This window comes from Gymnodraco acuticeps, unplaced genomic scaffold, assembly GCF_902827175.1.
Source record: "Gymnodraco acuticeps unplaced genomic scaffold, fGymAcu1.1, whole genome shotgun sequence".
NCBI classification, from domain to species: domain Eukaryota; kingdom Metazoa; phylum Chordata; class Actinopteri; order Perciformes; family Bathydraconidae; genus Gymnodraco; species Gymnodraco acuticeps.
In genome coordinates this window covers 4,464,456-4,701,910 of record NW_022991375.1, presented here as the reverse complement: position 1 = coordinate 4,701,910, position 237,455 = coordinate 4,464,456, and the positions used below count along the sequence as shown (strand labels likewise).

At 41.3% G+C, this 237,455-nt stretch overlaps 8 protein-coding genes across 49 annotated transcripts in view; 1 reads left to right on the top strand and 7 right to left on the bottom strand.

The window, feature by feature from the left end:
• Positions 1–14,712, bottom strand: part of tinagl1 (tubulointerstitial nephritis antigen-like 1) — a 23,728-nt gene extending 9,016 nt beyond the window's left edge. Inside the window, 7 exon segments of the mRNA XM_034241192.1 lie at positions 1–80; positions 284–410; positions 2,284–2,398; positions 2,512–2,604; positions 8,499–8,565; positions 10,717–11,027; positions 14,569–14,712. The exon segment at positions 1–80 is cut by the window's left edge and continues 71 nt beyond it. Of these exon segments, the coding sequence (XP_034097083.1) occupies positions 1–80; positions 284–410; positions 2,284–2,398; positions 2,512–2,604; positions 8,499–8,565; positions 10,717–11,020 (786 nt within the window). The 5' untranslated portion in view covers positions 11,021–11,027; positions 14,569–14,712.
• A 16,807-nt stretch (positions 14,713–31,519) lies between these two features.
• Positions 31,520–33,823, top strand: cfap300 (cilia and flagella associated protein 300). Of its 2 annotated transcripts, none has more exons than XM_034241142.1 (7): positions 31,520–31,682; positions 31,792–31,873; positions 32,427–32,496; positions 32,635–32,792; positions 32,878–33,050; positions 33,174–33,240; positions 33,508–33,823. In XM_034241142.1, exons 1-7 carry the CDS (start codon positions 31,573–31,575, stop codon positions 33,637–33,639), a joined length of 792 nt encoding a protein of 263 aa, XP_034097033.1. In that variant the 5' UTR covers positions 31,520–31,572; the 3' UTR covers positions 33,640–33,823. The 2 variants fall into 2 exon arrangements, with proteins under 2 accessions (XP_034097033.1, XP_034097034.1); XM_034241143.1 differs by having other exon boundaries at positions 31,548–31,687.
• A 703-nt stretch (positions 33,824–34,526) lies between these two features.
• LOC117562820 (potassium voltage-gated channel subfamily KQT member 4) lies at positions 34,527–88,205 on the bottom strand. The gene is made up of 15 exons (XM_034240722.1): positions 86,795–88,205; positions 52,653–52,743; positions 51,450–51,576; positions 51,104–51,279; positions 49,933–50,058; positions 49,056–49,166; positions 48,855–48,950; positions 48,636–48,724; positions 47,672–47,797; positions 47,143–47,163; positions 44,603–44,832; positions 44,416–44,515; positions 39,081–39,212; positions 38,706–38,844; positions 34,527–37,719 (listed from the first exon to the last, which is right to left on the bottom strand). The coding sequence occupies exons 1-15, from the start codon at positions 87,094–87,096 to the stop codon at positions 37,531–37,533; spliced, it is 2,055 nt and encodes a 684-aa protein (XP_034096613.1). The 5' UTR covers positions 87,097–88,205; the 3' UTR covers positions 34,527–37,530.
• A 10,235-nt stretch (positions 88,206–98,440) lies between these two features.
• On the bottom strand, positions 98,441–119,683 carry nfyc (nuclear transcription factor Y, gamma). Of its 18 annotated transcripts, none has more exons than XM_034241208.1 (12): positions 116,664–116,773; positions 108,735–108,841; positions 108,502–108,573; positions 107,107–107,220; positions 105,120–105,215; positions 103,979–104,149; positions 103,330–103,371; positions 102,277–102,345; positions 101,353–101,502; positions 100,962–101,066; positions 100,797–100,853; positions 98,441–99,580 (listed from the first exon to the last, which is right to left on the bottom strand). In XM_034241208.1, the coding sequence occupies exons 2-12, from the start codon at positions 108,831–108,833 to the stop codon at positions 99,461–99,463; spliced, it is 1,095 nt and encodes a 364-aa protein (XP_034097099.1). In that variant the 5' UTR covers positions 108,834–108,841; positions 116,664–116,773; the 3' UTR covers positions 98,441–99,460. The 18 variants fall into 18 exon arrangements, with proteins under 18 accessions (XP_034097099.1, XP_034097105.1, XP_034097096.1 ...); XM_034241214.1 differs by having other exon boundaries at positions 108,502–108,570; XM_034241205.1 differs by lacking the exon at positions 116,664–116,773 and adding an exon at positions 115,714–115,952.
• A 218-nt stretch (positions 119,684–119,901) lies between these two features.
• si:ch211-13c6.2 (uncharacterized protein LOC100000125 homolog) lies at positions 119,902–134,184 on the bottom strand. Of its 2 annotated transcripts, XM_034241201.1 has the most exons (13): positions 133,869–134,184; positions 133,250–133,318; positions 130,596–130,620; positions 126,967–127,053; positions 126,727–126,869; positions 126,509–126,628; positions 126,372–126,417; positions 123,340–124,285; positions 123,100–123,199; positions 122,778–122,843; positions 122,569–122,670; positions 122,194–122,452; positions 119,902–120,548 (listed from the first exon to the last, which is right to left on the bottom strand). In XM_034241201.1, the coding sequence occupies exons 1-13, from the start codon at positions 133,920–133,922 to the stop codon at positions 120,292–120,294; spliced, it is 2,274 nt and encodes a 757-aa protein (XP_034097092.1). In that variant the 5' UTR covers positions 133,923–134,184; the 3' UTR covers positions 119,902–120,291. The 2 variants fall into 2 exon arrangements, with proteins under 2 accessions (XP_034097092.1, XP_034097093.1); XM_034241202.1 differs by lacking the exon at positions 130,596–130,620 and having other exon boundaries at positions 133,869–134,181.
• Positions 134,185–134,701: 517 nt separating this feature from the next.
• On the bottom strand, positions 134,702–147,430 carry LOC117563032 (regulation of nuclear pre-mRNA domain-containing protein 1A-like). The gene is made up of 7 exons (XM_034241163.1): positions 147,039–147,430; positions 139,413–139,542; positions 139,097–139,203; positions 138,837–138,931; positions 138,467–138,593; positions 137,670–137,845; positions 134,702–135,729 (listed from the first exon to the last, which is right to left on the bottom strand). The coding sequence occupies exons 1-7, from the start codon at positions 147,187–147,189 to the stop codon at positions 135,655–135,657; spliced, it is 861 nt and encodes a 286-aa protein (XP_034097054.1). The 5' UTR covers positions 147,190–147,430; the 3' UTR covers positions 134,702–135,654.
• A 225-nt stretch (positions 147,431–147,655) lies between these two features.
• On the bottom strand, positions 147,656–164,680 carry LOC117563008. Of its 6 annotated transcripts, none has more exons than XM_034241114.1 (12): positions 164,501–164,680; positions 154,002–154,048; positions 153,846–153,923; positions 153,244–153,386; positions 153,036–153,158; positions 152,888–152,945; positions 152,451–152,732; positions 151,375–151,511; positions 151,158–151,274; positions 150,963–151,020; positions 149,991–150,056; positions 147,656–149,895 (listed from the first exon to the last, which is right to left on the bottom strand). In XM_034241114.1, the coding sequence occupies exons 2-12, from the start codon at positions 154,024–154,026 to the stop codon at positions 148,667–148,669; spliced, it is 2,316 nt and encodes a 771-aa protein (XP_034097005.1). In that variant the 5' UTR covers positions 154,027–154,048; positions 164,501–164,680; the 3' UTR covers positions 147,656–148,666. The 6 variants fall into 6 exon arrangements, with proteins under 6 accessions (XP_034097005.1, XP_034097006.1, XP_034097000.1 ...); XM_034241115.1 differs by having other exon boundaries at positions 152,451–152,729; XM_034241109.1 differs by having other exon boundaries at positions 152,888–153,158.
• A 9,231-nt stretch (positions 164,681–173,911) lies between these two features.
• Positions 173,912–219,539, bottom strand: LOC117562850. 18 transcript variants are annotated; one of them, XM_034240778.1, is made up of 51 exons: positions 219,260–219,539; positions 215,947–216,015; positions 215,149–215,173; positions 214,398–214,415; positions 214,091–214,156; positions 210,208–210,335; positions 210,003–210,125; positions 209,797–209,854; positions 209,657–209,704; positions 209,308–209,376; positions 208,998–209,137; positions 208,741–208,872; positions 208,598–208,655; positions 208,447–208,527; positions 200,790–200,870; positions 200,057–200,137; positions 198,593–198,673; positions 197,857–197,937; positions 196,022–196,102; positions 195,286–195,366; positions 195,144–195,178; positions 194,958–195,026; positions 194,844–194,868; positions 194,738–194,761; positions 194,360–194,428; positions 194,114–194,280; positions 193,806–193,925; positions 191,381–191,438; positions 191,220–191,264; positions 191,073–191,129; positions 190,839–190,987; positions 190,285–190,386; positions 190,136–190,184; positions 189,969–190,049; positions 189,044–189,637; positions 188,885–188,962; positions 188,576–188,712; positions 187,508–187,609; positions 183,401–183,458; positions 183,109–183,251; positions 182,179–182,953; positions 180,832–180,954; positions 180,543–180,635; positions 179,433–179,666; positions 178,472–178,537; positions 178,239–178,372; positions 178,025–178,156; positions 177,808–177,865; positions 177,642–177,713; positions 177,315–177,351; positions 175,741–176,010 (listed from the first exon to the last, which is right to left on the bottom strand). In XM_034240778.1, exons 1-50 carry the CDS (start codon positions 219,284–219,286, stop codon positions 177,344–177,346), a joined length of 5,385 nt encoding a protein of 1,794 aa, XP_034096669.1. In that variant the 5' UTR covers positions 219,287–219,539; the 3' UTR covers positions 175,741–176,010; positions 177,315–177,343. The 18 variants fall into 18 exon arrangements, with proteins under 18 accessions (XP_034096651.1, XP_034096653.1, XP_034096655.1 ...); XM_034240760.1 differs by lacking the exon at positions 177,315–177,351 and having other exon boundaries at positions 173,912–176,010; XM_034240762.1 differs by lacking the exon at positions 177,315–177,351 and having other exon boundaries at positions 173,912–176,010; positions 179,433–179,663.
• Positions 219,540–237,455: the final 17,916 nt, after the last annotated feature.

Sequence of the window (237,455 nt, the reverse complement as noted above, 5' to 3'; positions counted from 1 at the left end):
ACAGGAAATGAGATTTTGTGGTGACAGCTGAGGAGTCATGTGACCCATGGACTGGATAGAGATTCTATCTGATGCCACAGCTAGTGAAGAGGATGGACAATATTAAAACATGTCATGCAAAAAACTGACAAACTATTTTAAAACTGAAACGGATGATTCTAAGAATAATGGTTGTATCCTCCTGTAAGTATGTTTATGGTATGTCAAATCACAGTGTTTGGAACAAGACCTTAGTATTTGGTGATTTCTTTTTTGACCAATGCCCCTTTTTTTGCTATTCTACCTGCAGTGGAGAAAGCCCAGGATGCAGCACAGTTTCCCTGGTCCAGCGGTTCGTGAATCTTTCCGGGCCACTTCTCTGTTGAGTTGAAGTAGCTTGGAAGACGCTCTGCCTCAGGATCCATGTTCATCTGACAGGAAGAAAAACAGAGTCAAGTAAATACAGCTTAATTACGGTTGCACTCTGACAGAACTGATTGATTGAGGAAACATTACCATTTAGAGTAAACCATTATTCATGAGTGTCAGCCTATTATGTAAAACAGGATTTAGAGTAAAATACAAGAAACAGCTGTTTAAAACTCAGATCAGAGCAGCAGCAGTGGGACTGTGTTGCTATTATTTGCCCACAATATAACAACTGCAATTGAAATACTTGTGGACTCTTTGTATAACAAGTTTGGATTACAGGCAGATTACGTAAACCTGCTAATCAACCCTCCAGTAGAAGGGATTTATTCACAATCGATTAGGACCATTTGGCCCAGTGTCAATCTCTGACGCTGTAGATGAAACAGGAACCTCTGATCCCCGTCCTCTCCATGAAACCATGAGGCCGCATAGTTTCATCCAATGAGTCATTTGTACCAGCTGAACTCTTGGCATCTATCTCTATTTAAAATACCAATACCACTGTGAGATAAATCCTAATAAGGATGATAAGTCAGTGATGGAGTGCAAGTATTTTCCTGATAATGCATATTTACTCGAAGGTGTATCCCAGATGCCAAACATACTCGATCTATTAGTCTCCACTCGTGGTTAGATCCTCTCTTAATCTCAGAGTTATGTGTGATAACAGACACACACACTACTGTATAACTGTCCCGCACTCTCTCTGCCTGGCTGCACAGCATTCCTCTGATTACTAGGGAGGTATTCAAAGCACAAATGGGCACCTGATACATAACTAAGGAATGTGCTTCTGGTCGGAGATTTGTAGTTGTGGAAGGTTAAAGTCCAAAATAACAGACACCTGACCGAAAGGCGTGATAAAAGTGGAGAAAAGACTGCGAAAATATGTCTTAATTCATTCATGAATTCACTATTCGTTACACCTGAGTCGACTCTACAGACAGACAAGAGAGGAGACAGCGACAGAGAGATTTATGAATGGGCTCTGATCTGGTTCCTTGCACAGGTAGGGACACGCTGACGGCGGAAGGAGGGGGGGGGAGACGTGATGTTTTTAGGGTGGAAGTGTTGGGGAATGTTGGGAGAACTAGATGGGGGGAGTGAGGACAGATGGATGAATGGGGTGGATGGAGGTGTAGACTAAAGAGAAGATTGGCTTTATTCTCAAGGCAGCCACCATCTCCTCCATCTTCTTCTCTGTGCGATGTTTTGGTTCCGTCTTATGTAATCTGTCTGGCTGAAATGTAAACAAAGTCTGAGAGGAATAGAGAGGCCTGAGGTTCCAGCCAGAGACGCCATCACTTACCAACAAACCACCGTAATTAGGCGAGAAACGTTTTGTAAAATGTTGTAAAAGTGCATACCACAAAATCATAATATCATCATATCACCAACAGGAAGTACGCAGGTGCTTTTGAAGAAGTGATAAGCGGAAAAACTGTAACAATTCCCTAATTCTCTGCATTCTCACATGTCGCAACAACTTCCTGCTCTCCTCCTTTTGACCAACACTGAAAATCTGTAACAACACATATCTAATATGTGATGTAGTAGCAGCTATTTTATAAGAGGAATTTAAAGGGGAACCCCCTGTTACAGAGGTTACACCCAGTAGCAACAAGTAACTTGATCATCTTCCATGGAAAAAAGTTCACTCATGCCACCTTTTAAGAGCCAGGTCAGAGGTCAAAAGTCATCTCCAAAACACTGACGATGGAAAGGTTTCCATGACTTGCTGAAGGGCACTTGAGCAGAGAATATGCATATCAAAACTTAATTGTATTCCTGTGCCTTCACGAAGTTGACAACCCACATGTTTCTATTTCTGTATTTATTTTCTTTGTATGAAGAAAGAAAACTGTCCTGTACCTGGATTTCGTTCATGTTCATAATAGTCCTGGAGGGTCTCTGCGTGCCCAGGCGGAACCGGATACCCTCGTCCAGAGTCATGCCGTAGAGCTGACTGTAGTTACCTGCCTTCCAGCTGAAGCACAAAATATAATGAGGATGTGTTTGTAATAAACATAATAAGGTTAGGGTTAGAACGCCAACCCTAATATGAGTGTATTTATGTGAGGCTGTATTTGTTTTATTTACCCATAGTTCCCTCTGTTAACAGAATAGATGATGTCCTGGTCCATCAGACAGGCGTTCTGGTCACACTCCCAGCGTCCCGTGGTCCCACATGTACTACAGAGGAGAGACAGAAGGGCAAAGACATGAGTCCATTAAAAGGCATTAGCCTCTGTAATTGCATTATAATAGTTGTATTTATTTATTTATGCTAAATCCAGTGAAGTCACAGCTAAAATAGAAATACTTTCTGGGACATACACAAATATGCAGGGGCTCAGAGGAATTCCTAAATAAGACAATTATTGGAAAAAGGACGTCAGTCACATTAAATGGAAATAGAAGGAATGAGGGAGTGAGAAAACAGAGGGAGAGGTCAAAGGAAATATTCAGCCAGGAAGAAGATGACAGGAGGGATAAGAGAACAGGATATTAATAATGACGAGGAAGTTTTCTTTAGGGATGCTCAAAAATAACTTGCACTATGTACTTTTTGATGACTCACTGTGTGTGTGTGTGTGTGTGTGTGTGTGTGTGTGTGTGTGTGTGTGTGTGTGTGTGTGTGTGTGTGTGTGTGTGTGTGTGTGTGTGTGTGTGTGTGTGTGTGTTTTGGAAAAGTATCAAAATCCTTTACTTTACAAAAACCCATTTACGGACTTCTAAAAGTGAAAGTCCTGTTTGACCCTTTCAGAAGGACATATCATTGGGATATTGTAATACATCTATAACAATGCATCATAAGCTTGTATGTTTCAAACAAAAAATATGAACAGGTGAAATAATTGAAGCGTAGTAAACAGTTTGACATTTCTCTCTCAAATGCAGAGGAGCATAAATGGAAACACTTCAGTTAAGTAAAAAAAATAAAATTGTGCTTGACAAAAATGATCCAGACACACGGCTTGCCGTACTGCCACAGATGAGTCACGATGCCTTCAGTTCACCTTCCACTCATACTTCAAAGTTAATGATTGGCTGTTGCTAAACCTTTCAAACAGTCCGATTCATTGTTTAAAACCGTAATCATGGATGTTCCATTCTGACAAGACATTCAACCTGTATATTACATCCTTTACTAAATCAAAACAATAAAACTGTCCTGTCCTTTTAAAACTTTACATTCTCCTCTAAAGTATGTTACTTTATGTCATAAACTAAATCTGGAGACCTTCTGCAATGATGTTCCTTTCTTTTTTACAAGTTGTCACACTATAGTGTGACAACTTTCTGCCTGTACTGTATAGCAAATATGAAAACCACCAACAGCTAGTTAGCTTATCTTATTATAAAAACTGGAAACTGGGGGAAAGGAAAGCACCTTTAAAGATAACAAATAAGTGAATCTCTTTGTTAGCTATAAGTAACCATAACTTGTGTGTTTAATAATCAGGATTTAGTTTAAGTCTTGATGCTAAACTAACTGGCTGATGGCTGCCTAACACCTATACATATTCATTCGAGAGCACTGCGGTATCAATCTTCTCATCTGACTCTGAGCAAGGAAGCAAATAAGCATACTTCCCAAAATGTCCGATTATTATAAAATGAATCTATCACAACGCCCTTTATCAGTATTTCTACTCTCTGTATCTCAACGTTGGCCGTTTAATATAAATAAACTTTATTAAATGTCGGGACTCCATATTATGTTTCATTTAAATTAATCCCACAGATTGGTTCATCTGCAGATTTTAAAGATGTTTTTTTGGTAGTCTGACTGTAAATATCTTCGTTCTTAGGGCCCTTGCTGTACCTGCTTAAGTAAAGTTTCTAAGTCACCATAAATAACAGCTGCAAGGTCAGCCGCCGTTCGGGGGATATCATAATAAATGAGTTCGCTAGCGAGAGAGAAAGAATGAGGGGTGTATCCCACACGGGCGTGTATGGACTTCCAACCATAAAGTCTACTGTACATTAGACAGCATGTTTACAGAGGGGAACCTGCCCGGGAGGATGGACACACACACACACACACACACACACACACACACACACACACACACACACACACACACACACACACACACACACACACACACACACACACACACACACACACACACACACACACACACACACACACACACACACACACACACACACACAACACACACACACACACACACACACACACACACACACACACACACACACACCACACACACACACACACACACACACACACACACACACACACCACACACACACACACACACACCACACAACACACACACACCCACACACACACACACACACACACACACACACACACACACACACACACACACACACACACACACACACACCCACACACACACACACACACACACACACACACACACACACACACACAATTCCCCTTCAGTCACACTGCAACCTGTCTATCACCTCTCAAACTGGACTCCTCCCTGCTGGGTCTCTGAGAACCGATCAACAAAACAATTTTCAGCACTCACACACACACACACACACACAGTTTAGAGCGGGCACTTTTGATGGCTTTGATTAGAGGAGAGAGACAGTGACTTTTAACCTCTCTCTCCCTTCATCAGGAATACACACTGTACATGCAGCTCAGCGCCAGTGGGTAAAACACAACAATACATTCATACAGTAATAGCACAGGATGCACACACTGGGACAGGCATAATGACAGACTCATGGAGACAGGGGGACAGAGTGCGCCTGAGAAAAGAAATATGATGTTTCGGAGGACAGTGGGAGGCCATTTTTCACATTCTCTGTCTTTTAGAGAAAGAGACCACCAATCACCACTGAGATCATGCATGTACACAGATTGGAGTTTGTTTTTGTTTGTTTGAGGCTCAGAAACAAAAGAATAAACGTATCAAGAACGCAACCAACTACGGCATCACTTACATTTACAGTCCTGCAGTTAAAATAAAAAGGCAAACTTCTCCATTCAGGACCCTTCACACACCCTTTACACAGTCCTCCAGCTACTCCCATCGGGGAACAGCCCAAGACCAACTATGAGGACTAACCAAAACTCTTAAGTTCCAACTGCAATATCCAATATCCACGAGGCCAAATATAATGGTATTACTTATAAAGCAGCTTTACACACCTACTCTTATTTATTTAATAAATTATTTTGTGTTTTAATACATTTAAGTCATTTCATGTGTATTTTATGATGATGTTTGTGAGCATCCAAGACACTTTTTTCTAACAATATTTTATAGACAATAAGGTTTCCTGAATCGGTACATTGCCTCGCCAAATCGTCAGATCAGGGGAATCAGAGCCATGTGTGTGTACATTTAGATATGATGCGTCTACCTCATCTGAGGAACTATGCAACCCCTTAAAAACAAGCTGGCATTGGCAGTTGTCCAAACCAAAGTGCACTCAGACCATAGAGCTGCTGCCAAATCAGGAGATAGTTGCTCGTTCTGGGTTGTGTGTGAGCAGGAGGCGCCGCGTTTCAGATCACTTGGGACAGATAAAGAGTCTTCAGGATGCCAACGGCTCATGGAAGAAAAAGTCTCAGCTTGGGATCCCATTAACACAGTGCCATGCTGCCCATGCATCACAGTGCATCTTCATTGCTTTAATACTTCATGCTCAGTCAGCTTGTCTCTCTGTGCTGTCTTGCACTGAATCTGCCAAGGAAGTATTTAAAAATAAAAGTTATAACCTATTGTGCTACTGATTGTCAAAGAGCAGATTTGTATGGACTATATCTTTGATATGTGGCTTTCTAGTTTGCTTAAGCCAGTGGTTTATCAAGACATGTAGGAGGTTAGATAACAACATGTGGGACTTTGAACTCTGCTAATGGGAGACTTTGGAAGGGAAAGAGGGAGAGTAGCCTTTTGACTCGGAGAGGAAGCCCTGGCTGTCCTCCTCCCTGCAGCCCTGACCGAGCCGGGAGGACGCACATTTGGGAAATTAATAAATGGAGAGAGTGGGAGCAGGAAAAGGGAGTGTGTGTGTCCCTCTGCACCACAGCGGTGGTGCCATTTTTCAAGCATCCATGTGTGTTGCCTTTACAAACACATGTGAGAGCGTTTGTGTAAGACTCTTTTGTTAATGGTGAAAGGGGGAGTTAGCACATAAACGCTTTTTTCCAGTCACCTGGGACACTGGAGGATATTTTTAGACCAACCTCCCCAAGTCTTTCCTCAAGTAGAAAAGCTTGTCACACCATTCATCAATTAACTGCCTTTTTCACATATCGACTCAACCATCAGACCCTTCAGGTTGAATCTAATTGAGCTGTCATGATAAAAGTCATATTTCAGGCCTTTTAGATTGACGCAGCGCAGCTTCTACAGTCAAACAGCTGCGAGGTTTTAAGCAGAGGATGTGCAGATCAGCGGGGTCAGCCTGGTTTGGGACTTGTCGTGACACACAGCCACAGGGTGTTCTTGTTACGTTAGGATAAATATAATAAGGATGTATACAACATTTGTGTACATGTTCACGCACGTACACAGGGTTTCTGAGGAACATCAAATAACACAGACGTGAGAAATCACAGTGGAGGACAGGTGAGGAATTGAACTTCCCTTCCTCCTGTCTTCATTAACTTGACCTCATCTGTCTCCTTCCTTTAGTGTCTCAAGATCTGATTTCCCTCTCCTTGACTGTCGCCGATATCTCGCAGAAAAATAACAACAGACTCATGTTGCCCTCAGCGTGCAGAAGGCCAAGGAGATAAAAAAAGACAGAGCTAATCTCAACTACTGTTTTTAGAAACTCTCATCATGTGAGGGTCATAACATTCAAAGCTGGACTGGAAACAATATGCAACCTTGTCAAGGAGATCTAAACAAAGAATGCAAACAAGAATACATGGCTTTGTTTTATTATCCAGCATAGGGAACACATGTGTATCTTTATTTTCCAGTTTCCTGTTTTTTATTATGTATTCTCAGTTATACATACTGTTACAGACACAGACTGCTGAGCTGGTATTCACTTTTTAAGATCATAACAGTGAATGCTTTGGGATAAATAATAACAAAGAGGCTTTATCAACATTAGCCATTTAATAAATTATCTAGCAAATTTGAAAACAAGACTAACTCCTCCCCCAAGGCCATACCCTATGTTTGCAATGTCAACTTAAGTGAACAATTATTTGTGAATCCACATAAATATTTGCATCGGCTTTCCTTGGCTGATGAAAATCAACAAACTAACAACTAAACCAACAAAGCAAACCGGAAATAGAACCTACTCAACTGATGTAATACATATTGTTCTTGGTAGCATCTAAAACCCACCTAAAGTCACTTGTTTCCTTAACTTTAAGTGTGAATTTCTTTATTGTCTATCTCATAACTCTCATACTGCACTAGGCCATATCAAAACAGTCATTGTAACTTGTCAAGGCAGGAAAAGCACTAGCTGTAACAAATAACAAAAATGATGGCTATGTCCTTGTCAAGTGTCCGTACAGTGACAGTCTGCCAGAGTAGAGCGCACAATACTAGCACCAGCTATGGTTAATGTAAACCACCTATCAGTAATGTATAATTTACACCTGTACTTTTTCCTGCTGTCAAAACAACTTATAAAGAATGATCCCGTTATAAACAAGGAGGGACAGTAGAGGAAGCGGAGGTAGAAAGGGACAACGTGTGTGTGATATGAAGATCCTGTCATAAGACTTCCACAAAAAATATAGATAGAAAAGCTGAATGTTACACCCACCAGTGGCTTTATTATTAGAAACACATGTGCTGTGTGCAAACCCACCCAACTGTTTACCCCAGATCCCAGAGGTTTTAGGAATATCAGTATGAAATGTGGAAAATGTGATGCCCAAGAGATCTACATTTTGTTGTTATAGCACATCCATAAAAACATGGCATATTGGGCTTGAATATATCTTTCAGTTTAAGCATTTAGTGGTTTATATGAAGTCTCATGACAAGTAGTGCAGAGAATATAGATGAAGTGAACATAGAGGAAGTTTCCAAGCTACGAAATGGGGCATTTAATAGGTTAAAAGAGTGAGAAAAAAGGAGTTTACATACCATAAATTGCAGTTCTCTCTGTATGTTTGCCCTGAAAAGAATGTGTTTCCATTTCTTTCGCAGGTGCCTGAGAGGAGACAAAGAGTCGCAGTTTAATATTTATAATAATACACAGGGAGACCGAGGTGCAGGCACACCTAATATAATACAATATGATGCCTTCACTTGCAAGCACAATAAAAAGTGTTATCATAACTCCCTGTGTGTGTTCCTATGTGAGTGTACACACAGAATATTTGCAGTCTAAGCAGCTCTGAGCTCCAGTAATCCAGTGTAGGAATGTGGAGCTAGCTTTTCTGCTGCCTTCCCAGGCTTCCTGGGCCCTCTTCACGCTTTAAACTGATTATTCTCCACCTCACCACCTCCAGTGGGAAAAGCTCGTCTAGTACATCAATAATTAAACACCAATAAATGTTTTGTACATTCTGCAGTGACACAATATAAGCAGTGCTTTTGATTTATTTTGACCCATTACACTTAAACCCTGCTTACTTATAAATTGTGAAAACTATATTGACTTGTTGACAGACTTACAGGGAGGTTTTTCCTAAAGCATTTACAGTGGAAGATGCTGTCAGTGTGAGTTTTATGTGGAATTTAAGGCATGAGCTGGCTGAAGATTTACAATGTGTGCAGGTTTCCTTTCCTCTTGTGTGAGGCCCAGAGCTGATTGTGTGATTTATGAGTGAGGCCCTCTGTTACCCATCATCCCCCTCACAGCTGTCTCCGCACTGAGTTACTGCAGAGCAGTGTGACAAGTTACTCATTGGCATTGAAGGATTTTATATCAGGGGGATTCTGTTGGACTGAAAGTATGTGGTTTCATGTAATAAGTTAGCGTGACTCTTTTCTATGATGTGATGGGGACATTGTTTTATGTAAGCAAATATTATACTTAGACACTAACTTTTACAACATAACGAGAAAAATCTAGCATTGAATGTTGAGTCATGGATTACATCAACTTGTGACAAAACAGAGAGACACATTTTAAAATAGAATCTATCACCCCCTTTCTTTTGAAGTACCATAGCTTTCCTCCAGGCTGTGTGTGTGTGTGTGTGTGTGTGTGTGTGTGTGTGTGTGTGTGTGTGTGTGTGTGTGTGTGTGTGTGTGTGTGTGTGTGTGTGTGGTGTGTGTGTGTGTGTGTGTGTGTGTGTGTGTGTGTGTGTGTGTGTGTGTGTGTGTGTGTGTGTGTGTGTGTGTGTGTGTGTGTGTGTGTGTGTCTTAACATGCATTCATTTTTGTGTCCCAGATCATGATCCCGCTACTTTGTCGTCCGGGGAACACATACCTGCGGCGATCCCTCTACCTCCGGTCCTGCGCCCGCTCACTGTCCCTCCTTCCCGCCACATAGCCCACATTCTTTCTCCTGACCTCCATTCATCCCTCCATCCACCCCCCCTCTGTCTGGCTTAATAAGAAGCCCACTGTTCCCTGCTCTGTTCTCAGGTAGGCCTCTGCTGTCGCTGGCACATTTTACACCTCTGCACTGAGAGGAGGCTATAGGGAATGTAGGGAATCAAACAGTAGTAAGAAAAGAGAATACTAAATTAGCTAAAATCTTAACCTTTCTACTAAGGGACTGTTAAAAAAAAATGACCGGAAGAGGACATAGGAGCAGGAACGGGAGAGGGGATTGTTATTTTAATCTTTGCTGAAAGGACGATAATCTTACTTTTTTTTTTGCAGGGAAATGTTTTTTTAGGAATGTATCTGTTTACTTACATTTTATTTCAGCATCAAGTTCTAATATGTATTTATTTGAAAAAACAAGTTATACAGGCCTAACAAATATGGCCTGTCCAATCATGTTTGTACATTTCTTAATTTAAAGTTACAATCGAACAAATGGTGATAAGCAGTTATTGAAGTTTATAATCGATACAGTGTCGCCCAGAGACACACCGTCTGTAAAACTGCAAATACAAGAGCTTTCATCAGCGGGTCATAGGCTCAATCACCATTGTGTTACCTATTTGTTAAAAGATAATTAACAGACTTTTACTTAAATCGAAATTATTACTTGAACCATGTTTCTTTCTTGTGATTTGAAAAAAGCAGGTATGTAATTTCATTTTTAGGTTTCATGCTGCTGAGTCTGTCAGTGGGTTTCTGTGTTGCTCTCTGTGAGCCTAACCATCTACGACAGGCCCACACACATCTGCAAACTCACTGATACAAACATTTACACCCTGGCTTGTGCACCCTTACTCACCTATGAAAGGCGGCTGAATGCCCAGACAATGTCCCCAGAAGTCGGGGCAGCAGTCGGAGATGGTGCGGTTGCAGAACAAGTCGCAGTAGCAGATGGTGTCCAGGTAGGGAACGGTGCAGATGTCGTCTCTGCCGGGGCAGCAGCCCCCCCTCCTCTCGCAGTAGGAGCCATGAGGGTCCCTGATGCCCCCAACATGCAGCGGGTTGGCCAGATCCCTCTTGGTTCTTCTGGACAGGATTCTTTCTGCAGAGCTCTCTGCCACCACCAGGAGCAGCGCCGCCACCGACAACAGGAAGAGCTTCATGATGAATCTGGGAGAAAGAGCAGACAGGAAATAGGATAGAAAGATGTTTAGGTAAAGGTAATACTATAAAAGAAAAGCGTGTGTGAACGTTGGCCCGCTTTTCCTAACAAGAGACACTCCAAATGCTTCACAATCTCACAGGAAGTGAGGTGGAGAGTTCACACTGTGAGCAGCATAATTGGAGTATGACTGCTGCCAACACACTGTCAACCTCCCGCTTCGTAATTCACATACACACTGATGCACATGAACTCGGTTTGAACACAAACACACACACAGAAGATACATTTAAAGAGAGCTGGCAGCAAACCCACATGATTCCAGGAGATCATCTGCTTATTTATTCTCATGTTCCCTCAAGCTTCCAAGACAAACAGCAGCTAAATATGAAAATGCACTCAGCAAGAAAGTGCTGGAAAACATGCATGTGATGAGGTATTTAAACTAATTGAATGATATACAATAGGATTACTTCAGGTCTGCAGGTGAAAGGTTTTTTAGCAACCTTCTTGGACTGTCAGCCCTTCATGTGGTTCCCTCATTTTCTTTATTTCCTCTCCTAGTGCTGGGATAAAGTCCTACTTGAACTGTCAGTACTTCACAAGTACTGACAGTTCAAGAACTGTTACATGTTAATCCAGCTGCACTATAATCCTGTAATTATTATTATTTTTACTTTATCTAAGAGGGACTTGTCAGTGCATTTACAATGAGGGAGGGGGTTGTTGCTGTATGATATTAGCATGCTATCTTAGTACCGGAAATAAAGTAATGTCCTGTTGTCAAAGCTAATCCGTCACACTCAAGGAAATTGTCTGAGTGAACAGCCACAGCCCACATCCAGTTGTAATGGACATGAGGGACAATAAAGTTTATCCAAATGTCATGCTGGCACAGCAACAAGGCAGGCAGAGGGAAACTATAAACATACAGTACATGTCTGTTTATTAAGTCACAAAAGCTAATAGACTCACACTTGTGCCCTAGCTGGTGACTCTGACAATCTAAACATTGAGTGATTTAAGAAATGGAAAGTGTGAATTAAGTGCTTTCACTATTTGTGTCACCTGATCGTGATTTTTTATTTGACTTTGATGCAAATAGGTACATTTCCCTTTGGCCACCGTGTCGGTAATACAGGTATTCCACTGAATTTAACTGCCACACTATTTATTTTTCAAGTATTGGTACACGTGCAACACCTTCAATGACCGGGTGTGTGTGTACGTGTGTGTACACGAGTAATCCCCAACTCTCACTCTCAGGCCAGACAAAGGTCAAACAATCATCCATGTGTATAATTGTTTGTGTGGATGTGTGTGTGTGTGTGTATTGGTCTCAGGTTACTGAGTGTGTGAGTTGGTGAGGTGCAGGACAAAGGCGAGGGGTTGGCCCACTGCTAACATAAATAGCATCATTAATTACACAATCAGATCTCACAGCACAATGGACACTCTCCACATAAAGCAGAGCTCTGGAAAATATATTTGCTGTCCTGTTTTCTGCATGACTGGGCCTTTAGTCACACACACCTCACTCACACACTCACAAATGGGCATATGGCAGCATGGGATGGGCAGGTCCCCTCCTTTACACAAGTGTTTTGTTGTGGCGGACTCTGAGCAGCAGTGCAATAAAACACCCACCAGTCTGCTGAACGAGCTGTTGCTGAGGCCTTTAGGTCAAACTGTCAAAAAAACACAAGTGCTCCTAATGATGGCTGCTAACAATACCTTAATCAATAACTTCCAATAACAGAGCAACCCACTTCTTAATGTAGAGCAACTAAAATGTGCCTTAATTAATGTATAAGCAAATATAAATTGTACAGTTCTCAGCTGAAGACACATTTGAGTTGAGTTGATAATCTTAGCTCCTTTCAGTCTAATGAAGCCTACAGAACCTGCCATATGGTCCATCAGTGCTGCAGACAGCTGTAGCCAAGCTACTGATCCCACACTGCAGCCATGGGACAAATGAACCCTCAACAAGGGTGACACACACACACACATTGCACATGCATAATGTACACACACACACACACACACACACACACACACACACACACACACACACACACACACACACAACACACACACACACACACACACACCACACACACACACACACACACACACACACACACAGCACACACACCCACACACACACACACACACACACCACACCATCACACACACACCACACACACACACACACACACACACACACACACACACACACACACACACACACACACACACACACAACACAACACACACACACACACACACACACACACACACACACACACACACACACACACACACACACACCCACACACACACACACACACACACACACAGTACAATTAGAACTGCCCTGTCACAGTCTCAGCCTCAGGACCATGTTCACAACTTAAACCTCGCAGGAACTTGAGCAACACAGAGCGGAAACTATGATAATATTCAGATACATTTATTAAAAAGGATCAGTTAACCCAACATTTCCAGAACAAATTATCTCCCTCACCTTTTGTGGTATCTTGCAATGTTTTATTTCCCCCGTTTCTTATCAAATTCAAAGAAGCTGACAGGGTTGTGTTCAATCTTCTACAGCATCTCTTCCCAGAGTCCAGATAGGTCTTGAATATGCCTAATTGCTCAATTGTCTTTATGACAGCTTTTAACAAGTTTGAATAATTTGAATGTACTTTTCAATGCTGTGAGCTCAATTCAAAATGTGTCCACCTCCCCATTTATTTGGGGTGGAGGCAGAAATATTAGGAGACACATTTAAATCATGAACAACCAAAAACCTGTATGGCTGTGAGAGGTCAGTGAGAAACGCTTTTTTTTTGTATTCTAGTGAAAAAAACCTTTAATGATCCCTGCTTACACTTTGTATCCCACTGTTTCACTTTCCTTCACACATCTGCACTTTGAGACACAAAGTGCACCACCCAACAGATAAGTCATGCTTTTTGTTTTAGGATATCTGCATTAAAAGCCCTTTCAGCTCCAGTGTCACACAGTCCTTGACCATTATCTTTGCAGCTCTATTTTTAAAACAGCCACCAGGTCAAGGAGAACAGAGAGTATTTATAACAGCGTGCAGGTGTCTAGAGGAGCCGGCACCACAACAGGTGAGCGTGAGAATAACTGCAATCTGTGTTATCAGTTTTATTGTGAATTACACAACAGGATCCGCCACACACAGTGGACTCAATAACCTCTTGGGAAGAAAAAAAACCTTGCAAGTCTCCCGCTCATATTCTAAACCTATTAATAACTTCAATATTGTGTCCTACATCCTACACCCAGAAGGTAAACATGTCGCCACAATAAAGACTAAATTGTGTGCCTTTCTTTAAATAAAGCAGGCAGGGATTAGCTCTAATCTCAGAAAAATGTAAATCAAAAGAGTTTAAATTTCCATAAATCAAAAGCTATTTAAAGTAACATGAGATCAGCATAAACTAAGCACAGTGACGTTGAGCCTGCACCTGTCTGAAGTCTGTGGAATGGGAAGAAAGATAAAAGTGTTGTTACCTTTAGTGGAGGGAGAAATCCTGGTTTTGTAATCCGATAAAATAAAAAAGTGTTGCTCAGGAAGTCATCCACTGGAAGAGAGGTAAAAAGTCAGTCTCTCTTGTGCCCGTTTCTCACTCTCTCTGGATCTGCTCCGTCAGACCCCGTCTTCTCTATATACAGGCAGTAATAGAGGCTAACCACTCCCCCCCCCTGACCCCCCTTCACTCAGGCCTGTCCCCTGCTTCAGTGCCTCCTCCTCAAAGCGGTTCTCTCTCTCTCTCTTTCTCTCTCACACTTCTTTCCCTTTGCTATCTCTCCATGCCTTTCCCTCCTTATCACACTGGAACCTCTAGTCTGAAAGTAAAAAGGTTCACACTCATCTTTCTCCACTCTTCTTCCGTTTTCTTTCCACTGTCACTTTCACCAACAGCAGCGGTTCCCCCTTCACTATCAGTGGCTTTACCCAGCAGGGTCAAATCTACAAGTAGTCCCTCTGTGGTAGACTCAGTGTGGGCACTGCTGACCTCCTGTTCCCCATCTAGTGGTCATGGGTTGCATATTTTCAACTAAGGCTGCCAAGAAATTATGGGATAGGCTCTGGAAAGGCCTCCCTGCTTCTAGGAACGTACAAACCAGCCTCAGGAGGTGAGGTTTTGGCAGGTGTTTTAGGACCTCTGAAAGGTCCTAAAACACCTTTCAGAGGTCCTCTGAGAGTACGAAATGTTGCGGATGTTTTCTTTCTGCCTGATCCATGTGTCTTGAATCTGTTTACATCACTAACCTCTATTTCGTAACATTTACTACTTTCCAACCACAAATCATTAGGGAGGTTTTTTTTTTTCTTTTTTGTTAAATGTATTTATCACATTAAGTTAGTGAACTTTAAGGCTTTTTTATTTATTTAGCATTCATGAATTTAGAAATCCAGTCTGCTGAAAGAATGCAGCTCTTATATCTGATGCCAATTTAAAGACATTATAAACAAACAGCAATGTGCACCATTATTGCTTTAATTGTGTATGACTTGTTTTGGTATTTTTCTGCAAATGAGTGCTTTAATCGGTCATTAGGAGACTGACATGGTGGTCGTAAAGACACAGCTGTGCCTTAGACCCCCCTTTGGGTTGATCAATAAGCTAGAGGCTGAATCAATAATTGTGAGGCAGTGTAGGTTGGGCGAGCAGGGCTCCCTAAAAAGCCTTTTAGGACAAAAGAGAACATTGCCTACACAAAGGTTTTTAAAATGTCAGCACATTTAACATTCTTAGCATAATAAGCACTTGTAGAACATTTACAGAAAATGGGCGGTGTCCTCTTCTCACAGGTCAGCCATTCCCTAATGGTCAGAATCAGACAAAAAAGTGACCCAATGGTTTCCCACGAAAGCCTGAATTTATACATAATTTAAAAAAGGTAAAGAATAACTTGGATTGACTGACTATAACACAAACTATATCAGATGGAAAGCTTTAGAGTAAAGAAATACTTATTCCATATTAGATGCAGCGTTTTTTTAAATAGCCCGGTAATACAATTCCTATTTGGCCTTTTAAAGTCTTCTGTATTGACCGATCTTATTTAAAAAAATAAATCGCTAGCAAGGCTCATGGTATTGGCCAATACAGAGTACTGATCTGATACTAGTATTTTCGCCTCCTTGTGTGGAAGTAAATAGGATGTTTATTTTATGTCAGGATTGATTTAAACATTGGTTTTCTAACTTTGTAAGAATATAATGCAAACAGGCTCAAACAAAGATGTAAATCTATTGAATGAATGGTGTTTGATATCAGATTGGCTTATTGTAACTGATTCAGCTATTTGAGTCAGTATTGGACTGAAATTCAATATTAGTATCCGTGCATCTCTAAAAATCTGATTGACATGTTGTTGGGAAGTTGGTTTGTATCTTTGCCGAAAACCTAGATTTGAACATGCAATCTTTTGTCCATCCTAAATTAATAATATGGTTTCTGTCAGTAAGGTGAGCAAATATGAGACCGTTCTCTGTAACTTTTCATACTGAACTATAATTATGGCTTAACACCTCTTACTCAATCTCATACCTCCTGAGAAAGGTGCTCTAAACTATGCTTACTGGCTTTTACTGTCACGTCTCGTCATTTGTACACGTCGTTTACCGTCCAGTGAAGATTGATTCAGTCGTACTAACGTGTTAAGAATGCTATTATGCATGACTGATGTATAAAAGTGTGGCAGTGATGCTTCATTGACGGTAAATGCACAAGAGGTTGATTGTAGCCATCTGTAAGGGTTGGGTGAATGTGTGTGTATGTGTGTGCAAGGACCCTCAGATATGACCCCTGATTCAGAAAAGGAAGTCACCTGACAAGGGAGTGTTTGTGATTCATTTCCATTTCATCAGAGATATGAGGAGAGTGAATCACCTCGGATGGCCGATAGAAAATAGTTTCACAACTTCAGTAGGCGTTGTGTTGTAAGACTCATGTATGGTGGTACATTCAATATGTACACAGCCATAGGCCCGACCCGCCCTGTGGTGACTCAGGCGTTCACAAGCCCTCCAGATGTTTGAAAGTGACACTTCATTGTTCACGCATCCGACGAAAAAAGGGAACCAGATATCAGATTAGCAATGCTTCTGTTTGTGAGGTCATTTCCCCGAAAATAGACTCAACAGCGGGGGCCGAGGAGGACATATGGTACCAATAGAGCCTACACACACATCCTAGGGAGAAGTAACACACTCACACAAAAAGGCAGTTGTGTCAATGAACTTTGAATGTGTTAAATAAGGAAACAACAAGAAGAATAATCCAGCATTGAGATTGGCTTTGACAGTCACACTGCGTGGGCCAGACACACACATCCTGAGGAACAATCCCTCTCTTTCTCCCGATGATTGCATCCCAATGATGCTACGCAGCAAGGCCGGGAGTCCCAGCTGCAGCCTGTCAGTGTGGAGGTCTCCTCTGCTGACCCTGTGGAGGAGTGGACACATGTCCATCTCCAGCCCTCTGGTGCATTTTCTGTTCCAGGAACATGCCGGACGAGTGCGGCTGATGGTAAACAAGAACGAAGGGCTGGAGGCACACGCGTGCATCAACAACCTTTCTAGATGTTTCCGACGCAGTTAGCAGCAGGTGAATAAAAACACCCCCACAGAGAGTGTTTATGAGAAGTACAAACATTTGGGAGACTGTCAGAATTGTACTGTTTGTTCTCAACAGTTTTGTTTTGAGAGCAGTCGATGTACTTTTTGTCTTCGAAGTTACATGCCTCAAACTAAATAATCCGTACAGAAACAACTTCACGGGCTCGAATATGAGATGCATTATTACTTTTCATTTCATTTCAAACCTTTATTTATGCAGGTGAATCCCATTGAGATCATTGATCTCTTTTTCAAGGGTGACCTGCTGCAAGTAGGTTCCACATGAATACATATAAACATAACAGAAAAACAAAAAGGACATCATACAGCATATTTACAGCGACTACAGTTTACATAGCTAGTAACATTTACAGATTCCAACAGTTTCCGATTGGATAGCATCTATCCTTGCTTTAAAAACATTTAGTGGAACCAAATTGCACAGCTTCCATTCCTTTTGCAGACTATTCCAAGACAGAGGAGCTGTGCATCTAAAAGCTATCTTCCCTAAAACAGTCCTAGCAGTTGGCACATTTAATAAAACCACAGCATTCGATCTCAGGCAGTAGCCACTTACAATTTGCCGTGAGACCAGGGAGCAGATGTAGGATGGAAGTTTCCCTAACATGGCTTTGTATATAAAAATGTACCAGTGACTGAGCCTCCGTACAGTTAGTGAAAGCAAACCTGCCCTTGCATACAGGGTACAGTGATGGGTTAATGCTTTACAGTTTGTCACAAATCTCAGTGCACTGTGATACGCAGCATCTAACTTGACCAGGCAATTGGCAGGTGCATTCATATACATCAAATCACCATAGTCCAGCACAGGTAAAAAGGTCACAGTGACTAGCCTTTTCCTGGCCTCAAGTGAGAAACAGGACTTGTTCCTGTAAAAGAAACTTAGCCTAACCCTCAGTTTTTTAAGCAGGTTATTGACATGAAGTTTAAAAGAGAGACAATCATCAAGCCAGATCCAAGGTGTTTGTAACAGGTAACCACTTCAAGTTGTATTCCTTGCGTAGTTACAATATCTACAACAGGCTCTGGTGTCTTTTTAGCTTTTGAAAAGAGCATTACCTTGGTTTTATCAACATTTAAAAGAAGCTTAAGCTCCGCGAGCTGAGTCTGAATAATGTTCAGCCTCCTTAATGGAGGGACCTGCACAGAACATAACGGTATCGTCCGCATACAAATGTAAGGTTGCTCCATCGACATTTTCCCCTAAACTATTGATATAGATGGAGAATAATAGCGGACCTAAAACAGAACCTTGAGGAACACCATTAGTAATGTTTAACCACTCAGAAGACAGCCCATCAAAGTGAACACATTGGGACCTTTCAGAGAGGTAGTTCACAAACCACCCCACTGCATGGCTGGATATGCCTATACTGAGTAGCCACTGCTTTAAGATGCGATGATCGACGGTATCAAACGCTTTGGACAAGTCAACAAATAGAGCTGCCCAACTCTGCTTATTATCTAAAATACTCGTAATATCATTTACTACTTTCATTGTGGCAGTGATGGTGCTATGTTGCTTTCTGAAGCCTGACTGATGTTTAGACAGGATGTTATTTGTACATAAAAACTCCTTTATCTGTTCACTCAGTATTGGCATATCCAGCCATGCAGGACATGCCTTCTGAGCGGTTAAACATCACTAATGGTGTACCACAAGGTTCAGTTTTAGGTCCGCTATTATTCTCTATCTATTTGAATAGTTTAGGTGAAAATGTCCAAGGAGCAACCTTACATTTTTACGATACCGTTATGTACTGTGCAGGTCCCTCGTTTAACGAGGCTGTTGTTAAATTACAGGCTGTTTTTAACATTATTCAGGCTCAGCTCTCTGAGCTTAAGCTTCTTTTAAAATGTGGATAAAACCAAGGTAATGCTCTTTTCTAAAGCTAAAGCTAAAAATACACCAGAGACTGCTTTGGATATTGTAACTACGCAAGGAATACCATTTGAAGTGGTTACCTGTTACAAATACCTGGGTATCTGGCTTGATGACTGTCTCACTTTTAAATTTCATGTAAATAACCTGCTTAAAAAGCTGAGGGTTAGGCTAGGTTTCTTTTACAGAAATAAGTCCTGTTTCTCGCTTGAGGCCAGGAAAAGGCTAGTCACTGTGACCTTTTACCTGTGCTGGACTATGGTGATTTGTTATATATGAATGCACCTGCCAATTACCTGAGCAAGTTAGATGCTGCGTATCACAGTGCACTGAGATTTTTGACAAATTGTAAAGCACTTACGCATCACTGTACCCTGTATACCAAGGCGGTTATGCCATCACTTACTGTACGGAGGCTCAGTCACTGGTACTTTTTCATTTACAAAGCCATGTTGGATAAACTACCATCTTATATCTGCTCCCTGATCTCTCGGCGAATTGAAAGTACTTATTGCCTGAGATCGCATGCTGTGGTTTTATTAAATGTGCCAAGTGTTAGGACTGTCTTAGGGAAGAAAGCTTTTAGATGTGCAGCTCCACTAACATGGAACAGTCTGCAAAAAGAATGGAAAATTACCAAGCTAGTACCACTACATGTTTTTAAAGCTCGGTTGGATGCAACAAAATCAGATGCTGTTGGTACCTGTACATGTGGATAGATATGTAAATTGTAATCAGTGTACATTTTGCTGTATGATGTCCTTTTGTTGTTCTGTTGTTTATGTTTTTATGTCTTCTTGTGGAACCTACTGCTGCAGGTCTCCCTTGAAAAAGAGATCATTGATCTCAATGGGATTTTACCTGGATAAATAAAGGTTTTGAATTGAATTGACTCACTAGGCGTTCAAGAACCTTAGCTAGAACTGACAATTTAGAGATAGGCCTATAATTATTTAAAAAGGTGGCCTCCCCTCCTTTTAATAAAGGCAGGACATACGCTGACTTCCATATTTTTGGAATTGTGTTTGAGCTGAGGGAGAGGTTAAAAAGAGAAGTGAGAGATGGAGCAATAAAATCTGCAGCTATCTTTAAAAAGAAAGGTTCTACGTTGTCCGGGCCAGACGGTTTCTTAGGATCTAACTTGATTAAGGCTTCATGAACAACATCAATAGTAAAAGGAGTAAAACTGAAAGGGTTTTCCAGACCACATTGTTCAGAGTCACGGATTGAGGTGTTCACAGAAGCAGAGTTAGTGACAGAATCAAACAGAGAGCCACAGGACACAAAATGCTCATTAAAGCAATTTAGCATAGAAGCCCTGTCCGATATATAGAGCCAGATGCTGTGGTAAGGCACGGAGGTAGCTCATTACGGATTTCACCGGTGGATATCGATTTTATGGCTTTCCAAAATGTTCCAGGGTTATTCAGGTTTGTTGTGGTAACTGACAGATAATAGTTCCTAGTTCCTAGTTCCTTTCTCTCCATTAAGTTGTTGTTGAGGTCGGTTTCAGGCTCAAATTACTCCTCATGGTGAGTTAAACAGGTCTCAATCCTGTGAGGGGATCTACCTCTGCTTTGTTCTAAATATCTCAAAGACAAAACACCTGTTCAACAGTCAGTGTAGCAAAGACCAGGGAAAGGGAAGTCCCTGTTTTCAACATGACTGCATGGATGCTGAAATCTTCATGATGTAGAAGTAAGAAGATTTGAAACTGAACTAAGAGGATGTTTAATTCCTAGAAATGACTGAGTTGAAGGAATACTTCACCCACAAAATGATCAATTGTGTGACAGTTCGATTGTGAAAGAAAGCAATGCCTTTATGGTGAAAGAGGAATCAAAAGTGCTTAATAGTAAGGGTTTGGCTAAATACGAGTGTATTGAGAACTGTTTTTTTTATACCCAAATAGAATGATGGTGAGTGGTAGATAATTACGTCTACTGTACATGCCACTAATGTGTTTGTTTGTTTATTTGTTTGTTTGTTTGTGTATAAAGCAGAGGGCTGCTGTATTCTGGCATGTATAGAAAACAAACACACACTTTGGTTAAGGTTAGGGGACGATTGTGGTTTTGGTAAATGGTTTTAAAGTCAACATGTCATGTGCTTTTTTTTATTCAACCAAGAACATGATCTTTCCATGAAGTTAACCAATACCTTCAGTTGTTAGTAGTGGATCTTGTTTATGATCAGGAAAGCATATTTAATGTCACTAAACATTTTGCGGGCATGTTCAGGGTGAACATTTTGAAACTTGGCAGATACATTTATCGGCCTTTTATTTTCTGATTATGTAAATATAAAAATGTAATCCAGGCAAATTCCTTAAATCTGCCGTGTCAGTGGTAAGTTATTTATAAATGCAATATTCACCAGTAATTATTAGCTATATTATACAATTCTGCATATTTACCCAGACAAAGCCCTCTATCATCGTTTAAATCAACATCAACACACATTCACCATCATGTGATGGAGAAATGGATTGCTCAGCATGTAAGGCAGGATGTGAGTGGCAGTAAAGGTCACACCAACGTCTCAGATTCATATTGATTGTGAAACCACTGACTTGCAGATTGAGTATTGCTGATTGAGAGGTGACAGATTTTGAATCATTCAGCGATAGGAAAAACTGAATTGCTAAAAATCTCAGAATTTCATTTAAGTCAGCAAAATACAAGTGCTGCTTGATAAGATCCACAAATAACAAGCTCAGCAGGTGCAGTTTCACTGAATATCCAGTACTTGCGAGTCAGAGTTATGTCAAGATTTAAGAATAGATATATTTTGATGCCAACTAGCATCACTAGTTATATCAAGTTTTGGTACGGGTCTAAGATTATACATCTAATGTGTTTTTCATATACCGATGTATTTTAAGGTTTAAATATTTGTTGAAATTCATGTTATCACTTTGTTACAAAAGGTGGATTACACCCAACATCATGGATAGATTCCCTGAAAGCCCCTTACATGAAAGCACTCGGAAAAAGTTGAGTAAATTATTAATTGTGTCCCTTCAAGCACCGTCTTCTTTATCATAAGTCATGTGCAATCATCAAAAAGATCGTCATCGATATGTTATGACTTAAATTAAACAACACGCACAGCCAGTGCCAAAGATAAAACAAAGTCTTTCCCTTGAGGTACCTCTTTGTATAATGAAGTAAAGACCTCCAACATGTTGTGGCCACATGAAGCAGTGACTGTGTGTGGCATGCAGAGGCTTGTTGCTTTGTTCTTTAGTATTCTGTAGCTGCAGATAGTACACATCGCTGCTGTGTGAGAGGTGTTTCCATTGAAACGACAATCGATTGCATTTAGGGAATTATTTGACTTCCAAAGGGAGTAATGTGACATTGAAGAGCAAAAGGAAACACTCCTACCATTACACACCCTTTCCCTTAGTTGCCTATGATATAATTTCTTCACTTTAAACAAAAAGACAGGAGGAGGCATCAGGTGGTGCTTAAGCCACCAGGCCCATTCACCCGTCCCTCCATCCCACCAGGGACTGGGCCGGCTGTGGTGGTCTCAACACTCTCGCTCAATACCTGTCAACCTGCACTCACTCACCCATCCATCCAATAATCCATCCATTAATAGATCCATCCATCCACTGGAGTTACTCACCTCTCCTAATGGAGCATAATACATCCATCAGGCCGTCGAGCTAGTTCAGGCAGTCAACTCGAGCACTTACAGTATGCTGCATTCATACATAACACCCCTTGCCACTCTATCCAAACAGAGTCTCCTTAATATGCCGCTCTATTTAACCTGCCAGAAATCTCTCTATGCATTGCTTGCAGCTGCTATTGCTGCAGCTACTTCCACATCGCTGCTGCTTGCCTGCCCCACCACCACCCCAGCTTCCACCTGTCGGCTTTGGGGGGTTAGTTATTTAATCATCACTCATTTTATAAATACTGTCAAGTGTTAAACTGTATGACTCATTGCAGCGTGACTCGTACAGTATGCTTGATGCTTGGGCTTAGGTTTGGCCCTATTGTTTTATTTGGAGCAGACCGGAGATCAGAGGCCTGTTGATGAGGCTCAGGGGGGGCAGCCTAACCATGCTCCTCACCTCTCCTTTGTTTATCATCTGTTTATCCAATATAACAACTGTTACACAAGCATTTCACTAATCTCCACAACGATTTTAAACTGAAGGAACATCTTATGGTTTGGAACAATTTGGTTTGTTCTTACTGGTAGGTTAATATGATTTAAAGGGCTTTGCTGGCTGTTATTTAAGGCCAATATAATGTTAGTCCCTTGTCTATCTCAAGCAAGTTGTTTGCCATTTACTCTGGCCACAGTGTTTTCTGTTCAAACACAATGGGACAATTGAAGGTGTCAGTGGCTACAGGAAGTATGTGTGAGTGCAATACACAAACAAACAAACAAACACAAGCGTGTGTGAGCATCTGGTGGCAAATTCCAGGTAAGAAAGCGAAAACAATGCAGGAGAGATTTACACTTCTTTCCAATCAAAAGCAGGGGGAAATTAAAAAACAATAAGTCTGAATCTATAAAAGTCTATGAGGGAATGACCCTACTTTCTAAATATTTTGGTCTCAATAGTAGTCTAAGGTATTCTTCAATTCAGTATGTAATTTTGTAAATTGTGGACCCATTTAGAGGAAAGTTGACAATAAATAATGATAACCAATACAATAATAAGGCGGGGCTAGCTTGTGTCCAGTCTGTATGCGCTGTGTTTTTTGTCTTACAACTCAAACCCTTTCACGATAACTTTCAGTTTGCTAAGTTACTATAACATTTTGATCTCCTAAAAATGTCTTCTTCAGCATTTAGTTGCTCCATCCTCGGTGTCCTTTCTGGTTTTAAAAATCAAAATGTCAACAGTTAGAAACCAAAATGATAGACTCAAGGCTTTACCTTATTACACAAACTAATGGGTGACATCACAGTGACTACGTCCACTTTCATCTATGGAGTGCATATGTTTCTGAATGGCCCTGCGTTAGGTCCAGCGCTGCAGGGGGGGCTGTGTGAGCTCGCCACTTGTTGTTTAGCAGTCAGTGTCACAGGAGCAAGATTGTCTCCCTCAGAGGCCAAAACAGGCTGGCAAAGACTTGAGATGACATTCCTGGACGCTGCGGAAAATCCAGCATAATTTTTTCCATATCAGGCACCGTACCGGACCGTTACCACGGAGACCATGGTGGAAATGGCCTAACAGAAGTGTCGGGGAGTGGGACGAGGAGAGTGTTTGGGTTGTCTCCCAAATGTCAAGAGTGTGAGAGTCCATAGACTCGGAGACCAAATGATATAAATGGAAAGTGTTGTTATATATGAAATGCACTTAATGTAAGATGCGTCACATGTTTTTTTAATGTAAACAGTCTCATGTTGACAAACTAGAGCACTTTATTGTCTCTTTCTGCTCTTCTTCATCAGGGGCGAATCATAAGACCTTTATTCAGCAGATTTTCTATCCAAGGGAATTAAACATTTAAATATATATGTGCCCTTATGGATCATAAGACACAAGAACATCACTACAGTGGGTGTGACATTTTTTTTAAATAGCTCTGACATAGTAATTAAACAGTGGTTCCTTCAGTAAGTTGCTCATTTATTCAAAAGTATACATATTTTGGTGATACAATATGTTGCCAAAGGTGTGTCGACACCTTTGTAAAGCATACAAATGTATTCCTCAATATGTGAATAAAGGGAGTCCAAAAAGGGGGCAACAGTATCCATACATAGTTTAGGTGATTTGCAGATGTAACTGTAGTTATGCTGCTCTTTATTCAGCAATATTGGATAGCTACTCACTATTCATTTTTTTTAGTGAACAGAAACTACCAATTGTATTGCTCACTAGCAGAAACCATGGTGCTCATAAACAAAGCCTATGCTCTTGTGGTGACTGTTACAAAGGCACACATGCAGTGTTCTCTGGGCTTGTTATGACATGATGTAAGTAGGCTAAAACATCAACCATATGTATGTTAAAGAGAAGCTGTTGTTGAATTTATATATGTGTTGAACTTGTTACAAAACGCCAAGCAAACATCATTGATCTCTGTCATAATGAGGTGTATTCAAATCAACATTCCAAACCTCAGCAAATGACAACAAAACCTTGAGAAAAAAATATGTGTTTGTATATTGGTGGGACACTTAAGAAAACCATTTATCTGACAAACAACTATAAGTCCGAAGCCATGCATCAGCCACTAGATGTAATGGTCCTGATCTCTGACCCTTGAAGAGCTGAAACCTCTTTGTCCGTTTAACCACAACAATAATCCTGTTAGACCTTCAACACTGATCCCCTAAGACCATCACTCTCGGACAACAAACTGTTATCCATCAATACCTTTTACGCTGAGTTGCTGGCAGCATTAGGTTAAGAGACACAGTATGGCAGCGAGACGCTGAGCAGACAGTCTCACAGATATTATCAAACACAAAACATCACAGAGGGTCTTATCTACCTTTTCCTACCTATTCCCCTTTCTCCATGTTTCTCTTCCTCGGCGTGTCCCTACACAACTCTGCTAGGATTCCCAGCATATCTTAGAAACAGTATCACAACGCAAAAACAACAATTAGAGAGTGTACTGGGAGGAAGACATAACAAGGTCTGTGTTCTGATGTTCCCAGTTCTCATTTCATGTGCCTCCTGTATTTGCAAACATGCACCAGACTATAGCAGTTTTAACATACTGAAACAAGTCTGATGACAGGGTTAGCACAGAAAAGGTTGGTGTATCTTTACAAAATGATGTCACTGCAATAGAAATAAGAACACGTCTGTGTGTGTGCACACTATGGCCATAACTCTGTAAAATGTAACGAGGCGTGGATTTCGCTGCATATTTTTGTGGGTCACAAAACAGTTACGCCTACCTGTTGAATTTCCAGAGGTTAAATGTGTTTGCGTCTGGAGAATGCATTTAATTTTGACCTCATCCAATCTAAAACATCACAATATGCCATACAACCAGAGGCAGAGTGCAGAGTGACTGAGAATGACCGAGCTCCCTTTGGGACTCACAGCGTGCACCGCCTGACCCTGAGCAGAATAAAGAGTTCAGTAACAAAGTTCACTCTCACCATGACATCATTAGGAAAAGTTTCTGATTCATTAGTAAAATACTACAGCAGTGTTTCCCATTGTTCTCCAAGTCTGGGCACAACTCTTTCCCTTGGTGAGTCTCTGTAAATAGCAGTAGCATATCGTATCTGTGAACCCACTTCTCTTCAGTAAAGAACATTGTATTCCTATAAGTCCAAGTGTAAATGAAATATTCAGATAAAATAAGAAAGTAAGTCAGTTAAAATGGATTTTAAGTAACAGCTTCTGATTTGTTTTTTAAAAAAGGGAAACAAAAAACACTTTAGCCTACATAATGAATGTATTCCTTTGAAAGTGTCTCTTAGCAAAGCCATAATGTCCAAATCAGCATTACATTTATTTTCTAGACATCACTTTGCGCACGCGCGCACACACGCAAATCACAACAATAAGACAGTTCACCTGTATGAACGTCATGCTGTGAATCTTCTGTGAATCCTCCTCAGTCTGCTCCAGGTTCATCTCAGTTCACAGTCCTCTCTGTCCTACTGAGCTCCTCAATGTTCCCAAAACTTTAGAGCTGAATGAAGCTCTGCAGTCAAACTCATCAGGTCACAAACTGCAGAAAGTCCTCACTGAAGGTATGGTTCCTCAGTAAACCGCTGGAGGATCGTCTTATGGATGAAACCAAAAGAACCCTAGCATGTTAGCATGTTAGCTATTAGCAACACACAGTATGCACCTGTTGATGACGTGCTTCATCGTAGGTGTACTTGATTTGGGTCACTGTGCTGGCCGCTATAGTGACCGCCCCCCCACCCTTTTTAACTTTTCCATGTGACTTTTGTTTGACTTTGTATACAATATGTTACTAGTAAAAGGTATGCTACTTACACGTTATTAAAACATATCTTATAGGCTGTTAATAAAATGTTTGAAAAATGTTTTTCAAATTGACATTTCTCTCTGTAAAAGTGTATTATTATTATTTGCATAATGTCTTAATTTTAGCTGACACTCAAAAACATTTCTGCTAAATTAAGCTATTACTGAAGTGGCTGCCAATACGACTTTGTGCTGCATGTTCTCTTTTTGACGGGAAAAGATTAAGCCAGAAGATAATTAAGGGAATTAACAAATAGGCCTACTAAAGGTTGACCTCATGAAGATGATGACATAGCCTGAGATGGTCCTCCTGGAGAATTCTGTGTGTGGAGTTTTTACTGGAGCCTGTTAGGCCCCTTAATTGTTTGATTGACATTTGGGAATAAAAGACACAGTCTGCACTCATAGGTCCAGGTTAGATAATGTAATTGGGCCTAGAAACACGATCAATTCAGAAGCACTTAAGGAGTCACCTCTTCTGCTCCAGGCCTTCTCAATCTGAGAGTTGTTACACCAAATAGTGTTATCACTCAGAGAACCTGGCCTTGTCTTTAATCGTCCACACTTTTTTTTTTCTATTGTACTACTGTTAATACAAACCACACATCATGTTCATCTGTGTTAATATGTGTGGACTGGAGTGATAGAGATAGGAGAAGAGCTTTCAGTCCAGTCACTTAGGCCTATACACAAGCAATGTTGCTGAAGATAACTCTTGGGCAGGAATTTAGAGCATCCGCGTCAGCAGCTTTGTTTATCTTTTAATTACCTTTTTTTGTATGTTTTATCATTTTCCTCTCCATACGTGACATGACTGGTTATGCTTTTATAATATAATGACCAGACCAATTTTTATGCAAACATTAGCTTAGCAATAGTAAGAATGTCAACATGTACAACAATTAGTCATTGTGTTTTAATGATGCATTATATATTGAATGTAATGTTAATAAAACTACAAATCTCAAGCTTAGGGTCGTAGGCAGGACTCTAGTCATATTGTATGCAAATTCAATAAAGGTCATCACTTTGTTTTATGGCCAAAAATAAAATGTCGGTATGGAAATAGTACATTTAAATCTCTGATCTCGTGAGCTAAAATGTAGGTTTAACGAAATGGTAGAAACACCTTTTAATCAACCCCCAAAAAGGTCCCTAAAATCTCCAAATGACTTAAAAAAACAGAGGTCATAACCTCAGTGTCCTGCTTAAGCTGATTCTTCTACACTGGTTGTGGGAATTACTTGAACCAACACACAGACGGATGTTGTCTGGACACGAGGCAGGCAAGTTTTCCATTATGCAATTGTTATCATTCATCAACGAGTGACATAGCATTTGGATAAGATGCAATATCTGCTATTGAATCTGCAAAACTGTCATGGAAACATTTGATCACAGGGCAAACATTCCTCAGCTGTTACATCTTCTCACCTGCCCCGCCTTATTCCAGCCTGCCACGTTTTTCAGTTTTCATCTAATGAGCATAAATCAAGTGCAATTACAACATAGCAATCAGCAGACAATGAGGAATAACACTTTTGCTTTAATGACTTGACTCAATTATGTCAGGTTATAGCCTGGCTGTACGGTATGAAAACATCAATTTGGCATAATTGTCTTTGTCAATCAATTTTTGGGGTTTTAACAGCTGCATGGGCCCAATTTTCGGTCCATCAAATATTCTCAGCATCAGCTTTCTCCCTAGTCTAGACAAACTAAATTATCCTGTTTTCTGAGAATATAATGTTTAAATACATTTCAGTTTATTACTCAAATGATCATCAATGTTTTGAGTATGGTCTGATTATAAATGGCTAAGGAAGTTAAAACAATGGTTGTAAGACTTACCTCATGATGCATTTCAGGCAAAAGATGGACATTTTAATAACCTAAAGGACTTTAAAATCACAACAATTAAAGAGACATTACGTTATTATAACTTCAGGGTGACCATGAAGGACATGCTTGTCTCTCCTTATTGGGATATCGGGGTCTGGACGTCCCATACTGGAATGTAGATCAAAAAGATCCCACATCCTCCACCAACCAGGAATGTTGAGAATTAGTATTTGAACCAGGATGAATACAAATATGATATGGAGGGAGTTACAAGGACTATAGTTGGAGGAAGGAAAATCCTATGTTTATAAAAAAATATACAAGCACCGAAGCATTTGCAGCATTGTACCCTTTACTGATGGAAAGCAGTACCCTTTCAAAGTTATGTAAAAAACCAGATCTATAAATAAAAGGTTGATGGTAAAATAAACCATGCTCTTTTAGTCTCTGAAGTTCAGGTTTTTCTGTCAAATTGAACAACATTTACAAGAGAGAATAAGGCAAGGGGATGATAAAAACATCTGGAGATACATCTGTTTCGCTTCATAGCGCTGGTACACATTTTACTGATACACAATCATATGAACGTTTTTTTAAATCTTTAATCTCAAGGAGTGTACCCAGGAGAGGATGTTGTAAGAAAAAAGTAAATGTGAGAAGGCAATGCTGTCTGAGTGATCAGATAAAGATGGACATGCTCAATCACAAGAAAATGTCGCTCATTTATAGTAAATAAATGAAAACCTATACTATTTATTTTTAACAAAATAACATATCAATACAAAAACGTAATATCCCGGACAAGGGATGAAGTTTCCTTGGAGTTGAGATTGCTTCTAATATCAAGAATGAAAATGTGATCTCATAGCAGAGCAGTTTATTTGTCTCGCTATGATGTTACCTGAGCTTAGTGACTTGACAATGACTAACAAACCCTACTGTTTAAACAGTGGTGTGAAGTAACTAAGTACATCTATTCAAGTACTGTTAGGTATCATTTTGAGAGACTTGTACTTTACTTGAGTAAAGCAACGTTTTTGTTGTTACTTTGTACTTTTACCTACTACAAATCAGAGCTAAATTGTGTACTTTTACTACAGTTATTTAATTCCTTTGGTTACTTTGAAGATTTGGATAAATGATGTGAAATATAATCAACACTCAAATACAACTTTAGTTACACCTGGATTAAAATTCACACAATTCAAGCTACCCTGCAGTAGGTTATACAGAGAAATAAAAAAGCTGCACCTTTACCAGCTTTAATAACACATTGATGTTTCAATAATTATATTCAAGACATAAAATATATTAAAAAGCACTTGTTGATTTAATTTAGGGCTTGTATCTGATTCACCAGCACCTACTATGGTACGTATGATCTTGCTTGAAGTGAATATATCTCCACTTTCCGAGTTTGATTCTTTATGGTTTTTGCACATTGTATGTCGCTTTGGATAAAAGCGTCAGCTGAATGATATGTAATGATATATATTAATTTGCAAAGGGCCAATCTGCATAATGAGTAGGCTACCCTTACTTGAGTATCATTTTGAATGCAGGACTTTTACTTGTAACAGAGAATTCCTATTATGTGGTACTGATTTTAGTTAAGTACAAGATATATGAGTACTTTTTCCAACCTGTTTACAAAAGAGAAGAAAGAGTGACAACACATGAGATTAAATACAATACAGCCTGAGTCAGAATAGTGTTCCTAAAGCAGGACAAGGATGCTCTCTGGTGGCTGTAAAGACATGTCGCCTGCCCCCCTGCTGGTTAACGTGTATTACGCTATGGTATTACGTCGATCATTCATTGACTGTGAGTTAAGTAAACGTATAAGGTCAGGAAGACGATACTAGCTTCCCAAAATAAAACGTGTCAGTAAAAGGAATTGTAATGCTAGCTAAACTTAGCTTTTAGGAGAGTAACGTTACGTACGACCGTTTCCTAGGTAACAAGAACACGAATCTTCAGAGATGGGTTGAAAAATTGAGACGAGCCACTCTGTTGTAATCCTACGTACCTGGAACAAACTGTCCATACTATACGCTGATTGGCTGTTAGTAAGCAGTCGTGCTGTTGATTGGTTAGTAACGCCTACAACTCTGCCACTTGTTGATGAATACGAGTAGGACGTTATTGCTTTTTGTAAGCTTAGCTAACAACAACCAAAGAAAGACTAACAACATGGCAGGAGATAAATGCGACTTTGAGCAAACTTTTTCCTTCTGTCCTCTTCCCTCCAAGAAGTTCTCCTTCCTACAGGACCGAGAGACGTTAGAACTGTTTATGAAATGGTGAAGTATGACATTTAGCCAACTGAAATCTCCCCAGGTTATCTCCATCCTCTATCACTTCAGTTTTCAGGGTGTATGCTTGCCTAATGGATGTGTGTTTTACTTTCAGGTCCATGCTGGGGAGGGTTTCAGCTCAGACTTACAGCTTTGACCAGTGCTTTTACCCTTACAGCAGTGACAAGTTTGCACTGGTAAGACCCACCATGATAAGTTAGGATACGAGTCTGAAATTAGGCTACAGTAAAACCTGAACATTGGTGATAGAAGTGCCCTACATGGATACTAAAATATACTACAGTGTAGAAATGATAATGTATTGCTATTATATTATTTGAAATATTATTACTGGCAGTATTGAAGCATTTATATTTACATTGCTTTAATGTTTCAGCATAATTTATTTGTTGATAATGCTTTGTAAAACTGATCAGTTTTCATAGCAACTGAAGTAATGACATGTTGTGTAGTAGAAGGTGCAATATTTGCCTTACTAGAGTAAGTATGAAGTAGCAGAAAATGAAAATACTCATGTACAACGTAATGACACGTATCTTAAATTATTCTCTAGTACAGTATTTCAGTAAATATACTTGTTCCAAAACTTCTAGAAAAAATGGGAAACTGAAAGTGATGCTTAATCATTCCCAATCACAGTTTAACAATCCCTGGCTGTCTGTTCTGATAAAATGTCTCCATGTGTTCAATCACATGTAATTGCTCTTGATGCCACTCTTTGTTACACAGAGTTTCCTCAGAGATCCCAATGTGGTATCCAGTCTGAGAAAGACGGAGGCCGGAGCCTGGGTGCCTCTTGGTATGTCATGTCCCCTAGAAAGAAATCCTTTCATCACTGATAGTAGGAAATTAATCTCATCTGCTGCTGTACAATATTTGCAGTCAAACCCCGGAGGAATGTCTTTGACTTCTGTGTGTTTGTGTGTGTGTGTTGTAGACAAACCCATAGTGTCTGTTGCTGTGGAGCCTGTTCCGTGCACCAAGGTCTCGATGGAGCTGTTTGACCCAATCTACTCTTGTGGGATCCTGAGGCCCTCTGGACATTTAGTGAAATGCCTTCATGATGTCTACCCTGACTATGATGAACTCAGACAGGTTACTCTCTTTTCTCATCCACACATCTGTCTGAATCTAAATATATTTTTCAGCATGGAGTCAGTCCAAGTCTCTGTTTCTCCAGATGTTGCAGGAGGAGGACTCTGAGCAATACCGTGTGTTTGGGAGAGAGGAGCGAGCGGAGCTTCTGTTTCGCCTTTTCAAGCACCTTTGTGTTGGAGGAGAGCTCTGTCAGTACGAAGACACCATCGAGCCCTACATCAGCACCACAAAGAAAATCTACAGAGACCTGATCAGGTGGGCAATATCTGACCATCTTCTATCTGAATACATACTGTCCAACAATATAAACACTTAGTGAGGTTATTCGATACATGCTGATTTAATAATAACACTTTAATTCTACCCATTACTCTGTAGTGTTCAGAAGGATCCAGAGACTAAGAAGATCAGTGTTGTCTCCACAGTCTTCAAAGTCTGCGCCTATGTAAGTGACTGGTTAATGTCTGTTTACATGCATACATGTGCACAAACATTCTATTTTCGATTGAAAGTCATGAAGTGGCTAATTAGTATTTTAACTAATTTACTTTACTTTCAACAAGTGTTTAACAGTGTGGTACCACATCATGCAATATTACAGACTCTGCAACCCAAAAACTTTCAAAAAATGACGTGATTAAGAGTGGCACAGGTGCAGTTTTAACTTGAATTGCACATTTCAAACATATATTGTATTACACATCTTCTGCAGGATGAATCTGGGCGATGTTACCCCGGAAGACGAGAGGAGGATCAGACGTTTGCCTATTTAATTGTCGACCCCTTCAAGCGTCATGTGACTTTGTTCTACCACAGCTACGGTGTAGGAACCTTCACTTTGTGACAGCAAAACACTGGAAGCTGCCCTGTAAAGCTTTATTCACTCTGGATCTCTGTATGCAGAAACATGTGAGCTAAGAATGGAAGCTCAACCTGGATATCTGTTAAATTATTTGTTTCAGTAACAAAGGAGAAGGATTCATTATTTTGTTCAATTAAACGTTGTCAATAAATCATTTTTAAACAGCCATGATGAACCCTTTTTTTGTGTTCTAATAATAATCAGCACAGTTAACATTCTGCTCTAAATGTTGTTGAACTCAACATGGCAGTGCAACAACTTAAAGGTTCCCTATTATACTGTTAAGGTGCCACTCCCCACGCCCCTCAGAGAGATATTTGGTTAAAATAAACACAATGGTGCTCTAGGAGGAGATTCAGGGGATAAGGTGTGGGGGGGTACCTTGGTTGTGATTGGCTAATGGTTACACAAAAGCAAAAAGATCGTTATGACATAAAGTGGCCAAAATCTGATCAGCTCATTTGACAGGTTTTTATATAAATGGATCAGGACAAAAAGTGAGCGAAGAGGGACACATGTTTATGTATACAATACAAGAAAAAGGGGATTTTGCATAATAGGTGACCTTTAACATAAAATAATATCATGATTTTGGTCCATAATCCAATTCAAATTATGATTAGGAAGTTTTTAATAATGCTACATTCTTGTAAAAACATAAAGGATTTGGTATTACCAAATACTATACATTTTTCATCCTGATTTCAACCCCCTGCAATAAAAGCCATTCCGTAAGTGTCAACCATCACACAGTAGATCATTTATTAATAATAAGAATAATTCAGACAAAAAAAGAGACTGAAGTCAACATACAGTCCAAAGAGCTTTATTGAAACAAATAAATTAATAAATTAGTCAAGTGAGATAATTTATCCTCAGCAGATACACTTTATGTATCTCTTAAAAATATCTAATATAGGTGTGCACTAGATTAAAAAATAAGAAAAGCGCCATATTTCATCAACCAGTAGCTACATCAATTTGAATCGGAAGACTTTGTTGGCTTCAGCGTACTTGCTTATTGCTTTGATCTGTTTCATTTTAACAAGACTTCCAATTCCTAAGAGAGCAGTTAAAGGGCAGCGAGCTGGAATGTCAAATGGCAGCAAGTCAGTGAAAGATGGATGGTCGCACGTCATGAAGAAGAGAACGTGCAGATTGAGTCATGCATAGCATTCAGTCAGCTGGACAATCTCCACTGTTTCATACTTGGTTTCCTAGACTAGCGCCTCAGTGGCCTCAGAGGTAGTTGTGTGGAAGCCATACTTCTCTATGTGACATGCTTATGGACGGATCATGCCTGCAGAGTTTCCTGTGACCATACAAATGTCCATGCCTGCAGGTCTGACTGCTGTTAACATACAGTAAGGGACTCGATGCTCGGAGGCTCTGCTGGAGTTACAATGATATGCTAAACGCACAGTAATATACTCAGAACATATCAAAGGTTGCAGCAGTCATGAGAGACTAATACCCTAAAAAGTACATATTAAGAACAATTTTTATTTCTTTAAATAGGAAAAAAATCTATTATGTAAAATACTTGGTTAAAGCAGCATCTATGTTTACATTTGAAACAGAAAGCCGCTCAGTTACAGAACAAGGACATAGAAGGCACAGGTCACACTTCCTTTTTATGTCTTGACTCATGAGTCATGACTCAACAGGAGACATCCTTATTGTTTCTTCTTTTTCTAATACTGGGGCCACCACGAACAACAACATGCAATACAGTGATCTCACATTTTCATGAAGCTTAACACTCCAGGTGACAATGAAGTGAAAGCACTTTTAATGCCCCTAATAATTCCTTACTATAGTTTAGGCCAACGAAGCGACCTGGTATTTTTCTACAAAATGAATGCAAAATGTGTATGATGCACACTGTAAGCTCTGAAGCGCCATTAGACCAATGAAATACATTCACTGTTTGAAGTCTGAGTTTAGCTTGGATGGAAAAGTGGAGCACCTGAGTCAACTGGTTTGACTGGAATAAATACATGAAGGGACAGAAGAACTGTGTCCACTGGCCAAATACAATATGGTAAATGTTTTCTTAGTCGAAGCTGGCAGCAATTATCTGATGATGTTTAAAAATATATACATTATGAGCTCTGCGATTGGTGAGTGTGAACCTGATCAGCTGTGTTTAGTTACCGTTGTGTCATCCATGATTCAACTTGAAGGAAACATGCTAAATGTATTTGAAGATCATATCTAACTCAATTAAATATATTAATTTAAATCCTACATTTACTTTAACAACCAAAATCATTACAAAAAAAACACAACACTTTGCCGTATGGGTTACACAAAATCGAGTGCATGAACATAATTACAGTAAAGAAATCAAACACAAAGATAAAAAGACAAAAATGTGTTATATTCATCAAGTGCCAAAGTATTTAAGTAAAGGAATTGCTTTCTTTGCGTCTGTGTGTGTTTGTATGTTTGTGCGTGTGTGCACTCTCCAGTTTTGTCCACAAGCACAGAACGTTAACTGTGCATCTAACATGTCCAAGAAAGAAAGCCGAAAAGACAGAAGAGAGTAAACAGCCAGTAACACCTATGGGTGAAGCTGTAAGGCTGGAACCATTTCCTAAGACACGTGCATTCATGAGGATAATGGCCTGGAATTCATGCGTTAGACCTGGACGCCTTACAGGTGGTTCTTTGTTTAAAACTGGCCAGAGATCACATGCCGTCTGATGACTGTAGGAGGGAGACTCACCCTCCTTTAGTAGAAGAGGATCAGCTGAAATGGTAAACCTGACCTGAGGCTAGATGTGATTGATGAGGAGAAGTACCGACATTTTTTATAAATGTCTAAATTCAGACCGAGGGTCAGGGAGGTTTCATCTACAGTAACATGCATGTCTGGGGGACGGGCTGCAAGACAGAGAGGGTTAAAGGGCATGATAAAAAGACAAAGGGACATTGGAAAGAGGGGATTTCAGACCAGTTAAAGGACATGTTGGCTCTATAAAATCTTAACTAGGTAGGAACATTCCTCACTTGAATGCCAGCCAAACAGGGAATAATGCCTAGGGAATCTTTTTTGCAAGTGGGCTTGATAGAGACGTAACATCTGGGAGAGGGAATGAATATGAAAACAAACAACAATGTACAGTACACATCAGTCACTCTGACTCATTCCTCCGGCTCAACATTATGGGCAATCAAAGCAGGATTTACACATTAAAATCTCCACTGTTGGTTAGGAAGGTGTACCGCGGAGGTTTGGTGCTTTGGCGAGGGGGCTGTCGAGCCAGATCCAAGGGTCAAATTATATTAGTGTCAATGGCTCCTTTAGTGCTTTACTGTTTGTCTGGTGCTGGGAAATGTGTAGGTCGGACCCATTACATTCATTACAGCCATGCTATGGTACCGAACAAATGACTGGCATGGCACTTGCAGCACTGTTTACGTCAGCAAACTCTCAGTCAGTTGATTCAAGCAGCCATGAAAAAAAAATGGGATGATGAGGGGAAAAAAGACAAGATTTCTCCAAATATAAAAAAATTCATAGTCTGACTATCTTCAGTTAAAAGCTTTAAAAGAGGCATTGATATATAGCATGAGGTGAGTGAAAGTGGTTCAGTATTCAAGTCATATTTGTTCATGTGCCTTCTCTTCATCTCCATCCTCATGTAGTGGGTGTTCAGGTGGAGCCATCTGCTGGCCTCCATCTGTATCTGCTCTGGAAACACATTCACTTCAGGAAAAAGGGGGAGGGTGGAGGTTTGAGATGAAAGGGTAAAAATCATCCCAAACAGATATGAAATGATGGAAGACATTAAGGTGAGGACCCAGCCGCAGGAAGACGTTCTGTAAAGGGTTTGTGAGTCTGTGTTGGGACGACTCGGCTCACTGTCAATCCAGGTTGCCGCTCTCGGAGATGTTGAGCGTGTTGGCGGAGGGGAAGAGGTCTTTTTGGTCCATGGGGCTCTGGTAGTCAGATGTCAGGTCGGGGTCCAGGAGGGTGGACAGGGTGAAGTGGGACGAGCCTTTCTGAGAGTAGAAGCTAAGCAGGAGGTCCAGCTTGTTCTCTATGGACTGTACCTGAACACACACACACACACACACACACACACACACACACACACACACACACACACACACACACACACACATAGATGTGTACAAATGCGACTTTCTAATTCATTCAATTTCATTTTTTACTGTTGTTTATTGCAATGTATTTCCAATGCCTGTATTTATATTTACACTACTTGTACTTACAGTTGTCTTTTATTACACTAAATGTATGTTACTACCTCTGTTACTAAGGAGGACATGTATTTGGTTCTGATTCTCTGTGTGTCTGTCAGTGGAATTACAGGAAAACTACTGGGTCGCCATGAAACATGGTTAAAGGGTGCAAAGAAAAACCCATGAAAATATGAGTAGGATTCATATCACGGTGATATCACGGGGTGGAAAGTCACATTATGTATCATTTTGGTGAACTCTGAGATATGGGGCATTGGTGCTGCATTCACGAGGCACCTGGATGTTCGGTAAAATGTGTTTATTAAAGGGAAAAATTCAAATGAACGCCTCGTCAATTTGAAGAGATATTTGTAGTGTTATTAAAACAATCAACCATGTTGTTTCCACATGACGACTTATAGGTCATAATTACATTGAAGTCGAAAGAGTAGGGGTTGATCTAAGGAGCACATGAAAGCACCATTGGCCTTCTTTTTTCTTTTGGTTCTGCATGTTTCATTCTAGTTGGACTGTATGTCTGTTCCTTGTCTTGCATCTTGTTCTGTACCTGTTTTGGTACAACATATATCAGGAGACTTAGTCATTAGCTGTTAAATCCTCTTGTGAGCTGCAGAAACGAAGGCTACCAGAAGAAAGCCCACTTTGTTAGTTGAACAGGGACTTCAGCTCTTAAATGCTAACATGACTTCCGGTTCTAAGTTTATTCCTGCACTTTCAATGCCAGCCTACAATACTGAATGAAAGCGAACCATTGTGATCATGAGACACATGTTGGTACAGATAATTGTTCATAAATGAAACTCTTCCGCTGTTACCTGTTTCTCCACTTTTACAACACGTCCCATCATGCTTAGCTCATCCAGTGGGTCCAGTTCTGGCAGTGTTTTCTCACCCTTTTCAGAGCGCATTTTCTTATCGGTCTGGACGGCTCCTCGCCCAATTATCTGGTCCACCCTTTTTACACAAACAAATGACCATAAACACAAAGATTCATGGGACTAAATCTGTTTCCATTCCTGTTAACGCTAATGAACATGCTACTGACCATAGCTTCATATTTAAAGCTCAGACATGCAAAGTGGAATTGATCGAGCTCAAAGGCACACAAGAAAGAAAGCTGAAATAATACTTTGAATTTGTACAAAACAAAGTATTTGAGATGTATTTGTTGTTAAAGGTATGACATGTACCTCATCTGCAGGCTCTTGATACGGCCCAGCATATCCAGGTGTCCTGCCGAGTACTGCTCGATGACGTCCTTCACATCGTACGGACGCAGCGTCTCCTTAAACTTCCTCTTGGCCACAAGAAATTTTAAGATCCTGCACAAACACACCAGACTCGCTGTTATCATTCCTCTGAGCAACTGTAAAGAACCCCAAACTGCACACACACATATATGGACCTACAGTAAACCTTTGGAAATATGCACGGGCAGGAAAACTATCAAACGGTGCGTGAGACCCTGAGAATACCAAGATTTATTACAGTCAGAGTGACCTTATCATTCACAAACAGCCCCATAAAGAGAGCAGAGTTTAACTGTGTGGATATATTGTGATGATGACGACATCTCCCAGAGACCTTTGCTTATCGGCAAATGCTGTTTCAGCAATTAGCATCAACCCTAACATAGTAACACACACAAACACCTCTATCGGAGCTTCCTGCTGTTCCTGCTCTTTTGTCAGCATGCTGGACCACAGCTGCTCCCCCTCACACACATCCCAATGTGGGGGAATCACACCGAGGAATGTTGACCCAGCGCTGCCAACGTATCACTGACAACATAACAGAGTCGGTATTTCTGGGCGTCACGATGGAGGGAGTGGAGGATGTGCAAGAGATAATTGGGAGGGAGTGAAGGGAAGTTTTGGGTTTGTCACTCATTTCACATCTTATCACTCACAGGATAGGCGGCTCTGAGATGCTGGCTCTGCAGAAGGCCCGGAAACACCAAATGTAAGCGAGACAAAACACACACACTCAAGCTGTCATCTCGCCCTGTGATGGCACAAGTCAAGCCGGGTGAAACGGAGGAGTGGAAAAGGAAGAAGGGCATTTTTGTTTTAAAGGAAACCCTATCTCACACACGCAGGCGACTAAGTCCACTGTAATACTCCAACTTGCATCGCAGGACGAAGAAAAGAAATCGCTAAAAAGGTCAGAGGAAGCAGGGGATCAGAAACAGCTGTCCTGAGAAAACGTCACACACACAATTTTGGGTACAGCAACGAAAATAAAAAAAGAAACATCACAACTGCACCTACACACACTAACACACACACACACACTAACTAACACACACACATACCATGTATACATCACTTCAGGGGACATTACATTGACTTACATGCATTTCCTGGAGACTTATCCTAACCTTAACCATAACCAACACATGCCTAACCCTATCCCTTACCCTTAACCTTACCCTAACCAAGTCTTCACCCTAAAATTAATGATTACCCTCATGGGGACCTCCAATTTGTCCCCATAAGGGAGGCGAGTCCCCACACGTGACTGTGTAAACAGATTTAGCACCCCACAAGTATAGTAATGCTAGGCCACACACACACACACACACACACACACACACACACACACACACACCCACACACACACACACACACACACACACACACACACACACACACACACACACACACACACACAGGCTTAGCAGAAGCAAGTGAAATCTGAACTTCAGAGAGGGGTCAGTTTCTGAAATAACCTTTGTTGAGCTCTGCAGCGCTTGCATTACAGCAGCCACATGCAGCGACAGTTTTGTGGAGTGACCGGCGCTGCAACAAAGGGGGAGAGAAGGTCTGAGGGAAGGAGAAGAAGAGCGAGAGGAGGAGGAGAGGTGGCCTACAGCTGTCAGTGCGCTCTCCCCCTCACGCAGCACTGTTTCTTGATGACTCCTGTGCTTTGGGTATTATTGCAGGTGGACTTTTCTTATTTTGCAGGTAGATGCAGATTTTCTTTTGCCAGGGTGGTCTCAGGTGTGTGAAAAATAAAAGCTTTGTGGTGGGGGGGGGGGGGGGGGGGGGCTTGGGCGGTTTGATTTAGATCCTAGGTTTCTTCAAAATGCTGACTTTTTCTTAGTCGATAAAATAGCTTTTATAATACATGGTCAGGTCTGAGTGTGCCCCCCCCCCCCCCCCCAGAAAACGTTCTCCTACGGTGCAACATTTACTGGCACAGCTCACTGAAAGATATTATATCTTCCTAATGTAAGGAAGTTGAGACGTTACAACGCGGCGATGATTGGAGGGACAGGAAATGTCATCTGTGCCCTGAAATGCTTGCATAGTGCAAATAGTTCTGCAATTCAGCAAAGGGGGATCCATGATAGTCTCCAATGGCAAAGTTTAATCTGTGACTTAAAAATGACTGTTATGCTGACAAGAATCCAGGGTGGGGCAAAAAGTGTGAGCCTCTGCGGGGAGAATCTGACTCTCCAAAAGATAAGAATACCTACCTGCTAGGTGAACAAAACTAGCGCAGGTACAGTACTGTATGTGGATTAAATCACAAATTGTGCATAAACACTATATGACTTTGAAAATATAACAGCTTAAAAGCTAAAAACTGATGAGGATGACCAGAGATCAATCGTTAGAAATCATAAGCAACTTTTTACTTAATAAAGTAGCTAAAAAGCAAACCATTTTCGGAGTCACAGGAAGAGAGCACAGAAAAATATCAAAGCCTTGTTTTTTCATACTCCATTTATTTTTCTTCTTCCTCTTCTTCTCCTCTTGCTCCCGCTGCCTTCCCCTCCGTACATAAACAGAACACTGTACTCATTTATCCGAGCAGCCGGGCACTGATAAACCACTGCTGCGTAATTCTGTGTTTCACAAACATCAATCATGAAGCTCGGCAAGGCTGCTGTGTGTGTGTGTGTGTGTGTGTGTGTGTGTGTGTGTGTGTGTGTGTGTGTGTGTGTGTGTGTGTGTGTGTGTGTGTGTGGGTGTGTGTGTGTGTGTGTGTGTGTGTGTGTGTGTGTGTGTGTGTGTGTGTGTGTGTGTGTGTGTGTGTGTGTGTGTGTGTGTGAACACAGTGAAGCACCTGCTGATTGCACACCTGCACTCTCTATATAGGAACTCCCTCTCTTCTATTGTGTACAGCGCAGAGCTGAGGTCAGAGCCATCTGCTGAGTCTGGTGCAAATTGAGGAGGGGTCATATTATACCGTATCAGTGGCAAAGTGATATCAAACTAAAATTATCATGTTGCATCCGGCTGGAGAATATCTAGCGGTAGTGTTTTTTACTAAGAAGAAACCTCCAATATAACAGGAGAGCTTCAATGTTTTTAAGAGGAACATATTTCTTTACGTATTTTAGCTGGCTAAAGCCAGGCCGTCTCAAATAATCAATATCAGTTTAACTGTATGCTATATTTTGAAAATGTTGAATACTTTACCTCGCTGTCAGACAGCCCTTTCCGACAGGGAGAGCTGTTATCTATGCTTTCTTCAAAGCAACCAGACTCCTTTGACAAAATCAGTAATCATTTAATATTGGTTTATCAGGAAGTTGGTTTGTGATAATGTGTGTAACCGGCCGCCATCTACAAAAGCTACATTTACAATTAATTGGAAAAGTACCTCAAACAGCCACACTCGATAACATTCAAACTATCCCATTAAGTGTTAGCACAGGTTCAGACAGCAAAAGTTGTTTTATTAAAATAGACTAGTTACTTCTTTCTTGTGTAATCATCATTACCAGGATGGATCAATCCAAATTGTAGTAAGGATTATGACATATCTAGACTCCTCTTTACACAATAGACAGAAGTATTTACCACAACACTGTTGACAATTTGATTTTACTTGATGGATCATTAATAATAGTTCAGATGGGTGCACAACATGGCGTCTATTTCAAGGCACATACCTACAGTACGTTCTTCCAGTGCTTCACAGAGTGCATGTGCAACCACACAGGCAACGTCACGCTACCCAGATGTCTGCTAGCAGTCTTTTTCTGCCACCATCAGAGAAAAACTCTACGCTGTTAGTGTGAGTGTTACTGTTTTTAATGGATGGTGTGTGTGTGTGTGTGTGTGTGTGTGTGTGTGTGTGTGTGTGTGTGTGTGTGTGTGTGTGTGTGTGTGTGTGTGTGTGTGTGTGTGTGTGTGTGTGTGTGTGTGTGTGTGTGTGTGTGTGTTCAGGATATTGTTGGTAACCCTGTGGGATATCTGCACATTCCCAAACAGAAGGTTATGTATTCTTGTATTTAATACATGAGTAAGTAATTACTAACTAACTAACTAACACACACACACACTCCATGATTTATGAATGTAGATATGGTGCACAATGCGAGAGCGTGTAAAACCTGATGTGAGCACTTGCAGAAAAAAATCTGAGCTTGTGTGCATACATTTACACTTATCCAAAACAAAACGTTTTGTAGCTTGTAGAAAACAAATGAACTTAGTGCTACAAAACTTTTTTTTTTCTTCTGTGACTTCAAATTTGGTTCACAGATACATGGATATTTTATACAAGTGTAAATGTATGCACACAAGCTCAGATTTATTTTCTGCAAGTGCTCACATCAGGTTTTACACGCTCTCGCATTTTGCACCATATCTGCCTTCATATTAATCTCCATTTTTAGTTTTTGCTTTCCTCATCACTGCAATCTAAAGGACGTCGTATCTATTCATTCAGAGTGTCTAAGCACACATTTTCCATGACATCTATCACTCACATACATCACATCAAAGCTGACAGCAGTATCCTGTGATTCTTTCTCAGCTGTGTGTGTGTACTCTCTAATAGGCCACCCTGTCACAACACATGGCCGGCCGAAATGAGCTGGGCTTGTTCAGCGACAAGGTCACGTGAGGTAACTAACCCCGCTTCAGAAGGGCTCAGTTTCCTCTTCTGTGGAGACATTTCTACTCCGTCAGCTGAATCTGCGCACACCAGTGCCTAAATTGAGGAGCAGCATGTTCACAGACTAATGCATGCTGTCAAATACCATGAGAAGTGCCCATGTCTGAATACATGCATGGGTTTTTTCATCTGAACACAGTGACCTTATTCTATCAATGAGCAGCGGCACAGCAGCGCCTGCTTGCACCTTCAGGAGCGTTGGCCTAGTAAGACTGGAAACATGAGCTTTCAGAGCACAAAAAGCCCTCAGCCTAAGGGTTTCATATTTTCATTGATTTAACTCAACATGGGTGAGCCATTTCTAGATCTAACCGGAATCAGGTAAGGTCCAAAAATATATAAAATAAATATTATAACATCTCAAATGAAGAAATATTTTAGGTTTTTCTAACTTTATATTACCTTAGTGTATTCATTATCTGGTTAGAAAACAGCCCCGAAACTCAGACCGAACATATTATCGGCTGTAGCAACTGAAAATTAATTCAGTGCTCAAAGGAACAAACAAATGCTTTTAAATGGGTGCGACAATTACAATGTTGAAGAAGGACCACCATATATGTACAGATATGTAAAAGAAAATGGAATATTGTTAATGTCAGGACTCACCTGACAGCCCGTATGAGTGTCTTCACTGCTGGTATTACGTCCTCCATGGCCACGTCACAATAAGGTTTGTCTTCCACACTGTCCTCCCCGAGCCCATCCACTGAGCCAAGACAGAGGAGGACACATTATTAAACAGAAATGGTGCTTATGGGTGTAATAAAGGTGTTTTGACATTTGTGGTGCCTACCATCAACAGGTGGACGGGGTTTGAGGCGAAGGGAGGTGCGAAAGCGTGTGCGATCATTAAAGCTCCAGCTCTTCTGGACCTTCCCTGGGCTCGTGGCCTCGGGGACGTTCTCCTGGCTGGGGGAGCGGCGGACCCCGGAGCCCGTGGGCATCTGAGACCCCTTGTTCTTAATGGACTGGGATGATCGGGAATGATTCATCCTTATACGATCCCGGAAGCCCATTTTACTGCTGAAAGTGAAGGTAAAATATTTAAACATCTCTAGGCACAGTGGGGGTTTTCTTGGATCCTAAAAGGTTTTCTTTTCTCAATGACCACACTGTCCATGCCTTTGACCTTAACAGAAATCTAAGCTGTGTTATCCTGGGAGTTTAGCGGAGCAGCAGAACGGCAGCCTGAGCTTGTTAGAAAAGAGTTAGTTAGTAAAAGTGACACGACAAAATATGGCTTGGGACTTTCAGGACAATCATCAGAAAGACTTGACAAACAGACAAAACAGGGCCACAAACAGACATTTAGATTGTGTCTAGCTGACTTGTCAGGGAGGCAGTTTGACCCCTCAACATTGCTAAAAAACGTATTCTGCCCTGAGGATTTGCTTATTTAATTTGCCTATCATAGCACCTGATTCAGCAAAAAAAGACTGAAACCTGATTCAAGACTTGCAGGAGTGCTGGGCAGGCGGAAAGACACGCTTTCCTAATCCCATCACAGAGTGAATAAGCATCAAAAATATCGGCTTCAAAGCGCAGCCATACAAAAGGTGTCTGATTAATAACTCTATAGCACTCACAACAACCCATGCAGGCCGCTAGTGTGAGGTCATCTTTTTACAGGAGGAAAGCTATTTGGCGACCATTCTCTCCAACAGATTGACTCCTACCCTGAACCATGCGGTATTAACATGCTCTTGAGAGCACTCCTTCTCTGCAGCCACTTACAGCTCACACACTGTCACGGATCCATAAGGCAATGCAAATATCATGCACCACAGAGCAATTCCAGCGCAGTCGTTCACTCCCGCGTCTTTACGATGATATACTCTTTGTTGTGCGTGTTACGGCCAGCCATTTAAATTAAAATTTAAATAGTTAAGGGAGGTTAGTGGAAACTGCATTTCATAGAGGCTAGCTGAAATGCTTCAGGACAAATGGAGGAAATGGGGGAGATAGAGTGAAAGGGCATTGCATGCTGTTTGGTAAGTAAATAGTTTGAATGCATTCAGGTTCATAAACTTCACTGAATCTTTCTAAAGCATTAGAACGATATCGCATGCAAACAGAAACACTTAAAAAACCTTTTAAAAACACAGCACTAACATGCTGATTTTGTTGAAAGGTTACATGACTAATATGAAATAGGAAAACATGCTGAATCATTTAAACCTTCTCTCCAAGAAAACACTATAAATGAGCCAAACAACTTAGTTTAAAACGTAAGTCAAGAGCAGGGCAATTCTTTTGACTTCAGCTCTATTTTGAGTAAAGTTGTTTGCTTATTTTTTCAGTGGAATATTTGTATTTTCTTGTTTCTTTAGAGATGTTAGATGTAAGCACATTGGAAAACGGGACTGATGTTTTTTCAACACACGGTTTATCCTGATTTTCAAGCTAAAGCAAGTAAAATCTGAACTTGTTTCTCCAGCAGGAAAGATTGAGCTGGAGAAACATCCTTTGAGGAAAGAGGAACACAGCAATTCTTCATAGTCAAGTATCACTCAAGTACTTGTGGACCAGAGTAATGCCTGATTAAAGTACTCAATTGGTAAGTGCAGGATTTGGTTAAAAAAACAAAACAATGCACCGTTCCACAAATATGAGTGTTTCAGACAAGGTATGCGTGTTTTAGGAGTATGCCCCGTGCACAGGCTTGTTGCCACGGATACCTCTGCTTGCGGCCATCGTGAATCCGGAAGAGACCCCGTTTTTTAGAAAGGAGTTGACTGAGGAGACACACAAGGCAGAGGGAGAGATGGTGAGAGGAAGAGGAGTAGCACACGGGAGGAAGGAGAACGAGAAGTTCTGGGACAAAACCTGGGTACATTGTTAACCCGTTAGGATAACGTAGCAAAGGGGAGAGAGGGTGAGATGGAGGGGTGAGGAGTGAGATCTCAATATTCCAAAGAGCCCTTTCCCTTCCTCATATTGCTGCCTTACCTAAACCTGGAAGATTAACTTCTGAGGGACCGTTTTGGATTATGGAGACAGCGTTAGTGAGAAGTGAGGAGGCGGGTTTAAACCGGTAGGCGGGGGTGGATCATGCAAAGGTAGTGGGTTAGTGTTTCACCCGAGTATATTCATCAACACAGCCCATTAAACATCATGGTTTGACAGCAGCTCCTCAAATCCAAAACATTTCTTCCAGCACAATTTGAATTATTTTGGTGCTTCTTTCATCAAATGCATGCATAATTCTGACATTTCACATTATCAGCCCTAGCTTTGCTATTTTTAACCTTAACATGTTATGAAACTAATGCAGCACATTTGCTATAAACACCCTTCAACCCACAAGCACAGCGCATGACTTGGAGAACAAACCTGCATGGAACTTCTGCCTTCCTGAGAACAGATGAAGGATGGAGGATGGAAAAGACACGATGGACATAGAAGGGAAAGAAAAGAGGAAGACAGGAAGAGGCAACCAGTGAGTGAACAGCGGGAGGCGGAGTGGATGTCAAAAGTATGAGCTAAGCAGACAAAGATGCAGAGAAGCACAGTGGGGGCCTGCAACACAGTGGTCTCAAATCAGCATTAGTGACACATCATTAGAAACACAACACATTCATGCAGAAAAACCCCGGAAGCAGTCTGTGTTCTTTGTACACCTGTTGAATGTATGCTCCTGTTAAACCCTGTTGTTACTGTTTTTAATGGTATGTGTGTGTGTGTGTGTGTGTGTGTGTGTGTGTGTGTGTGTGTGTGTGTGTGTGTGTGTGTGTGTGTGTGTGTGTGTGTGTGTGTGTGTGTGTGTGTGTGTGTGTGTGTGTGTGTGTGTGTGAGCATGAGTGTAGGCAGACTTTTGGCCACCTGTCTGAATGTGAGGCTGTGAGAGGTGGCGGGTGCGTACCTGTCCCCTGACAGGTGGGGGGGGCTGTAGGGCCGCAGCCCAGACAGCAGCGTGTGGTAGGAGTTCTGGAGAACCTTCTTGGTCTTACTCTGCCGCTGGAGGTGACTGAACAGTAGCGTCAGTTCTCTGACACCCCCACGTGCACAAATGAACAAAAAAAACACATGACAAATGAACAAAAAAACAACAAAATATGGAAAAACTCACAAAAAGGCCAAACAAATGGTCCAAACACTCAAAAGAAGAGGGATACTTGAGAGGATAGATGATATGTAAAAGTTTGAATTTAAAGGCACAATGAATAGGATTTGTCGGTTGCAGTGTGCCTCACTTGTTTGCCATTTTTAATAAACTCTACCTTTGTGTAGAGGTTGAAGCCAATAAACATCTTGATGATGGACATGGATCTGTGTTGGCCATCTTTAGTATATGGTTGTTTTTTTCAAAAGAATCCTACTCATTGTGCCTTTAAAATATTGCAATATAAATGTTTTATGATATGTTTCTATTTGAGTTCCTCATGTTCCCTTCCTTTTAAGTAAATACAAATTAGTCAAATTAATACAGAAAAGCGAAAAATATAAGAAACCACTGCGTAGAACAAAAATAATAAATGTAACAGTGGTGGTAGAAGCATTTTTGGGTTTGAATTACATTTTTATTATATTAAAATGACAGAAAACAACATCCCTTTTTACTTATACCACCACTGCCCAAATGTAACTGAATGGTGTTGATGATGGAGGAAAAGTTCAATCATTTCTGATTTGTGCTGTGTGTTTTCATAACGATGTGTATGAGCAGGGACAAAACAACGCTAACTATTGTACATAGCTGACTCTTTGGTGATGGAACTCTCAAATCTCTGTCTGCTTTTATGACAAAACTCCAAACAAACACAACCACAGATTTCTGTGGGTTGAATCCACTCAGTGCTGAGCATTCACACATATGGGGAACTTACCTGAACGAAGGCAACATGCTGTCATAGAAGTACCATGTGGCTGTCAGATAGGAGTGTTTGGCATCTGTTGAGTAGAGACGCCATGCGGCCTGGAGAAAGATACAAAAACACAGAAACATCAGTGAAAGTTAACTAATAACTAATTAACTAACCACTGTTAATCTATGAATGAACACATGATATAAAAGCAGCGTGAATGACTCTCCCTGTGACTCTTACCTGTATCAGGTTGGCAGCAGGCATCCTCCTCTTCTCAAAGTGCTTCTGCCGGTGCTGCTCCTGAACCTTCAAGGCAAAGCCGGACCCCAGAATGCCCTGAGGGTCAGAGGTCAAATCAAAGTCAGTAAAGCATTTCTGACCAGGTTGAACCACTGAGAGGGTTTTAGTAAATAAAGAGTAGTGAATATACAGGAAACTTACAGCAGGCAGGGCAAAGAAGGAGACTCCCAGAAGAGCGAAGCCAGCAGCCAGGAGCCGACCCTGCCAGGTACGAGGGGTTTTGTCACCGTAGCCGATAGTGGTTAGAGTAATCTGGATGGGAGGATAAATATACATGATCACACACATAGATGTAGGAAGTTCATATAATATGTATTTTGTGTGAAACTACAAATGTTTTCCATGTTTAATTTGTGTAATTTGGACTCTATTTGATCAAGCTTTGAGGGAGAGACTCCTCAATTCACCCTTCATACTCCACCATAACAAAAATGTTTTAACATGAATTTAAATGGGTTTATCTGTCTGTATTTTTACTAACATAAGCAAATAAAGTTTAAAATGTCCAAAAGATTATGACTTTTCATAATAAATCATATGAAATTGATCGGGAAAGCTTGTTGTTAAATCTTAACTCAATTCAGTTGATGCCTGGCAATATTTCAATAGTTCTCAAGGATTATATATGTAATGTAGATGAATCCTGTTATTGTTTCAAAGTCAACTTTAATGTCAATCTTACTCAGTTTGTGTTTACAGACAGAGAGAACGAAATTCCAACAATCCCGAATGTAAAATTATACAGATATGTATAAAATATGTATATCCTATATACACAGTCAACAGGTACATTTACATATATACACACATTAAGACAAAATAAAAAACACACATTTCGTTGTGATATTCTCAGATGTCTTATGCTTATTACATTTCACTTTATGTTTGTATTGTCCGTCACCCTCTTGTTTGTTATTTGTTTTGTTTTTATTATAAGAACATTTTCACGACAAAAGTTATATATTTTCTCTTCAGCGACAGAGATACTGTGTGCCTGAGTGTGTTATGTTGTACTCACAGTCCCCCACCAGAGGGAGTCTGCGTAGGTGTTGAAGTCTGAGTTGATGTCTTTCTCTGCCAGGTAGACGAGGAAGGAGGCAAAGATCAGGACCAGGAAACCTATGTACCAAGCTGTAATCAACTCCTGAGAGGGACAGAGAGGAGGAATCAATCTCACCTGTCAGAAACACAGCAGCATCTCCAGCATCATAATCCCTGCTGTCATTACCGTATCACTATCATCATTAACGGATAAGTTCCCCTCATCATCATATTTGGTGTCCACTTTTGACTTGGCTGCACAGTTCTGCTTAGACAGCTGATGTATCAACTCATCATCATCGCCATCGGCCACCGGTGGGTGTCAGATGTTTGGGTCAGCATAAAAACAACTAATTGCTGAAATTGAGCAGCTATAGGGAAGTTTTATGTTGAGGGCAGCGAGTGTAATCAACCCGTTACAGCTGGTCAGTAGACTCACCACATATTCCTCAACGCTGAGAGTTATTAAGTTATTCATCCCATTAGTAACCATCATCCCCAGCCTTTTAATAACTAGCTCATTCCTGCTCTTATATTAATCCATAAAGCTGTATGTGGCGAACACGCATTTGTATACACTTCATTTTAAATATCAGCACCACTGATGGGGATGCTCTGATATTACGTTTTCACTCCGAGTGCTTTGGGTATTGGCTGATCATTGTTAAGCTGTAAGTCTCACTGTGTGGAAGTGCCGTAGTTCATATATTGATATCCTAACTTGTAGTTTTATTGAATTGTTATTTTTTGATAAAAATAATACATTGTGCACAAGCAACTTGAAATTACCAATAATTACAATTTAAGATTAAATATTTGAATGCAGGAAAAATGTGTCAAAGGTAAAAAAATGAAACATGAATTCAATTCCAGTATAACAAAATACAACTCCAATAAATAAAGCTAAATGTAAGCCTTAAACCCAAATGAGTTACCAACTAGTGTAAACCAACTTCAAATTAATACTTTAAATACTACAATAACTCCTTCAGCTGTGCTGTCTATCAGTTGAGGAGCTGACATAGTACAGTATGTGCATGTGTAAACAAAGTATTTAATTAAATATGGGCATTGTCTCTACAAGTAACTAGTGTATATAAATGCAGGTCATTCATAAAAACCAGAGATCGTGTTTTGTATATATTCACCTTGCTGTGAGCGTAAACCACTGAGCCCAGTAGTTTCCAGGTGCCTCCCCGGCGGTCGATACGGACCATACGCAAAATCTGCAGGAAGCGCATGCTGCGTAGGGCTGACGTTGCAAAGATGTTGCCCTGGGTCCCCGCTGCTATCACCGCCAGCGATGCCACAAATACTATGAAATCTGCGATGAAGTACAAAAAAAATTGTGAAGAAGTCATTATGAGGAGATAAGACAACAATTGTTGCATAAACCCTGTACACACACAGGATTTTGATGTGGGTTTGTGTACTGTACACACACACACACAGAGACATATACACACACACAAAAATACACACACACGCACTAACCTATGACACAGAAGGGCTTCCTGGCAAATCTCAGCCGTCCCTGCCATCCACGGTATCTGCTGCAACAGCCAGCCGCCCAGACCCTGATGAAGTACTCCAACCCAAACACCACGATCATCACAAACTCCTACAAAACACACACACATACACACACGCATACACACACAGGTCAGTGACATACAGCAGACAAGGGAGCTTAGTGTTTTACAGATCACCCAAACAAATCAACTCCCACACACCCAGGGCATATTTGAATGTACTCAATGTATAAGATGTATAGCGTGAGGCTATACAAGAAAAGTGTCATCTAAACTCAGTGATTCTCAAAGTGAGGTCCGTGGCATTTTTCAGGACTGCTGTAACACATTATTAAATGTTGAATGTTAAATAGATTGCGTCCTTATCTAACAAATGTTATATTACTTTAAATACTGTTAGCATAATCTGTTTTATTCAGAATTCTCTGCAATATCTGTGTGTATGTTGTAATTAGCATTTTCTCTTGATTCACCTTTTGTTATTTTGTTTAGTTACCCTGAAAACGATACGTCCAAGTCTTTGATTTTTTCATAGCATCATTAATATGAATATGGCACTATACAGAGCGACATTTCAAATGACCTGGCAGGTAAAAAAGTAGCCAGAACTGTATGTTTAACACAAATGTTGTCACGTTTTATTCAATAAAACATTAACTTAAAGGCTAAATAATTAAAGGTATATTAAAACAGTTATAGCCTATTAACAAGCCCCTCTGTCAGTCTTCTCTGTATCTCTTTGTCTGTCTTATTTTCAGGTGTCTGGACAAGAGTCCGACCATTAAGTAACACGTAAAGATGAGCAAGGTTGTAGAGGGGAGGAGGGGGCTGGAAAGCTTAGGAGTCAGGTAATAAGGAGAAAGCGAGTGTCCATTACCTTTCACTAAAGCAGCTGGAGCACAGAGGAAAAAGGGGGGATTATGGGATAGCTATTAGGATTAGTGGATCATGTCTATGATTTCCTGCGCAGTCAACAACACCTGAATCCTCCCAGCTGCTTACACCGCTGTCTGTGCCTCCACCGGCAAACAAAGCAACACGTACGCAAGCAAATACGGATACACCTAAGTAGGTGAGATGGCACGTGTGTGTGAAAAGGACAGACTTTGAAAACGGATGCTGAAGTAGTCATATGTTTGTGTTTGTGCAACAAAGAAGGTCTTACCAGGATGAAGAGGCCTTGGTTGGCGAACTTCTGGTGTTCTGGGATGGTGGAGAATACCGACAGCACCAAACAGCTGAACACCAGCAGGAAACTGAAACACAGATTCACACACAGGTCAGTGTAAATACTTTACAATACACTGAAAATACTGAAATAAAAACACACTTAGCGCTGAAGGGGAAAAACAAATGCACTAAATGAAACTCATTAAAGGTCCCATGTCATGCTTTTCCGGTTATTACCCGTCCCCTTGTGTGTTATGAAGGTTTTTTTTATGCATGTAAACGGTCTGCAAAGGCACTGTAGCAGCACAAACTCCCTATGAGTTATGCCGCTGATAGGCTAAAATGTGCTCTTTGCTGTGACGCGTTCCATATAAGAGTCCGAAGTCATTTATAGTCCATAGTGTTTCATAAAACGCAAACAATCAATGTACAACTCCCGACCTGACTGTCAACAGAAAGTATCAGAGCAAATTCACCCTCTTCCTACATCATATCCTCCCAAACCGGCATCCAACAGGTGACCTAAATAACAATAAACCACACCCACGTGACCATTCCAGGAAGTGATAAACAATAAGAATTAAACGCGATGCAAACAGAAATGAAGATAATAATACAAATAATAAGTAATGGCAAAACAAGCATTTTGGCTTTTCGGCCACAAACCCTCAAAGTACACCCTGTAGCGAGTAAAACTCTAACACAGAAAATACCTGTCTATGCTGCCCCAGAATGCCTCGTTGGAGATTTCTCTTTTTCCATTGTTTTCTTTCTGGGTACAGTGACGTGCCCATGCCCAAATGGACCCATTGGTCCAAATGGGCCAATCCGTGAAGCCGTTACGTTACGTCCACGGAGCCGTTAAGTGTTCCTCACACACACACACTCACTCTTTTCTCAGCTGCAGCTCCGCCGATTTCTCCTCCCTGAGAGGCTTTGAGTCGGTGTGTGAGCACACACACAAACTCCCAGCCAGGCTGCGGGTGTGTGTGTGTTCGGGCTGGGTTTCGCTGTCTCGCAGACGGCCACTGGGCTCATGGGGGGCGGGCGTTTAGGACAGACAGAGAGTGAATACACATACTATACAGAGATGCTGTATGAGGAAACCAATGTGATTTTGGAAAATTGCACAATATAAATCTATTTTAGTATATGTCAACAATGGAATTATGATCAGTAGAAATGGCCATGACATGGGACCTTTACAATATGCTTTGTTTACTCTCTGAGTGATTAACCAACAGAGAAAAACAAAACTGCACACAAGCAAGAGGGGATTTGTTGATCCATAAGCACAGCAAGCCAAGTCATACACTGTATGAATATACATTAGTTGTAGCTGAATATGTACTTACTTTTATTGGTTTCATGCCAACTGCACTTAAGTGCTTTAACCCTTTGAACCCTACAAGCCCCGAGGGGGTATGAATGAGATGTTTACTTAAGAAAACAGCCCAAATTACACCAATTATCATACCAGAAAAACAGAAGAAATTATTATTTTTTTAAAAGGAAATTATTATCTGACTGGAGGATTTTCCAATTTCCAACGGTCTATGAAGGAATCATGTGTGACGAAAGTCAGGGAAAGTAAAAAAAAACGTAGAGAAACTTTGAATGAACTGTGAGCTGTTTACACGGAGGACGTTGTGAATAGTTCAATGTTTAAAGCATGTGTAGCCCCAAGATTATCCCTAATCTTAGTATCTTAAGAGTACTGAAGTATTTTACTTTGGCCAGTGAAGTTTTAAGCAGCATGTCTGAAAAGTGTACTGTACTGTCTGATGACAAGTACTGTACCACTTCTTTCACAGGAAGACAACAAAATACTGCCCCGCACGCAAGTTATGGCCACTTCAGCATAATAACTACTCGTTTATAAAACACAACATCAATTCTGTTAAATTGTGTTTTATGTTCGAGGCCCTTTTATGTGACTATAAACAAAGGAGAAGTCTTCACTGGAAGAAGAGACGAGAGGGAGATGAGCAACATCGTTTTCACTTCTGTCCAACATCTCTTTTAATTTCAAAAACTATAATTACCTACTTTTATAGTTTATAGATCATTTTTCACATGCAGTTATTACATCCTTAAGAGTTTGAAGACAAGAATAATAATAATAATAAAGAGACTGCATATGTTGTAAAATCTTTTTAGGAACAGGTTACAAACTGCCTTAAGTAAACTCAGGATGATACATTAAGTTTAACTTCAAAGTAAAAACATTTATGTTTGAAATAGTGTGCTGCTGACAAGAAAAATGTTGCCACTTATGTAGCAACCGCCACACTATGTCCCACTTAACCAGTGGAAAAAGTTATTGTTAGATGTTTCAGAGGAACTGTCGACAGCACGATTAAAAGTACGAACAGTACTACCAGACAGCAGAGAGGTGGAATTTGTTTTCAGATAAGGTTAGGATATTATACCCATTTCGTACTATCATTATGTGTCAATCATTGTATGTCTTTATTTTTACTTTTATCCAGGGTGTTTCCTGGTTTTCATCCCTTTCATTTTGTGAGAATAAAACAAGGGAAGGGGTGAACAAAAAATAAAGATAACTGAGGGCAGGCTGGTGCAAAACACTTGGGCTAATTAGGGAACAAATTAAATAAATGTTTTTCTTAAAGGTGGGGTAGGTAATTTTGGAGAATCCAGCTCGAGTGCGCTAGAATTTGAAAATACACAGCTGAAAAAAATCTGCCACTTCCTTACAGAGCCCCTTCTCCAACACACACGAACGCGCACATGACCAATGAGGGCACGAGATACATTTGTGCACAGATGGAAGGCTGACAGGCAGGTAGGCCATCCAGTTATTTTAGCCGGGCCGGCTAAAATGATTGGTCGTGCTTTTTACAGTACTACGGCTTCCACAGATGACATTTTTTTATGGATTTTTTGTCAAAGCACTTCAGATATTCATTGCTATCGGGATGTTAAGAGCATTCCATGGAATATAACAAAAAGTGTATCTCGAGCCGGTTTCTCAAACTTACCTACCCCACCTTTAACATTCCTATAAACGTCACAGTACATTTATTTAATCAGGCCCTCTTATTAGGGTCAAGAGAGACCTCTAAACACAACAGAACCAGAATTCAAGAAACAATATAAATCAGCAAGGATATAACAAAAATAAGAATTAATAATAAAGCTTTAAAAGGTAAGCTAATGGCAGCTAATATATCATTCTGTATAAGTAGGTTCTGTTGTATACAACTTTAAATTACTTTATAGTTAAGTCAGAATATAGCTGGTCAACAGTGGCTGACTAACTTTTACTGCAGCTCAGATAGAAGAACCAAAGCACCCATACAATAACTGTGATCTAATCATTATTGTATGACAACATGTTAGGTAAAGAGAGTAGTGAGTTGCACACAAACACACAGCAGCACTGCACTCTGTGCCATGTGAATATCCATCAGTGATCAGGATTAGCAGGTGGCAGCTGCTGGTCCAGCTGGTGTAGATGTCAGAGCACAAAGTTACAACACTTGTTCGACACTAAACCAATTATCAAGGTCTCGCAAAATGGTGCCCTTTCTCTCCGATTAGTAATGCAATCAACTGGTCTCTCATCAGGCCAGGGTGTTTGAAATGAAATGCATTTTAGGCGCTCACATTGGAAAGCTGCTTAAAACTGGTGCAAGTCAGAAAACAAAAAAGCAGTCGGCAGTTGCTGCGGAGAAACAAACAGAAATTGGACGTTATTTAATATTGTATTTATGATTATTTATTCCATCGACACAGTACCACAGAAAATCTAAAAGGGACAGAGATAGTAAGAAGTGCATTTAGCAGAAGTGGAAAAGATAAGAACGACACATTTCCTCTCTGACTTAAACCCTGAGGGCCAATTTAGGTATTGGCAACTTGCCAAAATCTTACTACAAAAGCAAAACTTATACACAACCAATAGAGGTTGATACGGTCAATCTGAAAAGCCTTAATTCAAACTTATTTGTTCCTTCTCTAAACCCGCGTATAAAAGGAGTGTTATACAAAAACATATGCGAGGAGAAAGTGAACAAGCAACTTCTGAAAATGTTATTTCGTATTATTTGGCCGTACACAGCTTTTAGATGGTGAGATGTAGATCTTTGACAGCTAGAAAGACACTATAAACTGACCCCCCTCTAAACTACTATATACTGTATATTCCACAGTGCAGTGATGCATGCACTGTTTGTGCTTCAGTCAAGGCAGAGTTAATTTACAAAAACACAATCAGACTATGTGCATACAATGCATTTTAGTCATTCATCAACTGAGTATCATGCTGACTAAACTTCCTGTCATTTTCCCCTCGATTTAACGCTGTGTATTTCCATAGCAGATTAGTTGGGGCAACATCTCAGGTGGTTTCTTTTCATTGACTTGTGCTTTATGGCAGGAAACAAGTCACAGCACAGAGATCCTGATTGACAGCTTGGCTTTTTTTACACGATGCACTGCAACATTTCTGTATAAAAATAAGTAAAGTAAGCAACTCTGCATTTACCTGAATGTAATGCTATCACTTACATACAGTAACACTAAGATACCGCAGTGAGTAACTGCCAACACGGTTAACCATATTTGTTTATGCAGTCATTTTTAATCACAATGTAGAATTGTACTGGGTGTTGTGTGGCAAACCACTCCAACCTCATCTCATTCAGACCTCAAGCCACAGGCAGGCCTCAAATCCCAATAACTCTGAAACTCACATACGGCTGCCAAATACTATTTACATCATCTATGTTGAAGCCCTTAAACCAAGCATCTGAGAGTGTCCTGTGTTGCTTAAAGAGACACTGAGAACATACCAAAGACTACTGATGATGAGAACTATGATATTTACAGCACTTAGGTACTCATTCAATATTTTGTATATACCTATTGTTACTCAAGCAGCGCCTCCAGGTCAAATAGTAAAACCAATGCACCAGTGCCTCAAAAAGCGTTTTCTCTAATATCCAGCAGGACAAGACTCCACTGGTTGTCTATGAGAAAAATACCTTGATTAATCATCTCAGAAAATGTTTTCCTGATAATTTCTTTGGCCGCAAAGTCTTCTTAAAAACAGTATGATGTCCACCTCGTAAATAATGTCTCGTTTAGAGTAAAATAGACCATAACGCAGGGTACGCAGTAATGTGGGGCTTACTTGTGGTATCTCTCAGCACCATGCCCATTGGTTTCTACCAACCAATATACTACATCATTTGTGAATGGAAATCAACAATCGTTCTTCATGACCTGGGAATGTCTGCCAAGATTACTGTACACATTAACAAACGCATTAATAAATAAATACATAAATGAAAATGATGAGGAGACATTCAGGCAAATGCAAGATGCATGTCCAGAGGGAGTCATCTTTCTGCTGAGGGCAGACTTTCACCAGCCCTCCCTCCTTTCAGGGAAATGTCAATTAAAAGAAAAGCATCAGTCGAAATCCCCAAAATCAGCAAGGTTGGTCTCATGGGGACATAAGGGAGAAATGTGCTTCACTGACATACCTCAACAAAAATATGATATGATATTGAAAATAAAGATATCTGGAAATCATATTAAGGATTTGGAGACAAGAGAATGTAAATATCAGCATTAACATTGCAGCATGGCCAGGCCCGAGACAATACAAAAAACAAAGAAGAGCTGTTTAACGTAAAAGCCTGTCTCATCATACGTATTAAAGTTATGTTTAGTTACAGATGCATCTCATGTGTAGCAATTCAAAGAGGCCGAGAGACAGCTGCTCAAGAGGTTAACTGTAAGGCTGTCTGCATTAGTAATTACTCCAAAAACTTGTAGAAAGAATAATGCATGCTCTGCTATATACACAGAATATCTGACTTTCCTCCAAACGCTGGCCCAGTGTAATTTGTCTCATGAACACTGTGGAGAATCAGGGAAAATGCAAGCACAGTAATACAGAAAAAGTACACATAACTCTTCATAATATAATTATCATTCATTCACATCCTTTGAACAGTATCTATCCCTGAAACTCTAACCGATCACACACCATGAGCCTCTGCATGATGTAAGAAGGCATCAGACAACAAATACATGTACAGCATATCTTATCTTAAGCTGATCGATGGCTACTGCCATATTTGCAAAATTTGCCTCTGAACCTTGACAAGTGCATGTTTCAGGCTTATCAATTAATGTAATGTAATGTTATCAATTAACAACAGGGGTCACAAACATAAGACCAGCTGTTAAATAAAGCTCTTCTGACCTTAGCTGGCATGTGTGTATATAGTAATAATGCCCATTATGGGCACAAGCAATTTTCACCCATTTATTAATTATATGTTTTACATTTGAGTGTTTCCTATCCCCTAAACCTCCAGGGATGTACACAGTTTAATACTGGCAACTTCTTATTATGGGAAATACGAAAACGTCTTTTAAAACTACAACTCCCAGTAGAGACGTGCCATAGATAGAGAACATGTTGCGAAACACAATAGCCAGCATGTGTAGTTCTGGGGACGGGGTGGGGGAGGGGGGGACGCAGTGGACCCGTTCAAATCCAGTTTTGGACAGTCTGCCGTGGTTCCATCCCATTTCAAGTGCTGTTCGAGGCTCCTCTGCGTAACCCTCGGAGCACACTCTCCAATCACAGAGCTTGAGGACTATCACGGGGTTTGTCAAACAGAGCACATGGTGTAGTCCAAACGATAGCTGGGGATTCTGGGTAGTGTAGTGTCTTCTGCCATCCTTTACTCCGAAAAAATATTTGTTTCTCCGAATCGAAGGGGAAAAATACAAAAGCATTGCACACAATTTAAACCAATCAATGTTGTGTAATTAACAAGGATAATCTGGTGTTTTTTAGTCGATGAGTAGTGCAGATATCACTGTAAAATCAATCGACAGTAAGAGGAATACTTACTTCCGGGTGTACAATTCTCCGTTATCCAATGGGAATGGACGCTCACATTGCCTTTAAGGGCAGCCGACACAAACGAATGCCGTGCTTCCATGAGCGTCAAATCCCGCCGCAGATGGGAATACATTGCAATCAGTTGAAAGCTATTTGCGTCCCTTTATGAAGCTGAAGGAGCCTATAGGAGCGTCACAACTGCACGCCACGGACACTGACCAAACGTCGCTCCTGGACGATTATGGAGTGAGAGTGTGTTGATCAGATCGGTCTCCTCCATTTTGTAGATTATTTACGACTTTTGAATCCACATAAACACAACGGCAAAATCCGGTTTACTTTGAGCGTGTGTTTTAAACAGTTTAATCCCTTTGTGAATTGTTTCCACTTCCGCGCCTTCCTTTAACTTCTTCATACAGTGGGAATCCAAATGAATTAATCCTGAGTCCAATAACCATCAAAGTCACTCCAATAGTGCTCCTTAATTACGCTTTCATCCTCCTTTAACAACATACTTCACATTCACCCAGTTTGTGAGAGTAGTTGTAGCATTTTTGAGACTTTTAAACTTTAATTACCGCTGTTGCACGCGCCCCTAGTGTGTGTGTGTGTGGGGGGGGGGGGACGCAACTTCCAACAGGAGTAATTTGGGGGGGGGCCTTGGGGAAAAAGGTTGGGAACCCCTGATCTAGAGGAACAGGAAGGAAGCAGCAGATGAAGGCTGACGTCTGACGTAAAGTGAAAGTGGCCCTGGGGTCATGTCACTTGCAGTAGCGTGGCGTGGGGGAAAATGTAGGGGAAGCCCATTTTTTGGGTCGGGGGGTGGTCAATAACGTAACCAGATGAGTGATTACAGCGCCCGGTATCATTTGACACACATTTGTATCACACAGATGCAGGACTTGCACACGCCTGTTATCTAACCGACAGGTCCGCACGCACTCTCCAGCTGAAACTCTCTCCTTATTAATTTAAGCATTTTACTTATTAATGTATGCAGACAATCACACAATCTATGTGATTTTTGGATTTACCGTGCCTCTCAATTGCCCGTGACAGGTTGGCAAGGTCGATGAATCCTGAAGTTGCCCAAGGATTGTTCAGGGAGCACGAATCCTTGTCAAAAAGAAGACATGGCCAGCAAATTAGACGCTGAAGTTTAGCGCTTCCAGTTAGCCACTCCGTGCGGACATAATTGTCCTCATTGAACGTCCGATTCTCTCCCTTTTTCCTCTGCGTACACACAGCTCGAGTGCGGGCATTTGCCTGTCATCTGATTTAATTTTTAGTTGCTGCTGTAGCGGAAGTTTAGTAAAGTTATGTTTGATTAAGTACGCCAAATCTCCACCCTCCATAATGCTTCATTTGCTTGATAATTTCTAACGGCGGTGATGACAGTTACAGTATTAAAACTGATGTTGATGTGATTTGATTGGATGGCAGTGTCCAATCAAATCGCCAGCCGCCAGCCGCCTCTGAAGGGAAGCAAGAGGCGGCTAGCTTCCCTTGGCATGGCCCTGACCAATCACAGGTTGGCAGGGGCATCACGTGGGCCTCATCTGATTGGTCAATCCCTCCATTTTTTTTCACCAAGGGAAGCTAGATTCGGCTGGCCTCCTCTCGCAACAGTGAGTGCAATCTACTGTTTCACCATAACATCTAGAGGGGCGCTGTTTGTTTCACTCTTTGTAAAATACTCAATGAGAATGGGGGAGAGACGGGCCGGCAGCAACACACAGCAAAGGAGAATTATCGAAACAAAACAAAGTGTTTGTATTTATTTATTTAAATTATAACTACAATCCGAAAAAACAGGGGAAGCCTGGCTTCCCTTGGCCTCCGGGAGAAAACGCCACTGGTCACTTGTACATTTACGTGGATGTGTATGTGTGGCGCCGGCCAGCCCTGATCAATGAGACCCTGACGACGGCTTTCATAAATTGACCCGTAGTCTGTGCACACGCTGCAGTTGCTCAATACTCAAAAAAAAAAAAACATGCACACAGTCGAATTATTGAACACACACTTCCAGTGACACCTTCCACAAGGACATTCAGAACAAATAGACTTGCTTAAACAAACGCACAAAAGAAAAGCTCAATTAGAACATTAGATTTAGGCATTGCTTTATTCTAAACTATGTTTAATGTCACCTTGAAAATGCAGCACTTCACACATTTACAAAAGTGCAACACATACACAATGCTAACAGCAGCTAACAAATAACAAAGAGAGGAAGTATCGAGCCTTGTCCGGAGAGGAGTACAGTGTCGAAAGCAGAGAAATAAAAGGGAGGGAGAGGAGAAAGAGAGGAGAAAGGAGGAAACAGTAGAAAGATATTAATAGCATTTCCCTTTCCTTAAATAGCGACTGCAGGCAAAATGTACGCAGATAGCTGCAGAGCATCACAGCACGGCTCGGAACATGCCAGTCTCCCCGCCCGTTAGTTACCCCTCCTCCCTCTTCTTGTTCTGGGACAGCAAACTTTTCAACGCAGGGACAAAACCGCAACACACAAACAAATAACCGATGAAAAGTGCTTTTTCACGAGTAAAGAAGCTGAGTGAGCATTTCAGAGACTCTAGTACAGCGCAAGCCCCCAGAAAGAGAGAAAGGAAGGGAGAGAAAACCTAACATAACACTGATTCTTGAAACTTTGCCAAAAACATGTCCCACTAAGAAAAGTGCTAATTCTGTTGGAAATGAATAACATTTTCATGAATAAAAAGAATCAAGGTTATAATCAGAGGGTCTTCTGCACAAATGTATGGTTATTTCATAGTTTTAGTTTTATTTTGTATTAATTTAATGATTATATGCTGGCCCATTGCCTACAAAATCAGTTGTCCTCGGATAGGAGATAATCATTTCAACTTGATTAAAAAAACAAAAAGTAATAATTTAATAGAATAATATTCTTACCAAATGAAAGAGTACATTGTAATATGTATTAAAAACTACAAACAGTGAATTTTGAACAATATTTACCATTATTTTGTGGTTGCTCAAAATGCGTCCCATATATTCGTCACCACCGTCAGATATTTATAAAAAGCAATAAAATCAGGCAACTACAAGGTCAGCTACATTCCTTAGGACCCCCTTTTCAAACCTTCAGCTTTACTGCATGCTTCAAGATCACTCAAGCTCCTGTACATTTGCTATTTTCTCTAAAACTTGTAAATGTTTTATCTGACTGCTTCTGTCACAACCATAACATGTCAACACTGTCTCTTTTGTATAGAAAATATTAGATTAGATTATGACATAAATGTATACTTTTTAAGACGAGGTCTGAGGTAGCTAGCAACAGAGGGGAAACAAGATGGCTAATGTGAACAACTCATGCATATCATGTAAAAGATACCTACATAGCACATAGTACACCTACAATATTCCTTGTAGGCTATGCATCTCCAATGACTAAAGCCAAATGAAAATGGCATGACAACATTTAACCAAATATATGTTAAAACAATATATTTCCACACTTGAATTTGAGCAACAGCCAATGACCAGGAGTGGTCCTGACGGGACTATGACAGATCTATCTGCTGATGTAGTTCATTGCGGAGATTGGCTGGCGGTCATTTATGACCAGAACTGGTGGTTAGCAAAGGCTGTCACTGTGGATGCACCTCATCAAGATGTGAAAGTGGAGTTTTTCCACCCTCATGGGCCCAACACACGATTCTATCCAAAAGAGGTGGAAGGTGGAAAGGATATGTGCTTCATACCATTTGACCATATTCTGGTCAAACTTGTGGAACCGTCATCACCAGGTCGTGCAAGCAGGACGAGGGAGATATACAACCTGTCTGCTGAAGTAGTGTTAATTTCGTTGACTAAAACTATGACGAAATATCTTCGTCAACGAACTTTTTTTCCATGACGAAAACGAGACGATGCCGAGACGGCACCGACGGCAGTAAATAATAACTGCAACAAAATCATCATGCAATATCGTTGACGAAAAGTGACGAGACGAAAATGTAGTTGACTAATTAAAAACTATGCCAAAATCTCTCTTTACTTTCGTTGACGAAAAATGAGGAGACGAAATATTATCAAAGATAACGTTACATCTCTGATAGGCAGTTTTTCTCCCAGCAGTTCCATTTCCGGTGCTGCGGCTGGGCAGCAGCTGTGTGTCCGTGCTGCGGCTGGGCAGCAGCTGTGTGTCTGTGCTGAGCACGGCGGTAGATTTGAATTACACCGGGCAGCGGCACACTGTGAACTGTCAGGAAGACTCGGGTCTAACTCATGGTCTAACTAACCTTATTCAACAGAAAATGAAATGGCAACAACAGGGCTTGGGAGCAGTGGTCGCACTCGCGTTAACCGAATAGCCCCTGTCAGCGCGAGTGATTGATAAATTGTGCACTCGACGGATAATAATGGATTATGACGGAAATGTTACGATCCTGTCTGTCAAAATGACTGACACCGAAAAAGTCTAAAGCCACCACTGCTTGGGAGAAAGAAACAATGTGATATTTGGCCCCATTTTCGCTACAATGAGGCGGAGAAAAAAAGCGAATGCATTGTTGCATCAGAAGGGAAGCAATGTGGCCATAACACAGCTGGTAAAAACACCACAAACCAGATACACTCTGCGAAGCTGCATTCTTAATCATTCAACCTGTGTTTTTCATCAAATAAGGACAAGATATAATCGTATTTATTTATATATACTAAAATGACAAATTATTGGTTTTGGCTAGACTAGTTTGACTGAAATGTTCTATATAATCTGATGACTAAAAAAGACTCAACCGTTTTCATTGACAAAAAGTAGACTAAAATAATTAGTTTTCTTTGACTAAAATAAGACTAAAATGCTCAGACTTTTAGTCGACTAAATCTTGACTAAAATAGTTACTGTTTTAGTCGACTAAAATAAGACTAAAATGCTCAGACTTTTAGTCGACTAAAGCTTGACTAAATAAAAACAGGATGAAGGTGACTAAATATGACTAAAACTAAAAAGAAAATGTAACAGAGGACTAAGACTAAAACAAAATTAAAAAATAGCTGACGAAATGAACACTATTGTGAGAACTGTGAAGTCCTCTATGAAGTCATGGACTTCATAGAGGAGAAACATATACACCATATAGGCCTACGTCCTGATAAAGCTGAATGAGTGGTGGAGTGATGTAGAAACAGTCAGGGAATACTCACAGGAGTTCACTTATGAATTATTATTATTGTTGTGCCAGATGTGTTTTGTGATGTTTACACAGAATGCTTTCTGTATTTAGAAACATTTCAGTTTATGGAAAAGAGACTTTAAGATGTAGTTATTCATTTATCTGTTCTTCACATCCAATATACAGAAGAATATAATGTATATTATGTTTTGAGTGGGGGGCACTCAGTTCACAGTGAGTGATGAATTATTATCTTATTGCTACTGGTATCTTTTACTATGATGATTATTAATGGGGATGGGGTACTTTTATTAATGATAGCTTATTGCTTCATTGAACCTATATGTTTCTTATTGAATGTTTGCCACAGTGTTCACAATTGTTATTTGTTATCTGTTCTTCACGTCCAATATACAGTTTAAAGAACAATATAATGTATTATTTTATGAGTAGGGGGCACTAGATGACAGTTTAAGATGATGTCAGTAATGAATTGTACATTATTGCAACTGGTAATCACTTTATTTTTTAACTATGATGATTTGATATTTGATGATATGGGGGTGGGTTACTTTTATTAATGATATTGCTTAATTGTACCTTAAGTTCCTTAATTAAATGTTTATCACAGTTCTCACAATTGTTATTTGTTGTACCAAATTGTTAAATAAAGTTGTTAAGCAAGGCATTGACTTGAGTGGTATACATTTTGGAATTGTATGTTGTAATGAGGCCAGTGTCACCACCGTCAGATTAGTGTCACCACCGTCAGTTCCAAAGTCACCACCGTCAGAGGGAGTTTTATTTGTTTTAAATGAATATGCTTGTAATCTGTTTCTTCAGTGCTGTTGAGTTATTAAAGTAATAGTCTCTTTTAATACAAAAACGTGTTTTTTAAGTAAAAAAACATTACTTTGTCTGTTTAAGCTAAAAGTAAACATTGTATGATGTAAGATCTTTTAAAGGAGCACACGTGAAACAGTATCAAAAATGAGCAAAAGTGAATATTCAACATTTTACAGCATATGTGTACTTAGAATGCCAGATAATGATTTAAAAGCTCTAAATACATATTAGACTAAATACAAATAAAAAATAAATCACTTTTTATTGTGTCTGACGGTGTTTACAAAAACAAAGTAATGACTGGAAAAACCTATTTTATGAAAAAAATACAAAATCAGGAGGTTGCACCGGTACATTGCTGAACAGCCAAGACCTTGGTCTATAATGATATAACTTCAGATTTTGTAATTTAACAAACTTTTTATTTTCAAAATTAAAACCTGTTTTATCCAAATTCCCAAGAATCAGTGATAAGTGTGTTGTGTAAAAACGACAGGAATGTGTTTGTTTTCCTCTGCTGCCACAAACTTCAGGAATATTACATGATGACTAGATGAATTATTTACATAACTGAGAGAAACCGTGTTGTGTCACAAAGGTGCAGCCTTGGCAGTTTGCATCACAAACAGCACCAGCGGACACTTTATTTGCTTTATTACATACGGACTTTTCACACGCCACCAAAGTGCCACACGCTCTCCTCCATCGCAGTCACACTACTACTGTTGAGCCAGATGATCTCACACACACACACACACACACACACACACACACACACACACACACACACACACACACACACACACACACACACACACACACACATACACTCACACACTCACCAAAGAGCCACAGACTGCAATGCTGTTCCACTGTCTTTCTACAGATGATACATTTCAAACAAAGTGCCAATTAGACCGATACATTTTCCTTACTGGAGAATGTCACTACCAGTCACAGCAGCCATGAATGTATCTGCCATTGTCACCCTGTCCTCCACACACACACACACACACACACACACACGCACGCACACACGCACGCACGCACACACACACACAACACACACACACACACACACAAATGTACCTGCACTTCCGCTCAGCCAATGTTACATCACATTATAATTGAGCCCTTTGTTCCCTACCTTTGATTCATTGAAACTAATTCTGTAGTAGCATAAAACACCAGGCAGGCAGAAGGCTTCTTCCTGTTTGTTTCCGACCCCTGCCCACTGTGTTAGTGGAGAATCACACACAATGGATTAAGGATGCAGTGCTGCAAAATGAAGGCTTTTGGTGATTTATCAGTGCCTTCGAACAATACAAATAAACATTTCATTGACTCTTTTCGAGAGAATGAGGTTTAATTACGCAATTCATGAATTCCAACTGAGATTTCCAATAACGGTTATTTTATTGTTTCAGTGGTTTTCGTTGTTTCAAGCATTTTACGGTGTCAAGGCATTATTCCAAACGTATTCATTTGGAACATTAGACCAGTGGTTCTCAAACTTTTTTCCAATAATGTACCCCCTTTGAAAAGAAAATTCAGCCATGTACCCCCTGATCAGCGCAAAAACAATTTGTTAAGGAAAAAATGCCTAAATAAAGAGGTACAGTACAGTGCTGCACCATCAGTGTCTGATTTATTAAAACAACAACATTGTAACTGAGAAACACTTAAATGCTACATTTCAAATGTTTACAATCCATCACTAAATTCATGGCAAACCCATTTTCACATCATGCAATAACACTAAGACGACATTAGTTGCATTGAACGGATCTTTTTAATAAGTTGTACTTACAATGTAGTGAAACATGGGCTTGTGCTTCACTGAGGAACTTTGTCATTCTGACAGGGAGGCAACTGCAGTTATTACACTTCGCGTTTTGAAATATGTGTAACTCTGTTCATATAAAACCCACACTGCTCAAACTTCCTTACTTTTCCTAAAATTGGTATATTTATTTATTTATTTATTTTGGGGCGTGGGGAATGAAGAGAAAAAAATATATGAGCATTTTATGAGCATGGGATTTTGACCCCTTATATAAACATTATGCATAATGTGATGAAAACTTCTGTAAAGCAATGCAAAGGCAATTATGGAAGCCGGATCGTCTTTAGTCAAACACCGATATTTATTGAGAGAGAATACAGCCGGAGAGTTCACAAGGTAAATTCACACTTTCCATGTGAGCAACCAAATCAACTCTAAAGACAAAGGAGACAGAACCACAGATCTATACATGAAGAGAGGAGGGACCTATATTCCCGCCTCTCCCCCAACCATTACCAGACATCGGAACAAAGGCACCTTTGTATTGCAACTCCTCATGTGCCCAAACCCCTCACCCCCACAGGAAGTCAGAGGACCTCTTGACCTGTATCCTCCTGAGGTTACACGCAGGATCACATTACAAGCAGGAGAATCTGTGATTTAACGAAAAGCATATATTTGTGATTAACAGTTTCTCAGAAAGACTGAGAACCTCTAAATACACAGATCGGATTAAAATATTCTCTGACACATAATGCTGCGTTATACTTTGCGGCCACACGCCGTTGCCAAGCAATGCTTATTGTTTAGGTGTCCTTTGATAAGCAGGCAGTCAAATAATTAACTAGAACTAGCTAGATCTGATAGATTTGGACATAGACGCGAGTGAAGTATAACCGGACGCGAGAGAGAGATCAGATCAGCTGCTGCTGACGGAGAACACGCAGCTCTGCATGATCACAGCTCTGCCGCTGTGACGGACCGTTGAGTGGAGCAAAATACACTAAGAGTTAGACCTAACACTTTAGCTAGTTTATCTACTCTCGAACAAGCTAAACTAGTTATAAATATATTTATTCTTTACTGTCGGGTCACTTATTACAGGTTCAGCGGGCTGTCAGGAGAGGGAGAGGAAAAGAGAGCACCCCGTTTATTTTTCCCATTTTATTATCCAGAATTACTGTAAACCTTTGAATAAAGTAGTTAATATACTATTAGCAGTTTGTTTAAATGCATTACTTATGTTGTTTTTTCCATTAACATAACATAAATCTCACGTACCCCCTGCAGTACTCCAACGTACCCCTAGGGGTCCACGTACCCCCATTTGAGAACCACTGCATTAGACCACAACACAGCCACACAGAAAACACTGGATTACTGGTTAATTTTCTTTACACTGTATAAAATGTAACATGCTGTTTTAACTATAGAGTGCAATATTCACGAAACAAGTGAAAACTGTTTCAGTTTATTTACCAGCCATTAGCCGTTAATTTAATTTTGAAACCCTTTAAGCCCACAACCTATGGCTCAGATCTTGGATATTATCAGCCTTTATTTAAAAGGCAAAATTATTAACTCATCACAATTATGCAGCAGGTCATTGTTGCTCGAGACACATGCCATCCAAATTTGTATCAGTAGATAGATTCTCATAGTACTCATTGTAAGAAAGAATGTACATGACGCTGTGACTCTGTGCAAATATGAGGTTTAGATGGTTAGAGACTGAGTAAATATGTAAACTGTAGCCACATATCTAACCACTAAATTGAGTGATATAAAAGTATATCCACACAGGGAGGATAAATCCATGATGCGAGAAAAGTCAAGGGCTGTGTCTAACGGGAACAGGATTAATAGTTATTATTATACACAATTTCTTTGGTGATTGGTGTTGCCCTGGCCTGGTGGGAATATCATATGGGTGCAGTTTATTACATCAGGACAATTAGGTGTGAGATTTTCCACATAAATTAAGAAAAATGAATGCAATTAAAGAAAAAGGGATGGGGAAAGTGAAGCTGTGTGATTTATTTGCACAATATGTACATCAGTTTCCAGTAAGCTGGAAGAAATTGTGACAATCGTAAAGACCTAAATGAGCTTATAATCAGGCGTAAGCACGGACCCACACACACAAGCATACACACAAACAAGCACAAACACACAACCTCCCACTACAGCCCAATACACGCCAATCCAGATGCACTCCATTGTTTCTGAAGCTTTTTTTATTCCCTGTTCTTTGCTACTTATGGACATTCTGTCATTGAACTGTACAGAGCTCGGAGGTGCGACCGGGTGGAAGTGCTGAGAGAGCTCTGACATTTAGCTGTGGTATTGTTAGCACCAGCTAGCCAATTAGAACAGAGTCTACAGAGCCTTTAGTACGAGTGTGGGACGCTACTTCACACACCAGTGTGCTTGTATAATGCTGACATTTCACCATTGAACCAGAGAGTGAGCTAACCTTCTCACAGCTTGGATCAGCAGGGCTGGAGGTTGGGGAAGGGTCTTTTGTTGAAACCAAATGGGAAGCAGAGACAACTCTTGGTGCTTTTGCTTCAAACATGTTATCTCTATTGACGTATTTTGCACTTATTTAAAAGGTTGAACTCAAAGACATACCAGCAGGCCAAACCATGTGACTTGCAGGAGCTCTATTAGTAGTGAAACCCCCCATGACCCAAAACACACGTAGACCCTACACAGCGTTACCCTACTCCTTGAGCGGGGCTTCGTCTGAACTTCAGGCAAATCATCATTACTCTGTGACAGGTCTAATCTTGTTACCACGGCAGCAGGGATCTACAGTGATGGATTACAGAAGGTCAGGGGCATCTCTTGAGGATTGAGAAACAACAAAAGGAAAGTGGTGACTGTTACTGTTGAACCTGGGTTAATGGATTTGGGATCAGCAGTTTGAGGCACAGGGTGTGAGAAAGTTAGCCGGTCACCACCACAACCCCAGTGGTCAACGGATCTCAAGGAAGAGCTGACAGGATTTACAGAGTTATGTCAAGGACACCGTTAATAAAACAGGGTTAGAAGGTATTCAAAGCATGGCGTGAAAAAACCATCTATGAACCAATCTGTATAGTGTCATGATGTCCTGGAAAAAATGGAAAAAAACTGATAAATATTGGATGTATGATGCAGATACTGCCTCGAAGGTCTATTATTTGAAAAGATTATGTTAAGTATGTTGTTCAGAGTTCAGATTTGAGGGTTAATAAAATTCATATTCGTGACACTATTTCAAAATCTTTATAATTAAGCCCCTTACTTTCTTCGTTTGTCTTTAGATATTTGATAGAGAATAATTATGAACTATGAACATTGCATCCACATTGCGCATGTCCCAGACACCCAGAGCACTGTGGAAACAGTGTTCAAGTATTAAAGTGAATATCTGCTGATATATTAGCTAGGCAGAGTTTATCAGTCAGTTCGTGAGTCCAAACTAATACAAGTCACACATTAACACAAACTAACTAACCATTCAAGGCAGTGGTAGACTTTTGTATTGTGCAGGTAAAATGACTGATTTTTGTCAGAGGAGCCTGGTGGCTTTAAAGAGAACATAGATAACAGCTTTGGTTCCCTGTTTAAAAGTGCTTTCTGCAAAGTAAAGCGATTGAGGGTAGAACAAGTGCACTATATAACATGGCTTCCTATGGCAAAAATCATAATCAAGATTATTTTTGTTATTTTGAGATCATTCATAAACTTTGGAATTAGCAAGAACATTTCTCATATTTGTAAGATGCATCGATCTGGTGGACTTTGAGAGCAGAGAGGGATAGCTCTATGAAGAACTTTGTTCTCTAAGTAACAAAGTTACAATCATAAACTCATTGGTTGTATAGATATGAAAGGTGATGACAAGGCAGAAAAGTCACCCCGTCATAGCATGGTAGATGATAGGGTCTGTGTTTTAAGACGGGTCGGTATGGGGGCTTGATGCTGCCGCAGACTCCTTTCACTAAGAACAGTCTGCCAAAGAAGCGACCCCACGACCCTAAAGCTGGTGTTCCTTCTTTGATGGTGAACCGTCAGTCGGTATGGGACAGATATGCAGTAGCTACAGAGGTGGGGACTTCTCTTCTAAAGGACCCGTAGTCTGCCCCGTTATCTGTCCGTTAACGTTATCTCTGCTGTGATTAAAGTCAAACACTGGTACCAGGGTCACATCACATACTTATATCATCTTCCAGTGAAGCCCTGCAAACACCACCACTTTCCACACAAACATACCACACCCGCGTCACGACTTTGCTGTTTTTCACAATAGCTGCATTATAGCCACAGACGAATCTTGTTACAACTGAGAATTCTAGGTTGGGCAGCTTGTGTTTTTAACTACTTGTACAAAACACAATATCTAATCTAAGAGGGGGAAAAAGAGCACAACTTACATTTTTGTGTAAGCTAAAGGGTGCTGCTCCTCATGTACTACTGCATCTGTTATAGTTCACAGCAACGTTTTTATTGAATGCAAACTGCACCATTTTATCCCTCTTTTGGCCCTTGTTTTCTAACTGAATATAGCACAGGAAGTATGTTTTAACGCTTGGACTTGGCCTTTTATTTGCCTACAGTTTGGGTCATATATATGTCATCTATGTGGAGTGTGGTGTTATTTGTTCCCCCTATGACACACATCCCTTGCGGCCAAACAAAAATATGAAGCAGGATAAAGAGCATTCATTAAGGTTACACAAGTCCCTCCTTTATTTTGCTGGGCTGGATACTCAAAACATAAGTCAGTGACTCCCACACAAGACTGCAGACATCAACATTCACTTTTAGGATCTTTTCATCACAACAAACTGATTATGTGGAGTTTATGACGAACTAAAGTTGAATATTGATTAATGTCCATCAGTTTACTGTTTATTTTGTTCGTTTTTTTATATTAAGTCTTGTACTGTGTCATATGTCCTTCTTAGTTTTCATTATATTTAGTCTACCTCGTCCTGTTTTTTTCAATGACTCAAGGTCTGGGCATTTTAGTCTTATCTGAATCAAAGAAAACCGTAACTGTTGTAATAGGGTTTTATTCAATAAATTAAACGTTTCGTCTTTTTTTAGTCATCAGATTTAATTAACAAAGCAGTCGATCTAGTCCAGCCAAAGAGTGACTCTGGTTTCCTTTTAACAAAGCCCTGTTGCTGTCATTTAACCTTAAGAAAGTAAGTTATGGAGTCATCCTGACTGTAGTCCTGATATGGCAGCACAGCACAGGACACAGAACAGCTGCATTGAAGAAAAATAAAACAGTCTTTGATATTTTTTTTTCTGTTTTATGTCAACGAAAATAAAACGAGATTTCGATAAGCGTTTTTGTCTTCTTTTTCGTCAACACTACTGCGTGTTGTTAGAGTTACAGTGAGTGTTTAATTATGTCACTACAGTCATGTCATTGTCCTGTCTTATTCACGGTCGAACATATTCAGCCACAATTTTTACTCTTACATGTTTCCTTTAGTAAACCCATTTCCTAATTCCCACCCTAACTTCTCTCCTTTTCCGACCCTTGTCTCATCTCCTTCATCTCCTCTGTTATTTGGTGTATCTGAAGCAGAGCCAAATCAGAGTGTACCACTTGTGGGCCTCTCAGTCACACCCTCTCCACTCTTTAACTTCTTAGAACCAATTAAGTGACAGGCTAGGGAGGCGTAGAAGAGATAATACTCTTCTGAATTATTCATCCCACCTAACCCCCTCTACCCCATGTTCCTGTTCTTTCTGACTTTGCCCAGACCGCTAACATCTTCTTCTCTTCTTACTATTCCCTATTGTCAATCCTGTCAGTCAAAAATCTTGTATTGTATAGAGATCTCTGAGAAAATGACCCAATGTATGAATTAATGTATTACCACAGAAAACATTGTACTGACAAGTTTGTGGTCCACATGTCGCTACCTTGATTGATGAGTCGCTATCACATGTCAGCTTTCTGTTGTCCTAAACTGCATTCTAATTCAGCGGTTAATTGTTTACACTAAGACAAAACACTACATGGTCTGGCCAAAATCCCAAATTATTGATTTGGAAGCTCTATAAAGTAGCAGAGAGAGAGAAAAAGAGAGGGATTCATATTAACACAAGAAATCAGTAGGTATCAGACATCAACATTCTCTTTCGACTCCACTTCGAGCGTTAGAACTATTAACGAAGCACTTTTATACTAATAAAGGACTGGCTTACCTAAAGCCAGTTGAGTAGCACTTGAAATGTTTGGCTCTATGAAACCTGATGTACTTATATGATTCTGTTTTCTTCAAGGTTGTGTCTTCCTGGTCGAATGTACTTATTGTAAGTTGCTTTGGATAAAAGCGTCAGCTAAATGCAATGTAATGTAATGTAATGTAACATGGATAATGAGAAAATGGTGGGCAAGAGACAGGAGGAGCTGGTTGAATAATGTATTGGACAGACGAGGGGACAGTGAGACGAAGAGAGCCAGAATGGAAAAGAGAGGGAGAGATGAGGTATCGTCTGTGAGGTCTCATCACACACTTGCTGACATTTCTTTAATCTCAGGGCCAAGAGAAGTCCAACCGACACAAAAGCATGCGCAAACACACCCGTACAAACACACTCACATGTTGTGTGCATGGTAAACAATGATGCTGGCAAGTAAGAACATATTTACTGTGTTTGTTTGTGTTTGTGTGTGTGTGTGTGTGTGTGTGTGTGTGTGTGTGTGTGTGGTGTGTGTGTGTGTGTGTGTGTGTGTGTGTGTGTGTGTGTGTGTGTGTGTGTGTGTGTGTGTGTGTGTGTGTGTGTGTGTGTGTGTGTGTGTGTGTGTGTGTGTGTGTATCTGTGTTTTTTATTGCAAAGGGAGAAAAGTATGAAAGGAAAATCGGACAGGACCCCGGTGAAGAGAAGGAAGTTTGATGTGGCAGGTTTATGTTGATGTTTGTATTTTACACTTAGTCATAAACAGTGTTGTAAATTTTTACACTAAAAGAAAACATATTTTGAAATCATGAAACATTTTTATCATCAATAACCCTTCATCATAATAAATTTTTCTTGTAAACTGTGGATGAAGTAGTGTAAAGTGTGGCCAGAGCAGCACCAGAAGCTGAAGCAGATGTAGAAGACTTTGGAGATAGGGGTAAGATGACCTTTGAACAAAGTTCCTCCCCCTCCTCCTCTCCTAGAAAAGCCTGTTGACTTCATGTACTTGTAGTATGCAATCAAGATAGAGAGAGGAGGATTAAAAAGAGAAACAGAAGGAAAAACCGACAAAGAGATGCAGCTGGAACAAAAAAGTGTTGAAGTTATAATGGAAATAGACTGAGGAAAGAGTGCAGAAAGGCAAAAAACACTAAACACTTAACACTAAAAGGAACTGAAACAGTAACCGTCGCACAGGAATAGGAAATTACACTGCGCTCGAGTGATGTAATAAGCGTTTATAGCAGGAGGGGACCGAACGTATTGAAAAACAATCTCACAAGAGTGGCGGGCAGCCTGCGTAATTAAGGCCTTGTCATTAACATTTCATTATTGTTATGCTCAGCCCACAATGCAATTGGCCAGGCTTTAACACACACCGACAATCTCCATAAACCTACACATGGATGAATGCACACACATTTTGCAACAGTGCAGACGCCAATCAAGACCTTTTCCTGACAGCATGCACACTCAGCCACATGAGCAATGACACACACAGACACACGCATATATACACACACATTGCAAAGCGCTTTCTGAAGGCCAGGCAGACCTTATAAATACGGTCCCACATTGTGATTTTGTTTGAGCTCTGTCTCCATGGTGCTGCTTCCTCACATGTTTATAGTGACTGCCGTTATAAATTAAAATGATCTTAACAACACTTAAGATGGGCCTTGCATGCGGGTGCAGCCAGGCAGGGACAACAGGAGAAAGACACAGAGACCTGGGCTATCCCGGGATCTAGACAGACAAGAGACAGACAACGAGCAGAGAGAGCAGGAAGAAGATGGAAAGAAAGAGAAAATCTTGGTTTACTCCAAACTGCAAGTTAGATTTAAAGCAGCTCTTGATAAAGGTATCCTAAAAACCTGAGGATGTCAGGGGTAGTTTTTGTGTGCCTCTGCAACCATGCACATTTACCTGCACAGTCATGCAGCCTTCTCACCATGAAAACTATATGCACAGCGCTCACGTGCCAGATGGGGTAACGTTTATAAATCTAAAAACAGAAAAATACAGGTTGATGTACAAAAGTGTTTGAGACCTAAACCCACCACATACAGATGATGATCATCTTTTATATAGCTTGGAGCTTATAACGAGCTTTAAACATGCATCCTATAGCTCTAGATTTAAAACATATTGGTATATTAGCCCTTTGTATGTATATGTGGCAAGTCAATGAGCAGGACTTATTTATGACAATATTGGATTTGTATGATTTGTCAGATGTTTTTTTGCTGAACTGGTTAAAAAAAACAGACAAACAATTTCTCAATAGATTTTCCATAAAGTTTATAATACCTCAGTTTGCAGCATATGATATCTGATATGAAATACATACACCCTGGTAGAGAATTTCATCCATACTATCCATCGCTCTTTCTGATGAACATGTTGCTACAATACCACCTACTTGAACCTGATATGGTCTCTGGAGCCTTCTTTACGGCATTACCTTTTGATTATATTTAGATTTCTATCTCTGTCTTGCCTCAGTATCTAAACTCATCATCTTTTAATTTATGATAACTAATGATGCCACAGAGTAGTTGTCATATGGAGCATTGAAGGCCTTAATAGGGAGCAAGCTTTACCACATTTAGATTAACTATCATGTTCATTCCTTATCAGCACTTAGCTACAGTTAGCTTCCACATTATTCAGCATCTGTAATCGGCGGGCTGCAGGTGCAACCACCCATTAGGGTCAGGCCTTAAGTGTGCTGTTGAGAGATAATGGCAAGGCTAAAGCTATTGATTTGTTTCTGCCTGTGGTTATGGTCTACACAGACGCTGGCGACACACAGAACCTTCCTAAGCACTTTATCACTCTAACTCATCCTGAACACCTTGACACAAAAACAACCTTCTTCAAAAAACATCTTTCATTCAAGTCCTGCAATGTATCAATTACTTTTTGTAAAATCCAAAAGCCTGACTCTCCTCATTAGATTGACTTTATCAAATTTTATACAACGTCACTTTAGAAGCAGCCCTGCACATTCTGGCTCCGTATAGGATTACTTTTTTCTATGTGTGAGTATAAACAGTGCATGAGAAAAATAGTCTTGATACCTCTTGAAAATAAAAGTAAAAGCTGTGGACCATCGCAACTGCATGTGGGAAAACCATCCCTAATGTTGTGTGGATACTGTTGGGATGGTAACTGTACAAAAGGTGACAGTGTGGCCAAGCTGAGGACAGTTATCTGCCTTTGTATACAGACGTCTTTAACAGAGGTGTACTCACTGACGGGGCAACCGTGCAACATTTACAGAGAGTGACGTTAGAGAGCAGCCTTCCCATGGCTTGTGACACAACACACTTCCAGTCAAGAGTCAGACTTCACTGGAATTGCCGTCCTAATAGTCCTGTTTCACCCAACAGCTGGGTTTCAGGGTTTTGACAGTCCAGTGTAACGTTGATTTAAAGTGCACCTATCATGCTATTTTTAGGCAATAGCATAGGTCTCAGATATATACAAATATATAAAAAGCATGTCTATGAAGTGTTTTGCTCAAAATACCAAACAGATCACCCATTCTAGCCATGCCTCATATCCCTCTATTTCACTTCCTATTTCAAAAGTGCTGATTTTATGTATAAAGCTTTAAAAGAAGAAAACAATTGATAAAAAAGAGGGGCGGAGCTTATGCTTGCTCATGCGGGAGATTCTACCGGCAGATACTGCCGTGATGAAACGCCATCTCATGGATTATCAAGGATTATTTCTGAAACTGTATGGAGCTCAAAGGCTTTCTCTCTTGCCGGTTATACCACAAGGTGAGTTCCTTTTTATTTCCTGCTTCTTCACACACATGCTCTGTGCAGTACAGGTTAGCTCTTAGTGTTAGCGATGCTAATGTAAACACCGACCATATTACGTCCAAAACAGTCGGGCATTGTTTCTGATAGCAACGTTTCTGATAGTGCTGTGGGTCCGCCGCCGATATGACGTCATATCGGCCGCAAATCTGGATCAGCTCCGTTGTACCCCCGTTTTTAGAGATTTGGGTACGGAGGAAAAGAGAGAGGGTTTTATTTTCTGACGCTGCGTGAGTTCCCTGACACACCAAGGACACGTATGTATAAAAGACGTCAAAAAGAGCATTTTGCATGATAGGTCCCCTTTAAAGGCCCTGACACACCAAGCAGTCACCAGAGAACTCGCAGATGCCGACTGTTGCGTCGGCGTGTTCTCCTGCGTCTTGGCCATGTGTCGCACTGGAACACACCGCAAAGACTTCAGCCGAGCACATACGAACTGCGCATGCATGAGTGGCAATAACTCTCCTTACCAGCAGGCGGCGGTAGTGTGTATTCGTCATTCAAAAGAGGCAACAACCAGAAGACAGAGAAGAAGTACAGACTACGTGATATAAACAAACAACAAATAGTGTGTGCGTTCCATTTTCACTCTCGTCCATCGAAAACATGTTTCGTGCGGTACTGGAGCTATCAGCCATTGGAGTGTTGCTTGTGGAAGACATTCTCAAGCAACCGTTTCGCTTCTCAAGCACTGATTCGCTAGCTGAACAGCCAATCAGAGTGATTTCTTTGTCCGACTGCCTGTGGCCGACGCACAGTGCAGTGCAGTGCGTCGGCCATGAAAGGCCAAATAAGGCCTGTCACGGCCGACGGTGCGGGACACACCAAATTGAGTTTGGGTGACAGGGCACGCTTCGTTGTCCGACTAACGAAAACGGCCGATTTCGGCCTGGTGTGTCAGGGCCTTAAAGTAGGCCAGTATGAGACTCAAAGCGATGGCCGCAAAGTAAAATGAGAAAGCTCCTAGAACAGCCAGGCAGAGAGGTGTTGGGTGAAATTTTGCAGCGAAAATAGATGGAAGGAAATGTTGATCAATCAATACAATTATGGAGAAAATAAATTGTGAATAAGGACCACGCATTTAGAAAAGAGTTGTTTGTTATGTTAAAAACACAAGAGTACATGATCTATTGCAGCACAAATGTTTGTATTAGTTTCTAATTGCTATCCTCAAAAGTAAAGTTATCCAACCTCATCATCATCACTGTATACACAGAAATGTGTCAGCAGCAAGGAAACACGTGTAGTTTAAACAATAAAGTCTCATGAGAACTCACTGGATACACTGGCAAAACTCCCAGAAAATTTGCAAAATCCCCCACCTGAGGTATTTTGTTTGAATGTAAGGCTGCTACAAGAAAATGACACAAAAATCTGTCAGTATTTACGGCCCCTGTAGTGCTTCTACTTGAGCAGTCTCGCCACCTCTGCAGAAATGTGCAGATGCTATATATTGCAGAGAGACAGAGAGATTTAATAATAAGATATACAGTGTAAGGGAGACTGCCTCTGGATTTTCCTGGCTCTGAAAGCAGATCTGGACTGTCTTGACAATTAAAAATAAACTCTTGGCATTTCCCTTTGACCCTCCCGACTAAAATGCTACAGTATTCCTGGCCCGCCTCCACCACAATAACATTACATAAACACAGATTACCGCAGATTAGCAGGTGTCAACACCCCTCCTGATCAACCATCTGCAGGAAAATGAAACTGGACGATCGTCTGTGGCTCAAGGTCTCGGTTGAGCATGTGTGTTTTTGTACAGAATTTCCCCTTCAGCCTTTTTACATCTGCACTGTAAAGTAGTCAAACAACAGTAGTTTGTTTTCCCATCTATTGAAAAATGTATGTGTGGATATGTGTGTGTGCAGGTCATGTTCCCTGGTGAAAGTGAGCAGAGAGCAGGGCTGGATATTGGGGGGGGGGAAACCTGATTCCTGGCCATCTCAGAACAGACAGTCCCCTCCCAAGGGAGACACGTTTTGCCCCGAACGGAGAAATGAATACACCGACTAAACTCAACTCTCCATCTCACTCTTATTATTCTCTTCTTACCTTTCCCCTTCATGCACTCACAAATCATTTGTTCGATTATAACCCCTTCCCTCCTTTGAAGGACGACAATGCTATGAACATCTCAAAAACGGATGTTTTTTTCACATTTTGTTTTAGTACATACTGTATGCTCTTGACATATCCTCCGGCCTTTTTATCTCCCTATTGTTTTTAATACGATACCTTATTTCCCCAAAAATCCAGCATCTGCCCGGATGAATTGCCCTTCACACGGGATCCCTTCCAGCTGTAGGGCTGCTGTTTTGATAGGGGCCAATTGAAATAGAGTTTTCAGAGATCGATCACGTTATTATCATGTATACTTAGCATCCAAAATCAAGCTCCCTCTTATTGCTTCTTGTCCTCTGTGTCACATACTTGTGTAAGTGGGTAGCAAATCACTTCTGTTAAAATAAATCTACAGTGGGGCAGGCAAGGAGGTTAAAGCAGTGGCTGCAGAATGTGACAAGCCACTGAAAGAGACGTCAGGAAACATGAGACCTGCAGGTGGACTGTGACACTCAGCAGGTGTAAGACAAGTGGAAAGACCTTAACATTTTTAACATAAAGGCATCTATATCTGGTGTTATTGGTGTAATTAAGTCAGCTAAATTAAATGTAAATAGATGAAAATTGGATGCCCCATTTGGAAATAATCCTTTAATCCTTTTAAATGTCTTTCAAACTAACCTTTATTATTAAGGTATTGCTTTTTCTTTTTTTTTACAAAAACGTTCAAAATAAAACAGAAAAGCAATTAATCTTTAGCGAATTTTCAACTTGGAAGACAAGGCTCTTTGGAATGACACTTATGCGTGTTTTAACTTATGCGGTTTTTATTTAATGTAGTCACAGGAAACAGCACCACCCCGTTTATGTGACCATTATTACAAATTCATGAATTTATTTATGTCTTTATCCTTCGCATTATTCACATCTTGCATATGCTTAAACGCAAATATAGCCCTTTAAGAGAAGACATGACCAGCCTTGCAGGACTGAGAGGACGGAGGGGGAAAAGATAGAGGGGCAGTGAGGGAGGGGAAGTCAATTAGGCAGGGCAGTATCGCAAATTAGAGATTATATTCCCACTCAGGAGGAAAGAGAAGGAGGGAATGATGGAAGAGAGAGAGACTGACGGGAGAAGAAAAGGCATTTGAGCCATAAAGGATTCTTAATGGAGCAGAATTTACACATCCTGCTGAGGTGAACAGATAAAAAAACAGCATGAGAATATGAACAACAAGCATCCAATCTGCAGTCCTTCGCGGGTTAAAAACCTCACACAAAGTGGCTTTCTCCCTTCACCCTTTATGGTGCTACTCCACTCTTCTTTCTCTCTTACTTAGTCATCAATAAAAACACATTCAGGCACTGACTTAACAAGTAAACAACAAAACAAAAAGCTATTTTCTGATGCTACTTAGCCCATCAATAAATAAAAAAACACCAAACACGTCAGTGGTTTTTTCGAGGATGCCAAACGGCGGAGTGGCAATTTTAGTGGATTTTGTGTTGCGTGGTTGAAGACCTGGAAAAGCAGACCAGACTGTTTCCATGACCCAGGTGAGAAAGTAGATTAGCTCAGAGCGGGTTCAGAGGGAGGGAAAACTGCAAGGATAGAGGGAACACATTCAATCAACAAGCTGTCTGGGCTAAATGAGTTTAATAATGTCACAAAGGCAATTCACCTTTATTGAAAAGCTTGCATTCTGTGTGCAGCAATGTTCGCACAAAAGACTTGTGAAGAATTAACCATAGCCATGCAGACAGTCGATATTTCAAAGCCACTTTGACCAAACTATCAGTGGAGAGGTTATTGAGAGCATTAGGCTGTGAGTCCTGTTGTGGGTATCTCCCTCGGCATCTATAAATAATGTGGCTTTAGGCGCAAGTTTTCATAAACAGAAGCCATCACGTGTGCTTCTGCCATAAAAGGTTAAAGTGAAGTGATTCCCACACGCTATAGGGACTTTATCTGGCAAAGATTTATATGAAATGAGAAGTAAAGAAATAAAGTAAAGAAAATAAAGAAGTCTGTGTCTGACAGAAAAAAAGATTTACGAGCACTAAAGTGTTCTCTCATACATTAAATTACTCGATAGTGAAGTGCATTTGTTTAAATGTACATCCAAAATGTGCAGCTTGTGAGAAAAACATCTTAAAGTGTCAATCAAGTGATTAAGAATTGAATTTGCATGAAGTTGGGTGACTCTCATGAAACATATTGCGGACTAAAATTGGCCTTTATGGCTAAATCCAGCACAATTATGGACAGACTCGAATGCTCATGATATTTAATGTGCACTGTCCCTTCTTAAATAAATAAATACAAATGTAAAACAAATACTTGAAAATAAATGTCTCTTTAATCCACTAATAGTGAAGAAACCTGAGCTCAAGTCCAATAACTCCATGTTGTAATTTCCCTCCACATCTCTGCTCTTTAGCTCTGTAAGACATCAATAATATATGACCGGTATATTATTAATCACAATTAATCACTTTGGCTGGTCAGTGCTCTGTCTTCACTGCTTTTCCTGTCTTGTTCAGGCTGGGGTCCAGTGAATTTCTGTACCGAGCCAGAGACTCAGACAGAGTATGGCAGGCAAAGCCAAGATCAAGACATGACATGGTTTGTTGGGTTTCCACAGTGCTGGTAATAGAGACTGGTAGTTTTAGACTGGAGTTCAACAGCCCCAAAGGACCTCCTGCTGGGATAAATTACTATGGGCAAAAACATGCGGCCTCATGTGATTTCTATATGTGGCGCTGCCTATGGTGGAAATGGGTAAGCGGTCAGAGGTGAGGGTAAACACTGAAACCGATACCTTTGAATGTTGTCCATCTACCAAGCTCATATGAAGGTTTACAGATGAAAGGACCAACAGAACATATTACCAAACTCAAACGGTCTAGACATTTGAACAAAGGTAATTACAGTTAACAATTACTACCTGGACAGACATCATGGAGCACCGTTCTCTTCATTTTGGTGCTGATCTGGAGCGCGTATCAGCAGTATCGAAAGGACTGTTCATGTGAAGAGAGCGTATATTATATACATTAATAATGCACGCATTTTGAGGAAGACACTCTGCTATCCAACTGTTTTATCACAGAAAGCCAATTTTAGAAAGCTTGTGATTTGCCTACTGGTCAAGAAAAATGTTGTGTGATTCAATGAAACTCAAATAACATGCTTCCTATGATTGGTTAGAGCGGTTTTGGCTTTAAAGTTCAATTGTCCCCTGAACAGAGAGCGATTGTTTGGTCCTTCCAAGAGTTTGAGTTAGGTGTTCACACCAACCAAAACAAACTTTACCAAGGTTGTAAATGCGTGGTTAATATCGTTGGGTTTCCAACTGCAGGTCTGATAAAAGTAGATATTTTAAATGTCAGCCTGTCTTTTGGGGAAATGTGTTTGTGATTTGCACAATTTCTTTTTACTTTTATGACACTGAACAATGAATCAAGAATATAATATGACAGAGTAATCAATAATGAAAATTAATCATTGGTTGCAGTCATTACCAATAGCTCTTCCAAAATACACACAGAAAATCATAAGTACAATATAATGAGGTATTTGTCTTAACTATACAGAAACAAATGTTGTTGCTGGGCTGCTGGTGTTTGTACAAACTTTAACAGACAAGCTCACTCAAGCAGACTGACCCTCCCGCTGGTAGTTTAACAGCACGTGTAACAAAAAGAAGGGATTCAAAGGTGACAAAAAAGGTCTTGAGCTTGAGTGAAGGGACAAAACCTAGACAAGCGGCACTTAACATTTCCTAAACGCATCGTTTGAACCAGAGGCTTTGCACACGCAATAACCTGCTGCGTCGTCTGAGCAACCGATCGGGTTGGTGGACAGAGGAATTCTTTTTTTACAGATCCTCAAAAGCTTCCGAGAAAACTTTTGTCCTTTTTAACAACTTTTTGCATCTTTACAACCACCTCCGTCCCTTTCCTTGGTAGAATAGAAAACAAGGCTTTTAGTAGAGTCTGTTCACCTGACTACTGCTGGAGAGGAACTAAGAAGACAGGAGAAGAGAGGAGAGGAAGAACTGAATTAGCATACAGCTGCAACACAGTGAGTGTTTGAAGAACATCCGGATGTAAAACCAGTGCTTGAATTGGAATAAAAAAGGTGCCAGTACTCTAAATCAGCAACTGTTTCAAGTACATTTAATTTATACAGCCCAAAAACAAGAATTTGGCTCAAAGGTCTTTACAATCTGTACAACATACGACTCCCTCTATCCTTATCCTCATATCTTTGAGTTTCCGTTACGGCCTCGTGTGAACGAACGGGCTATACGAAAGAGAAAATAGCGGATACAACCGTTTGCGTTCTCGTGTTAACAGCACCTAAGAGGATGGATCTTATGTGCAGCTGTGACAGCACCAAGGACGGATGAGGAGTGTGGAGGGAGGGACTTACAGTAAGGGGGTGCCCGTGGAGAGACATTACAGCGGAGAGCTACTTCACCCCTTTCCCATACATGCTTCGACACACACATGTGACAAGACGCTCTCTAAAAGCAACGCATATGTTTCAGCGTCCACCATTATAATGCAGGACTAATTCAAGGATCAAGGGAAGTTATTATCACAGAGCCCAACACAGCGGTATTTGGCTCAATGTAATTACAATAGATCAACGCCTCCTTAATTGAGCTACATCATACAAAGAATTTCCTCACACATGGCGCAGCTCTCAGAATAGAGAGCGCTTCACATGTAATTATTCATAACAAATGCACATCTCAGGGTGATGCAGTAACATGGGAATTATGCACTCAGACATATGTGCACTCAAATATGCCATGTCATGGATATTAAAAAAAGATTTTAGTCCCAGGTACAATTTGTAATCTGTTCAAAGAAGGAAGGATGCTAGGCAAACATTGTAGGGTTTAAGCAAAATTAAATTTGGAAGTAATTAGCATAAACATAAATAAATGACACAAGTTGTGGGAGAGTTTGTTAACACCATTTTTATATAGTTTTTCTGTTGTTAAACATGGCCCCAATATACTTCAATAAATCAATACTTAACCGTTTTTTTATTCTTCGTTTACCGTACAGGCATGTGAGAGGAAAACAAATCTATATTTCAAGGTCACACAGGGTGAGTAAGTAATGTACAAATGGTAATTTTGTGGGTCCTTTAAGATGGCAATATAAAAGAGGTTATCACTTACAAAGTCCGTCAAGCTGAGTATTTGAGACCGTGGCATCTGAAACATGATCTGGGCACCTCAGAGCGCCTGCTCTGCCTCTTTGACAGAGAAATAACAACGATGGCCATGCCATCATCTACGACACCCAATAATGTCAGAGAGAATGTCACCTGCAATACCCTGTAAAGGCCATTGCTCTTAATGAGAAACACACATGTTGGTTCTGTGTGTGCTGCAAAGACATGTTTGCGGTCCCATGAGAACAGAAAAGGCAGCAACAAATAGGGAGAAGTGAAAGAGCTGAAGGACAAAGTGAGACTTGCGGACCTACACACACTAATGTGCTAATGGTATTTGATAAGAACACATATGAAAAGCTCTGCAGTGGGATTTCCCTCTGTTGTAAACACATGATGGCATTGGCAGGGAGACGGCTGCACTTTTCTAAACAACGACACGGAAAGCCCGGCCCGGTCCAAGGAGCTCCCACCAGTGGCGTAACAAGGTTGTGATTGGCCCCGGTGCAAATATTGTTTTGGGCCCCAAACATAAGCGCGCCACACGCTGATGCGCTCACACACTCACGGACATACACTCTCTCTTGTCCTTTCTCTTTTGAGCGCCACTCTTGTGCTTTGGTTTGCTGTACATTATAAATGCAAGCTATTACATTTTTTATAATGCTACTGAACTTGCTGCTGCTAGCTACAGTACAGTGCAGGTTGATTAAACGGTTCACTCGTCACGCAAGGTATCACATGACATGAAAGGGAGCAAGGTCATTGGACAGACAAATGACAAATTAATTTAGGTTGCTTGGTTACTTTGAAGACTGCGTGAACCGGTCAATGCCATTGGGGCAAAATATTATTATTATTTTTTACTTTTTTTGCATGGGGCCCTGGCCGGCTCTGGGCTCCTGTGCGTTGCACCGGCTGCACCGTTGATAGTTACGCCACTGGCTCCCACACATAATGCTCTGTCCACTATGTGCCAGACACAGCTGGAGGACAGCTGCTGGGGTACAACTGTCCTGGGTTCGACTGAAAAAGACAGTGACTAACACTGAAAACAGTGAACATTGACTGAGTGAACTTTGACTTTTAATTGGCACTTTGACACCTTCAAAACAAGCGTTGCAATTTGGTTATTTAAGATGTTAAATCTGAATTGCATGCTCATTCAAACAAATGACAGTTCAGGACAGTTTGTTTTGTATGTGTGCTAACTGTTTTACATTTGAGTCCTGAGCTGTTGGGAACAGCCATCGCCATCAGTGAGCTCATTCTTTTCCAGTGTTTACATGTTGTATACATTATAGAGCATATGGCACATGGGTACTTTAAAGTCCTGACAGAATACCTTCTACAATAAGTGGGGTCGCCTCAGTTTGAGCTCTTTGTTTACTGCATGTGTTTAATTGGTGAGATATTTCTTCATCTGCTTAAAAAGCTGTCACGTAACTGGTTCAGAATGGGGTCAAGCCTTTTACTAATGTATTATTTACTTCACCTCTTAGAAAATTCTGCAACAAACAGGTTCAGGCTCAATCAGCTTTTTAAGCCACTAACGGTTAGTGGCTTAAAAAGTGACTAACCCAAGACTCCACCCCCTGCCCCCCAAACAAAAACACTGATGTTATTTTTCACTCACTGTCATTAAAACCTTTCCATTACACAATGCACACCTCTACATTTTGAAGACGCATTGGTGAGGCATGCCAACAACAAACACAAGAGACATACTGCAGAGTCATTCATTTAAAAGTATGAGCAGGCATTACAAATGTTCACAAGGATATTATGCCAATTAACCCCTGTGGATTTGAACAATTTCAATTGATCAAGGGTCTTACAGATGATTTAATCAGACACAGGCAAGAGGAAATTGAACAGAAGACCCCATGTTGAGATGATGTATGTAAACGACCATGCTAATTGCCGAATAAGCAACTCTGCTTGGTAAATTGGAGAATGAATCAAATGAATGCTGGCGTATACTGATCAAAACACATGCTTGGAAATCATCATGGAAAGTCTAACGTTGCATTACGCAGCATGTGAGTTGATTTGCTCACTAACTTTATGACACTTTAAAAAGTTGTTTTACAAAGTTTTAAATGTGCTTCATTTAGGTTACTTGCCGATAAAAACAAAGGTAATGATGATACACTTACATGAAGGCATGGTAGATGAATGCCCATCCTCTTGGTCTTTCCAGCACGTTGTACATGCAGTTCTGCAACTTTCTGAAGCGTTTGTTTGGAGAGGACGAGTTGCCCCGGTGTCCGGGGGGCCCGGGCCGCGGGGTCCCCAGCAGACCGGTGCGGTGGGACGGGTGTCCGCGCTCCGGGCTGGAGGGCTCGCTTCTCTCCGTGTGGACAGCGGTGAGAGCCACAAACTCTACCCGCCTGTCTTCGTTCGGATCCGGGGGCACCAGCATTCTGATGCCGCCGTTGTTTGACGGACTTCCTAACATCTTCAGACTGGCACGCTTTAACTAGGCTACATATGATTTGACACTGTTTACTAGATCGTCTGCAGGAGAGCACAGCAAAGTTTTAACCAAATCATAGTGGGTATAAAGTGGACTAAAACTAGTCTACCGGTCAAAACACATGTGTAAATATCATCCCTGCTGTTACACTCGGTTTAGTTACTTACGATTTAAAATGTTATCTGTAAATCAAGTCACGGTCGCAAAAGAAAAGATGCACAATAGTTGTGCGACGCACTGAAACGTGACCTTCAGCGATCATTGTTAAGAGCCAGATCATATGTGAGAAGTAATCAGCGGGGTGCACAGAAGATCTCACACATGCACTAACTCCAAGAACAGTCAAAGACCTGCCAGCACTTTGCAGAAAAAGCCCCGACTGACCTCAATCAACTGAGCATATTACCATGAATGCTTCTTAAACGTGCAGTCACAAATCAGAAAACAAGGCTACAGAGGAAGCAAGCGGAATGCGCGTGCAGAGGATCCTCCAGACCAACTCTAACCAACTACACTCTGTCTAAGTCCGTCTAAGCAGAATGAAGTGTCAATGTGAGGCTTGCCACAGCAGACTGTTCTCCCCTCCTCGTGCGTCTCTCTGTGGTCCAGCGCTCCTGCAGGCGGGGTGGCGCGCGCATAAGTGAAGATCATCTGTATGATGACAAGAATCGCAGACGACCAACTCTAAAACTCTGGATAAAAGGCCAAATCAACGCCTGTCGGTGTTTGCATCTGGTTTGTAAACGCGTAAAAGTAGGAAAACACCTTTCTGGTGTGTTATTGTTCAGAAAAGAAGCGCGAGAGGCGAAGCCTGGATAGGTATGCGCGTGGGATGCACGCAGTGAGAGAAGAGGATGACCGGACAGTGATAACTTTGTTAAGTTGCTGTCCCGGAAGAATGAGCAATTATTGGAGATTGTATTACTTTTGTTAAAAAATAGGCTCTGCCTATAGCATATCAACCTAAATATATAACTGTTCTAAATTATCCAGGAAGTTAAAAAAGGATTGAAGTGCCTCCTCTGAACATTACAAAAACATTTAAAAATGTTCAGGGATTTGTAGTTTTAAAAATTCCTTTTTGTCTTCACCCTTAAATGAAAATATCACTTGGGTTTATTGTGTTATGGGGCTTGAATCCATGGCTACAGGTAACTTTGGTTTGAGAAGTGGGGGGGGGACACAAAACAGGGGTCCGCTGCAATGAAACATTGTTCTCGATTTAATTCCTGCCTTTCTACAAATATATTAGGGACTATGGTGTTAAAAAAATCCAAGAAAAATGTGTAGTGTAGCAAACTTATCCTATCCATGTTAGCCTGTTTCATTTGTGATGACCTCACATCCCCCCGGGAAGATTTTTGTCTTTAAATTGAAGTTAAAGGCATCAATCTGGTGCACAAATTAAGAGATGTATGGATACAGCTCTCAACACTCATATGAAACAGAACTGTATATATTTCAATACTCCAAAAACCATTAGAATAGGCTCACAACCAATAACAAATCATTTATATACTCCTCTCTCCATCTTTATTTTACCTTGTCTGCATTCTTTCTTTTTATTTATGCATATTTTACTAATCACTCCCCTTTTAAACTGTGTTTTACATTTTTTACTGACATTGGAATATTTTTGTACTGGACATTGGAATGATTTCTTAACTTATTTTGAACAACTATATTAAATAGATGGACATATTTGTTTACATATGACCAAACCGTTTGAGACCAACTGAGATAACTTAGACTAAAGTTTACAATCTAATCACTCAGCGAGTCCTTTACCTCAACTAAACTGACGTTATCTCAGCCTCTCAGTCCGACAGGAGAGGACTCTCCCTCTCCTTATTGTTGAAACAGCTTCTAATCTCCGTTAGCTCCGAGCTAGCACCAGATGCTAACAACAACCCCGTAACTCTCTCTGTCTGTCTCTCTCTCTCACACACAAAAAATGCGCTCGTGCCACACACACACTCCTCCGTGACGATGCCCGCTTGCGTAAAAAATAAATAATGAACACATTTGAAAAGTGGGGGGGGACACCAACAGGATTTTGAAAAGTGCGGGGGACATGTACATGTCCCCCGCACTTTTCAAAACGGTCGACGTTTGGCAGGCCAAATCACCTCTATCCAGCCTTGCTCCAAATCGAGGTCTTCCCTGCAGGTAACTGTAACTTTTGCAGCCCTGTTTACATCCTTTATGATAGATGTATGTTCTACTCTAACCGAACCGTCTGGGAAATAGAACAGTCCAAATGTTGGTAGGTCCAGCAGAGACATGTTGAATTGTTGTAGTCTGGCTGCTCAATTTCAAACAATAACCGTCCGTCCACCGATGCACTTGGCTCCACCACAGTTGGCGCGCAAACTGCTACATTGTGATTGGGCGTCGTCGTATATATATATATACAGTCTATGGTCGTGAGTGACCTGCATCACGTGATGCAGGTCCAGTATTATTCGGTTTCAGCCGTTACTTTATAGCCCTTGGTCTGGTTTAACGCTAGCTAGTTGTTGGAGCTAATGACTAACAATTATATATTATAAATATGCCACCAGTACAGTCATTGTGCATTATTACATGATGGTAATAGTCCAGACCTATACACTTCCCAGAGGTGTAAACAATGAACACTATTCACAAGTGTTATAAAATAAACACTTACAAACAAAGTACACTGAAGTACAGTTTAAAATGAACTAACATTAAAGTGCACTGTTTGTAAGTATACTTATGTTATGTACACTTCTAATGGAGTGAAATTCAAGTCTACTTAAATAAAGCATACTAATAGTGTATTACAAATGACTTGCAAATATTGAACTTTTCAAAAGTAAACTAACGTCACCGTAAGTATTTGCAAGTTAATATACTTTTTAAAAGTACAATGAAGTACCAATTAAGAAAAACGTATATTAAAGTGCACTTTTTATAAGAGTACTTAAATACATTTCTAATGAAGTGTATTTAAGTACTTGTTATTAAAGCATGCTAATAGTGTATTACAAAATAGTAAAAAAAGAATTGTACTTTCGATAAGTAGGCTATACTTAATGACTACTATAAGTATTTGCGATTTAGTACGTATAGCGAAAGTGTACTTACTTGCAATTCACAATACACTTAGTTTCAAGTACACTTTTAATAAGCACACTGAAATACCACTTTAAGTATTTCAGAAATAGTATATTTATATTTAGTACATTCAAATTGAACTAAATGACATCTATTTTGAATTATACTTTTTAAAAGTACATTTTAAACATACTTTCAATTAAGCACAAAAAGTAGAAGTATACTTGTATACACTTTTGTATACTTACATTATATTTCTAATACACTAAAGTATACTATTTTTTTACCTGGGGTACCCCCTGTCCCCAGTGGAAATTACTCCCATGGGGACAGCAGAGACAGGTGCAGGGGGACACGGCGACAGCACCTCAGTGTACAGAGCTTTATAAATCTATGACTGTGACACATACATAGCTTGTGGTTCTGACACATATGTTAGGGTTATGAATCACAGCATCCTGTAGAGAGATCACCTGTCAGGGGGCCTCCCAGGAATGAATTATATAGAGGTGGTCCACAAACTCATGCTCGCCTCAATGTATCTTCTTATAACCAAAAGTGATAACAACAAATACAAAGATCATTCAAATTCATGTATGACTTTGGGATTGCGTCTATATTCAGATAAAACAGAAGCACAAAATGTAAATCTGGATCTACCGGAAGTTAAATTCCTGAAGAAGAAAAGAGGAGGATTTGGGAGGAAACTCGATGCACTTTCTCTCATGTCTCACATGAACCATTGTTCAATTACAACACTAATGTAAATAAAATGTAAAAAAGTCACACCACGGGCTGCTAAAAGATCACCGATATAATGTTTTTTACGATAACCATGATATTAAAAACATTGTAATATTTATCTCTTTTAAATACACATATGATAACATCCTGTAAACAGCACCAATAATCTTGATGTCTTTCCATTCTCGTTTTTTTTCTCCATTAAAGCTCCTGCCACATCAATTTGCCAAATAAAAACACAAAATTAAGGCTTAACTGACTGATAGCATTAGTAATAGTTTTATTTTCTATAGTTTTTGCAAAAATATCGTTCTCATTCATTCTTTTGGCCATGTCAAAATCTATTATTGGACCTGTTGCCTGCATCAAACAGAAAACCTGAGCATCTGCAATAGACACGTGTTGAGAACTGTGAAAGTTTGACATTGTTCCACAACAACAGCCGAGAGGCAGGTCTCTCACTTTAACTATGAGCGTTCCTGTCCGGTGTGGCTGCTACAGTTTATGGAACAGGCAGGTCTGTGAAGTGACGTGTGGGAATGCAGCTGGAGTCTCTCACAAGTCATCTAGACATTATTCCCAGGGTCCGCTCCCATTACATAACGTAACATCACTAATCCTTAACTCTTTACTTAGCTTCACACACACAGACCAATGGACTCACTGGTGGCTATAAAAATGGATTCAACTGTTGACAGCTGTACCTCTAACAGCTTTGTATTAATACAGACTGGTTAACATGACAGATCTGTCTGAAAATGTGAGGCCAAATATACCCAAATTAGAAATGGTGTTGTGAAAGAACTTATCTATGTAACCTGTTTGAATGTTTGTTTTTAAAAACAGCATTGTTTGTAAGCATCAACTTATTTTCATTTTCATGACATAGATTTTTTTCAAACAATTGGCCTATCATTTAGTTAATTTAGAATAAGATAAGTTACACGTTTTCAAATATCTTGTTTAGTAAGATCAACTGTAAAAACCAAAAACAAAGATGGTATGACTTCAATCAGAGAAAAGCAGCAAAACGACAGTGTACTATAAATATACTACATTCTTACAGTATTTTTATGAAATTGGTGACAAATAGATCAATCACATCATTGTTTCCGTTTATTATATTTGACACATTTAGCAGGAAAGATAAGATAAGACTTTATTTATCCCGAAGGAAATTGTTGTGCCAGAGTAACAAAATACAATAAACACAATAAACACAGCAGCACAACAGCAAAACTGTACACTAAAAGTGCAGCAAAAAGAGCAATTAACATCTACAGACAACATGAAACATAGATGGTCACACAATCAATGCAATTATTAGCAGTATTTAGTTAGCAGTGCAAAAAATAAAACGTAGTGGCAGTTACGTAATTGCACGTTATCATATCATTATTAATAATACTAATAATAATAATATTGCACATTGTTATATATAGCAGCGAGTGTATTGTAATGATGGTAATTATATTAATATGTATATTGCACATAGTGTTGGCGTGGAAGTTCTCAGTTCCCTTTACTTAAGGGTGAAGAGTTAAAACGTTTGATTGCCACTGGGAGGAAAGACCTCCTGTGGCACTGTGTGGTGGTTATCGGTGATATCAGTCTATGGCTGAAAGTGATCCGGTAGGAAACCAGTGGGTCATGCAGGGGGTGAGACCCATTGTCCAGAATGCTGAGAAGTTTCCTCAGCATTCTCCTCTCCGACACCACTGCCAACGACTCCTGATCCACTCCCAGGACAGAGCCTGCTCTCCTGATGAGCTTGTTGAGTCTGTTGGCATCAGCTGTCTTCACCCCGCTGCCCCAACACACTACAGCAAAGAAGATCACACTGGAGACCACCGAGTCATAAAACATCTGCATCATAGTGCTGCAGACGTTAAAGGACCTGAGTCTCCTGAGGAAATACAGGCGACTCTGGCCTTTCTTATATAGGTCGTCAGTGTTTTTACTCCAGTCCAGTTTATTGTCTATGTGGACACTCAGGAACTTGTAGCTGTCCACAATGTCCACATCCATGCCCACGATGGTAATTGGGCTTGGGGCAGTACTCCGCTTCCTGAAGTCAACAACTAGCTCCTTAGTTTTTGTGACGTTGAGCTGCAGATGGTCCTGACCGCACCACTCCACAAAACTGTCCACCACACTCCAGCTTCCTGATCTCTGATGATACAGCCCACAATGGCAGAGTCATCTGAGAATTTCTGCAGATGGCAGGACTGTGAGCAGTGTCTGAAGTCTGATGTATAGACTGTGAACAGGAAGGGAGAGAGGACCGTGCCCTGAGGAACGCCCGTGCTGCTCAATATAATGTCAGAGGTGTTGTTCTGCAGCTTCACGTACTGTGGCCGAGCTGTGAGATAGTTGGTTATCCAGCTCACCAGTGGAGCATCCACCTGCATGTCCAGTAGCTTACTGCTGAGCAGGGCAGGTCTGATGGTATTGAAAGCAATGGAAAAGTCAAAAAACATGACTCTCACAGTGCTGCCTGCCTTCTCAAGGTGTGTGTGTACTCTGTGCAGGAAGCGGAGTACGCTTTAGTCCTGAGTGTCAATTGTATAAATAACCATTTGAAAGGCACAATTTATGACCTAGTTTCACAAAAGTATCCCCCCTATCATGTTTACATATGTCTAAATTGCTGCCCACATCTCTGTTTATGAAACAACACAATGCCAATTATGTCTGGTTATCAGGATATGTTGCTGCAACACCAAAACTGAACTGACAACAATCAAACCAGATATCACACTCTAATTGATTGTTGGTTCCTTCTAGACAACAACATTTCTGATGCTGTTTGTAGAATATTGTATTATAATCAGCTGAGTCACATAAACTGCTGATATTAAATAAATACATTAAACATGGGGCCTTTAAGCAAAGGATATTTCTGCCTGCTTAGAATAGAAATGCAAATGATAGAACGATAAAGGACAGGGAATCTAATTTGGGATGAAGGTCATCTACTAGTAGAGCCTTGTGGAACACAACCACCCCATGATGCAAGGAGAAGGAACTATCTAAACATCAACACGACGGCAACACGGGGGAATCTCCCACTACAACCCTCTCTCTCTGAGCCTGGCTTCCTCTCCTCCTCTATGCAGTCCAAAGCAGGCCAAAAGGGGGGTTAAGGGGGAAGGTGTCGACGGACATGCCAGCCCTGGTCGTCCCCGCAGGGATTTACATCAAAGTTATACCACGGCAGAACCCCGCAACCCCTCCTTCTATTACAGTGCCAGCCCTGCTCTGGTGTTTCTTTCACCCAGTAATCAATACTTAGAGCTGGGCAGGGTATCCACCGTGGCCTCTGGGATAAAATCTGCTTCGTGACACACAACAGCTGAGCAAAGTCAAGACTGTAAAATGTAAATGTGGAAAGTGTGGTTGAATATATAAAAGTATACAAATAAGGCAGGGTAAACCATTCATATACACAGATTTGGATGCAGTCAGGGTGGAATTACAGTCGGGGATGACCCACAGTGGACTACAGGGGCCCAGTGTTAAGAGGCGGCTGTTCTCTTCACGCCCACCTCTCCCCTCGCTGTTGTTTTTCCACTCGTTCCTCACTCCAAGCATTCACTCACGCCCCGAAGAGCCCGTTGAGCCACGGGAGTCGACAGCCACTCAGGGAATCTATGGGAACTTAAAAATACTCACATCAGCAATTGTACTCTACACATAGTAGCCTCCAGTGCAAACTTGCTGCGTCCGACCCCCACCAACCTTTTATTTCCGCTGCGCACTTGGACGATTACTTACGCCACTCAATGGCTTTCCCAGACTGCACTCTTGTTTGTTTTTATTTGATCTCTTTTGATCTGTTTCCTTCCCTTCAACACATTTTTCTAAATGTTGAACATCAGACGGAGAGGAGAGAAAAGAGAGGAGGGCTGACTTGTAGATATAGTGTCTGTTGTGTTGGGTTAATGTTGTTGTGATACGTCTGGTTTTAGTCTCAGGAGACGTGAAGTGACATTGTGTCAAACAGTGCTGTGTTTAAAGAAAGAACCCCCGCTGAACAACACACTCCAAACATCATGTAGCCGCTGTTAAAATGTCAACTGACGTGAAGCAGTTTTCCTGCGTTCATCAATCTGCGGCATGAATATGTAAGTGTGAACCACTATACCTAGTGACTGGGTCAGTAAATTAGTTCACCCAGAAGCCCATTCATAACCAGTCAGGTCCTTTGTATCTGACAACCACTGTAAGTACGTGTACAGCAGTGACTAAGACTGTGCACATGCTACTAAAAAACATTAAGAGGGGTGGAGGAGACTGTACACTACCTCATTTCCTTCAGGCAAAAACAACTCTCACCAATACAAAAAGTGCTATAAAAAGATTGTGAAGACACACACAAGTAGCAGTATTGAAAGGTGCTATATCCAGGCTAATTTCTAAACATATAGAGGTTAGGTGAGATAAAAAGTATGCAGCTGGTTGATTGTGAACCTCTAAAGTGTGTAGGTATTTTAGATGTTTGACCTGAATTTCTGTTGCTTGCGATAGATTTAATTGCTTTTTATTTGGTTGCCTGTGTTTCTGTTTATTGTGTTCTATCAGCAATTGCCACTTCGATACAATTCTCTCATGTAGAGCTGGCCCTGACCAACATGGTGCCCTCGGTAAATGTTCAGCTGGTACCTATTGCATTTTAGCCAATTTCCCCACCCTTCATTGTGTTAAGACACTCACACAGAAACAGCATACCGTTATGTCTTTGATATCGTTTTATTACAAAAACAATATTAACAAAACAAGTGACATGATAGGAGACAGGAAAGCCTGATGCTGCGTTACTGTTCTTGTCAGCGATGTAGGGTGGAGGAGCGCTTGATTCTGCATCCAAGGTGCTGCAGGTGGTCCAGGATTTCCAGTGGTGGCATTCAAATTTTAAAAAGTGTATCTGAAGAGACAAGAGGATTACATGTGACCATTTTCTGTTAAATAATATTTATAATAAAGCTGCTGCTGGTGAGCCCCAACCAAAACATAGTGTAGCATCTAAGCCACATTATAACGTCTAACATTCTAACACATGAATGAGTGATTAGCATTTATCCACAAAACCTTTATTCACTGAGCACTTCTGTCACGTATATATAACTCTAACCAATACTTACAATTCAAAGGCTCACAAAAAGGGCTAACTAGATTAAGATTTAATATGAATGTATGCCATTTGTCTTGATGCCGACACAAGCACTTAGATAAAACGGTATTTGTCCAAATGATATTGTTGGTTATTTTTCTAACACCTGAATAGTCTTTCTAAACGCCCATAATGGCAATAATTGTCATTGACTATGTATTTAAAAAGCGACTAACTATTGGCCAAAGTAACCAAGTAGCACTCTGCTTAAACAGTAAAAACCATTACAAAAGATAAAAGATTTCTTCCTCACATTACCTTTTGTGTTTTTCAAGTTCTTTCACCTCTTCTTCTTCTTTTGTTCCCTGGTCCACGGAAGTATTGAGTCTTTTTGACATGATTCAGTATTCTTGAGGTTACTGATGTGAACCGTTTATTAAGTTCAGCTTTATTTGTTTACTAAAAGTAAACTAAAAGTGCCTGATATGAATCTGAAGAAGAGAGATTATAAAAGAGTGCAGTCGAAGTCTCTCTGAAGGACTCATTCACCTTATAAACACAATGCTTCTATTTCGTCCTGAATTAACCGGGAAATAATTGGAGTATTGTTGTCACGCCATTCGTGTGTATTAAGTGGGCAATGACAAAGACCTATAGTGCTAGAAAGTGTTTGTTAAGGGTATTTCCTTCCTCTTTGTTCTTTTATATATTGAAGTGCCTTGATTGCCATCCTGTTTATCCAGTTTTCTGAGAATACCCACCACATTTGCGATCTATAGTTAAGTATACACGACAGTATTGTTCTCTTTTGCCATCATTAAAAAGTTGGACTCACATTAAAGGCTCCATGCCAGCAGCTGTAGTGTTAATAATCGTGCAAAGAATATAGTTTGTTTTGTTTCATTTTGAGCCTGTTATCACGAAATTGACTGAGTAGATACACAGACATACATTTACTATTTTTTGTTGTTGAATCAAACTCTTTAATACCCTATACATGTGATATAAGGCCATGATTATTTCCTCATAATTGTTGGCACTGTACCATGGATACACTTGTTGTGAAACTATTTCACAGCTCTGTTGCCATCCCTTGTTAAGAGAGATAAGCGATGATAGAATTTCACTTTGTAGATTATTGAATCAACACCTTATGCTTACACAACCCTGAAATGCCAGGACCTGGGAAAAGCTTACGTTTTACTTTGATGGTGATTGAAAGAAACTCTGCAGACACCTCAACGAAAGAGAAGAGAGGATCAAACACAGAGTGGACGTCCACTCTTATTAAGGGTTAGTCTCTAACTTGGTGAGACCAAACTCATCTGGCCGAGGTTGCCTTGATCCGACCAGATGAGCCGGCCAAGAAAAATACCAGCAGACAATCCTTTTCATGCTTGACTTAGGCTCAGACATTCTCACAATCCGCTGCTTCACTTATTAGAAAGAGCCGAGCATGAGTCTGCACTCATTAATTCTGTTATTGTACAGTGATTAAGTCGATTAGGAAAGGTGCCTCCAGATTGTGTAATGTCAACTTGTGGCTCTGACCACCGTGGGCTTAACCAGACAGTTGTGTAGATAGCGGTCAATGTGAGTTGGAAAAAACACCGCTAAGTGATAAGTGCAACTTTTCGAGACCTTTTACTTGGTGTAAGTGCGACAATATGAGACCCCTGCATCTCTCTGCCTACCTAACTTTCTGTTCCACCATAAGTACCTCTTAAGATTTAGGTCAGATAAGGAATGCAGTCTGATCTCACAGGAGCCGAGCAGTCTCCAGCACAATAACTCGTGACTCTATTGTTAACCGCTTGTCCTTTGTGCTCGAGGAGGGCAGCAGAAACACGATTAGTGGCGTTTATTTAGTCTGGTTTGGGTGCAACATGGGCACTTATTGATTGCACATTTTTGCCAGTATCTATGCTTGTTAAACAATGCTCCTGGTGAAAAATGTTAACCCTGAGTTCAGCAATATATCAGGTGCCCCCGATACAGGATTTCAGTGGCATTTACAGTTGTTAGATCAGTGCTGCCCTCCTATGGCCATTTGTGAAAACTACACAAGACTCAAACCAACATGTTTTAAACTACCAATATTGTGCCGATAACTATGAGTGTTGATCATTTCATACTAATTTATCACCCATAAGATTAATGCAACTATAAAAGCAGTAATTCAATGATATTTCTTGTTCTGGTGGTGGGTTGCGTCTATTTGTTGAACATACAGTAGGATGCTGACTGGGTTGCTTCCAGTTTATCTCTTGCTGTGCTGTTGCATTTCTCTCCTGTCTCCCTGTCTACAGTCCACTCACTAGTAAGGTGCTTAAACCACCTAAAATAAAACAATGAAAACACGGGTTAATATACGATAACACCAACTCATTACTCTTAGACAAGTTATGTTTTTTATTTTTTTTCTCACAAACATATTTTGCTTACAAAAAGGAACATCAAAAAAAATATTGTACCCATCTATTGCATGTCATGCTGGCAGTTTGAACTACATGCGAAAACAACAATTATAAGAACACTCATAATAATCATTACTGTACAAAAAATAATAGGGGGAAGATATGAGACAAAACATCATCTCAAAACCAAAAGAAAAATAATTGTAAAGAAAAAAAGGTTTTTGGCTCCAGACGGAGTCATGTGTTTGTACATGAGACTTAAACGAGGGCAAAAGACTTTACAACCAGCCGGGCAGAGAAGGTTGTGTGAAACTGCGTAGAGGCAGAGAAGAGATTCCCGCTCTAAAGTCAACAGGGGGAAGTAAGGAGCAACACAGAGGAGTAATGATGACTGTTGTTTGGCTTCTTGAAATAAAAGCACAAATACTAAATTGACCTACGGATCGAAGCCCTTAAAACATAAAGTCTTGCTTCATCGTCAATGAGGAGTACAACACAAAAGAGAAACTAAATGTATCATTGAACCTTATAACCTCTTCTCAAGATCTCTTGGATTGACTGTTGTAGAAAGTGATATCTGAGGTAAATGGCGTCAATGTATCCGTCAACTACATGGAAAACAAGAAAGTATTACTCGTGGTTTCCCAGAAGGAAAGAAGAATCCCACAGTGATGCCTGGAGCAGGTTGTCTTTGAGGTTTGGACATGAGATAAGAGGAAGAATAGGTCATAGATCCCAGTAGACTTTTTCTGTGGCAGTGGATGCTTATTTTATCTGCAGATGTAGGTGATTGTACACCTGTGTCTAGCCATCCCTTTTGTGTGTTTTAATCCTAAATGTATTACAAAAGCAAAGAAAGTTTCATGTCCCTCTTCTACAAGAGCAGAGCTTGACATTTGAAAGTGTCCTTTGTCCAAGTTGGTGTCATCTGGTGGCATCACATGGTCTGGTATGCATGTTGTGTGTGTGGAGAAAAGGTTCCTGGTGGGGCTCAGTCTGTGCTGACCTGTGTGACCTGAGCGTCGACCGTCTGGTTGGTGGACTGGATGAACATCGGCTGGCTCAGCTCCTGTCCTGCCGGCATCGTCACCTGCTGGATCTGATACAACTGCTGTAGAACAGAGAGAAGGGAGAGAGGCTGTGTGACTACATGGTATAGGACAGAGTTGTTACTGGTTGCGTTTTTTTCTCCAAATAAATATTTCAGCTGAATTTGTTGTTTTAAAATTTTTAAAAAAAAAAAATGGTATTCTGTTCCATTCATATATTTGAGATAAGTTGGGTTTTCTGTTTGATGTAATTTGTTTGTAATATACCGTAATTACTGGTTTTCTTGGCAAGTGCAGTCTTAAAGATTGCATTTGTAATCTCAATAAGGCTTGCCTGGTTAACTGGAGGTTAAATTAACAGCATTTTCTGCACTAGTTAAATGTGATCTGGCGAAGTGGTGTCCATTTTCTCAATTTCTAAGTTACACGTAATTATCTTTAGCTTTTGAATGAAAATAAAAGTATGAGAAAGATGTTTCTCATACAAAATAAATATTTATAATATATTTCTCAAATATATGAGAAAACAATGCCAACAAGCAAGAAATAAGGACACCGACTCAAATTAAAAAGATGCTAAATTCAACATTAAGCTGAAAATGCCCCTGTCATTGTTACAGCTGTTACGGCCCGTCCACACTACAGCGTCTGCAGCGTCGACAGCTTCAATCTGCCCATTCACTTTGAATGGGGTGACGTCACGTTGCCGCTTTTTTTCGCCGAACTGAATTGTGGGTAGCAGAGCGGTCCGTCTCCGGCGTCTCAGGCGTCAGAAGTTGAACAATGTTCAACTTCTGACGCCGGAGTAGCCAGCGCCAGCCAATCAAATCCCGTTTCGGAAAATCTGACAGCTCAAGCCGTAGCCAATCAAACCGCGTCTAAGCTGGGAGAGATATCCCGCCGTTCATTTCTATATTTCAAAAAAAGATGGAGGAGAAACTAATTATCACCGTAGCGAATCACCCGGTTTTGTATGACCAGACCCTCTTCACCTACCGGGATACAAACCGGAGGAACCAGGCATGGAGGGAGGTGGCAGAGACAGTGGGTGAAACTGGTAGGTTTTCGCCTGTTTGGGGAGTTTATATATATATATTGCTCCCATAAAATCCCCGGGGTTTTTTGCTTTGTATGTCGGGGGCGGGAGATTCATGTGATTGGTTGTTGGTCGCGTTGCTTGAATAACATCCCCAAGCTTCAGACACGCCCAGCTCCAAGATTTTTTTGAAGCTGTAGTGTGGACGCTCCGTAACTCATTAAATGTTTTGCCTTCGTTACCTGTCCATCAGTGAACTGATTGAATTGCTGCTGTCCTTGTACATCTGCCTGTGTGAGCTGAAAATAAAAGAAATGTTGAATTAAAGAAACAAAGATAAGATAAAAAAAACCAGGCTACAATATAATGTGTTTTATGAATGCTATTTGTGTTGCTTTAGTGCTTACCTGCTGGGCATTGGCGAGAGTCTGAATCTGTCCTTGAACCACTTGCGCTCCAGACACAGGCTGGGCTAGACGGATGTATTGCAGCTGGCCTGTGTTTAGTTGCACCTACACTCAGTCAACGCAAGGGGGAGACAGATTTTGGTTGTGAGCAGAGGTCATTGAAACCCAGAGGTCACAGCCATTTTCCTGCTCTGGACAACAGCAATGAGAATCATTCACTTTCCTCTGGTGATTTGTTAACTCCCATCAAGAAGTGAATGATGGATAATTCACTAGGACACCATGTTTGTTCACGTCTAAAAGCCATGTCAAATATGCAGCAAACAGACTTCTTTACTCATTTTCTCACTACTCATTTATTTTCTGTTCTCATTTAGACGTTAATTCTTACCGGAATTTGCTGGATCTCTCCTGTGTTGGTGATGATCTGCTGCATGACCTGCATGGTTTGGCCCTGGCCTTGGCCTTGCTGAGCTTGACCCTGGGCTTGGACAATCTGTAGCTGTTGACCCTCACCCACCTGCATGGCTACAGGTGCACTCTTATATAGTAAAAGGAAAGAGAGACAGAAACAGAAAAGAAGAGAGAAGCAACACAGTATTAGTCGTTGAACTACTTTTACCACGATGTAGCTTAAAAGACACAAAGCAAAGAACCAGGAAATCGCTAACTTCCCTGGAATAAAATGTAAACCAATGTGTTCTTAAATTGTAAATGTCTGTTAAAGATCAGCAGAAAGGCACAGAAGATGAGGCAGGTTTCCAGACCGCCGTTTGTTTTCTGCAGTCACACTATCTAGCAGAGGCCACCTGATCTCTGCGGTCACCCCTGCAGGCCTCCGTCACCTGAGCAGGACAGTGTTTCTCAATGTCGAGGAAGGCTGCTCCAGAGCCACTCTTTCAGGCATACTACGTCATCGAATCTGCCGAAGAACTGTTCCAATGTCCAGCATACTTGGAATTCTACCGAGGCCGGCGTACTTCGTAGCGAGAAATTTCGTGGCTGCGCGGCCTTAAAATCCCCACAATGCTTTGCGCACGGACCAATTTCACAAAATCTGTGGCGGAAAATGTAAGGCGGGGCCTCGCATATGACGCACACCTGCACACTTGCTCGCCTGTTCCACTCTTTGTTTTCCGAATGCCAGGAAGGATTTTTGCCTAGCTTCTGAAGGAAGTGACTCGGAAGACATGTGCTACCAAGCAAGCGTCCTCGACATTGAGAAACACCCTGTGTGTAGGCAGCAGTCACCTCCAGGGCTGAGGCCTCTGTGTGTGTGTTGTACACATACATTTACATGTGCATGTGTGTTTACCGTGATGGGTGTGCCTTGTGACTGCACCTGCACTTGCTGTAACTGTTGCATAGTGGCACCTTGCAGCATCTGACGGCCCGACAGAATTGAATGAGAAAATGAGAGAAAGACACACAAGTGAGAAAGCAGCGATTGCAATAACTGAACACGTGAATGTAAGCAGGTGCGGAGTGTGTGCGTAGAAAGGAAAAAACGTTAGGGTAGCAAACAGTGGCAGATAAAATGACATTTAATGATGCGTTTATGAATGTTAAATAGGCAGAGGTGAAATGTCAATAACGGGTAAAAGAAGACATTTTGTTGGAGTTTTGACGGGATTTTAAAAAGCAGGTACATCGTAGTGACATTTAAGCTGCTTAAGTAATGTCAACTGGGGTTTCATAAGCACTTGAGAGGAGAGAGACAGCGACAACTTGCGACACTAAAACTCTGCACCCAGATTAATAAATAAACAGTATAAATTGTGATCTCTGCCCATCATCCTTTCCTATCCACTCTCTTCATTCTAAAATGTGTCCTGCTTATACTTTACTCTATAATTGTACCAAACATGGCATGAGCTAGTAGACACTTAAACAGATATCCTGTAGGATGAACATAAAACTGGGGGAAATAAATTAAAATAAGCAATGACAGTTAAGATGAAGCTTCATAGGGTTAATCTCAAAAGCACGTCAACAAACCATCTTTTAAGGGAGTCAAATGTTTTACTTTCACATAATCTCTCAAGGCCTTGCTTTTAAAAGAAATCCCTTGTAATTTGCCCACTAAGGACTCTATGTAAGATGAGTGTCAAACTGTGACCTTCCTGCTCTAAACAGGGACTGCAGCAGTAACGGTGCTAGTGCATCAGGCCAGGTCTAAACGGGTCTGACAGCTCAGCTAAAGGCAGCCTGCTGAAGCAGCATGAAGCAGCACAGCAGCCCAGGACCATGGCTGAGTGACATGCAAAGACCAAGCTGGAAAGAGAGAGTGCGCAGAGGCAGAAGAAGTAACAGTGAGAAAATGAGAGAGAGAGTGTCATTTGAAAAGTGTCCCTGGGTGTATCTGCACCTGCACTTGCTGCAACTGCTGCATGCTGGCACCCTGCAGCATCTAGTCCCGACAAAATACAATAAGAAAATGTGATCCAGATGTGGAGGAAATGCAGTCTGGCCAATAGTGATAGGGACCATTAAGAAACCGCAATTGATTGTTTTTGTTTCTTTCAGCTCATTTCTTGGAAGAAAGGATGAAATATATTTACATATACACATTTTTGTGTGAGTCACTTAGAGCTGCAAAGATTCATGGGTTAATGGATTGGTTATCAACTGGTTCCTGCTGGTGGGAGAGTGGTCAGCTACTGGATGTGAGCTAAGACTAATACCAATAAAGTGTGCTGACTTGAGGAACAGCAGCTTGATTTCCATGACAGGGTTGATTGTAGAGTGTGATAAATAAACTACGTGTGAGAGGTAATCATTGAAGTGTTCAAATAATAGAATATGTGTGTTGTGTTCAGTGCAGGCTTCAGTAGCTAGTAATGTATGTGACTGTGGGAGCAGGTCAGTCTCTAAGCTGTAGTGGCATAAGGTGACATTGGCTTTAATTCTCATATCCAGTTGTGGTTTTATTTCATTGTTGCTTCTTTAAAAAATGTGATGCGTGTCCTTTGTTGTAAACCCTGTTGGAAGCTCTTCTAACAAGGTGTCAGTAGTACCTGTCCTTGCTGTGACTGAGCGATGATGATCTGTCCGGGCTGGATGGTGGTTTGTCCCCCGGGCTGCTGGCCCTGCTGAGCTCCCTGAACCTGCACTGCTCCAGGCTGCTGCGCCAGAGTGAAGTAGTACTGCACCGGCTCTGCAGGAGCTACAGACTGACGCATCTCCTCCTGTAGAGCACACACACACGCACACCGAAGGCCTATCAGTCCATTGCATCTACATGAATTATTTTTGCAGGTGTAACGGTAGAGGAGGGTAGGTCTGATAAATAACTGATGGGATGTGGCTGGGGATGGGTAATGTAAACTGGACATAGGATCTATTACTAACACCATGCTGGTCCATACCATACAGAAGGCCTTTTGGCTTCAGCATTTTGAGGCAAAGCAGTATCAAACATTTGTGACTTTACTGTAAGATAGATATACTCTGCCCATCCTCTTTCTGGGTCAGCCCTTAAATTCCACGCCAGAGCTTGTTGGTATTCAGTTTACTCAGCATGTTATTTGCTTTCTGGCATAAGGGCTTCAACCAGAGGCCAATCAATAATCCCAAATTAAATTATCAGTAAAACCGACTGTGTCCTTCTGCATCATAATTGAGGTTTCTCTATCACCAGGAGGGTAAACACCCTTCTCCCAGCTCCATGATAACACAGCTGAGAGTGTAGGATGTTTACATGCCTGGAGACAGTATATTTGACAACGGATTTACATATCTCACTCCATATCTGTTAGCCTACATTTGGATCCATTACACCAATCTCTTGCTTGAGCAAAACTTAAAATCGATATCTTGTTTATCTGTAAGGAGGCACTAAACTGTATTGTATTGTTCCCTGATGAGGACGTATTTCCATGCTCGATGAAGTTGTGCTTCCCTCTTACTAATTGTAGAAATGTGCGTCATCACTGGAGTTTGTGTTGGCTGTCAGAGGCAATAAGATGCTGCAAACATCCGACTGAAAGCTCACGCTGTCTAACCCCAGCTTCCAGTCAAGGATGTTTACAGCACCTCCAAGTTGCCAACAATGGGAAAGCACCCGAGACCCTCTTTGATGTGGAAGAACATTATAATCCAGTACCTTTGGAGAGATCTGCTGTTTGCCCTATAACTGTTGAGCGTTTGATTACCTACCTGTCTTTTAGGTGGCTTCAGGTCGTCCCGGGGCACAATGTCAATCAAGAAGTCGAACTGGTCAAACTTTGTTATCGCCATAGCAATGTCATTCCTCTGTGAACATAACAGACACAGAGGGTCAAGTGATGAGGTCAGACTTTGCCACTTGCCAGCCTATATTTAAACATGCCTCAGGGTCTGAGGTCAACTTCCCCAAAATAGCCTCACAAGGGGCTGCTGGGGAATGGAAATAAAGTTCCTAGTAGTGTTGGCGTTGACAACTGAGATCAAAAGGATTCATTCAAAACCAAGTCGACTACTAAGTATTTCAATAAACAATATACAACATTTGCTTGTTACAGCTTTTCAAGTCAAAATGTGTTCAGAAAAGAAAAAGCAGCTCAGAAGGGTCAATAGGGGAGCCTTAAAATAAAATAAACAAGTCCACGGCTCTCTACTAACAATAACCACAAACAAACAGATTGTGAGGCTATGTTTGGGTGTAACCAAGCTTTTCCTTAACTGTATCACCAGCATTGTCTAGGTTTTAAGAATTTTACCATGAAATATAATCTGATTTTTCAGATCAGTATTTTTAACATTTTGGAAGAAGAGGCCTTTGACCTTTCTTCTTAAACTTGTTCAACAACTTTACTTTTAACCATTTGCCATTATAGAATAGGGGACTAGTAAAACAAAAAAGAAATCGCATCCTGCGTATGTGTGACCAACAGGATTGACACTTTCCTGCGTTCATGAGCACACACTCGGTTTCTACTCGCCTTCCTATATCCACAGCAGTGTGCTGTCTCTGTGGAATTTTCCACAGGATATTGGCTGTCAGGACCCCCCATTGTGGCCCACCCTGCACAAGAGGCTATTTATAGTAGCTTGATTAATATCTCGTAACACCAGGTCACATCTACACATGTTCTATTGATGAGTGTTGCTATGGTGACCTTAATTGGCATGCCCTCTTCACAATAGGACCCGTGCTCTGTGTGTGTGTGAGTGAGTGTATGTGTGTGTGTGTGTGTGTGTGTGTGTGTGTGTGTGTGTGTGTGTGTGTGAACATGTGGGGGAAAAAGGATGCCGTTTTTCTCACTTAGACACGCGGAAATATCACATCTATGACGTTCAACCTTCACACGGACTTAATGCTACATATGTGCTGTTAAATGTAGAGAACATTTAACAGCACAGTACATTCCGTTTCTATTTAATGCATGCAGTGAAGAGTTCTTAAACCTGAGAGTTTATTGCTAACAAGGCTTTTGGATAAGCACAGAAAACAGCAAAGTGAACACATGTCCAAAGTAGGTCTTCAATTTAAGACTTCTCCATCTATGATACACTGTCTTTTTTTCCCTACCTACTCTGGCAGACACACACATATCCATGGGCTGCTAATCTCTCAGAGGTATGTGAATGGATAAAGTGGACTTAAGGGCTTTCATGTTCTGCTTCACAGTTTTCCCCCCCTTGACATCCAGGTGAGACTCTTGTCTGATTTTCCCAAACTGTTCCCAGAAACGCTCTCATGGTTTCCCTCTTTTAACGCCCCCCCCCCCCCATCTTATTTCACTTTGGGACAGCAGAGCAGGCAAAATGGCACCAGAGGGAAAGTGGGTCACCGGCACCCGTCTGGGTATGCTTCCAAAGCCAATGGAGGGAGACTAAACAGAGGTGCTCAAGGCGGCGCTGGTATGGGGCCAGTTATACGCACCCAGACATTCAGTGAATAGAAAGCAAGACAACCAACTTATGTAAAAGGTGTTTGACGAGTTGAATAGAAAAAGGTGGAAGAAATGTACAAGAGATAATAAAATCACAATAGATGGTTTTAACAATCCCAATAAAAAGAGAGTAGGAAACTAAAGAGGAGAAAATTGCCAGATGAGTCGGTTTCCTCAACTGAAGCCTGATCTGATGGAGGTGCACCGTGTGTCATAAAGGGAGAACATAAAGGATAAGTAGTTAATTCATCTCCATTAGCGTGTCTAACCTGTAGCGTGCGTCTCTTGTTGTCCTCAGTGTGGATCCATGCTCTGAGGGTGAGCTCTGTGATGAAGATCTGTGCTGCCTTGGCAAACAGGACCGGAGCCTCTGCACTGATCATCTGTACAGAGGAGGTGGAGTTACACCTGCTTTAATACACCCACAGAGTATTTTACATCAAACACATATCAGCTATGAATCACTCAGGACCTGAGTGCCAAATAGCTACATCACATTCACAGGTGCTGCAAAACATTCATTCGTATAAAATTACCATATCAAATTGATAGGTGTCAACTCGACTACACAACTACTAACTTCAACATAACTTCATCATTATTCACACACAAAAAGCTTAAACATTTCTATAATTTATATTCCTTTAACCCTTTGTTTGTCCACAACAGTTGTAAAAGTCTGCAGGCCTTTCTCTAGTGGCAAATGACTTAGCTTCACACTCCACTTTTTCATATCGAGTTGCATTGAACGCTCAGACAAAGCCACACGGTAAGTGGTTAAGTAAAGGGACATAAATGTACAAGATGGGACTGTAATAACACCGCTCACATGTGCGCAGGCAGGGGAAAGCTGCTGTGTCACGATGGACAGAAGGGTCCAGTCTACAGATATGTTACTGGGCTCCTTAACTCTTTAAGCTACAGCTTAACCAACGAGATACTGATCTTGACACGAAACATTTGCGCACACAGGATCCTGAGCTTTCTCTTTAGAGGCTATGGACAGTCGTGGCTGATCATCTTGTGTAATGGGGGTCAAATAATCACTGTTTGAGCCTTGACTGTCAAGTTCAGTGCAAGTGACAAATGTTAGATGGGGAGGTTCCTTTAGCTTGTAGCGCTACATCCTTAGCTGATAAGAGATCCGTATTGGTATTGAAATGTACTTTAAATGATTACTTTAAATTATAATAATCCCAATACAATTCAGATTGTTAGATTATTTTACACAGTGGAGGTTTGACATGAACCACAACTTGCAGGAGAGAGGATCATGTTTTAAAAACTCAGCCACATCAGACGACTAATGTCAGCTTCATGAAAGTTAATTTGTATAGATACAAGTGCCTCACAAAATGTGTACACAATAATTGTTGTCATTATGATGCTGTATACACACTGCTTTGATGTTAATCCATTGATATAAATAATGGACTTCTTATCAACAGACGCCGCTGAATGGACACGAGCTGATAATATTTGTTCTATTATGAAATAAGTCCAACCGAGTGGTCTGAGCACAACAGGCCACAAAACAAGTAACTGATAGAATACAGACACCAAATTAGAGAACATTATCAGTCAGGCTTTTAAGGTATGAAAATAATTATACTCAATAACAATTATTTCCTCAAAATTGTAAATTATTTAGGCTGTCCTTTTACCTTGACGTCTTCATCCAGCTTCATGATTTTTTTGATCCGGGCCAGTGGCAACTCCTGCACACGGAAATCCTTCTGGAAAAAAATTAATCGGTGGTCAGTTGAAGACACAGAATAGAGCACTAGGGTGTTGTGCTTTAGTCTTTGCATGAGTATGTTTGAAGCATACAAAACCATCGCATCTTAGTGTTAATTTAGCGTGTATGTGTGACTGCTTGTTTCAGTGGACAGCGTACCACAGTAAGGTTCCTGATCTCCTCCATGACACGAGGCCAGAAGGACTGCAGGGTTTGCTGGGCATCGCTGCCTCCGGCTCCGAACGCATCTGCGGACATCTTCTAATCTGCTGATTCAAAGAATAACAGGGGAGGAGAAAGGTGGAGACGAAATGGTTAATCATTAAGGTTTTTAATTAACTAAACGATTAATCGCTTGGTTCGAAAAATGTCATGACGTGATGTCATATCATAAAATGTTATTCTAGTGGTTCGTCAATTATCAAAATAGCAGGCAAATATATATTTTGTCAGTCAACAAATCGCTTCAGCTTTATTAGTTATCAGAAAACGCAAAAATAAAGACAAAATGTGATTTAGACACTAAAGCCGGGTAGTTAGACACTAGGACACTAAGGACACTAGCCGCCAAATGACAGTGTGAGTCCAGGCCTGTGCTGCCCTGAGCTCTCCCCATGTGTCAGAATCACATATCCTCTCATGGCCTATAATTATAATACAGTGAAATCTAAATTAGAGCACCAACGGGCTTCTATTCTTGTCCTGGAGCGGGATGTTGACATGCCGAAGAACCCATCACCCAGCTGGCTGCACAATCCCTGATTATGAATGGCTCACCTTCCGCACATAGCTGCAGCTCCTCTGCAAACAAAGCATGTCATGTGCGAGTCAAACACGGCTGGTGACCCCACACACTGAGGACAATGCTGAAGCCAAACACCTAGGAGACGCAGAAGTGTGTGTCTCATAGTGAAACAATCTCCTGCACAGGCACATGTTGCTCACAAATACTAACCATGACTTGTAATGTGAAATAGACCAACTGTTGCACACAAGCATGTAGACATACTGTAAAAGCCAGTGCTTCTACAAGGGGTCTGACGGTTGGAAAGAGGATCCAGCCGGTTACTATGGCATGCCAGGAATCTGCTGGAGGAATATTGGCCGGCCTGTCTGAGCATGCAGAGCTTGGAGTGTCTGGATCGCACTCTTTCACTCTCCCTTTTCTCCCTCCCTCGGTGAAAAGATTCGCCAGAAGGGAGAAGGAAAAAAAACATGGGGGGACCGAACAAGAGATGAGTGTGTGGAGCTACTCAAGAGAGACAGGGTGTGTTTGTGTGTGTTGCTGAGGGAGGGGTAGTGCCTTGTCCAGTTCAGTATTAATCCAGCACTAAGAGAAAGTGCCAAAGGCTTTAACAGGGGGAGGTAAGAGACGAACGGGCCGCAGTCAGACTGCTGTGCAAACCAGCTATATGGGTCAAACAGGACAGAAAGAGAGACGGTAAAGAGGGGGAGAGAAAGACATCACAGAACAAAGAAAAACACAGTGTTAGGAGAAGGGGGGGTCTTCTCTTTATCTTCTCCTTCTTTTCTCACTCTGGGCCAACAAGCATGAATGGCTGCAGCTCTGGTCCAGCTGACAGACCAATACAAAACAAAAGACAGCTTTTCAAGCACTCCATCTAGTGTCTCCCTGTTACAGCGGCGCTGTGGTAGGGGATTGTTTGGACTCTGGGTCCACGCCAGCTCCTCTCTTCATGTGTTTTAAGTGCAGTTGTAAATATTTTACACCGATAAATCACTAAAAAAGGAATAGTTTAATGAGAATCCTTGATTTGTTTTGTTTCTTTGACAGTTGTGGGTAGAAGTAAAAGGAAGAAGTACAATGTTATCACAAAACACTCCCAATAAGTTGATGAAGTTCGTAGTGTATCTCAATTTCAAGACAATCATAACTATTCTTAGTTACTAAGTGATTTGAAAAAGCTATCATAGTTGAGAAGTATAATGTTTTCCTTGTATGTATGAGGAGAGGGGTTGCATGTGATTACTTTATTGAAGATTAAATTGACTTTATTTATTGACTTAAAGGGTGTTCACTGTAAACGATGTGTCCCATTTAGGATGCCTTGTTTCATACCAGAATGTAGGACAAAGGGATTTCAGTGCCATTTGGAGGGTTTTAAGCATATCTGAATGTTAAATCGGGATAATATGGTGAATCGCAATTATTTTTGCCATGAGATAAAAATGTCACAGCGTTTCATGTGCAGTTGTGGGAAATACTGAATAATACAGGAGAAGCACTGCTGCATCCTGTCCTGTCATTCAGTTTTGGACAGAGAGTAGCCTGAATCAATGAGACAGAATGGCAGCGGGGGAAGGGAGGGGGGGTTTATATAAATCAATCAGGCGGCTTGTAGCCATTGCATGCCAGGCTAGTGATTGACCTTGACAGTGTCTCCCCTTCTCTGTCTGACGCTCCAGTGTCCGGTTGCGTTTGAAGGTTGATTGAAATCCTGCAGTCACTAGAACAATCCCAGCATTCCATGGGGCAAAAATGACTGATGGGAATTGTAGTTTTCCTTCCTCTGCCTGATGCGTAAAGTGACATGTGCCAGTTCTTTTCAAGGCCTCTGTGTTTCAATGCAGCATCGTGACTATGCAAATATGGGGACAAAAATAAGAGCTGCAAACAGCATTTGACTACCTGTCCCGTATCAGCACTCCATCTTGTGATAAGTTTGAACAAGACAACTTTGTGTGTCTGTGTTCTGTCTGCCAGCTTGTGCGGTGCTCTGCCACTTGCAGCCTGATAAGAAACAATAATTAGGCAGTGCAGAAAACCATAAGGCTAATTACCATGATAATGCAGGGGCCCAGAGGAAACAAAGACATTCAAATAGGAAATTATTCAATAGATTAAAGTAAAAACATGTAGGCCATCACACTTCTCTTAAACATCTGGCTTTTCAGGGAGAGAGGGGGAGAAAGCTTTTATTAAATTAAATCACACATACAACCCAACCCCCTCTCTTTGACCTTGTGACCTTCAATCTAAATACACACACACTAAGCACAGCAACAGGGGGAGTGGGGGCAGGGGAAGTCAAAATGTGAATATGAGAAAGCAAGTGTGACTAGAGTCAGGCTGAAGCACAAGAGCGGAAAAAAGAAACCCAAAAGCATGTGAGTAAGAAGAGGGGTTAAAACATTGAACATTGCTCCTGCAACTATTCAGTGTGCACTACCTGCAGTTCAGTAATATTACCATATTTTCCAAAGCTTTGCATCAATGGAAAGTTTGCGTGGGAGCCCGGTCCGCTGACATAATGTCTCCTGCTGACTTCTGCAACACCTTCTATGGTCTTCTGTGGGCTAGTCTGATCAAACAAACACTCTCAGTGGGGCTATCAGCTGCAATCAATTTTGAAACTCCCCAAAAGCTAATAAATGAGGTTGATGCAGACAATTAGCGGAAGCCAGTGTCAAGATTGTGCTTTTATCTGCAGTGGTAAGTGGTCCTTGCTACTGTATTTCAGGTTTCTAATCTACAGTAAGGCTTGAAGTACTCCCTTCATGCCAATCTGTACTTTACATGTTTGTAAGGCTTGTTAGTTCAGTTCACTCCTCAATAATCATGGTAGAACCATGATTATTGAGGTCGCCCTAAATAAAGTGTCTTCAACGTTTTGTACATTGATGTCAGCTTGTTATTGCGGAAAACACTGTTGTAATGAACCCGCTGAACCAAGCTCATCTCTTCTGTGTTGTTCTAAGCTGCCTCTCTATGCTATAGTAGGGTACATTGTGTCTTTTTGCGCCGTGCATCTCTGCTCTCCTCTTCCCTGCGGCTCTGTTGTCCTTCATCAGGTCATTGAGACAGAGAGATGGCGGTGTTGGGTTTCCTACCAACTCTGCTGTGTGCGTTTGTCTTTGAGGACAAATGTGATGTCTGTGCTTTTGTCTTTGAGGACAAATGTGATGTCTGTGCTTTTGTCGACATTGTCCACCACAGCAACTTGCTCTTCCTCCTTCAGCGGCTCTACATCTCTCTTCCTGTCTCTTCCCATCTCTCTCTGTCACTCGTGGGTGTGCATTTCTCCCTGGCTCCGTCTTACTTACTTTCACCTGATCCCTCTTCTTTGCGACTACTCTGGGAAAGTCAATGCTGCTCCAGCTGAATCAGCGCTAATGTTGTCCTGCCAGCCCAGTCCTGCACCTCTCCGACTCATCCCTCCCTCCTCGAGCGTCACATCGAGTGGCCACTCACAGCAGCGTCAGCCACTCGCTCCAACTCTGACATCACACCACTTTACACGAGACTTCAATTCCTGTCCAAATAAACTTGATAGCAGTGTAGGCAGGACACTAGCAAGACACATCACTGTAGTATCACCTTTGCCTCAAGAAACGATTTGCAGCATCAAACTCAGGCATCAATACAAATAAAGTAAGTGTTGTTAATAAGCCAGTAGAGTTGAGCAAGATGATAAAGTGGCCTTAAGGGGAAATCTAAATACCCTCTGAATGACCTGATGGTGTACATTGAGATTTAAAATGTGCTGAGTGTAGTTGAGTGCAGTGTCGGACAAACTGAAGGCCTATTTGAGGCTCTGCTTTGAATGTTTCCCTGAGGTGTATCACAGTGACATTGTCATTGGCGTTAAAAAGAGCTCATCTCATCCCACATGTTCCCGGGGCAGAACTGACACTTCTTATTGAAACGTATGTGCAGTGAGATGATCTAACCCACACAGAAATAAAGAAGCATACGCCAAATTACTTTGTGAGGCAAGTCTGATTATCTGCAATAAGTGAGTATTTGAACATCAGTCATTGTTGTACTGAATATGTATTTATTGCCGCCTTCAATCTGCTGACATATCTAGCAAGGTCAATTTTCCACTTTGTGAAACTGTAAATAATGCAGAATGGGCTGTTCTGCAGGAAGGTCACTAAAGGTCAACGTCTGTTATGTTTTAACTGAGCCCTAAGCAGAACAAATAAATGCAACGCAACATTTGTTATAATATGATATCATATACATTAGTATTTAATAGGGCCACTGAGAATCTTAACCTAATGTTTAACATGTCAGTTTTATTATGATTGACTCTCCCTGAATAGATGGAATAAATACAGCCAAGGGAATATATGAAAGGGGCCTTGTATTTACAAATCTTGAACTATCACAGCGTTCAACTTGATGAACCCAATCACATATAACAGACCAGAAACAAACTGGCACAGTTACAGCATGCAGGGTAAATGATCTACTCAGGCAAAACTAAAAAAACAAGAAGTTCCCAGGCAGGAATGACAGATTAACTACTGGGACACGCACAACTATTTCACAGATGTTTGTGCAAATGTGTTGTGATTAAAAAACAACAGACGCAGGGATATAATGACGGACGTGCACGCTGTGACCTGCGGTGTAACATCACTTTGTGCATGGTTGGATGGAGCCAGCCAACCAAACCGCCCTGCAAACTTTGCCCTTGGTTCTGCTTCAAGCCAACTCCAGGAAGTGCTAGTCACTGATCTCCCAAGGTCATTCAACAGAGGAGAGAGAGAAACCAGAGAGGGAGGGAGGGAGAGAGAGATAGATGAAAAAGAGAAGGGGAGGGAGAGGGGGAGGATAGGAAAGGACAGGTTTTTCAACTTTCACTGCAGCACTTAGGTGACCCCAGTGGTTCGGCTGTGTACTTTCAAGGAATCTTAATAAAAACAACTCTTACTGTACATGTTATCCATGTTCTGTATCTGCCTTTGGGTTCTGCTTCGTCTCATCTCCTTCTACATATTTCCTTCTCATTGCTGACAGAGAGACTGCAGGAGCCTAGCTCACATTCCTGTGACCTTCATCCAAAGCAAGGCCCAGTCTCTGCCGTCAAAGTAGGCAGGGCTAAAGCTACCTGCGTGTTACACGCTGGACTCCCCCTGCACACGCTGTCTTTAGTGACAGTGTACACATGTACAAAAAAAAGGGGGGGAGGGTGCGGGGCAAGGGCAAAAGAGTGAATGCACAGCAGTGGTGGTCACCTTAGTGATAAGCTGAAGGCCTAGCTATGCCTGGGTGGTTTGGGTTTACTTTTTCCTTGAGCCCCTGAGCCGATGGTACAGTATGGGGCAGAAATTATATTTGAAATCTCATGCAGACAGCAGCCAACCCTGGGATTTGGCAGTAAGGGCTTCAACTTAAGAGTTATTTTTAGTTTTCCTCTCTCGATCTCTTGCACTCTCTCTCTTTCCCCATCGGCACATTGTTTTGTCAAAGGCACCAATGGAAACTTTCAATTAGGGAGAGAGAGGGAAGAGCAAGGCAGTCAGAGGCAAGAGAGAGATGAGGCCACCTCTAAAGATTCCATCAGAACAGATCAGATCAAACTATTAGCCTCCTCTGTCCATGAAGCTGACAGGCTGACAGTCTGTCCCATCTGGGCATCTGGCACTATCGGGGAGGGGGCCTAAGGGGTCCTGAGGTCACTGCGACCAGCTGCACCTCAACCCCTGGGGACCCATGACACCAACAGCAACAACAACACAGAGATATGCTCTCAAAGTCCTCAGTATAAACTAAAAAAAATCTAATGTCAACATCGATACCATCTTTGCCTTTCAGCTCTGCGTCACAGTCTGGCGCTTGTGTGTAAACAAGGATATCTGAGAGGGGGAAAAACGGGATTTGGAACAGCACCGGGAGACACTGCGGCCCCCAGGACATTAAAGTGAAAAACATCCAAGCAGAGTCTGGCAGTCTATGCACTTACATGCAGTCGATAACGGTGGGTAAGTGTTGACGTGCGTAAGCATGGTGGTCCAAAGTCAAAACTAGTGAAAGCCAAAAGGCAGATTGACTGAATCGTTACTATATTAAAAAGAAAACACGTTTTTTTTGTTCCTGTAAAGTCCACTCTGACAAAAAGCATCATTTATGTACTGATGTGACATCTGAAGGACATGTATGAGAGAGAGACACACACACACAAACAAAAGTCCAATCTTCCAAGGAGAGTACTACAGGGCAGGAGAGGGAGGGGGGTTGAGGATGGCTTTAAAGGACAGACACTGTCTCATCACTGCAGAGCATGATGGACGGAGAGAGAAAGTAAACAATTTATTCAGAAACTCAAAGCCTAACCAACTTGACAGTTCTTCTCTCTTTGTGCATGTTTGAGGCGGTCTGACTTACCCCTGTGCCCTTCATGGTGAATGGTGAGCCCTGCTGGAGCAGAATAGAGAGAAACAGATAGCCATGTTCAAATCTCCTTGAGAGCAGCGGCAGCAGCAGCAGGAAGAAGAGGCACAGAGGTTGACAGAAAAACTCTCAAGCGCCTTCACTTCCTCAAGTCCTCTGATCGTATCAACAGACAAAAAGGCACTCTGGCTCCACTGGACGGCTCTAAAAAAGCTCTCAGCCCGGCCAGGGAAGAGCAAGCCCCCCTTCTTCTACCCCTCCCCCTTCTCTCTTCCACTCTCCCTTTACACATTGCCCCGTCTCCTTCAGCAGCCCCCCCAACGTACTCCTCCTGCCTAAACATACAACGCCGTCTCTCCTGTTTATTCTGACCAAGTCCCCTAAACTCACTGACCTTCTGTCTTTCTCTGTTTTTTTAACTCTCTCACCCCTCTCCCTCTCCCTAACCAGAGACCCGTGTGTTTGTCTTTGAGCTGACCCCTGGCCCGGCGCAGAGAGGAGAGCGAGAGGGAATAGAAAGTCAGCCCAGCGGCAGGCAAACAGTACAGCGGCACTCCTGACTATCAGACACAAATCTCTAGCCTCCTTCCCCTTTAACATTCAAGAGTAATCAATCTAGCAGGCTACATGATACTCAAACCCCGCCTGGATCCCTGCTCCCGCCTCGCTCTGACACTCACAACCAATGAGAAGACAAGGTCCTCTTATGCTATTGGATACTGCACACACCCGTCAGCTGTGACACATCCCCTGCTCCTCCTCTTTCCTCAGCCCAACCCCCTTCTACCGACACCAACTTCCTGCTCTAAGTTACCTTGAGCTGCAGGATAGGGGTCAGGGAAGGAAAAGAGGAAGCAAGAGTAGAGAGAATTGTTGAAAAAGAGTAAATAAAGTTGTGGAAAGCTCTACAGGGAGTGTGTGAGGGTGTGCTAGTGGTGGCTTGCCTCTGCATTGTTTGTCCTCGGGCGGTCCCTGCCTCCCCTGCTGCTTGACGGATGAGAAAGGTTCCACGGGCTGCTCTCTGACAACTGCTCTCTGCTTATTTACAATGTCAAACTAAATGTCTCTCTCTGCCCCGCCTCCTCTCTGCAGCTACAGGCTGACGGCACCGTGATGCAGGCAGCCACGCTGGCTCTCACTGGCTGAAACAAGTGGCAGAATGGATGCCGCATGTTGCATCCACATGATTTAAAGTACAAAAGCATAATAGGCAGACTCGCTGTCTCATACGTGTGCACAGGTACATGCACGTCCGCACACACACACACTTTGCCCTTGCTTTCTCATTCATTCTTGCCCACAATCACAGGGACATACCGAACATCTAGCCTCTAACCAGCCTACTTGTTATAACAAGATTGATTACACTGTTAGTGTTATGCTAGCAGAGGAAAAAGTATACATTCAATTAGAATATGAATCAGATGGGTTTATTTAACAATTTCATGGGAGCAAATAGTTATGCAACAACATTAATCCAAAGAACCCTTATTTATGGTGTCAATCAAATGTTAACTAAAAGGAATAAATGCAAATTTCATTGAAGAGCCTTTGTACAAAATGAAGAAGAATCCTCTGACTGGTTAACAGCTTGGAAAAGGGGGGAAATGCATTCAACTCTTGTCCTATTTGTGGATAAACAAGACATAAGAGATATGGGTGAAAGTGTGTAAACAAAGACATTGTTGCCCTGATCCAAAAAAACTATGCTCACAGCAACTTCCACGGTTAAAGCGTCATCAAATAACCACGTCAGCAATGTCATACAATGCCCTTCTTGTTGGCTCACCAATGGTTTGATGGGCATACTTTATACACAGTAACCTTCCCTTCAGAGCAACCATAGCATGACACTGCTAATGTGCACCACACATTGTGTTAATAACCCATTGACTGAATTAGTAATTAAAATATAATAAGCAAACTGATGAAGACATGTACAGCTTAGACAATAAAATGTTATAAGAAGGGACAACAATTGTGATGGTGATTACATTTGAGCCAGAATTGCCTTTAACTGATACTTGTTCAAAGGACGGCAGTTTGACCTGAAGGTTTAGGGCTGCATATTTCTGCGAGTCCCGACTGTAGTGAGTGAAGGAGAGCAAACCTGCCCAATCAATTAAAAACTTAGAGGGGGAGGGGAACCGGAAGGATGGAGAAGGACAGAGAGGAGAGTTTTTACAGGATGGGAGGGGTAGAAAGAGACAGAGACTCAAGAGAAACAAAGCTAAATGTTCCCTTTTCTATTTTAGTGAGGAGCATGGGGACTAGAGCAGGTACTACATCTATCCAGTTAATGATTAGAGTGGAGCTGCACAAATTAATCTCTGCAGCAATGTTCTCCTTACGTGTATTCTGGCTAGCCAAAATGCCTCAGTAACGACACCTGGCAAGGTCACCATACAAATGAGACCTTCCTGTGACCTGTGCTGCCCGTATCAGGGACATGTTTGCTCTCACTGATGCTGTTTAGAGATAAAACATACACCAGCCACACTATGGGTTTCATAAACACACAGCACCCTCATGGTAGCCGGGCCAATGTATGCATTCACCCACAAAATGTGGAAAAAGCTAATGCACACACCTGCATAAATAAATGTCCAATGACTTGTTTGTATATGTTAGTCAGAGAGTCATTGTAATTACACTCTGCTAGATTAAAAGGTAACAACGAAATAAAACATGTAATATACCTCTTATAGCTTAAACCAAGGTTGAAAGATTGTGAACTATACACAGTATTCGTCTCTACCGCCGTTAATGGATATATCACCTTGCAGCAGGGATATAGCAGAGATTGTTCTTTTTATACATATTTATATTATATAAAATGATAGAATTGCTGTGATGCATTTAAGTCTATTACTGATATTGCGTAGATTAAATAAAAATGATGTGCATTAAATTGATTCAAGAGTGACCTCCGCAAGGAAACAAAGACACATTTAATATAAAGAATAAATGCATTTACACTGGCAGTAGGGCAGGCAACTTTGCTCTTAAACGCGTTAGTCTTTAACACGATGTTGCACTTTAACTAGGTCGATACAGCATAAACCAGGTAGAAAGAACAAAGCAGCTAGCAGGATAAACCAATGTCACATCATGGTTAACGTTAGCCGACGGAATACAGCATTTAATTCAATGTGAAAGTAATGTTGCCAATATAAACTAGAATTTTAAAAACACAGTAGTTCTTATTGGTGTCATGACGGCTGCAAAGCACAATTAGCACTACAAGCTAACGTTAACTGTTGACCGTGCTAACGTAAGTGGAGTAAATGTTAGCATGTTGAAAATGCCCACTGGAGACCGTTGAACAGCACAAACGAAAATCCGCAGTGTTTATCATTTAATCACCACTGAACAACGTGTCCTGCCTTCAAGTGAAACTTTGCAAAGCTTTCCCGAGCTAGGAAGAAGCAGTCTAACCAATAAAGACTACGTTTGGATCTGTCCTTCAGACCAATCAAACCTCGGACTAGATTCCACCAATCAAGGTTTTTAGGGCTAACTTCGTTCTGCAACTGACGCCATTCGGGCTCCAGTAGAAATGGCCAGGCAGTCTGGCAATCATTGCGGCTAGAGCCAACATGGTGGACACGGAACACCAGTTTCCTGACCGCCCGTGATCCCTTCAGCGGGCCACCAATAAGCGCCTCAGAGAGCGGGGAGGGAAATGGCGCCTATGTTCATCTTCCAAAACAATCGTCTATTGGTCAAGAACAGCAAATGAAAATAGGCGATGTAATTGCTCATACTTCCACACAGCAAATGCTACTTTCTCGTAGACGTTACCCACACAAACGACTTTTAGTTTCTTACTCACTTTGTTTAACGGGTTCGAAGTGAAGTCCGGCTCAGCGTATTATTTATTTTATTTAGCTAGCAAGAGGAAACAAGATGGGTGCCGCTCAAACCGGAAATAGTTATATGCACAAACGTGATGACGTAGTCGTTACGTTATCCGAGCAACAGCAGGAGAGGAGGCTCTTTTTATAAAATTCACCAAATTGAGAGATTAATATGTTAAGGACAAAGTGTTATTAGTCATTGTGAAGCATGATTGCACTAGTAAAAATACAATGACTAAAACACACAGCAATGTCCAATTGTAGTAAAATATCTCAATGCAATACAAAAAAAAACATAGGATGAGATGACTGATGAGACAGATTTAATGGCCCAATGTTTTTATTTTTCAATAAACTCTTGGACTGCACCACATTATAAAGAAATGTCTGCAGAAAATAGTTCCAAAACATCAGTAATGTTCATTAAGTTAAATCTAAATACATATGCTGCACAGTTTAAGTATGTTACTGTTATCACATAGGCCTACTACTTTAATATTCTTAAATGTTACTTAACATTAAGAATTGAAAGACATATCAGCCGCAGTAGACAAATGTTTTAACATAAACATTCAGACTTTTAAAAGAGCAGAATACCTCAATAAGTAAAAAAAAAACAATGCAAGAAAGACATTTAACATCAGAACATGTTTTCAAATCAAAGTATCCCAATGAACACATAGATGTTTAGTTTACAGGATTGTTATGGAATTTATTTCCTTGCCACCAGTTCCAGAAGAGTAGAGGTGATTTTGTCTAGGCTGTTGGAGTACCGAGGGCCCCTGTCCATCCTAGGTTCTCGCTCCATGTGGAGCGGAGGAGCAGAGTTGTAGGGGTCCAAAAACTTCTGGCCGGCAGGTAAGTAATCATGAGGGTTCATGGGTTCTTGAAACCTTTCAGGATAGCGTGCTGGCTCATCTGGATGGGTAGCAGGAAGTGTCCGAGATTGCCCGGGCAATCCAAAGACCTCTGAAAGACAAAAAATATGAAAAAACCCTAAATGAAGTGCAAAGGGAAAACAGGACATGAGATCATTCTCAATATAGAATAAATTGTCCAAATGATGAGTGTTAACTTACCCCAAATGCATGATTCAGTGAATAGAAAATCCTTTATTATATACGGTAGGGCTGTGCGATTATGGCAAAAATCATAATCACGATTATTTGGGTCAATAATTGATATCGCGATTATTTTGACAATTATTCATTGACCATTTATTGAACTTTAAAACAAATAATATTTTACCAATAAACAAGATCAACAAATATGTTGGAGCGCACTTCCAAAACCATACTAAACATATATTATTAATATGATAAATAAAAATAAATTAGACCAAAATAAATGAAATCAAACATGTTGCATTGCACTGTCACAACCTACTGAAAACTCCTTAACATATAGCCAACATTTTGGTAAAACATATTCAACATATTCCACTCAGTTAAACGTTGAAGGCTGGCCAACCATCATGGTCCAGAAGTAACAGGAAATAAATGTTGAACTACAATTTAAGACCAAATAAAAATGTTTAGGCCACCATGGCAAATGCTGGTAGGGCTGCTCATGTCATCTCTTAAAGATTTTTTGCAAGAAACACCAGCCTGTTTACATGGTCTGGTTTCAGAGATGAGCGCAGGCAGGTGACGATATTGCCACCTGTACTGAAGACCCTCAGCCACGCCCCGACACATGGGGTGACGCCAGCCAATCACAAAGCTTTGATGCGTTCAAGTGCATTATTCTGGCAAAGGAAGATTATGTTACAGGACATAAAACAGAATATTGTTGTTCTATTTTTAGACACATCTCGCGATCGACTGGTTGGGCACCCCTGGGCTAGACCATAGGTCTGTTGTGGTAGCAAAGTAGTCAGCTGAAGCCACATCTCTCTCAACTTCCCCACGGCATTTGTCATATAGTGCAGGCAGCGTAGACCTGCTGAAATAATACCGAGACGGCATCGCGTAACGCTTGTCCAACGTGTTGACAAGTTGCTTAAAGCCCTGGTTGCTAACAGTGCTAACTGGGCACATATCTTTAGCGATGTGGAATGTAATGGCACCTGTAAGATCTCTGTGTCTCTGCGAGCTCGTCGCGTAGGCCGTTGCTCTACAATGCGTCCTGAATCGATGACTGTGATGATGTGGTGGATGAAGTCGAGCGGGCATCTGCTTTTTGTTGTATTACTGCCCGGTTGTATTGCACTTTGTGGTTGTATTTCAGATGATTAAAGAGATTGGTTGTGTTAGCGTGTGGTGCCAACACAACCTGGTAACAAATCCTGCACTGTACTTTATTTTGCTCCACGTCGGACTCCTGAAAGCCAAAGTACTTGCAAATAGTGGAAATAGTTTGACCCTTCTTTTTAACGAGTTGCTGCTCTTGTTCTGACATCTTCGCTCGCGCTGAACACTCACAACACATGTCACTCCCACGTGGCCGAGTGGGCTTTTAGGGAGGGGCGAAAGCGCACCCAGCAAAATAATCGTATTTTGTCAATTATGCTGTTTTCATAATCGTCGCAAGCCATAATCGTAATCGCGATTAAAATACGATTAATTGCACAGCCCTAATATACGGTATATAAAGCACATATTATAAACTGTACCTTCATAGCGGCTTCTGTTTGACCGCCTCGGTTCCCTGCGTACAGGATGGTGGTATTCTTGAGTCCGCACGTCAGGGATAAGCTCATGCTGCTGCCAGTCTCTTCCTCTGTGATCTTCTTGAAAGAAGAGGTCGTCTGGTCGCCTCCGGTCTGAATCTTCTCTGAAGGTAGTCTCATACTGGTGTCTTGGAGACAACTCTCGGCCTGGGCTAAGGCTGTTGTAGTCTTGGGAAATGGATCCTCTGCCTTGGCTATTTTGCTATAGCAACCAAAACATGTTTCCTTATTAATTCATTGATTCTGCTTTGCAAAGAGGCAGAGAATAAAACGACATGTTCAGGTAGAAAGACTGACCCTATGCGGGGTGACACATACCACAACTTTCGCAGATTTTTTGTTCTTGAAGTCTTTCAGAAGGTCGCAGAGTTTGTTTTTCAGGAAGTGAGCCTCTTCAGCATTTTCAATTTCAATGTTTTTCTGATGAAAAAGGGAAAAAGACAGTTATGATGCCCTTGCAAACAAAGGCTACACAACTAACACATTGCTGCTTCATGTGTTATAAATACAAAAATGTGCAATCTTACCATCATATCAAAGACATTGCTTGACTCTGGGCCACCTCTTTGATAGCCTTCAGTATATTGTAGGCTCTAAAAAAACAATAGGTTTGACGTCACTTAAATAGTAATACCTCTGAATGCTCTTGACTTATTGGAAATGTTTGGATCACACAAATCAAAATCAATCCTACACAGCCACAACTGGAATCTAACGTTACAAAATGGATAATACTTTTAATATTAGTGTAGCCCACTAAATTATTCAAATGTTGATTTCAATTTTGCATTTCATCATGAATGACATTAGAAGATTACTTGAAAAATGTGTAACTTTCTAATCAACCACCTGAGATTCGATGCTGTCAGGATGTTGATGGATTTCCGGTCTAACATGTCTAGGATGACCACCAAACTTTGGATTTGGAGGTCTATACTCATCGTTGAACCTTAATTCAGAAAGCACAATTAAATTAGGAAGATTAAAACCGAAAGTATTCAGTAGACTAATTTAATTTCAACATTTTAAAAAGATATCAGCCAGCCAGTAACAGGGATAGAAATCTAAACCAGGTTCATTATCACTCACATCTCATTTGTCGTTTCCAACTCCTCGGCAGTGGCATCAGTGAAGCGACTCTTTCTTTTTCTTCTATTGTGGCCCTCATCATTAGCCACCCCCGCCAGGAAACGCTTGAACGGCTCAGGGATTTCAGAAAAGGCTACGACAGCTTCGTCTCCCCTCTGGGAGGTATCAGGTCCGGTTCTGCTGTGCCCTCCGGCCTGCACTTGATGTGGTTCTCCCATTTCATGACAATAATCTATGATTGTGTTAAACAAATGGTCATGCGACTGGCCACTCTCCATTGGTGTGGGTTGGACTCTCCTCTTGGTCTCTGGTTCCCAGGATCCTTCCCTGCCTGCTCTATTCATATCGTTATTTCCACAAGATTCCCTTTCTAGAGACCTTCGCTGTTCATGGCCTTCTTGGTACACCTGTTGCAAGGGTTGGTACTCGGCATGACCTTGGCTATGCCTGACTTCATCAGTGTAGAACTCCTTCAGTTGATCTTTTTCTTGGGGATTTCTTCTGTAAGGAGGGGGCTCTTCTGCGTAATGCTCTACATTCTGGTGATGGGGCATCTGCTCCATTGAATCATACCTTAAACCACCAACGGGCTCAGGTGCGCCTCTTCTTGGTGGATCTTCAACATAAGTATTTTCATACTCCGCACAAAAGTCAGGGTCCAGATACTCTCGTCTGTGCATTTCACTTTGCCTGTAATCTGCCCTCTGCAGCTCCTCGTCCATGCGGCCATGTCTGAGAGAGTACTCCTCCTGGTACATCGGTCTGTCTCTGTTTGATATGTGAGGGTCTCCTGGATGGAACGGGGGTGAGTTTGAGTAACCTGCAGGAGGCCTCTGTGTGTGAGAGTCCGGATGGTCCTTCAGTCCTGGGCGGTGTGTCGGCACATCTAGCTGCATTGAACTCTGTGAGGTGGTTTGGTCCCTATTATGCTCTTGCCTTTGGGGAACTAGGGAACAAAACTAAATGTTAGTTCAACAGAAAATATAACATACAATAACTCTCATATAAGCTTCTTTTTTTATTATATATACATTTGATGACTTTAAAGTATCACTTTTAAGGACGTATGCCTAACTTGCTACGACATCTTTTAATCCTTTTCTAACAAGAACTCCATCATAACTGCTGTATTTTATTCACATGCTTATGCTTCTTTGCATTTTTGCATGTGTGAAAAAAGGCTATTATTCCTTAGCTTTGTTGTGTTTTTGTGTTACTTGTTGCTAGGCTACATGGACTGAATAGTGGACATTGTTGACATATTGCTGTACTAATAATTCCTGCTGCTCTGCATCACTTGTGACTTGAGAAGCTCAATATGTTACTGTTCCTGTCTTTATGGTGTTTCTTGGTCTTCCGTCTGTACATTTTAAACAACACCTCATTGGTTTCAAAACATCTCACTAATGGCGCATTTCCACTGCAGCGGGTAGCCCCGTTTAAGCGTCCTTAATCGTCCTCAAGCGGCCAGGCCAGTTTTTGGTGGCCTTTCCATATAGCGTAGCACTGGCTAGCGGGTACTTTTTCCCTCTTTTTCCGGCCCCATAAAATCGTGGTTCTATCAGGCCAGGGCCAGGGCTGAACTAGTGACGTCAACACTCTCGACTGCTGATTGGTCAGAGAATCGTCACAAGATCGCGCGCGAGATCATCCCTAGCGTCGCATATATATCTAGAAGCAAGCTTGCAGCATTTTTATACACAGCATTTTTGTAAACGGAGGAGCTACAAAAACGGCAACGTCGAAGAAAAGCACACCGTGGTGGACCGAGGAGGTGACGACGTTCCTACATCTCATTGGGGATGATCAAATCCAGCGGGAGCTCGACGGAACACCTCGAAATGTGAAGCCGATCGCCCCGCCTACACTGCGTTGCTACCCCAGGTCATAAACTGTAATGGAAATGCGCCACGGCCTCGGACGGCCAGCGACGCAGCCCGAGGCCTGAGCGAGAACGCTTAGGGACGCTTAAACGGGGCTACCCCGCTGCAGTGGAAATGTGCCATAACAGACTGGAGTTGAAAATTATCCAGCTGGGTTATAATAAAACATTTACAGAAGTGTATCAGAAGAGAACAGTGCTTTACGGAGCGTCCACACAGCAGCGTGCGTTGACGCTTGGAGGTGGGCGTATCTGAAGCTTGGGGATTTTTTGCGAGCAACGCGACCAACAACCAATCACATGAATCTCCCGCCCCCGACATACAAAGCAATAGCAATGTTAAAACAAAGTAAACTGGATATAAAATCCCCAAACAGGCGAAAACCTACCAGTTTCACCCACTGTCTCTGCCTCCTCCCTCCATGCCTTGCTCCTCCGGTTTGTATCCCGGTAGATCAACAGAGACTGATCATACAGCACCGGGTGATTCACTACCGCTATAATGAATTTTCCCTCCATTTTTTTGAATATGAGGAAATGACCTGCGTAGTCTCTCCCAGCATACACGCGGTTTGATTGGCTAGCACTTGTACTGGCAGATTTGCATAAACGGGATTTCATTGGCTGACGCCTCCGTCGAGGCGTCAAAAGTTGAACATTGCTCAACTTTTGACGCCAGCTACGCCAGCAACGCTCCACGTTGCTTCCCAAAATGCAGTTCGGCTAAAAGTGACGTCACCCCATTCAAAGTGAATGGGCAGAAGCGTTGGAAGCTTCAACGCACGCCGCTGTGTGGACGGGCCGTAACTGTGCAACTTAAGTCAGACAGTTCAGCACTGTGTTTCCTGTAAAATACTCTAAAATGTCTTGTTTAGTACAAATATAGTTAAAAAATACCTTCAAAAATTAAAAACATACTTTTAAAAGAAGGGGACATAAAATGACCATTGGCTGATATTTATTAACAATATCAGCCCCACAAATCAGAAACCCTCTAAAGTCCCTCTTAAAATGTCTAGTCAAACTCTTACTTATTTAGATAACATTTCTATACATTATACATTCATGGAGGGCATAGGATATATTGTATGTAACCATGCCAATATCTTCTTCAGTTCATTATTACACAGAATTCACAGTAGGACTGTACCTCTCGATATGTTTAATTTTCTCTCCATCCCCTTTTTCCCAACTATCTGAAAGGCAAAAAAGTAATTATTATGATTTGAAAATAACATGTTACATTATAATATTCAACATGCATGGTTACTGAAATCTATGTCTCACCACTGGAGTTCCTCGTCCATCCTGTCTCTCGATTATCTCTGCTCTGGCTCGTATAGCCTTACCACTCTGGGTCAATGTGAACTGTTTATTCCGGGTCAGCAACTCAGGCCTCTTCGTTTCCTAAATAAATTATAAAAGTATGGCATTCTTACATTGTTTTTTGTCCTAAAAAAGCATGAGAAGACACTAGTTTTCTGACGATGTTCACAACGCTTTACCATATATTTCAGCCGGTGTTTACGTCCAATCACATGAAGGACTATAACCTGTAGGTGTGAAATCTGATGACTACAAAGCGTACAAGAGTATCTGGGGCCTGATTGTGGGTCACTCCAAGACAGCTCCTCTAAGTAGTCCAAACCTAAAAAACAGGGGAAAAAAAGCAGAAAAAAGTTAAATATGGATCAAATGAACATAGAAAAGTATTAGAAGTAAAAGAAGTGTATTAAGTTATTCACCAATGATGGCCTCATCAAGCTTTAAGTAATCCAGAAATTGGAATATGTCCTCAAATACTGGTACGAAGTTGCGTCTGATGGCAAGCCCTGAGAAACCCAAACACTGGTGGTTAGCAAGAGATAATAGCGAGGATAGGGAAGCTTTGCAATAGAGAGTTAATAATGCATTGTAAATAATTTGTTTTAGTTTTAGCTATACCACACTGTATCATTGTATATGGATTTAGAAATAATGAGAGAGGGAGAGATAGATGTTCAGATAGAGAAATAGACTAAGGGATAAGCAAAGACCGTTAGCTGAAGTAACAAACATTTTGTTTTTGACATCATATCCTGACATCTGAAATCTAGTTTCTTCAAAAAATAACCTCCACACATGCTAATAGGCATGATTTCCAACGTTTCTTCTTTGAACATTTCACTTGATTCCACAAATCCTGCTCTACTTACATCAGCAGGGAGATTGTTTCACATGTGGTGCATATCTTCTGTATCTCATGACTCTTTGGTGTTGCCGTGCAAATGTCCCCAGGTTCAGAAATGTTGACTAATCTGATTTTATGGTGTATAAACAAGTACATTGCAAGTAAAAAATTGATGACTGGGGAGAGGCAAAACAGCCTAGGCCTCCTGTTGCAACTCAAAGACAACAGCTGTGTAACGTTTAATCCACATTACCAAAAGTACCATCCCCAAAAAATCGTCACAAAAAAGCAATGTTTACTATGAGCATGACGCAGCTTGAGCATAGTTTTTTTCTTCAGTTTGAAACCACCTTCCAACAGAAAGTTGGACTGAACAGTCAGCAATAAACATTGTCTGTTTATTGTATGGAACAAGCTGTAATAATCTGCACTGAACACGAATTCCACCAGCCTGGCTGTGTGGTCATTAAAGATTCTTAAAGCTTGTTTTATGTGCATGGTTGCACGACCACCATTGTTGTCACTCAGTTAGTGCATCGGCTCCTCTGCAAGTCTATCGTCTTACAGTTAACCCGAACATCCTTCTGTCAGTTGAACCACAGAGATGTTGGTGCACTCACTGATGCTTCTGCACCACAATGATTTGTGAAGCCACTGAATGTAGCTATAGTAAGTTATGGGACAGCCATGTAGAAACTTACTGTGCCACCCAAATGTTTGCAAGTGCAACCCACTGTAATGATGGGTGAATACATTTCTGTTGACTCAAAGCCACCAGAAGAATATACACCCTCAGCTGGTGGCAACAGCGGATCTCAAGGTAAACTCCTCAGAAGAAAACTTAGCTAATTTAGCTAGGTAACCACATCATTGAGACCAAGAGGAGCATTCTCAGAGCCAACCAGTCTTGCCTACGGTGTCCGAACCAACACACCAGGCCAGAGAGCGAAGGAAGTGTCTTCCTAGCCAAGCTCACAGGGCGCCAAGCCTGGCTCACCTGCTAACCATGTCTAAGATGTTGAGTCTTGTCCTGGGGACACTTTCCCCCAGCATGATTTAACTACACGGAGCAATCATCTCACTGCACAAAACAGAGGGGAATGTCAGTTATCCACCATCAAAAACAGGCCGTGCATGTGGATCAGCTGCAGTTAGCTGCAGTTAGCTGCACTCTGGGTGGCTTTGGCTGGTTTCTGTACCGACAATGATGTGCCAGTTCTGCAACGTCATTTATTGCGACACACGCAGTCTGGCAATCACACATCCTCGATTATTACTGCTGTGAGGCGTTTTGGCTCAACATGTGCTGAATAACTGTCCAACATACAATATATAGCATGAATATAGACAAAATCACATTATATCTTGTAGGGAAAGGCCCCCCAGAAGATTTTTGAACCTGGGTACAGAATTTTTTCTCCCAATTCTGCCACAAGAGGACTAGTGAGGTTCGTCGCTGTTTTGGGGCAAAAAGGCCCGGGTAGAGGTTGTTCCCATTCTTCTCAAAGGAGTACAGTGCGGTTATGCAGGCCTCTGTGCAGGTAATTCAAAACTCCTCTCAACTGTTAGTAAGGTGCCTCAGCCAAAGCATGAAAACAGACCCAGACAAAAAACACATTAAGGTGTTTAGACATACTTTTAGCTAGAAGGTGTATATAAGATGCTGGCATAGATTTGTAATAGGGCTGAACGATTAATTGATTTTAAATCGAAATCGCGATTTGAAATGATGCGATTATCAAATCGCAAAGCCTGCAATTTTTTTTAACATTTCATTTTTTTAACATATATTTTTTATTCTTGTGTGTCAGTCATCCACACCAATCAGAAGTGCTGTGCTCCACATGTACCAGCCATTGTTAACCAATCAGAAGTGGCCCATGATAGAAGGTGATAGACAGATTGATCCAATCATCTGCCGATTATTTTTGAAAGTGCCTGCCCTTTTCCAAATGGCTTCCAATGGAGCTTTCCTATATGGTTTGGTGAAACAAACCATCTGAGTCAGGTTAGTAATGCTCCATCACATGTTTTACATCTATTACAGGGTGAATCTTAAAATGAAGCTTGACTTTAAAGTGGACCTATCATGCTATATTTGAAAAATATATTGTAGGGCCATACCTATATAAAACATTTCTGTGAAGTTTTTTTTTCAAAATACCAAACAGATCACCCATTGTAGCCATGCCTCATACTGCTCAAACCCCTCTTTTGAAGCCCTGTTAGAGAAACTCAGATTTTGGGTCCTTAGCTTGAAAAAAAAAAAAAAGAGGAGGCAGAGCTAATGCCTGATCAGAATTCTACCGGAGATAAAGTTACATTTGATTGTGATAAAACGCCATCCTGTTTAAACCACGTCAAGGGTTATTTCTGAAATAGTATGGAGCTCAAATGCCTTTTCTCTTGCAGGTTTATCACAAGGTGAGTTCCTTTTTTTATTTCCTACTTTTTAAACACATGCTCTACAGTACAGGTTAGCTCTGAGTGTTAGTGAGGCTTGCTAATGTGAACAAAGACGAGATTACGTTCAAAACACGTCAGGCATTGTTTCTGATTGCAATTTTCTGTGGGTCCGCTGCCGATTTGACGTCAGATCGGATGGACACGTCACAGCGGATGGAAATCTGGATCAGCTTTGTTGTAGCCCCGTTTTTAGAGATTTGGGTACGGAGGAAAAGAGAGAGGGTTGTATTTTCTGACGCTGCGTGAGTTCCCCGACGCACTGGGGACACATATTTATGTATAAAAGACATCACAAAGTGCATTTTGCATGATAAGTCCCCTTTAAAGCAACCCAACGGAAGTTTCATGTAAGTTTAGTTATTTCACTCGTAGCTCGGGCTGCGGGGGTGCTAGAGACGGGAGCATGTTGATGCAACCTTCCTAGCCGGAGATACAATAAACAATATACCTCCGTTGGGTCGCTTAAAAACAAATATCGTAAATCGAATCGCAATATTTGTCAGAAAAATCGCAATTACATTTTTTCCCAAAATCGTGCAGCCCTAAATTTGTAATAGTCCTCTGACTTCATACAATTTTTTTTTTTACAGTTGATGAATCTAGACATAAATGATGACCATTAAAACCAGACCTTGCTTACCTTCGTGTGTGGACCCAATTACGTGCCAAAATAGACAGCAAATATACTCAAGGCCTGAATAGGACAAAATGTCAAGGCTGGCGAGAAAGTTTACTTACCCGAAGCAATGAGGTCATCCTCTTTCTGCCAGGAACGAAAAGAGAGCAATAAAAGTTAAGTCAATCAGTGGTGGGTAAACAGGACAATGGTTCACCACTGCTTCAAACAGAGAAGGGGTTATATCATGGAAACACATTCTTCTAAACACAGCTCACTTGAGGTGTGGTAAAGGTATATATCCTCAATTGGTTTGAAACATAATTTAATATTTGAGGCTTTCTTCGTGGGAGAATGTTAACTGTTTAAAAACACATTTAATTGAAAATGATATTGTGGTGGTTGACCCGATAGCCGAAAGGTTACGGCGCATACCACATGGTGAGCAAATAATTCCCCGGTCCGATTCTCGGTAGTAATCTCAAAAAAAAAAAAAAAAAGGTATATTTTTATGTAGAGAATCAGTATCCTGTTTTTTTGGACCAATGTTCAAATCCTTTTGCTTAAGCGCATAACAAGAGTGATTGTGTATTGGGAAGTATAATCTTTCAAAACGCGACTGACCACACATCAGTACTGTGTCACGGCCCGTCCACACAGCGGCGTGCGTCGAAGCTTCCAACGCTTCAGCCCATTCACTTTGAATGGGGTGACGTCACTTTTAGCCGAATTGCATTTTGGGAAGCGACGTGGAGCGTGGCTGGCATTGCTCGCTTCAAAAGTTGAGCAATGTTCAACTTTTGACGCCTCGACGGAGGCGTCAGCCAATCGAATCATATGCCAGTACAAGCTCTAGCCAATCAAACCGCGTGCTTGTGTGTCTGGGGCGGGAGATTAATGTGATTGGTTGTTGGTCGAGTGTCAGACACGCCCGCCGGCAAGCGTCAACGCACGCCGCTGTGTGGACGGGCCGTTACTCTGTATGCATCAAGTGTAGCCACTGAGGATGGACTGAAGATGCTGAAGAGCTTATGTAGCTCCCTGGCCCATTGTGGACAATTTGTTATCAACTATAATTCTTAGCTCTCGAAGAACCATCCATATGTAGTCTTGCGTCTCAGGACAGCAGTCGAAACTTCCCACAAAAACAGGAATGTGCAGACTCCCTTGCGATTGTCTCCTTCGCATAACATAAAACAGAATAATACAAGAGAGTTTTTGACATTTCCATGCGCCTTGCCTCGGAGTGCTGCAGCTTTTGATCGGATAAAAGCCAAAGAAGAAGATTTGCAAAAATCTGTATAAGTCCCTGAGCTGGCAAGTTTTCGAAAAGGCGACGGAAATATTTTTACAAGTGCATGTGAGACAGAGGTCTAAGGATAACCTCCATGTGACACCAAGAAAATAACTGTTCCAATGGTGTGGTATCCATAGTTTTAAGCTGTGTTTTTGTTGCCTTGAGTCTCAATACTTGACAGACGTGGAAATAGAAAAATGTAGGTTGAGCTTAAGATGATGCCTTCAAGAAAGCAGAATCAAAGAGAGACATCGGCCCAACCTAAATGTGATAGTATGGCGTCTTCATGTGCCACAACCTTACTGCAAGTTGCACTCTTCAAAGACATGGCACTCCTCCAAAGTCACCAGGACAAATGATGGAATAACAGAAGAAATGTGGAAAACCTTGCATGTTGACACTGATCTGGTACCACAAAATGCTTACCAGCTGTGACAGTGATGCTGGTATTGTTTTCCTAAAAAAGTGGTCTGGAGACTCCTACTGCATCAGAATCATTTTTTGAGTACTTTTTGAGGACGAGGTGTTAATGTATCTGTTTTTTGTTAAGAAGGTAAAGTTGATGTAGTTGACAAATGAGGGTCGATTCCTAATAGATGTGGTCCAAGCAGGAAGGGTGAGGGGGTCATTGCATCTCCCACTCAACACCCCTGACCCAATATGGCGTCACACAACAGGTGTGTAATTGGGATCAAAATAAAGATGAATTTTGGCAATGAGGGGGTTGGTAGTTGTAAGGGCATATTTTCGTCACCCACTTTGCATCCCTGGTCCAATATGATACCATCGCAAGAGGGTCTCTGGTATAACTTTGTCCCACAAAATGCATGGTGTTTGGCTGGCAGAACAAAAGCAAGTAAGGTAACATGATTGTCCGGCAGTGGCTCAAGTCAGTAGGGGCTTGGACTGGGAGCTGTAGGGTCGCCGGTTCAAGTCCCCAACCAGACGTAAAATATGGAGTGTGGACTGCTACTTGGAGAGGTCCCAGTTCACCTCCTGCCCTGCCGTGGTGCCCTTGAACAAGGCACCAGACACCCCACTTCTCCCATTGCTCCTTGGGCGCTGTACACTAGCTGCCCACTGCTCCTAGTACTAGACTCCTGGTACTAGGATGGGTTAAATGCAGAGGCCAAATGTCACTGTGTGCTCTGCATGTGTGACCATTAAAGAGGGTTTCATCCCTCCCAATTATATGATACACAGCGGGCAACGTAGTGGTGGCAGTGTTGTGAGCTTGGAAAGATGGTGACATTTCACATATCGCTGCTCCTTATTTCCTGCTGTGAATTTTTATATTCTGTGGAAGAGTATAAAACATATATATCCTGTGGAAAATCTGATTGTTAAAAAATAAGACATGGCAAAAACAAAGTAAAGTAAAGTGACTTGTAAATGTACTCATGGTTGTATTAGCTACATAAGTATAGACACATTTTACAGACTGCATATCTTTCTGAAACAATTAGTTGTGTTTTGTACCTTTATATGTGTTGGTACAGTCAAGTGTATCTTGTACAAGGTATCACCCCTTATGGATTTTTCACAGACCTGGATTCAAAGAAAAAACATAAAACCGTCAGTATCACAGCTTTTTACAATTGTAATGATTTAGATTTAGATTCTTTAGAAGAAGTACTTGATCTTAATTAAAAGTAGAAATACCAGAGTGTAGGAATACTCTGTTACAAGTAAGAGTCCTGCATTCAAAATGTTACTCAAGTGAAAGTACATAAATATTGTCATCTAAATATAAGTCGCGAAAATAAAAGAACTCGCGATGCAGATTGACTCATTTCAATAAGTAAAATTATAATATATGCCTCTGAATTGTAGTAGAGTACAATTACAAAGTAGCATAACATGGAAATACTTAAGTAAAGAACAACCTCAGAAAAGTACATTACTTGAGTAAATGTACTTAGTTACATTACACCACTTATAACATATGTAAGACATCTCTACGTATAACACAGTACCAGTCAACATCAACTCAAACTACAGCCTCGATAATAACCCCTATGCATGTTGTTCACTCACTAAAACACGCTGCATTCATTTCAAAACCGAAGCTCGTGTAAGCTCACTTGAGCTATCTCACCTTGCACTCAATAAAGTTAGCCTCCTCTTCGTATGGTGTTTCGAAGTGGTCCATTGTCTTATTTTGTTACACTTGTGTTACCTGAATTCACAAGAAAACCGAGAGTTCCTAGGTTAGCTAACGATTAGCTTTACTGGCTAGCGGACGCAACCACGCTATCGTTACTTTTTACTTTAATGTGGACCTGCCGGTGTTAATTTGGCGAAAAGTAACGAATGAGAGTTTCTGTAGTTTATAATTATTCTATTCAATCAGGTTTACAGATGTGGGGAAAATGCTACGATGGCTAACTGTTATTAATACTTCCTGTGTGTTTGTGCACATTTCGCCGTAGGAAACACCGGACAAGGTGTTTTGTTCCTAGCCTTACACATTGACACGTTAAACAATATGCAACAAATATGCATTATAAAATAAATATGTATCTCAAGTGTCAGCTAGTAAAAACCAATCAATTTGATTTATATTGATTTATAAGAATAACTAACTGTTTTACTTGACAGTTATGTACACTCTGTTACACTAAAACGTGGAACTGTATAACTGACATGATTGTGTGTATTGAGTCTTTTTACCTTTGTTTCATTACATTTCCTTTTGTTACAATTTGATTTAATATAGGATTGTTTATTCTATTTATAATTATGTTTGATTTAATATTTCTCCATACCATTATGTTGAGTAGGCTACATATCAGCATTGTTTGTATTTGAACGTTTTTTGAATAGTTTGAAAAACAAAAGTGGATGACTGTTGATGAATGCCTTTTCACACACCTGTTTCCCCCTTGAAAGGATAATAACATGCAATCACATCAAGAGGACAGAGCTGCAAAGATTTTACATTTTCTGTTTATTTGGTTCTAAGAAGAATTTGCTTCATATGTACAAAAACAAACAGCTTAAGTCTGGCTTTGGGCACCTATCAAGCTGTGTGAGGCATATGCACAGCATTCAGTGTGGACTTAAGGATACATCTATGAAGCAGTATGATACAGTAACCAAGACAACAGACTCCTTCTTTCAGGACAATGGAGGTCTGAGCAACAATAAAGATGTAAAGAGAAACTTCAGTAATGTATTTTGATGACCATTTCACCATCAATTACAGGTATAACTCCCATCATTGAAATGCCAATGTGAATTTGTACACTGATCCATAAATGATTCTTGTCACAAAGAAGCATCATGTAAATGATAATTAAACAATTTGGTTTGTTTTCAGGGACATGGCTTACTACTCAGCTTCACAATATGGTTTCCTACTACTAGTACTTTTCTTTTATCGCACTCCATAAAACACCGATCTATAACCAAGAGAAAGACAGATTCATTTACAGATATAGTAAAAGAAAATGATGACAGTTGTCCAAAAGATCAGAAATTATTATAAAGGACACACTAAAGGGATATTCTCTGGTGCATTATCTTCAGTCACCATAAATACAAAAATATCACACCAGCGTCACCCATGCCACTTTAAAGCTGTGAAATATAGGGGCCAAAGCATGAAGGGCCTGATGGCAATGAATCAAAATGTACTGATAAAATACGGCACAAAGAGATGAGCTCACAGAAAATAAGACATTTCTGTTATTTGAAGCCATATGGATGAATAATGTGTTAAAGACATAATGGGAAAAACCCTCTTTCATCACACTTTCCAAAAATAAGAACAGAGGATTATAGTCAAATATTTAGGAGTTCGGTGAGATGTTTCAGTAGCAGGAGGCCACCAGTATGTGGCCAGAAGGAGAAACTTCAGTCAGTCAAGAGATGTGGAGTCGTCATGGAAGATTGTTCAGACGCGATCGCAGCTCCTTCCGAACCTGGGTCACCCTCGCCAGTTTGCGTTTGTATTCCTGAAAAAGTCAACAGCAAAAAAAAAGTCCATCAGAGCTCAGATATCTTGAAATTTGAATGATATTGGTATTTTTAAATGTTCTCTCAACCTCAAAAGCAATTTTTTAAAACAATGTATGGCAAAAAGATAACATAAAAATGGAAATGATATATCAATCATGTGATAAGATTATATTGCATATTGCTTTATACAATGTGATGTTACCTAATGGTCTAAGTGAATTCTAATGGAAGTGTGGATTTTTCGTCGAAAAACAATATGCTGAGTTATCTCTCACATTAAAATGTTATTTGAAAACCAACACATATATGAATTAGGTTTGGTGAAAAAATGTAATATATATGTTTTGGTTATTACGCTTTAAAACCATTTAAACTCAATGACAAAAATGTATCACTACTTTTGCCACAGCTCCATGACTGACTGCAAGTTCACTTCCATCTTTAAAAAAAAAAAAAGGGAAGATCAAAATAAAAATGTTTAATAATTGATTTTTTCATTACAAAGTGGGTTCAAGTTTTATATTTATTTTACCGTCTGTACTAAAGACAACCTACAAACACTGTACGGTAGTGGCACAATAGACTAAGACAAATATATGCACTCATTTATATTCTTTAAAAAGACCCAGTAACATGGAGTGACACTAAAATCAAATGTATTTGTTTGCCTAACAGCTGATGCATGTCGATGTGGTGCATTTCTTCACCATGTTCATTATGAAAAATCCATCAATTTACATTATGTTGTATATACTAACAATACCAGGCTATATAATCCTGCTTTGTACCAGAATTCATAAAAACCTTGCCTCTATTCTAAGTTTGACCTGTAATATGAGTTTTCCTGTATTTGAGCTCTACCCATTTTAATGAATTAATCTCAATTAAATGTAACAATGAGTGTGTAGGTAGCATTTACTGTGTGTCAATACTACATAAAGAAAATAATTCTGGTATTAAAGACCATCTTTCAAATTGTGTACAATGCATTTACCACCAGAATCTGCATGTGTTACAGCAAAATAAAAGCACTCACAAATCAGTTTATTTTTTTTTTTCATTTTTTTTTTTTTATTACATAGAGTTGACTGGTTGAAGATACAAATTTGAAATACTTCATCCTCTCGGCCACCTGTGGATAAAGGCTGGACAGTTATTCTCCCCAGAACAATGAGAAAACAAGAAACTCTGTTGCCAATTTTTCCATTTCTAGTATTTTGGTCGATACTTACCTTTTGGGAAGTAGATATGCATTGAGTTAACATCGAACTGACTTTAAAGTTAAAAGAACAGGAATCATTGATTTCAAGCGTATCTAATCAGGTTTTTCTAATGCCAGCACACCTGACCATCAATTTAAATCTACAGTCTGCCTGTGTTGCTGAAGCAGACATACAGTGTCATTGCAGAACTATGCAACATGCTGAAATACATGAAAACAAATGTTAGTTCATAGGAAGTCTCAGTAAACAGCTACATGGAACAAATAATCAATAACATGACACAAAAGAGAGGCAGAATCCTGCACTGGGTCAGATACTGGGTTAAAACATATTTATAGAATTTCCCTGGCAGCGGTTACAATAAAATGCAGGCTGCAGCAGGTAAAAATATATTTGTTGTGTTCTCTGTAAAAATAGGAAATAATCAAATGTAAATAATGATGCAGTATTTTCAACATGCAAGTCAAAGCTATTGTTTTTGTTTTTAATGTGAAAAAAAGGATTCCGAAAGTTAGTGACTGTGTTCAATCAAGCGTCAGTGTGTTTTATTAACATGTCAGGATCCAGATTTCACATGATGATAATTTTGGGTCACAAGTCAGTTCAGTGCTGAACCCTGGGGGTGCAGGTTTCCATAACTGGACTCGTGTAGGACTCTGAGGTGAGGTAGACAACTCATACAGTATTTAGAAGAAAAAAAGTGATTTACGCACTTCAAGTTTCTGCTCGTTCTGGGTCAGGCCGTCCTTCTGGCTTTGAAGGAAGACCATTAGTGTGCGTGTGAGCTGCCTCCTGTCATCAATCTCTGCAGCCAGGCGGCCGCTGTAGTCTGCTAGCAGCATGCAGGCCTCCTCCACCAGCCGGGAGAGCCGCTCTCCTGACTCCTTATCTAAAGCACAGGAAGCACACACAGAGCAGGGCACCATGTTTAAACATTATCAGCCTAGAGGGCTCAACTGGGGGTCATTCAGTTATCCATCAATACTGGTGCAATGTAAATAGCTGCTGTATAATCAATCATTGTTTCCTATGGAACACTGAGGCATTTTAGCCCATTTAGATTTTTCTAGTTTCAGTGTTTTGCTCCATGACACTTCAGTTTGTTTGTAATATTTGTTTGTTTAAGTTTAAGCAAGGGTGCTTTGCTTCATAGCCTTTTAATGTACAGTATGTCAGAGTGAATACATTCATTGTAAGTTAAGGGATGGTTCTTCACGCACTGACTTGACCTCTAGTTCATAGCCATTTTTATTACACTGCCATTCCTTGGTATAATAGATTATCAAAACTCTTAGATGACACACATAGAGGAGGTCCCTCGTCTTTAACTATTAGCAGTTGATTTACTAAGTACTAGAGAGGTAACGATTTGGGTCGATAAAACGATTAAATGATAGTAAATCATTGATCAAAAGTGAAAACATCTATACATATGTGTGTTAATGAGCCATGGAACTGACTTGTGTGTGTAAACAGAGTATAGGATAGTTTTCTGTGTCCCGCCTCCTACCTGTTATACTGTGAAGTAGCGACATGTCGTGCACCTCAGCAGGAAGGGAGGAGATTCGCTGACACAGCACGGAGTCGCCAGAAGCTGCATTTTCCAGCTCCTGCAGGGCTCGGATTAACTCTGCTGTCTGAGGTGGAGGGAGGATCAGAGGCAAGGAGGGGAGGTTGGGGGAGCAAAGGGAGGAGAGAAATTAAGAAATAATTAAGTTGCAGTTGACATTAGTATAACAAACAAACAATATTAGAGAGGTGGCAGAGAAAGGAAGTATTATGATACATTTCTTGCAGAAGCAACTTTATCATTATTAAAAGGAGGATGTGGTTACGCTATACCCTGTATTTATGGCTGCATTGTGTGTTGAGTAAATCACCTGTGGGGGCTCGGTGGGGGAACTCTGAGAAGCAAAGTCCTCATCAGCGGGTCGGATCTCCTCATACGACCTCTTCTTAGCCTTCTTCGCGCCATCTAGGAATTACAATGTTATTGGAAATGTTTGGATCAAACGAGTCAGAAACAATCTTTGAAACTGGAAACCAATTCTGAAATAGTATGAGGCTAAATTAAACGTGAACGACGAAGCCACGATAGTTATTTGGTCACATCAGCTTATTGTAAATCATGTTAACTTACAGAGGACTTGTGAGAGCTGATCCAGCAGGATGTTCTCGTACACAGCTCGCTCCTGCCAGATGGACAAGACCCGACCCAACTGTTTCTTACAGCCCTCCTCTCCATCTCTGGAGCGGGACATACAGGTTAACCAACTTTAAAAAACTCTGATGGAAGGTCTGGACAATACATGAATACAATGTTATTAACTCTTCAGTAGAATGTATATCAATATGTTTAGGTACGTCCCATCAGGTAAATGTAAATCAAACCTAAAAAAGGCACAGTAAGCAGGATTTTCATAAAGATAAATATATATATATATATATATATATACCTGTTTACATGTTTGAATGCCTCAACGATGACCGGAGCAAAGTCCTGAGTGAACTCTGGTCCTTTCTTCTTGCTGTTCTGAATGACGTCATTGGCCAAGTAAAGGAAGGTCAGCTTGCGTGATAACGGAGCTGCAAAAATTAAAATATACAAACATACATATATTACAGTTAGGCATTCTGTAATAACTTATGAGTGAAGTTTTAGCTTAGTAGTTAAAATAACCTTCTAAAACTACATATTTTAGTTTATTTAAGTCTTCATCCGAGAAATTATTTCAATGGAAAAAAATGTAAATGTTCCCAACCAAGCAAGAACATTATGTACTGAAGTAACTATGTTCTGAGTATCAACCACAGCAAATTATAAATCACAATCCATTAATGGCAATTTACTCACACAGTTTATACTTCGTTGTAGCAACACATAGGGCCTTAGAGAGGGGTTAGGGCAGTGATAGAAAGCTGGCTCTTTATTTACATTAGAAGAAAAAAAATACTTTCGTGGATTACTTCATTTTCATTGTGAGTTAGAAAATGGTAAGCGGGCCACCCAGTAAACCATCTGGTTGGTGTTCAGTGTTTAACAATTTCCTTTTTTTGGGTTATTTTGTACTATATTTTCGCATGGCTTGTTTTGTATGTCTTCTATTAATGGCACAGTTACATCATACAAGTAATGGTGCATTCTCCAGAGAAATGTGTTATCTCTGCCATTGCACACTGCTTTCAGTCCTCAGACACGCTCCTAAAATACAACAGCCTCTTGAGATATCATTAGGCTGTTAACTAGCAGTCTCAGGAAAACCGTGCCAGTAGTAGAGAATAAGCTACAACTACAGATATATCAGACATTCATACAACAGGCTTTTTCAATCTAATTCAAAACAATATTAACAACAACTCAATCTGTTTGTACTGTAACCTAATTTAGTCAATACATTGAGTGAACCCACTAAATTGTACTTTTGTGATTCAATGTGGATAAACATTTGTACAGTCTTAAAATGGAATTGCACTAACACTGACAAATGTAACGCATTCAGTATTTTGTTTGTGCAGTTACACTTTTTCAAACATTGCACCATGGCTTTTTTGAATATTAAGTTGACATTGCAAATTAAAAAAGGTGTTAAATATTCAGAGTCTCATAAAAAAACGTCATGTTGCCGCATAAATGCTCGATGGAGTTAAGCATTTACAAGAAAACGAAATTATCATATGGATATGACATCAGTCAACTTCAATACACTAATGTACAACAATACTCATGTAACTTCTTTTTTCTCAGGTTATCTCCTGGATAATCCTTCAGCATTATATTGTCCTACACTTGATTATGTCTTGCGAACTTAGTTTTTGTTGAACATCGGAAGTTGGTGTGTTTTAAAGATATCATTTAAATTAAAGTCACCTTTGTGGATATTTGCATAAGAAGAGAGGGTTAATTCATAAAAAAACAAATTCATAAATGAACGCTTGAGTTGTCTCACAACGCCCATAAGCTACAAAAAAAGCAGGTCAATCCCATCAGCTAACAACAACAGTAGCTAGAGTATTAGTGAACTGCATTTAAGCTTAAATTATTGATTGACATGTTTAAGTGTCTTTAACAGAACAGTTATGGAAGTACGAAATCACTGGAACAAAAAGGTGAAATAAATTAACTGTTCAGCAATCTATAAAGAGAACATAAATGTAAAGTTATTTTAAACATAATTATAAAGCAATAAATGCTGCAAAAATCGACTGTTCACTTGTATTGCTGATTTTGCACTGCCATTTGATTTTTCTAAATTATACATTATCAAATACAGCTGCCACAAACACAACCCTCTCTATTTTCCACCATACCCAAATCTCTAAAAAAGGGGCTGCAACGGATCTGATAAAAACTGATCCAGATTTGAACACTGTCCTGACGTCAGGACGGTGGCGCTACGGCTATTGGGCCAACTCTCCACCTATCAGGGGAATGTGGGGTTGGGCCAGCGCTGGAGACGCTATATACGCCATGTGCCAGACCTGTAATTGGCGCTGTAGTCTGCCACAAAAGCAGCGAAGAAGACTTCCCGCACATGGTTGCCCTTCTGTTTATTCTCCGCTGTGGCTCTTTTTCTCCCTCCCCGAGGCAAGCGTTTGTTCTATTTCGTATATGGCTTCGCCCTCTAAGGCTATCGCTATTGGGTAATCCCCCTGCGCCCCCGCGCAGCACTGAAACACTTGTAGACCACGCCCCACCCTCGGGCTCCCTTCCGGTATAAATAGGAAGGAGGCCCGACAATCTGCTTCCTCTTTTCTTCAGCAAACCACGGCAGTTACTGAAGCACAGAACAAAATTCATCATCATGAGCAACAACTGCGTCCGAGATTGTCCCTCAAGTGGCTCAGGATATATCATGAGCTATGACCAGCACGCAATGTGCGAATCCTGCCTGGGGCCAGAGCACGCGGACGCGGCTCTCAGCCAGCAGGTCGCTTGCTCACATTGTGCCTGTCTCCCATCAGCCGACAGGAATCGAAGAGCGGACGCTCTAGCTGCTGCGGCCGAGGAAGACGATTGGTCCGTCCAGGAACAGGTGGACGGCAGCATGTCCCTGGAGCCGAGTCCCGGGCAGGAGTCGGACGACTCCTACCCCGTCTCCCTCCATGGTTCACCGTGCGGTTCTCCCCTCCCTCCTCTCCACCGGACGGGGGAGACTGAGGCGGAGCAGGGTACTGGTTTGGCGGCCGAGCACGCAGTCCCCTTCTCCGTTGCCGGCGTTAGGTGGCATCATGGTGGAGCTGCCGGAGATCATCTGCAGGGCGGCCGCCTGCAGAGATCTCCCCGTTCCCCTAGGTCGGGAGAGGGTGGCTCTGGACGACATGGCCGGAGTTTTTTTCCGGGTTCAGACGGGAAGGAGTGATCCGGTCTGGCCGCGCTTCCCCGCCATTAGGAGGTACCAGGAGGGGGCGACGGCGAACCCGAGGACCCTGAGGGCTCCGGTGTCCACCTTTGTTCCCTTCACTAAGGTGGAGGGATTCACGGAGGATTGTTTCCCAACCACCCCCTCTCTGGAGCCGAGCCTGACGGCGTTCTTTGGGGTTAAGCAGGCCAACTTGATCGCCATACGGCGCCCTACGTTGGCCTCCCCCAAGGACCAGTATGTCGCCCCCCAGGCTGACCGGGCGCATCAGTGTGCGTTTCAGGCGGCGGCAAACAACATCGCGTTGCTGTCCAACTCAGTGGTGACGCTGGTGGAGCGATCCGCCACCTTGGCACCAGAGGAGGCGGAGGAGATCGGTAAGGCGGCCAGCACGGCGCGCTCACACTGTGCGCGTCCGTTGCGGTCACCCAGGCGAGGATCGTTGCGTGGATGACGCAGATCCAGTGCCACCTCTGGCTGCAGCAGGCGGCTGTCACAGAGCCAGCCAGAAAGGTTTTGCTGGACGCTCGGTGGAATCCATGAAGGCGGCGGCGGAGCAGGCGGACGACATCCGCCAGCACGTTGGCTGGCTCCAGCCTGCGGCGAGGTCACAGCGGCAACAGCGCCCGCAGCAGCAGCAGCGGCCAACCCGGCCACAGCGGCAGGCGGAGAGACGCCCACAGCAGCCGAGGCGTCAGACTCGTCCGTCGGCGGTGGCAGGGGCGCCTCCCCGCATCTCCGCCCCCCCGCCAGCGGTGGGTCAACGGGGTGTGAGGTATTCCCGCTCGTCGGCTGCTCCACGAGAGTTCAGTCACCCCCTGACGAAACGTTTTCTGCAAGGAGTACGAAGACTCAGACCGGTATCACGCGCACTGGCGCCTCAGTGGGATTTTGCTTTGGTGTTACGAGCACTAAGCAAAGCCCCATTTGAACATTTAGAGCAGGTTCCCCTTAAAATGTTATCAGACAAAGTAGTACTGCTTTTGGCTCTAACATCAGCGAAAAGGGCGAGTGATTTGTCTGCTCTCTCTGTGGCTCCGTCATGCCTCCGGATCCAAGGAGATGGCAGCTCGGCTGTGTTACACCCTAACCCAGCCTTTATGCCAAAGGTCATCACAAGCTCTTTTAGGTCAAGAGTGATCACCTTGGATGGGTTTTTTCCGCCGCCTCACAGGTCGGAGGAAGAAGCCACATCTCATCTCCTCTGTCCGGTGCGTGCGCCGTCTTGCTATGTGGCGCGCACGGCTGCCTGGCACCGTTCTCAGCGCCTGTTTGTGCACTATAGAGAGCGCTCGATCGGGCAACCTCTGTCTGCACAACGGCTGTCACACTGGCTGTGTGAGGCGGTGTCACAGGCATATGTCTCCTCTGGGGTGGAGCCCCCGGAGAACATCAATGCGCACTCCACCAGAGAAATGTCCTCCTCCACGGCTTTGCACGGAGGAATGTCAGTGGAAGACATTTGCACTGCTGCATCTTGGTCTTCCCCCTGTTCATTTATTCAGTTTTATTTGAGGGATGTCTCCCATTCCTCTGTGACACACCCTGTACTGGGTGTCATGTCAGAGTGAGTGACATCAGGGATCCAGCTGTGCGCCTCTCGCCTGCCTCCGGCACGAGGAGAGAGCCTCCTTGTTCCCTCTTATAGGAGGGATGTTCCTTTTTCCTCTGACACACTTTGTACGGAGTGTCTTGTCAGAGTGACGGAGCGTCCACACAGCAGCGTGCGTTGACGCTTGGCGTGTCTGAATCTTGGGGATTTTTTGCGAGCAACGCGACCAACAACCAATCACATGAATCTCCCGCCCCCGACATACAAAGCAATAGCAATGTTAAAACGAAGTAAACTGGATATAAAATCCCCAAACAGGCGAAAATCTACCAGTTTCACCCACTGTCTCCCTCCATGCCTCGCTCCTCCGGTTTGTATCCCGGTAGATGAACAGAGACTGATCATACAGCACCGGGTGATTCACTACCGCTATAATGAATTTTCCCTCCATTTTTTGGAATATGAGGAAATGACCCGCGTAGTCTCTCCCAGCATACACGCGGTTTGATTGGCTAGCGCTTGTACTGGCAGATTTGCATAAACGGGATTTCATTGGCTGACGCTTCTGCCGAGGCGCCAAAAGTTGAACATTGCTCAACTTTTGAAGCGAGCAACGCCAGCAACGCTCCACGTCGCTTCCCAAAATGCAGTTCGGCTAAAAGTGACGTCACCCCATTCAAAGTGAATGGGCAGAAGCGTTGGAAGCTTCAACGCACGCCGCTGTGTGGACGGGCCGTTAGTGACGTCAGGGATCCAGCTGTGCGCTCTCCTGCCTGTCTGCACGCAGAGAGCTGCTGTTCCCCCTCTATGGTCGCGGGGCAAGGTGGGACCTTCGTCTCTACTTTCTCACAGCGGCTGGTATGTATTGTTCCCAGCCTTTATCCCTTCAGGGAACATAGGCATGTTTGCTATGTTCAGGTACGGTGATGCGCCATTAAGCATGGCACAACAGGCATGGGGTGTTATTGAGCAGGTGTGTCTGTGCTTCTAGTGCCGGGCGGACCCAGTGGGGCGCAGACTACATCATGCTTCGCCCTTAACCCAATAGCGCTAGTCTCCGGGATCCGGAGTCGAGGCTGATCCTCTTGCTGTAGTCCTGTGTCTTGGATCCTCTATCCTGAGTTCTGGATTAAGTCGTGGACTTCGGGTCGTGGCTGAACCTGTCTCTGCGGTCCTGCCTTGGGTCTCGTCATGCTGCTTCCCTGATGGCTTCCACAGGATTGTAGCTGACATCCTCGTGGATTAATCTTCTTATTACAGACACATGCATTTCCTAACATTCGGTCTATATGCTGTAAAATGTATTATCTCTTCGATTTACACACGGCATCTATTGCACGTCTGTCCGTCCTGGGAGAGGGATCCCTCCTCTGTTGCTCTCCCTGAGGTTTCTCCCATTTTATTTTTTTTTCCCCTTAAACTGTGGGTTTTCTCTGGAAGTTTTTCCTTGTCCGATGTGAGGGTCTAAGGATAGAGGGTGTCGTTTTTCTCATACTGATATTCTGAACAATCTGTGCTGTAAAGTGTCTGTAGGCTATTTTTATTATAGGTACAGCACTTTGGCTCGACCAAAAATCGTTTATAAATGTGCTATATAAATAAAACTTGATTTGATTTGATTTAGAAGGCGAAGCCATATACGAAATAGAACCAAAGTTACCTACTGTAACTCCAGCTTCTATGAGTAAATGGCGTAGCCCTCTAAGTGCTGGGCTCGACGAATAGCTGAAGAAAAGTTATTTTGTATGGGAGCAGATTGTCGGGCCTCCTTCCGATTTATACCGGAAGGGAGCCCGAGGGTGGGGCCCACCTTGCGGGTGGGCGTGGACTACAAGTGTTTCAGTGATGCGCGGGGGCGCAGGGGGGATTACCCAATAGGGATAGCCTTAGAGGGCTACGCCATTTACTCATAGAAACTGGAGTTACAGTAGGTAACTTCAGCTCCCGCTGCTGTAATTCAATGCAATCCCCGTTGAGGCAAGCACTGTAATTCTCTCCGGTTAGTCCACCAGCAGATAACAAACACCCACCTCTCCGCCTCTTCCAAGGAATGAGGGGACCGTGCGGCAGAGTTTCAGTTAGGTTTCCTTTCGCCGGTCAAGATGTCCGTTAAAGTTTAAATCTTCCGGACAAAATTAGAAAAGTGCCGGTCAAAGGTCTTCTTTGTTATTTATTGAGCTTTAAAACAAATGAATAACGACTCTATATAATAATATAATAAAACACGGAGATCTATTTTTCTCCCCCTCTTCTGACTTGATCAGAGCATGCTCCCCTCTTCTGCAGGGGGGCGTGGTCAGCTGCAGCTCACAGAATCAGCCCCCTGCAAAAACAGGGCTGGAGAACAGCAAATAGAGTGAAATGAGGCATGGCTAAAATACATGATCTGTTTGGTATTTTGAAAACAGAAACGTATAAATATACCTTATATAGGTATGGCCCTACAATATATCATTTAAATATAGCATGATAGGTGTCCTTTAAAGCTGGTATTTGCGTTAACTTTAGTATCCCAAAGATGTGGTGCAACAGTCCTCATTCTGGTCACCTGAATGCTCTCTTTTGGTCTCCACCATCTCCTTGGGGAACCAATTTGTCTCATCAGGTGCTAACTGTTCTACTGCAAATACAAATATGTTGCTAACTTTCAAAGTGTGCCCTTTGCTACCATTAAACCCTAGCGTAGTGCATATCTACAGTGGGAGGGTCGCCCACAGACTGTAGTGTAAGGGGTCATTTTGAAATGATCGTGATGCATAGTCTGACGGCCTTTATTGTTGTTTACAAGGGCTAAACATCGCTTTAAAAAGCCATAGCGTCAATGCACATATTACCATTAACTGTATTAGACCTAACGTGTCCAACACATAACCAGACTGATGTTAGATAAATAACAATAGCATGGAGCAAGACTTCAACGTGACGGTTAGCCAATGCAGGCTAACGTTTCTGCAGGAAAGTTAGCTAGCCTTTCTGGGCTAACAGCGACGCGGTGCCTCATAAGTTTTTTAGCTAAGATAGTTGGAAAAAATATGAAAACACAACAAACAATGCTAACTTTTAGCCAGCTCCTGCACCATATGGACGATTAGTTGTTTGTACATTGAATAAGCATTTCAGTGTTGTTGTTTTTTTATTAAGGGGAACTAGCTAGCTCCTGTCGACCTTACCTTTTTTCAGTTCGTTGATCCAAACACTGACAATGGTCCTTGAGTGTTTTCTATGATGAATGAGCCACAACGACAGCGTCTGCACACTTTGTTGTGAGTTGCTGAGCTCAGACAGTTTCTTTTCTAAAGCTGCCTCAGAGAAAGCTGACATTTTGACACGGTCGTAGGTAGAACGAGGCAGCCTTCAGGGTTCTCCCAGATGTGTTATCTACTGCAAGTTAGCCAGTAGCGTTAGAAATGTAAGCCCTACAGATTGCATGTTATACGTAAAGACTGGTTATAAATGGTAACTAGCTGCAGCCGTGCTCCCAGTAGTGTAGGCTGGCTGCCTGCTGGTTAGCTCGGGGCTAAACCACAGCAGCCTGCAGGAGCTGCTTCCGCACGGCAGCTGTGTTGCGTTCAAATCAGAGGGAATTTACAGATATAGTTTTACAGTATATGTACCATACTGAGCATTAAAAAACACTCATATCAACTATGTTTATCTTATTCTATTTACATGTATATAGACTTCTGATTTACTTGATCAGTTACAACAATAGCTGCAACATTTAGCTTATTTATTTGATAATTATTCTGAATGAAACTCTCTAAAATGAAGAACTACAGTAAAAAAAGGTTTTAGTAAGCATTTATTTTGAACAGAACATAATTGTTACACTGGTTCCAACCTAGAACACCATTGTCGACATACTATCTTTAGTGGTTCACAAAACAGGCAAAAAGAGGTCTTTCAAAAACAGAGTAAATAAATGTTGGCACAAACCTTAAGTAGGTCTTCACTTTAATTGTAAATGTAATACTTATTTGGAGTTATCTAGGCACATATTGAACATAACATACAAAGTGAAATTGGTCTTCTTTTTTTTTTTAAACTGAGCTTTAGTCTGATTTGAACCTTTATAACTTATCAGCGGTTGCTCTGAACCAATAGAATTTATAAATCACCAAAAAACTTTTCTATAACCAGATGATACAACAAATACACTTTTACTCATAGCACCAACAGTGTCAAAGGAAATAATGTTACTATCTAGGCACATTTCAGCGCAATGGTCCACAATCAGATTTGGTTTTAGATGAAAGAATAGAAGAAATTCTGATTTGAACCTTTATAACTTATCAGCAGTTGCTCTGAACCAATACAATTTATAAATCAGCGCAAAACTTTTCTGTAACCAGATGATACAACAAATACACTTTCACTTATAACACCTAATGTCAAAGGAAATATGTCACTATCTAGGCACATTTCAACACAATGGTCCACAATCAGATTTGTTTTAGATTTTGATTAAAGAATAGAAGAAATTCTGTTTAATGTAAAGAAAAAAAAAAAAAATGTGGTCATTTTAAATAACATTCAAAATGAAAGGCATAACATCCCTCCATTAGGAGATTCCCATTTCTGACAGAGACTAGGGAAAACATTTTAAGAAGAAAGAAAAATGCCACAGCACCAATAGAACCTAAGCCGGCGCATCTGTGTGCGTTTTCATTATATGGTGCTAGAAAAATGTCTCCTTCAATAGAAACGTGGTGTCAGTGGGGGTTTGCCAAATTTGCATAGTAAAAAATTGGAAATGCTAACATACATGAAGATGTTTTATCTGTACTTCCTGAAATCGTCAAATCAAACCAGCTGCTCGGTAATTAACCTCAGACTGGGCTCCATAATACCACTGAGCTTGCTGAGGTGGCATGTAAGCATTTGACTGAGACCCCCCCCATCCAACATCATCTCCACCGCTGTTTTGATGAGGTAAGTGTTGGTAAGGGTTTGTCCAAGGTCCAGCATTGTAGTTGGGGAAAGACTGCATCCCATAGCCTGCTTGGATGCCTTGATGGGCCGTAGGTTGTGCCGCATCATTTTGTGAAGCTGTCTTGACATGACCAACGGAAAACTCCATGTATGTTTGCACTTGACTCGGTTCAAACTGTGCTCCAGGCACTGGTGCATTACTGCCATTTTGTGCATGGGGATCTCCTAAGTGAGGATGCATTTGGACCCTAGCAGCATCTGTATGAGCAGCCGTATCACCAGACCAACAGTGCTGTCCCGCACTGCCTATCTGAAGACTTTGATGATTGTGTGCCATGTACTGAGTTGGCGGTTGTTGCTGGTAATAATGTTGAGTAGCATCAAAGCTAACCTCTTGGCATCTCTCAATTCTTGGGCCAACTGCACTTTGTGGAGTTGGATTGTACCACTGCTCGGTGGAACCCGTCTCATATCTGTAGACCGAGTTATGGGATGGCCAGTCCTGAGTGTGGGACACAGCAGGCGTCGACCAATCATTCTGAGTCTGTTGGCCTTCATTTGGCCCCTCTTCGTAAACCCTCTTATTTGATTTTACGTGAGAACCTTGATGTGTGTTGTAATTATTTCCCCCATAAACCTTTTGATATGTTGTTCTGGTTATGTCTTTTGAAGGGTTAAAGTATTCATTGCCATTATAATGTCCATCCATCTGTTGATACGGAGTCACTGTGACGTTTCTTTCTGGTTCCATGAATGGACCAGCCTGTCCTTCTCCACTGTGGCGATCTTGCTGATGTTGAACGGATTCTTCAGCTGGGTTTATTGCAAATGATTCAGTGTCATAGTCCACCTCACGATCCTCTGAGTGGAACTCTGGCGACTCTGGAAGATCCGAGTCCGGTGAATGGGGGAATGCAGAGGACACAGGAAGGCTGTCCATGATGAACGGACTCCTCTTCAGCAGCAGAGAACCTTTGGTTAGAGGCAGGCTTACCTTAAACACAGGATTTGTCACTCCCCTCATTTTCCTCTTAGTGCTCCTACTCTTTGGCCATTGCGAAAGCACCACGGCACATTTCTCTGGCATGCCTTGATCTGAAGGGTTGTTCACACATCACAAAAAAGTATAAACTCACTCAATGAGCAACAGGAAATTACATAAGTAAAATGTTGCTTCAATAGACACACACCTTTATTGGCTCTTTTCGGCTTTTGGATGTCTGGATGTTTCCTTCCATTACTCATCATCTTTACACCTGGAAAAGAGGAAAACAATACAGGGGATATACAAACATATGTACACAAGCATCTGCACTAAAAATCCAATGGGTAAAAGAAAAGGCAAATAGTTGATTAAATGCAGGTAAATAAACACTTGTTGGACACTGGTAAAAGTTAAGGCTTAATGAACATTAAGAGACTGACAAGAATAAAGAAGGAAAATAGTTTATGAACTACTCTCCTTATCCTTTTACAAATGTTGCTGAAAGGAGTTATGATGTCATCCTTGCCTTTTTAGTAATGCACATTAATTTCAACACTACAGTGGGTCTTAGGTCCTAGTGTCCTGTTATGGCTCGCACCATGTCAGGTAATTCTCTTGTCAACAAAAAGCTAGGGCTGTTGGTCTACAGCTGCACAAGAGATAAGAGTTGTGACTGCTCTTTTGTCTTTGGCATGCAAGGTCACAAGCAGTCTCAGAGTAAACAACAACAAAAAAGAGAGATTACGGCTGTTTTATTGAAATCCGAGGAGCCTCCAACCCAATCCATCTGATCCTATGTATGTTTAATATCCCTAGGGAAAGGCTGTGCTCCAGAATTGATAGGTATTCACTTATATGGCTCACCCTGTTTTCCTTGTACAAGTTTTAATAAACTTCAAGTGAAGCTCCAGCTGGTTTCTTTGGTTTCCACTCTGCTCACTAAGGGTTATCTTCTACAAGGGCTGAAAGGTTCTACTTTTTATCTCATCTCATGAAGAACTGAGGCTTGGGGTCTCCTTGGTTTCATGGGGATTACGGCATGCATTCTTTTTTTAAAGTCAGGAGGAAGTTGAGTTTTCAAACTAGAAGAACACCACCTGTTTTAAAGAAATGAATCTGAGGTGAATAGTTTAAGGGCAAAAAAGAAAAAAGAGGATGGACGTGCATCTGTACTTACACCAGTGGTAACTTTTACCAGTCAGTTGAATACCGAGTGATTCTGGTGTCTTGATCACCTGGGAAAAATCACAGCATTTCGATGGAAAATGAGTACAAGTGAACTCTAAACCTTTATCGTAAATAAATGAACAAATAGGTTAGCATTCCCAAGGCAGGATAATCTGTAAATACAGTAAAAGAAAAAATATATTACCTTCATCTCCCCTCTGCCCTCTTCTTTCTCCACCTCCATGGCCAGTGATACGAGAAGCTGATAGTCGTCATTAATATCTGCCAGAATGACCTCAACCTGCTCAGGATGAGTTTCCATCTACACAAAACAAAAGTTTTACTTAGCATTTTCTATACAGCCTTTGGATGTAGTATTTATGCTCTTGTTCATTTCAATCATTGTTCCACAACAAACATACCAAGTAGTTGATGAGATGGGAAGTTCTGGTTAGGTGATCAATGATGTCATTCTCGTTGGCTCTGATGCGGCAGCAGTGACATAAGAAACAGTATGTGCGGCCATCTTCACCTCTGCATTCAACAACCCGGAGAAGACCTGTGGCAAACACATGGAAGCAGCTTCTGTTAAAGCAGGAGTTTGACATTTTGGAAATGTAACTGATTTGCTTTCTTGCAACAAGATAGATAACATCATTACCTATCTCAGGACTTATTAGTAGTAATAGAGGCGAAGTCCCGCCCATCTACTTCCGACCCATGGGACCTTATTTCGGAAAAATTATGTATTGAAGTCAATGGGGAGAGAAAGATTATCTTTCGATCCCGTTTGAATTGTGCCACGATTTACACATATGATGATTGTCAATCTTAAAAAAGAATTTCCATGTCAAAAAAGTCACAATTTGTCGTAAAACTGTTGAAATATCAGACTATGGAAAATACGCAACTAGAAAGACTACAAATCCCAGAATCCCGCATGCTGTCTCTTACGGAACCGACTAACTCCCCTTTTGTGTATGAACAGCTCTCAACATTCCCAGACTTGGAGTGATTTTCACCTCTTTTAATACTTTTCGCCTCATTCTGAAAGAAAGAAGTGAAATGTGCCAACGTGACAGCCGTGGGACGGGAGATGTAGTTCATTGAGCGGTTTCACACAAACAAAAGTGTTACTTCAGTTTTACAACACTTTTTTTTTTTTTTTTACTTGCAAAATTATCTTTTAAATTGACAAACATCATATGTGTAATTTGTGGCACAATTCAAACGGGATCGAAAGATAATCTTTCTCTCCCCATTGACTTCAATACATACTTTTTCTGAAATAAGGTCCCATGGAGGTCCCCCAGAAAGGGAGGGACTTCGCCTCTCTATGTAGCTACAGACAGCAATGTGTATTTATGGATGCCGTCTTTGCATGTATAGCCAAGTTTAAAGAATAACATGAGCTTGAAACATGGCTTGTGAATATGCTAGTAAATTGTATTTAGACGAGCTACAATAGGAAGACCTTTATATATTTTTTTGTGCTCACCAATAAGAGGCTCGGTTCCCGTGTAGCCATCCAGAGAGCTGCTGCAGTTCTCTGATGGCAGGGAGGGTTCAGGTGAAGTGTTCTCTAAACGCCGTGTGGACTTGATTACATCTATTGTTAAATTTGTCTCTGGCACTTCGGAGATCTGTCCTTGTCGGTTTTTGGAAAGTAATACAATCCTCTGAGATTGGGGGGAATCTTGCTCCGGCTGTGTAGATGTGCTCTCTGAAAGGCTTTCAGTTTCACCCTGCTGGTCTCTCAAGATAGTTATCAGAGTTACTGCTGTGGTGTTAAAAAGAAAAAGAGACTGATGTGGAGTAAAACAAATCAAATAAAAGTGGGACATGCATATATAGGAAAAAAAAAAGACACATAATAGACAAATGAGAAGAGGTGGAATTGAAGAGGGTTTGAGACTTGTGTTACAACTCACTGACCGTCATTCTCGCTGTTTGTTGCTATCCTCTGGTATACAGCATCTTCGAGCTCTAACCACTTTATATGAATGTACACACAAAGATGTGAGGGCTCATATCCAAACATGCATCTGTTTGCATCCACAACGTACACAGTTAAACAACATACCTGGACGTCTCCGGGCCCTTCCTTCCCCTCAAGTGTCTTAGCCATCTCCATGAGTGGCCAGGCCAGCTTAGACAGGTCAGACTTCTCCTTCCATTCAGACACTAAGTGGGGGTGCCAGGCTTTCTGTGAAACACAACAACACTTAATTACCTAAGATCCAAGTCAGCACATAAACTCTTATCGTGACTTCTTCTACAGTACTACTTACAATGTAGTTGTATCTGTGGAGACTTCCCATGATGTGGTTTCGCATGTCAGCTTTATTAAGTTGACACACACATACCTCACACAGGAACAATATTTCTTTGTTATGTGTACCGGCCTTCACACATTCTATAATACTGCCCAGGCCTGAATGTACATGAAGTGACAAGTTATTTCAATACAGGCTGTACCAAATACACCGAAACTTCATTAATAACGTTGGGTTTAAAATACTTCATTAAACATACTATTGCTGAGCAGCGTTTTTTTTGCTCTTCTATTTATTCGTATTAATGGTATTTCTGCATAGTTGCAGATAAATATTATTATTATAACATCAATGCAGTCAAAAATGTTTTGCTCTCCTGCTTGCGGCACACACACGGGACTCATGTGACTGACGAGTTATATTCGTTAAAGCAATTTTATTTAGTAAAAAAGACTAACTCCTTAACTCCAACAAATCTAATTGTCGGATCAAGGATTTCCTTTTTCTTAGGGATATGATGCTGTAAAATGTGATGACAGACACAACAAGAGGAAAACATTTGCTACAGCCCAACAGGATACACAACATACACAAAATAAGTATTTTTTTCTACAGACCGATGATGGGTTGTAATCTGCTCTTGTTGTTCAGATAAACCTTCAGAGAATCCAACAGCTGGCTTTTGGTAGAAACACCTACAAACAGAGAATGCATCAAAAACACTTAATAAAAAAATAGTGTAGGCATGGCAGACCTGTCAAAGAAAGACATACCTTTTTGTGCTTCAACCGGCTGCATACTGCCTTTGTAGAATCACCACCTGCATACAGTTAAGGTTGGAGATTACAGTTATTACTTATAATTTGCCTTTGTTTGTGCCTGAATAGTTATTAAAAAAGTAAATTAGGGTCAGCCATGATCGACCTCTGACCATCGTTATCATAAAACTATAAACTCTACCTAAAACAGCAGTCCCCATGTAGAGGAAAATGTATTTTAATGTCATGTAAAGTTTCCCTTATCCTCACTAAGTTTACAAACCTTCACTCTACATGGTGAAACAAAGTATTAGGGTCCGGTTATATTTGTTTCACCACAATTTTCAGGAAAATGTGCAATACCCTGTGCCTTTACATGGTGAATTAACACAATTACAACTAATACTTCAAGTCATTTTTGACATATTTCGTTTTGTGAGAGTTGTGTACATGTCTAATCCAAAGACAGTATATGTCATATCCTGCTTGTATCTGAATTTTAGATTTGTTATACTAATAAAATGACCATAGAAAATAATAAACTGTGCCTTTTTACAAACTAGCCACAAGATGGCGCGCAATATCAACACATTGTTCAAACAGGATTGTGACTTTTCAAAAGTTTGAAATAAAATGTTAATGTTTTTAATTATAAAGAAATAAAAAACTAAATCATATTTAACTGTTATTCAACGATGTAATTATGGTAGCCTTCTGCAAATAATGAATGCCAACGTTCAATAAGTTTGTAGTCCATATACAGAGGTATGTAGACACTTCAAAGTGAATCATAGCAGCAGGAAATGGGGTTACACAAGACACAGGAAGTCTTGTACTGCTGTCACTGATAAACTGATAGAACTATTCAGTCTTTACTTTAGTAATAGTACCAATACTATGGGCATTGATATGTCTCATAATTATTTGTGTGAACATAACAATTCTTTGTGTATAAATATGTGATTTGTAAATGTAAAACACCATCCACAAATGCATTTAAAGATTTGCAAACTCACAAATAAATTTGCAAATGTAGCCATTACTGACAGCCTACTAGGTAAATACACACTTCTTGTATAAAACTGACCTTTAATACTCCATAAAATACTGCAGATCCTTTATCTTACCTCTTTCTAATCTACACACATACAAGTATTTAACTGAAGTTACACAACAATGTTGTTGATACAGAGTTGGAGTTTATTCACACGTCACTACAGTGGGTAATGTTTTCAAGAAACATTGAACAGTGCAGCCACATATGACACAGGAAAAAAAGAAAAGACTCTGAACCCTTTCTTTGCCATTATATAAAAATAGTGTTGCTACAAAAGTATAAATTAGGCTTACTAATAAGACAACTCAGATCTGAAGCTACACAGGAATCTGCTGCCAAAGTGCAATAAAAAAGACAACATTTATAGAATCAAACCCTTTTTTTGTTGTATTTTAGTCGAGTATAAAAAGAAATTTCTTTTTAAAATAGGATGCAAGCAATACTAGTTTCTTAACCTGAATTGATAATAGACTATAATCAATTTAAGTTTGCAGTCTTATACCATTTTGTACAATAATTATAATGAATAAGTTCAAACAAACTAAAACTTAAAGCTGATTAATAACGGTATCTAACTTGAGTTTTTATTATATCAAAAACCTGTTGAAATGCTTCTGTTATTTTTACTGTCCCCTAAAAGCGCGTGGGCAGCCTCCAGGAATGCTTCTTTCACAACTTCGCCGTCTTTGACTTCATGTGTTACGCAAGAACGTGATTGACACGATAAGATGCTATGGTAGCAGCCTTGCTCTTGTTGTTGGGCCTGGTGAAAATGGACTGCTGTGCATTTAGCTGTCCTTTCAGGTCCCTCACCTTTTGGAGCGTAGGGCAGAATTAGGAGGGAATTCCGTCTCGTAGCTTTTGTGCATTGTTTTGAAATGCCGCTCCTAAATGACCCTTCTTCGATAAAGCCTCGCATTGCAGATGAGACAGATGGACTTTGAATTGGAATAGATACAAAAATGATCATCCTCCCACTCGGAGTGAAAATTATATATTTTGGGATTTTTTGCTTCTGCCATAATTGTGATCTTGTGTGTGTGCGGACTGTCACTCCTGTTGACACGGACAACGTCAGCGAAATAGTGCCCACTGCCCACCAGCCACGCCCCGACACATGGGGTCACGCCGGCCAATCACAAAGCTTTGGTGCGTTCAAGTGCATTATTCTGGCACGGGAAGATTATGTTATAGGACATTAACGATATAACAGAATATTGTTGTTCTATTTTTAGACACATCTCGCGATCGACTGGGAATCTCCCCGCGATCGACCGGTCGATCGACTGGTTGGGCACCCCTGCTTTAGACAAACAATTCAAAAGACAACATGTATTTAAAGACCAATCTTTATTTGAAGGTGCCTCTTAACCCGATATATTAGTTATACAGTAATAGTATTGACAATCTAAAAAAACTGAGCAACTCAACAGTCAACTGTATATTTCTTATTGTCTAAAGCATTTATTATTTTCATTTTCCCCCTCTCATATTCAGTGTGGACAGATTGAGACAGCGTGGTGTCCAGAGAGCTGCAGAGACTTCAGGGTGAAACCTCTGTGTGATGGACGTCCTGTCTGTTGGTTTGGAGAGGACTGAGGGTCTTTCCTCTGCGAGGAGGACCAGGCCTGATGGAGGAGCCCATGCTGGGCATAGCTGATACCAACTGCACAGGCCTAGTCTGTCGCATAGCTGATACCAACTGCACAGGCCTAGTCTGTCACTTTATTTGACTAAATGTGTTTACTTATACATTTAATAGGTTTACACCTTCTGTCCATATGTGCTTTTATTTAAAACATTTGATTAACTTTTGGTTCACATTTCAATAAATTGTATTTGCACTCCTTTTGTCCATTATTCTTACTGAAAATGTTAGATTACACATTCACATCTGACTGAAGATTATTTGTGACGTTGCAAACTCTGCGGTACAAGGCACAAGTGATGTGAAGCTCATAAAGCGAGGCAAATAGAAATAATCAGCTGATGGAGTGTAGATGTGGAAATAGCTGCATTCGATCAGCTGACTGTTTTCACAATAAAAGTGTAGTTTCTTAGCGAATGTCCTGTACTGGTCTTAAAATCTCATAACATCAGCTTTTAATGTTCCTCTTGGATGTTCTTCTTGACCCTCAGAGAAGGAGAAAATGTCGTGTCTTTCAGACATGTCCTTTCCTAACAAAAATGACAGGAAACATAAAACATATTATTGCAGAACAAGTGTGTTATTTATGAAAGCGGTGTGTTTGTGTGTTTAGGGGCTGTAGATATAATTATTTTGTAATTGTAATTTTTTTTTATTTCAACAGAGCTACAAAGACAATCAGATTATGAATGAACAGTATGAAGTTCATCAACATTGAAATATATGTTATTATCAAAATAATATTGAACTGTTATCAAAACGTAGTGCAACTGTAGAAGCTTGCTCTGTTGTCTCACTGAAAGAATAACTTTTACCACGTTTTCTACAGACAATATTGAGAGATAAATAGTAGCAGACAGTTCTCACTATGTGTTAAATATCTTTGCCTTCAATACATTAAATTAGAAAGCTGACAAAGTCATATTGCTAAATATCTAAAATGTAACTATTTGCATGGAAAAAACCCTCAACTTAAAGGGATAGTGGAAATCCGCGAATTTTGGGTTTAACTTATGTATTTTTATTAAAAATGAGCATAATAAACAATTTTTTTTAATTTCATGCGCCTAGTTTCATTTTATTTTCAATTTTACTGTGCCATCTCAATGAAACGAAATACTTCGGGAATCGTCGGGAATCTTCGGGTGATGACGAGAGCATAGGAAGACGGGCACAAACAATGGCGGACATTCAATAGCATTTGCATGTGAATAGCCGACCTTTATTATGGTGAATAGATGTGTTTTGTATGGCTGTAGTGCGACAGCAAATGCAGAGAATGGCGTATCGACGCATGCGTTTCCAAGAAACCCAGCCATTCGTCGTCAGTGGGTGAAATTTGTTCAGATAACACGGGCAAACTTCACGGAGCCGAAGCTGACGAGTAATTCGGCAGTCGTGTGCTCCCGTCATTTTACTGACGATTGTTTCGAGATTCCTCGGTCTCTAGCTCAAATTGAAAGTGGAATACATAAGAAGTGAGTATTTTATTATGTTTTCTTGTTGATTTAATGCATCATTAGCCTGTACCATTTTGTACAACGCCATTTATCCAGTACACAGTGTCGAATGTGTACACTACAGTCATCATATAGACATGATAGACTAACAGTACTGTGAGTACAGCCTACACTTGACAGGCAGCCTGGCTAGCCTAGGATTAGGACCCTACTACGTCAAAAGACCGATTGGCTCTAGCTGTATATCATGCTAGTATACAATTCATTTCAATTTATTCATGTAATTAATGCCCATAAGGCTGTTACATATACAATAATAATTGTGACAAGATAATTTATGTGAACCTGACCCTGGTATGTTATGAAATCACCTCGGGCTCGGGCTCGAACAAATAAGGACGTAATGGTCCATCGTCTGGCTCAATATTGTCACCATCGTCGCTTACTGAACCGGATTCAGATTCAGTTCCTAAAACGACATTTTCGTAGGAAAGCCGAGAGGATGTTTCTGACTCGCTATCATCACTGGATACCTCGTACAATCCTTCTTCTTTGTCTGGTATATTTGCCCTTCCACGTTCATTCTGCATAGACGCCATGGTTTGTTATCGTATCGTCTTCCTAAGTTTTCGTCACTTCCGGTTTGGCTGAGTCGAACATTTCGTTTCTAAAAAACTTCGGGGAAGCTGCAATAAAGTGCTTCTAACATGCGTAAGGCAATTATTATATTTTTTTAATCAGGTGTGATTGTTTTGGTACGTAATTATGCTTGTATATAAGTTAAAACGAAACTATTTGAGGTTCCATTTCCACTATCCCTTTAACTGATGTGTAGGTGATCTAGTATTTAGTATTGTTTAATGGAATACATATCAGTGTATTAAAGTCAATACTTCATTCATTTAAACCAATATCTTTCTTGATTCTTTGTACAGTATGAAAAAAAAGAGTATTTGTACCTGTGCTGAAGTTCACTGCTGTGAGGAGTCCAGTTCTATCTCTCACTCTCTGGTCCAGCCTGTCTGCATCACCTGGACACTTTAAACAAACAGATATATATGTAAAGAACCATGTGTACAAACAATATAACTTATTATCTTCTGTTGAACATGTTGGATTGTGTATTGTCCGAGTCAGGGTCCTTTTTATTTTACTGTAACTTTGGAAGTTGTGTTACCAATGCTTACCGTTTATTTGATACCCATTTGGTAATGCAATTAATAAAAACAACAAGGTTTGGGTTCGTTCTTCAGATGACTGTGACGTTAACGTGTAAGCTCAATAATGAACTCCAGCTCAACCAACCATATTGTAATATCTAAGTAATCATCTTGAAATATGACATTATTATTTGTAATATATACACACATCTTATTGTGAGGTTGATTTCACATACACTACTTCGACGTTAGCTTGTCTACACACTTGAGCATAGCCAATTTAAATTAACCTTTGCGATGCATACAGTTCCTACCTACATAATAAAATATCTCTAAGTTACAAGGATGACCTTATTTTATCAACCTCAAACAGAAGCCGTTTGTTCTACAGTATTATCCCACTTAACGCTTAACACTTGTCTATTTCGTTTTAACCTTTATATATACAGTCTATGATTTTAACTTGTAGGCTACGATTAGCATCGTTAGCACCGATGTAGCTACCACTCGCTTACACACTAAATCAAGCCTTAACATTCATTACGTAGCCGATTAAAATCATTAACACATAAATAAGTACTCGATTTTCACTTACCGCAAAACCGCATGCATGCACCGTCTGTTTTAACCGCAGAGCGAGTCACAATAGTCCGATATATAAGCATGAAGAACAAACAACCACGGCCGGCTTCAAGTTGTGTTTCCTGGATGAACTGACCAGGCAGAGTCCCTGTAGCTAGCTTCACGGAGCAGCTAGCAGAGAGACAAGAAGCTAGCAGCAGCAGTCACTTGACAGAGCTGTCACTCAATGTGACCACGCCCTAATTTATGCAAAATCTTTAAGACCTAATATAAATAAAAGGGTCGTGTTAGAAAACAATTCACATAATCATGAAGGTGGAATCTAACTATATCGATAATAAAATGTATGGAGCCAGGTGTAGAAACATGTTTTTTTCTGCTGTAAAATTGGGCATTTTAACATGGGGGTCTATGGAAATTGCTCCTTTCTGCAGCCATCGCCTATCGGCCGATGTATGAACTGCAGTGTGTGGCACTTCCGTATTGGCGTCCCGGCTCTACCCCACAGTTTGCCGCTTGGTATTCAGTCAAGCGGGTCAAAGTTACAAAGCACTTCACATCTTATTAATCGGCCTAATTTTACTTTACCAGTGCAGTAATAAAGTAATCTGTAGAAAAGCACCGTATTTAGGTCAGCCTTCATAGTAAGGCTACATTAAATGTTATAATATTCATCGTGTCCTTTCTACTGTATATGCATACATATTACTGTCTATTGCTTTCATTTGTATTTAATGTTATTGTGTTTATACTTGTTTCCACACATTTCACAATTTGGGATGAATTAAGTGTCTATCTATATATGATATCCATCTATCTGTCCGTCTATCTATCTAGCCATCTGTCTATCTACCTATCCATCTATCTGTCTGTCTGTCTGTCTGCCTGTCTGCCTGTCTGCCTGTCTGCCTACCTACTATACCTGTCTGCCTACCTACTATACCTGCCTGCCTACCTACCTACCTACTAGTTGTTTTGTTTGGAAAGGTTTTGTCATTGTATTGCTCTTTACCGGCACCTGCAGAGTACAGGACTTTACATTGTACTTACAATTTTACATTGTAACTTTGACCCGCTTGACTGAATACACAACAAACAATGAAGAAAGAGTTTTATCTGGGCTGCTTCGCTGCCAGCTGCCCCTGTTCCGGATTAACTGGTTCCCCGATCAACTGGTTTACAGCGGTGGGGGGCGTGGCCTTCGACTGAAATACACATTTCGATCGCTTTCTTCTGTCGTTTACATAAATCTTTTGGTATATTTGGCTCGGTAGGAAGACTTTGATGCACATTCAGTACCAGTGTGTGAGGTTGTGGTTACGATGGAGATATCCGGACGCGAATAGCGGGGACTACAAAAAGAAAAACGAGTTGACTGGGGATGTCTGTTCAAAACGTTGCAAGCTCCAATAAATCATTTAAACCAGCTATTGTTGCCAGACTTATTACTGAATATCATTCTTAATGTGATACCAAGTCCATCTGAGACCTGTGTACACCTTCAGACAGCCTCCAAGTGAAGCACACGTTGTTTAGTCACAGTTTGAAAGCAGCGTGGAGAAGTCTTCAGCTGTGAACCGCCCAGGGAAAAATGGGACCTGCCCAGGTTAAACTGTGTTACGACTTCTGTGGCTATCGACCAGCGATCATGTTTAATATGAAAGACTACACACACACATTTATCCCTTATAAAAACAGTATTCTGCAGCACTCATCCAGATAAGATGTGACTGTTAACTCGTTTTGCAAAGATAGCAGCAGAAATGTCATTGCTGCATGTGCAGGTAGACTTTAAAATGCTGATGGGTCATTAATGTTGGTCTCGGCAAACAATATTAGGAATCCTCTATTCAAACATAATATTCAGTATGCATCGACATGAAAATAACAAAAAAGTTCATGCTGGACTCAAACCCGAGTCCCAACAGCAAAAATCACTCGGGCCATGTGCGCCACGGATCTACACAAAGTCTTACACCACCACACTTTAATGTCTTGGATGACCCTTGTTAAAAAGTTCCAGAAAGATGCAACCCCCCCTCCGGGATCCGAAAGTGGCGTATACGTACTTCAACATCAACGAAAGTGCTCGATATATGCTGTATTGAACCAATAAACTAACACAAACTAACTGTATCACTATAACATGATGATGATGGTGATAAAGAATGCATCTAACGTTCCGCTGTTCATTATAATAAAAAAAACAGAGCATTAAACAAACCATCATGCTCTTACTTTGAAATCATGCGGAAATGTCGCCATCAGCAGGTCATCACGTGGTTTCCGAAAGTAACCGAGTGACACGAGTAGAGTTTAGAAGAGACCGGCGTTGCGTTCCAATAGTCCATTTAGCTTAGGAACCTTCCTAACGGAGTGAAATGACCCGGAAGTCCCTCACTGGCAGCCATGATAAGTGCCGCTCCAATTCTCCAAATGAAAGGAAAGGAGGTTTCAAACTTCCTTTATAACCTCCTTTAGCTTAGGAACCACTGGACCTCCCTAACCGAAAGGAGAGGAGAAAATGCTGCCCCACAATGCATTGCAGCCACAGCATTTGCCGTCACTCAACAGTCGGCCGTTCACGGAAACAACCGATTATGACCGAGAAATGATATCATGAAAGTTACGGGGCTTATTAAGCATTTTAAAACGTATGTGGTAAGTTGCCAAAGTGCTTTGTTTTGAACTTTCATCAGTATTATAATCAAAAAGAGAAATATGAACGTTAGTTTTTACTGAAATGATCAAATAAAGTCAACATTTCACAGTCTTTACTGAGCTGTGTGAAGTTTGTTCAACTTGTAAAAGATGTTTGAATGGTGATATACACAGTGATAGATGTTAAGGACTAACGTTTATAATAAATACATTTGTATTGATTTTAAGATATTTTCATACAATCATACGTATTGGGATCATTTGTATTAATGTACCGGAGGGAGAGGGTGATGACGAGCATAAGTTTCACTTTCCTTTTTTATTTCAATTCCAACTTTGGTCATGAAGAATATGTTTCTCTGTTGTCCACGTTCATAAAGCATAAAGCAACAGCATCAGAGCACGGTGCAGAGTCTCTAGATGAGTTTACAGTAGTCCCTCGTTCTTATTAAACATCCATGTTGTAGTCGCTGTATAGAAAACTGTAGTTTCCATAGTTTCCCCACAGCAGCAGACGCACATTCATGACGTCCGCTGGCGCATCATAAACACGGATAGTGAAAGTGCATTCGGATTCTCTAAAGTACCACAGTATCTTCTTCTAAGTCCTTTTGAATTCTCCTATCCACTATCCCTTAACCCCGTGACGTTTCACTCAGAGGTCAAGGAATAGGAGATAGGGTTAGAATTTAGGAGCTGATTTTTGGATTATCGGAACGCAATCCGGCAGAAAATATGTCTCAAAATTCCGTGTGTGTAAAAAGACGATCCACAAGCAGAAATGTGAGATCCACGAGCAGAGATTTGAGATCCGAAAGTGCATTTTTGGTCAACAAATACAAAATGGATTCACAAATGCCTGATCGCAAGTTGTAAATGTTAAAGAGATATTCACAGATCTTTTTATTTTATTTGTGAAAATATTTAGCGTATTTGCAGATCCGTTTTACACTTGCAAATGTATTTGTGAGTTTGCAAATCTTTTAAATGCATTTGTGGATGGTGTTTTACATTTACAAATCACATATTTATATAATTCTTTTTATGTTCACACAAATAATTACGAGACATATATATGCCCATACAATACATTCATGATTGTATACTCCATTACAATTAAACTCCTGCATTCAAAACCGTACTTAAGTAAAACTACAGAAGTATTATCAGTACAATGTACTTCATGTGTGATTTACTATATGACATTAGATAATGTTTACAGCATTCTACTCAAAGTATTGACTTTTGTAATATTTCGTATAATTTTACTATTTTGTACCATAAACTGTTAATCCACACATTTATTTTTTAGAAATGCATTACATTTCTGAAAAGTACCTAAAAGTTAAAGTTGAATCAAAAGTATTTGTTTTTAAAAGTACAGCACTTGAGTAAATGTACTTTTTGCACCACTGTAAATCAAACCAGCGTAAGCAGGCTGTTTAGCAGGGACAACTTAAAAAGCTTCGTTCGTTATTTTTGGTGTTGTTATTTTACACAACAGTTTCATAAAAGAAGAGTGGTAAGTTGTACATAAGAATAATATTGACCAGTTAGGTAACGACACTCATGTGAAACTTCTAGCTAATTACAGCTAACTTACCCACGTTTCCCCGTAGAGTTAAATACAATACTTAACGGCTGTTCACTACCGTTAACCGTTGTCAATTAACGTAAACTCACGTTACACGTGTTTTAAGAATAAGTTAGTAAACATGTGTGTTATCAATAAAACGTATTAACGACGTAACTTGACTAAACGTAAGGTCACAAATATTGATGTTTGTTCACCCTACAGATAGAAAATAAACAAACATTTCTGTTATCTGAGCAACCAAACAACTAACAAGCTAAAGTCCGACGTCCCATCGAAACAATACAACTGAAACTTACTTGTTAACAGGATTAAGTGAAAGACGCTGACTTCCTACTGTAGGTTAACTTACCGCTAGAAAGTTAGTATCGGTCTCTCTTGTAGATCTAGAATCCACAATTAAGCGACATAGTGGTTAACGTTGGGGATCACATCCACCGTTTGTCAGGTTTATCTTTAGGTTGTACCGATTCAAGATTGCGAGAATGACGTCTCTACGTTGGCCAATCAAATCAACACCTTCAGCCTTGTGTGTGTGTGTGTGTGTGTGTGTGTGTGTGTGTGTGTGTGTGTGTGTGTGTGTGTGTGTGTGTGCGTGCGTGCGTGCGTCTTTCTCATAGTCTTTCTTTAGGGTTAAAATAATGTTAGGGTGTGGCTTATTAGGCATTTTGTTGTGATAGTTAAGGTCAGTTTGACAGTGATTGAAGTAGAAGTTATTCAGATATTAGTTTAGAATAACTTTGTTAATAAGAGGTAGCCTAATCCTTTAACATTTTACTGAAGTAAAAGTTAAACTATTATCCTCTACTTAAAGTGCAAAATGTTAAAGTAGCCTACACGTTATGTAGAATGCCCATTTCAGATGGTAGGCTACACTCTTTTGTATCAAATACCCTGGGATCAACAAGGTATTTTAATTTATAATGCAAAAAACATATTTGTAGATTACATTTTGTATTATTTATCTGAATTGTAGTGAATTACCTTGCAATTGTAAATAAGTAGTACAGTACTTGAGTGCACTTACAGTATTACTTAACTTACCACCACTAGTTAAGTTAAGGTCAATAGATGACCATTAATCAATTTCAACTTCTGGAATTGCCACTCCGTTAAAATAATTGTTCTACTGTTTGGTTTGATTTCATTTGAGCTTATATTTATCCTGTATTTTATTTGTATTATTCTTTTTTAAACCCTTTTATATGTATGTCTTTAAATATTTATTTGTGTTTCTTGTATCTCCATTATCCTATGAAGCCTTTCTGAGTTATTTAAAGTAATTTAAATTGCATGATGTAGACAAGTGGCATACAAATATGGAAGATTTTTTTTTTTGTTTTGTCTGTAACACAAAGGGTCAGAATGGCCTTCACACGTAGCCAACTTTGTGAGGGAGGTAAGATAAGAGGGACCTTGAGGATGTGCTGTGTTGTTCTGTGAAAAACAGTTTCTGTCTGGCAACTTGAGCCATAACACATTTCTTACCATTAGATATAAACTAGCCTTTTGAATCCCTACCACTATGTTATTCCAGGTGAGATTTTGCTTGATTGTTCCCAAGACTGGTACAAATATTACCAAAGCTTCCTGGAAAAGTGTGGTCAGGACACAAAGTCTGTTTGAGTAAACTGTTGAGACTAGACAGTTTTTATCAAGGGAAGCAGCCTTAACTCTTGTAAACATTTGAAGTTCAAATTATCAACAACTGTCAGCCTTTTCCAAGGTCTTTTTTTCTAAGACCTGAACACCTTAGAGATGACCTGGGACCAGAAATTAAGGTTGAGATGTACAAAGTACAAACCGGTTTTATTGGTTTTTCACAAAAACATAGGAGAAAATATAAAAGCTTATGTCAGACACAAGGACAAACCCAAAAGGTAAAAAATCCCAAATCCCCCAAAGACACACATTTGATATATTTTATAACCTTCCTCCCTCCTCCCTCTCTTCATCAGGTGGTTTCCCCTTGCTGTCTATAGGTAAGAGGGAGGATACATAGTTTCAGCTTTTACTAATTAACAATTGAAAATATATAATATAAATTAAACAAATAAACATTATTGAAATTATATTACATTTTAACAAAAGTGAATAAAAGAATATATATGAAAGCAGAATACTTAAACAATGTCATATGGAATTCAACTTCTTTTAACTCAATTGAAAACAAGAAAACTTTCTTACTGTTCAAAACTTTAATTTTGAACAGTAAGAAACGTATTAAAAATGTAAACTAGTGTTACTAAGTTCTGATGCCTCCTGATGTTAAGGCTAAAATAATAATGGAAGTACAGAGTTCACTCTCTTCCTGTGCACATTGTTCTTTGGCCACTGGCCCCACTGCTGTTGTACCCGTACCCTAACCCAATTATACATTTAGTAAAAATTGTACATTTCATAGAGGCAGGATTTGTAGGTGAGGTCTGTCACGGCCACTTAAACAGCAGATCCGTCAACAAGGGGATAAGAAATCCAAGAGATAGTTACTACAACAGGTCATCACATGATATTAGAGACTAGACAATTAGGATTTTTCCAAGAGATATATATATATGTTTGAAATGAAAGATCAATACTTAGTGAAATGTTTCCTGTTTTCCAAATATTTTTATCAAACTACTGTCTGCTACTCTCTTTCTCCCAAATAATGTGGATCAGGTCGGCTACACAATGCTGTCTGGCCCGTTTTGACTGTCCTTCAGGATCATGGTTGCTTCTTTTAAAGTACTGTAACACTGTAAAGTTGCAGTTTTCACACATGAAGGTTCAAGTCTTGACAATAAAAGATATGATAGGAATACAATGAACACAAATCAATGCGTTGTGGACTTCAAACTTTGGAGACCTACAGGAGGAATAAGTGTAATGGGAAATGTTATCATTCTAAGTGAGCATTGTAAGTGTACCACGTGTTCTTCTTCTCAAGCGGTTTCTAATACAATGGTTGACATGTAGCAGTAAATATGTCCTAACCTACATGAGTCGTAAATAATGTCGGATTGATTAATTATTGTAAGGTTGGTTGCCTTCTCCTTTTAAGGAATGTAGAACATGTTGTCTCTCCTGCTGCAGGTTTATTAAAAAATAATCCTATAGCCTCTCCTCTTCTATTTTTTGTCTGAAAATGTGAAGATAAGACCCTCTGCGGATATCTTGATTTTTGTACTTCGCTGCAGACTGCTCGACACTCTGTAACGTTGTTACTGTTATATCAGGCTGGGACCTTCTCAATATAACTAGGTATGTTATTGAATTACAGTTTCCAAATTTAGAGAGGCCCATTGTCTCTTTGCTAATTATTCACTTTAAGTGAGCTGACGCCAAGGAAGTACAAAGAGGCCCTGCTCAGATAATACAGTTAGTTTGTTAGTTAGGTGGTTCATATCCTGACAAGATATGAAATACTCCTAAAGAGGTCATGAGATAATGGTCTTTCCACATCTGGAACATATTAACATATCAACTAATCTATGTTTGTGTGGTTGGCTGCATGTTGTTCTAATGTTCGTGCGTTAAACATGGTTAGGGGAAATGAGTGTGCATCATTTAGAAACCTAAGTATTGCATTAGTTGAATACATTGTGATGTTTGTGTGTTAGCTGTATGTTCAAGTGTATGTGTGTGTGTTTTTTATAAAGCACACGAGATATTTATAGTCTGTGGAGCATTATGACTGCTTGAGAGCAAAGGTAATGTTTCCTCATTATTATTGATTGTTGTACAACAAAATAATAATTGATCAACTATATCTGTATTTGTGTTTTATTGCTTCCTCTCGGTTTCATTCGTTCCTGTTTTGAGTGCTGAATTGCACAAACATTACCTTCTTGCAAGACTAATCTCGTTAAAAGCCTGTCTTATTTCAAGTATCTTCATTTCAGTATAACAGGAAGGTTTCCTCACCATTTTATAATATTTGTTAGTTTATTTCGGTGAAATTCCACCACATACCTTAAACCTGGAACCAGACACACCCTGATAATTGACAGAGTTGTGTTGAGTAAAGTTGAGTGACAGAAAAATACTGAGCAGACCGTGTTTGTCATGTTATTTTCATGGCCGTGAATAGGTGTAACAACAGTTCCAGACACATGTAGCCTACACTACTAGCATATCTTAGAACTCCTTATCTGTTATGTAACTTGTTATTCTGTGTATGTATACATTTTACATGTCACCTGTTAAATATGTGTTGGACAGCAGTCTGATAACAGCCTTACAACCTGGAAGAGTTTGAACATCCCTGTATGTAAGACAACGTTGGTCCTTCCGATCTCTCGGCTGTGAATAATTGTTCTATCATTGACACACTTTTTAAAACATATTAATCGTTACTTATTGGTTAATTTGATGGGTACAGTGCAACTTAATGGATATCAGTAGAAATAAACATAATGTAAAAATGCAGGCAAAAACAATAATATACATCCGTCGTTCCCAGACAGGTAATCTAATGGCAACAAAGGATGAGACGAGAGGCAGATCTGAGTGCCGGGTTTTAGTTGTATTTCAGTGTTGTAGTCATTGACATAATTCACTCATGGAACTACGGGTTGGGGGGTATTGTTCCGCACGGACATATATATTGACTATACCTACTGTGTGCCCTCCTTTCTCTTCCCGGGCTTCGAGCCGATAACATGTGTGTGGCTGACGCTCATTAAAGCTAGCTTTGTATCTTAGATGCACCCAGGGCCGGACTGGGACAATAAGTCAGGCCGGGAATTATACACCCAGTCAGGCCACTACCAGTTTTTTGTGCCATTTTGCTGGATTTATTTGTCAATATTTACAGCGTTGCTGCCGTAGTGATAGCCCTCTAAATCTACTACCCAAAAATAAACATATGGACATGGGTTACTATTTAAAAAAAATTGCAAATCTATTTAGGAACCTATGTGAACATATTTTAAGTGGGGGTGGACCTCAACTCCTATAGGAGGGTCCGGGGGCATGCTCCCCCGGTAAGATTTTGTTTTAATGTTGGACTTAAATGCATCAATCTGGTGCACTTTGAGGAGGAAATAAAGAGACTACACCCATATCATATGAAACATAACTGAATACATTTAAATAATCATAAAATCATAAGAACATGGCCATAACCAATAACATACCATATCCAATATGGAAAAACATTGAAACTTGTTTATTTATTTGTTTTTGGTTCATTTATAGTTGTGAGTGTGTCTGTGCTCCTGAACCAGCCTCTCCTGTCTCCCCCTCTCCCTCCTGTTCCTCTTTGAGGCAGAAGCAAAGACTAGTTTTAGCTCTCAACAAGTTTTAATAGTTTATCTTACCTTTTTTCACCTAGTTAACGTTTTTTTTTTTTATTATTCATGCATATTTTACTAATCACTCCCCCCTCAAATGGAAATATGTGTTTACATAAATGGTGACCAAACCGTTTGAGACCCACTGGGATAACTTAGACTAAGTTAACTATCTAAACACTCAGAGTCCTTTACCTCACCTGAGCTGTAGTTATCAGTCTCTCAGTCTGACAGCAGAGGAATCTCCTCCACCTTGTTGTTGAAAAAGCTCCTTATATCCGTTAGCGCAGCTAGCTAGCACCAGATGCTAACAACAACAACAACAACAATACACGTAACCGGTGCGCATGCTTTATCTCACTCGCTCGCGCCACACATAACACACACACACCCTCCCGGGCTTGAATGACACACAGAGACCAATCGAGGGCATTAGTATGATCTGTATGAAAGTGGCCATGTCGGCAGGCCACATCATGTAGACAGCCAGTCACCCTCTGTGAGGCAGAGTCAGACCCACATTTGCGCAGCGTTGCGTTCACAATACATAGGCCTACATAAAAAAAAAAAGTCCTCAGGCCAGCAGGCCACTTAGCAGGCCAGGCCATCGGGAAACCTCCCGGTCCTCCCGATGGCCAGTCCGGGCCTGGATGCACCGATTCCGACACCCGTCTCTCAGCACTACATTGGTGACCCTGACATAAGTCTCGCAGAAGTTTCCGAGAGTGAACCGAAGATGGCAAGAAACGCCGTTTTTCTCAAACTGCAAAATCCAAACTCCAAATTTTTGGAGATGTCCGTGGCTGCATCGTGCGTATGGACTGAGGCTCGTTTCGCGCTCCGCGTAATGGCCGAGGACGACGCTCGCCATTTCGGCACTGGGAGACAGCCAGCCTTCCGACCACATGGAAATGATGCACGTCCTGCTAGGTACGGAAGAACCCGACTTCTTGTTCATGGGACTGTTTCTTCGGGACATGCGGCCGCGCTAACGGCTAACGACGACGACTAACAGCTAGCAGCTAGCAGCTAACGGCTGACTTCATCCATCTGTTAACAGCCAACTGTTAACCCTCTTTTTGTGGTGCCGGAGAGGAGGTTCAACCAAGTCTGGTAGTCCTCGTGTGGATCCTCTCACAATTTCCCCTACCTGTTTTTGATCGTATTTGACACTACAGTGTCAAATATGGTACAACAAGGCAACAATACCGAAAGCCCTCATTATACAAATATCACACGTATATATTCTGCTTTTCCCAAACCACCTGGCATATGTAATTTAGTACGATTAGTTACATGACATGCCAAGTTTTGTCATAACAAGAACATCCAAATGTCAAAATATACTCCTGACCTTCTATTCTTCGAGATGATTCCCTCTGGTCTTAGTTTGAAACCGTTCCCAGTTTAGGAATAAGCTATAAGACGTACATTTTCTCTGTTACGGGACCAATCTTTGTTCCTTCTGAATCTCATGTCACGCTGACCTGTTGTTATTGGCTACGGGAATACATTTCTAAGAATTCCATTAAACAAACCATCTCATGCTGATGGTCCTTCCCGCCAAAGCAACCACCTTGTTGGTATGGAGTGAACCCGTCTTTACTTGTGACTAAAAGCTTAACAAAACAATGTAATGGGAACCTTTTTAACCATACACTATAAGAGTTAACTTTAAAGATCATGACAAAACATAGCCGAGTATAGACTGATCTCTAACTGATTACATTTTAAAAGTAAAATATATGACATTCATACAATGACCCTCTAAATAATCCTACACATGACAATGGAAACTAAGAAAACATGAATTATTTACTTTTTGAAATCCCCTTAATATAAAAACGTATACATTCCTATTTACATGGATTGAACACACAAAACAGTTCTGTATTTCCTTAAGCCATTGTTTAAGAGGGGCCCTCAAAATTGAGTATGTAGGGCACTCCAAAACTTGAATGAATTAGGGCAATGATCAGGGCCGGCCCTTGGCATAGGCAGTGTAAGGAAATATTTCTGTCTTACTCCTAAGTGTCAAAGAATAATTCTTCCTTACTCCTAAAATATTTAACCTTATTCTGTGTGTTGACATTTACGACCATCCCTGCTTCTAATCTCCCCGTAAGGAATGTGTTAATGCAGTCGTATGTTGATACTAGGTTTTATGGCCTGACCCGGTGGGCACAGGGGGGGTTTTACAACTGTGAGAACGCTGGCTTTCTAAGCTCCACAGATGTGAGAGACATCTCCTGTGTCTGCAGATGTTTACGCCCATCCCCAATATGTGGATTGGACTCTCTGTAAACTAGTTAAAAGGTCTACCAAGATGCGAGGCTAGTCAGAATTGACATGACAACCCACCCGTGCAGTCAGAACCTTTTGTTGCTGTGACTTGTGATATGAATTCTCCGGCCGTTGACTTGTAATAAACATAATTGTTGACATCAAAGCTCCAACTCTCCTCGTGTCTCTCTGAGTCCTGACTCTCCATTGCTGCAGAAGTTTCCCTTACAGGCAGTATAGGTGAATGCTTAGGGCGCATCAACCCATCGGGGGCGCCGGAAATAAAAATTTAAAAAAAGTTAGAAATGTCATAACACAATTTCCCGATTTTGGATCAACAAAGTACATCTTATCATCTTAAGCTAACAGAACTACGCCTATATTGCGTACAGCGCCAATAAACTATGGCACACTCCCCCCCCAAAATCAAGTTGAACTGCCCCAGCCCCAGTCAAAACCAGGTTTATATGAAATAGTTCTTTTTTTGAAATAATGGTTTTAGTATGCAATTATAGGTTTTAATTTTGTATTCGTGTTAATTTAAAATAAATCAAACTCCCAAAAAACGTATACAGCTTCTTTCTGTGTGCTTTTATTAACATTGGAATTTACTGTATAAGCGGTCGGGGGGGGGGGGGGAGGGGAGCTTTAGAGAGATCTCTCCTGAAAGACTGAGCGTTCTGATAACCTCAGCTCAGTGAGGTAAAGACACACCTTTATATGATCATTATAGCTATAAAAAAATAAGAGAATAGATGAAAAATAGGTATAAAATACTATATGACAGTACAAAAAAGTAGTTATTAATCAACAAGAACACAGTTTGAAAGGAGAGTGATTTGTAAAATATCCAAAAAGAAAATCTGCTTACAGTTCTGTTTCATATGGGTGTTGAGAGATGTATCCATAGATCTCCTAATGTTGCACTCAAAGTGCACCAGATTGATGCTTTTAACTTCAATATTTAAAAAAAATCCCGGGGGAGCATGCCCCCCGGACCTCCCTAGAGGAGGTTAGGTCCCCCCCACTTAAATGATAAATCATGTTCAAATGGATAGGAAACTAAATACATTTGCACACATCTTGTGTCCATATATTTCTGTTTTGGTGGTCATGCCACAACCGTGCACATGCATGCATGCGCGAGTCATAGTGAGTGTCTGCATTTGGGGGAGGGGGGCGCGCCAGCTAAAATCTTGCCTAGGGCAGCAAATTGGTCAGGGCCGGCCCTGGCAATGATGAATGAATTATGAATACAGTGGTAGGCAATGAATGAATGAAGCCAAAGTGTATCACATGAGGAAATAAGTAGCTTGGCAAAATGGATTTTCCTCTGGTAACAGGAGAGCGTCATGTGGATGAGTATCAATTTGCATTAGGCTATAATCAGTGTCTTTGTTCCCTGGGTACTAATGAGTGGGGGTCCTTATCACATGTGTGGTGGTCTGTCAAAGCACTCCTGCATATCGTAAACTGTTGCCTCAGGAAAGAGTTTCTCACACATTGACGCTATAAAACCCCTTTAATGTGTCAGGAGAGTATTACCACCCGACTGGGTTTACCGGGAACATTCTTGACTTTATCTGATAATGCTGTTTTATGTCTTGTTTTCACAGCTGGGGTCATACTAGAACACGAAAAGGGATTGTAAAAAAAATCCCAATGATAGACAAATGGAAATGGATGAGTTAAAATGCTCATGGGCTCGTACACTGTATTTCTTATACCACTTTATACGGTTGAAAGCCTGGACTAATTGCAGCTCAAGGATACACAGTGATACATGCTCTTATCTGCAGAATGCTGCGAAATAGCCTGGATATTTGGAGTTATGTTGACTCTGAGATACATTTCATACAGTACTTTAAAGAATTGCAATGTTAGCAGTCATCAGGTTTATATAAAACTACTAACTAACTTTAATGTTGCAGTCGAATGAGGAACTGTACATTTAAACATTGTCCTACTAAGAGATGTTGGTTGTGGGAAAGAAAATGTGACCAATTTGTGAGACTTCATAACCAATTCAATCTGTAACTTTAGATGTGGTATAGACTCGGGCACAACATTTGATAGACAGAAGTTTACAATGAATCCAATATAATTCATATTAACCCAATCCTTGTTTTTGGAGCGACAGTTTTTCACTATCCCATCTTCACATTTTTAAAAATAAACAAATATTTCACATTCAACAGAAAGTCTGCATTTAAAGGAATTTTATTAAAACAAACATTATAAATCAAAGTACACTGCTGAAAATGTAAAAACAAAAAATATCTACAGTAGCTTAATATCCTGTCTGAAAATGTTTACAAACGTATCCTTCATATTAAGCAAGCAAAGGTTTTAAATGAACTGGCAGTTTATTGAACCTGTTGCTACTCCAATGAATCAATTTAAAATGGTTGTGTATGTAACACACAAATATATCAAAAAACAAGATGGCAATGAACAATTTACACCTTATTTGAAATGTAACAAAGAGATCAGACTGGGGATTTTTAGGCCATGTCTCCAAACTTCCTTGTGTTCACAAAAATATCTAATACAATCGGCAGTATTTAACGGGTGTGCTGCAAAAATACCTTGTATTTACATGGTTTAACAGGTAGTCTTCATTGAGGAGGGTTATCGGTTATATGGGGACCTGGAGTAAACAACCCTGTGCCAGTGGCCATAAATGAGTTAGCTGATCCCTGGGATACGATTCCATTATCGGCTGCAGGAGGATAGTGATTGAACGGAGGTTGCATGTAAACCTGAGAAGAACTCTGTGTTTGATCAATCCTATAGTTGGCTGGAGCTGCAGCCATCGTCCATGAGGAGTACTGCTGCTGCTGCTGCTGCTTCTGCTGCTGCAAGAGCCACTGCTGCTGCCGTCCCAGCATCACCCAGTCTGGGGGCAGAGGACTTGCTGATATGTGTCCAAATGATTGCATACTGAAGGGCCCTGCTTCCTGCTTTGGGAAGACCCCCCTTGTTGTGTATGCAGGAATGTGGTCTGGTGTTGTGTAACTTCCAACAGCGTCAGGAGAAATAAACACTTGCTGTCCATTCAAGACGTATAGGCCTCCTGAAGCTTTGCTGGGGCGCATTGGTGCAGCTGCAGCTAGCGTGTGAGCAGCCCGACCCCCCTGGTTCATCTCAGTGAGTGCCTCTCGGTTATAGCCGCTCATAAACAGATCGTTAGGCCTGGCAGTTATGATGGTGTTAATGGGCAGTTGGTTGGGTCTGACAGTCTCTGGGTTATCGTTGGGGACTTCACAAAAGAGACTAGGGTTTCTCTGATCTTTGACACTTATCTGGTGTTGTGGGTCGCTTGGGTCCACAGTGCTGGCAGAAGCTAACACTGTACTGACTGTTTGGGCTTCAGTCCCTCTGAATAAAAGGTTGCCTCTCGTTGAAGTCGAGCCCATAAGAGATGAGTTGTTTGCGGAGAGAGCCCAGTTTGCATGAGGGGCGACGAGTTGCTTCTCATGGCCCACAGGAGCTGCAGACGTTAGAGACATCTCCTCAAATGAGTAGGCGGCGGCTGGATCTTGTGTCACATTAACATGCTTTAAATCCCCTGTTGTTTCTTTTGGGGGCATGTTAGACATTATCTGCACATGCTTTTGATCCCAACTGCTTTTCACAACCCTTTGAGATGAATCGTAAGTGCAGGAGGTTGCATTCTCATTATTCGAAGGAGGTGATTTGCCAGAGGAAACATTTAACTTAGTCTTTCTCACCAGAGCCAATAGGTGATCAAAATGCATCGTGTACTCGGGGAGTTTGTCTAGTTCAAAAGATTCAGGTCCTGCGTCCTGGTCCAATGGAGACAGGAGGGGGGGGGTTGCAGCAGGGTTGACTAAAGAGGACTCAGAGGCTGATTCTGAGCTGGGCTGACTGCATGTTGGTTTGTAATATTTTGGCAAAGGATCCTCGAGTTGGGGGTTACTTGTGCTATATCTGTCCAGAGTTGGTTCATCAGCTGGTCTTTTTCTGGTTGGAGGGCATTTAACTGTGGGAGACAGTGACAGGGTTTGAATGGTTTTAGGACCAACAATAGCGGAAGATTGGGATTCTAGATGCACCTCAGCCTGTTTTACTTGATATTCTGTGATAGGCATCTGGTGCTGAAAGTCTGGGGGTCCTGGCTTTACTTGGGGACTAAGAGATGAGATGGGAGGGACAAGAAAATCAGCATTCGGGGAACTGCTTTTCACATTCAGAGGACTCAAGACTCTCCTTTGTTGGACCCCATCCAAATATCCAACAGTGTTTTCGGAATGATATTCCTCTATTTCTTGTCTTGTTTCTACAGAAGGAGACATGGGAGAAGAAACAACAGAAAACAGTTAGAGAAAATAATGAAAAAGGCCACTTTGGGATTGTAATTGATGGACCTTCTAACAATTAACAGACAAAAAAAAAGGATAAAGAAAATACAGTTTAAACTGCCGTATGCAGAGAAGACGCCGACGTGTCGCACTTATCATTCATATCACATCATCAATCAGATCATCGATCATATAATATCATAATATAGCCTATCATATATTTCCTTATCTGAGTCAGCTGAGCCGTATCTGGCCGTGCAACACTGACAGTGTCACATACTGTCTGCAGAAGTATTATTTTAAGCAACACATTAGGTTGACGAAACACTCCACTCGTGTCTTTTAGACGGGGCAGGGATATCATAAAACTGTTGTACGCTTTCAAACACTCGGTAGTTTATTTATTTTTTAACCAGTTGTTCTATATTCACCTTGCAGGTGCATGTGGCTTGTGGCTATGTGACTTGTATCCTGGATTATATGTTTAAATCATGGAGGTTTAAAGTTCATATTTGTCAAATATTAGTTTACTTTTCATTAATGAAGTATGACGCTGCGCTGTCAGTACACTTGTCCCTGTTTGTGATTGGTCAAATGTTGCTAACCCCGCCCCTTTCACGTGAACGCGCTCTCAGCTGGAGAGAGAATCCCTGGCTTGATTTACCAAGTTGATAACCAGCGTTGTAGGACCGCTTAGCGAAATCTCGTTTCTCAAACATATCCAGGGTATGTTGAACTGGCTTCGTAGTACAGGGCACAGGTGGCTGCATAGCAGCGCTAATGTCAAAGACACAAACATTATATTTTTATTTTACCAGGATGCAGTGACAAAAATATTTGGGAAGGCTTAGCCTTCCCTAGCCTACAGTACCCGCCGCCCCTGGCTATTACCTAGCATGTGGGACCGGACAGCTTTGATCCCCATCGACAGTGGCGATTCTAGAGTCTGTGGGCCGCTCGAACCAGCTTTCATCATCAGTGGCACCCCAAAACACTCTTTTTTCCCCCCCCCCCAGGCGGAGCAAGGCAACGAAACTTAAAATAAGAAGCAGAATCTTACGGCGTGCTATGCATGGGGCCGCCTTGAGGGGGTTTCCCGACATGTCGTTGAAGTAAATTAAAGGGTGTTTCATGTTGTCGTTGCTGTGGACCTTCTTAATACCTTGGAAAATGCCGTTTAATACCCTTAATTTTCGCTAAATTGATTTATCAACTTTTAATACTTTTTAAGACCTCGCGGACACCCTGTGACACATATCAGCAAAATTATTATTGTACCTACCTCATGTGGGCCCTGGCTTATTGTCAGCATCAGAGCCCTATTCAATTTCAGACAAGAATAACTAATGTTTGACTTGTCACATTTAAAATTCATATTTTTTTTTATAAATGCTACAAACAATTTAAAGCATCTGCAAATGTGAATAAACACCTTCAAATTTACAAGAGACAGATATTTACCATGAAAAACCTACAAGTACTATTCAAGTTATACCAGGTTCTGGTTAGCTGGTGACAAAAGTCGTATATAACATTTTGATTGGTTGTCATTTTAGTTAAGCTGTGTGAAAGAGAAAAAAAGACCTTGAACTTGGCTAATGGGACTCACCCTTGTGTTGTGCTGTAAAGCTGGTTTGCCAGTCCAGTTTAGGATCTTTGAGGTCTTTAACCAGTTTTAAAGCTGCAAAAAGCAAAAGGCACAGTTGATACCTAACACAGCATACTCCCATGTACCATACACTCTGTAGACATTGCAAATTGACTGTTTCTGTTACCTTCACTGAACGAAAGACTCTTAACATGTTCAAACGCCCCCGGTCTCAGCAGTGTGCACTTTGTGAGAGAAGACACAAACACTTCGTATATTAACTTGTTTCATTAGACTAGTGAAGCACAATGGTGACATATCTTGTCCATCATAAATTACACCCGATCTTGACCGTATTACCGCATGGATATGTAGATAACATGCATGAAACATGAACTGGTTACCTGTGCATCCACTTTGTAGTAACACTCCCGTTTAGAGAGCATCATGGCGATGCCCTCTACGATCTCCCGTTTCATCTCTTCAAGAATAAAATCACGATCCCAGAAGTTTAGTAAGTCTGGGTACTGCATCCACTGAAAACACATGCATATCATATTAAAATGTGGGGGCAACACTTTCATCTTAAAGATATTTTTGAATCCAGTTTTCACTCACAATGTATTGTAACTGGTGATCATAGCTCCTCATGTGTTCACAGATCTTATAGTGGATGATCATTTCCTTGCAGCTCTCACACAGGTAAAACGGGCTCACAGAAATCCCCTGACACTCCCACACAAAGCCCTGACCTGGGGGTGACATGCTGGCTTTAACATATTGTATGCTCTTGACAAATTAAATTGAATGAAAAAAAGTGAAAAAAGTTTGCTGTGCAAGGTTGAACCCACCTATGATTGATCCACCACGCTCAGTTCCCTGTACCTTCAAGTAGGTGGACAAATGACTGCTTTCCCCTGTGACAACCATAACAACACATTAGTACAATAAATGGCAAAAAACACTCAAGACTTAATGATGATGGAAAACAATTTCAAAGATGTATACAATACTGTAGCTTACACAGTGTTCCTTATACAAGTACGTTTTGATCAAGTACATTTGCTTAAGCCTCAAAACCAAGCCCCTAGGAAGTGCGCCGGACTCTGAGGAAAATATTCGTTGTGTCCAAACGGCGGTACTACAATTTCCGTATCAGTCCGTGACGTCACTGGGCCCAGAAATACTTTTTCCCATTGACTAACATTGGGAAAGAGACGTCTGTAAATCAGTGGATAATTTTGTTTAAACTAAATAAACTACCTAGTATGAACTATTTTATAGCCCTTATTATAATCATTAGGTCCTTAAAGTTGTAAAATGCACTAAAAGCCCAATAAAAACAGAATATTTTCTGTCTATTCATTTTAGTGAGCCGAGAGTGGGAGCTCGGGGGGTGGGGCTTAAGGGGCGCATGCTCTGTGAGCGCACATACGGGTTCTTCTGCTCTGACAGCCAGGCATGACGGGTAATCTGTGACGTTTCGCTCTCAAAAGTTGGGCCATTTTGTCCTCATGCGCCAATGAGCAGCTCTCATAGGAAAGAACGAGACCCCGCCTCCGACGCTGTATCCAGTTCTTATTATACATCCATGCTCAAAACCTTATTGCCCCGAACTTGTATTTTGGATGAGAGAACAAGAAAAAAAAATGCCAAAAGATTGCAGAAGTTTGGCCGACGCCAAGCTCAACAAAGTAACACTGCCACTCAAATTGACTAGCTTCTGTGGCACGGTACTTTCCAAACTTGGCACAACTAATGTTGTTTTTTTTTAAAAACAGCAAATAATGCAGGTCAACCTTTAACACCTACCTGTTAAAAACATTGTGAGTGCTTGCGAGTGTGTCGACACATGTTCTGCCCTCTGGCTGGATTTTGGTTGGTTCTGCTGTTCCCTGCTCGAGTCCTCTAACTCTGGATCTCTTCTCGCCTGCTGCTGTTTAGTGTTGCGGGTCTCTTGGCATGTATCTGGGCTGTCTGTGAATCTGCCTGCAGCACCAGTGGCAAGAGGAGGCTGATAATCCTGATGTTTCCCTATATTGACTGCTGGAGGTAAGAATGAGAAATTGTGGATATTTGTGAAAATGACAAATATACGTCATACACTGCATAATTAAAATGTATACACAGTATAGTCTGCACTCAATTTATTTTGCATAAAAACAATACCTAACATATCAATGATTGCACCGAAATCTATTGAATGAATGCAGCTATAACTGGATTCAATTTCTGAATAAGGAACAGCGATGTATTAAAAAGGTGTAGTTTATTTAAGAATAAGACGGCTCATTACAGAGAGTGAATATGAACTGCTACCATCTAATCGGAGATACAGGGTCCCACGATTCAATAAAGTCAGACTGAAGCACTCCTTTGTGCACCAGTCAATCCTCACAGTAAATACAGAGCTAAATCCCAGATCAAATGCACGCTAAAGGGTCTTTGAAAATGTTTTCTTTCAGTGATTTGCCGACATGCCGTCATGTTAAATGTTTGTTTTTCATGTATTGTATCTTGACAGTTGTCTATGTTGATGTTACTCATGGAGCTGCTGTGACGCAAGTCCAATTTCAGACTCGATCTGACCAATAAAGTATTATCGTATCGTAGATCACAAGTGATTTTACACACGATTACAAAGTCAATGCAAAGATGAAAAATGTGCGTGATGCCGTTTAGCCAAAGCTCATCAGCATAGAGATCCAACATTCTAAATGTAAACAAATCAACATTATGTTATTTCATAACTGTTTGTATCCATTTTATTATAAATATATTACAGCAAAATCTGTACTCAACCAGATTCATTAAGCCACTTGACTCAAATAAACAGAAATGATCCAATGGTCAAGCTTGTGTGATCAATGCAAGGCTGAAAGCTGGGTTGTGTGTGAACACAGTAAGCATGTATGTTTTCACCTGGAATCTGGACCAATCGTGTCTGGAGCTGATGCTTGATCTGCTCTGATTGGTTAACAGGAGAAAGACCTTCATTTTGCGGCATGTAAATACCTGAGAGACAAAATTGCAGTTATAATATAATGCTATACTTCTGTGCCTTATTGAATGTCTTCCTTTCAAAGACAAGTCATGAGTTTGCCAAGCTATAAAAAAGTACAAGTGTAAAATTGTTATGTATTTGTATGTAGATACAAAATATGCATATATTTCAAACATGGTGCTGAGAAAAAAAGACCCTTTAACTTACAGTCATCTTGTCTTGAGGCTGGACTGGTGTAGGTAACGTTCTGTCTTAAAACTTCTGCAGTGTGTGTTGAGGGTGAGGAGACATGCACGTCTCTTGTTCTTAATAAAGCTTTCAGAATTCCTACAGCGAAGAATAAAGAGAGCGACAGTCAAGACAAAGACCATACAGTACTGTATCAAACAGTCTGTTTTGTTAGATCCCAGGTTACCCCTGTTCAGGTGGTACTGGACCTGCTCTCTGTTGAAAGGGTCCGGTTCTCAGCCCTAATGGCACCACTCAGAGTTAACGGAAAGAAACTGTTCCAGTTGGTGGCAAGGAGATACGCCTACGTGGCTCACACTGATAAGCACCAGGATACAAAGCCATAAATCCCTTTCTATTTAAATGTTAAGATTATATCAGAGATAACCCGGGCTTGCAAATTCTCCCTTACTGCTGAACTGAAGAGCATGTAGAAAATCCTGTGATCTTATGCTAAGTCTTTTAAAGTCTTGGCAGTAAAAGATTTTTGATAATCCAAATCGTAACCCACAACTGGTTGGTAAATGATTAATCCTCCCGATGTTTGATGCAGTGTGTTCTCTATCACAGTTTCAGATGCTCCCTTACACATTCTCATATGATGAAGGAAGTCAGGCAAGGTCATCCTGTGATGTAGTCCGTCCATAGGAGCAAACCAAACTGGTTTGAAGATGCTCATACTCGTGCTTTTAAGCCACACATGACAGTCTTGTGACAGTGTGTGTGTCAGTTACTTCATGACAGCTGGTGTATATTGTGTGTGTGTAGAGGGTTTCCTCTTCCCCTACATCTCTTCATCAAGGTAGCCCAGGCTCTGAACTCTGCAGCCTTTATACTAAACTTACTTCCACTTATTGTACTTTTTCACCACTATTTCTACAATTAGTAAACTCATAAGCACATTTATAAATCAGTACATTCATATGATCAATTATAATGAATTCAAACAACTCTATAATGAATTCAAAACATAATCGATACTTTTCTACACTTGTTTTGGTGCGTTATATCATCATGCTTTAAAAGCAGGAAGAAGATCCCAACTCACTGGACAATGGTGATGATATAATACAGATACCAGATCCCAGTGTAGAACATGATTACGGTTTTATTATTTATACAAGTGTCAACTTAAATGTGTTTAAGGGGTAAAATAAGGGAATTAAACCAGTTAAAAAAATTATAAATCAAGCCTTAAACCCTGACCCACGTTTTGTTTTTAAATTGAGTGCGATTGATTTATGAATATGATATGCATTTACCGGTTCTAAAATAATATCAATAGCAAAACACACTGTTTTACACTCTATAACAAAGAATACTTACCAACTTTAGGAGTTGTGGAGTTACGTGATGGCTCTGTGGTTGGATTTGTGTGCCTGTTCAGTTTAGGATCTTTTGGCGCTTTACTCTTTTGAACATTTGGTGCAACATCAGCTGTTGAAGCCACTGAATTCTTCATAGCAGCAGTCTTTACAGAGGCTTCAGTATTATCACATTTCACTGCCATTTTAATATCGGCTACAGATGTTACGGGATGGGTTTGAGACAGGAACAAAGCTGTTGAGACATTTTCAGAGTTTCTGGAGGTATTTTCCTTTTTGGAAGCAGGTGCAGTTTTGAAGGCGGCTTCATGCACTACCATGGACTCTTTGTTAGAAGCTGTGGCAGCTTTATATGAAGTCTTAGCTGTAATATTGGCTGCAGCTCCAGTAATATTTTCCAGAGGTTTGGGCAATGTTGCAGATTTAGTTGTTGACATCTCACTGGAGATGGATGCAGTTGAGGTGGTGGTGGTTGCTGCTGGTTCAGAGGTGGTGGCAGTAGAGATGGAGGGAGTTGCTCTACGTCCATTGGCAGTTTCTCCCATGGTGGATATGGAGCTGGCTGCTGTTGATTTGGCTGGCATGGAAGTCTTTGGCGTGGTTTCATTAAAACATGAAGTTGGTGCAGTTTTGCATGTCCCCTCTTTTTGGGAAATAGCAGCTATTTGAAAAGGTACAAACATTTTGTTTGAAAGTATTTCAGCTTTGTGCACGCTGCTTTTGGAAACAGTCAGGCAGGAGTCTTCTGAATCCTCATCAACCTCCATATTCACCTCCTTTTAAATGAAATGAACAAAACGATATTTTGTAGACTGCTCAGTTGTGCAGCTGCCAAAGAGCCACAAATCAAAACAGCTGCATTTCTTTCATGCTATATCTGTTTCATCAGCTCAGCATGCATTTAGACCCGATTGATGTCAAACAGACTGACCTGGTAGTCGTTCTTCATAGAACCGAGCTGATGTTGAGCAGTCGATGTGTCCACAGGTTGAACACTAGACGGAGCTGAGGTATAAGATCTTTCATACCTTCTGATGTTCATTTGATCCTGAAGTTTCTTAACCGTCTTGATGGCTTTTTCAGATGATAGAAAATACAGAAGGAATACTTTACAGTAGAAGCTCTCTAGACTTTTAAAATCATATGTTAATTGAATGATATGAGCTTCAACCAAAACTACTAACAACATAACATCTTAAAATAAGGGATGGATGTAGACTCACCTGATTTAAAGTTTTGTACCAAGATTTCATCGTAAATCTCTTTCTCCAGATACTCAACCTGGAGTCCAGATATGAACAACAATTAGTAACTGAAGTTACCTACTGTAACTCCAGCTTCTATGAGTAATGGCGTAGCCTTCTAAGGCTATCGCTATTGGGTAATACCCTGCGCACCCGCGCAGCACTGAAACACTTGTAGTCCACGCCCACCCGCGAGGTGGGCCACACCCGCGGGCTTCCTTCCGGTATAAATAGAAAGGAGGCCCGACAATCTGCTCCCACACAAAACAACTTTTCTTCAGCTATTCGTGGAGTCAGTGGGGCCCAGCACTTAGAGGGCTACGCCAATACTCAGAAGCTGGAGTTACAGTAGGTAAATTCAGTTCTATTTCGTATATGGCTTCGCCCTCTAAGGCTATCGCTATTGGGTTAAGGGCAAAGCATGATGTAGTCTGCGTCCCACTGGGTCCGCCCGGTACTAGAAGCACAGACACCTGCTCAGATAATAACCCATGCCTATTGCGCCATGCCTATTGCGCCATGCGAATGGCGCATCACAGTCCCTGGAATATAGCATAACATGAATATTTTCCATGAGAGGACGAAGGCTGGGAACAATACATACCTGCCGCTGTGAGAAAGTAGAGACGAAGGTCATACTTTGCCCAGTGACAAAAAGAGGGGGAACAAGGGCAGCTCTCTGCGTGTAGACAGGCAGGAGAGCGCACAGCTGGATCCCTGACGTCACTCACTCTGACAGGACACTCAGTACAGGGTGTGTCAGAGAGGAATGGGAGACATCCCTCAAATAAAAATGAATAAATGAACAGGGGGAAGACCAAGATGCAGCAGTGCAAATGTCTTCCACTGACATTCCTCCATGCAAAGCCGTGGAGGAGGAAAATTCCTCTGGTGGAGTGCGCACTGATGTTCTCCGGGGGTTCCACCCCAGAGGAGACATATGCCTGTGACACAGCCTCACACAGCCAGTGTGACAGCCGTTATGCAGACAGAGGCTGCCCTAATGAGCGCTCTCTGTAGTGCAAAAACAGGCGCTGAGAACGGCGCAAAGCAGCCGTGCGCGCTACATAGCAGGACAGCGCGCGCACAGGACAGAGGAGATGAGACGTGGCTTCCTCCTCCGACCTGTGAGGAGGAGGAAAGAAGCCATCCAGGGTGATCACTCTTGACCTAAAAGAGCTTGTGATGACCTTTGGCATAAAAGCCGGGTTAGGTCGTAAAACAGCTGAACTGCCATCTCCTTGGATCCGGAGACATGACGGAGCCACAGGGAGAGCAGACAAATCACTCACCCTTTTCGCTGATGTTCGAACCAAAATTAATACTTTGGCTGACAACAGTTTAAGGGGAACCTGATCTAAAGGTTCAAATGGGGCTTTGCTTAGTGCGCGTAACACCAAAGCCAAATCCCACTGAGGCGCCAGTGCGCGTGACACAGGTCTGAGTCTCCGTAGTCCTCGCATAACGGCTGCTGCGTTCTGCGAGCCCCTCTGTTCAATTCGCCGGGAATATACTTTGCTCTGATGGAGAGCAACGTGTGTGCGGGGCCAGAACAGCAGCCGTCTGGCTGCGTTCAGAAGCTGCGCAGATTGTACTCCTCCCTGGCGATTGAGGTAGGCTGCCTCCATAGCCGTGGCCTGTTGTCTGTGCGAATCAACATATGTTTGATTGTACAGCAACGGGGCGAAGTGCTGGAATACTTCCCAAAACGGAGAACAGCTCTAGCACATTACCTCTGACGCACGGGGTCGATGTGCGGGCGAATTAACCACCTCTGGAGACTCCTCCTGCGGGGGAGACCCAGGAGGATCACCACGTGACCAGCTGACGTCATGCTGAGCAGCTGTATCACGGAGAGGGCTGTCACCACGCTGCGGAACGTGACATGCCCGTGCTTCAGGTTTCGCCGGAGGAGAGCTGTCAGTTTCTCCACTCGCTGCCGCGAGAGCCGCGCTCTCATGCTGGCTGAGATTAATTCCACTCCCAGATAAATGATTGTCTGAGAGGGAAGAGGACAGCTCTTCTTCCAATTCATTTTGAAACCCAGGCTTTGACAGATGCGATACGAGATGTAACGTCTGTAAAGCGACTTCCTCCCTGGAGCGAGCCAGCAATAGCAGGTCGTCCAGATAAAACCACACTCTCATCCCTCCTCTGTGTAGTGGCTCCAGCCTTATACACACACTTTGAAAAAATGCGAGGAGCCAGGGAATATCCGGACCGCAGACGATTGTCTGGTCTGATATTCCCTGAAATGAGAAACGCACGAATTTCCTGTGTTTTGGGATGATGGGTATATGTGGAAGTATGCATCCTTCAGGTGGAAGTGAACCAGTCGTCCTGGTGAACATATTCCAGCACCTGTTTGATCGTCAGCATGTGGAATACTGACAGATCGAGGATGGGTCTCATTCCCCCAGTCTTTTTCTGGATTAGAAAAATAACGGGAGTAAAAACCCCTGATTTTCTTCCCTTTGAGGAACCCTGGAAATAGCCTCTTTCAACAGGAGTTCCTGCAGCTCTGAATGGAGTGCAAGACTGTTCCTGGGATGACAGGAGTGTTTCCTGTATCCCATTGAACTGTGGGGGGGAGAGGCGAACCGCAGGGTGTACCCTCTGCTTGATCAGCCTGCTCATCCATCTGTCCATCAGACACACGCGCTGCCACTCTGAGAAACACTCTGAGAGCGGGCGCACATGCTCGAGATGTTCTGTGGTCGTCATTAGGGCTGTGCAATTGAATCGATCCTGCGATATATATGCGAGCCTGACGCCGAGGCGGTTGCTGTGGGCGTCTCTCCGCTTGCGGCCTCTGCTGCCGGCGTGGACGCCGAGGCTGCTGCTGCGGGCGTTGGTGTCACTGTGGGCGCTCAGCAGGCTGGAGCCAGCTGACATGCTGGCGAATGTCGTCCAAATGTTCCGCGGCCGTATTCATGGACACCATGACGTGGAACTGGGGTCCGAACAGCCCGTCCGGGCTGATTGGAGCGTCCAGTAGCACTTTTCTGGCCGTCTCCGTAACAGACGCCTGCTGCAGCCAGAGGTGGCGCTGGATCTGTGTCACCCACGCGGAGAAATCCTTGCCGGGAGACAGCGACGGATGCGCACAGAGTGAGTGCCGTGCTGGCCGCCTTGCTGATTTCCTCTGCCTCGTCAGCGGCCAAGGTGGTGAACCGCTCTACCAGCGTCACCACCGAGTTGGAGAGCAGCGGGATGTTATTCGCCGACGCCGGTCATGTCGTCCGGAGCACACCTCTCCTGAGCTAGGGGAATGGGGAGATCTCTGCAGGCGGCCGCCTTGTGTATGATCTCCGGCAGTTCCTCTATGATGCCACCTATTGCCGGTAGCGCTGTGGTGACGGAGAAGGGGAAAGCCTGTTCGGCCGCCAAGCTGGCACCCTGCTCCGACTCCGTCTCCGTCTCCCCCGTCCGGGGAAGAGGAGGGAGGGGAGAACCGAACGGTGAACCGTGGAGGAAGGCGGGGTAGGAGTAGTCCGACTCCTGCCCGGCACTCGGCCCCCGTCCACGGGCTCGTAAGCCTGGACGGGCCAATCGTCCTCCTCGGCCGCAGCAGCGAGAACGTCCGCTCTCCGCTTCCTGTCGCCCGAGGGGAGATGGGCACAGTGTGTGCATGCTACCTGCTGGTTTAGAGCCGCGTACATGGGCTCTGACCCCAGGCAGGATTCACATACTGTGTGCTGGTCATAACTCATTATGAACCCAGAGCCACATGAGGGACAATCTCTCACACAATTGTTACTCATGTTTACTCTGCAATCGAAGTGTCTCTTGTGCTTCAGTAACGGGGTGCTGAAGAAAAGAGGGAGCAGATTGTCGGGCCTCCTTCCTATTTATACCGGAAGGGAGCCTGAGGGTGGGCGTGGACTACAAGTGTTTCAGTGCTGCGCGGGTGCACAGGGGATTACCCAATAGCGATAGCCTTAGAGGGCGAAGCCATATACGAAATAGAAAACTTGTTATTTAATTCTGTTTGAATCTTTCAACTATGGCCACATTTGATACTTTCTTTGGTTCAATAAGTAACCAATATTACAATGTCCACAAATATAATAATAATGACCAAACCTGAGCCTCTCCATATCCATTCTGTTGTTCAAACAAAGCAGCCACATCTCTGATTGCCTTCACCTGTTGCATCTCTCGTAGAGGCGGGAGTTTCTGGAACTTCTAAAGTCAAAAACACACAAATGGAAAACATTTTCACAACAAAACAGATATCAGTTCTTGTGTATAAAATATGGTAGAAAGAAACACATTCTAAAAGAAAGGTTCTGAGAGGTAATGAAGATGTTTAGTTACTATTAATAGCTATCAGTAAGTAGCCTGCAATGTGAGCTGCGATATTCATTTTAAGACTTTTTAAAAGTATGTATTCAATCATATAAGTTGTGAATCTAGCAGCTGAAGGGGTAAAATGAAGACTTCAATGACTGAAATTATGTCCGGCATTTATTGTAAATGTGAAGCTGTTTCCTAAGGGAATAGGTCAGGATCAAGTCCATCTGTTATGACCTGGCTCAAAAGGCCACAACAAAGAGGAGACACACCATATCAACGGTTAGCATAAGATGTTTATTTAAACAAACAATTCAAATCAACCAAATTAATCAAGTGCAAAGCAAGTAAAGCATGAGGTGTGAACGTCAGTGGTATCAGTAATGTAACTGCAGGGTGAGGAATGCATTAACATGTATGTGTGAGGGTGTTGAGGTGCACAAAGTAAAACAACTGAAATAACTAATGACATACTCAACCGAACCGGGTGCCTGTATGAGAAAGCAGAGGGCAGACAGAGAGGAGCAGAGAGGCCTTAAATAGCTGCAGGGCACCAGACCTAGGTGCCCTGAGTTACTGCAATCAAGGCAATCAAGACAGCACAGCCACACCCTCTCTAGATGAACCCACAGGAGCAATTAGAGCAATATTCACATGGTATATGTACATATAAAAAACTGATATTAGGAAAAGGTGAAACCCTGAGGGGAAATAACTAGCCTCTGGAAGTGCCCAATCAATTCATCTAACTTTGTATGCATTTATGTACATAATGAGAATTTGACTGACTGGATTTTAAGAATGACACATAGCATACAAGACAAGACCGACCCGTAAAGTGTTTAAATATTTACTCACCATCAGATACAACTTCTGGTGGTCGATTCCAGAAACATGGCTGATGATGTCCTTCTCGGGGATCGTCAGAGAGCAGCAATCACACAGGTAGATGGGGTCACGCTCATCACATTGGAGTTCAACAAGTCCACTCAGGCCTAGAAGATACATTGTTCACCTTTAACATACGTTCTTATTGAATGATTAGGTAAATGTAAACAAATTGTATCAAAAAGTATATAGTTAAAAGTGCTTTCTCTTTTCTTTCTCCCTCCATTTCCTCCATCATTAAAAAGCAATCTCTTTAAATGTTTTTAAAAAGGCACTGACCAATCACAGGGTGTCGAGTCTTCTTTTTGAGAAACTGCCACAGCTGGTTTTTTTGTTGGCAGTTCACGTTTGAAGAACCTGTAACAACCACGGACCGAGATATTTTATTAAAAACACTGAGGCAAATCTTACACAAACCAAAATACAGCATTAACATACTTTCATCCTTTGCTGGCTCCTGACCTGGTTTGCCACTTTCTCCCCGGTCTGTGTCAGTAACCTGCATTTGAGATTCTGATGAGTCTTTTTTGGAGGAGAGGATTCCTTTTGTCTGTTTCTTTACTTGCTTCATATCCTGAACAGGACAAGGGTCCTCCTGTGAGATTATCCTCTTCTGTTTCAGGATTTCTTTGCCACTTTTGTTCCTCTTTTTTACCCTCTCCATTTCATCCTTTTTGTCTGTTTTTTTGCAGGTTACTGGGCTCTCCCTACTTGGTTTCTGGCATGTCTCACTACCGTCAGTCTTTATCTCCGCCAAACCATCTCTTGAAAACTCTTTTCTCTTCTGTGATTCTTTTTCACTTGGTGTAGGAATGTCCTTGTTTCCCTTTTCCACACTTTGTCCACTTTTTGCAAATTGTGTATTGGTGACTTCAGCACCAACTTCTACTGGGATCGTTTTCAGGGTCGTCTCACTCTGGTCTGTAGACTTTTGACTTGTTGTGTTCTCACAACACCCCATCATCCTTCCATTCTTCTGGCTGCTGTCTGTCACTTGTTTTGTGGCTACAGCTTTCAGAGTTTCTCTGGGGACTTAAAAACAAACATACATGACATCAAGTACGCATTTGATTATAATGATTGACTTTGTTTTAATCCAGTATCCACTCGATATGACTATAAACTGTCAAATTAAAAACAAAGTGAATGAGGTGAAAAGATTATTATTGGCGGTTTTCTAAGAAGCAAAATGGTCTCAAGATTTATTTTTCAACTCTAACCAATAAAATATGAAAAGAAAATAACATCGGAACCCAGACCTCGAATACTGCAAAGATAATGTTTCCATAGCGCTACAGGTACTAGGGTGATATTGAACTCAAAACAGTGCCATGACTCAACATTTTTATTTGGCTAGACTTACTCAGCTTCTTTCCAGGTATAATTGGGGCTGTAAGCGCTGCTTGACAAACGGTCCACATTCTGCCTGCCAGGAGTTTTAATGCTGGAATAAAATAGAGTAATATTAGTTAAAATAAATCACAGTCACAGATGCCAATTTGGAACATAGTGTGCACTAAAAATACTCACTGGTAGAGTAAGAGTACGAATCCCAGATTGGCCTCTCCATACATATAACCTTTAAAAAGGCAGAGAATATGGAAACAAGAGAATAAGTGAAAGGCTAGAGTAGTGCTTCTCGCAGATGATACAGAAATTACATTTCCTGTATAGACTACCTGTACACATGATATGGGGTGAATGCGCCCCGCCTGTTTTGCCAAGTCCAGCAACGTCTCTGCATCAGTGCTCGAATCCGTGGAGCCTGGATGGAAACTCTCCTACACACACAGACACACAATGTGCATATACACAGATGTTTAGTTTAGTCATTCTCTTGCTACACATGTTTGACAACATGTAAATGTGGACACACAAGTAATTTATCTTATATTTATATTATCTTTTTGTTTATGATGTGGTCTGGATGAGGCAGAATGGAATGATTGACCCCTCGGTAGCTGAGTGGTTTACAGTGCATGAAATAAAAAAAATGTTTCCAGCATTGTTGTTGTATGGCAAACCCCAATTTAAACAATCCAAAAAAAAAAAAAAAATGCAACAACAAAAAAGAAAAAGCATAGTTTAACAATTGAACACAATGCTTGGATTTGACCTGTCATGAATTTGCCTATCGACCCGAATAATTGCAAGTACTTGGCAACGATAAGAGCACCAAGTAATCAACATTAAGACAAATAATGCAGGAAGAAGTTTGACGAAAGATACTTACTAGAAATGTTTCCACATGGTCAAAACTGAACACATGAGCGTAACATTCATCGCCAAACAACCTCCTCTCACAAAGCAGACACACATATCCCTTTTTTGTGAGAGAAAGCTCTTTGGTACAGCTGGGGTAAATGACCAGGAAGTGACTGCCTGCAAAGATGAAGTAAAGAAACATCAGAAACACAGATTGCACTTCTTGTTCATGGCAAAACTTAATCTCTTCGGTATTACTCACCGAGCTGAGGAAATATCTCGTTTTGTTTGAGTTTGCTGTATGTTTCACGCTCAGGAACTGAACAGACATAAATACAGACAAAATGCAAAAGCCAAATTAAAGTAATGAATTCAATGTATAAGACTAAGATGTTATTTTATCACTCACCGTTGTTCCTTAAGACAGTGTGATACAGACCAAGTCTCTCCATCACTGCAGACAAATTTAAGAATGAGATGTCACAAAATGTACTTGATAAAAACAAGATCTTAAATGCAGAGAGGAAGAAGAGCTTTCTTTAAATTGTGTAATGTAATACCATTTCCTACCTTGTATGTAATTTAGCTGGTCGAGGCCCTCAAATATCCAGTATGGTATATCAAAAACCTGTGAAAATAAAAACAATTCTAATAAGTGAGGGCTTAAGGAAACATTCTTCCGCACAAGGTGATTGCAGAGAGGTAGTTTTGTTTTCTTCTATTACATAGCTTAACTTTATTGAGGTTAGTTATTGCCTTTTGGACTTCATTTGTTGTTTTTATGCTGTTGACAGATCTGCTGTTTAAATGGCCGTGACAGACCTCACCTACCCCTATTAAACTTACCATTGATAAAAAAAAAAAAAACTAAATTGGCTTTAGTTTGGTTTGATGGAAAGGAAGCATTTCTCAATAATGTCATACTAGACATATGAAACCAGAGAGAACATCCTGAACTTTTGACCTATGCTGATTATGCATTTTAGAATGTGGAAGCAAAGTAAAAAGTTTCCACCACAATTCTAGGACGGCCTTGTGGTTTTTGACATCTTAAGAGCGGTTACAACGGTTGACCAAGTCTTAAGTTAAGACTTTAACCAACATTCTGGAACAACAAATCTTAGAGACAATAGAGACAGTTTTGTTAAGTTTGTTTCTGTTAATAAATTAAAGTATAAAGTATAACGGTCAACCCGTTTCGGCAAAGAGTGTTGGAATTCTTAGAGGCATGGGTAGGAATATCCTTGCCATTATCCCCACGTTTATGCTTATTGGGCGATAAAACAGAAATTCCAAAACTGACAAAAAGTGCTCATTCAGTTGTAATGGTTGGGATAACCTCAGCTGCCAGAATTATATTGAGACACTGGAAAGCACCCACAATCCCAACATTTTACAAATGGAAGGCTCTGATCAGTGAAACAGCATCATATGAGGTTATGTTGGCAATAATGAGGGGTAGAGGACCTGTGGTTCAAGGAAGTTGGGATTACTGTGGAATACCTGACCTCTGACTAGTAGCCTGACTGTAGGACTCTCACAAAAGGGCCTTTGAACAATTATTCTAATCAAGCATCATTTGTTGTTATTATTTTATGATCGCTGTAGTGTTTGATTGGTAATCTTACACCTTTGTTTTTTTCAGTTTTCTTTTAACCAGGAACACTTCACATGTTTTGTAGCCTGACCTTCCTCTTTCTGTATGCTGTACCATGTGAGTTATGTACCATGTATGTTCATAAATACAAATGTAATAACAAAAAAAAGAAAGAAATCGAAATTCTAAACATGACATTGACAATGTGGTCTGCTTTCATGAAAATTGTTCTTTTTCACTTTTATTAAAATTGCATATCATTACTATAGTCTTCATTTGTTTAATTTTAACTCGACATTTTAATTGTTCATTAAGTAAGAGTTGAACCTATGTGACCTCCTTCTCACTCAAAGATAGGAAAGGGGAAACCACCTGATGCAGAGATGGAGGAGGGAAGAGACTATAACAGATGATGAGTGAAGAGAAATGGGGTCTTTTTAGGCTTTTTGGGGGAGGCTTTTTGGGTCTTGGCTTTTGGGCCCTGGGCCTTAGGTTGGAGATTTTTCGGGGTTATCTTGGGAGCCTATGCTTTCGTACTTTGACCTTGTGTCTTTGTAAAACCTTTACAGTTTTCTTTTGCATTTTTGGATCTTGTAATCCTCTATTTGTGTAAAAACCCAATAAAACCGGTTTGTGCTTTGTACACTTCGACCCAATTCCTGGTCTCTCTGGTGGTCTCTAAAGGTATCTGCTTGGTCTTAGAGTAAGGTAAGAACACCCTTCCTTGGAAAAGGCTGACAGTAGTTTGATCATTTGGACTTCAAATTGTTCAAGGGAAATAGAAACCCTGCTAAAGTTAAGCTGTAGTTTCATATTGGTGACTGCGGTTGATGTGGCTTTGATTGATGCTGAAATATGACATGTGCTTTGCTTGTGTTGTAATATCACAGCTGTGATATCAGTGTTTGACTCTGGCTATGCTTGATTTTATATTATTATAATTGACATAATTAGGGTTCAAAAGAGGGGGTGAGGGATTGTGGGTCCTGAAGCTGCCCTAAACCAGGGAGTCTCCCAACAACACAGGGTTTCTCCTCCAGGTTGAGATCCTGATCTGGGGTTCTACCAGCCCACCAACACCTACTGCACTACACACTCAGTTTGATATCCTGGCGGTCGGACATGCAACGTTTTAGTGCCTGAAATAAGTAATACGACGGGAAGCTGGTGTTAGAAGCCACGCTGTTAGTTGCCTCCCTAAGCAGATTACGTTGATCTTGTGTGTATATTTTGGGGGGTTAGTTAAAGATAGAACAGCCATTTTCCGGTGCCTTATCAGCATCGGAGCTCGCTATCGGAGACGACTTAGATAAACGTGGTTAGATTCCTTTTCAATGCAAATAAGCTTTTGAATAACTTCAGTTTTCACAGCTCTGTTCGAGTTATTGGGCATTTTACCTTCAGCTTCCTCTCGTTTGTTCCTCTTTCCTTCTCCTCTTCCCATGCCATTGATCTCAAAAAAGAAAGATCAAGGCAAGTCTCCCAAGCAAAAGTAAGCCGCCACGGGTTCTGGTACAGCTGAGAATTCAAGACAAAAGCTGATCATTTTAAAACAAGAAGGTACTGTATCATAAGTTGAACTTATTAAAAAAGTATCATTTTCAAATAGATAGTAGGCTATGTACATTTCCTTGTTACTGTTGATAGGCAAAAATGAGTGTGGCGTGTGTATTTTCAATGAGAACAAGAGTCATTATAATACACACCAACCATATAAACGACTCAAAGCTCACCAACGTGTATACGAGATGTTGTGTAGAGTGTAAGTGTTGTCTGAGAGAGGACTCGGAGAAACACTCCTCACAAGCGAAGCAAATGTAAAAAGGTTTGCTCTCAACCTGATTGCAGACAAACGTCATAATCAGGGAAATACCTACACAAACAAACAACACATTAAGAAATTATATATATTTCAGTTTCACACCTAACAAAACGTATGTTAAAGCGCTCACCAATAAGGGGTTGTTTTAGCTTCAAGCTCTCTTTGTGGATATAGTAGAGGCCCAGTTCAGGTACCCATCCTAATGTTTCAAAGGAAGAGGTTAGGAGGAAAAGCTTAAAATAATATAATAGTTTTACATAAATAAAAACACATGTTAAAATCAACTCAATCCTTGTTCCTTTAGTGTAATGAGTTTCCAAAATGGACAAAGGCATATTTTAGGAAACTGTTATAACATTTCATCATTGTCAAGAAAATGGAAGGAAAATGTATATAGGGTGTGATTCGTTTTAGATTTGGATCTACTTTTTTTCCGAAATGTTCCCAATATTGTTTTAATTTATAAATGAGTGTTGCAGCATGTTGTAACAGAAGGAATAACGTTTACCCTGTTGGCCATAACAATTAGCACCTGTAAGAAAAGGAAGAATATTATCATATCTTATTGAACAATACATCATATTATTAAAAATAAGAATAAAGTGAAATGGTACCTCCGCCAACAAATGTATTCACCATCTAGAAAAGGAACATGAGACAGATATTATAGTATGTAAGTTTCCGTAGCATAAGACCTTCTGTAGGAAGCTTTGAAAATGTCGATTTACCTCTTGGTGTTTCCATGACGACACGTGTTTGCAGTATTTAGAGAATAAGTTAAAGCTCCAACCGCAGTTCTGCCAAAAGTGAGATACAAATGTGAAACAAAGCTTAGGTTATTTTTATGTTTTCCATGAGGTACAGTAATAACTTCCAGGATACAGTAATTAAATGTGTTAGTGATATTTTGTTACCTGACAGTGTAATTGGTATGATTTAATAGGTTCCTCTGCAAAGAAAAAAACAGAAGAATAATTTAGTTTTTATGATCATTGAAAACATAATCCTTTTTTCTGGAATCTATCAAACACTAGTTCACATTGAAATAATAGATACCCGGCTTCTTCTCTGGATTGACAACTTTCATCACGCTGCTCTCATCGTTCTCCTTTGTGATGGATTCCAGCTCTTTTGAAGCTACAAGAAACCACAGGCATAGTAAGCAAAACACACTGGGTTCCACTAAAAAATAAAAACCAACCTTAGTAACAATTTGGATAGACATTTCTATGATGAAGCAAGAGTCAATTCTAAGGTTAATGCTGTGAGATTCCCTTGGACATCATTTGGTAATTCAGGTTGGCTTGCTTTTGCTTGATGTTCTGCTGTATGACATGTACTTTTCTTGTTTGGTTTCTGCCTGATAAAGACATTTTCATTTTTTTACACAGATTACAAAGTATTATAACTTATTGTTCTAGCAAAGGGTTTGCACAATTGTATTATGTATATATATATTTTTTTACCACACAGACGTATAGAGCATTGTTTTATTATCACTGTTCTAGCAAAGTGATTTTTTTATTTTTTTGAAAGGAATGCTTACGTTCATATTGATGTATTTTAATAAATGTTAACTTGGCCCATTACGTGACTATTTGTGTTGGGGGGGCCACTTTTTTATTTCTCCAAAGGGGGGGCCTGACAGAAAAAGTTTGAGAACCACTGCACTAGAATTAGATTGTGTCAAGGCACCCTAAATTCACGGGTTGTAGGGACTGACCTCTGAGGCTTCAAAGCAAGTTCAAGGAGAGTAGAACAGCTGTGTCTAATTAACACTGGGCATACATACCTGGCATCTTCTCTTGATTGACAACTTTCATCACGCTGCTCTCATCGTTCTCCTTTGTGATGGATTCCAGCTCTTTTGAAGCTACAAGAAACCACAGGCATAGTAAGCAAAACACACTGGGTTCCACTAAAAAATAAAAACCAACCTTAGTAACAATTTGGATAGACATTTCTATGATGAAGCAAGAGTCAATTCTAAGGTTAATGCTGTGAGATTCCCTTGGACATCATTTGGTAATTCAGGTTGGCTTGCTTTTGCTTGATGTTCTGCTGTATGACATGTACTTTTCTTGTTTTGGTTTCTGCCTGATAAAGACATTTCATTTTTTTACACAGATTACAAAGTATTATAACTTATTGTTCTAGCAAAGGGATTGCCACAATTGTATTATGTATATATATTTTTTACCACACAGACGTATAGAGCATTGTTTATTATCACTGTTCTAGCTAAGGGATTTTTTTAATTTTTTTTAAGGAATGCTTACGTTCATATTGATGTATTTTAATTAGGGCTGGGACTCGATTAAAAAAATTAATCTAATTAATTAGAGGCTTTGTAATTAATTAATTGAAATTAATCGCATTTTTAATCCCATATAAATATTTGACCTGAGAACAGTGAGAAGCAATTTTTTTCACATGGATTTTAGTATACCATTAGGCGCATTCACACCGCAGTACTTTTCCCACAAAGGTTCATGAGAATTTAGTTCATGAGAAATCTTTGAACCTGGGGGTGGATTAGGCAAATGAAGCCACTGACGTCACTTCTTCTTCTTCTGCTGCTTTGGTTTTACTGGCAGGCCGCAAACCACTTCACGGCGTATACTGCCGCCCAAAGTCCCCGGCCGGAAGTCCCCGGAGTTGGGGACTGGCTTCAGTAGAAGCTGCTGGGACTCCCAGCAGCCTTCCGAGTAAATCGCCAGAACGCCGACACCTCCTCATCTCCACCGCTCCCATGTTTTATTTTGTGTTGCCATAAGTTAGTCTCTCTGAGTTTCTGCGCTGGGCTAATGCTAATAATGCTAATGCGAGGATAATAAAATGGCGGCTTTACAAAACTTTTTGGGAGTTTTACGGGGCGTGGTTTGTAATCCGCCCAGCCAATCAGAAATATAGCTCTTTTCTCACAAGAGAGCCGTACGAAAGTCCCTGCTTTCGTGGGGGTAAAAAGGTTCTCATGAACTAATTTTAGTACCGGCTCTTTTTGGTGTGAACGCGATAAAAGAGGCTAACGTCCACACTAGCTTCCACGCTAGCTGCTATATGTTTTGCATTGAGGTGATACTTGAGGCTTGATGTGCTGCGGTGATATGCGAATTCCTTTTTGCATAATTTGCACACAACCGTGCTCTTATCGACGCTTCCATCCGTCCGTTTTTTAAAACAACATTTCCCACTGTTGTTCACTGTGGTTTGTTGTTATCTGAAGTCATGAACGTTAGTTGGTGCTCCAGTATAATCGGTACGCCTGAAACTCATCCAGTGAGAAACGTTCCGCGGTGCAAAAATAAGTGCGATTAAAATGCGTTAATTTTTTTAACGCGTTAATTTTTGTGTAATTAATTAATCTTAATTAACGCGTTAAAGTCCCGGCCCTAATTTTAATAAATGTTAACTTGGCCCATTACGTGACTATTTGTGTTGGGGGGGCCACTTTTTTATTTCTCCAAAGGGGGGGCCTGACAGAAAAAGTTTGAGAACCACTGCACTAGAATTAGATTGTGTCAAGGCACCCTAAATTCACGGGGTGTAGGGACTGACCTCTGAGGCTTCAAAGCAAGTTCAAGGAGAGTAGAACAGCTGTGTCTAATTAACACTGGGCATACATACCTGGCATCTTCTCTTGATTGACAACTTTCATCACGCTGCTCTCATCGTTCTCCTTTGTGATGGATTCCAGCTCTTTTGAAGCTACAAGAAACCACAGGCATAGTAAGCAAAACACACTGGGTTCCACTAAAAAATAAAAACCAACCTTAGTAACAATTTGGATAGACATTTCTATGATGAAGCAAGAGTCAATTCTAAAGTTAATGCTGTGAGATTCCCTTGGACATCATTTGGTAATTCAGGTTGGCTTGCTTTTGCTTGATGTTCTGCTGTATGACATGTACTTTTCTTGTTTGGTTTCTGCCTGATAAAGACATTTTCATTTTTTTGCACAGATTGCAAAGTATTATAACTTATTGTTCTAGCAAAGGGTTTGCACAATTGTATTATGTAATATATTTTTTACCCACACAGACGTATAGAGCATTGTTTTAATTATCACCTGTTCAAGCAAAAGTGATTTTGTTATTTTTTTGAAAGGAATGCTTACGTTTCATATTGATGTATTTTAATACATGTTAACTTGGCCCATTACGTGACTATTTGTGTGGTGGGGGCCACTTTTTTTTCTCCTCCAAAGGGGGGCCTGACAGAAAAAAGTTTAAGAACCACTGCACTAGAATTAGATGTGTCAAGGCACCCTAAATTCACGGGGTGAGGGACTGACCTCTGAGCTTCAAATCAAGTTCAAGGAGAGTAGAACAGCTGTGTCTAATTAACACTGGGGCATACATACCTGGCATCTTCTCTTGATTGACAACTTTCATCACGCTGCTCTCATCGTTCTCCTTTGTGATGGATTCCAGCTCTTTTGAAGCTACAAGAAACCACAGGCATAGTAAGCAAAAACACACTGGGTTCCACTCAAAAATAAAAACCAACCTTAGTAACAATTTGGATAGACATTTCTATGATGAAGCAAGAGTCAATTCTAAGGTTAATGCTGTGAGATTCCCTTGGACATCATTTGGTAATTCAGGTTGGCTTGCTTTTGCTTGATGTTCTGCTGTATGACATGTACTTTTCTTGTTTGGTTTCTGCCTGATAAAGACATTTTCATTTTTTTGCACAGATTGCAAAGTATTATAACTTATTGTTCTAGCAAAGGGTTTGCACAATTGTATTATGTATATATATTTTTTACCACACAGACGTATAGAGCATTGTTTTATTATCACTGTTCAAGCAAAGTGATTTTTTTATTTTTTTGAAAGGAATGCTTACGTTCATATTGATGTATTTTAATAAATGTTAACTTGGCCCATTACGTGACTATTTGTGTTGGGGGGGCCACTTTTTTTTTTCTCCAAAGGGGGGCCTGACAGAAAAAGTTTAAGAACCACTGCACTAGAATTAGATTGTGTCAAGGCACCCTAAATTCACGGGGTGTAGGGACTGACCTCTGAGGCTTCAAATCAAGTTCAAGGAGAGTAGAACAGCTGTGTCTAATTAACACTGGGCATACATACCTGGCATCTTCTCTTGATTGACAAACTTTCATCACGCTGCTCTCATCGTTCTCCTTTGTGATGGATTCCAGCTCTTTTGAAGCTACAAGAAACCACAGGCATAGTAAGCAAAACACACTGGGTTCCACTCAAAAATAAAAACCAACCTTAGTAACAATTTGGATAGACATTTCTATGATGAAGCAAGAGTCAATTCTAAGGTTAATGCTGTGAGATTCCCTTGGACATCATTTGGTAATTCAGGTAGGCTTGCTTTTGCTTGATGTTCTGCTGTATGACATGTACTTTTCTTGTTTGGTTTCTGCCTGATAAAGACATTTTCATTTTTTTGCACAGATTGCAAAGTATTATAACTTATTGTTCAAGCAAAGGGATTGTATTATGTATATATATTTTTTACCACACAGACGTATAGAGCATTGTTTTATTATCACTGTTCTAGCAAAGTGATTTTTTTTTTTTTTTTTGAAAGGAATGCTTACGTTCATATTGATGTATTTTAATAAATGTTGACTTGGCCCATTACGTGACTATTTGTGTTGGGGGGGGCCACTTTTTTTTTTTTCTCCAAAGGGGGGGCCTGACAGAAAAAGTTTAAGAACCACTGCACTAGAATTAGATTGTGTCAAGGCACCCTAAATTCACGGGTTGTAGGGACTGACCTCTGAGGCTTCAAAGCAAGTTCAAGGAGAGTAGAACAGCTGTGTCTAATTAACACTGGGCATACATACCTGGCATCTTCTCTTGATTGACAACTTTCATCACGCTGCTCTCATCGTTCTCCTTTGTGATGGATTCCAGCTCTTTTGAAGCTACAAGAAACCACAGGCATAGTAAGCAAAACACACTGGGTTCCACTAAAAAATAAAAACCAACCTTAGTAACAATTTGGATAGACATTTCTATGATGAAGCAAGAGTCAATTCTAAGGTTAATGCTGTGAGATTCCCTTGGACATCATTTGGTAATTCAGGTTGGCTTGCTTTTGCTTGATGTTCTGCTGTATGACATGTACTTTTCTTGTTTGGTTTCTGCCTGATAAAGACATTTTCATTTTTTTGCACAGATTGCAAAGTATTATAACTTATTGTTCTAGCAAAGGGTTTGCACAATTGTATTATGTATATATATTTTTTACCACACAGACGTATAGAGCATTGTTTTATTATCACTGTTCAAGCAAAGTGATTTTTTTATTTTTTTGAAAGGAATGCTTACGTTCATATTGATGTATTTTAATAAATGTTAACTTGGCCCATTACGTGACTATTTGTGTTGGGGGGGCCACTTTTTTATTTCTCCAAAGGGGGGGCCTGACAGAAAAAGTTTGAGAACCACTGCACTAGAATTAGATTGTGTCAAGGCACCCTAAATTCACGGGGTGTAGGGACTGACCTCTGAGGCTTCAAATCAAGTTCAAGGGGAGTAGAACAGCTGTGTCTAATTAACACTGGGCATACATACCTGGCATCTTCTCTTGATTGACAATTGTCATCGAGCTGCAGTCATCTTTCTCCTTTGGAGTGGATTCCAAAGCCTTTAAAACTACAAGCAACCACAGGCACTATTAGTAAAACATTCTGTCTTCTGAAAAATACAAATAAAAACCAACCTTGGTAAGTAGTTATCAGTTTGGTTAGACATTTCTAAGATGAAGCAGAGTACATGCTAAGGTTAAGGTGTTAAGGGTTAAAGCTTTGCTTTGTGACACCCGGGCCCGGTTCCAGAACAAAATGACTCGGGGTGCATCTGAGATTAGAGAGGGTGCAGTGGTAAAGTGCTATTTTTATAAGTGGGGAGTGGACCTAACACCCTCTAGGGGGGTCCTCACCTCCTCTATAGGGGTTCGAGGGCATGCTCCCGGGAAGATTTTTTTTTAAATATTGAAGTTAAAAGCATCAATCTGGTGCACTTTGAGAGCAAAATGAAGAGATGGATACATCTCTCAACACCCATATGAAACAGAACTGTAAACAGATTTACTTTTTCTTTATGAATATTTTACAAATCACTCCCCTTTTAAGACCGAAATGTCTACATGCATAGCAGAAGATGGCAACACACACACACACACACACACACACACACACACACACACACACACACACACACACACACACACACACACACACACACACACACACACACACACACACACACACACACACACACACACACACACACACACACACACACACACACACACACACACACACACACACACACACACACACACACACACACACACACACACACACACACACACACACACACACACACACACACACACACACACACACACACACACACACCCACACACACACACACACACACACACACACACACACACACACACACACACACACACACACAGTGAGCTGGCTCACTGGTGTGGGGTCGGCGAGACACCGCAGAACTCAGCCTGGGCACACACATAAACTCCCAGCCAGGCTGCGGGTGTGTGTGTGTGCCCAGGCTGAGTTCCGCGGTGTCTCGCAGACGGCCACTGGGCTCACAGGGAGGGGGGGCAGGAGCTCCAACAAGCCGTTTAGGACAGAGAGTGAATACACATATACAGAGATGCTGTATGTGAAACCAATGTGAGTTTGTAAAATTGGACAATATAAATCTATTCTAGTAGACCTCAACAATGGAATTATGATCAGTAGAAATGGCCATGACATGAGACCTTTAAAAAATGAAGAGATTCCTTAGCACTACAGGTTTCCTCTAGGAGCAGAACTGTTTTTACCACCGTGCAGTTTGACCAGTCCACCGACCCCCTACTGAATACACATTGGCAGTCAAACATTAGAGATTTTAATGCCTGATAAAGGTCATAAAACGGCAGCTGGATCATTCCTAGCATTCGGTGCCATTTAGGTCCCCAACACATTATATCATATATTTTGTATTTAAAATGTCCAGTGTTGGGATTAACGCGTTACAAAGTACGCCGTTATTTTTGGCAGTAACTAGTACTCTACCGCATTACTTTTTAAATTCAGTAACTCAGTTAACGTTACTACATGGTGCGTTACTCCGTTAGTTTTTTTATATAGTCAACAGCCAGGCGAACAGAGATGAGAATTGTACTTAAGTACATGTACTTAGATACTTCCTGTGTCACATGCCGAGACGCGCTGTGGGCGTGTTTGTGTTGTTTACTAACAAGACTATCATGGCGGCGGCGGAGCTCAAGTCTAGTTTCTCCACCTGGAGATATTCTCACTATTTCACTTTTGTCGAGCACAAAGAAAAGAAAGTTTCTGTTAAATGTAAGTTGTGTCCTGGCGGGTCAAAGAGCCTATCTACTGCCCAAACCAGTAATTCAAATCTCTTAAAACATCTGCAAAAACAACATGCTGGGACGAAGCTAGTAACTAAGACCGGCACAAACCCAGACTCAGCCGACGCCACTCCACCTCCACCTAAGCAACAGCGGCTGGATTTTAACCAAGGGACTGCTAGCCAGGGAAAAGTCGATAAAGCCATTGCACGGTATGTTGTAGAACACATGCAGGCTATTGCTACAGTGGAGTCACCCGCTTTCAGGGAGCTAGTTAGCATGATACCATGACCGGGCGGCACACGGCATATGGAACGGAAAACTTTTTCCAACTACCTGGAGAAAGAATATACAAAATTGAAAGCCAGCTAATATCGATGCAATCCAGATTGCATATAATGCACGTCAAGTTGATCAACAGATTGTATTATTCTCCAATGCAATAACAGTGCTGAAATGAAGGCTATAAGGGCATTAACGGGAGCCCTTTTTTTAAGTAACTAAAGTTACTTTTCACAGTAACGCATTACCTTTTGGTGTAAGTAATCAGTAAAGTAACGGAGTTACTTTTGAAATGAAGTAACTAGTAATGGTAACTAGTTACTGGTTTTCAGTAACTAGCACAACACTGAAAATGTCTAATGCTTATTTTTTTTAAAGCTTGGTTTTAAATGTGTATCCCCCTCTACCATAAAACAACAATGTTATTTAACCAGGATATTCAAAATTCTAAATAATTACTCTGATTTTAGGACAAGTAGGCCAAATTGCTGTGTCATGTTTGCTCAACTTCTGTAACGGATATAAAAAAAGAAATCAAAGAAATTCTACATTTTTGTCACTGTTGTATAACCCTTTTGCTAATATTCCTCACCAAATTAGATTTGTTGTTATTAATTCATTTGTATTGTTTAAAGTTTAAAAAAAGTGTGTGTCCCCTGTTTGAATGTCCCCCCTGTTACTCTGATTTTAATCCCTCTGGACACACCCCTTTACCATTCTACTATTTGTATGACTCAAGAAGTCATGTTTCGTTATTCATTAAGGTCACACAGGAAAAAGGGGCCCGATGCTTAGGTTAAAACTATGTGTATACATTTAGTCTTAACAGTTGTATACATTAGCATGTGTGGTAGCTGCTAAATAAAGTCATGAAATCTGGGATCATGTAAAACTCAGAGGATGCAACATATCACTGCATAAGGTTTGAACATCTCTGCCACGTATGCTGTTTCAAGTGTATGTTCGTGTGTGTTTTACATGTATAAAGCACATGAGATCTTTCTGGTCTGGAGGGCATTTCCACGATTGGCTGCTGTGGCAGGAGGTGATGTACTCCAGATTATTATTGTTGTTGCGCAACTGAATAATAATTAATCTCAACCATGTCTGTGTTTGTGTTTTATTGATCTCTCTCCGTGTTAACATTTAAGGTTGGTGAGCCATAAATTGCACCAACACATTCTTCCTTCAACGTTTTTATAATGTTTTTTAAAGAACTTAACTGTTGCGGTAAAGCATAACATGTCCACACTGTTATATTCATTTTAGTGGAAAATTATCATTTGTTTTACATTTAGAAAATATGTGGAATATATCTATCGCATATATGTTTCTGTTGTCAACAAGTGCTAGCTTGATTATCATCACACATGTAGCAATAGCCAAGTTTAGCATAAAATGTCCACCCCGTTACTATTTTTCATATTAACAGGGTGGACACAGTAACTGGGGATGTTAACATTTTAAAAATGTAAACATAATATCCTGAGCTTGACCAAAATATTTTTCTTATACTTTAACAAGCCATCATTCAGATTAAATAAAAAAAACATGGAAAATTATGTTTTTGATTTTTGATTAACCTAGCTGAAATGGTACCGAATGCTAGGAATGGCTCAGCTGGTGTTGAAGGCCAAGCTGGATTCTGTGCCCGATTCATCTTGCATGTAGATGCTGGGAATGTTTGAAACCCAGATCAGGGGGAGTAGAACAGCTGTTATCCGTTGTCTATCAACACTGTGTATGTGTATAGCTATAGAGTGGTGCAGAGATGACGTATTTACCCGGGAGTAAGCTGCGCATGGGTTCCCTCGACAAAAAAGCAATGGGATTTCTCCATAGGATTTTGGAAAAGAGCTCGAAATAAGGTCTGTGGAAAACAAACCTGTTAGATAAATGCACGTTTTATTCAGCCGGATAATCTCCACATGTCTACTAGGGCTGTGCATCTTCACTGGTCTCACGATTCGATTACGATTATCCTGTCAACGATTCGATTCAATATCCCGATGCATCACGATTCATACCAATGCGTTGCATCCTCAATTTTCTATATTACTGCACATGGCTTATTTTTCATCAATGCATACATGCAGTAAATACATATGAACTCTCTTTTTATTATTTAGAAAGTGCTTCAGAAATCAATAACATAAATGTCTTGACATTCATTTATAAACCAAAATAAATGAATTGTATAGGTCTAGCCTCCCTATATCTGTGTGTGAAGTTGTTCCATCCTCAAAAACAAAAAAAAGAATGCTTCTGCAGTCTAGCTGCAGCTTCTAGCAACGGCCTTCTGTTAAAAAAAGGACACTGAATGTCCTGAATGTGGCACTCCCTGTTTCCACCGACCATCTCTCTCATTCTCTTTCAAGTTTCACACTTCCCTCTGCTGTTGTAATATCTGACCTCATCAGTAAATCCAAGCCATCTACCTGTCAGTTAGACCCTCTTCCTACCCCCCTGGTAAAAGCCTGTCTACCTTCATTGTCCTCCCTTATTACTGTCATCATACATTCCTCCCTCACCTCTGGTCTTGTTCCCTCACTTTTCAAATCAGCCGCCATCACGCCCATACTGAAGAAACCTGGTGCAGACCCCAACAACTTTAATAACTACCGTCCCATATCTAACCTACCATTTCTCTCAAAAATCCTGGAAAAAACTGTTGCATCCCAAATCCATACCCACTTGTCTGACAATAACCTGTATGAACAATTTCAATCTGGTTTCCGCCCCCATCACAGCACAGAAACAGCACTGGTGAAAATCACTAACGACCTCCTCATGGCAGCTGACTCCGGACTACTAACTATCCTCATCCTCCTTGATCTTAGTGCAGCTTTTGACACCATTTCCCACAGCATCCTCATTGACAGACTGACCTCCATCGGGATCACTGACACACCCCTCCTCTGGTTTAAATCATATCTCTCTGGCCGCACTCAGTTCATCCAACTCAAAACCTTCAAATCACAGCCACTTCCAGTCACAACCGGTGTTCCCCAGGGCTCTGTCCTGGGGCCTCTTCTTTTTATCATCTATTTACTTCCTCTTGGCAATATCTTCCGTAAACACAACATCCACTTTCATTATTACGCGGATGACACCCAGCTCTACTTGTCCTCCAAACCAACCACCATCCTCCCTCCATCCTCCCTGTCTGACTGCTTACAGGACATCAAATCCTGGTTTTCCTCTAACTTTCTCAAACTTAACGACAGACAACCGAGGTTCTCCTCATTGGCTCAAAATCCACCCTAACCAAACCTGACAGTTTCTCAATTACTATAGACAACACTTCAGTCTCCCCCTCCCCTCAGGTTAAGAGTCTGGGTGTCATCCTCGACGGCACACTTTCATTCAAATCTCACATCAGTAATATCACTCGGTCTGCCTATTTCCATCTACGCAACATCAACCGCCTCCGGCCGTCCCTTAACCCTAAGACCACCGCCATTCTTGTTCACACCCTGGTCACTTCCCGCATCGACTACTGCAACTCCCTTCTCTTTGGTCTCCCTCTCAAATCCATCCACAGACTTCAACTGGTTCAGAACTCTGCCGCCCGCATCATCACCAGAACCCCCTCCATTAACCACATCACTCCTGTTCTTCAGCAACTTCACTGGCTCCCCGTCAAATCCTGTATCGTTTTTAAGATTCTGCTCCTCGCCTTTAAGGCCATCCATAACCTCACTCCTCTGTACCTCTCCGACCTCCTGCACATCAACACACCCATCCGCACTCTCAGGTCTTCTGCTTCCCTCAGCCTCACTGCACCCCCCTTCCGTTTAACCACCATGGGGTCTAGAGCCTTCAGCCGCTCTGCACCCCGCCTCTGGAACTCCCTCCCACCTGACATCCGCAACACTGACTCTCTCCCCATTTTCAAATCACGCCTCAAAACATATCTCTTCACACTCGCATATCCACCCTGATCATTATCCATCACACATCCTCTGTTTTATTTATTTGATTTGTTGCATTGTCTTGTTTATGTTTCTTATGCTGGTGTTAGGTATTGTGTATCTTGTTTTTTTATGTGTTTGTACGGCGACCTTGAGAGCCTTGAAAGGCGCCTATATAAAATAAATGAATTATTATTATTATTATTATTATTATTATCACACACAGGACTTGAGTCTGAACACAGCAGACAACAGGAGTATTTACAACAGCATATAACAACTAAAATACTGCATGTGGGTGCACACTTACATTCTCTGTCTTACTGTTACATAAATCCCATGAATGTAGGAGATTAAGTTAGCTTCATTATATCTCAGTGATTAAGTGAATAATAAAGTTTCTATCGGGTCACTATCAGCCTGTCACTCATTATTTTCAGGGGGGGCGGGGCTTAGAGGAACAGAGGAGACGGTGATCGCGGAAGCTTATTTCCTCCTGCCTTCACAAACTTTACACACGTACGTATATATCGTCTGAAAATTGCTAGAGGACATTCATACTTTGCAATCCAAGACTTAATTAAATCCACCAAAAACCTGACATGATTGTAACGCGATTATTTTTGAAAAACATAAATCCCTGTGTCTCTGTGCCGCAGCGACACGGAGTGATTCAGAGCGGGTCCTTCAGGCTGTTGGTTCTGGACTGGTGTTCTTGTGTTGGTGGATAAAGCAGACTGCTCCGTGTTTGGTGTTGCTGTGCCGCTGTCACGTCTGTTCCCTGATCTCTGCGTCACCGACCGATTTGATATTAAAGTGACAGAAAAAAAAAAACGTTATAGTAAAGCCGCGGCAGGAAAATCAGGAAGCAATGTTACTACGCTATAACCGATTATCTTCCGTCACTGCATCGAGACCGAATCGTCCACGTCCGCATCGCAATGCATCGTAGAAACGATTATTTTCAACACCCCTAATGTCTACCCTACTTTTATAATCATAAATCTAAATCGCCAGAAGCAAAATGTTAACGTTATGCTATAAAGGAACTACAGCAGGGTTGCACGAATTCAACGTCACGCCAACTTAAGATCGATATTCAAAAATACAGATTCTAAATTGTACAAGTTGAAGCGTTTGTTTTAACAGTTTGCAAGACCTGCAGGTACTTGCTTTCAAGCCGAACAGGGGCAAACAAATTTAGCGGCAGTGTTTACGTGTTCGGCGTAATGACGTACAACGTCCTCCACAACTTCTGTAGTCCTAATCAGCCACTTGTTAACAACCATCGTTTTTCAGACACGTAAGCTCTTCAAAAATCCCCAGTGGGGTCACTGCTGATGTATTTAATGTCGTAGAACAAAATGTGATCTGTCTCTTCAATTTGTGTGAAACACAGACCTTATTTCCAGCTATTTTGAAAAATCCTATGGAGAAATCCCATTGACTGAGAGGAGGGAACCGGAAGTGGGAAAATGCTGACTCACTTCCGGGTTTTAGGACTCGTTCCTGCACCACTCTATTATACACACCACGCTAAAAACCATTAAACAGAGATGTTGAGAAAATGTTGTAATAGTTTAGCTATTGTAGGACAGCAAAGGGACCACAATATAGATTTCACTTCAATACATACCCAGCTTCTTCCCTGGTTTGACAATCGTCATCAAGCTGCTCCCATTGTTTTCCTTTGTGATCGATTCCAACTCCTTTAAAGCTACATACAACCACAGGCACAATTAATAAAACATTATGGGTTCCACTAAAAAAATTAAATAAATACCAACCTTCTGTATAAGAGGTGAAATCCACTGATGCGAATTTGGCAGGCTCCAGGATCACTTGCTGTAACAGGAAGTCATAAAGTTTCACCAGAGTATGAACAAAAGCATCCGTTTGGAAATATGAACAAGATAATCAACTTCATTACCTTTATATCCATGTTTGCAGTACCATGAATTTCCTCTGCCTGCTTTGCAAAATTAAGCATCAGGGAGCCAAAGTCTTTTGTGTAAGTGTTGAAATAAGCGTTCAACGACAAAGTTGAAGGGTGCCACGCTTTCTGCAGAGAATAAAACTTTAATGAAGACAAACAATAATGATAGACTCTCAACAACCATGTTCTTTTGCCAAATTAGACATCAGCATTTATTTCATGTATATTAACTTTGCGTCAGAGGCACTTACAAAGTAAGAAAAGATGTGGTCAAAGCTCAGAACGTGTTTGATGATCCCTTGGGGGGTCAAAGTTATGTTGCAGAGCGTGCAGAGGTAGTATCTCTTCTCCGTTTGCCCGACACAAATGCACTCAATGAGGTGCTGCATGCCTAAAAGACAATGATCAACAACAAAAAAAAGGGGGGGAACAAGTTTGAATTTTATCTTATGGATTAGAGTAGTAATTTGATTCTAGAAGACTGCATACGACAGCTGTAAAGAGACTACCTTTTTCCATTAAGGAAGTTAACAGTGGAATTTTTCTGAAACATTTACTGACCAAGAAGTGGATGTTCCCTTTTGCTGTCTTTTAGGTATGTTTGTATTGTCATCCTCTCTTTCTTGAAAACTGGGGGGAGAGGAAGATATTTCAGTGATAAAAAAAACTGGAAAGCTGGAGTAAATACACACAGTACAAACAGATGCAAATATTCAGTATATTGAGATATCAGAACTAAACTATATCCAGAAAAGCTACAAAATGTGTCACCATTATACATATTATAAAGATTGAGTGATTATTACAGGTAAAACAAACAAATGTCTGCTGCTTTGATTACGTATAACAGAATGACAATGCATTGCTTCATTTTAATAATGGAGTCCTAAGAATAAATGTGCATACACACCTTCATGCATCTTGGGAAGCTTCTCAATTTCACTGAGCGTGCGAGCCACTGGAGAGTAGGATCAGATCAATTTCAATAATGTACAATTGAATAGATTTTTCAAATATGATATAACTATAAGACATCTAACAATCATATACCCTCTGAGTAATTGCTTTTTTCCACTTGTTTAAACAGTTCTCCAGGCAATTCCAACAGCTGCAAAGAGAAAATGTCAAATCAATCAAACATGACGTCAATCAAACAAATCTTGACGCAAAAAATCTTTGAAGTTATCGAGTTACTCGGCTGCTTAAATATAAAAAAATACATTTAGTTATATGATTGCAGGCCTTAAGCTACAGACCTGTAGGTCTCCAATCGTGCTTTCCTCATCGTTTCCACCCTCTCTCAACTCAGACCTCAGGAAGTATTTATTTGGATTTTCAGGCATCCAGGAGAAACTCAGTGCGTTGGGGTTTATGTAGCTCTGAAATACAAAATACAATTAAATGTATGCTTCCAAATTCTAAACATATTTGCATATTTTTGTAATGATGATCCGCACTTACAAAGTTGTTTCTGTGGTGGTCCATTGAAGTGATGTGCGATAAAATCCTCATTGATAGAAACTTTTCCTCACAGACATGGCACATGTAAAAATATGTTTTTGACTTTCGACTGAAACACAACGATAGGCCTGGAAAAAAGCACATTTAAAACTGAACAATTACTCTGATAGAAATTATTATATCTGAGTTTTCTGCAGCTGATTTTTATTCAAGTGGAGCGCTGTGTAGACAGGCGCAGGATGATGGTGAGATAGCGATAGACGCTACACCTTGGGGTTCGAACTTCTACCCTTTTGGTAATTTCTAACTGAACTTGTGTTTTCCTCCACTTAGCCTTTAGCTGAACTTTTGTTTTCCTCTGTAGCGGTCTGTTTTTATTTCCTCTTTTAAAAAGGTGAAACGGTCAAGACAGTCTATTTTTGTTTTCCGGACAGTCAGACCTTAGCCTCTTGTCTCTCAGATGTTCAGCAACAAATAATATACTTTTTGGGATACATTTTTTTTTATAAATATTGGCCTAAACACAAACATGGAAAATAAATAGCATCATTTATCGACTTCAACTATGTTAAGGTATTCAATCCTGTGTATGGCAAGCCGATTTAGCTTTTATTCATTTTTGGAGGATATCAAAAAATCTATTCTTACTAGTAAGAATGAGAATTCTTGATATCAAAAATGCAATTCTTAGGAGTAATAATGTTTATTTCTGATATCAAAAATAGAATTGTAACTAGTTAGAATGCAAATTCTTGATAACAGAAATTCAATTGTAACTAGTGAGGTTTGCATAGTTTCTCATTCATTTCAATGGGAGTTGGAATTTTAACTAGTCTAAATGCCAATTGCTGATATCAGTAATTCAATTGTTGATATCAGAAATATAATTTGAACTAGTTCAAAAACATTTTTTTTGATATCAGGAATTCAATTGTAACTAGTTATAAATAAAAATTGAATTAAACTAGTTACAATTGATATCAAAAAAGGATTTTTGAACTAGTTCAAATTGTATTTCTGTTTATCTGTTATAATTGGCATTGCGACTAGTTGAAATGTAATTCTTGATATCAGAAATTAGTATTTTTACTAGTTAAAATGTAATTGCAACTAGTAACAATTGAATTACTGATATCAGAAATTGGCATTTGAACTAGTTTAAATTCCAACTCCCATTGAAATGAATGAGAAAAGCGATGCAAATCTCACTAGTTAAAATCGCATTTCTGATATCAGAAATACACATTACAACTAGTTACAATTGAATTTCTGATATCAGAAATACACATTACAACTAGTTACAATTGAATTTCTGATATCAATAATTTGCATTCTAACTAGTTAAAATTGATTTTTTGATATCCTCCAGAAATGAATAAAAGCTAAATCGGCTTGCCATACCTGTGTCAGCATTGGTTATAAATAGAGTTGGGAACCGAAACTCGGTTCCAGATGAGAACCGATAAGAAAATGCCGGGTACCCATACAAAATACACAATTTCGGTTCTGCTTAACGGTTCCTAAAGCCGGTAGACCCTGTATTCCACCAGGTCCGTCTGCGCCGCGGTGACCCGGTGGAATACAGGGTAAGGGGCGGACTTGCCATCTGTGTGTTCTGGAGAATCACAGAACGGCCGGTCGTCAGCGGGCCGTTGACGGCCGGCTCGGTACGCTGACGGCCGGCACCGCCCTTAATTTTTAAAAACGGCATCATGTACGTTGCGCTGACAGGCGACAGTGGTCCACAGTTTCCCTGCAGCGAGGCTCCCCCCGCCCTCCCGTAGACAGTTCACGAGCTCAGTCACTTCATAACACCAAAGATGGATCGCGGTAAACGCTCTAAAGTGTGGCTCCACTACACTAAAAAAGAAAAAGACAAGGCAGTGTAATGCCCGTTAATAGCTTGCCACAGGCATAGCTCAGTTAAAATTAGGGATGCACCGAATATTCGGCCACCGAAAATTATCGGCCGAAAATGGTTAAAAAGGCCCTTTCGGCCGAAAGGGTTTTAGCACCGAAAAAATATCACCGAATGTCAGAACAGGCTTACGTTGGTAATCTAACGTGTTGTTGTGATGACGTAATAAAGACGCGGCGACCATGCTCGCGGCTGGCTCACAGGGGGGGGGGGGGGGGGGGGGGAACATTGACCTTTGTCATCGAGATTGCCCTGAGCCTTTAACAAATCGTATTAAATAATCTGATGACAGACTGTAAACAGAATAGCTGACATTTTAACAAACTAAATAACTCAGTTTCCTCTAATCATTAACCCATGTTTGTATAATGTAGTTAACTCCGTGTGTTGCTGCTAGCATACATAACACCTGACGTGGAAACGTTACTCGTGGATGGTGCTACAGGGCTGCTAGAAAGACGGTCGAACCCGGTACATTCCTCCGTCTGCATGCGGTGCACTTTTGCTAAATGTTTAGACAAATTGCTCGTGCTTACATGCTAAACTCTTATTGCACTTATGGTAACAAGTATTCTCCACATCGAGACGGGTAAAGTTTAACCACACCTCGGAGCGCGTTCTCTCCGCCATCTCCGCAGTGTGCTCCGCTGCATGTAGCAGCTGCGTGTGTGTAAACTGCCCCGCCCCCTCGCACACAGACCGGGGAGAGAGATCTCGTCTGATCGAAAATACATCATAGACGCATTTGTTGTCTTTGCATATTAGAAACGAGTTGGCGACACTAAGACTGCGATATAATGTTTTTTAGCAATAATACATGACATACATTGATTGATTGATATATAAATGTACTGTATGCATTCAAAAGTGCTGAATAAATGTTTTATGGACCCATAATAGTGATTATTATTTAAGTTAAGTTAAGTTAAGTTTTGCCATAATCATGTCTATTTCCATAATCAGGTAGCTGAACAACATTGGTAAAAAATGTATACATTATATATATATATATATATCTATATATATATAGAAATATATATCTATATATATATAGAAATATATATATATATATATATATATATATATATATATATATATTTCTATTAATCATTTTCGGCCTTTCGGCATTCGGCCAACTGTTTCCTATTTTCGGTATCGGTTTCGGCCAAGAATTTCCCATTCGGTGCACCCCTAGTTAAAATAAAGCACAGCTATTGTGCAATACATTTGTATTGCATGTATATTTTTTATTTGAAAAAATGTCAGTTAAAGCTTAAAAGAATAAAGATATTTTTGTTATCTAAACGTTTGACCTCTTTCTTTTACAATTTTGGAATCGAAACAGGGAATCGTTAAGAACCGGAATCGATAAGCAGAACCGATACATTTCAAACGATACCCATCCCTAGTTATAAAGACTCTGCTCTTAGGTAGAATGCAAAATCAATTTGTTTCTGGATTTATATAAAATGCAACATTTAGTGAGACTTAAAATAATAAACGGAAATGTTACAACATGTAATTCATGTGCGTTGTTTCTCATCTTATTGCCATCACTCATTCCAACTCTGCTGCAATAAAGGCCTGGTTTGTCTAATGTTGGGATGTATGAGAAAAAATGTTAATCCAATCCAATCCACTTTATTTATAGAGCACATTTTAAAAACAGAGGGTTTGCCAAAGTGCTTCACAATGAACATAACATTATAATAAAATATAATATTACAAGAATAGATAAAAGGCACACATAAGAATAAATACAAGGCACATAAAGGCTATGGACAGACAAAAAAAGCATAAAAATCGATAAAACATAGCTCAGACTGACTCGAAAGCGAGGGAAAAGAGGTGGGTCTTTAGGCGGGACTTAAAAGCCTGAAAAGTGGGTGACAATTTGACATGGGGGGGCAGGTCGTTCCTGCTTAAAAATGTAATTACAAACCAACTTAGAGATACTTTACTGACCTATGATGGGCCATGTGATTTCACGTCTGACTCGCGACTTGATCAACTCAATGAAGGGAAAGATGCCTGTAGAGTAAACATTACAATGGAAGAAAAGAGGATTAGACTTTAGATTTTTATGAAAGCCAACATAAAAATCAAAAAGTAAAAGAAAAAGACAGATTGAAGTTAATTGGCAGTGACATTGAAATGTTTTAATAAATCTGTGTGTTTTACATTATTTAAGTCAATAAAACAAAATCAGCTCAAGGTTTCAGTATGCTTACACAATTTATTTACAAAAAGGAAGAAAGAACAAAAGGCTTACCATGACCCTTGAACATATCTAAAAAGAAGTTAACAAGACAAAAAAGGTTAATCTACTGCACAGAAAGTCTGAGCGACACATTCTCTAAAGCAGGTTACAAGAAAAGGGACCCCTTAACAGCCATTTGACCTGGGGGCAGTGCATTTCATATCTAATTGGATAAGTTAGTAAACTGTTACATTATTGTTTCTTTAAGCTAATCTTTAACCTAACCCCAAGAATAATTTACAGGAGACCTCAACTTTTTTGCAACTTAAAACTTTATATTTTTTCATTACATTTAGTTTATCTTGTATCCAAAGCAAATTACCATACATGCAATAAAACACTAGGATATAAACAACAACAACAAAAATGCTGATACAAAAACCATTCAGTGCTATTTTTTCCCACTGCGTCCAGAGTTCGCTGCAGATTTTCAAATAACTTTTACTGGACTGCTGATAAATTATCAAATGAACAGCAAAACAGTATACTGGAAATAAAGCTAATGCTAAAATAAATTCACATTTAAGATTGACTAAGTAGTATCTTGTATCAATAGATGCCAATCTTATGTCGTTTGCTTTTATTATTCAGCTAGTTTGTCCAGTTTTCCAAGCTTTAGCATTACAATGATCCCATGCAAGCTCAAACTCAAAGTCTCATTTCCAAACAATTGTCATTACTTTTTGTTCTGCATTTTTACAAGAGCGCACACAAGACGTGCACTCAGAACATAAGTTTTCCCAACAAAAGAAAAAGGAAATACCTTGCTGGAAGACCTCAATCATTTTCTGTTGGTAAAGAACAAAGAAACATGTAGAGGTTTATAAAAGCAGATAGAAACAGGAATATGGAAAACTGCAGTAACAAAAATCTAAAATAGGACCCACATATCAATGCTGTTCATGAGACAGATAAACACTTTTAAGGGTGTTTGCACTCTTTGCCCTTTCTTGTGTTGTGGAAATTATTATGGTAAAATGCTCATATGCTTGTCAGCTTTAATGAAGTATAGGCAAAACAATGATCATTTAAATTCCCTCTGCAGATGCCATCAGAAGTGAAACGGTGCATGTGGACCAGTAGAAGATTTGAGAGTAAATCCAATCCCCCACGTAAGAAAAAATTACACACACACACACACACACACACACACACACACACACACACACACACACACACACACACACACACACACACACACACACACACACACACACACACACACACACACACACACACACACCACACACACACACACACACACACACCACACACACACACACACACACACACACACACACACACACACACACACACACACACACACACAACACACACACACACACACACACACACACACACACCACACACCACACACACAACACACACACACACACACACACACACACCACACACACACACACCACACACATCACACCACACACACCACTTTTTTTTTTAGCCAACACGAAAACTGCATTATCTCCTAGTTAAGTGTATTGGTCAATGGTACAGAATGAGAATCAACCAAGTGAAGGTGTTCCTAAAGTTGAATGCCCACCTGTACATGTCCATGTGAGTGAATATGGGTCTTCAAATCAAGCATGTAGTTAGATGTGGTGAGGCAGACCTAGAAGAAGAAGGTGCATCATTAACATGAAATAGAAGAAGGGACAGAAAAAGGGATAGAGTTTTGTACGGGACAACAGGAAACCTTCAACAGTTCAACTTTACACTTTGATTCTTATCTATTAATATTTTTCCAGTGAAACATCGGGCAACAGATGAGGAAAGAGGGAGTTTGGTGGAAGGCTGGTTTGTCCTGAATTTATGTTTTGGTTTAACCCTTGTGCCCTCCTGGAATGTTCATCCTTTCGACACCTTCGTGACAAAAATGTACACGCCCCAAACAAATGCTATTGAATCATCATACATCAATATTTGTTTCCACTTTTCTTTTCATTAATCACTTAAACAACTTCTAACGTACTCAAAACTACCAAACATTCAACCATTTTCTGGATTTTAACCCTTTAAATGCCTGGTTCTTTATTTGAATTATCTCATTATTTATGACAAAAAAACATAAAAAATGAAAAATATGTCCATATAATAATTAGTAGGGGGATGGAACTTTGGTGGTTAGAGGCTTGGATATGTCAAAGATTAGCAACAAAATTGATTTGACTGCATTATTATTTTTTACGTAGTGTCAGATACTACCTCTGGACACCTTCGTGGCCAAAAATGCCTCATTGACTTCCATTCAAACCACATTTTTTGATCTCACTCCCATTGCAGTATAAAACCATGCATTTTTGTAATGTCAGCATTTAATTTAGAAGAAAAGTAGTGATATTTGATATGTCTACTCTATTCCACCAGATTCAACCATTTTCCCACTGTAGGCCGATGCATGAAATTCTTACATTTTTGCCAGTTATATTATGGAGCCGTGTGACTAACAGGGGGGTCCCGAGAGTGGTGTGTGTGTGTGTGTGTGTGTGTGTGTGTATGTGTATATATATATGTGTGTGTGTGTCATTGCCAGCAGCAGACCGGCAGGTCCTGCAGCATATGACCTGGGGCTCTCTCAGGTGGTAGAACAACTATTTTTTACACCGCTGCTATGACTCCATCCTAGGGGAAACACTGTAATTACTGGGCAAATCTACAGGGCCATAAAGATACTCACCCTACTAAACAAACTGTAAAAACAAGTTGGGAAAGTAACAAAATTAAAAAAGAAAGTTGTTGTGTTAGTGTTTCGGAATTATGTAAGGAATTAAAAGTTAAAGAATGGAATATTAGTCCGATGGTGTTGTTATCGGCTGTTGCACCATGGTTGCTACCTCAACCAATAGTAGATTTATCCTTATTGAAACGGTTACATTCAATGAAAAGTCAAATCAATGTGCAGGCTTATGTGAACACTGTTCTACATGAACAATATGGGCAGTTTATACAAATATTTACTGATGGATCCAAAAATCCAGAAAATGGTCAAACTAGTTGTGCATTTTATGTTCCTGAATTAAAAGGTCAAAGTGGGAAAGCGAACGAGTGATCAAATCGCAGTATATACAGTAGAGATGATGGCTATCTCACTAGCACTTCAGTGGGTAGAGGAAAGGAGAGGAGAGTATAAACAACTTCTCTTCAGAATGTCGTCAGGATATTTTATATGAAATTTTACACATCATGTTTAGGTAAGTTCATTTGGGAATTGTTGTTCAATTTGTGTGGGTTCCAGCGCATGTGGGTATTAGAGGGAATGAGGTAGTGGATCAACTGGCAAAATGTGGTTTGAAAGCAAACCAGATTGATATTATGGTACCCATTAGTAGAGCAGAAGTCAAATCTGTTACAAAAGTTGTTATCAAGCAACAATGGCAAAAACTATGGGACAGTAACACTGAAGGAAGACATTTATACCAGGGGAAGTAGGAACGGGAAGCACTTGGGGAGTAGTAGAAGAGAACAGAGCATTAACAGCAGGATAAAATTGGGTCACTGGATCAAATTCAACAATGCATCTGATTGGAAACCATCCAAATGGCAATTGTGATGGTTGCCAACAACCAGAGGCAATACATCATGTATTTTTTAGCTGCCCGGATTATAACAGACAAACGGCCCGTCTACACTACAGGCATCGAAAAATGCTTTCAACGCTTCGCCCATTCACTTGAATGGGGTGACGTAGTAGATTTGGAATCTTCGCCGAACTGCATTGTGGGGAGCGGAGCGTGGCTTTGCAAGCATCGCGAGCATCAAAAGTTGAGCAATGTTCAACTTTTGAGGCTCGATGCTTGGCATCAGCCAATCAAATCCCGTTTATGCAAATCCCGCAGAGCCAGACCGCAGTTCATTTCCTCATATTCCAAACGAGAAATTACGGTAGCAAATCACCCGGTTCTTTACGACCAGAACTATTTACCGGGATACAAACCGGAGGAACCAGGCATGGAGGGAGGTGGCAGAGACAGTGGGTGAAACTGGTAGGTTTTCGTCTGTTTGGGGATTTTATATCCAGTTTACTTCGTTTTAATATTGCTATTGCTTTGTATGTCGGGGGCGGGAGATTCATGTGATTGGTTGTTGGTAGCCTTGGGCGCGAGAAATCGCCAAGCCTCAGACACGCCCAGCTTCAAGATTTGTTGATGCCTGTAGTGTAGACGGGCCGAAAGACTCATTCTGAAAACTGCACTGGAACAACATAACATCAAGGACATGGATTTCGAGTCAATATACGAAAGTAAATCAAGAAATGAACTAAACAAGCTGATCTTCAAGTTCCTCAAAAACACTGGTCTGAGGACAAGGATGTAATATGAACATTTCATATATCAACAGTAGGTGGCGATATATGCTCCAAGTGGAAGCGATTCGCCATTAAAGAAAAATGAAGAAGAAAACAAAAAACGAGGGAACGCAAATGAGAAAGCTGCATTGAGAGCAAAAGTCTGATCATTGAAAAAGAAGCAAAGATAACTGCAAACAAAAAGATGTGTTAAAACAAAACAAAAATACTTATAGTTTACATGATTACACAAATGATTTGTTTGCAACTTATAGTTTTATTTTTTAAATTACATTTATTTTGCTTGACTCCGTTTTTTTTCTCTTAAACTCTTAGTTTAGCTTGATTCTGAGAAAGTGCTGCTTTATCTTTATGAAACTAAACTAATCCCATAATATCATGTCGACCGTTGCATCTGTTAACTGTGTTGCACATGGTTGATATTACTCCCACTGTTGCAATGCCAACAAACAGATAACAGCCTAAGCACTTCATCTTTGAAGCACAGAGACATGTCATGTCGGAATATTACCTCCATATCACTGACTGTGGTGCATTAAAAAAAGCTTACCTGACAGCCCAGGTTCAGATGGTCCATGATGAAAGTTAACTAACTAGTACAACTTCTCAGGCAGGACATTCTTTTTAGGATGTCATTTGGAGAAGTACAACATCAACGTCGACACTGAGCTTTGAGAAAAGTTTGAAAGTGGAAATTATCCGTCAAAAGGTGTGTTTGTTTGAGTCAGTTGCGCAGTTTCCATTTTACTGCTTCATGCCATGCTTCATGCGCGACAATGCTTCTGCAGCGGGGAGGAAGCACTGCCAGCTGTGGTGATTAGAGACTCCTCCTCCGACTCCTCCTCCGAGAAACGGTTTCCTGAAGATCTGTTTCAGAATCATTTATTGTCTATACAAATTACCAGAGATGGGAGTACTCAGTCAGGTCGTGTACTTAAATAAAAATAATAAGTACAAGAGTGTATGAATACTCTGCTGTAAGTTAAAGTCCTGCATTCAAAATAATACTCAAGTAATTTTGTAGACAAGTATTAGCATCTAAATATACTTACCAAAAATGAAAAGTACTTATTATGCAGATTGGCCCATTTAAAAATAATATATGATATATTTTTATTATTGATGCATTAATGTGTTTATCAAAGATGGTAAATGTGCAGCTAGTTTTAATTACTTTGTAGGTTGCAGGGTAGCTGAATGTTACTCCAGGTCTATCTAAAGTCTTATTTAAGTCTTGTTTATATTTCACATAATTAATCATAATGCGCAAAGTAATTTTGGACCTTTCAAGAAAGGTCTCATGAACTTCCCCACTCAATCTATCAAGACCCGAGCAGTTCTATACCAGAAGTCCACGGTTAAAGGCACAGGCCGGCGCATACCGCCAATGGAATCCCTCACCATATGAACTCTGACCCCCAGAGTGTAAAAGTGAAGAGGCACAACGAGACTACGTAAATGCACTCTCCTAAAAAAAGTGGGAAAAGGTGAAAAAGAAGTGAGAACCAGGAATATGCACTGAACAGTCCTGTAGACTAGGGTAACCAGAGACCAAACGTAAAGAACAGAGGTCAGTCGGCACCACGTTTAAATAATTAATAAAGTTTGATCTAATTTAAATTTTGATTTTAATCCTGATCTTGATTTTTCATTACATTTTAATATTTTTCAAATTCATTAATTTTTAATATTTTTCAATTAATTATTGATTTCATTTTTTTGACACATCATCAGTTGTGGACCTCGGGATCATCGAGTGTTTCGGCCATTATCACAAGACACTCTCACCCCAGGAGGGCCCTGTCGGGGTGATAGGTTAGGGTTAGGGTTCACGTCTTCTTACTGGCCATAAAAAGCGTGACCATATCACCCCAATTCTGGCTTCATTGCACTGGCTTCCAGTTCGGTTCAGAATAGATTTTAAACTCCTTTTATTTGTTTTCAAAGCCCTAAATGGGCTGGCTCCTGCCTATATAGCCGAACTCCTCCATCGCTACACCCCAGGCAGAGCCTTAAGGTCGGCTGATCAGCTGCTGTTGATAGTGCCTAAGACCAGGCTTAAAACCAGAGGGCATCGAGCTTTCGCAGCGGCTGGCCCAGGCTCTGGAATACTTTGCCCCTCCATGTGAGGTCGGCCCAGACCCTGGGGTTTTTTAAATCAACACTTAAAACTCACTTTTTCTCTCTGGCTTTTGTTTAATTATTTATTTATTTAGTTATCCACAGAATTGATACTATTTTTAATATTATTAAATGTTATTGATATTATTGGGGTTTTATGGGGTTTCAGTTTTTTATGATTAGTAGGTTGGGGGCGGGGAGACCTTAGAGAAGGTTCTGACTGGACTGACTGGTTGCTACCTCTGGTTGCTTGGAGCTGAGTTGGTATAACCCTGAATTAGATTAGAACATTTTAGAAATATGAGGAATAACCTCTTGGTTTTATAAACCGTTTTGTAATTACTTCTTCATCCATTTTTGGATCTCTGCTGGGTTTTCTTTTAAAACCCTAAACCCCCCCTTGGGGTTGGTCCCTCCCCTCTCCCTCTGCGGATCTAAGGTCCGGTAGAGGGGGATGGGGCACAGAGTCGCTTATCCAGGCGGGGGAGTGCATCTGACAAAGAGATAGGTTGTTGTGCTCTCTATCTCTGTTTTCTTATCCTACATTTTCACCCTGGACTAGAGGGAAAGCGTTCTTGGACGCCTTTTCAGCTCTGTTTCTTACTATATTCTTCCTACCCCGTTTACCTTGAACTATTCTAGGAGAGTGTGTTGACGTTGACTCGTTGGGCCTTTCCTCCTGTATTTGTTTGTTCCCCAGTTCTTTCCTTTAACTGAATCTAGGAGAGGGCATTTAGGCCTCTCTACTTCCTTCTTTTGATTAGTTTAGTTTTTCACCCCCTTTCCCTTGAACTCATTTATACAGGAGAGTGCATTTACGTAGTCACGTTGTGCCTCTCGGCGTATACTTTGACTTTCTGTCTCTTTGGAGAGTGCTAGTACGTTGGATACGTTAGGCCTTTTCACTGTTGTCCCTCTTCACTAGTATCCCATGTCCCCTCTTCATAATTTGGGTCTTCATAATTTCCACCCTATTCTAAGGGGAAGCATGATGGTGCCTTTTCATTTCAATTTCTGGCTTTGTGTTTCTTCACCTCTTACTCGTTTAATATTTAGGAGAGTGCGTTTACGTAGTCACGTTGTGCCTCTCTTCCTCTGTTTCTGGCTGTTCTTTTCATACCCTTGTTTCTCTGAGAAGAGAAGAAATACTATTCTAAAAAGGAGCTGACACATGGTGTCTCTTCACTTGTACACTTGAGGGGTCAGAGTTCATATGGTGAGGGATTCCATGAGCGGTATGCGCCGGCCTGTGCCTTTACCTTGGACTTCTAATAGAACTGCTCGGGTCTTGATAGATTGAGTGGGGAAGTTCATGAGATCTTTCTAGAGGGTTATCAAGAATAACTTTTATCCAATGACCTTTTCCCTCTCTGTCTGTGTCTGTGTATTATCTTGTTCCGATTAACCCAGCCAAATCCTTTTTTTCTTGTTTTGTATCTATATCTACGCCGGGATCCGGAGTCGAGGCTGATCCTCTTGCTGTAGTCCTGTGTCTTGGATCCTCTATCCCGAGTTCTGGATTAAGTCGTGGACGTTCGGGTCGTGGCTGAACCTGTCTCTGCGGTCCTGCCTTGGGTCTCGTCTTGCTGCTTCCCTGATGGCTTCCACAGGATTGTAGCTGACATCCTCGTGGATTCATCTTCTTATTACAGACACATGCATTTCCTAACATTCGGTCTATATGCTGTAAAATGTATTATCTCTTCGATTTACACACGGCATCTATTGCACGTCTGTCCGTCCTGGGAGAGGGATCCCTCCTCTGTTGCTCTCCCTGAGGTTTCTCCCATTTTTTCCCCTTAAACTGTGGGTTTTTCTCTGGAAGTTTTTCCTTGTACGATGTGAGGGTCTAAGGATAGAGGGTGTCGTTTTTTCTCATACTGATATTCTGAACAATCTGTGCTGTTGTATTTGCTGTAAAGTGTCTCTACTGTAGGCTAATTTTATTATATGTACAGCACTGTCGCTCGACCAAAAATCGTTTATAAATGTGCTATATAAATAAAACTTGATTTGATTTAGATTTGAATTAAGTATATTATAAATGGAGTGGAGTTAAATCCCTGTGAAGCCTGATATATCAAATAATAGTCAGAAAAGTATTTTTCTTTTTTTAAATTGAGGTGTTTATTGCACCTTTTAACAAAATATTTGGTAATTATTGGTAACACTTTACAATAAGGTACACAAAATGTGCTTAGTTACTGAGTAGTGAATAAGGAACGACTAGATAGTTAATGGTTAGTTAATGAGTTTCTCAGTGACTGCGATTGAAGAACTGATGGTTAGTACATGGTTAACAGACTGGGGGGTACTGTATTAATGAATCATTCATTAATGGTTAGTTAATGAGTTCCTGAGTGACTGTGATTGAAGCAATGGTCCGCTGCAGGAGGACACTTTTAAACCTGCCATCTTCGGCTGGCTTGGGTCCCACATCGACTGGTGGAGGTGGATCGGACTCACGTTTTACTGCTTAAGTCATCATTACTTACCTTGCCATTACTTAGGCAGTTTGGGTACGGTAAACTCAAGTAACGCAAACAAAAACAGTAGTTACCCATTACCTAACCATTCCTTAAGCAGTTTGTGTCCCCTCAAGTAAAGTAATGCATCAAAAACAGTAGTTACCCATTACCTAATGACTACCTTACCGTTACTTAAGCAGTTTGTGTCCCCTCAAGTAAAGTAATGGATCAAAAACAGTAGTTACCCATTAACTAATAATTTCTTCACCATTAGTTAAGCAGTTTTACAAACAAACAAACACTGTTGATGACAATGACGGATCTACAGCCACTCAAGTTTACATTTTAATTTAAACAACAATCCAAATGTTATGAACACATTTGATATAAATGAGGAACATATAAACAAACAACCTGAATTTATTAATGACAGTAATAACCAAAACGAGATTGCTTTTATATCTAGAACTTGTGAAAGTGGCGTATGTCATGCAACAATCTGCCTAGGGGACCATCTTTGTGTTCATTTGCCAGCCAATGTGTCCACTCTATGAAAGAAAGATGACTCTTCAGAGTCTTCACTGTGCGGTTTCCCCGCAGTCTCCAGATTTGGGACTTGTATGTTGACCAAGCCCGCTCAATGTTTTGGGTGTGGGCTCCTGTGTCTGGGTCCACAAATGACTGGCTGTGGACCCAGAGAAATGGACAAAGCCACTTTCTGCGAGTGCAGTCATGTACACCCTCCCCATGTCCGTTATCACCGTAGTCTCTTGGCGAACGTAATTTGTGACAAGAGGAATTAAATGGCGCCTTGATCTTAACCAGCCTCAGGATAGGTCTTCTCCTTGTTCCTCTGATGCCCAGCATTCCAAAGACCCATCTTCTCCTCCACGTTTCTCCCCTACCGTACTGTAATAAAGCAGTAAAACACAACACAATTATATAAAAATAATCAGGAATTTCAATTGATAAACAACAGCTTTTGTAACCCTTCTTGTAACCTTACCTTTGGTAGGTGATCTATGGGGTAATCAATATCTAGATTCAAGGGATATTGGTAGAGCAGAACTCAATAGATACTTTAGATCCCCCAGCCAGCACAATCACACACACCACAAGGACTTGTGAAAATTACATTAGAGTGTCTTGTAATTCTACATCAGAGTAATTACAATAATTATATAAAATATAATTACAAGACACTCTAATGTCATTTTTCACAAGTCCTTGTGGTGTGCGTGATTGTGCTGGCTGGGGGATCAGTAATTAATTACAATAATTATAAAAAAAGTATCCCGTTATGGATCAACAAAATATTTTCACAAGTTAAAACAATTCCAATTCACAAAATCACGATATATATACAGTGTTGTAGTGCCGAGAGATAGGAGTCGGAGGCGGTGCATCGAAGGTGCAAAAGGGAACTATATTTAGGAGCAGAAAAAGGACATGTTGTCCGGTTGCAGTCCGGGAAGAGAAGAGGAAGAAGCCAGGAGGGCACACAATATATACAGTTAACAACACATAAGTCCATGCGGAAACAATACCCCCAACCTGTAGTTCCATGAGTGAATTATGTAATACAGTGGTCACCAGTGTCAACATTAGGCCCAAGTAAAACAAAACCCTGAGATCTCAATAAAAAAAAAGAATTTCCCAAACAATGTCCTTTTTACATTTTGGGTGGAGCCCTCAAACATTTATCATTTTGAACAAACAATCCTCATACACTTACCGCGTCCTGTGGCATGTCACGATATCCACTTTTATAGATCCACAGAAACGGGAGGATTCCACCGCATCGCTGCAGGTGGGAGACGGACTCCGCTCCAGGACGTCAGATAGATAAAGATGGCAAATCCGGATCCTTTTATATGCAATTTTCGACAGATACAGCCCACTCAAAAATATATTGTTTTATATAAAATTCATTTATATATATATATATATATATATATATATATATATATATTAGCTGTACACTTTACAAATATAATAGTTTTTTATGGACAACTTTACCATTCAATCTCGTCCAACTGATTTTGCTGCCGTCACTCCTCGGCTCTTGGTAGTTCAGGCATTTATCAAACCTGGGAACTCCGGGTTTCCTAGCAGCTGTCAATCAAAGTCCAGTGGCTCCGCCCCAAAGTGCCAGAAACTTTTCACGAGCGCGTAGACAGACTCCGCGAGGCTGATATGTATGGAAAGCCTAAAGTGCCACTATTCGCCCGTTTAAAACGATAGTTACGTATGTAACTACGGTTCTATGAATACTGGATGACCGCCAGAGGCGGTGCTTTAGCACTGGATATCTTCTGTCTCGCGCATGCGTAGGTCGAATATTTATATCAACAAAGTCACGTGTGACCTCGTACGACCCGGAAGGCATATGTTCCGGTGCCGTCGACGAGTTCAGTCCTATGGAATCTTCTCGCAGAAACACGAAATTCCGAGTGACCAAGAACTCTGGTGGTCATCCAGTATTCATAGAACTGTAGTTACATAAGTAACTATCGTTCTATTTCATACCTACTGACCGCCAGAGGCGGTGCTTTAGCACTGGATGACCTATACCAACAGAGTCACGAGGAAGTCTGAATACTCACCTTATAAGGATGGTCTAGGCGGACTCTGCAGGAGGACCACACCCAGCGGGTGAGGGGCGGCAACATTCACCCTGTAGAATCTGGCGAATGTGCTCGGAGATGCCCATGTGGCCGCAGCACATATGTCCTCCAGGGGCACACCTCTCAAGGTCGCCCATGACGTGGAGACACTCCTGGTAGAGTGGCACTTTACTCTGGGTGGCAAGGGACGGTCATTCGCCCTGTATGCCTGGGCAATGACGTCCACGATCCAGTGGGACAAGCGTTGTTTTGAGAGCGCATGGCCCTTTCTAGGACCACCGTAACATAAAAAGAGCTGGTCAGACTGACGCATGCCTGCGGTAGTCTGGACATAAGCTCTAAGGGCCCTCACCGGGCATAGGAGTCTTGACCTCTCTTCCCCCTCTCCTGATGGGGGGTCAAACCCTGCCAGCTGGATAGGCCGATTAAAATGAGAGCGTGTCAGCACCTTAGGGAGGAACGCTATGTTCGGCCATAAGGTGACACCTGAGCCATCTGAGTTCCACCTCAGACACGAGCTGTTTACAGACAAGGCATGAAGCTCGCTTACACGCTTTGCTGAGGTGATGGCAAGAAGAAAAGCAGTCTTGGCTGAGAGCCACCTCAGTTCTGCCTCTAACAAGGTTTCAAAGGGAGGCGAACATAGGGCATCCAGCACCAAGGGTAGATCCCATGAAGGGGCCCTTGGGATGTTCGGGGGGCGAAGTCTCAGTGCTCCCCTTAAAAAGAGGGATACCAGTCTATGGCTCCCCACTGTACTGTTGTCAACCTTTGCATGTTGGGCTGATATAGCAGCCACATACACCCTGACGGTAGCGGGACACCGGCCGTCATCCAGGAGGGACTGTAGGAACTCAAGGATAGTAGGCACAGAGCAATGTACTGGGTCCTCATTTCGCCCTTGGCACCAGTCAGAGAACAGTTTCCACCTGTTTTCGTACTGTCTACGAGTAGATGGTGCCCTCACATTGAGAATAGTCCTCCTGACAGGCTCTATGCAGTCGCTCAGCAGTGGGTCGGGCCCTCCAGTGGCCAGACCCACAGCTGGAGGCGGCAGGGGTCGGGGTGCCATATTTGACCCTCCAGCTGAGACAAGAGGTCCTTCCTGTTGGGGAGACGCCAAGGTGTCCCGCAACAGAGTCTGTGCAGCAGGGAGAACCAAGTCCTGGCTGGCCAGAAGGGGGGCCACCAAAAGAAGCCCGTGGCCCTGATGAAGCACTCTGAGGAGTGTTGGTAGGATCAGAGGGAGGGGTAGATAGGCATAGAGAAGACACCCTGGCCATGAATGAGCCAGGGCGTCCTGACCCAAAGAGCTGGTTTTCTCGCTCAAGGAGAACCACAGGAGGCAGTGGGTCGACATCTTTGAGGCAAAGAGATCTACCTCTGCCCTGCCGAAGAGACCCCAGATTTTGGCCACCACCTCTGGATGAAGCCGCCACTCCCCTGGTGGGGGCTTGTGACGGGAGAGGAAGTCTGCGACTTGGTTCTGCTCTCCGGGCAGATACATTGCCCGTAGGCTGGCCAGGCAAGGAGCTGCGCAGGTCAGGAGAGTCTGGGACACCTCTAGCAAGCATGCAGATTTGGTGCCCCCTTGGTGGTTTATATGGTACACCGCTGTAGTGTTGTCCGAGCGGACAAGCACATGCCTCCCCCTTAGGTATGGCAGGAAGTGCCTGAGTGCTAGGTGCACAGCTCGTAGCTCTAGCACATTGATATGTCCTGTTTTGCCACACCGCACCCCATCCCGAGAGGCTGGCATCCGTCGTAACGGTCTCTCTGCGGAAAGGGACGGAGCCCATGGCCACGCCCCTCGACATATATGACCTCTCCCTCCATGGGGATAGAGTGGAGAGGCACTGTTGTGACACCCTGATTCTTTTGTGCCTGTGCAACTTGAGGTCTAAGTGGAGGCCGTTCAGCCATCTCTGCAGGGGGCAGCTGTCAGCATGCCCAAGAGGCGGAGAAACAGGATAAATGCCAGAGACCTGCCCCTTTTGAAGAGGGGAAGAAGCTGGAGAATGTTGTCCAGGCGCTGAGCAGATGGACAGGCCCGCATAGTGACTGTGTCCAGAGCCACCCCAATGAAGGTTAGGCTCTGAGAGGGGTTCAGATAACTCTTCTCCATGTTCACCTTGAGGCCTAGCCGGGTGACATGAGAGAGAAGGAGAGCCGTGTCCTGGGTTGACTGCAACCGGGACGGTGCACAGATTAGCCAGTCGTCTAAGTATGGCAGAATCTTCATACCCTGAGACTGCAGGGGTGATAGGGCTGCCGCGACACACCTGGTGCACACCCTTGGGGAGAAGGAGAGTCCGAATGGGAGCACCCTGAACTGAAAATGACGGCCTCTGAAGGCAAAGCAAAGAAACTGCCTGTGATGAGGTACAATAGGCACATGAAAATAAGCGTCCTTTAAATCGATGGACGTGAACCATTCCCCCCTGGCAACGGTACGAAGAACGTCCGCTGTGCTCAGCATATGGAAAGGTAAGATCTTTAGGAACTTGTTGAGTCCCCTTAGATCTAGGATTGGGCGAAGTCCACCGCCTTTCTTCCTTACCTTTGAGATGGGGTCTACAGGCTTGATTGCTCCTTTGGCAAGGAGGACTGACAGCTCCTGGTTTAGGGCGATTTATTTTGCCGGGTCACTTATGGTGACCGGCTGAAGGCTGGGGGGTCGGCGTCGGAACTGAAGCTTGTACCCTTGGGTTAAGGTGGAAACCACCCAGGGGTCTGAAGCTTGAGCTACCCAGTAGTTGAGCTGCTGCTGGGAGAAATAACCGACAGCCGGCCCCAGACCCTCAGCGCCTTGCCCCCCGGCCTCTGGAGGCTCTGGGGGGGCGATGGTTAGGCACCGGATACCGAGGCTGCCTTGGTGGCGAGTTAACAGGACCGTAGCGGGCCGGCCCCCTCGTGGGATACCGAGGTCCCTGGCGGGTACCGGGGTGAGCTGGTGGACGGGAGCGGCCTCGGAAGGCAGATGCGGAGCCTCTCGGCCTACCGGGGGGGGGGACATGTCTCTGCGAAGAGCTGAGAACTGTTGCCTGGTCTGACTAGCTTGGACAGTCCGTTCAAGCACCTGTATGGCAGCTGAACCGAACAGTTCCCCGGGCTCCACTGGGACAGCAAGGAGAGTCCTCCTACATGCCTCTGATAAAGGTGACTGTGCCAGCCAAACCTGGCGACGAGTCTGGACGAGAGTGGACATCAGGCGCCCAAGCTCTCTTGACATCAGAGCAAACGCCTGTAATGAGGCGTCACTGAGGCTGGTAGCAGAAGCGCTAAGAGCCTCCTGCTGCAGGGAAGCTGAGAGGGCGAGCATGAGGTGAGAGAGGGAATTGCCTATACGGCCCATGCGTGCCGCTGTATCGTAAGCCTTAGTGAGCAGGTCATCAGTGACCCGACATTGGGGTCGAGGGCACCTGGCCTCCGACCTCAGAGCTTCATCAGGGGAAACTATGAGGGAAGCAATGGTAGGCTCCACAGCCGGCATGTGATCAAGGCCGACCTTTGCCGCATCTTGGCTGCTAGGGCTCGGCCATCGGACGTAAGACGGGAAAAAGTCTTAGTGTCCCTCCAGCATGCATGTAACTCCCTCAGATACTGTGTGCATCTGGACCCGGTGACGACATTACCTATTGACGCAGCAACCACTGTAAGTTATATTCTTGTTTAATTAGACTTCTCTGTTTCATTTATTCGACTCTGTATAATTGTTATTGTAGCTTAAACGGCTAAATCGCTTTTGAGAGATTTTAAATCTCAGATCTGCTCAGGCGAAACCTGCTTCACAGGTCTCAGCACTCGAGCCTGCATTAATATAGGCAGGGCCAGTCTATTGATTGCGTGAAGTACAACTGCGTGACTCAGTAATTTTTTACCTTAAAAAGCATTTAAATACCGCATTTAAAATCTGATGAACTCAGTGTGCATCTGGACCCGGTGACGACATTACCTATTGACGCAGCAACCACTGTAAGTTATATTCTTGTTTAGTTAGACTTCTCTGTTTCATTTATTCGACTCTGTATAATTGTTATTGTAGCTTAAACGGCTAAATCGCTTTTGAGAGATTTTAAATCTCAGATCTGCTCAGGCGAAACCTGCTTCACAGGTCTCAGCACTCAAGCCTGCATTAATATAGGCAGGGCCAGTCTATTGATTGCGTGAAGTACAACCGCGTGACTCAGTCATTTTTTACCTTAAAAAGCATTTAAATACCGCATTTAAAATCTGATGAACTCAGTGTGCATCTGGACCCGGTGACGACATTACCTATTGACGCAGCAACCACTGTAAGTTATATTCTTGTTTAATTAGACTTCTCTGTTTCATTTATTCGACTCTGTATAATTGTTATTGTAGCTTAAACGGCTAAATCGCTTTTGAGAGATTTTAAATCTCAGATCTGCTCAGGCGAAACCTGCTTCACAGGTCTCAGCACTCAAGCCTGCATTAATATAGGCAGGGCCAGTCTATTGTCGCCCATCAGCTGTAGATAGTTAACTAATTAGAGAGGCGTGCCCCTACAGCTGTGAGAACTGAGCAATCAGGCGTCCATTTTAGGTAGCTCTTTCCTGGAGCGTCAGCTTCAGCGTCAGACAGCCGAAGACTGACAAAGACTTTGGAGTCCTACGGGAGTAAGACTGACAAAGACATTAGAGTCCTACGGGAGTCACAAGGGAGGCAAAGAGGAGGCAAATCCTACTCTGATTAAGCTGGTGTCTTATTTCTCTTTTCTTTAGTTTTCTAGCCCCTCATGCTATAATCATGTGTATTTTCTCCATTCCTGTTCATGTGTCTTCTCGCAATTATCACTGGCCCCGTGTATCTCCTAATCGATATAACCGGCCTGCTCTCGTCTATCCCACGTGCTCCACTGAGATCCAACATCTAGTTTCTGGTGGCCTGTGGAATTGCCAGTCAGCTGTTCCTAAGGCTGACTTCATATCTGGCTACGCCTCCCTGCAGTCTCTGGATTTCCTTGCTCTCACTGAGACCTGGATTACTCCATCCAACACATCCACCCCAGCAGCTCTCTCCACTGCATATTACTTCTCCCATACACCCAGACCCACTGGCAGAGGAGGTGGCACTGGTCTCCTGCTCTCTCCCAAATGGAGCTTTTCCCTCTTCAAACTACCTAATTTCACTCCTTCCACCTTTGAATTCCATGCCGTCACAGTAACCCATCCTATACAGTTAACCATTGTTGTTCTCTACCGTCCACCAGGCGCCTTGGGGGACTTCTTGGAGGAATTAGATAATCTCCTCTCACACATCCCTGAAACTGGCCCTCCCGCTGTACTTCTCGGAGACTTCAACCTCCAGACGGGGAAGATAGACTAACTAACATCTCTGTTAACCGCCTTTGCTTTCTCACTGTCTCCGTCCCCACCGACTCATAAAGCTGGCAATGTCCTTGATCTCATATTCTCAAGGAACTGCACTACTTCTAACCTCTCTGTAAACCCGCTCCACACATCCGATCACTTCTTCATTTCATTCTCTCTACCCCTTTCCAAACATAACAAACTAATCTCTTCTCATCCTGCACTTGTCCGCCGTAACCTTCGCTCCCTCTCCCCCTTTGCCTCGGTGCTCTCAGCCCTCCCTTCCTCTGACTCGTTCCAACTCCTGCCACCAAACTCTGCTGCAGAAACTCTCCTCTCTACTCTCTCATCCTCCCTGGACTCTCTCTGTCCTCTCACATCTCGGCAGGCTCGTCAGTCCCCTCCTGCTCCCTGGCTAAATGATGCACTGCGTGCTAATAGAACCGTCCTTAGGGCAGCAGAGTGGAAACGGTGGAAATCCAAACACCGTGACGACCTCCTAACCTATCAGGCTCTCCTCTCCTCTTTCTCTGCTTCGATCTCTCAGGCAAAAAGCACTTTCTTTCAAGATAAGATCCAATCTTCCTATTCCAATCCTAAAAAACTATTTTCCATCTTCTCCACCCTCTTGGACCCTCCAAAAGCCCCTCCCCCCTCCTCACTTCTGTCAGGCGACTTTGTTACCCACTTTGAAAAAAAGGTTGATGATATTCGCTCTTCTTTTTCTGACTCACCTATACTCACCGCTGGGTCACCAGACCTTCCTTCCACCAACACACTAACCTCCTTTTCCCCTCTCTCTCCAAGTGAGGTTCTTACCCTCATTACTTCTGCCCGCCCTACCACCTGTCCTCTGGACCCTATCCCTTCAAACCTCCTTCAGACCATCGCTCCTGATATTCTACCGTTTCTCACCCATTTCATCAACACTTCTCTAACTTCTGGTCACTTTCCAAACAGTCTCAAGGAGGCAAGAGTAAACCCTCTCCTAAAGAAACCCACTCTCAACCCGTCTGATGTTATAAACTACAGGCCTGTCTCTCTCCTCCCGTTCCTGTCTAAATCACTTGAACGCGCTGTCTTTAAACAACTCTCCTGTTATCTCAATCAGAACAACCTTCTGGATCCGCACCAGTCTGGTTTCAAGGCAGGTCACTCCACAGAAACTGCTCTCATTGCTGTCACGGAGGAACTGCACACTGCCAAAACTGCATCCCTCTCCTCTGTCATCATCCTGTTGGACCTGTCTGCTGCATTCGACACGGTGAATCATCAGATCCTCCTTCGCACTCTCCAAAAACATGGAGTTTCAGGCTCTGCTCTTTCCCTCCTCACCTCATACCTGAAAGACCGTACCTACAGGGTGACTTGGAGAGGGTCTGAGTCCGACCCTTGTCAATTAACTACAGGGGTCCCTCAGGGCTCTGTTCTTGGTCCCCTCCTCTTCTCCCTGTACACAAACTCGCTCGGATCAGTCATTAGCCCGCATGGTTTTTCTTACCACTGCTACGCTGACGACACCCAATTAATTCTGTCCTTTCCCCGCTCAGAGACCCAGGTCGTTGCACGCATCTCTGCTTGTCTAGCTGACATCTCTCAGTGGATGTCTGCTCACCACCTCAAGCTTAACCTTGACAAGACTGAGCTGCTCTACCTCCCGGGAAAAGATTGTCCCACTCTTGACCTAACAATCAACATCGGCACCTCAGTTGTTTCCCCGACTCAGACTGCAAGGAATCTGGGTGTGACCCTAGATAACAACCTGTCCTTCACTGCAAACATCGCTGCTACAACCCGTTGCTGCAGATACACGCTTTACAACATCAGGAAGATACGTCCCCAGCTGACACAGAAAGCGACTCAGGTTCTGGTCAAGGCTCTCGTCATCTCACGCCTAGACTACTGCAACTCCCTCCTGGCTGGTCTACCTGTATGTGCCATCCGACCTCTGCAGCTCATCCAGAATGCAGCGGCTCGTCTGGTCTTCAACCTTCCTAAATTTTCCCACACCACTCCGCTCCTCCGCTCCCTTCACTGGCTTCCGGTAACTACTAGAATCCACTTCAAGACACTGGTACTTGCTTACCATTCTGCGAATGGATCTGGCCCTTCCTACATCCAGGACATGGTTAAACCGTACACCCCAGCGCGTGCACTACGCTCTGCATCAGCCAAAAGACTCGCTGCGCCCTCGCTGCGAGGGGGACCCAAGTTCCCATCCGCAAAAACATGTGGGTTTGCTGTCCTGGCTCCAAGATGGTGGAATGAGCTCCCCATTGACATCAGGACGGCAGATAGCTTGCACATCTTCCGGCGCAAACTGAAAACTCATCTCTTTCGACTCCACTTCGAGCGTTAGAACTATTAACGAAGCACTTTTATACTAATAAAGGACTGGCTTACCTAAAGCCAGTTGAGTAGCACTTGAAATGTTTGGCTCTATGATACCTGATGTACTTATATGATTCTGTTTTCTTCAAGGTTGTGTCTTCCTGGTCGAATGTACTTATTTTAAGTAGCTTTTGACAAAAGCGTCAGCTAAATGCAATGTAATGTAATGTAAGATACTCACAAGAGGGAGGAACTGCAAGGGTGGCGGGTGCCAAAGTGCGCCTGAAGAACGCACTGCTAGGCACTGTTTCGGGCTGCTGTACATCCAACTGCTGGCGAGCCAGTGCCATGCGGATGACGGTACTCATGGAGCCGACATCCGCCCCCCCCCGAGGATACATGATCTGAGGTACAGGAGCCAGGCCCAGAAGGACGGGCCCTCTCCTTCATACTCATTAAATTATTAAATTGAGTGGCTGAAGCTGCCAATGAGAACACATCGTCCTCTGGAATCAGTTCAGGCATGGGTGGGCTGGGTGGACTGGGTGCAGCGGCGTGCTCTGTACGGACACCAGAATGGAGAGCCAAGAGGATTGACTTCATCTGGGCAACCTCAGTAGTGAGTCGGTCCACCCTAGAGGACAGCCTATCAGGCTTAGTCCTTTTCTTGGGCGGGGCACCCGCAGCCTCTGCTGCCCGACGCCTAGGACGGGTAGGTTGGGATGTAGTCGACTGTGCAGGGGGAAGGCCACCCTCAGTCAGTAGTTCAACCCTGGCTAGTCTAGCAGCTCTTACCGCACGAGGCATGATGGTACAATTCATGCACGAGTCCTCCGAAAGGCCCTCCCTCAGATGCTCGAGGCCAAGACAAGAGGGGCAAAGGTCATGGCCATCCTCTGGTTGCAGAGAAGCCATACAGGTGTTACAGCCGTTAAACATAGCGCCACTCTTAGGGGAAGCACTCAGCTGACTGTAAATAACTGGCCAGGAAACAAACTCCACAATGGAGGGGAGTGAGCACAAAGTAGTTAGCGTGAGCGTACTGTGAGGTATCTCTATATTACTTTGTAAGGGTAAACCCCAGCTCGGTTCAAATATACCAAAACCCAGTGAACAAAGATAACAGGACTCATGTTTCAAGTTTACTTGCTGCAAGGAGAATCAGCGAGTGACATGTCATGTCAACTCCATAACCAACTCCCAGCTAGGAGAATCGGCGAGTGACATATGCCATGTCCACTCCTTAACCAACTCTCAGCTAGGAGAGCCAACTCTCACCAACTCTCTCAGTGCAGTCTTTTTATTTCAACAAACAGTAACATGAGACAATCATGTGGTCTTGACCAACGCCTTATTTCTTAGTGTGAATCTTGTGACTCTCAGTCATGTGAATCTGTGTGTGTGTGTGTGTGTGTGTGTGTCATTTTAAACAGACTATGCTTTGTTCCTCCATCAACACATTTTGTAACACAGCAAATGAGAATACATTATGAAAACACATTTTTATCCTTCAATAAACTCTAACAGTACGCACTCTGCTAACTGGGGTGCGAACAAGTGTGTGGTCAGTTAGTGGTATGTATGCTGTGAGAGGAGAGCGGGAATACTCTCTCCACTAGCGCCGTAGAGAGTTAGCCTGAGCGAAAGCACTCTGCTAACTGGAGATGGAATGGTTCTTAAGACAACTGTGTGCAGGGAGAGGGGAGCGGAAACACTCTCTTCACTAGCGCTGTAGCGAGTTAGCTTTGAGCGAGAGCACTCAGCTAACTGGAGGATGGAACAGAAACCAACTGTGTGCAAGGAGAGGGGAGCGGAAACACTCTCTTCACTAACGCTGTAGTAAGTTAGCTATGAGCCAGAGCACTCGGCTAACTGGAGGATGGCACAGGAACCAATTGTGCGCCATGGAAGGGCGAAGACACTCTTTCACTAGTGCCGTAACAGTTAGCTTGAACGGGAGCACTCAAACTAACTGGACGATATACAGGTAAGGAATTAAATGTCTGTAGTGAGAGGAGGGCGGAGACGCCCTCTTCACTTAGTGTAGTAACAGTTAGCTTGAACGGGCTAGCACTCAGCTAAATGGACGATAGAATCAGATACGATAGAATCAGGTACGATAGAATCAAATGTTTGTAGTGAGAAGAGGGCGGAAACGCTCTCTTCACTAGTGCAGTAACAGTTAGCTTGAACGGCTAGCACTCAGCTAACTGGACGATAGAATCAGGTAAGTAACCAAATGTTTGTAGTGAAAAGAGGTGCGGAGACACTCTTTTCACTAGTGTAGTAACAGTTTAGCTTGAACGAAAGCGCTCAGCTAACTGCGCAGTGACAATTAGCGAGAGCCCTCGGCTAATTGTATACAATTATCTCATTAGTTTGAGAATATATAGCACAAACAGCAAAAACGGTAGCGCCGGCTGACGTGCAGGAGCGTCCGCTCTTTACCGATCCGGACCTCCTAAGATCCGAGCGGTGAACACCGCGGTCCCCTCCCTTGGGAGGACGGACAGCTAGCTCGTCGCAGCCTTTGGAGGGCGAGCGTCTTTCTAGCCCGCAGCTCCGATCTAACGATCACAAGGCTACAGATAGCGATGAGCTAGGATCTTAATTGTTCAGTAAGCTAGCTTGGCTTCTACTCATAAAGTAGTAACCTACGCTGCGAGAAGATGAAAAGGACTGAACTCGTCGACGGCACCGGAACTTATGCCTTCCGGGTCGTACGAGGTCACACGTGACTTTGTTGATATAAATATTCGACCTACGCATGCGCGAGACAGAAGATATCCAGTGCTAAAGCACCACCTCTGGCGGTCAGTAGGTATGAAATAGAACGCGCGGTTTTTGTAAAAACCGCGCGTTTTTCGGGCGTAAAACTATGGAAAGCCTAAAGTGCCACTATTCGCCCGTTTAAAAAGCGTTTTACGCGCAAAAAACGCGCGTTTTTCGCGCGTTCTTGACATGTAAAAAACCGCGCGTTTTATACGCGTCAAAAACGCGCGTTTTTACCAAATAAACGCGCGTTTTTGACGTGTATAAAACGCGCATTTTTTTAATATGATAATGAGCCCCACCTTCTGTTTTGCATAGCCAGTACATTTAAAGTGTGTGCAACCAATCAGTGAAGAGTTAAGCCAGACTAAAGTAATCTGTTGATGAAAAGTTCCTGTAACCTACCCCATTGTGAGATTTAGATAGAAAGAATAATCACAATAATTAAATCTAAATTAAACATTTACAGTAAATAATATAAAGTATAAACATATCTACAGTCACAATTTCATTATTGTTATTCATACTTTCTGTTATGTAGTTTATTAATGTTCCCGTGCTTTCAGTTTCCATCCAGTAATATAATCACAAAGCTTTTGAAGGTGGGTTCAAAACAATCTATGTAATGCAACTTGCTGTACGTACTGCTACACCTACTATTGGGGAATCTGATGTATGTTGTAATGTTGTGCCGGAGCCGCTTCATCCAAAACAGTACTCCGGTTAGAGAGATGACACCTGACGGGAATTACAGTCTCAATTGGTACACACTGTGATTATGAGTGGGGAAAATGAGTGTAATAAATGCTTTTTAGACAATAAGAAATATAAAGTTAACTCAACTAGTTGCTCAGTATTTTTGTATTGTCAATACTATTACTGTGAAGGTAAACTTCTGTTGTTGCAATGTTGAGGTAGAATGAAGGAGTCTGGAACGTCGATTAGCCAAAGCACTAAGAGTTTATTGATCACAGTACATTAATTACATACGGCCGGGAGATCATCTTAGTTTCACACTGTCCTTGGTCCACCTTGCTTATCTCTGCCCCCAAAGCCACAAACATCGCTGCTACACGAGGAGAGGCCGGCCCACA

Bases quoted from the DNA above. Each gene is read 5' to 3' on its own strand.
- cfap300 (XM_034241142.1), top strand. From the start codon at position 31,573: ATGGCAGGAGATAAATGCGACTTTGAGCAAACTTTTTCCTTCTGTCCT. The intron at 31,874-32,426 runs GTAAGACCCACC...TTTGTTACACAG, and splicing joins GCAGTGACAAGTTTGCACTG to AGTTTCCTCAGAGATCCCAA. The intron at 32,793-32,877 runs GTTACTCTCTTT...CTGTTTCTCCAG, and splicing joins ACTATGATGAACTCAGACAG to ATGTTGCAGGAGGAGGACTC.
- LOC117562820 (XM_034240722.1), bottom strand. From the start codon at position 87,096: ATGTTAGGAAGTCCGTCAAACAACGGCGGCATCAGAATGCTGGTGCCC. The intron at 44,833-47,142 runs GTTTGTTCTCCA...CTTCACTTTCAG, and splicing joins AAGGCAGAAGTTCCATGCAG to CAGTAAAATGGGCTTCCGGG. The intron at 39,213-44,415 runs GTGAGTCCTGAC...GTGTTTGTGCAG, and splicing joins ACACTCATACGGGCTGTCAG to GATCTTAAAATTTCTTGTGG.
- nfyc (XM_034241204.1), bottom strand. From the start codon at position 108,833: ATGTCCGCAGATGCGTTCGGAGCCGGAGGCAGCGATGCCCAGCAAACC. The intron at 102,346-103,329 runs GTGCAGATACAC...TCGGGCCGTCAG, and splicing joins AGCAGTTGCAGCAAGTGCAG to ATGCTGCAAGGTGCCACTAT. The intron at 101,503-102,276 runs GTAAACACACAT...TTACTATATAAG, and splicing joins CACAAGGCACACCCATCACG to AGTGCACCTGTAGCCATGCA.
- si:ch211-13c6.2 (XM_034241201.1), bottom strand. From the start codon at position 133,922: ATGGACCACTTCGAAACACCATACGAAGAGGAGGCTAACTTTATTGAG. The intron at 127,054-130,595 runs GTAAGTAAACTT...TGGGTTTCTCAG, and splicing joins GGATGACCTCATTGCTTCGG to GGCTTGCCATCAGACGCAAC. The intron at 124,286-126,371 runs GTACAGTCCTAC...TTTGTTCCCTAG, and splicing joins AAAATTAAACATATCGAGAG to TTCCCCAAAGGCAAGAGCAT.
- LOC117563032 (XM_034241163.1), bottom strand. From the start codon at position 147,189: ATGTCAGCTTTCTCTGAGGCAGCTTTAGAAAAGAAACTGTCTGAGCTC. The intron at 139,543-147,038 runs GTAAGGTCGACA...TAATTTTTGCAG, and splicing joins GATCAACGAACTGAAAAAAG to CTCCGTTATCACGCAAGCTG. The intron at 137,846-138,466 runs GTAGGAGGCGGG...CCTGTGCTTTAG, and splicing joins GCTACTTCACAGTATAACAG to ATAAGGAGTCAGGAGAGCGG.
- LOC117563008 (XM_034241109.1), bottom strand. From the start codon at position 154,026: ATGCAGCCGGTTGAAGCACAAAAAG. The intron at 153,387-153,845 runs GTCTGTAGAAAA...ATGTACATTCAG, and splicing joins CAGATTACAACCCATCATCG to GCCTGGGCAGTATTATAGAA. The intron at 151,021-151,157 runs GTAATATATTTT...GATTTTTCCCAG, and splicing joins AGGGCAGAGGGGAGATGAAG to GTGATCAAGACACCAGAATC.
- LOC117562850 (XM_034240760.1), bottom strand. From the start codon at position 219,286: ATGGACCATCTGAACCTGGGCTGTCAG. The intron at 197,938-198,592 runs GTATGTATGCCC...GGTTTCTTGTAG, and splicing joins CAATCAAGAGAAGATGCCAG to CTTCAAAAGAGCTGGAATCC. The intron at 191,130-191,219 runs GTGAGTGATAAA...ATGTCTGTTCAG, and splicing joins CACTGTCTTAAGGAACAACG to TTCCTGAGCGTGAAACATAC.